This window comes from Acipenser ruthenus, chromosome 23, assembly GCF_902713425.1.
Source record: "Acipenser ruthenus chromosome 23, fAciRut3.2 maternal haplotype, whole genome shotgun sequence".
NCBI lineage: Eukaryota > Metazoa > Chordata > Actinopteri > Acipenseriformes > Acipenseridae > Acipenser > Acipenser ruthenus.
In genome coordinates, this window is record NC_081211.1 from 1,553,499 (window position 1) to 1,839,699 (window position 286,201).

The 286,201-nt window shown below is 41.1% G+C and overlaps 16 protein-coding genes across 30 annotated transcripts in view; 10 read left to right on the forward strand and 6 right to left on the reverse strand.

Moving 5' to 3' along the window:
- The window catches only part of LOC131699697 (CYFIP-related Rac1 interactor A-like), a 25,257-nt gene extending 5,975 nt beyond the window's left edge, over positions 1-19,282 (reverse strand). Inside the window, exons 1-3 of one of the 5 annotated variants that reach the window (XM_058997362.1) lie at positions 19,172-19,282; positions 7,584-7,670; positions 3,372-3,450 (exon numbers count right to left, since the gene is read on the reverse strand). In XM_058997362.1, the coding sequence (XP_058853345.1) occupies positions 3,372-3,444 (73 nt within the window). In that variant the 5' untranslated portion in view covers positions 3,445-3,450; positions 7,584-7,670; positions 19,172-19,282. Of the gene's footprint in view, positions 1-3,371; positions 3,451-4,342; positions 4,424-6,829; positions 7,355-7,583; positions 7,671-14,505; positions 14,810-19,171 lie in introns of those variants that run through there. The other 4 variants (XM_058997364.1, XM_058997360.1, XM_058997363.1 and 1 more) reach the window with 4 other exon arrangements.
- A 19,938-nt stretch (positions 19,283-39,220) lies between these two features.
- Positions 39,221-52,402, forward strand: LOC117414033 (hippocalcin-like protein 4). The gene is made up of 4 exons (XM_034023640.3): positions 39,221-39,438; positions 49,667-49,840; positions 50,097-50,312; positions 51,108-52,402. The coding sequence occupies exons 2-4, from the start codon at positions 49,679-49,681 to the stop codon at positions 51,303-51,305; spliced, it is 576 nt and encodes a 191-aa protein (XP_033879531.1). The 5' UTR covers positions 39,221-39,438; positions 49,667-49,678; the 3' UTR covers positions 51,306-52,402.
- Positions 52,403-54,916: 2,514 nt separating this feature from the next.
- On the forward strand, positions 54,917-63,445 carry LOC117413089 (cytosolic 5'-nucleotidase 1A-like). Its single transcript, XM_058997365.1, has 6 exons — positions 54,917-55,287; positions 58,465-58,632; positions 59,300-59,429; positions 60,692-60,814; positions 61,589-61,773; positions 61,966-63,445. Exons 1-6 carry the CDS (start codon positions 55,162-55,164, stop codon positions 62,329-62,331), a joined length of 1,098 nt encoding a protein of 365 aa, XP_058853348.1. The 5' UTR covers positions 54,917-55,161; the 3' UTR covers positions 62,332-63,445.
- Positions 63,446-64,189: 744 nt separating this feature from the next.
- LOC117413471 (interferon alpha-inducible protein 27-like protein 2) lies at positions 64,190-66,083 on the reverse strand. Its single transcript, XM_058997511.1, has 5 exons — positions 65,947-66,083; positions 65,545-65,564; positions 64,811-64,840; positions 64,473-64,634; positions 64,190-64,367 (listed from the first exon to the last, which is right to left on the reverse strand). Exons 2-5 carry the CDS (start codon positions 65,549-65,551, stop codon positions 64,285-64,287), a joined length of 282 nt encoding a protein of 93 aa, XP_058853494.1. The 5' UTR covers positions 65,552-65,564; positions 65,947-66,083; the 3' UTR covers positions 64,190-64,284.
- Positions 66,084-73,901: 7,818 nt separating this feature from the next.
- LOC117414183 (ribonucleoside-diphosphate reductase subunit M2-like) lies at positions 73,902-78,537 on the forward strand. Of its 2 annotated transcripts, none has more exons than XM_034908795.2 (10): positions 73,902-74,254; positions 74,338-74,412; positions 74,543-74,575; positions 75,079-75,222; positions 75,757-75,873; positions 76,275-76,408; positions 76,775-76,869; positions 76,996-77,129; positions 77,497-77,715; positions 78,142-78,537. In XM_034908795.2, the coding sequence occupies exons 1-10, from the start codon at positions 74,174-74,176 to the stop codon at positions 78,292-78,294; spliced, it is 1,185 nt and encodes a 394-aa protein (XP_034764686.1). In that variant the 5' UTR covers positions 73,902-74,173; the 3' UTR covers positions 78,295-78,537. The 2 variants fall into 2 exon arrangements, with proteins under 2 accessions (XP_034764686.1, XP_033879858.1); XM_034023967.3 differs by having other exon boundaries at positions 75,088-75,222.
- Positions 78,538-89,406: 10,869 nt separating this feature from the next.
- Positions 89,407-104,086, forward strand: LOC117414009 (hippocalcin-like protein 1). Its single transcript, XM_034908768.2, has 5 exons — positions 89,407-89,786; positions 97,691-97,902; positions 98,219-98,500; positions 99,874-99,979; positions 100,966-104,086. Exons 2-5 carry the CDS (start codon positions 97,807-97,809, stop codon positions 101,061-101,063), a joined length of 582 nt encoding a protein of 193 aa, XP_034764659.1. The 5' UTR covers positions 89,407-89,786; positions 97,691-97,806; the 3' UTR covers positions 101,064-104,086.
- Positions 104,087-104,675: 589 nt separating this feature from the next.
- On the reverse strand, positions 104,676-111,947 carry LOC117413237 (keratinocyte-associated protein 3-like). 3 transcript variants are annotated; one of them, XM_058997369.1, is made up of 7 exons: positions 111,844-111,947; positions 110,926-111,074; positions 108,341-108,525; positions 107,778-107,837; positions 106,270-106,461; positions 105,979-106,119; positions 104,676-105,797 (listed from the first exon to the last, which is right to left on the reverse strand). In XM_058997369.1, exons 2-7 carry the CDS (start codon positions 110,936-110,938, stop codon positions 105,717-105,719), a joined length of 672 nt encoding a protein of 223 aa, XP_058853352.1. In that variant the 5' UTR covers positions 110,939-111,074; positions 111,844-111,947; the 3' UTR covers positions 104,676-105,716. The 3 variants fall into 3 exon arrangements, with proteins under 3 accessions (XP_058853352.1, XP_058853351.1, XP_058853349.1); XM_058997368.1 differs by lacking the exon at positions 111,844-111,947 and adding an exon at positions 111,363-111,628; XM_058997366.1 differs by lacking the exon at positions 111,844-111,947 and having other exon boundaries at positions 110,926-111,272.
- Positions 111,948-113,095: 1,148 nt separating this feature from the next.
- LOC131699587 (zona pellucida sperm-binding protein 3-like) lies at positions 113,096-115,403 on the forward strand. The gene is made up of 5 exons (XM_058996664.1): positions 113,096-113,212; positions 113,484-113,658; positions 114,016-114,130; positions 114,539-114,633; positions 115,349-115,403. The coding sequence occupies exons 2-5, from the start codon at positions 113,504-113,506 to the stop codon at positions 115,401-115,403; spliced, it is 420 nt and encodes a 139-aa protein (XP_058852647.1). The 5' UTR covers positions 113,096-113,212; positions 113,484-113,503.
- Positions 115,404-117,024: 1,621 nt separating this feature from the next.
- Positions 117,025-123,704, forward strand: LOC131699698 (uncharacterized). The gene is made up of 9 exons (XM_058997370.1): positions 117,025-117,653; positions 118,185-118,300; positions 118,503-118,603; positions 120,259-120,433; positions 120,711-120,828; positions 121,624-121,712; positions 121,785-121,870; positions 122,268-123,241; positions 123,611-123,704. The coding sequence occupies exons 1-8, from the start codon at positions 117,093-117,095 to the stop codon at positions 123,203-123,205; spliced, it is 2,184 nt and encodes a 727-aa protein (XP_058853353.1). The 5' UTR covers positions 117,025-117,092; the 3' UTR covers positions 123,206-123,241; positions 123,611-123,704.
- A 1,985-nt stretch (positions 123,705-125,689) lies between these two features.
- On the forward strand, positions 125,690-136,227 carry LOC131699699 (tyrosine--tRNA ligase, cytoplasmic). 3 transcript variants are annotated; one of them, XM_058997375.1, is made up of 14 exons: positions 125,690-125,823; positions 129,297-129,383; positions 129,828-129,974; positions 130,537-130,712; positions 131,125-131,254; positions 131,509-131,589; positions 132,198-132,290; positions 132,593-132,728; positions 133,126-133,211; positions 133,426-133,561; positions 133,832-133,929; positions 134,551-134,744; positions 135,092-135,233; positions 135,614-136,227. In XM_058997375.1, exons 2-14 carry the CDS (start codon positions 129,327-129,329, stop codon positions 135,722-135,724), a joined length of 1,587 nt encoding a protein of 528 aa, XP_058853358.1. In that variant the 5' UTR covers positions 125,690-125,823; positions 129,297-129,326; the 3' UTR covers positions 135,725-136,227. The 3 variants fall into 3 exon arrangements, with proteins under 3 accessions (XP_058853358.1, XP_058853359.1, XP_058853357.1); XM_058997376.1 differs by lacking the exon at positions 125,690-125,823 and adding an exon at positions 126,575-126,593; XM_058997374.1 differs by lacking the exon at positions 125,690-125,823 and adding an exon at positions 128,308-128,425.
- Positions 136,228-136,948: 721 nt separating this feature from the next.
- On the reverse strand, positions 136,949-198,675 carry LOC117413976 (uncharacterized protein KIAA1522-like). 3 transcript variants are annotated; one of them, XM_058997371.1, is made up of 9 exons: positions 198,392-198,675; positions 197,951-198,019; positions 181,156-181,407; positions 147,055-147,210; positions 146,832-146,881; positions 145,958-146,075; positions 145,260-145,367; positions 140,781-144,950; positions 136,949-139,749 (listed from the first exon to the last, which is right to left on the reverse strand). In XM_058997371.1, exons 3-9 carry the CDS (start codon positions 181,394-181,396, stop codon positions 139,709-139,711), a joined length of 4,884 nt encoding a protein of 1,627 aa, XP_058853354.1. In that variant the 5' UTR covers positions 181,397-181,407; positions 197,951-198,019; positions 198,392-198,675; the 3' UTR covers positions 136,949-139,708. The 3 variants fall into 3 exon arrangements, with proteins under 3 accessions (XP_058853354.1, XP_058853355.1, XP_058853356.1); XM_058997372.1 differs by lacking the exons at positions 181,156-181,407; positions 197,951-198,019; positions 198,392-198,675 and adding an exon at positions 169,429-169,667; XM_058997373.1 differs by lacking the exons at positions 181,156-181,407; positions 197,951-198,019; positions 198,392-198,675 and adding an exon at positions 149,806-150,089.
- A 397-nt stretch (positions 198,676-199,072) lies between these two features.
- On the forward strand, positions 199,073-202,735 carry LOC117413750 (syncoilin-like). The gene is made up of 4 exons (XM_034023056.3): positions 199,073-199,405; positions 200,362-201,133; positions 201,357-201,481; positions 201,840-202,735. Exons 2-4 carry the CDS (start codon positions 200,369-200,371, stop codon positions 201,913-201,915), a joined length of 966 nt encoding a protein of 321 aa, XP_033878947.3. The 5' UTR covers positions 199,073-199,405; positions 200,362-200,368; the 3' UTR covers positions 201,916-202,735.
- A 142-nt stretch (positions 202,736-202,877) lies between these two features.
- On the reverse strand, positions 202,878-210,550 carry LOC117412930 (histone-binding protein RBBP4). Its single transcript, XM_058997377.1, has 12 exons — positions 210,349-210,550; positions 208,837-208,984; positions 208,218-208,363; positions 207,626-207,799; positions 207,095-207,210; positions 206,441-206,601; positions 206,007-206,133; positions 205,818-205,895; positions 205,541-205,617; positions 204,367-204,424; positions 204,053-204,163; positions 202,878-203,769 (listed from the first exon to the last, which is right to left on the reverse strand). Exons 1-12 carry the CDS (start codon positions 210,362-210,364, stop codon positions 203,707-203,709), a joined length of 1,275 nt encoding a protein of 424 aa, XP_058853360.1. The 5' UTR covers positions 210,365-210,550; the 3' UTR covers positions 202,878-203,706.
- Positions 210,551-210,798: 248 nt separating this feature from the next.
- LOC117414174 (protein archease) lies at positions 210,799-217,800 on the forward strand. The gene is made up of 7 exons (XM_058997380.1): positions 210,799-211,029; positions 211,859-211,883; positions 212,201-212,322; positions 213,556-213,638; positions 213,819-213,871; positions 214,192-214,228; positions 215,009-217,800. The coding sequence occupies exons 1-7, from the start codon at positions 210,948-210,950 to the stop codon at positions 215,093-215,095; spliced, it is 489 nt and encodes a 162-aa protein (XP_058853363.1). The 5' UTR covers positions 210,799-210,947; the 3' UTR covers positions 215,096-217,800.
- On the reverse strand, positions 216,590-225,154 carry LOC117413373 (CD276 antigen-like). Of its 2 annotated transcripts, none has more exons than XM_058997379.1 (5): positions 225,039-225,154; positions 222,404-222,491; positions 220,092-220,442; positions 219,024-219,305; positions 216,590-218,779 (listed from the first exon to the last, which is right to left on the reverse strand). In XM_058997379.1, exons 2-5 carry the CDS (start codon positions 222,474-222,476, stop codon positions 218,628-218,630), a joined length of 858 nt encoding a protein of 285 aa, XP_058853362.1. In that variant the 5' UTR covers positions 222,477-222,491; positions 225,039-225,154; the 3' UTR covers positions 216,590-218,627. The 2 variants fall into 2 exon arrangements, with proteins under 2 accessions (XP_058853362.1, XP_058853361.1); XM_058997378.1 differs by lacking the exon at positions 225,039-225,154 and adding an exon at positions 222,713-223,165.
- Positions 225,155-251,979: 26,825 nt separating this feature from the next.
- On the forward strand, positions 251,980-265,431 carry LOC117413323 (KH domain-containing, RNA-binding, signal transduction-associated protein 1-like). 3 transcript variants are annotated; one of them, XM_058997383.1, is made up of 11 exons: positions 251,980-252,305; positions 255,872-255,996; positions 256,943-257,059; positions 257,915-258,061; positions 259,189-259,328; positions 259,557-259,764; positions 259,982-260,049; positions 260,413-260,471; positions 260,929-262,736; positions 263,233-263,288; positions 264,085-265,431. In XM_058997383.1, the coding sequence occupies exons 1-9, from the start codon at positions 252,212-252,214 to the stop codon at positions 261,024-261,026; spliced, it is 1,056 nt and encodes a 351-aa protein (XP_058853366.1). In that variant the 5' UTR covers positions 251,980-252,211; the 3' UTR covers positions 261,027-262,736; positions 263,233-263,288; positions 264,085-265,431. The 3 variants fall into 3 exon arrangements, with proteins under 3 accessions (XP_058853366.1, XP_058853364.1, XP_058853365.1); XM_058997381.1 differs by having other exon boundaries at positions 251,981-252,305; positions 259,186-259,328; XM_058997382.1 differs by having other exon boundaries at positions 251,981-252,305; positions 259,186-259,328; positions 260,929-261,121.
- The last annotated feature ends 20,770 nt before the right edge of the window (positions 265,432-286,201 follow it).

Sequence of the window (286,201 nt, forward strand, 5' to 3'; positions counted from 1 at the left end):
TGTCTAACAGCTGTAAGCTATGTGGCTCCTTCCACTAATTTCGATTTGTAAGGAGACTGTGCTGGTGTCCTGACTTGAGAAAAGACCCCCAGATTCCCACACTTCTGGTCTTCCGTATTATTGACTGGTCATTTATTTAAACTTTGTTGTGATGTAACAAACTGCAGTTGCAGTGCACTTGTACAGATTCTGAACTGCAGTTCTCTGAACGCTGCACTGGGGCTCCAGTGATTACAACAACAGCTCAAACGTATATTCAACTTCCAGAAATATAGAGATGTGCACTGTGTAATCAGAGTGGCCACTATATACACAAGCTCCCTTAATACAGTCTTTAGTGTAGAGATTTATAAACATGTTAAAAATCATACAGCTATAGATTATGATTAAACATGGCAAGGCACTTTTCTATAAGGAAGTTATAACATATACATTATTGCATGCCTATCACTTCTAACCCTAAAGTTTTACTGATTTGACTGTATTTACTTGATCTTGAACTGCAGTTTCAAGTTTGAGTCCAGCAGGAGAGCTGATCTGGGTGTCTAACTCCACTCCATTCAATTTACATTATGTATGGTCTCAGAAGGTAGTTTCTCATACATGGGACAGCGATTCAAGGGTGAGTGTTTTCTGAACAGAAAGAGGGGATGAAAGTGAAGGGATGGGGAGGAGGGGCGGGGGTCCCACATCCACAGAGAGAGCTCCCCTGTGATGTTGGGGGGTTGCAGTCATGAACCCTTGAAGGCTTGGCAGGGTGTAGAACAAACCTGGGGTCTCTCTGGTCATGAAACAGTAACATTAGAAGATACTTAATAGTTGAACTCTTGTGCTGTAATTGAATGCTACCCCACAGTAACATTGTGCCGTTTATTACAGATTATCTAAATCGAATTATGCCATTAGTCATTGCCCCCCTTGGGTGATTTACTGCCCTCTTGATTTACTTTATAAAGCTCCCTGTTTTTTTTTCAGTAATTTGGTTAATCCACAATTAGGCCATGTTGAGAGGAAATTGTATATGTACAAACTGCAATTAGAAAATGTGTCCTTTAGGAAAAAATCATATGTATCTATTAAACACTCAATAGTGCTTACATTTAGAAATACTAAGAGAAACTAAATACATTCAACGACAAAACAGAAGTATTTTTTAATGTCTTAATGATTGAAAATGTTAGGGGAAGATGTACCTATCCTTTCTGCTGATATGCTAGAAAAGCCTCTTTTTTTTTTGCTTCAGAAAGAGGAAGAAGCTGCTGGCTTCGTCTGTCTGCAGCACAAGGGTACAAATATATCTCGATCTCATCTCTCCAAAAGTAGTACTGAGAACGTTCTGTCAAAGCCTCGCTGCAGTTTATCTCTGTGCAGAGAAGCACTTTCTCAAATACACATTACAGCTGCATACTGTGTCTCCAGTTTCTGATTGCATGTACTCTGATCACAATTCTCCTGAAGCACATGTTGGGCGTACCTTTAATTTCACAGCCGACCAACTAAGTGTAATAGTTGCTCTTGGCTTATTATACTGCACAGCCACCTTTGCAAAGAAGTGCTCACGTTCCTACTAGTTCCTAATAAAGTGGCCTCGCCCTGTAGGCTCATATGTGTGAGGACAGCAGCTGAGAGAGCTCTGAGCAGACTGAATCATGACAGGGGAAAGCACTACTATGTGGGTGGAGTGATCAAACCAGCCCTTCCTTATTTCATTAGCTCTTCCGTATTTCTCAGCCTGCGTCTCCTTCCTTTAAACAAGTGCAAGTTTACGCACATCATGGAACCCTGCTGAAGGCACATCACAGGGTGCACTATATCAGACCCAGAGCAGTTAGCTGCTTGATCGGAGTCAAGGTGCAGGAATCCAGTGTCTCAATGCCTGCTCTGTCTCACGTATCTTAACAGAACGACAGTAATTATAGAGGATTACAATTACAAATAACCAAGCACGCTCCCACTGTTATTGAGGTCCTGAGCAGGGTTGTGAAAATTGGTTTACTAGGTAACTGTTATCTGTCTTTTCTTCCTAATCTGTTAGCTGTGTGCTTAGGGTACATAAATAGTTGATAAATCAGTGAGCTTAATGCATAATGAATACTAGTGGAGCTTTAAAACAGTGCCCCTTGTAAGCTACCTATATTAGTCTACTAGGTGTCAGGTGTACTGTGTTGGGGTGAAAACCCCTCACATGTAAATATGGGCTTATTTTGGTGAATTGTTTTATGTAAACAGCTTATTTATTCTGTACCGGTATTCGTTTTCATTCACTTCCATATTCTGCGTTATAAATGCACATATTCTTTCCACTGTATTATCTTCATTATATTCAAATGTCTTTACTTTATTTCTTGTCTAAATGTTTAACAGCGTTCGTTTTTGTTGTTAAATGGGCAGATTAACTGGACCCAGGAAAGGGTTCATTTTGAGCCTTGATTTAAATACCATTTCCATGTGAGAATGTGGCTGGAATTGACAAAACTGTGGGATTGGTTGTCCAGTTAATTCATGAATTATTCAATTTGTTTGAAGTGATGCAGGTGTGCATAACAGGCTGTAACTAGGCTGTATGCTCAGTCTTGTAGAGGCTGGGGCAGGGTAGAAAGGAGCTTAAGTGGGCTGAAGCCACAAGTTTAAAATTTACATTACAAATGGCAACTTTTCTTAAGATTAATTCTATATAGTTTGCTTGAAAGTGATTTACATGAGAATACAGAGAGAGATGGTCCTAAATACATAATCCTGGAGACTGCTTACTACACCTTTCCATTGTAGCAGAATATGTATATATATATATATATATATATATATATATATATATAAACAATTTTGAAAACCAAGCACCCAGTATTGGTTTGTTCACAAGGACACACAAACACAACTAACGTAAAGTAGCAGGACATAAATAATGAAGTCTGCAAACAAAAATCAAATAATAATAATAATAATAATAATAATAATAATAATAATAATAATAATAATAATGATAGTCGTAAATAATTTCCATTGTTTTTTAACAAAACCAATGGACAAAAAATAGCTTATACTTTAAAATAAGTGCCATACAGTACTTACATTTGAATTAATTTATACTGACACTTATTTAAAGCGTTCCTGTGCCAGATTCACTATGCAATTGCCCACGGCAAGCTAATACCTATTTTTTTTTCTTGGTAAATGGAAAATATCACAGGTAATTTTTACAGAACTAGCATGGAACAGTTAAGGGGTTTGCAAGAATTCTTACATGACGGGAACAGAACTGGGATGAAAGCTTCAGTGAATCTGACCCTAAATTAATCAAATGCAAATAAATGAATAAACATAAAAAATAAAAAAAAATGAAAAATAAAAAATTAAGAAGCCAATGGTCTCACTTTCAAAGTCAAGGAAAAATATTTGGCCATGCTCAAGTTCGGCGCAAGCCAGCACCTTTAGGAGATTTCCCATGGGGCCCTGCAAGAAAAGAAGGGAGAAGCGTGTTGGGTGATGGGATGGAGGCGTGAGGGGGGGTCAGGCAGGTCATGTGATCAGAGGAGGGCGTGATGGTGAGGAGGAGGTGTGGGGGGTGACAGCCAGGGTGGTGGTGCAGACACGGCGACACGGACACAGAGACACACTCCTCCCTCCCCGTTTCTTCGGTTATCGAATTTAAAAGTACAGCGACCGCTGTATAACAGCCGTAATCTCCCTACTCTGTGGCGTAATTCAATCAGACATAGGACACGCCATGAAGATGCCACTGCGTTAATGCCAAACACTTGAGTGACTTTAATACAAAAACATACAAAACTGAATGTTGCTATAGAACAGGGAAATAACACAGGCACTGTACTTTCCAATTGAATCAGCTCCTTAGATAGACCTTGACACTGACAGGGATATGTGCTTCAAACACTGTGGGGGCAGACAATAACGACTAGGAAGCACATGTAGGGCTATTAACCTGCAGTTTCCACAGTAATGATTTGATGACATTAATCTGCAGGCACAAAGTCATATTATTATTATTATTATTATTATTATTATTATTATTATTATTATTATTATTATTATTATTATTAATCTTGCCAGTGTCAAAACGTGAAGAATTAAGCTTTGAAATACACAACGCTCTTGTATATTGAGGGCCAGCTCATGTTATGGTTTCTGGTTTTGCCGATGACAAGATTGGCTAGATCCTGATAAGCATGCTTAAACCCTGGGGGGGGAGAAGGGGTACCAAGGCCTGATTTGCACCACGGGAGAGGAGGCAGAGTGTCTGGAGGACTGCACCACAACATCAATCTGCTGCCTGCTGTCAGCTGCCACCTGCCAGCGACAGACAGACAGACAGACAGAGACTTACTTTCGAAGTCCAGGAAAAAATGAGGACAGTTTTCTAAATCCTTGCCAAGGACCTTAATGAGGTTCCCCATGGCCAGCAAACCTGGGCAGGAGATACAAGACAAACACAATGCAATAGAATACAATGCAATGCAATAGAATACAGTGCAGTGCAATACAATACAATAGAATACAGTGCAATGCAATAGAATACAGTGCAATGCAATAGGATACAGTGCAATACAATAGAATACAGTGCAATGCAATAGGATACAGTGCAATACAATAGATTACAGTGCAATGCAATAGGATACAGTGCAATGCAATAGAATACAATGCAGTGCAATAGGATACAGTGCAATGCAATAGAATACAGTGCAATGCAATAGAATACAGTGCAATTCATTGCCGTTCCCACAGATATAGCGCCTTTCAAATAGTGCACAGCAAGCCCTGTAATAAATGATCATAGACCAGCCAGAGCCTGACCTGATATGTGAGTAAGATACAACAGGCCGTACTTTCAAAGCGTTTACTCCAGTCTTTAATTAACTCTTATTTTTTGAGAAGTCAAACTTCTGTTCATTTTGTAGAACTAGGAACCAAGCAATGTAACCCAGGCCCTCTTCAGCACTCTCAAGGTGCTTTGTTTCTCATGTTGTATAACATTAACATGATTTTTTAAAATCTTTTAAATTAAAGTTAATTAAAGAATGGAGGAAACTCTTTGAAAATATGGTCAAATAATCCGAGGCTGATACCAGATTACAGTTGGTTTTTTTCATCAGTATAGCCATGGGAAAAGCATGGAAAATTCCATGCAAATTTATTGTGGCAGACTTTTCTAAAGGGACATTGAAGCGACACGCAGCGGCCAAACAAGGTGGTGATTCAGTGCTTTACCCTGAACTTCATCTGCTTCACTTTCAACTGCGGTACAGGAAACGCGAGGCACAGGAACGCCACTCTCGCTGTGAGACACAGAATTTCTCTGTGCTCTAAACAGTAAAGAGACTGGACCCCTGCTCTCGTCTGCTAGCAAGCCTAGTTTCCAGTAGCTTTTACACCTTGTGACTTTGCATCGTTTTTCACTTATTATTTTTCATAAATAATAATACAGAGCAACTCGTACAGTTCTCTGTTCCTAACTGTCATTTTCAAGGGGCAGTTTTGAGACATTATTGAAGTTTCAATAGTCCTGAATCAACAAGCCTAGTGAATGTTTACTACATCCTTCCATTCTAGCAAACACAGTGGACCTTACTCGCCACCAATCATCTCTTACCATGTCAGTGACCCATAGCATTGTAGCTGCCCTCATCTCTTAGTACTGTGCTGCAGCACTGCATCGTAGTACCAGTGTCTTCTTTGTCAGTGAAGATCATTTTGGAGGGTAAACATTATTCTAAAAATAATATTAATAATAACACCCACTGTGTTTGACTAAACATAAAATGCATTGCAGTGCTATTTGCACTCGCCTCCTTCCAGCCATTACAGTTTCATCTGGAAATACATTTGGGGGTACTGGATAATTTAATAAGTGCGGTACCGCAAAGTGCTGTGAAATGCAGGAAGCGTTATTATAAATGTACGTGTTGATTCGATTCTCGCGGAGTGGAGGGTATCCAGAAAGGAACTCAGTTAAAATGCATTACCTGAGCTCTAATGCTACAAGATATCTCTGGTGCTGTCTCCGTTAACCAAAACAAATAAGAACCGGATTCCTCCACATTGTCTCATGCAGATTCTGAACTGGTCTGTTTTAAACCCAGAGAAGGTTCTATTTTAAACATTTCAGCAGAAGCTTCACATTGGAACTATACTTCCAATTTAAACATAAGTAACTATAGTAGCTACACCACCTTACTGAAAGGGGATCTGACACTTCCTAATACTAATTTGAACTACCGGATTTCATGGTGCAGCCAATTAACCTCCTGGCATGAAGGGCTAGCCCTCTCTTCCAGGACGCACTTCAAAATACAGGCACATAAACTACATGGACTAGTATTTACTACATGCAAGTCATTTATTCACATAATTTAGTTTTAAGTGTAATGTAGCTACACTGTAGAGTCACATTTTTATGAGAATCATTTTTTTCTTTTGATGTTTTTGAAAAATAATAATAATAATAATAATAATAATAATAATAATAATAATAATAATATAGCTAAGTAAAATGTCAATCGGGTGGTAACGGTGACTATGGGATGCATTCTAGGCCGTTTAACCGAAGTTGTCATTCCAACATTCTAACTGTTCCAAAGTCCACCACAGCTCATAATTAAACATCCGTTTAAACGAGCACTGCTCAGAGATCTCTGTACACCAGACCTAATCAATGTATCACCTGGAAAAAGAAGACTCCTTAACCCGAGGTGAGCTGAACTTGTCTTCTATTTCCTGGTATTTTTTTTATTATCAGAACACACACACACACACACACAACCCCTCATACAAAAGACAGAAATAATTATAATCTATATATACAGATATATTTTACCGTGGATGCGCCTGTCGTTCAGCTATCTTAGCACTTTGTAATTCTGTATTTCCTGTGTAATGTATATATCCGAACAGGTGGAAATACGGGTCTTCTTGCACCGTTCAGTGAGACTGCTTTTAATTTAGCTTTAGCACTCTTGTCAGCAACCCAGAAAAAGCCGGTCTCGCTCGTTTCGCTTCTGTTTTTGTGGAGTCTATTTTTGCAGGGCTTGCGCTGAGCTAGCGAGTGTTTCTTTTTTTTTTTTTTTTTTTTAAACGTCGTTGTTGTGGACAGTAAGCACCCGCTTCCTGTGTTCAGTTCGGAATCACTTTTTTTTTCAAATGTAACGACGTCACATTCAAGTTCCTTAAAAACGAAAATCTAGTTCTCTTTTGTGTGTGTTGTTTTTTTCATTAACCTCTTGTGCACTGCATTTTGCAAATAAACGAACTACAATTAATGTGATGTTGTGTCTTTGCATGAGATACAAAACACACCATGATAAATACTGTGCACAATTCAGATCATTTAAAAAACGAGAAAACTCGGAAGGTTCATCTACCAGATCAAGCAAGTCCATTTTAGTGTATTTCTGTCTGAAAAAAAGCAAGGACAGGGCCGTTGAAATTATTTAAATGGTGATGGTATTTAGATTATCACTGCTTTGGTCGTATGGTATGTCCAATTGATCAATAAACACTTTGTGTTTCACGGATCAAGCAATGCCGTTTTGTATTGGGCTGATAGGCAGCGCAGCACGCACAGCAGTTACCTTGCTCTCGAAATCCTCAAGGACCACTTCACTGCGTCAACCAGGGCTGTCCGCTCTTTATAAATCACTGCATCAGCTCCGCACGACCTACAGCCAGAGAGAGAGAGAGAGAGAGAGAGAGAGAGAGAGAGAGAGAGAGAGAGAGAGAGAGAGAGAGAGAGAGAGAGAGAGAGAGAGAGAGAGAGAGAGAGAGAGAGAGAGAGAGAGAGAGAGAGAGAGAGAGAGAGAGAGAGAGAGAGAGAGAGGGGTTACAGCTAGAGACAGTCAATCTGAACGCTCACCGGAGAAGCGAGCGGTCTTGCTGGAAGAGGAACATGGATTGACCCTGTATTGACCCTCACAAGCCCTGTGTGGAGAAGCTCAGGAATGGAGAGAGGAAAGGGTGGCCCTGTCACACTTCATGATACCCTTATGAGATTAATCTGATCCCTTCCCATTGCATTCCCAGTGCATTAACCCTGAAGAAACCATAGCTAGCAGAAACATTAGCAGAGTGCATTGATTGGATGGCTTTCAACCCTTATAAAAGTTTACCGCAGTAAATTTGCATGGTCATTTTGTATTTTTCCTATGGTTATACTATAAATTTACCATAGTTGCCAAAGTAGAGACATGGAGAGGCATATTAAAAAAAAACATGGTTTGCCATGTTTTTAACATGTTTTACAATATCTCTCTGGGCTTCACAATGCTAACCTGTGCTTCAGCACGCTTTCACCATGCTTTATTACATTTCACTGTGATTTTACTATGAGAGCCTTTTAAGAGAGTAAAAAAGGCTTTTAGCATAAGATCAATAACACATCAAAACGTGAAAATGTGGTTTAACCAATGACATCCCCTCAGAAATGATACTGTATTGCAGTTAGCAAGTCAGCACACACACACACACACACACACACACGCTGTACTGTCCAGGGCACAGTTCACATGCCTCTGCGAGGGTGTGTTTCCTGTGGCATGTGCGGCAGAGAAGGGCAGCCTGGTTATATTACCACTGCAGGACCAGAGCTCTGAGACCGACGTATCGGTGGAAACAGCGAACACACTACAAAGCTTGCTTTAGTTTTATTATTTATTATTTGTATTTTCTTTTCTTGAAACCCAACTCTAAGTTACAGTTGATTTTTTTAAGATGAAAGGCGATTTCCATGTCAACCGCAAGCTAAACATATATAGCAGCTCAGTGCTCTTCGTACCACACAAATGTGACCTTTATTTGTCAGTATTCTGTAAACCACAGTTCCTTTTCCACCTACATTTCTTTGCATGTGTTTAACAAGATTAATAGCAGTACCAATGGAAACAGGGCAGCTATAATGAAGCTCCTCCAATGCACCTCAGTAATAACTCTGGAGTCTGGTAGACTGGCCACTGAAGCCACAGTGCAGGCACAGTACCTCTAACCTTTCCTATTGTTTAAGATACCTGCTGCCTCTTCGAGTCTGCTAAACTCCTACTCCAATCACAGAACTTCAAACCGTTTTATCCCCCCAAGTTTTCAAAAAGGGTGACTTTTTCATTATTGCACGCTGGAAAGCAATGCCGATTGGAAATTGGTTGAATCAAACCAAAGGATTTCTCTTAAATGACTTCTAAGAAAAAGGACCAGGGGCGAGTCTCTCTCTCACGCAGTTACATCTCATCTGTGCTAAACAGGCCCTGTGGGGGCTTTTATCACCATTAAGGAAGTCAATTTTACAAAGTACCCAGGAGCAATAACTTAGCACAGCTCATCAAAGAGACTCCCATCCCAACAAGCACTCTTCTGTCACTGCCTCTCCTTCCCTCCAACTCTCCTCATTTACCCATCTGAAGACATACAGTGTGTAAATGGGCTGGTGCTTCTTTGCAGATATCTCCCCTGTCCCCATCTCCCTCGCACCTCTTTCCATCTCCCCCTCTTTCTCCTCTCCATCTCCCTACTCTCTCCCCTATCCGTCTCTCCCTCACTATCTTTCCCCTTCTATCTTTCTCTTTCTCCATATCCCTCTCCTGCTCTCGCTCTCTCCTGTCCCCCTCGTCTTCACCCCTCCTATCTCCCTCTGTCTGCGGTGTGCATTCTGTTGTGAAAGATCACTCAAGTGATGTTGAGAAGAGCCTGTGTTTCCCCCCTCAAGCCATCAAAGAAAGTGCCTGTCTGAATTGCTCACAGCATTCGCTGGATGGAGCACCGCACATAATCCCACTGCTGCCACCAGTGAAGCGAGAGCAAACACTGCTTCTAAACAGGGGGCTTACAGAGCTATCCTGCATCCAAGAAAAGAGCCAAACCATCACTTAGTGATACAACAAAACTAAAACAGCAACCCCACCGAGATTCAATCAATACAGCATATGCCATGTGTCCCTGTTCTACAGTGCTATTCAATGAAACTTCCCACATGCGCTGTAAATATAAATATCTACTTAAGAGCTCATAGAATGCTTAGGCAGCAAGCAATGATGCAATCAGAGGATACCCATCCAATGCACGTGAATTTGAATTGAACTTTTAATTGATCTTAGCGTCTAAATATTGCCTCTGTAAATCAGTAAACCGATATCCCTAGCATTTTGTGTTTCTTAAGCCTGCTTTAGTCTGTCATGTCCATCTCTGAATTGTAGCAAAGAAATGTAAAAAGAGAGAGAAAGATAAGAATTAACCAGACTGCAGGAAGACACAGCTCTGATGTGCTCGTGCTTGTTTAGCATGCATCATATTTAAACACAGCATCAGTTTTGCTTTATTTTGAAGTGAACCAGTGACTACCGATTTCCCTAGCGGTCAGGAATAATACTGGTGAGTTCAATGGGGCCATACGTGGCTCCAATCCATTGCAATCAGAATTAGGTTAATTTCACAGAGGATTCCGACTTAACACAACTCATCTCAGCAAACGCCGCCCCAAAAGATTAAAACAGCACCAAACTGTAAGCTGAAACAAGACACCAGCGCGAGGATCATTGCAGCAGCTCTCTATTGGGTTTGCGCTTATCGTTTTGGGTCTGCAAGCAAAGACGTAACTGAGGGGGATATTTTCTGAATTCAGCAAATCAACGCAGCAGTTTAGTGTTCACGTACAGCGGACTGGAATACAGCTGACAGTGAGTACAGTCCATGTATACACTGGGTGTGACGCTGTCAGGACCAGCTAGACTTGTTAAAGATGCCTTTCAAATGCAACGCTACAGCTTAATTAAAAACATCAGTGCTATTGCATGCAGGAAGAGAATATGTGAGGGTACTAAGTGGGCAAAGCAAACCTGAATGACGCAGTTATAAAGAGGGTCAGCAGCACTCGAGCGATCTGCAGCTCCTACCTGCTCTGCACACTGCTAGGCAACATCAGGCCACTTGTGCATGAAAATGTGCTATACTAAGAGGAGGAGAGTCGTTACAATAATTGACTTGGAATCAGACCTGACTGCATTTTGCTTTAGAATAGGAAATCTAGGGCAACTAACATCACTTTTTCCAGTGGAGTGAACCCACTGGAAATCCACTGCAGTACTGCGGTACCAAATCATTACCAGACAGCGTGCTACTGTGTGCAATGCTAGTTCCAAATTGTGTAGCCATGGCTGGCAATGCACACTGTTAATGGCTCTATCACAGTTTCTTCCGGGCAGTCCACTGAATTATAGTGGGGTCCTAATGTTGTTTTGAGAGCGCCATATGGAAGCGAAATCAAATGGATAACAAGGTGTGAATTCACCTCTGTTTTCCTTCGCTGAGACAGTGATGTGATCTGATCTCGCTTTAGCCACTTTATACAGTACTGTGTGTTGTTCTTATTCCTTTGACCTTCCCAGATGCCCACATGGAAATCTGTGTGCGACAGTGGAACGAAACATATAGGGGTCTGAAGAGCTATCAATATGAACAGCTTTTAAGAACGCAGCGTGCATGGATTCTAAAGCCACCCATGTTAACTTGAAAAGAATGGCACAGAATCCTAATGAATTCCAATGGGATGCTATATGAATACTAGGAAGGGTGTAACTCAATAGCTTGGCTTAAAGAGTTCATTTAGTTCTGAGTGGTTCAATATTGAGTTTCAATAATGTAACTGCATAATCGTGCAAATTGAGGACTGGGTTTATGCTTGGATATACCCAGTTTACTGTGAAAGTGCAGTTCCATATACTGGCACGTGTCTGAGTATTAGCGATAGGAGTGATATGTGGGTTCTATACTGTACTGTACTATTCTATAGAGCAGGAGGCACCAACAGATTTGAAAGACTCACAATGCTGTCTATGGGGAAGGTAGTCAGCACTGCACAGCGCTCAGTAAATTTGCTAAAAGAAACCCAGAACCCTTTGTTTTCTCTCCACTTGCTGCAGTCCTATTTTGCTTTTAGAAAGCGTTTCACATGCCTAATCTGATGACAAAGATATTAGGTCTGCTACAGGATGTGGAAATGGAAACACGACACACCAAATCTATAGGGGGCCATGGGGATTTTCTGAGGAGCAATACCGTAGGAGGGTTAATGTAAAGCCTGCATATATACTGTGTAATGTATATAATCTGTGCATTCAGGCAGTGTAAGAGAAACCCAGTACTGCAGCTGTACTCCCATTGCACCTGCTTACAGTGCATTAAAAGAGACAGGATCCAGCGTAGCCTGACACTTAACAGTTCAAGATCCGGCATCATAAAAAAAAGCCATTAAAAGAAATAACCCAATCTATTATATTTGTAGCAATGCTTCCATACAGTACTGTACAATATATCCTCTTCCTCTGGGCCCCACCCCTTTTTTGCAAAGCATTGCAAATCAAGGGCATTATGACTGGGATCATTTTCCGAAAACCCTAATACAGTTCCGCCATCCCTCCATCAATCTAAAAGTCTTTTGACAGAGAACATTCTAAATTCTGAATTCTGAATTCTGCATTCCTAATTCCGCTCTCCTCGCTGCATATTTCCAAAGGTAAGCTAGTCTCAAGGTTACGAGAGACACGGTTGGTAACAGAGCCCCCCCCCCTTCAGATGTGCCTTTGACTGGAGCATCAGTGTCACCATCGTCATGCAACCAATAGAGTGACATTAACGCATGGTTGCAAAATAAAGAAACCATCAATGGACAATCTGGTCAAATCCAAGGGTGCCACATCACTGACATCCAGAGAAAAAAAAACCTGCAGTCAACAAGAATGTCATGAGGGACATCTTATTGACTGATATTTTCAGCTTTCTACAGAACAGCGTGTATTTGTAATAACTGCCCCTCTTACTATCTGTTCAACAATCTGTTCAGTCTGTTCCTCCATGCATATTCGGACAAACAGAAGGACAGGAAGTAGACAGAAAGACTTACAGATTTCCAGAGCTCACATCATCAAAAACAACCAATAAGAAGCCGTTCTTAAAAAATTCCAAAAGGGAGTGTCCTAGCAACAGAACCCCAGATGCACGTTCAATCAAATATAACCCTCCAACCCCACTGGATAGATTATGTAATATATTCTATTAGGCATCCTTGATTTAGGGACTTGGAGGGGGTAGCAACAGAAATTAGGGGCTACGCTGTGACCGTCTCCACCCCCCCACCCCCCTCCAAAAACATTTGCTCTTCACCTGCGAGCCCCAGTTTAATCTGATTGCTGGGTATGCAAATGCTTGATACATGTTCTCGATGACTGCCAGACCTTTATAAACCCTCTAAACTGCAGGGATTACAGATGAAAACCTGTGAGAAATATGATGGGATTAATCCCTAAGGCTTGCTTTCTTGCCAGCCAGCTTGCTGCACCCACTCTCCTTGTTCACACAATGCAGAACCTTTATATTCACTGGGGTAGATGCTGAATCGTACAACCTCAGCCATGGTGCTGCTGACTGTATCACCCAGCCCTCCTCTCTGATTCTTTCAATCTCGCTGCTGTTTAAACTTCATGCAGCAAGGTGTTTATATCATTCATTCATTCATTCATTCATTCAGCCGTTCAGGGATTTGCACCCAGTAGCTGCTAGCTTTTCTGGTTGTTTCTTTTTTCAGGGTGCCCTATTGTTTTCATGTCACTGCATGGTAAAATCACACTCATGCACACCCACACACACATATGCATTGATTTACACACGTATTGCACACACACACATTGGCGTGCATATCCATACATGGCTTGCCATAGTGTAACACGATTGTACTGTAATGTCCTGTATTTCGATATGTTTTAATGTAAGCTAAAGCAATACGTGTGCCCTAAGCTTAAAAAAATATAAACTCAAAAAACAAATGTGTTCATTGAATTATTGCAATATCATGTTTAAGGAAAAGAGACACAGTATTCATACACAACTGGTAAAGCAGTGTCTTAAAATTGCATTCTGCAGAAATTAGCTAGATAGCCACTTAATCAATTGCTGCATTTGTTGAGCATTTGTATAAGGCACCATACCAGTATATCTTAAATCAATGACTAAAATGTGACCTTTCCAAAAGATAAAAGGCTGTCTTACTGATCCCAGCATCTATATTTATTAAAAATCAAATGCAAACGATGGCTAGAAAGAATGTGCAACACTGGCTTTTCAGATCAAGGGATGCATCTGAAGAATACGCAAAGAATACAGCCTCAGTTTTCATTCTGCTGCTTTCAGCATCTCCCCCTGTAGCCTGGATGCATGCACACAAGACACCCCTGTGCGAATGCTTGTGCTTATTGCTTCCGATGAGAACACTACCACATCTTCAGCAACCCTCCCCAGCACACTACAGCCAGCCACCCTCATCCAAGAGCCATCAGCAAACAGCAGAGCAAAATCCAGGAGCAAAACAAAGCATCTAGACCCAAACGCCCACACGAAGAACGAATGAATGAATGGACACAAGAAAGAAAGAAAGAAAGAAAGAAAGAAAGAAAGAAAGAAAGAAAGAAAAAGAAAGAAAGAAAGAAAGAAATGCATTCATGTGTTGTTGTTGGTACTCACAGACGAATTTGTGCTCGCTCAAAAAACAGACTCCCTATTCCTCAGTCCTCTTCTATGGGTATAAGACTTGCTGTATTTATTATTGTTTGCACCGGGTGGAAAAATAAAAGGAATGGGGGGAAAAAAAGGAGAGAAACCTCGACCTGTTTATCCAAGTGACCCAGATTGAGTAGATTACCCAAAGGCTGCTCCTGCTAGCTCACACAACGTCTCTCTCTCTCTCTCCCTCTCTCTGTGACTCTCTCTGCTCAAGACAGTCCTAACCCAACAGCTGCCGTGTTGTGTGAAATAAAATGCAGTGTTCTTCTTCCTCTCACAAAGCCCCCACCCCCACGAATAACAACTGACGTCTCAAATGAGGCTGCCTGGGACGGGGGACGTGGGGGGCGGGGGGCGGGATTAACCCTTGCACTGCTGGCTGGCTCCAGCTCATAAATATCAGCAGGTGTCTGTATGCAGTAGGATGAGGTGTGAGTGTAGCCTGTAGCTGTTACTAGAGGGAATGGCTGGCAGTGGGGGCTGTCTTTTGTTTTAACAGAATGGCCTCAATCGAAGTCAAGAGGTAATCTTTCTTTTAGTCATTGGGCTAGTTGATCAGCCTCAGCACAGGAATGGCCTGGCTGCCCCGCTACAAGTTGCCAGCGGCTTTCATTAGTCAGTTCCTGTTCAAACTTCTTTTATTTTATTGTGTAACGGCGGACCAGACTAAGCGATTAAACAAATATGTTTTCTTTTAATTAATCATGGTTTAGATAGCCTGACTAAATGTGTTTTTTTTTTTAGCAATTATTACCTAACTTCAAAAAGAAAAAAAAACGCATCCATTAGCTGAAATGTTTTACTTTGTCATGCTGAACAATTACACTGTAAGCCTGTACTGAAAAGAATGGTCACAAATTCACCATGTGTCAGAGTAACAGCTACTCTGCTGAAATTCATACATTTTTATTTATTTATGTTAAAGTGCTGTCCTTTTGTTTTGGTATTGACCCCTGGGGGGGGGGGGGTGTTTAGGTTCGGAGGGGTGTTGGAGAGGTGTTAGGTGGGGGGTGTTGGGGGGGGGGGGGTTCTGTGTAGAGAACTGTTTGGAGGGTTGCTTAGACTGTCTTGTATATTTCAATGCAATGTAATTAAATACCCCTTCCCATATATTTTGTATATTATAATAATCATTGAATGCCTGAATGATGTACGTTTGACTGCTTTTTCTTCCACTTGATTTGACCGTCAGTCACTTCCAGTAACCTCTCAGTGGATACAGTGGTGGCGCTGAGTGAAAAGTAGTCTTACATGATCAGTGATTCAAATGTAATTGCGCATGAACTAACACGCAGTTTCCTATTGAATTTGCGCGCGGTAAGCACTGACTCCCGACCCCTTCCACACTTACTCACACTAAAGCCTGTGGTTACCTGCAGTAAATAAAAAAAAATATATATATATACTTTGACAGTGTATTTAAAGGTTCCAGCAGCTGTCTGAATATATTCGGGTGTCTGTGAAAAACAAACAAAAGTAGAAGAAAAATAAAAACACTCAAACAAACTAAAAGCATCAGAGGGATGTTCGATTTGACGGCTGTACGTGAGGCGCTGGCACCCCCAGCATAAAAAGGGGAAAGAGTCCACACACACTCATACTGTCCATAGGAGACCTACTCACTTTGTTGCAGTACGGTTTCCGTTTGTGTTACAGTAAGTTTGCTGAATAACTTATTTGTACAGGGTTTAAATAAGGAAACAGGATAATGGGCCCTATTTAAAAAGTGCTAATGACAATTTATAGTAGATAGCTTTGAGAATTTAGCTCTTTAAGTTTGAAGGACTTTTTGTTTTAGTGTTTACAAATGTTCTCTTCTACACTAAAAGAAACTTAATAAATTAAATGATAAACATTCTGACTAGATACGTTTCGACTCGGTGTCTTCATTCAGTGTTTAATGATAGTTAGGGATGGTTCTCAGGTTAAACGGTGCTTTGGAAAATGAGAATGAATCACGCAGAGACTTTGAGGAGAAGGGAGGTGGACAAACATATTAATAAACCTCGAGAAGTCCTTTAAGAAGCTTTGCTATAATAGTTAGTAAGCATGTGACAAATAATGATAACCAGAAACGACAACACAGAATCACAGAGAACGCTCTTAACAGGATATTAAACAGGTAAGGAATTCAATATTAGGACAGTGTACTTTAGCTGAGGTGTCATATCCTATTTAACTGCCAGAGGAAGGCAGGAACGCTCTTCAACATTGAGATGATCAAGCATGGATCATTACAGCTGATCTGATAGGAGTTCAGAAGGTCATTGTATTGTAAGTGGTGCCATGCTTTCTCTGATTGTGGCGCACTGTTTTTACCAGATCTCCTTGGAAATGGAGTTGATAACCTCAAGTCTTTTTTTTTTTGTTATCCTAGTTAAATAAATAAACGCTGCTGAATAGAATAGGAAAGGGCTTGGCTCATTCACAACTCTGAACGTTCCCACCCCTCCCCCAGTCCCTGCCAAAACAAAGGGACCTCCCGCCGGCCCGCCCCCCCACGCACAAACAGGGGCAAGACCACCACACGTCCCCACGTGCTGCTAGATCTGTTTAAATAACGTACCTGCAGTTTTTCTTAGAACTTTAAAGTCTGTTTCAAAGCTCTTTTCAAAATGGCCGCTCTAGTGCACTGATAGTGTCAGGATTGTTGCCCACATTGTCATGGTAACACAGCGATAACGATCTGTGATGCGACACGGAACAGGAAAGCCAGAGCACTTGTTGTTGTGGTTTTTTTTAAATTTTAAATCACTCTTCCTGCAGTGATTTAGAGGACAGATCTCAAACCCTGTGCACTAGAACGGCCATTTTGAAAAGAGCTTTTCAAGTAATAAGCGTAAGAAGTTGTCAGGATATGTTAACAATGATTTACAGGTTCAGTATTTCAACAGTTGTAGCAACACGTGGGGACGTTATAATGCTGTATTTTTTGGAACCCGCTGCTTACTTTTTAAGCTTCCCTCCAGTAATAAAGTTCAGAGATGAAGGAAGAAACTCAAACAGTGTGGGTAGAATCAATACAAAGACCTCAATATAATGCTGTAGGTATAACTATAAGGCACCCAATAGTGGTTTATTCATACTGAAACAAACTTTGTACATTCAACAGCAGTTTCATACAGCATTTCAATATAAAGTGCTGATGTTTTCAGAATAGGCTGTTATGGTAACAATATTGTTTTGGATACTAAGTGAATACAAGTTCTTATAAGATTTACCCTGAGTGTTTTCACGTGATGGATGATACAACAAAGATGTTTAAAGACACCCATTTTATTTTTAAAATAAACAAATTAAACTCTTTGACTACTACTAAGAAAAGCTTCCGGTCAAAATATTTGTCAAAGATTTTTGACTAGCTTCTTTCAGTTAAACAATCTGCCGACCCCAGGGAGAGTCAATGCACCCATTTGTTGTCTTCTCGTTAACATCACAAGCCTGTTGGTGATGGTCTGTTTGTTCAAAAGACTGACCTCTGACCCTGTTAGGGGAAGTTGACAACACTTCAGGCTAAGCACACTTCCTCCTTGTACTGAGGTGATCACCTGACCCATAATCCAAGCCCCAGTGCGTCCAGCTCTTCTCCTTCTGTCTTTTTCAAAGATGTTTTACAGAAGTACAGTAACAGTTTGTCAGAAGTAATCCTAAAAACGGAAGATTATTTCAACTTTGACACAATACCAAGAAGATACTGTGGTGCCAGACTGCAGTTTCCGTTCTGTTTGCATGTGAAATATACACTTTTGAATCTCCCTTCAAGAACTGTGTGTTCCTTTGGTGAAAAAACATGTTGCAGAACACGACTTTCAGCACTGTAGAAAACTAGGTGTTGTTTAATTTGTCGTTTGATATTAGAACATTTCCAAGTTCTAATTCAATAGCAATAATTTGGTGCTAGTATTCGTATACATTTGTGAATTGTTATGTAATGGAAGTGGTCCGGTAATCGGTATTATAAGGTTCTGGAAAGAAGATAGATAGAAATCTCAAACGTCTTATCTCTAAGAACAGATCGTACAACAGAGTGCAACCGTTAACTTGTCCCCCTGCAACACTCTGCCCCCATTCACTAGGGGTGGTGTTGCAGAGGGGGCAGCTTTATGGTTACACTCTGGTGTACCAGATGTTAGAGAGTTATTAAAATATAAAGATATATAAACAATAGTATGATTTCTAAGTAAACAATATTTCAAGCTCAATCCTCACATGAATTAATAGTAAATAAGCATTTTATTTATCATCACCAACAGGAGAAAGTATCAAATGCATCCTGAAGACATTTTTGCTTCATATGAATTCAACAGGAAAAATGTTCACAAATAATTATATTTGAATTGTGCGGCATTTATTTTAACAAAGCAAACATTCATAAATCTAAACGCTCTCTCTTAGCAAACAAACACATACCAAAGGAATCTGCTTCTGTTAAAGAAAAAAACACTTCTTTCAGTCTTGTGACTGTCTTTCTACCACAGAAACAGGGCTTGAGCAAGTACCATCCTGTTTTGAATTCACTCGACTACAGTCTGACCCAACTGAACTACTTGGTGTGGTGCAGCTTAACAGAATATAACATTCACCATTAGAGAGAAATTTACTCTATTTTCTTTTTTTAAATAAATACCTTTTCTGATGTCTGGCGAGGAGGGATTGCTTGCAGTTGTCTTGTCAAAAAAAAAAGGCTAATGAGCACTTGAAATGAAGAAGTTCCTCTTTCATTTTCAGTGGCTGCTCTGTTGCTGTTGAACGGGTTTCAATATGCCATGCGCGCGCACACACACACACACACACACACACACTCTTTCGTAATGGTATCTTTCTGTGCACATTATGCTCCCTGTCGTTGATGATATTTGGTTCAGATGGGGATCTAACAGCGTTGTATTGGCTCCCAGGGGTTGGTTGGGGTTAAACAAACTCTATAGCGCCCCCTTACTGGCCAGGTGTCTGGTGAGCTCAATCAAACACCTGCTGGGCTGGCCTTTGTCCTCCAAGGGTCAGTAGCTTGTCGAGCTCCATGGTGTAAAATGGCGATCGGCTTGGTGGTAGGATCCCCCACTGGCCTTACCTTCTCCTGAGCCATTGTGGGGAGTTTCAGCAGTCAGAGGACAACGCACAGTCTAAACTGGGGACTAAAACAGTGTAAGGCAGCTGGACACACAAACAATATAAAAACAAACAGTCCCTTCACAGTGCTTGCTAGTCTTTTTATTGTATAAAAGCACCCAAGACCAGTGAAACATGCTTGTGGGGCTCTGCAGAGTTAATTCTAGACTTTTCTTATGGGATAATTATTTGTCAAGAGTATTTTTGCTCTGACTTTTAGTAAAACAATGTTTTTAACTGCTCGATGTGGTTCAGTGTCTCACTGAACCAGAAGAGGAAGGGGAGGGGGGAGGTGGTCAGCATATTAATAACTAATAGAGACAGGAAGCACAAAGGCTACCACTATCACTTTACAGAATGAGTGGTATGAGAGATTTGCTGTAGTAATGTTTAACCAGCACCCTACCAGAACTTTAGCATCTTTTGTCTTACTGCGCACTTCAATAGAATTGTTTGGATTTCTCATTCATAACTTCACACGTACTCCACCGGAAATTCAAAAAAAGAAATTCAAGCAGAAAAAAAAAGAGTTTCAGCTCGTGCCTTCAACAGTGTACCGAGAAAGTCTATAAAAAGGTGCCACAGGAAATCTTGCTGCTATTTGTTACTGTGCATGCTTGAACTACCGCTAATGCACTTAGCTATGAGCCCTCTCATTGTGTACACGGTGTGGCCACTTTATATTAGGAACTATGAAATCAGAAAAGCACTTGATACAGTAACATTTGTAATGGAATAGTCAAGACTGTATTTCATTCATACCATCATCTTAGATATATTTCATTTCTTTCCTGCTAAATATCCTATTTTTTTGTGTTAACATTATTCATCCCGCTTACCAACCGATGCCTGGGCGCTGCTTCTGAAAAGACTCCTAAACGCGGACGTCGGGCGGTTTCAGAAATGATCGCTAGGGGTGTGCAACTGTTGTTTCTGCCCCCTCTGCTCATGATTTTGTATAGAGATTTTCCATTTGCTAACTCACATGCTACCGTTGTGTTGTCGTTTGAATATCTGTTAAGGTACTGTAACAGGATAGCGGCAGGAACGAGACTCAGAGTCAAGAACAGCTGCAGTTGAAGCTCTGTTGCACACTTTGAATACACTAAACGAACAAAACACATGAACAAATAAACAGACACAAGTGCCAAAATAACAGGTTTAAACAAAACTAAACTTTGCGTCAGTCACAAAGTCAGCAAAGACCTTCCTTCGATGCAAGGGTGTGAGTGTGTCTAGTTAGCAGCACAAGAATGTACAGTAGTGAGAGAAGAAGCATTAACCCCAAGGGTGGCTTGGCACTGAAACTGGAAGTGAAAGTGGCACCACAGTGGCATTTCAAAGCCACTACGAGCTAATAGAACCACAAGGGCATCTGCAGTAATATGAGACATTGGTTCTGCAGTGTTTACGGTTTCACTGACTATGGTATTACAATGGCACAACCGAATGCTATATCAGAACCATGGTGTAATATGAGGGTTCCAGATCCTTTGAGTTGCCATTGCTGGTAGTGGTGTGGCTCTGCTAATGGTTCGGATGTAGCTTTTCCACCTTAATCAAGCCCCCCCCCCCCCAAACAACTTCCCACACGACACAAACCTTTTCTCCCGTGTATGTGGATGAGTGTGGGTGGGTCATGTGAGTAATCCAGACCCACTGAGAAACAATCGTCATCTATGGTTGCTCAGTAATAAAATATAGAAAATTAAACATGTCTACTGGCACCAGAATTGAAAGTTGCTGGTACCCTGTTACTAGAATCTAATGCCATAGAGCCATTATCCCAGTAGTCAAACATAGTCAAACCAAGGGTTTGTATAAAATGATTTGTGTGTTTTATAATACAGGTTATTACTGATGGGGCAGCCCTTAGCAATTATAATGGATTTTTTTTCAATTTGATTTGTTATACCTTTGACTTTGTGCATTTTGCTGCAGTGACTTTCCATCCTGCCAGGGCATCGCTACAGCACTGGACTGTTGATAAATTATAAGACGATGCTGCATAAAGGCAGGAGAACACTCAGGAGACTGTTTCCGGTAACGATTGAGGAAATGCTTCAGTCTCAGTATACCAAATGAAGAGAGTTCATATCTTACATAAGATGGAAAAGTAGGAACATTGTTCTAGAACAGTGAACAATTGAATCCGGCACTTCCAGGACATTTAATCTGACAACAAATGACAATAACTAGAAACTGTGTGTTGTTTTGCTAACACTGCGTAAAAAAAGGCAGAAAGCATCAGATATCTGTGTAAGTCTTCAAGTAACTGCTAAGGAGACCAATGCCTCTTAGAATTACAAACTGAAACCAAACAGCCCAGTGATATGATTCGAGGTCTCTTTAAGCTCCTGGCTTACAGTTTCTCATTTCGTATCTTTAACATTTGAGTCTTTCTCTTTTCAACAAATAGGAGGCAATTAAAGGCTTTGTATGAACCCAACTGCCTCAACCAACATAAAAATCAGGAACTCTAACCTGCTTGAAAGGCATTGCTTTTAAATACTCAAGCATCCAAAAGCAGGCACGCAAGCATTTACAATGTGTGGCAATTGACCCAAAAAAGAACGGACATGCTATGAATAATAGAGAAGAAACTTAAAACAGCGTGGAAATAATTCCTCTGCATGAATATTTCAGCAAAAGAGATTCTATTTTCCAAACCTTTGCTGGCTGGAAAGGATTTTTTTGTCAGTACGAAGTAGAAAACTCATCAAGATTTCCTACTGGGAGCTCTAGATAGCAAGGGATTGGTTTAAGTGGGGCGCATATTAGTTACTTAGTAAATATATGTGTACATTTATAAATGCATGCCCTGTTTCTGCAGTTGTGCTCTTTTTTTAAGCTGTTTTTTATTGCAGGGGGTGTCTATGTCATGTCCAGCTCAATCAGTAGGTAATAGGCTTATTTGTAAGTATTACCAGGAGCTTTGAACTTAGCTTTGCTGTCATTTGCGCTCCATTGACAGCAGGTGTTTTTCACAGGAGGCCCTGGAGAAGCAGTGCAGAAGGCTGTGGTGCTAATGAACTCACTCACTGCCACACCTGGATCCACACCATACCTGCCCATTGTCTACCTGATTCACTTCTGCTGCAGAATCTGTCCTACACACCCCATCATGAATATTAACGACTCTGCCCTCTCAATGACAATGCAATGAGTGCTGAAGTTACATACCAACGGTATCACAACACTATGAACACACAATACACAATGCATGACAGCACTAGACAGACCGTGTGCAACTGCATCCGTTTGTAATATATGGTCCAAATGCATTGTGTTGCCGTTGTTGGGAATGTCAAACTGGACTGTCAATAACATCTGCTTAGCTTAGTGTTAAAGCACTGTAGAGTGCATGCATGCATACATGGGTATGCTACAGAAGAATGTAGGAAACAGACAGAGATATATTGCAGCGTCAAAGAACCGTGATTCTGTGTGCTATCTAAAGCAGCACTGACACAACACCATTCACAATTAACATCCTGCACCTGTCTCTGTTCACACTGTACCCGTATGAAATGCTGTCTCTCTCTGTCTCTTTCTCTCTCCATCGCTCCCCCCCCTCTCCTGGAGCTGGAAAGAGCTCCCCCCCCCCTCACCCACTTCAGACACCCCTACAGAGCCAGAGCAGATAGCTCATTCTATCTTTCTCTGCCTCTCTCTCCTTATATGGTCAAAATGCAGTGAGTGAGGCGGTGAGCACAGGAGAGCAGGCAGGGGAATGCGCCATCTCACTGGAGGTGATGGGGGGGTCCAAACAGAACCCGGCCTGATCCAAAACAGCTATCCCCGCACTCACTTCATCTCACCAGACTGCAGAGCAGCGAGCTGCTGTCGCTTACTGTCTGCTAGACCAAGGGCACCGTTCAGCATTAGCAACTGCATTTCTGAGGGTGGGTGTTGTAACAGATGCCTATAGACACAGTAATAATCTTGAATAATCTTTCACATTTATAGGGTGATTTGACGTGGTAGACTCCCAGAGTGTATTGTCTTTTGTCATCGACAAATATGGGAGATATTCAGTGCACAACAGCTCAGTGATAGTCCTAGATTAATCATGCACTAAACAGTCCATTAATTCAGTCTTTCGAAAATAGAATAGTGCTGTAATGGGTTTATTGTCCTGCAGGGGGCTTGGGCTAATAGAGAATTTTTCTTTCTTTCTTTCTTTCTTTCTTTCTTTCTTTCTTTCTTTCTTTCTTTCTTTCCACCTACACTTGCCTTTGAATAAGGCAGGCACACACAGTAATCATAGTTTTTGTTATTCAGTACATTTTAAAAGCCGCTGTGAAGATAGCTGCGCCGTAAATAAAGCCTAATCCGAGGGTGCCATAATTTCGATTGAATCCAGGCTCTTGTGAAGTACCATCACTGAATCAGAATGCATGGAGCACATTCAAAAGCAGTGCGTCGAATACAAAACACCCTGCATTCTGCAACCATTTGTGCTGTCACTGAAATAACTGACAGTACGGAGTCTGAAGGCTCAAGCTTTGGGAGTCCTGTATTGAGGCAGCAGGGGAGAGAAGAGATTTATTTGTAATCGCGATGCAACATCTGCTCCAGAGAGGGCTGTCGACCTGTAGTCTGATAGCACTCTCTGTTCCAAGTGAATGCAAAGTCTAGCCAGAGGGCCTGAATGAAGATGCTATCCCCCGGACTGTTGCACCCATTCAAAAGCAGTGCGCAGGCTGTGTTTTTCAGGTCCTTTTAAGATAAGTGCTGTGCTTGCATTGTGGAGAATGCCCCGATACACACTTCTACCCTATTGTCCTGTAGGTTGGAACAGAGACGAGTGGAGAGGCATTGCTTAACCCTTTTTCTGCTGTAGCACATGGCTTCACCGTTTTATTGGGAACATCCAGATAAAAGCCTAAAATGGTAACAAATAATTGAGCTATTAGCCTGACCGGTTAATAACGTCATGTAGCTGTTAGTTACCTTCTTAATAAGTAGGTAGCTTCAAATTGTCTTTTTAAATTTTTCTTTAACCCATTAAGTAAAGAATTATTGTTTCTTTGAATGTAATTTGATGCATTACATTTAGACTTACCTTTTTGCAGTTAACAAAATTAGAGTAAGTTATCATAACAATATAGTTGAAGAGAACATGTAAATAACAGGTAAGATGCCAGTTAAAAAAAAAATGCTTCAGAAAATTACAAAGTAGCCTGTCCTGACCTGAGGACAATGGCACTGAATGGGTTCATGTTGAAGCTTCTCTTCAGTGCTAGGTGCCTGCCATGGACATGTGTAACACAGGCTAGATGAGTCCACGTGTCTTTGTGTTTGTAAATTCCAGCACCGTCTCTTTAAGCAGCAATCCGAAATGTGCATTGCACGCAATAATATACAATGTTAAGATTGACCAATGGTAACTTCATCCAATTCCTGCTGCCATTGTGCTACCATTGACCCAGGGTACAGAACCATTGCATTGCCATCGTCATGCCATACCGCTGTATTATCACTGCAATAAAAGTAATATAAAGGACCTGTCTTTCGTTGTGAATCCTGTATCTGCTGGAAAGGTGTGTTATGGAATCAAAAACAGCTCATAATAAGATATGAGCAGAAACGTTTGTCTGCTCGACATGGCTACTTATATTTTTTATTGAAGAACGCCCACAAAAATCCTGCAGAAAATATCAAAGCGCTTCAAACAGAGAGCAAGAGTCTTCAAGGACTAGTTAGCAAAGTTTTACAATCACTTTCCCCAGCCTTAATTACCTTCAGTGCCGTTTTCACTACCCCATTGTGGAGTTCAATGTTGACCTTGAAACATCTCAAGATAAGCCCTTTCCCTCAGGACACACTTACTGTAACATCATTAAATGCATGTACTTACATTTACTGTGATTTACTACATGCACTTAGCACACAATTGTAGAAGGATGGGACGCTATACATTACCACCTACTGTATTTAACACACTTATTTTCCCAATCATAATGTTGTAGATACATGCATTAAATAATATAACACAAGTGTAAGTACATTTTCACCACGGTGCACCTGTAGAACTGCATCCAAATACTGATTACCTGGCAATACAGAGTGTAGCCCTGCAATGGTAATGCACTAGTTCTGTACTTAGAAGGTACAATTCTATAAGAAACTGGATGAATGGTAACACAGTGGACAAAATCCTTACTGCTCCCATCTGGGTCCTCAGCCTCCAGGGAGCTGTTTTGACCCGGCAGGGAAACATTCATTTTTAACGCTCCAATTAATTGCTATTACTAATGCATTTAAAAAAAGCATGCCCTCCTTCCTCCCACACACACAAGCGATTTTTTAAAAAGTAATCATAAATCCTATTTGCAGTTGTGGGAAAGAAGACTTTCCCCGTGGTTATGTGATTAGCTTTCTTTCTAAAAAGATGTTAGTATTATTATTAGTAGTGGTAGCAGTTGTAGCAGTGGTATTGCTGTCATGTTAGTTTTGCAGTCACTGTAAATGACTGCTATTCGTAGTGTTACCAGTAGTAACAGCAGTACTGGTATTAAAAGTCACAGTAGTATTGTAGCAGTAGTAGTAATAGTATAAGCAGAGGGGTTCAAAATATTACTGTGTTTTTTTTCAACTCCGCCCCCTCATCTCCACACTAACTGCTGTTGGTCAGTCTGGCTAAAGTCAATGATAGAGTGGAGTCAAGTTTGACCCGTGTGCTTTGTCCATCTGGTGCTGTGGCAATAGAATATTCACAGGAGGGGGAAGGGGGGGGGGGGGGGGGGCTACACTTGGCACAGCCCCCGCTCCTATCGGCAAGCTGTTGTTTGGGTCTCCTCCTCTGTAGCTAAACTGTGACATTCCCAGAAGATAAACAGATCAACAAGCTAACATAACAAGATCAAAGTGAGACTTCCACGGTAACCCAGACTGACTGGAACCATGGGAGTGAGCATGACCTGAAGCACAGGACGTGAGGTGACCAGTGATACTGCTGTTAATGCCGATAGCTTGTAAAACAAATGATGTTGAGACCCCTTTATAGTTAAAAGCCACCATTCAGATCATTGGAATAGGGGAGCTGTGCTGCCCATGGGTGCTGGGAGATGGGTTCAGGATAGCAGGGTTTCAGGCAAGTTGGAATCATTGGCTCCCATCTCTCTCTCTCTCTCTCTCTCTCTCTCTCTCTCTCTCTATCTCTCTCTCTCTCTCTCTCTCTCTCTCTCTCTCTCTCTCTCTCTCTCTCTCTCTCTCTCTCTCTCTCTCTCTCTCTCTCTCTCTCTCTCCTCCTCTCACTCTCCTCTTCTCTCCTTTGTAAATCCCTATTTCCAGCTCATCTGGTCTCCAGTGAGGCAGAAGGTATTGGCACTGAGGGCAAAGCAGTAGTGAGATGAATGACCACACTGTGGATTCACACAATGGATTAGCCCGAGATGGGTGGGCAGGGAGAGGAGGAGGAGGAAGGGAGGAGCCTTTGAGGTCAAACAGTCATGAAAGCGGAGGAAACGACCCCAGGACAAAATCTGCTTTACAGGAGCTAACAGGGAACACAGACTGGACCTCTCAGTGGGGGAGGCAAGGAGGAAGGGTGACACACAGAGCCATACAGAACCCCTCCATCTGTGCGCTGGCAGGCCCGTGCTCTGTGGATCACTGCCCTGGGCTGTAACACAGGAACTCTGCAATGGAGGGAATGAACAGCAGCTGCTGCTCCTCATAGACACACCATGCAAAGATTCAAAAGAAAGAAAGAAAAAACTTCAAACAAGCCATAATCGGGGATTCGTTTTTAAACTGGAGGTTCTTGCAAAGAGCACAAAAGTCTCTTGTTTAGGTACAAAGAGAAGTCCTCTAACGATATCTCAGACTCCCTGGACAGCAACGTGCTGTAAGAAAGAAGCCGGGCTACGGTACATGCACAGCAGTCTCTGAACGGCAGGGGGCGCTCTGTCTGGCACCCTCTCTGCACACGTTTCCTTTCACATGTGGTCCAGTAAGTACACACAGTAAGAAACCCAACACAGGCTAAGCAAAACATTTAAAAAACACCACAACAGTTAATTAGGCCCAAACATCATGAAATGTTAATTATACAAGTATAATTGAAAATACTTATTCGTAGAGTATAATAATTAAACACAATTCCTGTGCACTGAAATAGCATGTGAAAAGGACTTTTGAAATGCTTTTCCGGTGTATTTCTTTATTTTGTTGGGATTTATTGAGCGAAAGTCGCAATTCAATTTATGCGCTGATCTGCCCACCTAGGAATGGTTTAGCACCCAGTGCTGAAGGCTCTGAAGTGTGAGTGTAGCGCCCCCTCTAGTGGTCAGATTGACTCATTGCTGTTTTGATGTATTATTTAGGGGGCGTCTCTGTAAAAAGCGCAGTCGAATTTAATCTCGTGCTGCGATACCATGATACAACGAGGGATTGACTTTCTGTATCTCAGGGTTGTCAAGCAGTATACGCCTTCACGTTTCAACCAATGCATTGGCCACGAACAGTTAAAATGGTAAACATACATCGCCTTTCTTTTCAGTACTTGACAGCACCATCAATTGCCATGACAACAGGATAAGCTGCCTGTATGGCGTACACGTGTATTTAACCGGTAGATGGCAGGCTCCAAGTGTGTTAGTCTTGGAGCAGGAAAATGACTTGTTATTTTTCACTGTCTCCACAGGGCATGTGGGATAACAGGAACAAACAGCCCATTTCTCTCTCTGAGCAAAAACAGTATTGTAATTGCGCTGTTATTATTGCAAAGGCATTGCAGTGTCTTACTCCCCGACACTGGTTGTGAATGGTATTTTGAATTTCATGGTACAGGTGTAAACGAATATTGGTTCTCTTGAATATTTGTTCCCACCAGCGAACATTTCTTCCCCCTTTACATGCATGCTTGTTATTAAACCTCTGTAAATTCTGCAGGTATAATGCTAGTGAATGTGTTTGCAGGCTGTTATTGGGTATTATTGTATGTGAGACTGTACCTGTTAGAGGGGACTAGGGTTAAGAAAAGTGGTTTTAAAATTAGGGTTTTAGTTTAAAATGCATGGATATATTCTATGCAAAGAAAAATTACTTTGTAACCAGCAAAAATGAGAGGGTATAAAAATGTGGAAGGGGAACCAATATTCATGAATATTGGTTCCTAGGGGGACAAATATTCGTTCCTGGGGGAGCAGATATTTGGGGGGAATGTATATTCATTCAATGATACGGAATGCTGTGTTTCAGCATGCTAGACCGGACAGCCTGATGGCCACGGAAGCCCATTTGAATTTCAGATGAGCACAGTGAATGCAGGTCTCATGGCGTTGCCGTGGTAACCTGCGGCTGCCGAAACTGAGAGATATTGACAAAGGGTCACCAGGCTTGATCGTATGAACAAACCTTTAATTATGGATGCGTGGTCTCTTCAAACAAATAAATTAAAAAAACATTTCTCTCTGTCTGTTCTCACTGTCTCTGTGGCATTGTTTAAAAGGGCTGTTTATTAATAGCCTCCAGGATTACTCTAGCCAGTTGACCTAGTGCTCTGGGGTCTGCTTATCAGCACTGGACGCCTGGTCAATCTCGTCCTGTGGATTCACAGACACACACATGTGTATTCAGAGAGGTCGCAATTACAAATGTAGGTCGTAATTCTTATAATATTACCAGGAATGAAAGTAAGGTTTTACAAAAAAAAAAAAAAAAAAATAGACTCTAAATTTGCTGTGGTTCACAGTCGCTGAAGTTTTCTTGTATGAGTTTTTAGAAAGGAAATGTGAGGCTCAGATGAGTTCACCACAGTATTTTTGCAGTAAGATATAGAATTTAATCAGGGCTCTAAATCCTTTTGAAAATGGGTGCTAAACTGTTTTGTAGAGAGCTTGCTGGTGCTAAATTATATATAAAACCCCATCCTAATAGTTTTGGCCAGTGTTTTCATCAGTGTAAGAGGAGAGTGTTTTCATTATTATTGAACTATGCCAGGGGTGGCCAGCCATGGTGCTGGAGAGCTTCAGGGTCTTCTGGTCTCAATTGCTAAATTGAACCAATGATTTTCTAACTAACTTTTATTTTCCAGGTCTTTAGCCATTGAGGATTTAAAGATACCCAGAAAAACCTGCAGGATTGTGGCTCTCCAGGACACCCATGAACTATGCATTACTACGCTTTTCTGTGCTTCTTCTGTGGTATACTACAGCAAGCTTTTAGAAACCAGGGTACTTTGTCACACTGCCTTCATTGGTGGTTGTGGATGCTTTTATTTCTTTGAGGCTAGCTACTGACAGTCTCTCGCTTGGTGAGTTGCAGGTTGGCTAAAGTATCTATCATCCATCATCGAGGACAGGCACCTGCTGCGGTCACATGATCAGAGATTTCCAGGAACGCAGCTGGTCACAGCCAGCGTGATGTAATTGGTCCAATCACCACGGCCGATTGCAGCAAATTGATTGTCTGCTTCATTCTAATAATAGGACCCCCCCACTTGCACAGCTCTGTTTTGGATTTCAGTATCTATTAAATAGAACTAGTCTAAAAGAAAAAGAAAAAAAATATCACTAAGGCAACTGTAGAGAGGCGAGCAAAGTAGAAGAGAGAGAACAAAACATTGTTTTTAAGTCCTTTCAGAGGTAATGGTTAATGGATTTTAAGAGATTTCTTTTTAAGTGGAGTGAACTCAAGGTCGTGTTTCAGAATTTGTAATGCTTAGCACCTGGTGCCCTACACTTGTATCGCTCCGGTAAATAATTATGCAGACTATACTAAGAGCTCTAAATAGGTGCGCAGACAGACAGACAGGCAGGCAGGCCTCTGACACAGAGAGAGGTGATTAATCATTCATAGAGTTCATCACGGGCAGCGCTGGATCCTGTGGAGGAGCACAGCTTCACACAGAGAGATTAGGAGGAGACGGCTGGAGGAAGGGAGGAGGGAGGAGGTAGGGGGGCCTCTGCACACTCTAAGCACACCTGGCAAGAAAAAAAGGGTAAAAAACAGAGTCACACAGACGCACAGTCAGTACACTTCATAATGAAAAAGCAGAGTGAAAGAATGTTTGAGGCATGTTCAAAGCATGTCCAAACAATCTTCAAATCCTGTTTAAAGAAGGTTCCATGCATGTACAAATTCTGTTCAAAACTTGTCCAAAGTACGTGTGATAACTCGGAGGAAAATATGCCCAAGTGTGTGAAATGATGAACATTGTTAAGATTGTAAATTTATAACGGTTAACATGCACTATATTTTAGTGGCTGTGTGGTGTGTGTGTGTGTGTGTGTGTGTGTGTGTGTGTGTGTGTGTGTGTGTGTGTGTGTGTTTGTGGCATTTAGTCAAATTTGTTTTTTCAAACCAATCTAGTGAAAATGGCCTAGTTTCCCAGCCCAGTCTATTTCAACAATGAAAGGGCAACGTGTTGTCAGTAAAGCACCTGCCCTGGTTCTGCACACAACACCTGAGCTCCCTCTAAAATACAGAGACCCCAGCTCTGTGCACCACTGCAGGCCACCTGACCACACACTGTAACTGCAGTGCTCAGTACAGCCACCCTGCTCCTGCAGGGTCTGTGTGTGTCTCAGTGTGTCTCTGTGCCTCTGTGTGTGTGTGTCTTTGTGTGTCCCTGTGTGCACGTCTGCGTGTAAGAAAATGGATTTCAAAGCATTGACTGACACTCGATGTAGTTCAAAATAAACAAATAATTAGGTGTCTCATAAGGACACTGTAATACTGTCACACAGTAGTTACAGTTCAATTGCAATTTGCAATTTGGATACTGAAAATTGCTAGCAGGAAAAATGCAGAAGAATTGCAGAAGTATTTACATATCTACTTCTTTGCAGTTAATCAACAACACAAGTGAATACAAAGCCTCCCAGTGTTGTGTGCCTTGTGTGCACATGCTAAGCAGGCATACATTTTTATACTAGTATGTGTTCTTCTGCAGAATTCATTTGCATAGCATATAATGCCAACAGTCTCCCTTGGATTGGCAGACAGTGGTGTGACTAGCGAGACTAGAAACTGCCCCTCGCTCCCCCCCCCCCCCCCCCCCCCCCGGTTTCTGTGTTCTATAAAAATCCTAGCCACCTGCTGGACACTAAACACATTGCACCTGCATTCTATGTAAGGAATAAAAAGTAAGTGCAAACAGACGTCAATAGATCTAAAATAGAACACGACTGAGGGACACTGCACCATTACAAAAAAAAACTACAAATAAATAAAGACAGAAAGAAGCCAACAAGCAGAGCCGTGTGTGTCGCATCTCAAGTCGTTTGATCAGCAGCATGCTTTCATCTCCAGCCTGTGAGCCCTCAGCCCTCAGAGTAAAGGGTTTAAACCATTTCCTCAGCTTCTCAGACACCCAGCTGCTCGCTGCTTCTCTCCGTGATCAGCAGACCTTCTGTACAGCTGGTGGTGGAGATCCCAAACTGAAGAAATATGTGCAGTGTGGCACTGTGGCAGTGCAAGGTGTGATTGTGGATTGTGTTTTTTTTGTGTGTTAAATACGGCAGGGCTGGGGTTAGAATCCCAGCCCTGCTGAAAAACGTGTGGAATGTGGCCAGGTGCTAACTGATCAATTGATGATCAATCGCAACCTGGGCACATGCTGTGAAAGGGGAACTGGGAGACAGCGCCAAGGCTGGTTACTTTAGGGACAGGACTGGGAGAAGCAGGTTGTGCTTCCTGCAGATGCACTGGTAGCATTGTGTCTTTGTTTTGTATTTAGCTTATTTTGGTTGTGTAAATCTTTTGTTTGTTTTGTAAAATATTAAAAGTGCATGAAAAGCGAAAAGTGTTTTTGGTTCTTCCCACAAAATTTATCATTTTTTGTTGTGGCATCATCGCTACAAGCTGGCTATTGAAATATGAAACATTAAAAAAAAACAGAACAATTGTTAAAACAGAACAATTAAAAGAGCAAAAATGTAATACAATTGGAAGAAAAAAAACAATAAAAAGAGTAATGAGAATTTAGATACGAGGTCAAAATGGAAGACGATATAATGGAAAAACCATGACTGCTCATAGGGTACTGTATCGTTATTCCACAAATTGGAAGGCTAGCAGAATTACCCAGCAGCCCCACAATGCTTTGTGATGCGGCCCACAGGCCTGTATGGGGGTCTCTGTTGTTAAGGCTGCTCTGAGAAGCTTTCCTCTGCTGACTGCGGGTCCAATCTGGTCGCCATGGAAACTAGGTCTGGTCTAAGCCATCAAGGAAGTCAGTCTGGATGATTCTGCATGACAGGTAGAAGGGGGGGGGGCAGACGGGGAGAGATGTGCTGCCACACACTCACACAGAGGAGAGAGAAGGAAGGGGAGGGAGGGAGAATAAAGAGATAAATAAGAAAGAAAGAACAATTGAGGGGAGAGAGGGAGGGAGCAATGGGTGGATGGAAGAAATGGGCTGTAAAACACACACACACAAAGGAGAAGAGAGAAGGAGGGGGGACGGAGGGGTAAGAAAAGAGAGATGAATAAGGGAGAAAGGGAGTAAAATGCAGAAGGGAGAGAAAGGGAGGGGTGGAGTAATAGAGGGAAATGAAAAGGCATCCGTTGGACAGCCCCAATATAAAGTGCCAATAGATGCCAGTCTAACAGTACAGACCTATCTAAGTGTATGGCGTGCTCAGCTCTGATGAGGTCCAAGTTCAGGGTGGCAGATAGCTAAAGACATTAGACTGACGTGCCCATCCTCTAGTCTATCTGTCTCATTCACTCAGTGCAGCCCAGAGCAGCACTCCATAATGGGGCTTGATTTTATTTAGATGACTGGCTATTAATCTCCAAGCCGGTGCAGAGAGGTTGTGCTGTAGAGCATGTCTGCCAGGATTGCAAACAAGACAAAGAGGAAGAGCAGAGCTGAGCTGTGTGCATGCGTGTGTGTGTGTGTGCGTGTGTGTGCGTGTGTGCGTGCGTGCGTGCGTGCGTGCGTGCGTGTGCGTGCGTGTGTGTTTGAGTTTGTGTGTGTGCGTGTGCATGTGCGTGTGAGTGTGCGTTTGCGTGTGTGTTTGCGTTTGTGTGTGTGTGTGCGTGTACTTGTGCGTGTGTGTGTGCGTTTGCGTGTGTGTTTGCGTTTGTGTGCGTGTGCATGTGCGTGTGTGTGTGCGTGTGTGTTTGCGTTTGTGTGTGTGTGTGTGTGCTTGTGCGTGTGTGTGTGCGTTTGCGTGTGTGTTTGTGCGCGTGTGCGTGTGTCTGGGGTTATTGATTCTTCTTTATTCTCCTGCTTTCTTTTCATTCCAGGCAATTTCCATCAGGGTACAGAAAATGGCAGTCCGTCTCAATGATCCCCTACAAAATGGGTGCCTGTTTTTGTGCAACGACCTCCAAACAGATAAAGCAGTGGCAGTCGAGTGAATGCATAGGACAGGAGTACATTTACTGCTGCACGTGTTATAAAGGGCATTTCTCGCTGAATTCAGTTGAGATTTTAAAAGCTGATCGTAAGATCCCTGTTTGATTCTTGGTTTCGTTGTTTTTCGATTTGTTAAGCACACCTTGGGTGGAATCCTGAAAGGTGTATATACGGGCAACGCTGCTGTTGTGATGATGATGATGATGATGATGATGATGATGACGATGATGTCTCCTGTTGACTACCCTTGCACTGTGTCAGGTCTGTGAGCCTGTGACTAGAATCTCATTAGCTATCCCTCTTACTACCTGCTGCACAAGCCCCCTTAATCAGATATTTATTAGCAGGAGAGAGCCCCCCCTCCAACAGAGTCTTTAGAAATGAGGTGGCACTTCTGTCTAGGTGGCACATGCCAACTTGAATTAATGCCGTTCTCAGAGTGCTGGGGGTGGCACAGAGGTTCAGACTTGGCATTCCCTGGTCATTGTGGTTCCAGTCCAGTCCATGTGCACTAGCCTTTCACCTGGGAGTTTCAAACCCAGCTTAAATAAGTTTGATGGCCTCACTGCACACCCTACAGCACGGCTGGGCCAAATGGCTTTAAGCCTGAACATCTCCCTCACCCCCAAAGAGAAACACTGGTCCCTCCAGTCCAGTCCAGGGCAGATTCGATGCTCCGTCACAACAGTATTATATGCTCACAGCTTTCCTGTTCAGCTTACATATTTATCTGCAGCGGAAACTTCAGAGTTGGAGAGATTGAGTCCAACAGTCTCAATTGAAACTGATTTCGATCTGTCGATCCCAATGGCAAATGGAAATGGCATCTTAACAGAAAACCAGTGGTGGTTTACCAGTCCAGGACAGGGCTTAACAACCATTTCAGTTAGTCGTAATGTTTGAGATGTCCAGCAGGTGGTGCTGGTGTATATACCCCTGTTGAATTCTGCATGTAAGAAACAGGCTGGCTCTGCCAATCTCGAGTCACAGCTGGCTTCTCGGATTGACAATCAATTTCCAGGCTGCTGTTCTCCCAAGCCGGGGAGCAGGTGGGTGGTAGGGAAGTGAGCGAGGCAGAACGTTTTTTACAAAACCTATTTACTCCAAATGGTTTCCATCTCTTTTAGAGTCTCCGACTCGTCTGCAAACAGAAGCACATTTACAAAGGCGAGCACTTAATCAGTGAGCATCAATACCAGTGGGGCAAGAAGCACGGCACGCACAACACAGCACAGCGCAGCGCAAATCACACAGGGCTGCTCTTTCAGTGGGCGCTGGATAAAAATCTATTCAGCGCTTCAAAGGAAGGTGAGAGGGAATAAAAAGTAATTTCCAGTTTAACAGTGTTTTTATAATCATCCACTTTTTGACAAGGGCAAATTATAACAAATTATATTTTTTTTCAAAAGAGACAACATCCCAATGTTTCAGTATGTTTAACATACCTTTGTCAAGGTAAGGTGTGTTTGAAAACAAACAGTGGAGGTACTTTTGATGCCATGGTAACTACACTCACTTCTATTTAAATCTATTAATGTGTTTGTGATGTAATTTACTACGTACTGTGTGTGTGTGTGTGTGTGTGTGTGTGTGTGTGTGTGTGTGTGTGTGTGTGTGTGTGTGTGTGTGTATAGATATATAGATAGATAGATAGATTGCTAGATAGATACAAATATCTGTGTTTTGATAGATCTCTTGAACTTCCCTAACATTTATGCAAGCTGCTATTATCCTGGTGATGTTGGATGATGAGACTATGAAATAATTAACTTAGCCATGGAATATGACAAGAAGAAAAAAGAATAAACTGAACCAAAAGGCCATCTGTCTGCTGCAGTGACAAATTCTCCGGAGCGACTCTGTGCCACTGTATTGATTATCCTTGATGGAGGTTTCTGAAACACATTCACATTTCCAATACTGGTCCTCGCACAGACCGGCGGGCCAATTATTAACGCTCAGAATTAGCTGCTAGGATAGATTCTGATCTCCAGACAACTAATTAATTTGTTTTCCTTACTCTGAGTGAGTCAGAGAGAGAGAGAGAGAGAGGGGGGGGGGGGGGGGGGGGGGGGAGATGAATGATGTTTTTAAATTGTTGTTTTTTTAATGAATGGAATCTTCTTACTATTAATGCAATCCTTGCCTGCCCACAAAATGAACAGGATCTTGTTTAAAGTCTCATAAGAATGCTGACCTAATAATGTACATGCAAATAAAGCCACTGCATCTCAATTGCCTGGATTACACAGTATTGTGCCGTATGGTCACATCTAATCCAGGTGGTTTGTCATCTCTGCATCTCTTTCAGAAAAAGCATGTGGATGAACTGTGCTTTCCTTCTAAAAGTTTATCACTGTATTCTTACAGTTGTCCCATGCTTTTCCCAAGGTTATACTGTGTATTTATCATAGTTAACCCTCGTTTGCCATGTTTATTAAGATGCTTTACCATGCCTCGCTATTCTTTACAATGCAGACCTATGCTTTACCATGCTTTCACTATGCTTTATTGCACATTTTTAGTAGGGTAAACTTTTATAAGGGTCTGCCTATGCACAGAGACATCGAATGTTTTTTGTGGAAAGGACATATTGTAAAGTCTCAGTATTAAAATCAAAGAGACAGCAGTTCCTAAGTGGCACTGTGAGTACCCCACACTCCCTGGCGGTGAGCAGGAACAGAGGTCAGCTTGAACTGCTGTGACTGCTTCCAATAAGAAGCTTGTTAGAAGGCACTAGCCCAACGTTTGTCTGCGTACGGTTTTGCCATGGGATTCTGATTGAGCGTTTTGAAGCTCTGGGCGACAGCAGGCGTTTTCATTTTCTAGTTACGTCTGAGAATGTATTGCTGTTTGTTTTTCACTGCCGAGCAAAGGTCTGTTTGCAGGTATGGGGCCCGGTGTTTGCTCACTGTACAGGTATCTGGGTGTTTCTCTGTGGATTGCTCTGCACTGCAGTGAGCAAACAGGAGGGAAGTGACTTGCGTGCAACAGGACAGGTTCAGAGCTAGGCAGGACAGGCTAACTTACGTTGAGTGAATCTCTGTAATAAAGTTCTGTATAGTTAACATTTCAGCACTAAGAGGTTAGTCAACTTATACCCTGCCAGGATAAATCACTGCTGGATTAGAGCATTTTACAGCACTGGAGATTGCCTGCCAATAAGATTCCTGTGTACTGTAAAATACAGGGTATAGGTATCAAATGATTAACTACAGAAAGACTACCCTAGCGGAACTGCTTTATTGTCTTATACTGAAAATGTAAATGATTGAACATGAAGATAGAGTCTGCAGTTTTAAATGGAGTTATCCTCCTACCTCTAGATTCAAAGGTTCAAAGTCTAAACAGAGTTTAACAACTGATTACAAGGTCACAGATTCATGTTAAAATACACACGGAAAGCAGAATCAGACTCTCGAATTTTCATTTTTTTTTTAAATATTAAAATCACTTTAGTTTTTGAAAATAAAACCCTTTGAATGCAAAACGATTTACTGCCCACCCTTATGAAATGCAATAATTCAGGACAGAATTATTGCAGTGCTATTGCCCACATTGCAAATGAAGATCAGTTTGCAAGGGTAAAACTTTAACCATGCAAACTCCACCCCCCACAAGCCCAGACCGTGCTGGGAGACTTGAAAGCCTGTGGAACTCATTGCTTGTCTTGTTGGTGCAAAGACACGCGTCTCATAAACACATTTACTTACAAATTGTAGGGTACCAATCCAACCGTGCAGCAAGTCACAACAATGTGCTGTTACTAGACAGAGGGTGTTATAGGCAGTGGAAAGCTGTAGCCCACGCAATCTTAGGAATTTGCATACATTTGATACAGCAGAAAAAGAAGCAAATGCAAATTACACTAGCAACACAATGACAGTATGCACATGCTTTTAACCATGTCTGAATGGAAGCTTCCAAATGCCAGCAGGCATTACTTAGAGCTCACAAAATAATTCCACTAAATCCTATCTAATATCACCTAATTGCAATTCATCTGACATCTCTGTATGAAACGTTCATGCATTACAAATGAGATCAGGTTTGATGTCATTATAGCTCTCTTATCCGTTTATTACCCGCTAACACAGAATGAACGGCGTTTATAACGTGTTAGTAAACTAGCTGTTAACAGTCAGCACATCCCAAACATATAGTATACGCCTGCTGACTCTGTGTAAGATGGATCAATGCGCACACGACTGACCTGGGTGAATTTTTAAATATATATTATTATATATTATTGTGACGTCAGCGCTGGTGCAGTTAGAGTTAATGAAACAGGAATAATAATGTATAGGATTTTGTATAAGTTCATATTTTGTGTAGTTTTTCTGTTTTAGTATAAGATATACATTGTATATTCTTGTGCTGTGCTGTTATTGATTTCTGTGTGATTTATAATTGAATACTGTAGGGAGTTTTAATCTCTGTGCTCATTGTATTACATTGCGTTATATACTACACTAGATGTAGAATACAGTATACACGTGGGGTGCACTGTTAAGAAGGGATACTGTATTAGCAAAGCACCGAGAAGCACGGTAATTTACTGGAAGGTCAGTGTTATGTGTATTTCAGTGGGCTTAAAGGCTAGGAAGAGGTCTGTGTCAGGCAGCTCGTACCTACCGCTACACATTTTAAATTATTATTATTATTATTATTATTATTATTATTATTATTATTATTATTATTATTATTATTATTCTTTAAGCTATGTGAAAGTTTCGCGGTCATCATCGTTTTTTAGTTTTTTTTTTTAGTTTTTTTTAGTGTTGTCTTAATTCATTCTTAATTAATTGCTTTTCAAGGCAATAGAGTCCTGATCCAGAAAAAAATATAAATAGGAAATAATTAGCAGAACAGGTATCCACTAACACCTGTGACAAAGACAACAGGAGTCACATTATGGTAATGTAATTACAGCATTTTTTTATTCATTTAATATGTTTGCATTTGTACCAAAAGGAAACATTTCACTCAATGTCCGCCCCGTCCAAATACTACTGCCGTCCAATAACAACAACACGGGCCGTTGTAAACAGCTATAGTTCTGGGCAGCCTTTGATTAGACCGCCTCCTGTAACAGAATTATTAGCGGGGGAGACCAACCAGTAGAAAGACACAAACCCGGAGAACTTATTTGCATAAACATTTATTGTCTGACTATATCCAATCGCTGTTCGCGGGGGCGGTTCCCATGTAAATGAGCTGGCAAACGAGAGGCAGTGAGCGCTCCGTTCACATTGCAGAGCATAGGAGCGCACAGAGCTGACTGGCACGGTAGTGATAATTGCAATTGGGAATACGTTTAACAAAGCGAGTCGCTTCAAAGTGCTTATTATATCCGCTATTCAGCAGCAAACTAGTGCTGTATTACTCAGCTACGAGTTACTGTGTAAAAGGCTTGCCAAATCTAATTTGGAACTAAAAGTTTGACACAGATTGTGAATTCGTAGGTGAGTTGATTTTAATCTGCATTATTATTATTATTATTATTATTATTATTATTATTATTATTATTATTATTATTATTATTATTATTATTACTGTTGTTATTAAACAGTGCGTATTAATGAAAACGGATAGCGTGCGTAATGGTAGCTAAATAAAAAGGCTGTTTTACATTTTTTTGTAGTGCATTGTTACATAAATTATAATTGTGTGTAATTATTATTATTATTATTATTATTATTATTATTATTATTATTATTATTATACGTGGTGCTTTGTGTAAAATACGTCTATTTCTTTATCAGTCTGTTCTGTCTAATAACTGTCAGTGTGGATACGAATTTGCATTTTATCCATCAGTCTGTCACTCTCTTGTCTGTGCAAAGGTAGGACATGTCTTTTCAACACACACATATTCTGTAGTGTGCTTGCGCGTGTGTGTGTGTACTATTTAGGCATAGCATTATACATGCATGTATGCATTTAGGTATGCATGTGTGTGTGTATGCATGTATGTATGTATGTATGTATGTATGTATGTGGGTATTTGCCTTGAATTGATATAAAGATAGACAGATATACAGTGGTCATTATGCAAACGTTTTTGGGGAAAAAAACAAAAACTACAAAAAGCTCCCAATATGATCATGTTTGCAAACCTTCATTTTGATTTTGATCGCAGAAAAGCTGCTGATTCAATAAAGTGGTGTTTTTTGTGTTGGACAAACAGCAAAGGCGATGCAATTTTTAATTACAATATGCAATAGGATATTTCGTTCAGTGAAGCAGTATGTCTCTCTCTATACTAAACACTGCAGTACTACAGTTTGTTGAACTGGGATCCAAAGAGCTGATGGTCCTGGTTGCCACACTGGAGGACTAATCAAGTGTGCAACAGGCAGTAATACATGGGGGGGGGGGGGCATTCCTTACCCCACCATCCTGTATGCATTCATAAACATTAGTGATGGGAATCAGGAATAAATGCAACATCTGTAATGAAGCATATTAAATGACATCTCGTTGAATCCATATACCCATAAGATTCAACGCCTGAAGATCCTGAGATTCCAGAAGCTTGCAACAACGATCCTTCAATTAAAAGGCTAATCCACATGGTCACAAGTCACAGTGCAAGCAAGAAGGAACTGGAAAGACTAGAGGCTGTGTTTGTTTACAGTGAGATGCAGGCAACAAGGCAAGCAGAGCTGGAGAAGGATGCTGGAATGAGGGGAGGCAAACGCAGCAACCAGCCTGATTTACATATGGAACTGATACAAGCTTAGCTGAAGGAGCTTCTCCATTAGCACTGCTGGTATAGCTCTAGCTGTGGCCCTTGATGTCTGCAAATTCATGTCTTGAGTAGTGCGGAGTGAACTACACACTAGCTACACCCTGTGGCTTCGCAATGTTACTGCAGCTTCCTGGACCTGCGTGTTATACTATAAAAAGTGACGCATCAATATGATGGCTCGTAATGTTGGAATTGGCAGAAGATAATTACACTTGGAGCAAACATGTGGCTACTGATCTGGTCCTAGCATTAGAAACGCAACATCTAGACAGCAAGGTAGCTCCCAGTCATTGCATTTTCAGCAGGGTTTATGTTGTAGCTATAACAGCAGTAATACCCTCCCTATGGGTGATTATTGATTGTTTTGGACCGGAGGGGGGGGGGGGGGGGAAGGGGAGAAAGAGGGAGTCCATCTGTACACAAGATAAGATGTACTGGGATTCTGAGAAATGCTTCACTGTGATTGGTTGATTTATGGTATGTGATTTATAATACAAACATAAATGAATGAATTAATAACCAGTCCCCTATATGAAGCCAAAATAGAGGCTGCCTCATGAACATGCATGGAGAGCATTCGTGGTTATTCCATGAAGGAGCATGTCTGCAGCCGTCCTCATCTGTGAAATAAACAGCTCAGTGAATTCTGCTTAGCAGCGCAGCATCATTGGAAACATACAGATTCGCCACTGTTGTTCGATTTGAACGAATGCAAGATAGAGTCCCATAAAATTTTAAAAATCACTCCATTTCATATCATCTAACGCTACGTCCTTCAACGCTTGCTGCATATGTAAGGATAGGACTTGTATCAGAGACCGGGTTAGTGCAGGCAGCCTTTAAACAAAGGCGTGTTGTACTAGGAGTACAGCAAACACATAACAGAGACAATGCAACATGAAGCAGCCTTAGAGTGCGTCTGGAATACACTGAAGAGATACATAAGAGAGCATACATTGTCATCAAATCTCAACAGAGCAATCAGCAGTGCTATGCAGTAGCCTTTTGTTCCTCAGTCATTGCTGAGTTTCAGTGCTAAATGTCTTTTCCTATTCTGGAAGGCGTGTGTGATTATGAGTCATGGTTCTGAAGGTGTCTGCATCGGGGAGCAGCAATGCCTGGGTCGTGATGTTCACAGGCTTGGTTTTCAGTTTGCTGGGCGTACGTGAAGGAATCTGAAACTGTACGACACTGAATAAGATCCACTCAGCGTGTTTTTCCGTGTTTAAAAGGCTGCTGTATCATTGAGAAGAAATGCCGGTGAAGCTTCTAAGTTTAATTCGTAACAAGGCAACTGCTTAGCAATGGCATTTAGGATGCATTCTGTACATACTGAGCCACAAAGTTAACATGAATTCATTATGACTCGTGTTCATTAGCAGGTACAGGGGCAATAAGAGTGTGTGGCAGTGAAGTGGCAGTGTCGCATTAGCAGTGCAGCATGGACCTCCTAGGCTGGTATGAGGGGGTCTTGTTTGAAAAGTGTATGGACTGAAATATGCAATCATTGATGGGTCTTCTATCCTTAGTTTCCTTACATCATTTTATTCCTCTTTCTGTATTACAGTCTGGTAGCTGCTGTTTGTCTTATAGACTGCCTCGTGATGTGGTTCCTAATAAAGTGGCCGGCCATGCTGTCTGTTCTGGTGTGGGGTCAGAGAGAGATGAAACAGTCCAGGGAATCATTGCTGGCTGTATTACAGCGACTGGGGAATACAAGACTGGTGTAAGAGGAGTTAACTAGAGCAATTAATAAGCCATGTGGAGTAATTACTGCCTAATTCATTAAACATCTCCCTATCCACATTAAACCCCTTACTATAAATAATGTATGTGCTCCACCAGCCATGCCCCACTGCAAGCAGAGAGCTATCGGCCTGCCACAAAATCAACATCGGCCTGCTACAGAATCCCAGTGTTAGATTAGAGTGGGATTTGGACACGTTGTCAGTTTGGAACGCTAACGTTATTAAGATAGGCAGCTCACACAAATCAGAACACAAGCTGTATTTATGTAGTTTTGGCTAAAAAACCTGCTGTGTCCTATTTTGAGGACAGTTAAGTTAGACGTGCCCGTAATCAGAGCAGTGAAATTACACGCTGGCTGTGAAGCTCAACACATAGAAAATGGAGCTTCATCATCACTGCGGGGACGAGAACACCAAGACGTTTATCATTTTTAGGCTTCCGTTTCTTATTTAATATTGAGGCATCATAAATGCATCTGAAGGGCTATATTTGCAGAATGAACAGCGACATTTAGACTTAACTTTTGCAGTTAACAGAATCAGAGGAAGATATCATAACAATATAGTTAAAGAGAAAATTAAAATAACAGGTAGATTCTGCCAGTTAAAAATGCTCCACGAAATTACAAAGTAACCTGACTTCAAATGAGGCCAATGGCTAAATCGTTTTTTCAATTCTGTTTATGCAGGATGTTTACAAATTTTGTTTTCTTCTGATGTATCTGTCCTGGGATTTAAACATCCATCCAGAGACACAAATAACAAATCCTGCACGAGACTCTCAGTGCTATTTTTTTTCCAAATCATCATTAGCACATTTTTTTTTCTGAATGGAAAAAAAAAAGCAATTAAAAAATGTAATAAGAAACAACTTAATACATAATTCAGGCACCTGGATCAAATGTCTTTATTGGGCTTCAGAGAAAATTGTGCTTATGACAAATTTGAGAAAATGTGTAGTATATTGTAGTATATTTAACTGGATTGTATTAAACGACTCAGCTTTTGAGTCGTTTGCAGCTCATCTCAAGGTCTGCAGAGGAACATAGCAAGCTGATATGAGAAGCTTCACCTTGTAGCTCTCTCTCTCTCTCTCTCTCTCTCTCTCTCTCTCTCTCTCTCTCTCTCTCTCTCTCTCTCTCTCTCTCCTCCAAGCAGAATGAATGCATTGCTATAGAAACCGTTCTCGATCCGGCACAGAGAGCTTCATTTACAATGTTGCAGCGAGGAGGGGCCCCTGCCTGCTCCTGCTCCTGATGGGACTCAAAGGAGCGAGGGATTTGCAGCAGGAGACTGGAGTCAGGAAGATAAGGGCTCAGCCTGGCATTCCTAGATTCAGAGCGTCTTCTTATTAGTCCTGTATAACAATACACCATCACCTTTGCAAAGCGCTCTTCACATGGTGGACTGCAGTACACTGCTCTCAAACACATGAGCGCAGTATTAAATACTGTACGAGGTTCGGTGTAGCTTTTGTCACTGATCGTCAATTGTGTTTCTGTTGCTGGTGCAAGCTGTGGTCTGCTTCTCTAATTCTCTAGGTGTTTGATGGTATCCCACAGTTTTTTTTTCAGACTTTCTCTAAGGGCAGAGTGTTCTGTCTTTGGGGATTACGCAGCTGTGAACCAGTTTAATTGGGCTGCTGTGCACGCTGATGCATTGTTGAGATCAATTATTAAACAGTGGGACTTTACCCTCTAATGAGTGTTCAAAGTTTAGAAACGGTCTGTCTATGGAACCTACAGTATGAGTCACATTCAATATGATTCATCCTCTTCACTCGAAGGTAACGGGGGTCTGAATGGCTGAATCACAGCTTCACCTGTTTACAGAAATGCAGTCCATGTTGTTACCCAGCAGGATAACACGCTCCGTAGCCAGTCCATCTGTCGCCGTGGCAACGGCTTGCATTGGAAGGCTGGATAAAGAGCTTTGTGGGTGGAAATGTGTTTCATCACAAAAAGGGGTCCGCAGCGAGCACTGCAGAGGTTATGTGATGCTGCACGGGTCTGTGTGATAAAAACCGAATATTGTGTTTAAACAGACTTCTCTTCGATTCTTCTAGCTGTTTCGTTTTAGTTAGCACGTAATAAAGCACCACCAGGTGAACTAATATTAATAAATATATATAAAAAAATAATGCCGTCAACAGACTGATAAAATGTTTAGATTTAACAGGATGGCCTTACTACTGAAGATTTTAATTATCGTCTGTGCAAGCTGTTTTTGAAATCACGTTGCATCCCGTTTTTTTTTTCAGAGCATCTATAAAAAGCACTGTACCAGCAGAAACATTCTGTGCTCATTTTGTATTCCTACCTAGCAGACCAGGCACAGTCTTTCTTGATCCTAAAAATACGCAGGTGCACACCTTCTCAAATGTGCTCCCAGCAGACACTCTTGCTTTTCCCTTGTCTGATCCCTACAAGCCCTGAGTGATGCTCTGCTTTGCTCAACCATGCACTGCCTCCTCCTTCGCAATCTCTGCCTCGGCTTCCACTTCCTTGAAGGAGTGCCAGTCGAGGTTTTAAAATCCTTACCTCTTATTAGCACTGGCAATATTAACGCTGCCCCCTGCCCTTGGCTTCAGTTCGCTGTGGCACATGACCCGAGTTTGGAATATGCAAGTTATTTCAACGCTGTGCATGCAATGTTATTGCTGTTTCCTGCTAACCAATCACTCACAGTGGTCTACTGCAATCAGACACTGGGCGAGATTCTCCAAGCTATTTACTCCAACATCGTCATTAGCGCGTTTTACTTTTTATCTGAAAGGAAGAAACACCCGTTCAAAATCTTAAACGAATAAGAGAATAACTGCCGACTACTCACAAGACCCGAAATTCAAAGAGTTATTTATTTCTGGTTTAGTAACTTTATGAAGTGCGTTATTTTATCGCTTTCTGATAAAATTGTGCTGTTAACGATTTGGATTAAATAGACAGTAGCTTTGAGGTACTAACATGATGATCTGTGTGGTTGTTTTTTAATTATTGCAGATCCTGAATTAAGATTAACATTAGGATTTTCAGAACAGTCAAAAGAGGAGCATTGAGAATGCCAGCAAAGCTAATAAGTGGCTGGATTAGAAAGCGCTGCTTGCATGTTCTGTAATCCTCAGCACCTCCTATGATTAACCCCTTTGATACCTTTTCCATTTTATAATGATCATGTCTACGCTGATCTTGTGAAAGGAAGGCCGCGTGGTTTCTGTGCACTCGACTAAATTCATTAACACTCTCTTTTTTTGTGACATTGATTGGACCCTATTCACAGAGCGGTTCAATTGCAAGTGCACATTGTAATTGCACATTACATAATTATATTAGATGAATGCTTTAATCAGATTACAGTGCAGGTTGAAATGAAGTTGAGCTGCATGAAAACTGCAGTGCTTAAAAACTGCAGTTTTTAAAATCAACATCGGATCATGCCCAAATGTACTTGGAGAGTATGATATACGCTTGAAAAAGATTGGTGCAAATTTAACCCTTTCATGGATATATAAAAACCTCTTCTGGTCTTTATATGAGGACATACGGAAGATGCAAATGCATGATGACCTCATATGAGTATGCCATTTGTCCCCCCATATAAAGCAATGGAAAACACATTGAAAGAATTTTCAATGACCTATATATTTACTATGTGTCCAAAACTAGTTTGTTTTCAGCTCATTTGAATGTTTCCTGCATGAAAGGGTTAAGGAATCTTGAGGAAGCTAGCCCTGCTCTTGGGTATTTGATGGATTGCTCCTCCTTGGAGAGGAGTGTTTGTGTTGATATCGGCGGACAGAGCTGTGCAGAGCTCTGTGCTCTTCTTGCTAGTCGATGCTATTTTGCATCAGTCTGCCTTGACAAGCTGGGTGTCAAAGAGGTGACAGAAACTCATAACAGCAGCAAAATGAAATGTCAGAGGCTTTCAGTCTTAACTGGGACCCTGGGACAATAAAGATAAGCAGTGATTGTCGTCTCCCTCCTTCCCTCCCTCCTGTCTCTCTGTCGCTTGCTCTCCCTCCCTCTCTCGCTCCATGCAGCGGAACTAATCTTCTGTGATATGGCTGCAGGGATTGGCAGCCCGCAGTCTTCTCAATGTTATTGCTGCACTGAAGGAACATTCCTTGAACCTCCTGGCCTGTGTTCTTTTATTTCTGGAGAGCAGGTGGCTGCAGAGGTACTGTAACTCGTGCACAGGACTTGCTCCTTCATTACTTTTCACTGGTCCTTAAGCACTGTCTATGTTTCAAGAAATGATGGTAAAACTACAAGGTTACCATTCACATTTGCCATGCATAACTGGAACAGAGGCTGTTCAAGTCCCATACTCACATTGTGCAGCTTCACACTTCCTCGAGCCAGGGAAAGAAATAGGCGTGTCCTTCTTTGATCATACATACTTCAACTGCATAATGATCAGCAGAGTAGCGAAATCTTGTGAACGCTGAGGAGAGTTAGGGGTTTGATTCGAATCCATTGTGTTGTCGTTGTTTGTGGTTTGCTAAAGTAATACAGGTATATTTACATTAGTGGTAAACTGCTATTAATATGGTATGGCAGTGCTATTTTAGGCTATTTATTTTAAATCAGTTGAAGATCTCTTTCGTTGGAAATGCTTGATTTACACATGCCGCAGTTTCACTGAAAGTAGGATGTTATAAAATTAGAACATTTGGAAATTAAAGCCTGATGAAACTGAATAGGCTCTACACGGAGGAAAGGGCAGTCATTTAGTCTTTTATAATTGAAGAAAATGTATTAATAATGAAAAGTTCAACTCTCCAATGATCAGGGGAGCAGTGTAAATGGCGCCACAGCGAAAACAGGGCAGGAAAATTGATTTAAAAAGAAAAACCTGGAGGACCTCACCCTCGGCACCTTTCATTTAGCTTCAACAAGGGATGATAAACGGAGACGTGCTCGAGAGAACGTCAAGAAATGAAACGCAGCCTTGAGCTAACAGCCACGTCCCTCGTTGCTAAGCAGTTTATCTCACAAGGTTACATTTTCCTGTTTCGAATGCAGGAAAGAGCGAAAAAGAAAACAAGCACTGTGGCTGACCTCAATTAGGGAACAGATCCGTTTGTGTTGCTAGGCACCACGGACCCAGCTGAACCACTTCCCCTTTTCCTAACAAATCTGTGATACTCAAAGGAAGGGGAGATCACTGGGAGCCACCGGACTGGATTTCTTCTGCAATGATCGGCAGTCCACAGGCATACCAACTGCATCCTGACAGACAGACAGACAGACAGGCAGAGAGCAGCAACAACACACTAGGTTGACAGTCTGTGTGTCCTTAGCGTTTTCTTTTTTTCTCAGTCATAGATGAATGGAATAGAGGAAGTCCACAGACTGGTGCATTTTGCAACTTGGATTAGGCAGAAGGCGAACATATATATATGAACATATGTATTGCACATTTAATGTAGATATTCACGCTGTGTCGCTTCTTGAAAGCGCGTCAAGGTTAAAAGACATGTCAAGTTGTTGGTTGGCAGATCTAAACCCTACTGCGTGCCAGTGTACTGGAATGGGTTTTTGTTGTTGTTTTATTTCCATTGGGGAATGGTGATACAGTTTGACAGTTTGTGGAGTCTTGTGCCGGCGCTGGGAGAGTGCAGCCCGGGGTAGTAAAGCTGCTGGATGGTGAATCAGAAGTCTTGCCTCGTTACACATTTCACAGGAGGCTGTGGGGATTGTGAACTTCACTGCAGGCTTTCTTTAAAGGGGCAGACAGGCAGGCAGGCAGGTCATCCTCAATACCGAGGGACACTCAACCCTCCCAGCATCCCTGGGAAAGGGGTTCCCTAAAAGCAATGTGGAAGAACAGGGGGAGACGGGGGATATCCCTCGTCAGGCTGCTAGCAAACCTATTTCCTATTGCATATCTTCACCACCTTATTTTAAGGATATGATTCATTGTGTATTGGTGAGCAGCAGCTGTCTCATTGTGCCTTTTAACAAACTAGCACCAGTCCATCATGAATGATCATTTTTTTTATTACACATCATATTATTATTATTATTATTATTATTATTATTATTATTATTATTATTATTATTATTATTATTACCTTCTTTTCAGTATTTTATTTGCTTTTTTTCCATCTCCCACTATGGTGTGCACAGCGCTATAACATGCCCTCATGCACTTACCCATTCCTCAAATAACAACTGTCCATTTACACCTCTCTTTCACAGGGAGGGGCTAAATACTCCATCCACTGTGTAAAAACACTTGTCACACTGATGAAGACTGCAGACGCAGCGCCTGTCTATATGTAGTTATAGATGAACCGGATTGGTAACTTCTGATACAAACATATGTGTTCTCCACCCCCAAATGATACCGTGTGGATCTCTCTTGATGTTCCTGTTAAGAGGAATGAGCTGGCTATTACACATATTAGACAGTGGCCTTGAGCAGGTGTGAACAGGTCAATTACAGTAAGACAGTGTCTGTCACACAGGGAAGGATAAAGGAAATAGGGTTTTGTGAATGGATGCTTGAGCTTTGTATTTCACCAGCCCAACCAGCTTGCAAACCCCTTCAATGGATTTCTTGTTCTCTTCAATACAATGGCAGAGGCACCTTGAACAGCCTTGTCTTAAGCATGCCACTAATGATTTAATTCAGCTTTCAGCGGTTGGGGGATGGCAAGTGTGTGCAGTGGCTTGGTTCCCTTCCCCCTTGTGTTCCCGACTCTATAATTCAGCAGCTCCGCAGGGCAACGTGCAGTCATGGTCCTGTGATCCGCCACGGTGCCTTCCCTAAAGAAAACTATTAATAAACCACACTGCAGAGGAGACAGCAGCGGGAAGGGAACAGGGAGTGGCGGCTTGTTTTATTTTCAGATTGCTGAACAAGCGCAGGCAGCTCTTCTTAGTTCACATCACCAAACCAACACACTGTTCAGCACAGTCTCCGGTTGAGCCAGGGCTGAATAGCAGGTAGGGGTGGTCAGGTCAGGATTTGGGTACACTGGCTTATAGAGCTGTGGGGGGAGGCGCTTAACGTATGGTGTGTATCTGACCGCCAATGACACTGTTCATGGAAAATGAAATAATAAAGTTAATACATTTCACTCTTAGTAATGTATGCTTAACAATGCCAATTACATTGGCTGTGTTGTGCAGAAATGGCTGTGGTTAACTTTTGCTTTTCCCTTTTCGCCTGTGTGTCTATGTGCAGTTGTGTTGCGCGATGGGGAAACACAACAGCAAGCTGGCTCCGGAGGTTCTGGACGACCTGTCAAAGAGTACAGAGTTCAACGAGAGCGAGCTGAAGCAGTGGTACAAGGGCTTCCTGAAGGACTGTCCCACCGGCATCCTCAACCTGGAGGAGTTCCAGCAGCTCTACGTCAAGGTCAGAGCCCAGGGGCGAGAGCATAGAGCACAGAACACAGAACACAGAGCACAGAACACAGAGCACAGAACACAGAACACAGAACACAGAGCACAGAGCACAGAACACAGAGCACAGAACACCACAGAACACAGACAAAATCGCTACTACTGTGAAGAGAGGTCCAGGGTGTGACGGGATATGCTTCTCAATATAAGGTCTGATACCGAGCGTTACCTGCTGTACAGAGTGTCTGTGGTTCTTGTTTCCTCTCCAGTTCTTCCCGTACGGAGATGCCTCCAAGTTCGCACAGCATGCCTTCCGGACGTTCGATAAGAACGGGGACGGGACCATCGACTTCCGGGAGTTCATCTGTGCCCTGTCCATAACATCCCGGGGCAGCTTTGAGCAGAAACTCAACTGGGCCTTCAACATGTACGACCTGGACGGAGACGGCAAGATCACACGCATGGAGATGCTGGAGATCATTGAGGTGAGAGGAGATCATTGAGGTGAGAGGAGGTCATTGAGCTAAGAAGAGGAGATCATTGAAGCTGAGAGGAGATCATTGAGGTGAGAGGAGATCATTGAAGCTGAGAGGTGATCATTGAGGTGAGAAGAGGTCATTGAGCTGAGAGGAGATCATTGAGGTGAGAGGAGATCATTGAGGTGAGAAGAGGTCATTGAGCTAAGAAGAGGAGATCATTGAAGTTGAGAGGAGATCATTGAGCTGAGAGGAGATCATTGAGCTGAGAGGAGATCATTGAGCTGAGAGGGGATCATTGAGCTGAGAGGGGATCATTGAGCTGAGAGGAGATCATTGAGCTGAGAGGAGATCATTGAGCTGAGAGGAGATCATTGAGCTGAGAGGGGATCATTGAGCTGAGAGGAGATCATTGAGCTGAGAGGAGATCATTGAGGTGAGAAGAGATCATTGAGCTGAGAGGAGATCATTGAGGTGAGAAGAGATCATTGAGCTGAGAGGTGAGAAGAGATCATTGAGGTGACAGATGATTGAGGTGAGAGGAGATCATTGAGGTGAGGAGATCTCTTTAATTATCTCCATGTCATGCCATGAAACCAAAGAATTAGGAAAGAAGAAGGTAAAAACAACAATTGAAAATGGTATACATGTGTTCTTTTGACTCAGAGGAGTTTGATACCTTGACACGCGACACATCAGGTCCATGTCTAGGCCAGTATTTCCTCACTGTTCTGTCTCTGGTAAGTCTGGATGACGAGTTGCCAGCTGTAGCTGTCTGAAGGCAGTCCCTCTGTGTCTCTGCAGGCGATCTATAAGATGGTGGGCACGGTGATCATGATGCGCATGAATGAGGACGGGCTGACCCCGCAGCAGCGCGTCGACAAGATCTTCAGCAAGATGGACAGGGATCACAACGACGAGATCACGCTCGAGGAGTTCAAGGAGGCAGCCAAGAGCGACCCCTCCATCGTGCTGCTGCTGCAGTGCGACATGCAGAAATAGATGAGGGAGAGGGAAGAGAGGGAGAAGGGAGAGGGGGAGAGGGACTCCCACAGCATCTGGAGCTAGCAGGGGTGTGCTGGGACCAGCTTATCTGTTTATGTTACTCGCCAGCTTCGGTACCGTAATGTTTTTACGGCTCCCCTCAGAGTTGTTTAGTACACTTTTTAGTTCAGTTGGGATAGAGCCGTCCTCTCGCCCATGTTGGTCCACAGGTATTAGTGCCCCCACCCAATCTTCTCTGTGCTGAGCAGAGCGTCCTTTTTTAGAGGAAATATTGAATTTGGGTGCCACCTGTTTTTCCCTCTAACTGGAAAGGGATTAGCTGTCTAGCAAAGGAAGAAAGAAAGAAAGAAAGAAATAGATATGGTTCAATGTGTGGAACGGAGCTGCTCAGTAGCGTTGTACCCTCTGCTGGGACTTGTCCAGTATATTTGAAATTAAAAGTTCTAATGCACAATGATTAGGGAAGCAGTAAAAAAGGTACTGAAGTTAATAAAGGGTGAAATCCAAGGGACTTTTCCTTTAATATCTTTTTAATGCAAAAAAATACAAAGAAATGGGGATTCCTACTCTTTGACCACTGTGTGTCAGTAATGTTCAATTTGAAGTGCCAATGAAGAGACTTTTTCCCGGGACAAATTGATTGTATATAAGGAAGTTTAGATCTGTCAATTTTAAAATTCCCTGCGTGCCATAAATTAACTAACAGGCGTTCGGGCTGTTGAAGCCTAAACTACTTTGAAACCTGAGATTTAAAATAACTGGTAGATTCAAAGTTCCAAGCAGATTTCACAGGTAAAATGTCGTGTTAATTTTGTCTGCACATCCCTGCTCTTAGCCGGCCCCTCCTCTCCCAGCTCCTATTAAACTGAGTCTCAAAGGCAGACCGAACAAAGCTTTTTAATCCTAGGGCAACTCCGGTCAAAGTGCTCTAACCAGAAGCACTGGAGTTCCTTTAGATCTGTGACTCTGGAAACAAGTTAAAGACTTCATACTTCTTACATGAGAAACAACCCAGGCAGAACTGCAGTAAATGAGCATTGCATTGCAGTTACAGGCTGCAGTTTAAAGCAACTGGCCACTATACATTTTTTTTTTAAATAAATAATGTGCTGTTTTTAAGTCTTTACAAAGGGGGAAAAATTCTTCTGCTGTATTTCGTTCTAGCATCCCCCTAGTGGTGACATACCTACACTGCAGGTCCCCTGTATCTAGTATCTATACCCGAGCCCTGTCCTGACGTCACCAGCACCTGCACTGCGCTGTCTCCATGCAACCTATAGAAACCCCAAGTGAGAGCCGAGCCTGCACTGAGAGTCACACCAGACTTAGAAAATGGCAGAATATGTATCTACATATTTATTTATATTTTTATATATTTTAAACGGAAACTATATTGATCAACAGTAATCATTGAGTATATAGTGAATATAGATAAAACACGCAGTGTGATCTTTCATGGTTTATAGAAGCAGTTAGATGAAAAAAACAAACAGCTGTGGGTCTTTACCACCTAGTAAAAGCACTGTACTGTACTATTCATCCCAAACTTTTTTGCAGTCGGAAGTTTCTGATCAAATGTTGAATTAGGGTGCAGTAGAAATGAAACCTTATAAAAGTTTCTATTAGTAAAAGGAAAGTGTAATAAAGCATATTGATACCACAGCATAGTTGTAAAGTCCAGAGAGGCATGTCAAAGCATATTAGAAATGGTAACAAGGTATAAGCATGGTGGAAACAGCCGTTACTCTGCACTTAGTTACACCACGAAAACATTTTGTACAATAACTTTCTTAAGCAATACGTTTCCTTTTGGTAGTGCTGGATTGTAAATGACTATGGGGGACAATGCGTTGTTCTGCTGACAAGGGGAAGCTGGCGAGCAGCAAGTGAAGTGCAGTCCGACCGCTCTGCCCTGCAGCTGCTCCGCTGCTGCTTATTTCACTGGAATGCAATCCACTTTTACTGCAGTGAAGCCGCTGCAGTTCTTCATGTGTTCTGTCAATGTATATTTCTATACAGTATTTAACAGGGTGAATTACCAGGGAACCGGAGGGAGGGGCGGGGGGGGCGGGGGGCGGGGGGGGGGGGGACCGGGCTCTTAACACTCCAGCTCCACACTCACCCCCCCACGAGAGAAAGCCTTGTGGTTCCATGTCTGTGCAATATTCAGTTCTGCATTGTATACCTGTGCTGTAGACGTACACTTTATTTTTATCGTTATTATTATTATTGAGTACCGTTTTTTCAATATTGTATGGCTCTTAATACTAAGAGATGTGTAATTATTTTTAATACATAGAGAATTAAATATATGGATGTCAAAAGCTGTATCTGAGTGTTTTTTTTTTATTTGTTGGAATATATATATATATATATATATATATATATATATATATATATATGTGTGTGTGTGTGTGTGTTTAAAACACAAGCTTTCAATTGGTGGATAATGTAAACGAAATGGACAGTCAACAATCTGTCGCTTTCTATGAATACCACTATAGAGGGCCGTGTTGCCTGTATTTGCACCTGGGTTTCATACAACGAAGTCCAACTGCAGCCTACCCAGCGCTGACAGGGAGATTCAGTGATGGTGCAAAAACACTAGATTTTATGTGTGCAGTGCTTTAAGTTACCACAAGAGGCCTCCCTTGCCATACAAATAAAATAATGCAACTTGTGCAGCTGTGGGAGCCGCTGCTAAGCAACCAGCACTGCAGCGTCACTCACAAACACTTTGAACTTGTTCAATGGCAATCCTATTAGCAGCACAGCTGGAGAGGGGAGCAGGAAAGAGGGGCTTGAGGAGAGGGACTCTTGAACAGTAATACAAACCATCGGCTGATGTGGATGGCTTCCGCATTGGGAACTCATCAAATCAACGTCAAGTGCCAAACAAGCACGTGAAAGACAGCAGGCATTTCTGACCCCGTTACAGATCCGCATTCACAGCAGATGGTAAGAAAAATACTCATCTGTTGGCAAAGAGAGGAAAGTGACACATGAAGCCTGTGCTGACATCAGACCACTTTCACAGGGATCCCAATGCTGTTCTCTGTATCTAGAACAGTGCACTAATAATTATGTATTTATTTATTTTCATAGGAAAACACAGCAGAGCTGTAACCTGACAAGGGTAAACAGACTCCACATGGTCTTGCTCAAGATCACTGATAGTGCTTTCAAATGTCAGGGGTGGCAGATGCATTACAGATGCGTTGGTCACGTGAGGGGTCAGATCGTTTTCACAGTAGTGTGCTACAGAGGGGACAGCGCATGTCAGATATGTGTATAGCAGCCTGAGCTCTCTACAAGGGGTTAAAAAGGGGGCGGGGTCACAGACAGCGCAGCAGGCTGTCAACAGAGAGACCCAGAGGATTACAAGAGCTCCATTTAAAGAGATTAGAATTGCATAGTGAGGGTGAGAGAGAGAGAGAGAGAGAGAGAGAGAGAGAGAGAGAGAGGGAGGGAGTAATAGAGGGGGGAGAGAGCGAGAGAGAGGGGGAGAGGAGAAAGAGAGAGGGAGGGGGAGTGAGAGAGAAGGGAGAGAGGGGGAGAGGAGAAAAAGAGGGAGGGGGAGTGAGAGAGAGGGGAGAGAGTGGGGGGAGAGGAGAGAGTGAGGGAGAGAGGGAGAGGGAGCAACACACCACAACAAGCACTCAGGGTTGCCAGAGATAGACACTTACTCCTGATGATCATATATATTTAGTTTGAAATCCACCTCTCTCCCCTGGTACTCCATCCTGTGTTGTCCGTCTGACTGTCTTTCAATCTCAAGGATTTTATCCCTCAGTAGCTCTCGAGACCTGCATAGCGGTTAATTGAGGAATTTGTTCGCTTGGGTGCAGCAACGATGAGTCAAAACTCCCCTCCTGCCCACGGCAGGACAGGGACGGACGCGGCCAACGGAGAGGACCAGTCCACCTGGGATGCCAAGGGTTTCTACAACAAGCTGGCCCCCACCAAGAAACCGAAAACGGTAGGGCCTGTTGAATTATTCACTGCTTTCCCCTTGGGAGGTCTTTTCAAGGAAACCGCAGCATGTGTGAGTGAGGTTTCTCTGCTGCTGCCGCTGCAGAATGTACTGCAATGCAATGACTATATGCATGAGGAAACTGACATAGATGGGAATGGCATTCTAATCTCCGCCTCTGTTTGAACCCTGTAATCAAGCTTAATTTTCCTTGAGAAATTCATGCTTTAATGCTTTTTATGTACCAGTCATGTTACCAGACCTTTTTGCAATGAAGGTCTTTGGGGCCTGGTATTAACAGCAGAGGGGTTCCAGATATTACACTGATCACCTGACTATGACAGTGTGGTCAGCATTAATACAGGGTTAAACTGAACTGTATATATATATATATATATATAACAGGAACGCAGTCAGGCAGTCAGGAAAGGAAAGCAGATTATATTCAGTAGCCATTTGGTGTCTCTGTGCCAGCTGTCCAAAAGTGATTCACTGTGACATTTTAAAATGTATTAGACGCATTCATCGTGCTATTAATAATAATAATAATAATAATAATAATAATAATAATAATAATAATAATAATACTTGCTATCTTACAGTACGGGCTGCAGTTATCTGCTGTCAAACAGCATTAAACAGCTACTCAAGGCTTAGAACCCTTTTAAGTATTGAGGGTCAAATGGATTTGAACCAGTCAGTACAAAAACACTTTCGATTACCACAAACTGGTTACCCCGAGATCTGGGTCCTATTGGCTCTGGTTATATGATCCATGCATCCACACATTACAGAATCATTTAGTATTCTGATACACATTTGTTCCAAGGAGAAAAGGCAGTCTATAAATAGACCCTGCAGCCCTCCCCCTAGACTCTGTGCATACCCTGCTCTGTCAGTGTGCAGACGTGATACCCTGTGCCATGTTTGCGGTTTCCCTTGCTGTTCCCATGCTGGTTCTACGCAACTGTCATGCTGCAGACGATCTTCAGCAGCACTGCTGCAGTGCCACTACAGTGAAGCAGAGCTCTGCTGTTAACGGGAGAGATTTTGTATTGGCTGCTTAAGGGATTGGCAGCTACTGTCCTTCCTGGCTGGGTCTTTTGTTTCAGCCATGTTCTTAATTGTGGTCCAATGAAACCTCCATCCTGGCCCTAAAGCAGCTGATTACTTTGTTAAACCTGTGAAGCCTGGTTGAAATAATGACCCAGCCAGGAAGGTCAATAATTGCCAAGCCCTTAAGCAGTCAATACAAAATCTCAATGTGTCAGTGTTCTAGTCGACTACTCGTATACAAAAAAAAACTTCAAAACTGCAAAATCTCAGCAATCGTCATATTTTTTGTTCTAGATCAGTGGTGCACAACTCAGGTCATGGGGGGCCGGTGCCCCTCCCGGTTTTTGTTCTAACCATATCCTAAATGAGTTAATTGGACCAATTAAGCTTCTAATAAGGTTCAATAAAGTGCTTTAGGGTGCAGTTGGAATAAAAACCTGCAGGGACAGCGGCCCTCCAGGACCGAGTTGTGCACCATTGTTCTAGAACCTGTCCTGGCAAGTTTGCACAAGAACAAAGTATTTTGATCTCCTGGAGAGTGACTCTAAACTATGCACGTGACACACAACACCAGAAAAGACTGCAATGCTCATTTACATCCTGATTCTCAGAACTGGGGAGGGAGGGACTCAAACACTCATTGTATAACCCGTTAATTGGCCACACCTGTTGTGTTCACAGTGAGAGATTCTCTGACCCGCTCACGAGGCTTATGAGAATTCCCTTGAAACACGTCACATTTTTATTGTGGCTCTTCGGTAAAGATATTCATCAGCTGGAAATATTGAGTGTGCGATTGTTTCACTCCAGTGCCAGTAAACTTGCCAAATAATCTGCAATAGCAACACAGGGGTGGCCCCACAATAGCAATACAATGGTTCTGAACAAACAAGGTGATGGTAGCACAAGGACAGCTACAATGATTAAACGATCTAGAAATCCTACAGTCATCCAGTAGGTAACATTGATAATACCACTATTATAGTACTGACAACCAATTCATATTGTACGTCTATTGCAGTAATATTGTCTTGATTTTTCTAACTTGTGCTCAATTTTTGGGACTGGCATTGCAGTGTTGCTGTATAATCTGCATGGATGTGGAAGCATAAGATTAAAAACCAGGATCTTTTTAGTGTCCCGGGAAGGCATATTGAAATCCTCAAAACTGGGGCGATCCAGGGGAAACGGAGGCAGGTGGCAGCCCTGGTGTGCGTACGTGTCTCTGTGTTTGTTCATTTTGATCCCATCTCAGAGTTGCTGTGCTGGCAGGAGCTGCCGGTTTCTGGTTTCAGCACAGCTTATAAAATACCAGCACCAAATACAGAGGGGCAAGGAAGCAGGGAGGCTACAGGACATGAACTAGAAACAGGAAGTTTGCTTTGATGCAATCCAGAACTTTGAAAACTTTGACCTTGAATCTGAAAACCTACAAAAATGTTCTTGGTTCCGCTTCATGAAAAAAAGATGACCTGCAGTGTGACTGGATTCACCCAAAAAATGAATGCGGATTCAACACATGTCGACCGTGCATTATTCTGACAGTGTGGGTGAGAGACTGAGTGCCAGATATTATTATGCACTCTGGAGCACTGAGTGCTCAGCCAGTTCACCGTGATTCCACATGCCGTAAATTCCCCTTTAGATGTGCACTGGCTAAAATTAGTCCAAAGTTCGTTGAGGCGTCAAGTCAAATTTGTCTCATAAAGAACGCCTGCCCTTTTCCTGAAGAGAACCGGCTTGCAGCATAGAGATGCAGATTTATATACATCTAGGATAACGTTTGCCTAACAAATAAATCAGTCAGTGAAGAGCAGCCTATTTACCCAAGTGTTTCAGAGCTATCAGGTAGGATATGCATTCTGTGAATGCGGTTATTACTATCATCACTATATATAAATACCACTGCTAAGGATTTCCAGTACATCCTGTATACAGATGTAATCCAGTTCATAGAACAGTACAGTGTTCGATTTCTAATAAGGTGTGTGTAGGGTGTGTCTCTTATTATAAGACACGGCTTCTTCGCACGTTTTGAACAGCCGTTTTCACCACGGTCCTCTCTTGTGTTTCAATCAGAGGCGCCCTGTGCTGTGTTCATGTTTCTGCGCTCGCTCTCTTTTTCAGCCGAACCCGCAGAATGCCATCACGATCGCTGTGTCGTCGCGGGCTCTCTTCCGGATGGAGGAGGAGCAGAAGATCTACGAGGAGCACGGGGTGGAGGAGTACGTCAAGTACCAGCTGGAGCATGAGGACGAGCCCTTCGAACCCGGGGCCGCCTTCCCCTTCGTCAAGGTCAGGACTCCCGCCGAGCCCATTCTCCCAGCCCTGTTCCAGTACATCCCGGGCACTCCAGCACAGAGCTGTCTAACCTCTTATTACCACACTGATTACCAGGGGCTTCCCATAGAGCCGCCACAGCTACACCCCTCCTCGGGGTTCTTCTCAGTTAAGGTTGCTATGCATAGACACCAGTTTTGCTTCCTAAGACTACCTAAGTCTTTTCAAACCCGTTAAAAGAAACTGAAATGAGAAAAAGCAAGAGAGCCATATTGTGGCACACACTGAGCCACTCTGTAAGCAGATCAATGAAAGAGCACAGTGGTGTGTGTGTGTGTGCTAGACAATCCAGATTGCAATGCATTGGAAAATCTTATAAACCAGCTCAGGGGTTCAAAGAGATCTTATTTTTAAAGTGTCTTGATTCAGCTCAGGCCGTGCAAGGAGTCCAGATCATGCACACAGAGCAGATGTGCTCTTATGAACTCTTATATACAGAGAGATAGTCTGAAGGCTGGGAAGCTGTGCTTCTATACTGACAGTCACACACAATAATGATGTACGCAGGGGAAATCTGTTAACTCCCCCACCTCTCCCGCTCTCCCCCTCTCCCCCTCTCGCTCTCCCCCCTCTCTCCTCTCCCCTCCCCCTCTCTCCTCTCTCCCTGCCCCTGTGTCTTCAGGCTCTGGAGGCAGTGAATGCTCGTCTGAGGGAGCTCTACCCTGAAAGCGAGGAGCTCTTTGACGTCGTGCTGATGACGAACCACCACGCCCAGGTCGGAGTGAGGCTCATTAACACCATCAACCACTACAGTGAGTTACCGGCAGGCTGGTACAACACAAGCAGCACAGCCTGGAGCAGGGGCATTTCAAAACCATCAAACTAAATAATGCATTATTAACATTCTGGCATCAAGAGTTATAACACAGTCAAGTAAGACAGATGTTTTTTTGGTAGATTTAAATTTTTTATCAGGAGAACGCCAATCAAGTTACACCCATGTAAGTCATCTCTTGGCTCGAGCTGTGTGTAACAAGCTGCAGCTGAGCTCCCCTGACTTCAGAAGTAGTTACTTGAGCAATAAACCAACGGGACAATGGAAGAAACTCAAGCCAGTTTAGAGGGACAGAGATGAGTCAGATCAGCAATAACAACATTCCAGGATTGATTCGACTGTCAAATGAAGGGAGTGCTGCGCTTACCTGGCTGCGATGGATTCCAAGCAGGGATAATGACAGTATTAGAGACATTTGGAGGAGGATCACTTTGGCAACACTTACAAGAAACATGCTTATTCAATTATCATGTGGTACAGGGCTTAGAAAAGGCATCAGCTACTTTGCAGCGTGAATCAGTTACCACTGAAGTTGCGAGGTCAAGGCTCAGCAATGGCTCTCACGCTCTGAAGCGCTGTTATACAATCCCATTGGGAGGACCTCAACTTCCTACATCCTCGTCACTATACCACAATAAAGAAAAAAAAACTGCATGGACTAAAACACATTCCACCTTTCATTATGGTCCTGATTCTAATCTGATTGTGATTTTACTAATAGTATTAGTTATTACTGATAATATACAGTTGACTGACTGCAGTGCCCTTGTCTCCTAGCCCTGTGCTGTGTGTCTCCCCCAGTCCTAGCCCTGTGCTGTGTGTCTCCCCCAGTCCTAGCCCTGTGCTGTGTGTCTCCCCCAGTACTAGCCCTGTGCTGTGTGTTGTCTGCTTCCCCTGACTGCAGTGCCCTTGTCTCCTAGCCCTGTGCTGTGTGTTGTCTGCTTCCCCTGACTGCAGTGCCCTTGTCTCCTAGCCCTGTGCTGTGTGTTGTCTGCTTCCCCTGACTGCAGTGCCCTTGTCTCCTAGCCCTGTGCTGTGTGTTGTCTGCTTCCCCTGACTGCAGTGCCCTTGTCTCCTAGCCCTGTGCTGTGTGTTGTCTGCTTCCCCTGACTGTAGTGCCCTTGTCTCCTAGCCCTGTGCTGTGTGTTGTCTGCTTCCCCTGACTGCAGTGCCCTTGTCTCCTAGCCCTGTGCTGTGTGTTGTCTGCTCCCCCTGACTGCAGTGTCCTTGTCTCCACAGACCTGTTCATCGAGCGCTTCTGCATGACAGGGGGGAGGAGCCTCATCGGGTACCTGAAGGCGTATCATACCAACCTCTACCTGTCCTCTGACTCGGGGAAGGTGGGCGAGGCCCTGGGAGAGGGTAAGACAACGTCTCCATCGCAGCGCGCTTCACTGAGCTGGAGCCCGCTGCGTACCACGCCTTCACTGCACCTGCTAACCATTGTGTGAAGGCATACAAAGAGATACAAAGGAATAGCCTACAGCTATGGCCAAATGTTTTGCATCACCTAGAATTATTTTAGAATTGAGACATAATTTAAAAAGATATTTTATTTAACATCATGTTCTAGAGTTATTATACAGCAGATGTTTCTAAATATTGACACATAAAATGTCCCCTTCTTGTACTGCGCAGCGCGATCTTTAGCAGAAATATTTCCGATCTTTGATGCAGCTGCTGTCTTTTTTGTTGAAGACATTGTAAAGAAATCATGCAGCTCTATGCAGTGAGTGTTCAATCATTTACCAGAAGCAAACTAAACCGGCTGCCAGGTTCCTAAATGCATTGGAACAGGTAGTGCGTCAATAAGGCAAACGTTTGCTGTATTTATTTTTAAGTGATACAAAAATATTTATATTTACACTATTCTTCAGAAATAGGAATTTTCACAGGGAACTAGATATTACACGGCAATGGGTTTCACCGTAAAAAAAAACACAGCCTTTGTCATAACGAATCGATTCATTTCTTAAATGAAGTTCTGACTATAAAATATTATAGAAACAACATAGGAAAGTGCAGCAAAGCGTCCCTGGAAATCCCTCCCGATGACCCTTTACTGCTCTGCTGCCACCTGGTCAAAGTCGTGCTTGTCTTATCTCTCCGTCTCTCTACTCTGCCTGCCTCCCCCAGGCATCGCTGCAGCCACCATCTTCAGCCCTGACAAGGTGGTGGAGGTGTCGGACACTCAGCTGCGTGTGGCGTTCGATGGAGACGCAGTCCTCTTCTCGGACGAGTCGGAGCAGATCGTCAAAGCGCACGGCCTGGACAGGTTCTTCGAGCACGAGAAGGAGCATGAGAACAGCCCCCTGGCACACGTAGGTCACGCCTGGTATAAGAAGCACAGGGGAGGCGCCGTTCTGTTAAATGGCTCGCCGATGGGAGTCTTCTCTTGTGCATTAACCCAAAACGATTCGCTCAGCACAACAATTGACAGCAAAAACGCAGAGCGATTTCACAGTGGTCCTTCTCTCTCTCTCTCTCTCTCTCTCTCTCTCTCTCTCTCTCAGGGTCCTCTGAAGGGGTTCCTCGAGGCGCTGGGGAAGCTGCAGAAGAAGTTCTACGCCAAGGGGCAGCGGCTGGAGTGCCCGATTCGCACCTACCTGGTGACGGCCCGCAGTGCCGCCAGCTCGGGAGCCCGGGCCCTAAAGACCCTGCGGAGCTGGGGCCTGGAGACTGACGAGGCTCTCTTCCTGGCGGGGGCCCCCAAGGGCCCGCTCCTAGAGAAGATCCGCCCGCACATCTTCTTCGACGACCAGATGTTCCACGTGGAAGGAGCCACGGAGATGGGCACCGTCTCTGCCCACGTGCCCTACGGCGTGGCACAGAGGTACAAGAAGTCTGCCACCAAAAAGGAGCCAGCCGGAGGCAAGTGAGGAAGCCACAGTCAGCCGATCCCCTCCGGGGGAAAGGAGGTCTAAGAAGAGGCTGTGGCTCTGTGGATCCGGCTTCATCGATGCAGCAACAGACAGCCAGAGCAGGGAAGAGCAAGGGTAGCAGAAGCACCACCTGGACAGGAGACTTTGTTATTTTCATAAGAGGTATATTTTAAAAGGGTCCCTTTTTTTTTTTTTTTTTTTTTTTTTTTTACAGATAATGCACTACACAACTAAACCAAATACAGCGTGTGTTTGGGTATTTACTATTATTATTATTATTATTATTATTATTATTATTATTATTATTATTAGTTCTTCCCCCCCCCCCCCCCGCTTATTAATGTAAGATGTGAACTGTGAGGTGTATGTAGCTTTTAAACTTATCCAGCAGCTTAGTGCTGTCCTTCTATCAGTCAGAACATGTCCGAAACACACTGAATAACTCAGTTTCTAATCATTTTAACCTTTTACTTCCAAACATTTATGTTGCACCTTCTGATTGCCTATTCCTTAAAGGGAAGAGTTTGAAGCTGAAAATGACATATATGTTTGCAATAATTGAGCTATGTTGCCCACAATACACACACACTGGTAATGCACTGTGTCAGGGTGTGCTTCACTATCAGGGTCACGGTGCAACGTTATACGTGTGCTCTATTATATTAAAGTCCTTGTAGTTCCATTTCTGGCCACAGGGTGTCACTAGAGCTTCATTTCAGAAACATTGCTCTGTTACAAATGCATTACTATTTTGTAAACAGACTCAAAATATATCCGTTGTTTTTTGCTTGTTTGTTTGTTTGTTTAATTTACCAGCGCCACGTTCTTGAAATACACATCTGTATCTAGAAAGCACTGCTGTATTTTACGATGACGAATTTACAGCTCAATATTTTTGAAATGTTTACAATGAGAGTTATTATTTTATGAGCGCGTCATGTCTGCACTTGTTATCTAGGTTCCAATGATCTGTACTGTGAGTATATGTGTAAGCTGTTGGGGGAATAGTCTGCACTTTATATTGTGTCTATCTGAGTGTTCATGTGTCTTTCGTTGTTATTTTGCCATGTACGTATAGTCTAACACAGTAAAATATAAGGGTAACACTTTATATTGTGTGTCTAATTACTGTGTATCTACATACTGCAATAGAATCTCAGAGTTTGGAACACCCTAATTTAGAACGGACCGGTCAACTGAACACTCCACTTTCACACGAAAATATGCAATCATTCAAACATGGTTGCAATGCAACCAGCGAGGCGCTCCTATAAGCAACACATTTACCCAGACAAAGGGGAGGCACATTTCAAAGCAAGTGCGGGTAATTTTAATAGGAATATTTCAGTTTTAAACAAAGCATTTTTTTCCAAGCCGAATGAGGTTGCATGACTGAGCAAGCTGCAGGAATGCATTTTGTTTAAAAAACAAAACAAAACAACGAGCACAACGTTAACCCACGTTTTCCTGGAAGTTTTCATCTGTGTTTTTGCTAGTTACAATTTCAATGTGTAGATGTGTGTAGATGACAGATGTACACGTTTATTAAAACCATTAAAAATTGATTTTCAGAGTTACGAACAACCTCCATTCCTAAGGGGTTGATAGATCTGAGGTTCTACAGTAGTTTCCTAGAGTGCTTATACAGCAATGTTACTATGCATAGTTACAATGTACTTAACGCGTACATCTTTTTGCAATATGTAATTGCATGCTAGAATGAATTAATCACAGGTTCAAAATTGTCATTAATAATTTTCCTTTATTGACATACACTAAAAAGATAAAACTGACAAACATTTTGACTTTTGCTGCCAGAACAATATGCTGAAAAATAGACCAAAGACAGGCAGGGCAGGGTTTTTACTGTCGCTTTTATTTGGGATCAAGAAGGCATTGCAAGCTCTAGTATGGATTAACAGTTTTTAAATCACGAGCCTCGCTCTCCCTTTAGAACAGCGCAAACAGGGTCCCAGCGACGGCTCCAATTGTGCCAGCCACCCCTGTGCCGGCCGCTCCCAAACCAGCAGCCCCTGGGAAGAGAAGAGACAACAGCGTGAGCGGTGTGGGGAAGGATCCAAAGTCAATTCCTTGAATTGAAATGTTAATAAAAGAGATTCTTCATAGGTTTATATTACCGATCGACTGCAATACTGCAACTGTACTGCCAGCGGCTACTGCCCCGCCACCTGCGACAGCGGTCGAGGACATGAGAGAGGCGGCCAAAGACCCCGCTGCAATGCCGCCTGCCGTAAAACCCAAGGCTCCCACGACCAAGGGGACTGCAGCGATCCCGGTGGCTGTGGGACCAAAGCAGAGAAAGAAGAGCTCAGGTTCCTGCTAATGTTGACCTGCGAACCCTTTTTAAACTGAAATTCCGTGTTTATCAAAACACACCTGGTTACGTTGTAGAGGAAGCCATATCGGCAACAAAAGTGAACCTAAATATAAGTCAGCTTGTCCTGCATAGACTCACCTGCACCGACTGTTCCTAGGATTAGAACTTCTGAAAAAGACAGAAAACGGGATAACAGTCACTATACACCCAGCGTCCAAGGGCGCTGCTGCTCCCTTTCTCGAGGCTGTATCCAATGCAATACATTCTAAATCTGTATGCTACCATTCTGAAAGTGCTGAATCTTTAGAAAGTGTAACATGGCAGGTATATTTACAACATATCTTCCCAGCGTTCCATTTCGAGGACAGACAAGATAGACGTGCCAAGAAATTGTTTTTAGGTTTCAGTTTTATATTGATGCGTCACACAAGCATCTGAAGGGCTTAACTTTTGCGGTTAACAAAGTAAGTTATCATAACAATATAATTAAAAAGAAAATGAAAATAACAGGTAGAGGATGCCAGTTAAAAATGCTCCAGAAATGATAGCCTGACCTCAAATGAGGACAATGGCACTTAATGGGTTAACAGATTAAGGAGTGGCTTTTTAAAGAGCAATAAAAGTATTAGCAATAAACTAATAAAACAGTTTTGAAATGTTTTCAAGAACTTGCCCCTTGATTTAATCAACCAACTGGGCTTTAAACACAGTCCTTAACAAACATCATACCCTGTCAATAGGGCGATAGGTTTCTTTTAGATAGTACCATTAGATTGACAACTGGTTTCCAGCCAGATTTTCAAAAATAAAGCAACCTATCCGAATTAAAATCATTTTCGATAGATTAATTTATAAACAAAAGTATAACTTACTTGCCATGTCTTTTTTTTACCTGTAATAAAACAGAAAAAGAAAAATACAATTTAAAAACCATCTTAAAATATGCATCTATAAATATAGTGTGTTCCCCTTTGAATAATCTTTGAGACGCACTTGACCCTTCCCAAACCATTCTTATCATGGAAAAGCAAGGAGTATTATAATAATAATAATAATAATAATAATAATAATAATAATAATAATAATAATAATACCACTTCCATAACTATTAAATACCCATTTAGAAATTTAGAAATATAAAAAGAAACTTCATAACTTGTGAATAGAACCCATACGATTGAACCCGTTATCATTTCCCGTGAATCGTTTGTTGCTAAATAATCCGTATGTGTGATTTCTAATCCGGCACGTCTATTTCTGCAATGTACACATACCTGTGTAGTTGCTAGTGCACATTCTCATGGATTGAACGTGGCACCACGAATTTATATAGGGCTGGGTTTACGCCCTTCGTTCTCGTGACAGCGTGAAATAATGGTAAAAACAAACGTCTTTTGATTAAATCATTCATTTGGATGTGTTAAGTTTCGTTTCTGCAGAAATGCTTAGGTCACGCATGTCGGTGTGCTATAACATTTCAGTTCAGAGCAGTGTGCAAATGAAGGTATGACACAGGCCAGGTTTTTGGGATGGAACCGCATAACAGTCTCGCGTTTTGATTGGTCCATGTCTGTCACATGAATATGTCGTCACACGAGTGGAAAAGTTTGCTGGCATTTTTAACATTGTGATCAGAGAGAGAGAGAGAGAGAGAGAGATCTGCTTTCCACAACCTTACCATTAAAATATAATGTGGTATTACGCTGTACTGATATAACAAACTATGGGTAATTACTTTATATAAATTATCATGTTATGCACGAATGTAAGAATTGGCTTTCTGTGGTGGTGTACTTTTTTCTTTCAAGTAGCATATATCTATAATCGTTTTTGCGATATATTTTAATATAAAATGTATACTCTATTGCAGTTTTGTTAGAGGATACATTAGTTTATCTCTAATGTAATCACAGTTTTACATATAGACTGCCCCTGTTTTCATTTACGTCGCAAATTCTGGGCCGATTTGGTTTGCAGATAACGTCCCAAATTGTGGGCCGCTTTGGTTTTTAGATAACGTCCCAAATTCTGGGCAGCTTTGGTTTTTATATAACGTCCCAAATTCTGTGCCGATTTGGTTTGCAGATAACGTCCCAAATTCTGGGCCGCTTTGGTTTTTAGATAACGTCCCGAATTCTGCATTTTCGAATTCATGCCAATTTTTGAGATATTCTGCTCAGCTGACAGCCGAGTTTCTAAGTCATGCATGCACAGTTTACCATAAACTGGACCGTTAATTTATTTAAGAGTAACCCTTAGTACATGAATCATGTATTTTTACTCTCCCCAGAAAACAGTTAGGAACATGGTATAGCAAAAAAAAAGGACATCTCATTTGCTTATGTAATGTCCATCAATATATAGTGAGGCGTAGGGGTTTATCAGAACTTCTGGGTTTAAGAGACCAGTGCCCTTCAACAACTTCAAATAAATCATATTGTATTGTATTAGAAAAAATGTCCCTTATCTATTCCTGAATTATTTCGTCATGACATGAGTTTTTGGGTGAACCACCACACCGTTTTAGGGGGTGGTTTGGGGTGCTCCCCTGAGTCTATATCACTTTGAATGTTGGTTCTACGTGCTCGGGTTCGAAAGATATGACTGAAAATGTGTTTTTTAACACTAGCTTAGACATGAATGGTGCTGAATACCCGAAAATATATTTTGCAACGGTGGTGGTACACGTGTGTGGAGGGGAATTTGAGTGCAGGTTTTGCGCAAAAGAGGGGCGGGGAAAAGACTGGGAAGGGTAGGGTAAAAGAAAAAATACTACAATCATTTATTTTCACTATTATTCTTTAATAAAGGAAAACGACTGCTTTAATTAATTTTCACGTATCTATTTCAGTGCAATGTAGTTTCTTCATGTAATAAGAAATACGTTTTTTTAACATTTACATTTTATTTCTGTTTTTTCATTTAAAAAAAAAAAAGATTTCTGGGGAGAGTAAAAAATACATTAACTTTGATTCATGTACTATGGGTTACCCTCAAATGAATTCACGATCCAGTTTATGGTAAACTCGGCTGTCACCTGAGTCCCCAAAACTGGGCTGAATTCGAAAATGCAAAGCGGCCCAGAATTTGGGACGTTATCTAAAAACCAAAGCGGCCCAGAATTTGGGACGTTATCTGCAAACCAAATCGGCCCAGAATTTGGGACGTTATCTGCAAACCAAAGCGGCCCAGAATTTGGGACGTTATCTGCAAACCAAATCGGCCCAGAATTTGGGACAATATCTGAAAAGCAAAGCAGCCCAGAATTTGCGACGTAAATGAAAGCAGGGGCAGTCTATATGTAAAACTGTGATTACATTAGAGATAAACTAATGTATCCTCTAACAAAACTGCAATAGAGTATACATTTTATATTAAAATATATCGCAAAAACGATTATATGCTACTTGAAAGAAAAAAAGTACACCACCACAGAAAGCCAATTCTTACATTCGTGCATAACATGATAATTTATATAAAGTAATTACCCATAGTTTGTTATATCAGTACAGCGTAATACCACATTATATTTTAATGGTAAGGTTGTGGAAAGCAGATCTCTCTCTCTCTCTCTCTCTCTCTGATCACAATGTTAAAAATGCCAGCAAACTTTTCCACTCGTGTGACGACATATTCATGTGACAGACATGGACCAATCAAAACGCGAGACTGTTATGCGGTTCCATTCCAAAAACCGGGCCTGTGTCATACCTCTGCAAATGCGTTAGAACACCTCAAGATTTGTCATTTATTATTATTTGTTTATTTAGCAGACGCCTTTATCCAAGGCGACTTACAGAGGCTCGGGTGTGTGAACTATGCATCAGCTGCAGAGTCACTTACGACTACGTCTCACCCGAAAGACGGAGCACAAGGAGGTGAAGTGACTCGCTCAGGGTCACACAGTGAGTCAGTGGCTGAGGTTGGATTTGAACCGGGGACCTCCAGATTACAAGCCCGTTTCTTTAACCACTGGACCACACATGACCACACAGTCATTTATTGAGCTTTGCACACAGATTTATGAATTTACTCATCTTACATGAACCTAATTCAAAACTAAACACAGCGCCACCTTGGCATCAATTACAGCTTGGCATCTCTGGCATTGTGTCTGTGTACTTTCTCAACATCTCTGGTGCAGTTTGATTCAATTTTTCTTGACGCGCTAACCAGAGACTTTCTTTTGTACAGTTGGTATACCCACATAAGAAAGGGTTCTTAAATGGTTCTTTCGATGTTGTCAAGGTTCTTTAAAGAACAATTTGTGTGTGAAGAACCTTATACCTTATCAGATGGTTCTTAGCAGGCTAAAATGCAGAAAACGGTTCTTGATCATTTTGCAAAAAGAATCCTCCCACAACCAACTTGCATGTTCTTCTAATGGAGGTCGCTTTTTTTTTTGTTTTTTTTAACAACAAATCAGTTTCTATTTTTTTAATTGTGTTATTTTTTCATGATTTATTTTTCAATCTCTTTTTTTTCACGTTTATTTACATTGTAGGTGTGCTGTGTGTACTCTGCTCTGTAAAACCAAAGAACGTGTGACGCGTTTATAAGCTAAATGGCGTGTGTTTATTGATGCAGAGAGGTGATCTGTCCCTAAACAGCAGTGTTATAACACTTTAGACCTTTGTAACATGAACGCATTGTTAAACACTTTTCACACACCCTGAATATCACTGTTCGATTAGTTTACCTACATTAGCATTATAGGAATCCAATATTACTGATAATCAACGTATGTGAAAACAGAACATCTCAACAGTTCAATTTAAGTATAAATGGATTATTTTAAAACCACCCATTTTAGCGGTGAAAGACACACACACACATCTCGAGAGAAAGTGTAACATGGCATGCCCCCCCCCCCCCCCCCCGCCCCCAGTTTTCATTTTATTATTCAATTAAATTGTAAGTTATGTATCTATTATTAGTTATTTATGTAAGTTATTTAAATTTCAAAATATCACTCTCCTGGTTACAAAAGCAAAGTTTGTGGGGAATAATAGCCATTTTCTATACTTCTGAGGCATAAGCAATTAGGAAATAACACTTACTACCCAGGAACAAAAATTGTGTTACATAAATCGCTGGTTTATACTGAGCAATGGATTTTCACTGTTGTTACGAACTTAACTTATCAACAGCGAGATTGTAGTTCACTGTACCGTTTGCCCAGCGTGAACATTATTACTATAAGAATAATATGATTTCTATGATTTGTGAGATCTCCTCTGGAAAATCTAAAAAAAACCCACAGGAAAATCTAATTGAAAAAAAAAACCCTCCAAATGAAATGCAAACATGTGAGAGAGTGACAGAAACAGAGACTGTATTTATCACAAGTAGCATGTATAAAGGTAATTTTAAAATAATTGTCATGTAAAAACAATTGATTCATAATTGGTAGTTTTAAAAGCTTTAAAATAATAGGCATTACTAGTAATAAGCTATTTTTTTTAAAAACTTTATTTATTTATTTGTTACCATTATGTCTGGAACTGTGGTGACCATTGTATTTATTTGTATGGATGCTGTGTGGTCCAGTGGTTAAAGAAAAGGGCTTGTAACCAGAAGGTTCCCGGTTCAAATCCCACCTCAACCACTGACTCATTGTGTGACCCTGAGCAAGTCACTTAACCTCCTTGTGCTTCATCTTTCAGGTGAGACGTAATTGTAAGTGACTCGGCAGCTGATGCATAGTTCACACACCCTAGTCTCTGTAAGTCGCTTTGGAAAAAAGCGTCTGCTAAATAAACAAATAAATAATATGTGTACGAGAGTCGTCTAGGAGTTTTCATGTTTTCTGTCTCCAGGTACTCCGGTTTCCTCCCATAGTCCAAAGACCTGCTGATTTTAATTCACCTTACACAGAAGTAGTTAGTAATCTGTGTGTTCTATTTGTTACTGCTTTAACTAATAATGAAGATATTTCTATAGCTTACTTACAGAGGAGAATTGTAAAAGGGAATGGTCTATCTACATAGTTAAATGTTACAGTAACAAAAATACACTACATTAATCTTTAATTTCACACAATGATTTTGTAGTAGGAGCAATATAATTAAAATCTAGATGGGAGGGTCTGTATTGCAGACAAAATATGCATGGGTAAGGAAATGGTTTGAAAGAATCTTTTGGGTGGGGGGGTGAACCTAAAAAGGGTCTTTAAAGAACCATTTGAAAAGGTTCTTTGAAGAACCAATAAAGGTTCCCTACTACAGCGATGCAAGAACCTTTAATGGTTCCAGATAGAACCTTTTTTTTTCTTTAAAGAACCATTTAAAAAGGTTCTTTGAAGAACCTTTTCAAAATGGTTCTTTGAAGAACCAAAAAAGGTTCCCCTATGACATCGGTGCAAAGAACCTTTAATGGTTCTAGATAGAACCTTTTTTTCTAAGTGTATACTGTTATGACCCACACAAAGATGTGGGTGTTTATTGACTGTTGAACCCCAACCAGAACCCCTTGACACTAAACTAACTGGCATCCATAAATGGATAAGGTGTAGGTTTATAAACTAACCCAATAGTTAAATAAAACTATTAGGTTCTAATAGCTTTCAGTAAAATAAAAATAACTATTGGGATGGTTAAATAGGCTTAATAAAACACAAAACGTTTTTACAAGGCGTCTCTGTCCACGTTATAACACAAAAGGCATCGTTACAGACTTCTAATCGAAATATTTAACACGTTTTTTTCATTTGCTTTCGCATATCAGCTGCTGACACAAAGAAACACCTGCGATATTGTATTATATGCAGGCAAGTGAGGAGGCCACAAACAACAGTAATCCACAGCAGTACCACACAGCCATGGCATTATACGTGTGCTCCAGTCCCAGATTATGATTCCTGATGCAGGGAAACCCCTTGGAGATACTGGAAACAGATGGTTTCAGAGGTAAACTAAAGTAAAGGAAGAAGCCCCTTTGATTATTGTGCAACAAAGAGGATGGAAACCCAGAGATGCAAGGCAACGACTTTTATTGGCTTTTATAGTAAACAGGAGTTAGAACAGCCCGCGGCTGATTGTTAGTTTTCTCTGCTCTCTTCTATTTTCCAAACTTGCTGGCGATTGCGGATCCGATATACCCCACAGCCCCTCCAACCCCCGCAGTAACAGCAGTCCCTGCAGCTGACAGGCCCGCAGCACCTGGGCAGAAGGAAGTGGAAAGAGAAAAAAAACATGTGCTAAAGGATACCATGGTGTTTCTATACAGACTCACACTCGCCCTGCACCCAGTCCTTCAGCTGAGCATACTATTTCAATGACTGGGGGTGTCTTGTTAAATAAATTGGTATATATATATATATATATATATATATATATATAGTTTGCTTACTATACCAGAATCTAAATCATGAATGTAGATTAGGAATAGCAGAGGACCTAATACTGATCCCTGTGGTACACCACTGGTTACCTCGCTCCATTTTGAGGTTTCTCCTCTAATCAGTACTTTCTGTTTTCTACATGTTAACCACTCCCTAATCCATGTGCATGCATTTCCTTGAATCCGTACTGTTCACACATACCAACAGACTGAAGCACAGCCACCAGACTTCCTGCAGCAACCCCCCCACCGCTGGCTGCAGCTGCCGATGACATCACCACTGTGAAAACTGAAACCGAGCAAGAGGCAGGATCTGAGGGGCTGCATTCCGCACTGCATCGCATGTGCAATATGTTACCTACAACGAGTCATTACCTGTACGGATTAACATAGTTGTTGTACTGTCTTCTGTCTAGTACTCAGAATGAGAATAAGAAAGTGAACGAAGTCCAAAGCGTTATGTATTCGCAGTTTCACAGTACATTGTAGTTCAAAGTTATGTTTGAACTGCGCATGTGTGGATGTGCAAACTGAGGTGTGAAATGAAATGGGTTCTGATCACACTTCTTGAAGCAACTTGATCATGAAAACAGAGAAGCGGACCGGGGGGCGGGGTCTGAGGCTGATAACTGCGCAGACGCGGAAGACTATTCTCTTGTGCTGCGCACTGAGACGAGGGAACCTACAGTTTTTATGTATGCATTGACCACAAACGTTTGTTATGCTTTTTAACTTTTGACATAGGCGACCAGGAACACAAAAAAAAAACCCGAATATATGCTAAAAACGAAGGAAAATTGTAAGTCGCCCTGGATAACCTCTATTAATAATACAAAAACAATTGCCTCATACTTTATTGAAAGCTGGTTAAAAAATGTCTTTAAAAGCAGGACTCAACGTTAAACCAAAAACACAGACTCATGCTGAACAACAGCCTACACTTTTTAAGAAATAGCATAAGCATTCCCCAAAAGAAAACAGTGCTGTTGCTCGCCCGATCATATCGTGCTATGTAATATTGTCATTTGGAATAATATGCAATCAGGTGTTCGAATGCATCTGGGGTATTTGGTTGCTTTCCTGCAACAATATAACTTTAAACTTTAAACTTTAAACTTTAACTATAAATCCGTTTAATGTAAAACAAAGAAACCGCGGGCAGAGTGCAACGTAAACCAAGGACATGTAAACAATAGCGCAATTGTTCGTGTTTTGCTGTTAGTAAAAATATATTACTGCATCATTAGTTAATACAGTCCTAGATGATCACATCTACATACATACGACATATAAAAACTACCGGTAAATTACTTCCTTAAAACAGTACAATAATGAATTTAACCAAATAACCTAATTTATACTTCAGCTGTTTGATATTTTCATAAATATATTATAAAATAAACGGGAATCTGCATTTTAAAAAAGGCTAGAAACGTACTGGGTTTTTTTTAAAATAATTAATAATAATACTAATTTCGGTCTCCCGCCTGATTTTTAAAATAATTAAAATGCAGTTTAAATCTCCTCCCACGTGTTCCAGACGCACTGTGTGCGCAAGTGTAAATAATTTAAGGTGGCCCCGCAAACAACCCGTGTTTTTGGAGTGTCTCCTTCTGATCGTGGTGAAATTGGTGTTACATAAAGAGCACGATGGCTATAGGATTGCGATGTTCATGGAAAGCCTTTTTTTTAAATTGTATCCTGTCCCAACCAAAAAAATATAAAAAAACAGATAAAAAGATTTACATTTAAGATATTTGGTATAGTACTACCTTAAAATGCTGTAAGCCTCTCCTTGAATGGGGTCTTGTGTCAAAGCGCGGTGCCCTGTCATTGGCCGAAGGAAATCCGCGCGCTCTGCTTGAAAACTTTATAAAAGGCATCATTCCAGCAGCCAGTGTCAGTAGCGGCTTTGTGATTGTAGTGGCATTTTCCTATCTTGCTTTTTATTTTTCGCTCCTTTTCCATTTATTTAGCGCCTTTTTATTCTTTTTATCAATAGAAGCTTAAGATTGTATTTTTCTGTTTACGACAGTCTACATTTCTTTTGTAAGAAGTTTATTTTTGCCTAAGAGTTAAACGATACAGCTCCTTCATTTTTTTTAAACAACTATAGTTAAATATTTTAGTTTCTTTTAGTATTTCTTAAAAAAAAAAAAAATGCTGTCTGCAACAACTAGAACTCCACTGGCCTCCAAGAATGAACAAAACGCACAAAACATGCTCTACGATGAAAATACTGTGAGTATATTGACTTTTTCATGTTGTAATTGCGCACTGTGTTTTTAATTGTATATTTATTGTTTTTTTTTTTTTTTTTTCAGCCACCGTCACTTAGCGCAACAAGGGCGCTGGCTTCTAAAACCGCAAGAAAAATCCTGGCAGACGTTGACGAAATGGTAAGAGTAGTGTATTCAATTTTATATCGAAGTGTATTCGTTTACATTTAAGACCGATGTCTGTTAACGTTACATATTGTAAGTTAAGTCCTTTTGTGTTACATTTTTTTTTCTTTCGCTTTTATTCCAGAAACCAAAATCCAGTTCTCAAGTTTCACAGGAGGTAAGTCACCGGTACACTTTCTTTTTTTAAAAAAAACGTTTTTTTTCCTTGTATCTTAAACCGAGTTGTGCATGTTATCGATCTTTTATTCAGATGTTTAAGCAAGCCGGCTAACAATTATTTCTTTTGTTGTGAATTTTTTGGCGGGATGGGGGCGCTTGTGAGCTACACAATTCTCTTCATGTGAAAGGAAGTACAATTGGTGTTAAAAACTTTGCAACTATTCTCTTATACAGAATTTAAATTATTCTGCAAACTTAACATTAACTTGTTGCCTAATTTAAACTTCCTGCAACTAGCTGAAGTACAGCAGTTCTGTTCAAGACTTCAATTTAGGAGGGGGGTAGAACAATATTCTAATTGTCTCGTATTAAAGTACGATGTGTGGCTGTATTTGAAGATGTGCACCAATCTACATCAGACTTTGATTGACGTATTCTGCTTGTCCTGATAACCTGGAAGTAAGGTTTTTTTGTTTGTTTTTTGTTTCTTTCTTGTTCCAGAAGAAGCAGAAGCGGTGGGAGGCAGTGCAGGACGAGCCTCTGCTCAGGGAAAACCCGCGGCGCTTCGTTATCTTCCCTATTCAGTACCAGGACATCTGGCAGATGTACAAGAAAGCCGAGGCCTCCTTCTGGACAGCTGAAGAGGTGACTTGTTTGTATACAGTGGTGCAGAGGGATTGCATTTGTGGTGCCGCATTGCATGTAGCAATTGTAATGTGACAAACTGAAACCTTTCTTATTTGCACAGTGATTCTCCACCATCTAAAACTGGTGTGTGGACTGGAAAGCAATGCAAACTTAAGAATATTTTAAGTGTGTAAACGCAACATGTAAGGTATTGGGTACAGTTATGGTGCCTGTTACTAAACAGAGTGGTTTAGGAGTTTTGGGGTATCATAGGATCATGTAAAGGCCTGTAAATAAGGTGACTTTATTTTTAGTACAGGCACCATTCTGTTTTACCAGGAATATGTTGATCCATTACTAGCCTTCAATGCAGTTCAGCTGTGGTGAATGAGACACCTGAGGGATGAAGCCACATAGTAATCAATCTGCTGAAATCAGTTTGCCATGCATATTGAGTGCATGTTGTGTGCCAAGCCTTAAGGGCGAATTCTTGCAAGTACAGTCCTTGCTTTCCTCTTCTGTATTCCTCACCTGCTCTCTCGCACTCCCCAGGTAGACCTGTCCAAGGATATGCAGCACTGGGAGGGCCTGAAAAAGGAGGAGAGATACTTCATCTCTCACGTCTTGGCGTTTTTCGCTGCCAGCGACGGCATAGTCAATGAGAACTTGGTATGTGCAGCTCCGTCTCGTTCCTGTGGTTTTACATTGTAGGATTGCAGCTTGACAGTTTTCCCAGTTGATTGGGGCTCTGTGCATTAGTTATGAGGTTTCTGCATTTCATTTAGGATTTCTTTCTTTTCACTTGCATACCATAAGACATTGGGGAACCCTTGTATCCAAAATTCTCAGCTTTTATAGGGAGTCATCCAAGGAAGGTAACCATTGTTGGCTAGTGATATTTTACAACTTTCTCCTTGGGATCTCCTAATCAATTATGTTGTGTAGTCCTACGTTTTAGGAGGGTTGAACTTGTTTGACTGGGTTACAAGGAGGAGGTAGCTTTGAGTTTTAGGGAACATTGAGCTGTACGTTTTGCTCATACCAGCCCTCTGATTTTGTGCTGTGTTCAGGTGGAGCGCTTCAGCCAGGAGGTACAGGTTACAGAAGCACGCTGTTTCTACGGCTTCCAGATCGCCATGGAGAACATCCACTCGGAAATGTACAGCCTGCTCATTGACACCTACATCAAGGACTCCAGCGAGAGGTACGGCTGGAGCCCTGCTCTGCACACTCCCACATGCACACCCTCTCAACTACTCTGCAAACCTATCGGGGGGGCGGGGGGGGACACTTGTTTTGTTCAAATTAATATTCACTTGTGCGTTTTAATGGTACATTATAATAGATGAGCTATGTGTAGAATCTCTTTGCACGTGAACAAATAAAGACACTTGCTACCGACAGCACTCTGGTTTCTACTTGGCTTAAAATAACAGTGGGTGATGTGCTGTCTCCTACCTAGCCTCTTCAAAGGCCCTCAAGATTTGTATTGGAGCAAACTCTTTGCTGGTGGAGATTGTGCGAGTTCCCAGGGGCATGTTGTAAAATGGCTTGTCAATCTTTTGTGCAGGGAGTTTCTCTTCAACGCTGTTGAGACGCTACCCTGTGTGCGCAAGAAGGCGGACTGGGCAATGCGCTGGATTGCAGACAAGGACGCTACTTTCGGTGAGTGGAATCCAAGTTTGTGTTAATGACTAGTCTAAGATTCGTGCCTAAAGGCCCGCACCTGGCGAAGGGGGCTGGGCTTGTTTGATCCAGTTTGCTTGCGTCTCAATGACTGTCTTGTTGCAGGAGAGCGGATCGTGGCTTTCGCAGCGGTGGAGGGGATATTCTTCTCCGGGTCCTTCGCTGCAATCTTCTGGTTGAAGAAGCGGGGGCTGATGCCAGGCCTGACCTTCTCCAATGAGCTCATCAGCAGAGATGAGGTGAGCTGAGACTTCCACGCGCAGTATGTTTTGAACTGCTGCTGAAATCTAACCCCTTGCTGACCATTTCCTCTGAAATATCTATCTATCTATCTATCTATCTATCTGTATGTGCATATTCTACTTTATTGCATGCTTAAGACCTTGACGTGTAGATTTATGCATTTTGGGTTTGTGCAGCTTTCATCACCAGTGTATAAACTGACTTCGGTTACCATATTCTGCAGCTATGGGGTCAAAGTATGGAAAAAGTTGTCCAGCTACAGGCAATTCCCTGTACTGAATTCATTCATCTGTTCCCAGTCTTTGTTTGGTGTGGGGATTTATTTTATTACCCCCCCCCACTCATTCCTCTTCTCTTATCCAGGGTCTGCACTGTGATTTCGCCTGTCTGATGTTCAAACACCTGGTGCACAAGCCCTCCGAGGCCAAAGTGAAGGGGGTGATTCTGGACGCTGTTAGAATTGAGCAGGAGTTTCTCACGGAGGCCCTCCCTGTCAACCTCATCGGGATGAACTGTGAGCTCATGAAGAGATACATCGAGTTTGTAGCAGACCGTCTGCTCCTGGAGCTTGGTTTCAGCAAGGTCAGTACCCCGGCTTACTTCTCTGGTTGTATCTTGACCGTAATTGAATTCTTAATTATCATAGCAAGGTTTGAGTGTACTATACAACTACTGTAGTCCCTCTGCTGCACCATGCATTGTTGGGTTGATGTCACTTACACAACATTGCAGACCATGGGCACAGTTATGATTACCACTGCTGTAGGGGGGGGTTGCAGTATGTGTTTGTCTGGTTTCACAAGTCGTGGACTTGCCGTGGTGCCAACCAGAGTCTGTGAAACCAGCTTAAGATCATGCACCTTCTGTTTTTACATTTCGTTTTATCCATGCTCCTGGAGTCCCTTCTCAGACTATATGTGCATTAATGCATAGTGTGTGAAAGTTTTGGCCCTGCTTCCTCCCATCTGCTGTGACTCTAAAGCCAGGTGTTGTGCTCCTCCCACACAGGTGTTCTGTGTGGAGAACCCCTTTGACTTCATGGAGAACATCTCTCTGGAGGGGAAGACTAACTTCTTTGAGAAGAGAGTTGGGGAGTACCAGAAGATGGGGGTCATGTCCAGGGCTATGGACAACACGTTCACTCTGGAAGCAGACTTTTAACTACTTACTCCTACATTCTTTAGCCTTTTCCTTTTTTTTAAAAATTTTTTTTGTCTATACTTTTTCACACACAATCATCACACACAATGTAGGAATTAACGTAAAGCAGCTGTTTTTGGGCTGTCTTACTAAAAGGAAAATTTAATCCTAAGCCTGCATTGTATTTCTGCAACATTGACCAGCCTTTCTTCTCGAATGCAAAGCTTGCATCACTTCTTTTTTTTTTTTTTCTTTTTTTTTTTTTTGTAGCTTTTTATTCCTAGAAACAGCAGAATTGAAATGTATGTGTCTGGTTTACTGACCCATCTGAGGGGAATTTTGTTTTCTCATTTTACCTCAAATTTTGTTTACATGTGTCTGGTTTTGTTATAAATTGTAAATATTTTTTTTAGCTAAATAGATTATAAAATGTATTTATATAACTTTTTTTTAATTAAATTTGCTGTTTTCTTGTATGTTTTTTAGCAGTGTTTTCTACCATAACATCACACTTCTGAAACACAATGCCTATCTAGAAAGGTTAACTGCAACGCCTGAAGTTGAATACCTACTATTGTGTGTGGCCCAAATTGTCACCGCAGTACGGTTTATTTCTTGTTTCATTAATTTTCCTCTGTCTCCAGTATTAATTTGCTGGTTCCTATTGAGGTTCAGCACCCCTCTAAAAGTTTAAGTGTTTCTGCTGCAGGGCTCCGGGACAGGTAGGCACATGGCATCCTGCTGCTTGTCTTGATGTCATTGCAATGACCTTGTGTGAGGAAAGGTGCCCTCAAGTGGTTTGGCACTGCCACCATGCAAGCCTGCTGCTCTAAAATTAGCCTCTGCTGCCCTCCAGCGCTTCTAAATGAGAGCAGTGACACATTGCTTCAGCGATATGAGATATATATATATAAATAAAAACATTGATTTTCTATTTGTTAATATTTCTTGGCTTTTGCTTTCTATTAAGTCTTCCCCACCCCTGTGAGTCTTACAGGATTGTGTCATGATTAGTTAATGAATACCTAATATTCACTAGGGATTAGTTTATATTTGGTCGGCAGTGACTAATGCTGGAAGGTCTATTATGCTATGAGAACAGTAACTGACACAGTGAATGCAGTTGGTGAGTAAGAAGTTGTATCGACACAGCAGTTGGCAGTAATCTTGGACTACTAAGATAACATTAGATACTTTGTGCTAATCAGGGTCTTAAGAAACCAACCATGGTATTCACATGTGTCCCGTTTCCAGTTGAACAGCCAGTGGGTGTATTCTGCAGTGTGGCATTATAGCAGGTGGCTATAGCTATCATGTGTGTTTGATTGCACTGCACACATTGTATCTGCCTAATACAGAGTTTTGTTACCTCATACAGGGTTAATGACAATTTTATAAATCAAATATTAAAGGTTCGGGGGAAAAGCTGTTTCTCAGCTTAAATGGCTCCAACTAAAGCCAAGGGAAGGCTCACACTGAGAAAGTATATTGGAGAAGAAAATAATTGTTTCAATGACCAACCATTTTTATCAGAGTTGGGTAAATTAGGGTTTGTCAATATCAGTGCACTTAAGGACACCATACATAAATGCATTTATATATTTTTTGTATAACTTGGTTTTTATATAGAAATACAACGGAACATAATTCAAATTTAATACAATAATGATAAATTCACTGCAGCTTTTTGCTCCAGTTTCAGATCAATAGTAGTTGGTGCCTCGTTTAAAAGATGTTTGGCTTTATTTATTTATTTATTTATGTTTTAAATTGCATTAATGTTATGCTAGTTGCTTTGCCACGGTGGAATGGGGGAAGCAAAAATTGATACATTAGACCTGTCTGCGGTTTTGAATTGTTACAGAAAACAAGGCCTGTCTCCGCAGGTCCAGAGGATTTCACTGCAGTGCAAGCTGAGGGACCTAATTGAGATAAAACTGCCCTAAATCAGGCTAATTTCCATATATATTGCACTTGGGAGACATTTAAAATGGCAAGCTGGCGCATACAGTCATTAGCGGGGCTGACGGCAGCACAGTCTGCTGTCTGGGCTCGAGTAACATTTTTAAGTTATCAGCCGCCGGTGAGCTAGATAGAGAATGTCGATCACCTCTCCCATATCAGATTCATCACTGGTGACATTTCATCTTATCAAAGCCAAAATGACAAACTTGACATTAAACATGTTGTCTGATCAAACTCGCACCAACAGAGCTGGGTGTGTGTGTGTGTATATACTGTGTGTATATATAATAATTATATATATATATATATATATATATACTGTATATATATATATATATATATATATATATATGATTTCCATTACATGAGAGTAGATGTTAAAACTTCATGCTGATTTGAACTTGGCTCTCGCCAAGATAAGCACCAACTAAGACGTAGCTTCACAGTAAACTAATGTGATCTATATGTGTCTCCATCCATTTGCGCTTCCTTCCATATGATGATGTAGATATCCTTCTGTCTGGTGTTGATGGCTGAAGTGTAATGCTGGCTCCAGGGATCAGCTTATTGCCTCCCTAGCGCATCAGCTCACACAACAGCTGTGGTGCTGGCTCCGGGGATCAACCATAGTGCGGTCTCCCCAGCGCATCAGCATTAATTATATATATATATATATATATATATAATTAATTTAATATAATACAATAAAAGTACTGAACAATATTTATTTGCAGCCCTTGAGGCTAGTCGTACTATCTTCCTGATAAAATGAAGCAACGACAGGAGATGTGACATTCAGCGGATGTTGTTTTTGTCCTCGTAAAGGTTCATTAGGGTCAGATTCAATAAGCATGCACCCCTGTGCTTTGAGGTAGCTGAAAATAAGAATGTTTGTTTTTTATTGTTTAATATTCTTTATGGGTGAGCAACCTTGGTTCATGGAGAGCCACGGGGTCTTCTGGGTTTCGTTCTGTATTCTCAATTACTTAAATTTTGTTATTTTCTTAATTGCTCAACTGTAAGAACAATTCCAGGTCTTTGCCATTGATGAATTAAAGATACCCAGAAAACGTGCAGAGTTGTGGTTTTGTTATTTTTCCCCATTTAAAAACTGGTATATAAGTACAAACGAGCCATAATTGGAATTTAATCCTGGGTTAATATAGTCATAAGTGTAAATATTAAAGAATAATAGACTGCTGCAGTGAATTACAAGAGAACCATTCAACCTAAAAGGTTGTGGTTTATGAAATTTGCCAGAACCCCAGAGATGAAATTGCAGGTGTTTTAATGTCATTTTGTTTCACAAAGAACTTTATGGTGTGACTGAACAGAATTAACAAACAGAATTATCTTGTAATTTTATTATTATTATTTATTTCTTAGCAGACGCCCTTATCCAGGGCGACTTACAATTGTTACAAGATATCACATTATTTTTACATACAACTACCCATTTATACAGTTGGGTTTTTACTGGAGCAATCTAGGTAAAGTACCTTGCTCAAGGGTACAGCAGCAGTGTCCCCACCGGGGATTGAACCCACTACCCGCCGGTCAAGAGTCCAGAGCCCTAACCACTACTCCACCCCTCCTTTTGAAAAATGTCCTGAGCCAGCGGTAGAATGCATGTCAATTGATTGTTTTCCAAATTAATTTATTCAAAGATTAAGAGTTAACGCTGTAGAAAGGTTCAAATAAAACTGACTTTTTGTTGTCGTTTTAAGCAATAGTTCTCTCCAGTCAGGGCTGAAATCTAATTGTCCAGAGCCTCAGCAAGACTATCTCCATGGCAACCGGGCAGACACAAGTCTCCTGGGGGTGAAAATAATCTTTGCTCATTTTATTTATCAGATTGAAAACACCTTGACGTGGTTCCCATGACAACCAGATTCCGATAGGCCCCCAGGTGCACAATGCTGGAGATTTAATGGAATTTCTTGGAGAAATTCAGAGCAACACTAGTACTTGATCTTTAATTGTTTACTTTCTCCTGCACAGCTTAATTAGTTTGATTGTGCTTTAGATAAGCCAGTATGAGATGTGGGGTGAGGGTTAGGAACAGACCTGTAAAACAAAAATCAATCAATTCAATCGATCATCATTAGTAAATGGTGGATTTATAATCCACTTGCGCGTACAATAATACTGCCACTCCTTAACTAAATTGAGCATTACCCACTTAGAACCACGATGCACCCTCTCTGTAGGTCTGTTACACAGGGAATTGAAAACATTGAGAAATATTTCAGTGCAAAATGTACCTCTTGCAACGAAATACAGTAAAACCTGCACCATGAACGGGGAAAGGAACACAAAATAAGCAGCAAGGCTTTGGTGCTCCTATAGTGCTTATAGGACAAACACCCGCTTCAGCTTTAGGGGGTGTTTCACCTGTGTTTACCTGTTAAAAACCTAAAACCGGAAAGCCTGTTTATAAGACGTGAGGCAGTCGCGTGAAAAAGTGATTCAAGTCCGAGAGCCTCTGGTCTGCCTCCTGATTGAAAAATCACAGCCTTCTCCCTTGAAATGAAAACCTGGTTTGCATTTCCATTGAAATCCTCCTCAACTAGGATTCATGCTTTGGAGGTGGGTGATTAGGCAGCGATTTATGAATGGAAAATGCATGTCCCAGCAATTGATTTTGAGTCAGACCTCTGTCACTCACCGACAGTCTAAAGATTAAATTAAACAGCCAGATTCAACCTTTCTCTTACAGGAGAGAAGCTCGAAAACAATCCTATTGGGACACCATTATAATTACTCTATGGAAATCCTAGCAGAACCATTAGCAGACCAGCGGCACTGCCAGCAATGGCAATACAATGGATTTGAAGCCCATATTGTACTGCCTGGTCCTGATGTAGTACCACTGCATTGTATTCCCAGTGTTAATACCAGTTTCTCTCTTTCTCACACACACACAGAGAATCTGATTTTATGAATCAGATTCTGTTTACCCAGCTGGCAATCTTCCCCTCGCTATGGTAACAGCGTGATTGCCACGGAAGTTCCTGCAGAGCAAATTCCGTTCATTCATAAACACTGAACGTCAGGCAGCAGATTGGTGTGTGTGTGTGTGTGTGTGTGTGTGTGTGCGTGCATGAGGATGCCACCCAGTGTGAGCATTTCAAAGGTGCAACTAGAATAAGATTTTTCATTAAAGTTTATTTTCACTGTATGATACAGACGATTGAAAAACAGGAGGAAATCTCATCACAACAAGGCTGTGGAACTGGCATGCGTCCCCATCTCCCAGGACCATGCTGATACTGATTGCATGCAATGGAAAAGATTCTCAAAACCTGGTTGTTGTGCGTGTGTGTGACTCTCTCTGGGTCTGGTTCACTCAATCTGAGCTTTCATCTCTCAGTCCTAAAGACTCGGAGTGATACACATGGGGATCTGACAGTAATGGAACAGTTACAAGCAGCAAATTAGCCACAGCATCCTTGTTATTCCTGCATATCCGAGGAGCATGCAGGATCTCGGTGTCGAGCGAGCTAGATGGAAAAGGTTAACCCTTTGCTGAACCGTGGTGAGGGACAACAATACCCAGTACACTGCACTATTGAATCCGGGGCTAAACTGCAGGGTTGTATACTGTATATGAGCTACTAACCATAGTCAAGCTTCCCTTATGAAAAGCTCCCCATTGTAAAAGAACAGCAAAGTGTAATGCATCATAGTGAAAGCATGGTAAAGCACAGGTAAGCGCTACGCACCTGAAAACTGCAAAATTACCATGCAAATTTACCATGTAGTAAATATTGGCAAACTACAATGTAGGCTCACAAATCCCCAGTTCTCTATACGATATTACATCTATTGGGTGTCAGATCAGACCTGCAGTCTATAATATATCTCCCAGTCCCCGTAGTCATCTCTACTGTACTAAAGTTGTCTTTTCTGTACTTCTCCGATCCCCAGTTCTGTATACTGTGATGTATTAAGAAACCCAGAAAGTAAATCCTTGTGATCAATCACACTGATAATAATCGCGTTCTAAAACGTTACCGTACCTCCTGATTGATTTGTGTAAAAGGCAATTGTTTAAGAAATGGGATTGTGTTTTTCTGAGGATTTGCAAAGACGTCATTGCTGCTCATCCGTGTTCAGAATGACGTGGAGCTGGTTGGTATCCTAGTAACATCGCCTGCTTGGAAGTTTGCTGCTCTTGATTGCAATCACAGCGTTCGAACAGAACCATTTAAAGACGACTTAAGACAATCGTAAATCACACATTCTCTTTAGAAGATATTTCAAAGCAAATTTATAGCATCAACCCCTTATTTTTCTGCTACCTTTGTTCCCATTTAAATTGTAGCTAAAATCTCTTCTTACCTACTGTAAGCGTCACCATTGCCTTTCCAATGGGGCCTGTGCATAGCACCACCCGGTGGCCAACCACTGTACCCGTGCTTGTTGTTTTTATTAAAGGGAATTTCGATGTTAAAGAATTTCAAGAATAAAAATAAGAAGTGTAACTCTAATGAAGACAAGGGGAGGCTAATTAGTGTTAATTAGCTTAATTAAGAATGTGTGCTTGTGAATTTAGTGTGTGTGTGTGATAAAAGGTGGCCGTGGAAGATGTCTGAAGTCTCTGTCATGCTTCTTAATCTCTTTGCAGATAATATTGGCACAGTGGAGGGGTGCTTTATTGCCATCAGGATAAAAGTGCAGAATTGTCGAGTGGACTTGATCTGCAGTGATGCTTAAGTAAACTCACATTCATTCAGTCTTCCAGAGTAATCAAGGAGCCCAGAGTATACCAGGAGAACATGCCCCACACCAGGGTATGCAGGAGAACACACCCCACACCAGGGAGATGCCAAACGGCAAACGAATGCATTTCAGCGTGACCAGAGTGGTGTTGTAGAGGACAAAGGCTGTGGTTTTAGCCCCTCAGCTTCGCATACACATCAGGAAGGGCACACAGGGCTGAGTGGCATTTTAATAAAGAGTGTGGTGTCTCAGCACATTCCAGAGATTAAAGAGCTGTTTGCTGTTTTAAAGCTCCAAATGAAAAAGAAATGAGTGCCCATCTGCCACTGCCCATATGTGTAGAGAGAGGGAAATTAATTTTTCAGCTGTGTGAGCAAACAAGGGAGTCACAGAGGGAAAGGTGGAAAGGAGCATTTATTGAAAAAAGAGAGAGAGAGAGAGAGAGGAAAAGATTTTGGGTTAGAATCTCAAATCGCACGATTTTGTTCACAGGGGCAAAAAGTAAATTTACCCACACCAGAAATAGACATTTAATTTAGAGGCTTGTAAGTGCACTGATGTCTCTGTTCTTTTAAGAAGTGCAAACTGTGTTACTGCCTTTCAGAAAAAAATCTATCTATCTATCTATCTATCTATCTATCTATCTATCTATCTATCTATCTATCTATCTATCTATCTATCTATCTATCTATATAAATTTCCCCCTGATGCCGATTGCTAATTGCAGGAATGGTCACAGTGATTTGAGTCGGGATGATCCTGGAGCCTGCTGGGCTGTTAACTGTCTGGCAATCTCAGCTCATTCAGTAAGAAAACAGCAGTGGCACCAGAACCCAGCAGAAACTATCAATTTCCATAACTGTGTGCAGCTGGGCGTTTTACTGAGTAAAGCCCACTGCACACCACAGATCCATTTCTATATCCAGATTTAACATGGAATATCGCATTGGATTTCCACCCGCTCGAGTGAGGTGCATAGCAGCTATAATGAAACAGTATAACCAGTCATGCTGTCCAGCCAATACAAACTATCTGACACAAAGACATTTCAGGTCACATCGAGGTAAGGCTCTGCTATATATCATATGAAACTATAGTACAAATATACATTTTTAGTATCAGTGGCACCTTGTGCGCCAAGGGGTGTTTTCAAAAGCATTAGCGGATCTAAATGCATTAAAAATCAATTCAAATTTGACCTGGTGTTTTCCATATTTTAATGACCAGAAATTCTCTCAAGATATGCACCTGCATCATTAGACTTTAGATTTTCAGAACCTAGATACATAAAGTGTTATTAATCCAAACTGTGGCGGGCGGTATTCAGATCTGAACTCTTTAGATCAGAAAAGCTATTCAAATTGCATAGGATTTGGTGAGCTCTGTTTATAAGGTTGCTAACACTAAAGAGATTTGTCTGCACTGTTGCCGATGTTGGTTTTTATTACCTGTGGTACACAAAGGGACCTGTGTAAAGATCAATTCAGACCTGTCTCTCCTTAAATCAATTGCAGAGAGCAGCCCCTGTCTTTCATTTTGAGCCGCCTAGTTGCCCTAATGCGCTGGATATTGTTGCTGAGTTAAATCTTTCCCTAGCGACCCCCCCCCCCCCCCCCACCAGCCCCCTGCACTCCCCCTGCAAACTGTTTGGTTCCTGTCTCAGTCACGACTCCAGCATACCTCTTTGTAAAGAGAGAAGCACGGATTTACAAAAGACTGTCCCCTGTGTGTGCCTCGTTAGCTGCAAGGCTACACCCACCCACAGGTCCAGTATAACGACTCTGGCTGCTGTTCTCTGCTGTGCTTTAATGGCAATGACTTTGTAAATTCAGTAATGGCAAAAATAATTGCAAACAACCTGCAATTACACCCGCCTCATGTTTTCCTTTCACTCCATAATTACTTGTAATATTGCATGTCCCTCACATTTTCCATGTCATTTTTCAAAGATCATTTTTCCTGCAAACCCTTAACCACACATACTATATGGGCAATGCAATAGTGCTGTGGTAGCACAAGGGCAGCTAGAATGGTGTGAGCCACTGATAGGATGATACCACACACATTTCTTTCATGTTCTGAAATGTCAATGGGTATTACAATGTACTGAAAAATTAACAGGTCATTACCTGCTTCCTATCTATCTATCTATCTATCTATCTATCTATCTATCTATCTATCTATCTATCTGTCAGGTCAGTAGTGACAGGTCAGTGGGGTTTACTTTTCCTGTTGCCATGGTTACAGAAGGTGAACAGTTTCTCTGTGGTGTGTGCTAACACATTACACAGCTTGAACCCATTATGTTTTCAGAAGTATATGGGACAGCCTATTGAACCCCACGAGAGTACGAGAGAGAGAGAGAGAGAGAGAGAGAGAGAGAGAGAGAGAGAGAGAGAGAGAGAGAGAGAGAGAGAGCTCAATGTATTGTCCAGCTACTTAAAGTGTGTAAAGATGAACTGCAAACTGCCTAGCCCCCCTAAAGAACCTTTGACAAATGTAGCACTTTAGAAATATTGGCTAATAATATTGCTATTGTCGTATTTTCAATAGCTTTGCAAAAAGCAATGTCAATGCAATAGTCGTGTACAACGAGGCAACCTAGTTATTAGGGTAAAAAAACACACTGAGATCCAGCAAATCACACTCTCTGGTGTGGCCTGCAATGGCATGAAGGTTGGGGAGTTACAGTAGGGTTGGGGTTGGGGTTTCTGATCCCAGATTGAATGTACGGTGATACTGTCTTTTAGAGTGATGTTGTTTTTAATGATGTGAAATTACTGCTGTCAGTTTCTGGTCTTCTTGGTGGGGGGTGGGGGTGTTAACAGGTATTAGATGGTTTTCTAATTGGTTCAATTAAACAATTTAGAACAGGGCTGGAACAAAGACCAAGAGTGGACATCCTTGTACTAGTGTAAGGAACAGGCCGGTAACTCAAAAGTATGTGCTACACATGGCAGGTGCCTCAGTTTTCTGTCAGAATCGACGAGAGCAGACTGCGTTTAGAGTGTCCGTGATGTCGGTTGTCTTTATTCCCTAATCGGCAGGTAAGTGCAGTGCAGAGCTTGTTTTATGTAACAGTTTGCAGGCAGCTGTCCTGTCCTGTTTGGCAGCATCCCAGACTGCAGTGTAATTTGATAATGTTATGTTATTATCCTGAGATGCTCTGTAAACAAGTTTGAAGGTTTTACAGTCATTACTGACTTCATTATTGTAAACTGTTATTTAAACACTCCCACAAGGAAAGAAAATATTAAGTTAGCATATGTAAAAGATATATTTTGAAGTTATATACTGCATGTTTAAATATATATGTTTCATATAATTATGATGTAGGTTCACTATATGTGGTCTGTGTATTTTAACCCATGTTGAGAATCTATTTTCTTTCTGTACGGGTATGCAAACAAATAAATACGAATCTGATGATGTTTCATTGAAATGTTAATTATTATTATATTTTTTTTTAGGAATTTGAGATCTTGCACAGCAGTTTCACACATTCCAGGTTTTAATACAGGTTTGATTATCCACGGTGTATAATTAGCAAGCTCAGGTGTGTCTGATTAAACTCAAAAGGAAACCAGGAATGGATCAAACTGCTATGCAATGGAATTCTTAGTAAAACTATACAATCCTCATACCAACCTGTGCTGTGAACAGTGGGAGCGAGAGACAATCTTGGGATGGTCTTTTGGTCCAGCCATTAAAATGGACCAGCAGGAAGCAGACAGGTCTATTCAGACACCCTGCTCTCGCCACCCCACCCCTCTCAATCCAGCGTGCTCGTCCACTGCCTTAGGATGGATTACTGGCAGATTGTCCTGTTTGCCTAAAATAGTTTATCTTGCTAATCCCATAACTGCACACAAGTAGACTTGCATCTGCGGAAGGATTACTTGAACTTGTAATCAAGCAGCCAGGCCAGAGCCAATCCCCTACCAGCAGCCCACAGCACCACACATGCATTCTTCTATATTATAATACCATGCTGCATGTTTGTTAACAACCCTCTGGACCTCTGAGCCACTGCAAGCATTGCATAGACCAGTGGTGCTCATATGTGTATCCATATATACAGTATATATATATATATATATATTGGGGAATGACACTACTGGTCATGAAAACATGACAATAAAGATATCACAAGCTGTGGGGAAAGCCAGAACCCAAGGGAACCCAAGGGACCCCCCGCCACTCCTCCGCATGTGGTATTACGCCTAGACATTAATATTACAAATAAATCCAAAACAAAACAAAAAACAAATTTTGTTATCAGCTTAGGTTTTAACCTGTCAATACAAAACATAATTCCCGTTCAATCATTCAAAAAACAATTCTGCGTCTTGCTGTTATCCAGGCTGAACTATGTGTGACTCGTGGGGGTGGAAAGCGGGAGGAGGGAGGATTTTAACCAGATCCGAGCAATTTTCATTAGTCCTGCACCGGCATAAAAAAACGAATTATCCAGCAAACAGACAACACCCGGCTTTGAAAACGCTCTTAAAACAAAAAAAGAAAAAAAATATATTGAGATTTATTTTGTGTTATCAATTAATAAAACAAGACCTGCTTTTAAAATCGCCACGTAATTGCAGTAGCAACCCCCCTCGCTACATCAGTTTAAATGCCTTGGCCCGGAGTATAAGCATCCTCACCTTGCTGAGAAGCGACTCCGTGCCCTGTATAGTCGGCTGCCGCTGCGTTGGAGGGTTGCATCCACTGTGCTCATACAGTAACATGGTTTACAGCACGCTGCACTTCTGAGGGACCCGCTAACACACACGCAGAGAAACGCCAAAAGCAACCTCGGCGACAAGGTACGTACTGGTGCATTTGGGAGTCTGATATTTTTTATCACAGCTGCCGCATTTCAAGTGAATGCCGTCTGCAACTGTGTGGAATGCCCGCTGTTTTGCAGAATTGCTGTTGCGGAGTATTTTTTTAGCCTCTCAGTTGTATTGTGCATACAACTGCCGTGACATTACTTGACACTTGTGCCGGCGCCCGCGGTTTCTTTGGTAGGAAAGGGAGAGAAATAAGGCAAAAAGACAGACAATGATAGAAAAGTAAAACCGACCGAATGAAGGCGAATTCCTCAATAGGTTGTTTTATACTGGTGTTACTGCACTGTCTGTGTCCTATTCGTGCACTCAATGCGTTTTACTGATAAGTAATTATTACGGATTTCCCTACCTTCCTTATTAATGCATAAATACAGCATTTTCAACAACAACAAAAGGCGAAAGTATGGTCTAATCCTATTGCGTTTATATATTTAGAAATGTATTTACTGTATAAAATACATATATTTCTAGAGGTATTAGTGTATATCTAAAACCATATTTATTATTATTATTATTATTATTATTATTATTATTATTATTATTATTTATTTGTTATTTGTATTTTATTTTTGCATGCTGTGTAAGATAATTTACTACAAACGCAGTGTTGTTCACTTTTAAAATCAGATTGAAAACCTATGGTAATGTACATGTTGGCGTTATTTCATGCATACATATAAGCAAAAATAAATAAATAAATAAATAAATAAAATAAAAAGCTACAGTATAGTTCTTTAGTAAATCTAAGCAGCGCACACAGTTCTGTACCATTGGATCAATGACGCAAAATGGTTCTAACTTCGAATCAATGCAGTGTTCTGTATCCAGAACGCATGTTTTGTAATTCCATATCTGAGCTATCATATTGACACATTTGGAGCCCTGTCAGAGTAACAATACTAATGAACTGCATCTTGCAAGCATGTGCTGGGCGGGGTACGTACAGTCCAGCAGTACAGTCCTCTCTTTACATCTTTACCCTGGAAAAAAAACAAACAAACAGTTCACTCTAACTAAGGTCAGCAGTGAAACAGGCTGTGAGATGTTAGGTCAGCTCTTTATTAATTAATCTGTATTAGTGATCCACCAGCTAGATGCAGCCGCTAATCTGTACTCTCCCTCCAAAAGGGTTTCTGTTGTGTAAAGAGAAGGTTAGCAGACCGAAGATTAAAGTCCCCTTCTGCAGTTACCCCCTTTGACTGCTAGAGGGCAACCTGCATCCCGAGTTCTAAACTTACAATGTCATTCATTTGAGTCAGTTTTTGACATTCTTCCTTGGTTTAGCCCAGGGGTGTCCAGTCACGGTCGTGGAGGTCGAGGTGTAACAGGTAAAATGATATAATTAACTACGTCATATTCTGGATGGAGGTTTAATTGGTTTATTTCAACAATTTTAGAACAGGGCTGGAACAAAGACCAGGAATTGAACAGTTAGCTTTGAACACCCCTGATTTAGCCTTCTGTGTGATCTTCTTTATTAACTAGGTGGCTGTGAAAGCTTAGGTCTGCTTGCAGCAGTAGAAGGTTAAATTCACACCATCTCTTAACAGAAATTAAAGAAAGAGAATCACACTTTTTTTTAATTTCACTCATGATATTTACATTGATTTATTTTTTGTGGTGCAGGCATCCTTTTAACAATGTACCTGTTCAGCACAATGTGTGCAAACATTGTGAGTAATTTTGAGCTTGGAACTTGGAATTGATTTCTCTCTCTATCTGTCTTTCAGCTAAATTTCATGTCAGATTTCTGTTGGCTTCTAACTACACTATAACCATGACCCTTCTAATAGTAGTACAGTACGTTTTGGGATTGTGAGATGTTTACATATCTAAATATATATAGATATATATATAATATTGTTTGTGAGGTGCAGGCGAAGCTGTTTATTGATTCATATACCTTGGACTCTCTTCAATCTATAGTATAGTCATTATTGTTCTATAGGGGTCATTCCAGCTCAAAGTGGGGCTTATTCGACTCCTGACATCAGTCAATTCTGATATTAATTATTGCTGAAACAAGCTTTTAAAATGACAACGCCATTATTTGTCCAGGTTATTTGTACCAGTCTCTTACCCTGTGGAGGACACACAGCTCTTATTATGAATGGACTCATACTTGCGCTGGCACCCGTTTCTCAAACAGCTGTATTATCAACCACATGCTGGAAGGAGGAAACACCTTCCCAGAATTCGGGCCACCGTAGCTGAAATGACCCATATAGTCGAAGGCTCTGTAACCCTGCCCGCTTTCGCTGCGTTCTTCAAACTGCACGATCAAACCTAGAGAAGATGGACCGGGGGGTTCTGGAATGAGGACAGTCAAAGGTAAAAAAAAAAATCCTTGATTTTTGAAGCTGCGAATTTGACTGAGCTCAGACCCTGGAGAGTACAGCTCTCTGCTCAGCCATTCTGGTTACAACCGGTACAGGACAGAAAATAAGAGTTCTTCAAGAAACCCACTTGGACAGCTCTCACTGCAGATTCGATTCCCAGTCCCTGCTTATTAGTGCTGGGACAGAGACGTCTGTAATAACACATTACAGAATAGTGTTTCTATTCACACTAACACAGCGTGGAATATGATGGGGTACCAGGTTCATTTTACTCCCAGTTATTTTTTTTTAAATACTTTGGTTTTCTAGCTGATCGAAAGTACTGTATATTCATAAACTCGTTTTAAATTTTGAAAGAATATTCGATTGTGTTAAACCCACGTTCGCCCCAGTAATTCCTGCCTGCAACGTGTTTTAGTTGAAATTGTGTCAGAGTCTGTATACCGGTGGTGCTTCTCTGCACACGTTGCCATTCCAGGAATAATAACATCGCTTCTATATTTTCCAAGGACTCCCACTGCAGAACGACCACACTGCTGTAACAGCAGGCTGCTTTGTGTTAAGCCTGACCTTATGTTTGGAGCGTATGTTAACGGTTTGAAAAACAGCGTGGGTAAAGTAAAGGTAGGCTTCGTCTTGGGGCTGTTCATTTTTACAGCTTGAACACACAGATGCATTGCAGCTCGGAGGCACTGTATTTGTCATCTTGTTCTTTCAATCCTGCAGCTTTTTATCTTCACCCTTTCCTCTGCTGTATGGCTGGGCTCATGTGCAGTACTGTGCTGTGAAAGGAGTTTAACTACGTTAATCTGTGCTTGGACATCTCTAGGATAATCCACATATTATACCTCTCTTCAGTGTGAGCAGGGTTATGTAACATGTTCAGACAACCAGTCCCCAGCACTAAGGGAACGTCACTGAGTGCTACACATTACAGCTTGCTCATATTGGAGGAGACAGCTTGCATTTAACCTGTAATGCTTCTTTACATTTATAACCCTCTAGTGCTGCAAGTACTCGCTGGAGCACAGCAGTTTGGCTTACAGGTTCACAGGGCTTGTGTCCCTCCAGCTGAATCAATCTTTGGAAAATGGAAACAAACAGGGTTTGCTTTCTGCTAAGGGACACTGGAGAGCACAGGGCAGGCTAAACTATGAAAACATTCAGTAAATGGAACGAATTTGAACTGCAGTAGTTATGATCACTTTGCCTAATTGAGTCATGTGATTTATATTTGGTTTTGATCTGCACATGTTGTGCAATTTGAAATCATACTCATAAGAAATGATAATGTGCACCGTACCCTACGGGAGCAGATCCATGTTCCCTTTTGTTTGTTGTTTTTTTTAAACATCGTTTGGGCTAAGTACATCATACATGCCCCTGGTTCCCCATCTGTCTTGCCTCTCGTTTGCAGCTGACACTTCGTTTACGCAGACTGCAATGCTGCTCGCTGTGTGTAACTCCTCTCCAGGGCTCTGCTTTCCTCCCCCCTTACAGTGCACCACATTCTCCTCTTGATGCGGTGCAGTATTTTATACCCTGTGATTTTCTACTTCTGTGTATTATGAAACCATATACAGCTCCACAACCAGGCTGTTCTGAAGAGTATTGATGTTCTGTTTCAAACACGATTAACGACCAGAAAACTGCACAGTCATGTCGCATTTAACCATGCTTATACTGAGCTTTTGTTGTGCTTTCCCATGATTAACTGCACATTACTGTCGTTCCCAAGGGTTGCCTGTGCTTCACTTTGTTATCACTGTCCTTTGCTGTGCTTTTACCACTGTTCCCATAGTACACTTTAATAAAGGAAGGGTTGTATTTAAACAAGGTTGCCATGCCACAGTCTGATGCCGGACAGAAGCAATTGATTTCATGACTTTTCATGCTTTATCTAGAAAGATCGAAGCTATCTTTAAGACACAGCAGAGCACTCAAGGTTAAATGTGTTATTGGCAGTCTAGGGTCTAGGTCTAGGCACCTCAGCATCGCTCTGAACAAGAAAACCACATTAATCCATCAGAGTGGTCTGGGAACCCAGGTAAACATGTCTTTAACCCGGGCTGCTTCTCTGCTACCAAACGCATCATAAGGGACTTGTTCCATGAAGGTTGATCCCATATATGTGTGTGGGTGTTTGTATGAATCCATGCATGTCCACTCCTCTTGTCTGCAGAATCAGGCTGGCTTTGGAACATGGCTTTAAACATTAACATCACATCCTGGTGACTCTAAGTACAATCGGTACACCAGAGTGTTACTATTAACCTGTCCCCTGATAACACTCTGCCTTTAGTTTGTGTAAGAAATACTCCGAATAGTAAACCTACAGATTCGGGTCAGACTTATTCATGCGGAGAGCAGATTTATCAGGATCTTGATTGTTCAGACTCCAGGCACCCAGTCATTTCAATAATATACCTAAACAAAGGGAGGATTAAAGGACTAGTGTGGGAGTCTAACCCTGTATTACTGTAAAGCTCGATTCAAAACTGGAAATAAACAGTGCATGGTGCTATATAGAGTGCTACTACATTTTTTAAATTAGTTTGGAAAATCTATTTGATTTTATTCCATGTTCAAAAAGGGGAACAAACCTTGCAATGGAACAAAGGCTTATCACATCTTTATACAGTAGATCTTAGTACACCTGCATCCTTATATAAACAAGTTGCCACTAAGACTAAAATTAGCAGCGTTACTGAGACCTGTTCCACTTGGCACTAGGTTGGAAATGGAGAGTGAGCGGTCGTGCATCACGAATGCTTTTGTGTACGCAGCCAAGCCATACAGAAAGAGGAACGATGTAGGCTGAAGCCTGTGTCGATTTGAAGTGTGCATTAGCATGATCTCAGAAGTACCTTTCTATTAAAGTAGCTTTGTATCCGCAGAGCTGCGAGCAGCAGAGAGACCTGAAGTGATTCTGGGAAGCTGATGCCTGGTATCTAAGGGAACAAGTGGTTTTGAGCTGTGCATCTCAATGAGTCGGAGGCGAATGGTGACCTTTTCGATCGAGTTGTTTGTCTTCTCTTACATTGTCTTTCGAAGCTGGGAGGCTGCACCACACTAAACGGCAGCGCTTTGCTTTCTCGGATAAGGACTCCCGTTTTCAAGTTCAATCCAGGATCAAGAAGCAAGGTGTCCAGAATGGGAATTGGAGGAGAAACAAACATTCATCTTTTACTGTTTGTGAAGATGTACTGTAGGTGGATCCCAGTGCTGAGCTACAAAGATTCAGTGCTTGGGTATCAGGAACCCTGGAATACCAGCTGTGTATATTAATAATACCCTTGTGATTGCACAGATCTGCCTGTAGGACAGAAACCACTGCATAGGTGTGTGTGAATTGTCAAGTGCCTTGTGTTCCAGTACACTGTGGGACATAAAACTTTAAATAAAATTGAGAATGTTACAGACTTTTTCATTAAAGCAAGTTTTTTTTAAAATACTCAATGTGGACGTTAATGCCATCGATTGGTAAAGCGAGGGAAGGACTGCTTTTTTTATTTTGAAATCAACAGTATTAATGAATGGATTTATTGAATACCTTGTTTAAATACTTCTTAAAGGCAATTCCGAGTATGGGTTTCGGCACAGCCCTAGCTGCTATACTATATGTGATGTAGAGAGACCTGGAGACCAGGTACATCATGCGCATTCAGTGGACCTCTCTGCCATGGAACACAGTGTTGTGGACTGCTTGTGCATCTCCATTGTAGTGCCACTGAAACCTTCTCGATTTTCTTAATTCCGTTTTCCATTTCCCCTACTGCACCAGATCATGGCAGCAGCGCTCCCTGTGCATGGTACCGTTCTGAACACATAATGACGGCTTCCCTTCTGCAGTCACTGCACGCTGTCCTGTAGTTCATTCAGTCTGTAAAGATCTTTTGAGGTGCTTCAGCACATGAAACGATCTGTAGGAATGAAGAGCCGCGTCGGTCCCCCTCGTGCAAAGCCTGATGTCACGTTGGCTAATCCCGCTGAGCGCAATTTCCAATTATTCTCTTGCCCTGATTAGTTCATTCTTGTGTTACTCCAGAGACACCAACGCGATGGGTTTTCTGAAATAAGTTCTCTTGGATCTAGGGCAGGAAAGATCAGGAGGGTGTGTTTTAAAGCATGCCCTGTGTAGAGAAGAAAATTGAGTCTTTCTAAAATAAAACGTTTCAGACTTTAACTTTTAGTTAGCTGTCCCACTTTAACACACTTTCCCTGCAATTAAATCAACATATATGTGGAGAGCCACATTGCAGATTGAAATAGCAATGGAGTAATTACAGATGTCAATTGCGTCAGCCGTATGAGTGGAAATGGGCTGACAATGGGCTGGGATCCCCATGTGGGTTCTGAATCACACCATGAAAGCTCAGTCGCAGCTCCTCCTGGCTTGTATTTTTAGCCCTGTTTTTGATGCTATATCTGCTGGTTCGAATCCAAGCCCTTCATGAAGCTGCTAATACGGTGCATTACCCTCAATAACGCCACAGAGCTCACCCTGACAGGGGTTTGAGTCATTTCAAGACAGACAGAATCACAGCGGAATCCATGATGTGAAATGGCTTTTTGATAAAGGCCTGCCTTCCTGCTCCCTGGCCTGGATAGAGACACACAGGAAGAATCGTGGGTTTAACAAGGTTTACCACTCGGGGAGACTCCTGTGATCTTGGGGTGGGGGTGGGATTCTGTTATTTAGTGAAGGTTTCAGCACAGTCCCTCCCTAATTTGCTTGAGTTTATATTCTCACTGCACTTTTAAAACAGGCTAAGCAGTTGAAATATTAGTAGCTAATTGCAGAAGCTGAAGAGTAATGTGATGAGATCCCTGAAGGAGAATAATTGCATCGCTGCTGTGCTGCTTGGAAAGGCTTTTTCTTCTCCTTGTAACTGTGTTACTCTTGCATGGTATAGCATGCATCTGTTTGAATCTGCCATACATCATGCATGCATGCACGCACACACACACAAACACACACACACACACACACACACACACACACACACAAGGCAGGAATGGGCTGGTTTCCATATCCGGCTGTCTGATTCCTAAGAGACTTCTCTTCTAACCTAGGGCAAAGTCATTTGTGTGCAAACTTGTTATGCCAACTAATTTCTGTCGCCTTACAGCCTTTGTGTAAACTGCACAGGCTTGCATGTATACTGCCTGGCCACTTTTATTAGGACCTGTGTCTGATCAGCCTTGACATGACTCTGGGACTCTGGGAGGCGTCTCGAAGAATGTCACACTCGGTCAAATGTGACATTTGCAAATTGTACTGTTGTAAACTGGAAGGGACTGGGCAGCCACTCCAGAATTATGCATCGGTTATATTATTTGTTGCTCAATTAATCAAATGTATACTAATTAAATCAAGTCTAATCAAGCACCGTCATAAATGAATTTAAAAATGCTATAGAGCTTAATGTTTCTGGATATTCTGCATCGTGTATAACTGGACCTGCTTGTGATTTGCCTGTCGTCAGCGTTTTGTCCTCCTACTGCAGCGTTGTTGTTGTTGTTCTGTCATTGCAGGTTCAAAGGCACCTCTCCTATTCCTCCCCCAGCCTCCCCACACGCTCTCACTCGCTGTCTGCTGCTCCTCCTCCTCACACACACACGCACGCACACACACACGCAGAGCCAGCGCTATGGGCAAGCAAAACAGCAAGTTAAGGCCAGAGATGCTGCAGGACCTGCGAGCAAACACGGACTTCTCCGAACACGAGCTGCAGGAGTGGTACAAGGTGAGTGTGACCTTCCCTGGGATTCAGCAAGCTGTGAGACGGGGGCTGGGGGGTGAGCTGTGCATCAATAACTGCTGCTGCAGAGTCACTGACAATCTCGGTTTTACGTTACATCCGAAGGACGGAGCACAAGGAGGTTAAGTGACTTGCTCAGGGTCACACACAGGGAGTCAGTGGCTGAGCTGGGATTTGAACCCGGGAACCTCAAAGTTTTCCTCAAAATTTTGGCAGGGCAACTTCTAGAACTCTAAAAATGTAATTAAGAATGACCGAAAAGGATATGGGTGTTGTGACTGTCCTGTGTTCTCCTGTCCAGGGCTTTCTGAAGGACTGTCCGAGCGGCACGCTGAACGTCGAGGAGTTCAAGAAGATCTACGCCAACTTCTTCCCGTACGGGGACGCCTCCAAGTTCGCCGAGCACGTCTTCCGCACCTTCGACACCAACAACGACGGCACCATCGACTTCCGGGAGTTCATCATCGCACTGAGCGTCACCTCCCGCGGCAAGCTGGAGCAGAAACTCAAGTGGGCCTTCAGCATGTATGACCTGGACGGGAACGGATACATCAGCAGGGACGAGATGCTGGAGATCGTACAGGTGGGGTGTCTGCGGGTCTGGCTCTGCATGTTTGGTCTGTGTGTGTTTGGTCTGTGTGTGTTTTGTCGGTGTTTGTCTGTCTCGGTGTGTTTGTGTTGTGGATATTTTGTCTGTGTCTGTGTTGTCTGTCTGTGTGCCTGGATGGCTTTGTGTGTGTGTGTGTGTGTGCGTGCATCTGGTCTCTGTCTGTCTTTGTGTTTGTCTGTGTGCCTGCGTGTGTGTCTGGTCTCTGTCTGTCTTTGTGTGTGTCTGGTCTCTGAGTGTGTCTCTGTCTGTCTTTATGTGTTTTGTCTGTGTGTCTGTGTGTCTGTGTGTCTGTGTGCCTGTGTGTGTCTAACCTCGTTGAAGGGAAGCCTTGGCCCGGCACACGGAGTGAGCGTGGTGCCTTGTGGCCACTGTGGCTCCCTGCGAACACTAACCCCAGCTGGATGAGTTGAAGGGGGCCGTGATTAAGGATTAGAGAGTTAAATTTAACTGGGATTTGTCCTGAGTGAGCAGAAAGGGAGGATCATCCCAAGGCTATGCGAGGTAACAGCACACTCGCACTGCAGGTTTGACAAGCTTTTACATCACAGTGGAGTTTTAACCAGAGTGATTTTAATGAACGAAAATGCTTTCTTTTCTTAATTTTATTTATTTGTCTGTTTATGCATTTGTGTGTTTTTTTTTATGTTATGTTAGCATGACATCCACATGTATCTCCCTGTCGGTCGTGATTTTTTAATTAATTTTTTTTAGGCATTTTAAAACAGTTTGTGTGAACTCTTATGTTTGAAAAATTGCCATAACTTTGAAAACAAAACATATATACATTATAAATTAGATACATAGATGGGAAACGTAAAATGGTACAATTATACACACAGTGATATACACTTCAATCCACTCCTGCCTGACAAAGAAGCCTCTTCAGTTTTACTCAGTAATGTATGCACTGCCCTCCAAGCCCTGGGGCAGCCTCTATATGTCTATGTAGGGTTTCTAAATAGGATCCCTCAGCACGTTAATGGCTTTTGTTCATTTCACTGACCTCCTGAGGGGGGGGGTTGAAAAGACAGATTGGGGAGCTAGGTGTTTAGGCTGCTGCAGTGCTACACAATCATGTTCAATTTGACATTCTCCGCACACTTTAGGTCATGGGGCATGGATACCCATGGAATTACACTGTATCTTTTGTCTACAGCTCCTGCTCTTGTATGGTTACTGCTGCGCAACTAGATAGAAGTTTCTTGGACAGTTTTTTTTTTAATTTAAAAGCAGTCCTCTAAAACAGTTTCAGAAATATATATTAAAAAAAAAAAGTTTAAGAACGGCAGTGTGTTTGTGAATGGAGTGCTCTGTTTCACGGGTTCCTCATCTCCCCCTCTCCCCAGGCAATCTACAAGATGGTGTCCTCAGTGATGAAGATGCCGGAGGACGAGTCGACGCCAGAGAAGCGGACCGACAAGATCTTCAGACAGATGGACCTGAACAATGACGGTAAGAGGGGAGCGAGGCGTCCGTGAGACTGAAGGGCTTGAGACCCCCATCTCAATCTTAACGTCAGAATGTAAACAGGACTAGAATGAATTGCCTCGGCTCACTGCAAAGGGGATAGAATGAAGCTTAAACTGCAGCGAGAGTTTAAGCAGTAGAGACAGCAGCACGGCGTAGCTCTTGTTCAGTTTCTGTTGACGTGATGTTGTATTAATAGTGAACTTCACACAATGAAGGGAACATTCTTTGTTCTAAAATATTTGACAGCATGAAGGGTTATTTTATTTTTTGGACGTTGTTGGAAAAAGGCAGAAATTAAATCAAGAAATGTGTTGAAAACTTCAGCGCAATGGCATCTAGGTTCAAATCCGGTACCAAACCACAAATTAAATACCTTCAGTTGTATCGGCTTAGCCCTCCCTGACTGTGGTCCACATAACCAGTTCATCAGAGTTCTGAACCTTTTGTCACAATTGCCTGCTTGAGAGGCCCAAGGCTGAATGGAAGACAAGGGTGTTCAAGTCAGGACTGAGGTTTGTCACTTTTCACAATACAATACAGTTTGCTTTTATAAAGCGTTCTTCATGAAGAGCGGCCCAGGGCGCTTTACAATAAACTCAGAAAAGGCCTTGGCCAATCAATCCATCCAGCTCAAAAATAAGCTAAATCAAACAAAAATATTCCAAAAGGCAGGGAGCAGGACAACTAAAGGCCTTTGCCCCTCCTGATTTCAGATCTTCTAGGAACTACCCAAAGTTCAGTATTTACTGATCTCAAAAGGGTCTAATAAGTCGTAAGCAGAATTTTAAAACAAATCCTGAATTTAACAGGAAGCCAGCGCAGTGATTTAAGAACCGGAGTAATATGTTGTGAACGATGTGTGTGAGTACCAACGAGCACTACAGAACAAGTAAATGAATCTTCAGAAACGTAAGGGTTTGTTCAATACCTCTGTCTAAAGCTTCTCTCTCTGCCTCCTCTTTCTGCAGGCAAGCTGTCTCTTGAGGAGTTCATCAAAGGTGCCAAAAGCGACCCCTCAATCGTGCGATTACTGCAGTGTGACCCCAGCAGCGCGTCGCAGTTCTGAGCTTCCCCTCCTGCCCCAGGGAAACGAAGACAAAACGCATGAAGGTTCCTGTCTTTTGTGTCACGGAGGGACGAGTTTTAGTTATTTTAAGAAAATTAATCAAAATAATACAAAAAAAAACACAACCTGCCTAGACTTTTAACCATCTCCTTCATCACGCTTCACAGAAGGGAATTCCCAAAAAGCCACAGTGATGGGGGTGTGGAAACCAGGGACAACCTGTAGGAGCCTGGAATTGTTCTTTGCATTTGGAATAGAATGTTGGCCTTGGAAGACAGAAGGGACACAGAAGCGATATCTCGCCGTTGTGAACTGGTAACTACCCCACTGGTTTGTACTGGTTTTTGCGGTGGATTATCAGAATGTTCTGGAGCTGCTGAATTGTTTGCGCGGACGCTGCGTGTGTGTGCATGTGTGTGCGTGTACGTGTAGGTTTGACGTACAGTATTATCTTTTTATTTTACCTAAAACCTGTTAACATGTTACTTTCTTGTAATTGAGCTCATCGATACATTGTTATATTGGTTCTAAGTTTTGGTCTGTCTTTGCACTGCATGATATACTGAGAGTATTACTGTGTAAAGTGTAAACATGCTCCTTATCTGAACTTTAAGTTAGGGAATACAATTCAAACCATAATTTACAGGCATGCATTTTCCACGTGTTATAAAAAATATAACAAGTGAACTTTACATCTGAATAGAAACATACTAAACGATAGGCGTTAATATTGGATGGGGCTATCGGGGTCCCAAGAACCCCAAAATAAAACACAACATAGAGCATGTATACTATTGAGTAGGGTTAATCCAGACTGCAGGTGTAATACGCAGAGTGCCCAGCATGTGGCAGTATTGGACGTGCAGTCAAAATGCGAATGAATTGATATTGTGTGAACACATGACACACGTCTAATGAGCCCGAACATACTGCATCCGTGTCTTCGTGCAGTCCAGGTTAAACTTTGCCTCCTTATTTTTTTATTTTTAAAATGTCTTTGCTAGAATTCAGTTCGCTGTTTTACTTTTAAGTAAATGTTAAAATCTTTCTTTGTTTTTCAATTTAGTGATACAAATATTTTTGTATGGCTCTTTGAAAACTCCCTGGTCATCAGTGTGGCTCTTTTTAACCAAAGTAGATGGACAATTCAGGCCTTCTAGATTATTCTCGCTCCCCGATTTGAAACCCTGGGAGTGTGTAATATGTGGGAGATCTGTTAAGCACACCCATCGCAAATCAATACAAAAAGTAATATATATATATATGTGCTAGAAAAGAGGTCAGATCCACTCACTTTCATATTATGAATGCAAATTTCCATTTTATGCAACATTTACACACGTGTTTACAGCCACACAGGTACTGTATGTAAATCTTTGTGTAACCACATGGCTAAGTTATACTGCAGTAAATGCCCATGTGAAATGAATCCACACGAACGTATGACATTTTAGTCTGTATATTTATATAATGAACACGTATCGCAACCCCAGACTGCCGTTTCACACACGTACACATAAATGTGTCTCGCTTTGGGGGTGCAATATAGGAGCATCGATTCAGGTGTGAATTTCTACATTTGGAAACGTGTGAACAGGTGTCCGTGTGCACATGTCTGTATTGCTATATGTGTTAATTATATAAACATATAGAGCCCTATTAACGGTAAGGAATGTTTCAAGGACAGTTTATTAAAGTACTGAGTTTTGAAACATTCTCAGCGCTTCAAAGAATTTAAACAAACAGTTTAAATAGGTTTCATGAATTGTGAACTTGATTATATTATTTAAATTGACTTTAAAAAAGCAAAAAACAATCCTTAAATTCCTTAAAACAATCCTTAAAGTTTTGTGTATAGGGCCCACAGTGGTTACAATTGTATGGTTAACAGCATATGAAAAATGATTATATATATATATAAATGTTTGTTTGTTTGTTTATAAACATGCATGGTTATTAATTAATGAAGTTTTTCCAAATGTTTTCCAAGTCGACTGCACTTCTGAACTGGAATTTGAGATTGAATGTTTTATAACCATCATTTCAGCCTTTAGCCTGGTGTTGTAAAGGATCCCTGTGTTGCTCTGCAGTTTAGTGAAGCTGTACTCCAAGAGCTGTTAATATCGTAATGTGTGTCTTCTGCGTGGTTCTCTATCTGCTTAACCCATTAGGTTCCGCTGTCCTCATTTGAGGACTGGCTACTTTGTGGAGCATTTTGAACTGGCATCGTCTACCTGTTATTTAAAGGTTCTGTTTATCTGTACTGTTCGGATAACTTACTCTAATTTTGTTAAGAATAAAAGTGTAAATGTAACTCGACAACTATAGCCCTTCAGATGCTTTTACAACGCCTCAATATAATATAAGACACTGAACCTAAGAATGGTCCTTTGTTTGGTGTTTTCCTCCCCACAGTGATGAAATTTCACTGGTCAGATTATAAGCATGTCTAACTTGACTGTCCTCAAAAATAGGATGCTGGGAAGAGATGTTGTAAATATTTTACACGTCTGAAAGATTTGAAATTTGAATGGTAGGATACCGATTTAGAATGTGTCAAATTGCAGAAGTACAGCTTGTGTTTTTTTTTCAAAGAATGTTATTTGGTACTTAATGGGTTAATAAAAAAATGTTTGTTTTGAATAGTTTGTACGTATGGCAAATCACAAGAAAGAATGGTACAGAAAACACACTATGATATTGAACAGGTAAGCAAAAAAGTAAAGGACATAACGTTTCCCTTTGAATCTATATGTTCATTTAAACAAATATATAATGTTCGATACAAGGGACAGATGTAAACTTATTTACACAGATGATTAGAGGATTTGTTTCCATATACACAGTATATATATATATATATATATATATATATATATATATATATATATGTATCGCATGTGGGTTTACAACATGTGTGTTTTAAAGTTGCCTTTGAACTAGAAACGGGCAGTGCATTTTATGTAAAGTTTAAGCGAGTTAAACAACTCAAGACTACTTAAAAGCTTCAGCATCAAATGTTATTTCTGCTTTAGTAACTTTATTGGCCATGTTATTACTCTGGGAAAATATGCTAATGACATTTTGCAGCAAATAGCTTTGAGAATCAAGCCCATATTGTTTCAAACACAAAATGAAAAAGAAATGCACCGTGGAATAGTCACTGAGGCTTATTTGGTGACTGTATGGAATGAGTTACTAAGCCTTGTTGTTGATGCAAACGCACTTCCCAGCACACTAATGCTTTGTGGGCACAGCTCTAACATGCAAAAGCACCTGTAAATGCTGCTGTATATTTAATCAAAAACCCTCACGAAGCCTCTCTGTGTTAACAGATAGGAACCGTGCAGCTGTCTTATTTTAGTAAGATTGCATCACTCATGCCAAATGGGGCGTGTCTGCCTGATACGTTGCAAAGCCGGTTCTGAAACCTTCAGCTTAAACCAGCAGGTACAGGAGGAACCTGCAAAGTTACCATGGATACCAACCGCTACACTTCTAGTAACACAATGTTCCCTCCCACAAACAAGCGCAGCATATAAAATCGCTTACCAGATCCACAAAATGGATTCTGGTCACAACTAAGAGAGGCAGAAATTAGGAAAACTAAAGTACTGTTGTCAGTAATGCAGGACACCACATTATTTATTTTATTATTTTAACATACACACATTCTATTAAAAAAGATCCTTTGCAAAAACGAGAATAAACTCATTAACCCTCTCCTGAAATAGTTTTCACGCCCATCAAACTTGATTTAATTAATTAAGAACAGTCCTTAAAGTTCCAGTTCAAGATGAGTGCTACTCAAGGGTCTGGGGCTAGCCTTTAACTTTCTAAAAGTGCCGTATATTGCTTTCTAACTGGGGCATGACTTACAATAACATCTCAATTCTTACCTGTTTTAATATCTTTCTAATCGAGCGTGCCCGCAGGTGTTTGAATGGCTCTGGAGGGACGAGAGACCTTACCGATTACAACTCACTGCAGAACAGCACTCCAGGGATGGGAATAAGACTCTGATTGTTTTAAACATTCCAGGTTTTAATATGAGCTTGATCAGCCACAGTGCACAGGTAACAAGCTCAGGTGTGTCATACTAAACTCCTAGTAAAACCAGGAATGGATCAAACTGCTGTGCAATGGGAGTCTTATTTTATACAGACTATAGAAAAACCATTACAGTTCCAGGACAAAAGTTTCGACTAGAAGTCTTTTTCCAGCGTCAAATAATTGGACAAGTTTGTTTTTAGATATGCTACGTATATCGTACGATTGGGTTTTGTATTCTTATGCCTGAGCTTCAGAAACAGCGTGGCTCGTCACTTGCAGACTCTTTGATGAGGATTGCTCTGAGTCCCACAAGCTGCACCGACTGGCTTTTCAATCAGAGGGGTGTCCGTTTGAAATCCTGCTTCTCTGGGTAGAGAAGGATCGGTTAAGGCTCTTTTTGTAATCGTGTGTGTTTTGAGTAGGCAGTGCAGTCTGTTGGGTGACTTGGTTAAGGAGGCAGGTTGGCTGTAGCACAGTGCAGTGCCTCTCCATTAAATGCGTCTCCCTCCAGTTGTTTACATTTTTATTTTATCCCAGCATGGGGCTGAAGGGAGCTCCTGCTCCCAGGTATTTCTGCGGATCATCAGCAAACAGGGTTCCTCACATCCAGACACTCTGGGACATCAGATCTTGCCTCTCCGCAGGTTCCGTGGGAACCGCCTCGTTAAACCTCACTCTGACCTGCAACAGACACATACAACAACCTGTCTTCAAGAGAGAGATCATCTGCATATTTATATATAGTGTGCAGTATCCACGCCAGGAGAGGTCAGCATGGCATTACTGGCCATTCTGACCTTGAGGGTGAAAAGCAGCTGGTATATTACACAGCACTCTGCTTTATTACAGCTTATTTCCTTACCTGTCTCGCCCGCACCAACTTCCTCCTCTTGCAGAGCTGCATCCCCAGCAGACTGAGGGAAGCCAGGAAGCACCTGGTGGACACTACTGCCTCCGCCGCAGCAAGGAGGATCAGGGGCACCCACAGAGTGACCGTCGTCTCCTGAGAAACAGACGCAGGGCTCAAAAACAGCCCATCGTGAATGGACCATTCCACGCTATTGTGCGTCATACAGCTAGCCAATCGCACATAGCGTGATACACATCATATTGCGATACGTATGGCAGCCTGAGAGGAGCGTATTGTACTCACGTAGATGCGGGTGGGGTCGAACGGGCACGTGTGTGAGCTGCGACTCAAGCCCGAGGGGTCGCTGGAGTTGCAGCGTGCGAGGAAGCTGTTCCCTCCGTCCACGATGGTGGTGACCAGCGAGAGGACCAGCCCCGCGACGCACACACCAGCCAGCAGGGCGCTGATCACACTCAGGCCCAGGACAATCCACTTCTGAGAGAGAGAGAGAGAGAGAGAGAGAGAGAGAGAGAGAGAGAGAGGGGGGGGGGGGGAGGGGAGGTGAGCACCGGAGATTCCAAAGCCTCTTTTTAATATAATAAAAACACAATTATCAAAACTAGGGGTGTGCTGATGCTCAGAACAACATAAGTCTATAGGTTTACCATACATACATACATATCCATTCTCACTTAAATCTATATCATTTGTTTCTTTTTTTGTTATATACCTAGCTAGATTTTTTCTATATACAGTATGTAAGAATAATCATCTAGTAAAATATGGTAACATTTAAATATTGGGGTTATTTGGAGACTATCCCTGGCACCGGACATGTTGTGGTGGTGTTTGTAATTTGAAGACGCACCCTTAACAAGGTGCGGTTTACCCGATTTACATTTCTCGTTTGGGTGGATAATCTTTGTTTGATTCTTTCAATCCTGTACAATGGTAACTAAGTGTTGCGATGCTAAAGGAAACCCATAGATAATTCATTAATAGACGTGTTCTGAAGAAGTCAGACAAACTGTCTTAAATGCTCATACTTAAAATCATTCTGCTGTGAGAAAAGCCATTCAAATGCTCACTATCTCTCTACACTGGTGTGCAGCACTGAAAGAGTTAAAAGGAAATTTGAGAAACCTGTGGGTTTTAAATACTGTATGATCAGTCAGTCACATGTTAAATGTGCTGGAAAAAGAGGCTTTCAATTGGCTATTGGGGGGCCTTTTCTTCCACCCTAGTAGAAACAAAAAAACAAAACAAGTTCACTTTTCAGAAGAAAACAGGTAGAAATGTGTCTTGTTTGGTTTTAGACACACACACAGCAAGTCATCCCAACCTCACACATGCTCTGCAATCTAGGGGCAAGCCTGAGCAAAGATAGCGAGTTTGCTGACAAGAACTACAGTTGTTCTATTTGTTTAGATTCTCCAACGCTTGTTTTAGCTGAAGGGACACAGAGGCCTTTCCTTATCAAGTACTGTTTTTCTCTGGGCCCTCCTTTTATTATTTTTTAAATACCTCCCAGCAGATTCCAAGTGTTTTATCGCTTCTTGGTACCTAGTCACTTCCTGCTCTGTAGGTCAGATTTACTCAACCAGACCATGTGACTGCCAGGACAGGAAGTGATAAGGTTTGCCACCTGTCCCGGTTTCCCCTGGTTCTTCCTGGTTTTGAGGAAGGTGCCCCGGGAATTAATATGCCTGCCCGGGACACCAAATGCCAGGACCATAAATTGAGCACAAGTTAGATAAATCAGGATACAAGGGGGACACGGGACAGGGACATGGGACGGGGACGTGACTTACCAGCTTGTTGTTCCCGATGTCTCTGGAAAAGACAATAGCTGTAATCCCCGCAATGACACACTGTGAACACACAACAATAGCAGGTCACACTCTCAGCTGGGAAGAGACTGACACAGGCATCAGCCTGCTTTTCCAGGCAATGTATTCATGTGGAGAAAAGCCATTAACATTCACGTGTGGTATGAAGTGCTTTCCCCATACTGCTCCTAGACGCTTTACTAGGAGTGTTATATAACCATTAGCTGAAGTTTAGTTACATGTTAATAAAGTCAATGGAAATGCATGGCACTAAACTTCAGCAAATGGTTAATTCCATATTAATTTACATATTTATGAAGCGGTACCATTTTGTAATATATTGTCAGTGACTCCTCTAAAGTTTATTTTTTGAAAGAACAACATCATGTCAATGTTACACAATGAAAAACAGACCCGTTGAGAGTGCTTAAGAGGACTCAGCTGTTTAAGGAGAATGTCCCGTTCCTATTAGGCTCTACAGCCGTCAGGGAAGCAGAGAGGTTATTACAGGAGCGTGCGTGCGTGTGTGCGCGTGCGTCTCTCACCACCAGCCCGGACACCACGGCGATGATGTTCGCGATGGCATACTCGATGCTGTGTATGTCCTCTGGCCGGGTCACGTGACGCAGCACCGTGCCGTGAATGATGGCACCCAGGATGAAGACAGTGTGGCCGAGAATGATCATCCCCAGCCCCGTCTTCATCATGGCCTTCGCATCGTCCAGCTTGCCTGAACACACAGCAAACAAACACAGCCACAGTTACAGCAACAGAGCCCCGAGATGCCATTGCGGGCGAGTGTGCTAATGGATCTGCTAGGGCTTATTCAGGGTCACACACTAGGGTTAGAACTGGGATTCTGATCGGTGCATGACTACACGATAACAAGTAACATGCACACAGCATTATGTTGCAGAAACCCCAGGCTTGCAAGATTACAAGTAAGACTCCTATTGCTTAGCAGTTTCACCCATTCCAGGTTTTACTACAAGCTTCATTAACCACAGTGTGTACAGGTATTTCCAGCCCTGTAAATGGAGGTTTTGTGAGCACCACTTTCTATTTGTCCCACCCACTGTTGGAACTCTTAGGGATGGAAATATATACTTTTTCTATGTACACACACATAAAAAAAAACAACTTTATTGACAATGCAAATATTATTGTTTTTAGTTATTATTGATAATTCCAAACCAAACATAGTGTTATGGATTCTGAGTTTAGTAATTCGTTACCTAAAACATTGTTTAAAAATTAGCTTAACAACAAACAATAAAACTAAAAAAATGTTTAAACAATGAAGGAATGTCTAGTTTTCTCCGACTCGGTTTTCAGATTGTTTGGTTACATATTAAAAACATACCCCAGACACGCACAGAGTACACATTCTATTTTCATACTTTTAGAAAATAAATAGGAATTACATCTCATCACTGCAGCTTACAGGTCTGGAACGATAACTTCAGACCTCATACAGGGATGGATAAACAAAAACAATTTTCTCTTCTTGTCTTTATATGGCAACATATGGAAGACGCAAATGCAAGATAGACTCATAGGAGGATGCCATTCCCCCAATACAGCAATTATCTTTTTTTCTTTTTAATTCAATGAAAAATATTTGTATCCAAAACTACTTTTTACATCTATATTTTAAAAAAATATAACTCCAAACTGCCGACCAATAAACAAATCTAAAATTGTAACGAGTAGCCTGTATGTACCATTTTTCAGGAAAAAAAAACACTTCCAAACTATTCCATTAGCTATCTGAGGGAAGTCTTTCTGTAAAGTTAATTATGGGGCAGAATGCCACAAAATAACAGAAAGCAAGGCAGCTGTGATAAAGACAAGTGCTTTTTGTCATTTCACGCAGCTTGTTGATATTAGAAATGTATTTGCTTACGCCCTGGATAAGGGCGTCTGCTAAGAAATAAATAATAATAATAATAATTAAACAACTGTGCCTGGTTATCAGTCATTTAAATGTATTCCTGGGGCTCGGCTGAAACTAAAGGGCGTTTCACTAAAGAAAAATGAAGACGGGAGAGCCGGGTGGTGGTTTTTTAATCCCTGCAAACTGCATCATGGCTTTTCAAACCTGTGATCGGACACAGGAGAATGGGGAAATGCTGCCTTTATTATGAGCTCGTCCACAGCTGTGCGCAGGTGTTCTGTTCATCATGCCTGGTTCGGAACTACAGCCAGGACAAAGAATCAGAACTCCAATTTACCTGAAGTTCCATTTCACTGCTCCCTCGATCACTGTGCAGTTGAACTTTTCATTTCCAATAGAAAGGCACTACATCATAGACAGGGGTTCAAAAATAAAGCCCCGAAAATGTATTTACTCAAGTCATGTTACTCTTAAAACAAATAATGAAAGGCTTTGCATTTGAAAACATTTAATAGGCATTATAATTACCAGCATATTTTAAACTTGGCTTATTACCTCTTTAAAAATGCTGTTCATTTTTTTGTAAAAAAAATATATATGAACAAGTTCCCTCTGTGGCACCTTTCTGCCCATGGCACCTCATACCACTGCAGCAGCCCTTGTGGCACCATTACCACTGCAATGCAGCTGCCATCAGCTGCAGGAATAGGCTGATGTCTTACTGTCCAAGTCTGCACTGCACTTCAAAGCGGGGAAGAGCTACCTTGGCGATTGTAAGCAGTTATGGGTTTTGTAATTGATGAGGGCTGAGGGACAAGGGTGTTTGTTAAATACAAGTTCGAACAAGCTTTGATACAGCCCCTCTGACAGCAGTGTGCATATAAACCCAGAGATTCAGGTGTGTCTGTTCAGTCAATCAAAACACACGCCTGCATTTTAAATCAACCAAACAGGTTTCTGCCTTTACAGAGGGAATTACACAAAAGAAATGTCCATTTGTACACTTAACAAATCAAAGTCTCATGTCGGCTGCAGGCGGACAAACCAGTGAACTCCAATCTCACAATCTCTCGATGGAGAAAGCAACTACCATGCTACTAAAAAGGTCTTGTACCGAAAGAAACTTCTAAAAACAGTGCACTGTGAGATCAACCCAGAAGGGTGTTTTTGTCAACCAAAGACTCTGTATGTTATATTCCTTAATGAACACGAGAAAGAAGACGTCAAACTTACCCAACTTGCACATTGTAGATACTTCCGAGCTCAGCTCATTTTAAAGAGTTTATTCTGCTTGTTTGTTATTTGTAACCCCCTTGTCCTTACTCCTCTCTCTCTTTCTCATTTAGACTCCTCCCTGAAGCAGACACTCCAGGTGAATCATTCTGAGAGACAGAAAGAAGACCATACCCCTTACTCTCTTAAAGAGACAGGACTTTTTAAAAAAAAAAATATTTTATACAAGCGGCTTTCCATTTTCAGCTACACAATTTTGTTTTCAATCTATTTCAGTGGTTCTCAACCCTGGCCCTCGGGGACCCATGTGTCTTCTGGTTCAATAGCATATAATACGTATTATATATCAGAAGGAAATTACGTCACAATAAAAAATAAAATAAAAAAATAGCTATCTCGCTTAATTATTCTTATTTAACTACATATTATAAACATACAGGATTTTCACCAAAGTGGTTAGAAAGTTGGCTCGTGGTTTGATTCATACAGGTGCAGCGATACCCTAAACATTATCTACGCGCTGTAGTTAAAACAACGCAATACGACCCAAATAAATGCGATTGTGCAAAGATTACTGGTTATATTTGAAACTCAAAACAAACAAATAAAAACACAAAAAGCAATTGTCAGAATAAACATAAAATAAGTCAATATCAATCGCTGTAAAGCACACGGGGGATAGACTGACATTTGAACTGTGGTTTAACTGTAACGGGAGTCCATAAGGTGCTAATTACATATATACTACAGAGTTCATTCTATGGCAGTGGTCACAGGTGATCAGTGTTTTGGGCAGCTCTATAAAAGTGTGGTCTGGCAAAGCCAGGTTATCTCTTCGGTTCTTGCCGTGTGTATTGGAGATGGTTACCTGGCGGTGGTCCGATAGTTATGCCATCTGTGATGGCGCTTTTTTCTTACCTTTTTGTTGTAGGTATTTTGCATTTTCAGAGATCTGAGGGATACGAGGCTGTACAGACCATTACCGCGAGGAAAACCGGGATAATGCCTTCCCAGCATTCAAACAATTGGAAACGGGGGTGAGCGAGGGTACCTCAGTTAAACCTTCAATACAACCTAAATCGTACCCTGCAAAGTTTGTTCCTCCTCGCGGCATCCCAGTGCCTGTCACTCCCTTCCCTTTTAAGCTGGTTAGGTCTCGGGCGGTCCCTGTCAATGCGCCCGTGCCGCCTGCGCTCCAAAGGGTCATAAATCCCCTGCCTATCATTCCCATGCCTCGGCCGCTACCCACTAGCCTTGCTGCAGCGGTCCGTGTGTCGTGCACACCAAACAAAATGCATGTGTGGGTTAGGACAGACATGTACGGGTTCAGGTGTAAATCAGGCCAGTTAACGTTGGGGACCCGCTGCAGAAGCAATGGCGTATTTGGTGCGTATCTTCTCTTTACCTACGACCTCAAAGAGTGTGGAAGCAAGGAGTCTGAGTATCCCATGCTCTGAAGCGTTTTGACGTTAATATTTCTGTCTTTAAAAATAAATGCATAAAGTAAATGCTGCAAACAATAGATGGGTCTTCAGAGTGTTACATTATAATTTTAAATGTGTAGATATTCTTTCAGTCACTGCGTGCATATTTGTATGGCGTTACGTTTCGTGTGTGTCTGTTCTGACAGGGCAGTTTCTCGAACTTCTAAAATAGTCGTCACAGGAGGGATTTTGGCTGGCATAATTTGCAGTCATAAGACGTGTCACTGAATCTTACTTTATTCAATTAGGCGCTATTGTGGGGTTTTTTTTTTTTTAAATGTTGGTCGAACGCTAACTCGTGATATATTGGCTTTTCAATGTTCCAAATATCAATCTAACTTTTTTTAACCCCACCTTTTAAAGATAGAAGCTGGTCTACAAGAACGTTCTACATTATGTCCCATCTGCTCAAAACGGTGCAATTCAGAGATCCATGCCATTCACTGTACCCATTCAGTGTAATTACTATAGGTAAGGTCGTTCTTGTGACTACATAGTTGGTGTAACTATGCAGCATTGATCAAGCTAACTAGTGCATTTAATTGAGCCGCATCAAAAGGCTGCTCAAATCAAGTATAATGAAAACTGTTCTTCCTCAGTTTCTGTATTAAAATAGCCCTGGTTTCAAGCTGCTCTTAAAGAAGCTAATGTCCAAAAGTCATGCTGCATTGAAAACGTGTCGCCTTGATGCTTCATGTTGTAGGTATCCGTCTACAGGCATGGCATTCGTCCACTTTGGAGGAATCCAGCTCCCTTCAAGAATCTCAAGACCTACTATGGCTTTGCCTTAAGAACAGTGAATGGTAAGCAGAACTGAGTGAAATCTGGGTTACAAATAAGTAAAAGCAATTTGTCTTAAGTATAGTACATGCTTGGGTGTTATCTTTTTTTAAGTGTGCCACATTGAGGAATACATGATTTGAATAGGAAGATGACATACTTTGCAGAAGTTATGTAGCAGGAGGTGCTACACTGCAGTGGTTTGATTGACTCCATGTAAAGTAGTGTGTGTTTTCATGCTACTCCTAAACTGCATGCTTCTCTGCTGTCCTCACCCCTTCCTTCTACTCCTAGGTGACTGGGTTCCTGATCCCATGATGAATACATTCTACCTTGGACAGCCCATACACTTCCAAGCTACTACAAATCTTACTGTTCCTGGGACTAAGCTTTTCATCCACCGCTGTTATGCAACAGCTTCGCCAGCTTTAAATTCAACCCCCAGATACACAGTGATTGAGAATTATGGGTAAGACTTGGTTATACCAAAACCTGGTTGCTGCTCTCTTGGCTTTCTGTGAAGATCAGCTGTTCTGAAACCACTGCTTCATGGGGATGCTCCAACCCTGCTACTCTGAACTACTGTTTCAGACAGAGGCAAATGTACAACTTCAAAAAATGTGTAGTAAAATGACGGTGTTGCAGGGTAATGACTTGGGAGTAATTTTATTGACTCTGGAATTGCATTGCCTAAACACAGCAATTCCATCATCCTTTTTAAATATACCAGGGCTTACCAATTTTTTTTTTTAATCTGCACCCCTTTCTAGATTAACGATCCAACATCACATGCTCTTATTTAATTGCACTTGCCCTCCCTTTCCAGGTGCATGGTGGACAGCAGGCATGAAACCTGTAACTCCCATTTTGTGACTCCCAGAACCAACAATACAATCAATTTCTTTGTTGATGCCTTCCAGTTCAACGCACTGTCCCCTCTGGTAGGCTTCCCTTTTATACCTGCTAATCTATACTGGGTTTTGGCACACCTCTGGCACCTGGTCATATTTATTTCATTGCTGCCTGGATCCCTTCCAATGCGATCAATTAAGGTTTCTTCCATAATTCAGACACCAATGCCATGTTCATACAACCTAGAACTATATTAACAGCATGTGTTGGCAATGTGACTTTGCATGAAGTGAATGGCAACCCAAGGCTTTGATTCAGTCATCCTGCTGTATCGAGGTAGTGTGACCCAACTCTCATTCAATATAGTTCAGATGCCTGTGAAGAGCGCTGCTTGCATGCATGGACACAGATGGTTAGCTGTGAAGTGGACCAAGTTGCTCCCAGTAATCTGGTGTATAGTTTGTCTTGAGGAAATAATTCTCCATTCTGTTCTCAAGGTGAACAAGTACTACATGCACTGCACAATGGTGGTAACCAGCAGCATGGTAACGCAGAGTACCAAGTCCTGCCACTATGAGAAGAACACAAAAAGGTAGGGTCCATTTCAGAATTCATTGCATGTCTTGGGTAGCTCAAGATGAAGGCAACAGTTACTGATGTGTTAATTTTCTAGAAGTAAAGTGTTTTTGTTTGGTTTTTTTGGGAGGGTGGCATTCCAATGAGGTGCCATCCTTTTTCTAGCAGCATGCAACATTCTTGGGTAGTTTTCATGTGAGTAACTACTAATGTCTCTGTTCAGCTGGGTGGAACTTGAAGGTAACCACAGTGTTTGTTCCTGCTGTGACTCTGTGTGCATAGAAGATGTGACTTTGCCCACTGGTATGTATACGACCCCAGAAGCAAGAGGAAGGGTGTAACAATTACAGATATGTCACTTCTGCATGAGTGATTTTTTTTTTTTTGTAGCTAACTGTTTTGTAGCATTAAGATGGTGGTTTCAGCTTCTGGATGAGATGTACAGGTCTAATGGTGGATCTGTACAACCTTGGCTTATACCCTTAAGTTCTCTTCCTTCTTTTTTTTTTTTTTTTTTTTTTTTTTAAAAAGTCTCTCTCAGGTAGTGGAAGCAGTGATTCCCTGCTGGTCCTTGGAAAGCGGGGAGATCATGATGCTCCAATCCAGCATTCAGGTGAGACCTATGATGAGGCCAAGGTGCCAGAGCAGAGTGACGACACTGAGAACGACTCGTTTTGCTTGTAATTCTAATACTGTGACATTTTTTTTTTTTTTGGTCTTTTGTTTCTTAGATGGCGATGGAAGATAAGTTGGCTGCATCTCTCTGTAGTTCTTGGATTATCATGACTGTTAAAAATAAATGTTTTAACACTTACTTTGTACTCTTCAGTTATTTCTTCCAGATTCTGACTTATAAATAAGAAGTGAAGTAAACACATGGCTTGGATTAATTCAGAGTTTTGAGATCAGTCACCTGTTCCCTTGCATTAGTCCGAAAGGTTTTATTAGAATCCGAAAGGAAGTATGACAGTCTCATAACCCCCTTGTCCTGGTGGGGATATACAGCCTTAGCGCAGGGAAAGAAAGCCCACCATGCACAAACATATTGCTGTAATCAGACCACCAGATAGTGCCAAATAACCACAACCTAAAGCTTTGGACACACCGAACAAAAGTTGAATATGCTTCTGGTGCCTATAAAGCAAGACCTTTTAGGGCTTGTTATTTATGTCAAATAGATATCTGAAGAAATAGAAAATGTGTTCAATAATTTATATTGTTATTAAAATTTGTTGAAAAAGGGTTTATCACGTGGGTTGCCTTACCAAACATATACAAGGTTCCAATCCAAACTACTGAATATTCGGGGAATATTTAGCATTATTGTACAATGGTGCCCCTAGTGGTCAGGATCTTAGGCTGTTAAATCCCTTGCTCAGGGGACCTGGTGCTGCTGATAAACAGGAATGTCCAGAGTTTTTATTCTTAACCACCAGTTCTGGAATTACCCCCCCCCCCCCCCCCCCCCCCCCCCCACACACGCACACAAGGGGGAGGGGGGAAATATGTGATTGTGACAATAGCAGGTTCATCCATACATTTTAGAAACTGTTCAAATCTAAAAGATGCAGGTCGGTTCGAAGAATGTTTTGGCTTATCTCTGGAGGATTTAGCTTTTTCCTTCTTTAAAATCTATGCATCAACCAAGTGTTCATAGCCAGCTTGATCCATGCAATCTGGGGTAAGACCCATTCAATATATATATATATATATATATATATATATATATATATATATATATATATATATATATATATTATTCACAACACCCAATTCAAATAAGGTCAAACTAGATTCCACAAACCAGCACAATTTCTCACTTGGACACAAAGCTTTTGCCTCAGTGCACATCTGAATGAAATCAAAGTCTATAGCTGGAGTGATGCCACGATCATTCTTATAAAACAAGCGGAGGCCATTCAGCCCACCTACTCTCGTTCGGTTCTGACTAGCTAACTGATCTAAACACTGATTTAATCCAGATCATTTGTTTAAATTGTAAAGGAGGAGGAGGGGGGCGGCAAAGAAATAACTGAAAAGAGCAAGGTATTGTTAAAACATTTATTTTCAGCAAATCCAAGAACTGTGCAGAGCAGAGATGTAGCCAACTGAGTCATCATCCAGGATTAGCTGTTTCGCCCCTTTCAGTTTTATTCGTATATATATTATATCGTCTGAAATTAATAAAATTCACACACACACACACACACACACAAACCCTTATGGCCAACAAATATCACGATTCACTTTGCACCAATGAATCAAAGCCCTGATTAACATAACTAATGGTCGTTCTCTTTTTTTAAATTCTGTTTATTACACGTGAGAATTTATGAATGTACTGGATGAGACACCTGTTATCAGGCGATAACTCATTAACGACCATTTAAAAAATGCAGTGGGATTGGAAAATGTTCAATCCTGACTCTTGTTCTTGTCTTTTGGGTACGGGACACAGTTTGTGGCTGTCAAGCAATGAAGCTCGCGTGTTTGTTACTTTTTTGCAGCGTATGGAGCGGGACTGTTCTTCTTCTGAGCATTGCACAAAAGTTTGATTCAAACTGGATCATCCAGAAAAAGCATCGTAGCGCTTCTTCGGGATACGAGGGTGACGAGACGTGGCACAAAGATTCGGGCTCCTTCGATCGATCGAACGACGAAACGAAGGCAAAAAAACAGGTGGTGTTACCTGAAGTAGGCATTCCTTTCTACGTTACCCCGTTACCGCACAAAATGCTTAGCCCCCGGGTAAACGATGGAGACCAACACGCAACCCTGCCGCCCGAGATAAAGGAAATCATAAACCTGGTTAGCGAAGACAAGCCGGTTACACCCCCGACCGTCTCTGATGTTGAGGTTCTGTGCGGCGAAAATGACATGGTGGTGAAAGTTAAGAAAAGGTTCTTTGGGTTTGGCTGCACGGCATCGCAATTGACCTTGGGGTACAGTTACGAATGCCAAAGCAACGGAGTAGACCGAGAAACCGGGGATCTTATGTTCACCTACAGCTACTCTGAATGTGGAAGCAAGCGTTCGGTAAGTCTCTGATCAAGTTCAGAATATTGATATTGTCTCAAATGTGTTTTAATACACAGTATTGTGTGTGTTTACGTTTGACTGCCGATGTGTGATTTATTATACAGCAGGGAAGCTGCTTCAGTGATATCACCAAAGTGACCGGCAAATTTACATTTATATAAAACACAAAAAAAACTCGCAGAACAGCGACATCGTACAACCCACAAAATAAGAGTTGTGTACAAGATCACTGTTTGGGTTATGTAGAAGAAAAAAATGTTTATCATTATCAACATATGGATGTATGAACACCACCACTTAATTGATGGATTCTTAATTAAGTTGCGAATTGTATCCTTTTTAAATTAAGCAATGTTTTATTGATTCAAACTGTTAACTTAATCCTTGTCCAATTTTGCAAAAAGGGGATTACTCTTTAACTAGCAAAGCTTATACTTGGGTTGTTCAGTCCTGAAGTTCAGTGTTGCTGATGGTGGTAGCTACACACCATTTCATATTAATTATCTAACTTTATTTTTAAATCCTTAGATGCCCGATGGATTGGTAGTCTACCAGAATGTCCTTCGCTATGTTCCCAATAGAAAGAGAAGCTCAATTCGAAGGGCCCATCCGGTCAATATAGAAATTGAGTGCCGTTATCCAAGGTAGGCAGTAGGTTGTGTGTGGTTTTTTTTTTCTGCAACCAATTTGCTATACACTCAATGACTGAGCGATTTGCCCACCTGCATTTGTTGCACGATTACCCCCTTGTTTGAAATTGCATATCACCATGCAGAAATGCACTCGCAAACCCGCAGGCTCCCTTTTGGTTAAACTATTGTGTATCTTTTGTCATTGGTATTACAGGTACCACCATCTCCACAAGCTTGTGTTTCGCCCCACCTGGTATCCTCCTGCTGGTATCAAGACTCTGAAGCAGTTTGGCTTTGACCTGATCCCAATGAACAGCAAGTATCTTCCCACCATGCCTGAGCTCGCTTCACTCTGATCCCTTGTGTTACAAACCCGCCATGCCTGAGCTCGCTTCACTCTGATCCCTTGTTACAAACCCACCATGCCTGAGGTCGCTTCACTCTGATCCCTTGTGTTGCAAACCCACCATGCCTGAGCTCGCTTCACTCTGATCCCTTGTGTTACAAACCCACCATGCCTGAGCTCGCTTCACTCTGATCCCTTGTGTTACAAACCCACCATGCCTGAGCTCGCTTCACTCTGATCCCTTGTGTTACAAACCCACCATGCCTGAGCTCGCTTCACTCTGATCCCTTGTGTTACAAACCCACCATGCCTGAGCTCGCTTCACTCTGATCCCTTGTGTTACAAACCCACCATGCCTGAGCTCGCTTCACTCTGATCCCTTGTGTTGCAAACCCACCATGCCTGAGCTCGCTTCACTCTGATCCCTTGTGTTACAAACCCACCATGCCTGAGCTCGCTTCACTCTGATCCCTTGTGTTACAAACCCACCATGCCTGAGCTCGCTTCACTCTGATCCCTTGTGTTACAAACCCACCATGCCTGAGCTCGCTTCACTCTGATCCCTTGTGTTACAAACCCACCATGCCTGAGCTCGCTTCACTCTGATCCCTTGTGTTACAAACCCACCATGCCTGAGGTCGCTTCACTCTGATCCCTTGTGTTACAAACCCACCATGCCTGAGCTCGCTTCACTCTGATCCCTTGTGTTACAAACCCACCATGCCTGAGCTCGCTTCACTCTGATCCCTTGTGTTACAAACCCACCATGCCTGAGCTCGCTTCACTCTGATCCCTTGTGTTACAAACCCACCATGCCTGAGCTCGCTTCACTCTGATCCCTTGTGTTGCAAACCCACCATGCCTGAGCTCGCTTCACTCTGATCCCTTGTGTTACAAACCCACCATGCCTGAGCTCGCTTCACTCTGATCCCTTGTGTTACAAACCCACCATGCCTGAGCTCGCTTCACTCTGATCCCTTGTGTTACAAACCCACCATGCCTGAGCTCGCTTCACTCTGATCCCTTGTGTTACAAACCCACCATGCCTGAGCTCGCTTCACTCTGATCCCTTGTGTTACAAACCCACCATGCCTGAGGTCGCTTCACTCTGATCCCTTGTGTTGCAAACCCACCATGCCTGAGGTCGCTTCACTCTGATCCCTTGTGTTGCAAACCCACCATGCCTGAGCTCGCTTCACTCTGATCCCTTGTGTTACAAACCCACCATGCCTGAGCTCGCTTCACTCTGATCCCTTGTGTTACAAACCCACCATGCCTGAGCTCGCTTCACTCTGATCCCTTGTGTTACAAACCCACCATGCCTGAGCTCGCTTCACTCTGATCCCTTGTGTTACAAACCCACCATGCCTGAGCTCGCTTCACTCTGATCCCTTGTGTTAAACTTCCAATGGAATGCTTTTCTGTGTACTATACTTTAGTTTTTAAAGTTACAATAGAAGAACATGTCTTGGTTTAAGATTACTTCCATGTAGATCTACCCCCATGTGTTCCTTGCAAACAATTGGGTAACAGATCATGGGAACCACTTTCAACATCTAGTTATGTCCCTGTATCTTTGAGGACCCATACTCCCGGATATGCCAGTAAGTTGTGCTCCTCTTAGGTGCCTGGACTAAAGGTTCTTTGAGCAACGTGTACCAACTTGGCCAGGCCATCCCCTTCCAGGTGAGGGGATATCTTCGTAATCCGGGGCAGAAGCTTTTCATCCACTCCTGTCATGCAACTGCTTCTCCAGATCCTAAGTCAACCCCCCAATACAATGTGATTGACAACTATGGGTAAGACTTCTTTTAAAGTAATGCTATCCTGTGCTGGCTTTTTTTGTAAAAAGACCATTGTATTTTTGCATTCTGTATAAAGGTTAAGTATCATAGTTCTGATTCTGAATTGTGAATGACATATGTTCCAATGTTAAGTTATTGTTAAGTTACTAATAAATGCTACTGCATTTACTCCTATGTGCTTTTGGGTTCTGAGCTCTGTTCTGTTAGGGTCTGTTATTGGACTAACAATTGCCTTTCAGTTGGCTGAAGATTGCATTAACCTCCTTTTCAGGTGCATGGTGGACAGCAAAACTGAAGCCTGCAACTCCTCGTTTGTCCCACCAAGAACTCGCGATACAATCAACTTTGTTGTTGATGCTTTCCAGTTTAATGTGAAGCCCTCTTCCAAGGTATTAATTTTGTTTCTGTATTAACCCTGCTTTTTGAATGTTCTGGGGAACTGTTAAGTCTTTTTTAATTTCAAAGACTGGTGCAACATGAAACCCTGAGCCATTAGTGAAATTAATTAGACACCCAGACTAATTAGTTATTTGGCAGTTTGCTCTCATTACTTCCAAAAGCTGTTACAAAGTATTGAGTATAGGAAACCTAATTGTGCTGCACTTGTGTTGAACAATCCCTTTTAATTTTGCAGAAATTCTATCATTTTATATAGTAGCATTCATATATCCAATATTGAATTCCTGTCTGCCATTTAATGAATCTGCAGGAGTGTCTGGCTGTGGGCAGGCTTGGAGCAGCTCTGGAACCCTCTGTCTCTGTTCCACCTGTATCCTATTCCACTTAGCAGAACCAAGCTAACCTCATTCCATGTCTTAATCGCGTAGCTTTCAATCCCTCTGCATAAAACCTAGAGGACTCTGGACCTTAATGACCAGATTTGTGCACCCCTGCTTTTAATGCTACCATATTTAACCAGGAAATGTACCCACTGAGATCGAGGCCACATTTACAAAGTGTCCTGGAAAACTAAGACAAGCAGCACAAACATGTGTGGTTCAAATTTCATCGGTAGCATAGAGATCAAAGAGTAAATAGGACACATCTGTTTGTTCAAGTGGACTGAAGGAGATGCATTGGCTTCTAAGCAATTCCAAAACACAATCTTTATAAACTACAGCATTATAATTAAATTAACCGTGGAAGAACCTGCCCCATGTAAATATTTCCCCTTCTATTTTCAGATCTACCTTCACTGCGTCTTATTTATTGCAAACAGCCCGCTAGTGACACCAGGTGCCAAGTCCTGCACCTACAACAGAATCAAAAAAAGGTAAGCATTTGGCTGCAAGTGTGTAGTTTCACACCCAATGGATTATTTAACTGGTGCATTTTTTGTATTTAGGTGGGAGGAACTTGAAGGTTTCAACAGCGTCTGTACCTGCTGCAATTCAAAGTGTGCGGGTGGAGCACTTGAGTTGCTGTCTGAAGGTATGTCATTGTCCCTTCACAAACCATGAAGGAGGGATACCCTTTGACAACTGGGGGTCAGGGCATTGGTATGCATGTAACAGGAATGTAATGAAGGGAGGGAAACTCCCAGGCTAATGTGATTTTTATATGATGACCGGGCTAAGGCTTTTAAATCGGAATACCAAGATATCAAGTGGAAGTTGGATTAATTATTGAATAAGCTATATATTAACACCACCAACATCTGAGGCACTTGTTACCTTGTGTGATTTTACTAGTTATTCATTTTGAAGAATTAGATGGATGGCATAAAGGTTTTACGTGTTATGCCCTCAGAAGGAGGTGCTGACCTGTGTGGTTCTGCTTCATTGTGTAGTCTAATGAGCCTCCAGAGACATGGTGTATTCTCTTTCAGATCTTAAAAGTAGTGGCCCATTACTGTTCGTGGACAATAAGGTTAAAAAGCAGTCCAGCGTCAGCCAAAGTTCTGATCTACTGGATGACCATGAAGAGACAAGCTCATCTTCATTAGATCAGGATGATCAGATTGCCTGGCTTAATGCAGTGGAGAAACATGGTGCACCTGAAGAGCCTTCAGAGGGTGCGGCTGACCCTTCTGATGAGTGGGATGAGTATGAAGAGGTTCCACAGGAGGAGAAGTATGAAGATGTTCCACAGTCAGAGGAGCACAATGAAACTGGCCAGTGGGAAAATCTGAAGTGGCACTTTGACGATGACGGGACACAAAGACCTGGATGGGTGAAGGGTTCAGGTGCTGATCAGAGCGAGGGAGCAGCCCAATCTGAGGAAGCTGAACACCACAAATGGCTTGAGGGTGAGGGAGCTGATGATCGGACGTGGGACGATGTGGAAGGAACCGACTCTGACTATGTATCCTCTGATGAGGATTACCATGACGCAATGGATGAGGGTGATCTCCAATCGGACGGTATGGACCCCATTGAATGGTCTGAACACACAGACCAACTTGATTGGGATGGAGATGAAGGGTATAGCCCCTCTGACTGGGATGAGGATGAAGGAATAGTACAGTCTGAAGGGGGTCTAGAAAATGGAAAGGCTGATGAGAATCAAAGTAACGAGACAATCCTATCTGAAGAGTTTCAAGGTAATAGAACTTCACTGTCTGAGGCCCATACCAGGGGAGCCAACTACTCTGAATGGGGTGCGTCTGTGGGAACTGTCCAGGATGCTGAGAGCGCTGGTGGGTTTGGGGTCCCCCCTGGCCACCCTACGGAACAGCAGGATGCCCCTGACGAGCTGAAAGCCAGGATGAGGAGGAACCCTGCCCAAAGCACGTGGGGGAAGATGCTGACTGATAACCAGGAGTAAAGACCCCTGGAAGAATCACTTGGCTCCTCATTTTGGGTAAGTGCATGACTTTAGTTCCTCTCTGTCACTTGTGTTTTTGCATCTCTGTGAAACTGCCTATCCAATGGTCACGAAACTTGTTCATGTTATTGGAGTATCTGATTGTGGAGATGGACGTTTCATATGTCCCACTTGCATTCCATGTCTTTGGAAGACGTGTTACTCTGCATACTGAAGAGAACTAATAGTATAGGTGACGTGTATTAATAATTTCGCATTCTTCCCTCATGATATCAAAGTCCTAAAATATTAACCACTTTTAAACTAACATTCATTTTCCAGCCAGGGCACCCCACAGGGTTACATTGCTTAATAAAAATAGTGGTACAACTTATTAATCCCTTGCTTTTTATATTTCTTTTTCAGGTGGCTGAAGGAACTATTGGCTGCACAAGCTTGAAATTTATTGAACTGTGCGTAACCGGAGGAATTTGTAAATAAACGTGTTTTGAAAACAGAATTGCCTTCTGTGTGGTTTTTATAACTAATCCATTGGTTTTTTTTTTTTTTTTTTTTTGGTTTTTTTTTGGGGGGTGGATTGCCATATGTAATGCTAAAGAAGTGTCTGGTAAAATGCCAGTACTTTACTGGCCATTGACTTCCCAAATAACTGGGGTCTAATTTTGAGGTATGTTCTTAATTATGAAATTTATCACATGACCAAATCTATGCTGTGTTTTGTAATGTCAATGGTTTCAGTCATGTGTGAAACTGAAACTAAATTGGCAGGCTAGGTGCGGTCATGGAGCCTTTCATGCTACTATGACAATCTTAGCTTGTTTATACACAGCTGCCTTTTTAAGTTTAAGATTATAATCAAACAAATTGCTAAACAACTTGTGTGTCGTCATACCTGCTAGCACTATAGAAACTTGTTTCTTGCCTGATCCCATTTTATGTACCAACATTTTACAACCTGCTCCCCATAGATTTATTTTTTTTAAATTGCCACCCCCCCATTATGTTCATGTTGGTGGCATATTCAGGGGTGCAAATCTGGTGTAATGGCACTAGATTCTAGCGCCAGGGTATCTTGTATAGTGCCAGCAACATTAGGTTCTGGCACCAGCAGATGTGTGTTTATTGATGTATTCCTGGACTACTGTCATACACAGGTGCGTAAATGGCTGCCCTCTGGTGCTGTTGATGCTACATGATATTTCTTTTAAAGTTACTGTAAAAGGGGGAGGGGGGAATGAACATTGAAATGCATGCAATAAACCTGGGGGGGGGGAGGTGATGGGAACCGTACACCTATCACCGTAAACACTTAATTGCTGACTTGGGTATAGCAGCTGTATTTCCTCCACTGCATCCTGAAAAACAATCTGGTTATGTGCGGTACAGTGTTGACAAGTGTGTGTATCTATAACTCGGACTGTACACTTAATGATAGAGTGCTGCAGTGCAAGGACCACTGTTCCAATCCATTGTGCAGTCATAGCTGGCAATGCCTATATATATTTAATTAATTATTTCTGGTCTATGAAATGCAGCCACCTAAGAGTTACATGAGTACTGTACAGCACTTCCTTAAGTAGGTGTATTTTTTTTTTTTTCTCACAGACTTGACCTGAGTAACACCTGGTGGTCCAATGTAAATGTACAAGTTTGATTTTTTTTAGCTTGATATATTTAAAGCAGTTTTGGCATAAGATATTCTCCCCACAGTGCAGTTCTATTTTACCTATTGCAACTGCCCACCTGTGCAGACTGGAAGAGGATAAGGACCGTACGCTACAGGTATGCTACACCATTTCAGTTTGAGTGCAATAGAGCTGGTGTCACTCACTCCCATGTAAATGCAGGTAAAGATATGGTATAGCCAGAACTCATGTGGTGCCTCCTCCTCACACAGTGCGCTTTCCTCCCTGTCGCTAGCAGTGGAGAAAGCTGTTTTCAGTTCTTCCGTGACACACAATGATGCTCCTTGTGTGATTGTCTTTCTGCAGTCCGTGGATGTGCTTGATTTCACAAGTCCAGCTCATTCCTTCCTTTATCTTAAGACTGGTTTAGTTTACTTTAGAGTCAATGAAAAAGCAAGCTGTTTCATGGAGGTGAGGAGAAGTCACAACTTTTCTCAACTCTCTCAATGTATCCTCTTAAGATATATGTTGAATTTCTTTCTCCTGTTTTTTGTAGTTATTTTCATCAGAACAGATACTCTTTATCCTTATACCCAGGCCTTTAGGAATTGTTTTTTTTAGTATAGACAGGATAGGTGACAATCCTTGCTAAACATGCAAAGGTAGCACTGTTTTTCAGGTGTCAACATGTCTTGCATGCAACCACTCAGGCGTTGGTGACCAAATACTTTCTTGGCTTTGCTTGAGTGAAGTGATCTCTAGTAATTCTTTCCTTTTCTATTTTTACTATTCGTTATCTAACAGTATTTCAGAACACACCTACCCTTATGTGAAGTGACGTATATAATACGGCAGTACTCCCTACAGTGTGGTATACAAGCAACGTATTCTGCGTTCCAGAATAATAATTGGACTGCAAGGGAAAGAAACTGGCACGAGTGTCGGCGCTTAAGTTTTACCGGTTACTAAGAGAACGTAATTTATTCGACAGAGGTAAGCTGACATATTAAAATAAAAGCGTTTAAGTTTTGTCATTCATGGTATTACAACATTATTTTGTAGAAAGATACTTTTTTTGCTGTGTTGATCAAGGCAATCGACAGACTAGTTATGAATAGTTTAAAGTTTTCTAAAGCAAGTAGCTCATATTGCATAGAATTTCTGCCAGGCAGTGGCTTAGCCACTGTGTTAGGATCGTTCACACTGAAATATGTGTTATATTTTTTCGCTTCCCATTATAGTCTACCTGTGTGTTCACACCGGACGCGGCACGGGCGGCGCTGACTTTTCTTTTCGCTCACGGAGCGGACTTTTTATTAGCCGCGTTGCTATCAACCAGTAAGAATACATAAGCAAGCTGTACTCTCTGAAACCCACACACAGATGCATGTAACGTATAGGCTATGTAGCCTAGCTACTACACACATAGACGGGGTAGAAGACATCTACTATGTAACGAGTAGCCTATGTAATTACATATTATTATTATTATTATTATTTATTTCTTAGCAGACGCCCTTATCCAGGGCGACTTACAATCGTAAGCAAAAACATTTCAAGCGTTACAATACAAGTAATACAATAGGATGCACTCGTAGAGTCCAAACGGACGCGCAACGGTAGGGGAAAGGAAATAGCTAATTTTAAATTACTTTTTGTTTTTGGTCGCCCTGATTTGTCTAAACGGCAGAAAACTGTTGATGAACCGTCTGAAGACAACAAACTAGCAGCTATACCACCGGCAGTCCTGCGCCAGTCAAACGGTAATTAAATTAGTCAGGATTTGTGAGATTAAATAAAATGGTTTGCTTTGCTTTGAACACAAAATATTAGTTAACAAAAAAATGAACAACCATAAGTACGAATTAAGTTATATCTAGTTATTTGTATTTATTATCATAATGTGAAATTGAAATCTGATGCGCATGTTAAAATTTCAAGTCCTTTGCTTTGTATTTCCTTTTTTGTTTTTAATCTGAAGTGTTCTAAACTTTTATTTTTATTTTTATTTTATTTATTTTTTAAAACTATTTTGCACAACAGTGTCAGTGTTATGAAAAAAAAAAAAGATTGTTCTTTATTTTTCGAAAATAAAACGTCAATGCACGAATAAGAAATCAGGTTGCCAATTGCAGCACTGTGATTACTCAGGATATTGACCAAGATGTTGCCCACCCATGGGCTGCTAATCTGTAAAACTGGAGTCTGTGCAGCTGAGAAGATTCACCTGGACAGTGTCTGGGTGAATAACTTTTTTTTCCTGTTAAATTGTTGTTTAGTGTTGTATGTATTTAAATAATGAACTCTTAACACAATTCTTGACCTCTATAAGTGTATCTAGTATTAAATGACCAATGGAACATCTCTGCCATTCACTTTCATTGAGATTCTGTTTTTCTGTTCAATAAGCAGATGTCACAAAGGCTCCCATTCACAGCACAACACAGCGTGCTGAATTCTGTTTTGTTTTTATATAAAGATGACTCGGATGCACTTGTCACAGAATCGTTAGAACTAGACGTTGTATTAATATAGGTGGAGACGGCCACCTCACTTGCCAGTCCCTTGTGTTTCAACTCAAATAATTTTTTATTTTTTAGTTCTACCCTTTATTTACTGCGGATGTCACTGTAAGCTGTGGTGTGGCAGTGAACTTTAAACAATGCAAACCATGGACTAAATATAGCAGCAGGACTGATATTGATGTATTAACAGTATTGAGTGTTGGTTGTTTTTACCCACAAGGGTGTATTGCATTATTACAATTACAGTATTACATGATATACCTAAGTAGTGTTTTAAAAAAGTACACACTGAAGTTTGTTCATTTATGTATGCATTTTTACTATATTAAAAAATAATACTAATAAGCAACACTTTTCATTGTTTTGTATTGTACAGTTATGTATTAAACTACCTTTCAGTTTCAGGTTTCATAACTTAATCCATACTGTTGGTCTTGCTGGCTCCAGAAACAGTGTGCCAATGTATAGGAAAATATATTTTAATATAATTAAATATAGATAAATATAATATCTATATTTTTCCATAGAATGCACTACAGTATATTTTTCACTACGAATAGTGAAAAGCAATGTCATGTGATTCATAATAAAGCTGATAAGTATGGCAAAACTAGCGAGGATATTATTATAAAACCTGCATTATTGTGGAACCGTATAGAACTGTACAATACTCAAAATGACGTTTGGAAGCTGCCTGTGCTATTTTTTTTGGTGCAATGGGGCCCACTAGTGGTAATACATTGTATTGCAATCATTTACAATTTTATTGAGTATATAACATTGGCCCTTATTTATTCAAAAACACCCCAGTATTCAATTTACGGAATTTTAGTGAACAAAAAAAATTGCAATGTTACAAATCTCACAAGTCCCGGAACAGCAAAAATAGCATTAGTTTTATTTGAAGTACAGAATTGAAGCGATTCTATCGAAGTTGGATTGCTTTCCCTGCTGTCACAGGCTTTGTAATCAATCCTAGCTGTGCTGCCGAGCGCTGATGCAACACATTGTCACCGCCCGGGTCGGCAGTACTGCACGTTTGGGGAGCTGATTCTTGTTTCAAGACACTGGTGAGTCTGAAATATAAGATCAGCGATAGTAATACAAACATAGTAAAGGACAATATGTAGTGCCGGTTCATTACTGCGCTTAACTGATTTACTGTCTCTTTGTGTGTGTTTGTAAACGTGTTGATGAATCGGAAAGCACACAGCCTGCGTCCTAGCTCAATGCATTCCCATTACTAATACGTGAATCATTACCTACACATTGCCGAGAGATGTTTTAGTGCCGCACGAACCGATTATTCGATTGTTCGATCACGCTCTGCACAAATGAGGGGTCATCGGTGTTGAGCGGGTTACCAATCCAAGAGAAACAACTGAAGAAACGGCTGCTTGGGTTTGTGTGGATTGTTGTTCTCCGCAGTCCATGAAAAGCAGCAGTCACCCCCATATCTGGGTAGCTGTTTTTTCACTTGGCATGGTCAGTGAGCCCCAGATCAACACCAGTGACCCTCACCCGATTGCTAGCACCCGATTTCCGCGGAGAGCCCAATCTGAATAATGCAGTACAATAATGTACACCACCCCGTGTGGAGTCGGATAGTCTAGGTTTAGAGTGATATTGCTAATGCATAAAACTTGTCATAATCTGTTTCTGACGACTGTGCAGGTCACTTCATTGCCTCTGACCTGCAGTGATTTTACTATAATGGCAAGTCTGTCTGGGGCTACTGAGTGAAAACCGAGCGTTTTGTTAACATTCAACCATGCTGGGAAACCTGGTGACAGTGCAGAGTTGTATTCCTTTGCTGTGGGTACGACCTTTTCACCGGATCAACCAATCTTACAATGAAAGGGACTATATAACCAACTATACGCTCCTTAAAGGTACAGTAACCAATTAGTAAAGGATCAGGACGCGTTTTTCCTCTTTCAGTGTCCACCGCCCCAGTAAGAAGCGAGCATCATGACTAACAGCCTGAGCCCAGAGGAGAAGTACGACCTCATCACCAGGAATCTGCAGGTATAAGATTACACAGCACAGCACCACCACCACCAGAGATCTCTTTAAACCAGCGACGATCTTGAAAAACACATTGCTCTCAATAAAAGGGTTTTGCCTATTTCAATTTCTTATAGTTTTAAGATTCAGTGTTTATTTGTGCATGTGCTGTCTGTGTGGAACAGGCAGTGTTGTGTGATGTTTAAAGGCTCTATAACCACCCGTGTCAGATTAGCCTGGCTCTCTTGCACAGCGGTTAAGACGCTCGCGTGCAGTGTGCATGGCAGCCAGTCTGTGCCCAGACTCCGCCCTGTTACTGGATAGAAGTAGAAACAGATACCTACAACCAATGGATTGTCAAACGCTTGTCGCTAGAGTAATAGGAACACCTGCCATAACACTGTCAGTAGGGTGGCTCTGATCCAGCGTCGGTGATAACAGTGGGTCTGCCCTGTGTGTTGTCAGGAGGTGCTGGGGGAGGAGAAGCTCAAGGAGATCCTGAAAGAGAGGGAGCTGAAGATCTACTGGGGAACAGCCACCACTGGCAAGCCACACGTTGCCTACTTTGTGCCCATGTCCAAGATCGCTGATTTCTTAAAGGCCGGGTGTGAGGTGAGTCCAGTCTCTCAGTAACATGTGGGAGGGGGGTCCTGGAGTCCACACATTTATATACAGTAGTCTCCACGTATAGGAACACCTCCTAAGAGATCACTTCGCCTAAGGGAACACCCTTGTGGTGAAGCAGATTTTTCCCATTGTAAGTGCTGTGGCTAAAGGAACAGGACCTTTGCTTTAAAGAACACCTACATGGCACCGATAGTGATTCATTCACAATGGATACAGTACTGTTTTGTAAAAAAGCGACTTGCCATCGCGAGAGTGTCTTGAGGGACACTGATTGGTTTATTAAATCTTTCCAGAACCACTACAAAATGCGCCGCCGTTTCTCTTGCTACACAAAGTTGGAAATTGTTTGAGCTCTAGAAAAAAACCTGAATCAGACACAAGTCGTCGAGTAATTTGGTGTTTTCTGTTCTGGTGAGTTGCTTCACCATTCTGTTAAATAAATAAATTGTGCCCCAGACGTGTTCTGTATGGCATGTGCGCTGCTATCACAGCCCCCTCTTGTGCTGTATGGCGTGTGCGCTGCTATCATAGCCCCCTCTTGTGGCAGGTGACGATCCTGTTTGCTGACCTGCATGCCTACCTGGACAACATGAAGGCGCCCTGGGACCTGCTGGAGCTGCGGACCCAGTACTACGAGCAGGTGATCAAAGCCATGCTGGAGAGCATAGAGGTGCCGCTGGAGAAGCTCAAGTTTGTGAAGGGAACGGACTTCCAGCTCAGCCGGTGAGGATTCTGACAAGCATGGCCCTGCCGAGGTCTGCACAAGCTTACCCCCCTTTTTGAAACCTGCTTCAGAGATGGAAACAAGACTCCTATTGCATAGCAGTTTCACCCATTCCATGTTTTGCTACCAGCTTGATTAGCCCCAGTGAATAGGTAACAAGCTCAGGCGTGTCTTATTGGACTCCTAGCAAAACCAGGAATGGATCAAACTGCTATGCAACAGGAGTCTTATTTACATCCATGTGCTGGAAATAAAACGGAATGACCTATTGAAGGAAAGCTCACTTGACTGAGGTTCAAAGCCATTGGTGCAAGTGATCTACTGTATGCGTCTTTCTTTAAACTCCTCTAAGAAGAAGCAGACCCCGTTTTGATCCCTATTTAAGCCGCTGTTTGCCTTCCCCTCTCTCAGGGAGTACACTCTGGATGTCTACAAGCTGTCCTCCACAGTGACACAGCATGATGCCAAGAAAGCCGGGGCAGAGGTTGTGAAGCAAGTGGACCACCCACTCCTGAGCGGTCTGCTCTACCCAGGACTGCAGGTACCGAAGGGGGGAGCGTCCCTTCAGGGGGGTAGCCAGACCTGGGTCAAATATAATTATAAATTACAATTACTATTGCAATAGCAGCAGAAGTGTTTACTGAAATTGCAGTTACAATTACAATGCTGTTTCGTTCAATTAGTTACAATTGTGCAGCAAGCGTTTTCTTCCAGCAAATTACTTGGAGAAGTCTTACCCCATGGCTGCTATTTTAAAGTGTGTTTCTCATGCTCAGTGCTGCGTTTCATTGCCAGGCTCTTGATGAGGAGTACTTGAAAGTCGATGCCCAGTTTGGGGGAGTGGATCAGAGGAAAATCTTCACCTTCGCTGAAAAGGTAAGGGAGGTTTAAAACCTCCAGAGGGGTGCTAAAGTGATCTTCAGCAATCCGATTGCTACAGTTCTGTGCACTGTACATCAGGTAGAAATCGCACATTAACAGTCCTTTCCTTAAAGGTAGTACAGAGATGGAAACAAAACTCCCACTGCATAGCAGTTTGATCCATTCCTGGTTTTACTGTGAGACACACCTGAGCTTGTTCCCTATACACTGGGGCTGATCAAGCTCTCAGTAAAACCTGGAATGGGTGAAACCCATCCCTGGAGTTTTACCCATCGGAGATGCACGCTTCTTCCCCCTCTGAAAACCTAATAGCGAGCCGATAGGATTACTTGCAGCAGAAGGAGGTTATAATTAGATATTTTAGCTGTGCTTAGCAAAATAAAACACGGAGCAGATCAAATATCTGTCTGTGTTTATTAAAACTGTAAAAGTAATAATAAAGTAACTTAGCCATTTGCATTTGTATTTTTCTCAATTGCTACTATAAAGCAACGGGGGCTAGGCAGTACCCGATGCACTCTGTCTACAGGAACTGCCAGTAGTGTGGTGTTTGCCGTTGAACGCACAGGGGGATAACCAGCTGTTTCTTTCTTGCCCTCCAGTACCTGCCGTCTCTGGGCTACACCAAGCGCATCCACATGATGAACCCCATGGTCCCGGGACTCACAGGGGGAAAGATGAGCTCCTCTGAGGAGGTGAGACCCTAATTTAATACTGATCTCAGAGCTACCTAACGTGACATTATCAAGTGACATTATCCACCATCTCCTTTTGTTTTTACAAAACATAGCCAGCTATGTTTGAAATTGGTCACAGTGGTTCTGAACTAAATTATTATTCTTTTTTCTTCTTTTGTTTGTTTGTTGTTGAGCTGGCTTCGGGAGTAGGGTGTTCAGTTGTAACTACCAACTGCATCCACAAGACTGAAGCCCAGTGTACTAATGAAAGTCCTTTGCTAAATCTCTTTCTCTCTCTTTCTTGTTTCTCTGTGAATCAGGAGTCTAAGATCGATCTGCTGGACAGGAAGGAGGATGTGAAGAAGAAGCTGAAGAAGGCGTTCTGTGAGCCGGGGAACATCGAGAGCAACGGAGTCCTGTCCTTCGTCAAGCATGTCATCTTCCCTCTCCACTCCGGTGAGCGGCTGCACCAGCTGCAGTGCGGGAAATAAGTGCTGTGCAATAGGAGTCTTATTTCCATCCTGAGCTGGGCTGTGTCAGAGAGGGACGGGAATATCTGTTGCTTCAGGTCCCCTCCCTACTCTAAACATGCACGGCCACTGATAGATCAAACTTAGAAGACACTAAGTCATGGAAGTAAACGCTCATCACAAGAAACAGGCACTCCCAGAATCTCTCACGTACAGTCTTAGCAATTTGAAAGGAACGCAGTTTTGTCCCAAAGAGTTTTCCGATCACGAGGAATCTCCAGGTAACCCGAAGAAGGCACTAGCCAAAACTTTTACTTTACTTGGCTTCTCATGTTAGGGATGGTAACAGCCATAAACATGCATGAAATTACAATGTGTTGCAGAGTTTGTCATCATGAAGGATGCAAAGTGGGGTGGAGACAAAACCTACACTGTTTTCGGAGATCTGGAGAAGGATTTTGCAGAGGAGGTGACTTTGAATAATAATAATAATAATAATAATAATAATAATAATAATAATAATAATAATTTTGCTGCTTTCAGTTCAAACTGATTAAATCCTGTACATTCCATCAAACATGTATCTTCATATTCAAAGTGTCTACTGTATGGAAAACAAGGACTCGGGCTGGTCAATAACTAACCCCTGTATCTGCGTGTGTGTGTGGTTGCTGTGACCCCAGCTCGTGCACCCAGGGGACCTGAAGAACTCGGTAGAAGCCGCCCTGAACAAACTGATGGATCCGATCAGGAAGAAGTTTGAAAGCCCAGAGCTGAGGAAACTGACAAACGCAGCCTACCCAGCCCAATCCAAACCGAGTGAGTGAACATGAACCAGAACTGCGATACACGTTCGACAGAGAAAAAGGGTCCATGTGAGTGAGCCTTACCTGTAAGTAAGTGCTTTCAAACTGTCAGCCCCTCAGAGTACAGCTGCAGTATTCATCGCTTCGAGCGACACCCTGAAGACAACGAGGCATCACAAACCTCAAATGTATTATTTCTCTGTTTCATAATGAATGCAGGTGCATTGATATCAGGCTGTTTGAAGCTAATGAATGAGGCACGTTTGCGTGTGTTTTATTCCAGAGGCGGCGGCTAAAGGAAATCCAAAAAATGTCGAAGAGGATGAGATGGTACCGTCGAGGCTGGACATCAGAGTTGGGAAAGTTGTCAGCGTTGAGAAGGTAAGGAGGAGAGTTCTTCAATCTGCACAGATCTAAGGTTATTTGCAAAAAGATGCTTGAGAAAAACAAATAGAATCTGTCTTATTGTCCCAGGAATGTTCATGATTCCACAGGAATGGAATGTTTTTAGGATTCTGTTCCAAATGTGTTTATGACACCACTTGCTGCTTTTAATTTGCACCTACACCTGAAGAAGAGACCTTTGAGGTCTTGACAGCAGTGTTTGTGTATCACAGTGCAATCTAATAAACGGTATACAGAATGACCCAACGTGAATTTGTAATGCCCTTTTGATGCATTGAGTCTCTCTCTAATATTAAACAAAACTTAGTGAATTCAATGACACACTTACATATAAATACTAAAAGAAATTTAAGTAAAGTCAATCTCGCGCATTTCTGCTGTTTCAATAAAAAACATGGGTGCCAACCCATTCCAGGTTTTAGTATGAGCTTGATTAGCCACAGTGTACAGAAAACAAGCTCAGGTGTCTTACTAAACTCCTAGTAAACTAGGAATGGATCAAACTGCTATGCAGTGGGAGTCTTCACCCCATCCCTATTAAGTGATCTGCCCCAGTGGAGGCAGCGTAACTGGGAGTTGCTCTGGTTTGTGTCGCAGCACCCGGAAGCAGACAGTCTGTACCTGGAGAAGATCGACGTGGGCGAGGCAGAGCCCCGGACGGTGGTCAGCGGGCTGGTTGCGTTCGTCCCTGCGTCCGAGCTGCAGGACAGGCTGGTGGTCCTGCTCTGTAACCTCAAACCCCAGAAGATGAGAGGCATCGAGTCCCAGGCCATGCTGCTGTGTGCCTCCACGTAGGTACCCCGCTGAGCAAGGCCAGGAGGCAGCCTGCGCCAGTGCAGTGTGCGAGGGGCGTCTCTTTCTCTTGGGATCTCAGTTATGGAGAGCTCTAATCCTGCAGGTTTAATAGGGGTCTTTACATCATCAGTAGCTCTGGATCACCTGCACTCTACCTTTTAAAGCACAATAAAACGAAGATCAGGCTTGCTTTCCTGTTTTTTTTTTTTTGTTGTTGTTTATCAATCTTATTGATTTTATGTTATTAGAATGTTCTGTAATGGTTTCTGTAAAGTGATTTATTTGTGTTGAGGTGGATCTGGTCGGCACGGTTTCCTCACTGCGTTTCTCTCTCTCTCTGCAGTGAAGGGGAGGGGCGCAGGGTGGAGCCCCTGGACCCCCCCGCAGGGTCAGCCCCCGGGGAGCGTGTCTTCGTGGAGGGGTATGAGGCGGGCAAGCCAGACGACGAGCTGAAGCCAAAGAAGAAAGTGTTCGAGAAGCTCCAGGTACCCCTCGTCATTAGGTCGACCTCCTCAAGAGGAAAGACGTATCCGTCAAATGCATTACCTGACATGTTTGTATGCCTGTGGTTCTTGCACGAGTGTGGTTGTGTTCTGTCTGTGTGTAAAGTTTTGGACAAGCATTTCTTTAAATGGAAAAGTTAAACAAAGCGGCTATCAAACTGCCCCTAGTCCAGTGCAGTGTTCATTTAAAAGCTCATACAGTATACACATCTTCTTAAAATCATGTCTAGCTTGTTCTTTAAAATGATCAGTTTGCTTTATACAGAAATGGTCCACTAAAGCCACAGCTGCATCTGTTTTTTAATTACAACATGCCTCATTATTTGAATGCATTCAGTTGTATTTTTTTTTTAATCTCACAGGCCGACTTTAAAATCTCAGGGGAATGCGTTGCGCAGTGGAATCAGAAGAACTTCATGACCAAACTGGGACTGATCACGTGTAAATCACTGAAAGGAGGGAACATCAGCTAAGGATCGCTCCTTTCAAAAGAGAGCGCCCCTCCTAATCGCCAGTCCCAACCCGTGCTTCAGTCAGCATCTGAACTCCGAATCCTCAGTATCCTCTGTCTGCCCCTAAGCTGCTCTTCAACATTCTAACTAAGAATCCTTGCTTGCCAGTGTTCCACGTGCGGATTTTATTGTAGTACCAGTCTCCAGCAGGGGGAGACAAAGCACCATTATCTGATCCCACATGGGAGAATAAAGACGGGCTTCTGTATCTTGACCCTTGATTTGCTCAGGCGAGTTTTGCCCGTGTTTGACTAGGATTCGGATGCACAGGTCTTGGCTGAGATTTTCAGAACATGAGAGATGTTATAAAATTAAATTGTTTAATAATGTGGATAATCAACATTGATTGAAATTGTAACAGAACTGTCTTTTAAAGGGTGTGGCACATTCATTATTCCAGCCTGCTAACTGTAAATCAGTAGATATCGCATGCAGTTTAATATTAAATAAAGTTGTGAAACTGATTAGAATTGTTTTCCTGCTCTTCCCCACCAGTAAGGAACGGCTAGCCTCTTGGATGATGTGTTGCTGAGCTGTTTATGTTTATTACATCTGCCATTATAACCCTCACTATGGCCTAGACCACATGAAGAATATTCAGGGTTAGAAAGAAGACTCCCATTGCATAGCAGTTTGAGCCATTCCGGGTTTTACTGAGTTTAATAAGACATGCTTGAGCTTATTACCTTACACCGTGGCTAATCGAGTTTGTATTAAAACTTGGAATGGGTGAATCTGCTATGCAACAGGAGTCTTATTTCCAGCCCTGAATATTTCATATTTATACTTACCTTTTAGATTGGTTAGTTATAAGACCTGAAAAAAATTAATAGATAGATGGTTCAATGCTATGGAGCTAATGCTGTCAGGAAACAAATGGAATGTGAACTTATTTTCAAACTAGGCACTTTGGAGCCATTTGGAGTGAACATTCTATGAGGTCATCATCATCATCATCAATCAGCATTCTGGAATTTTGTTTAAAAGACTACTTGTTTGTTTTTTATCAACTTCTTAAAGCACTGTTTTTTTGTATTCAGCCAATGAAAGCTTTGTAGTCCAAAACGTCCTGATAATTGATTTGTAATCAATTATTCTACCTTTTTAAGTACTTGAAATATCCTTTTTTCTTATAGATATAGATATAGATTTAGATAAACATAAAGAGGAGGCTCAAGTCAATGCTTTCAAGTGGTCTAAGGCGCTTTTATTTAAACTTTTTAAACAAAGACATAGGAACTGTACATTAATTTGGCTTTTCAAGGCAGAAGGTGTTACAGTTTTAAGCAAGTTGAAAAACTGAACTGTCCCCATTTACAAAAAAAAAAAAAAAAATTATAATAAAAAAAGAAGTCAGTCACCTTAAATCATCAATGTGCTGCTTTCCATTTCAGTGGAAAGACCTATACAGAATATATTACACACGAAGCAGAACTATGCCTGAAATGAATACTTAACATAGAGAAGGTATGCTCTGTATAGAATCTAGATTTATACACACAAGAGGCAGTAACCCAGTCCCCCATAGAAGTATCTTTAATTCAGCACTACTTTTTCTAATTTTATTATTTATTTATTTTATTTTGCAAAGTACCGCTGTAAAGCTTACATCATACGACGACTCCTCACACTCAGAGCCGGTTCAGGACAAATCAGACTTTCATATGAAATCGATGTGGAATGAATTTGAAACTAATTTAGTCGCACAGCTATTGACCCCATTAAGAAGCAGCACCTGTTTTAATGCATTCTTTGTGCACACACGCAGCCCTCCGGGCTAAATCCCCTTTCACTTTCTCTATCCACAGCCCCTAGGAATACATTTTAAATACAGTGTATTGTAGCCAGATACCGTGATCACTGTGTGCAATTGCTTTATACAATACCTCAAACTCATCATGCATTGTTTTTTTGGTACTTTTTTAAAAGTTGTTATAAAGATAGCATTATAATTGAAATGTAATCCAGGGGATAGAGATGCATTGCTGGAGTGTGCAGACCCTTCACTCCAGCTAAGCCTGTCCGGATCACTAGAGGTAAAGTATAAGCTTAATTTGCTAGGAGGATTCATCTAAACCGTCAAGGCTGCTACGAATATATAAACCAAATGCTTACAGTTTAGCTCCAGTGTTAGTTTGATCTTAGTGGCCACACTCCCAGTTAGGAATCTGGAGTATGGAGGACAACAGTACAGTGTATTTACCAGGGGTTTGGCAAGCTGTGCAAAACTGGCTTTTTTTAACAATATTGCTTATTCTTAAACAGATCTGGGGGAAAAAAACAAACAAAAAACAGCCGAACTTAGACAGATCCTAACCCTCCCTAGCCTGAATTGCACCAGTAATACTTTGCCTTGGAAAACGTGGCGGAAGGGGATAACATACAAACTCTCTGGTACTCGAGTTGTGTTTTGAAGAAAGACAGAAGTGGTTTTACGTTGATCTCTGGTGTGACTTCAATGTCTCTCCTCTTCAGGTACCAGTATTAGTAAAGCCTTTTTGTTAGTACACAGCGTTATTAAAACAGAAAAGTCCAAGGCAGAGATACTTCAGCTAAACCTGTGTTTTAGTGGGACCAGCACAGCCAAACCCTACCCTGTACAATTACACAAGTCTGTCGGACGCTGCGAGCCACAACAGGTAGCTAATAGTTTAAACACACAAGGTAGAAGTTGAGTGTCCCATAGACTGGACAATATTATCAGCTCAGAATTCAAACCCCACCCGTCAGGGGCATCAGGGTTGGATGTTCAGGTGTTTCGGGATACAATTAAGAGTACGACATATAAATAAAACAAAAACCAAAAAACACCCCAGATAATCCCATTAGAAATGTAGGGAATTCATTTAAAATATGGGAATGACCACAGATCTGGGAAGAGTGTATCCCCTGTAGTTCTGCCTTGGTGCTTAACTCAGAAGCAGCTGGATTTCTGTTGTAGGTTTATTGAATGCATTAAACGCCAGTGTGCAGATCCCTATACTGTGCATGGGTACCACAGCATGCGTTTTCAGCAACCTTACAAAGTGCTTTATTGATCGACAGTTTTCTATTATAGTTCTACTTTAAAGATGCAGTATCCCTTTTGGTCGAGCACAGCATACTGTTCCACCACAAAAAAGAAAGAAATAAAAACAACAGTTTAAATTTCAGTTTTCAATGTACACTAGAAAAAGAAAAAAAAAGTCAATGCTTTTTTAAAATGTTATTTGCATATTTGTTGGGGATTATTTTGCACCAGGTCCGTAAGAAATGTATTAAATTGATATTTTATTGACATTCTTAATCTGGAATTTGGGTTTTATTATATATATATATATATATATATATATATATATATATATATATATATATATATATATATTTTTTATTATAATAATAATATTCAACTACACCCCCCAAAAAGGAATAGTGCATATTTTCACCGTGTTATAAAAATAAATCTTCACTATATTATGCACGTGAAAGTGTCGCTCAACCATTAAGACTTTTTCAATGAAAGACCCTTAACTATCGCAGGTAGAATAACAGAGCTTTCTTTATTTTCCAAGCGCTGGTTTCTACCCATCTAGACCAGCAGGTGGTGCAATTTCCTCTCCAGTCAAGCGTGAGTCTAATTTTCTAAACAAGACGTCCATCTTCCAAAGTTACCTTGTTTAAAGCTTCATGGATTTGCAAAGCCTTTATGATTTAAAAAAAAAAAAATACTCCAAAATAAAGCTATTACATTATAGAAATTAAAGACCAACACCATTTTTTTGCATAAATATCAAGGCCATTAAGAGGCTAAGGCTTACAATAGTTTAAGAGTGTTCTCCCTTTGAGTAGCTCCAAATCGCGCTCTCTCTCTGTCTTGACCTTTGACCTGCCCAGGTTCCTGAGAGAATACTACCGATTTCTGATTAGTCAGTCCAATAATAAAAGCTGGATTTTCTTCATGGTCTTTCATGAAGTTACCGCCTCTGTGACTCCAGTTTCATGATTGCCTTCCAGGAAGAAAACAAAAAATGCAATTAATTTATCGACGATGTTAAGGACAATACCAACACACATCCCATTGTACAAGAAAACATCATTTCTATTTGCTGCATGACTCTACATTGCAACTAACCTACTACTACAGTAATGCTTTTTAAATCTAAAATATGTACATGATTTGAACTACCCACAATTTACAAATGACAACTATCTATTAATACTCAGGTTTAGTGTGCAGATCAGCAACGCCCCACTGGAAAGCCGAGAGAGATACGGTTCAGCAATGCTATCGCGTTTCACCTGCAGTTATTGTTGTGCTATTGACCAGTGCTTCAATACTGAATTGCATGTCACGCTACTGTACTGCAGACAAAGCTTTCAGTTCCAGACAAGAGGGCGATGAATGAATCAAATTTCCTTTGACCTTACACACTCTGAAAGAGTTACCCTGTATGTATGCATGACTTCCCAGCAGTGGACTAACAACCTGAAAACAAAGCCAAGCCATCAAGACCCTACCATGTGTTTAACTCTACATTGGTATGTAAAGCACAGTAAAAACATTGTAAAACTTGATGAGCAGACAAATGGTTTGGTCTGACTCTGCACTATTGTTACAGTATGCTGTAAATAATAGCACTGATGAAGGCAATGTTTGTCTGCTTTGCTTACAGGGTTTACATCAGAAGTTATAGATCGAAACACAGGAGATCGTAGGAAGGGAAGGTGAACTGAAAATGCATGCAGTGGTAAACGTTTTATATGACGCTAGAATCCAATTAGGCGATCTTTGTTTAGATTTCACTCAAACAAAACAAACAGGAAAAGGTATACATCTCATGGAGCAAAGAGATTTAAATATGAATCATTTGGTGAATCATGTAACTGTATTTTATAACATCGGATGTCCTTCCGACACATTACTAGGCGATACGTAAGTAAGAGCTTCTCCAATGTAGGAAAAAGAAAATATCAATCAAGATAGCCCACTTGGATTTTAACCTTCTCGAATATTAATAAATGCAAGACAGGTTCTTACTTTTTAATGCAATGCCCTCCTTTGGTTGTGCTTGCTGGCCCGCCAGTTGCACAGTCCCTGCCGGCCCCGTTGGAGCAGGTGTGGAGTCTGCTGCCACACTACTCTCGGACCCTCCTTGCCCTCCTTGCGTGGGGGAAACAGCATGCTGCTCCTTCAAGGGGCCTGCCATCTTCATCAAAGGACTCAGCGGTGCTCCCTGTGGTGACGGGCTGCTTGGAATGTGTGTTGGCTTTTTGGCCACGGGCGGTGGAACCTTGCCTGTTTTCTTCTGAGACGTGGACATCAGCTCAGCTACCAGGTTCCTCTTGAGATCCGTCTGAGCCTCCGGGGATACCGAGGTTTCAATGACAACTTTCTTAGAGCTCCTGGAGAAGATGAAGCTGGCAGTGGAAGCTGGAGATTTAAGCACGCCACCCTCTTCTGGAGTCCTGAGAGAAGTCTGCCCATGCTCATCACTGCTAGGAGGGGATGTGGGAGTGAAGGATGCACGTAGATTTGGTCTCGATAGGCTATGCGGAGGCATGTCCTTGGAGGACATGGCCGCAGTCTTCATGCGGATGGCCTCCTGAAGCTTCATCGAAGGCAAAGCTGATGATGTTCCAGGTGGAGATTTGAATGACAGAGATTTGCGGACAGGTTTCTGCGGCACGGTCTGACTCACGGTGGTTCCGTTCACCGGACTTGGCTTATTTTCCTCAACTGGACTCTTGGGCTGTTCATCCGGCTGGTAGCTGCCAACGTTCACGGATCTGAGCCGTACCATCTGGAGGAGGGAAGGTGTGACCAAGGGAATGCTGGCTTCTTCTTTGGGGGCAGGTGTGCTTTTGGTCCTGGAGAGTGGCTCTTTAGCCTTAACCTCCTGGTTTATCAGGCTCTGTTGCCTTTTGATGTTCACAAGGGGTGGTGCAGGAGGAGGGCAGGGGGCTTCCGGTGGCTTTTGCGGAGTGGGTTGTGCTGTGATGGACAAAGACGGACTCCCAGATGTTGCAACAGACTCTTTGGGTTTGCCGTTGGACATCGGCAAAGGAGGAGCAGCTGGAATCTCTTGAGCTTTTTGTAGTTGGAATGTTGGTTTTGTGGTTTCAGAAGACCCTACTACAGTCACTAAAATGGCTGTGGATTCAGATGAGTTCTCCGGAGGTGGGGTCGGGACCACTTCTGAACCTGCTGATTTCGCTGGTAGCTCCACCGTTGACAAAGTTTCTATTGATGTCTGGGAGATGTGATCCACAGGAGGCGGCGGTGGTGGGAAGGAAAAGTCAGACTCTTCCTGGGAGGTGAAGAAGAGCACAGGCTCCTCCAGAGAAGGAGGTGGAGGAGGCCACAAAGGTTCTGCTGCCGGCAAAACCTGGCAGACTTCAGGATCCGGAAGGGGTGGGGGAGATGAAGCTGAAGACTCTGAAGGGGTCTTCTTGGTGGGTGGAGGAGGAGGGAGGTGGGCGGGTGGAGGAGAAGGAGGAGGTGAAGGTGATGCCTGCACAGCTGGTATCGGCTCCACATCCTGCACTACGTTTTGTTCTGGCAGCACCTCTTTCCTCTGCACTGGTGGAGTCTCGTTCTTGAGGACTGGATGAACATCCTCTTTGACTTCAGGTTGAATCTCTCTCTTGATTATGGGTGGACTCTCCTTTTTCACCAATAGTGGGATCTCCTGCACTGGTATGGTTTCTTTAAACACTGGTGGAACCTCCTTTTTGATTAGAGGTGGAGTCTCACTCTTGACTATTGGCAGAGTTTCCTTCTTGAAGACTGGTGGAGTCTCCTTCTGGACAATAGGCAGAGTCTCCTTCTGGACAATAGGGGGAGTCTCCTTCTGGACAATAGCGGGAGTCTCCTTCTGGACAATAGGCGGAGTCTCCTTCTTGACAATAGGCGGAGTCTCCTTCTTGACAATAGGCGGAGTCTCCTTCTTGACAATAGGCGGAGTCTCCTTCTGGACAATAGGCGGAGTCTCCTTCTGGACAATAGGCGGAGTCTCCTTCTGGACAATAGGCGGAGTCTCCTTCTGGACAATAGGCGGAGTCTCCTTCTTGACAATAGGGGGAGTCTCCTTCTTGACAATAGGGGGAGTCTCCTTCTTGACAATAGGCGGAGTCTCCTTCTTGACAATAGGCGGAGTCTCCTTCTTCTGCACTGGTGGAGGCTCTTTCTTGACTATAAGCGGCGTCTCCTTTTTGAGTATTGGGTGAGTTTCCGTCTGTTCTGGTGGCACCTCCTTCTTTATCACAGGTGGAGTCTGCATCTTGAATACTGGCAGTACCTCTTTTTTGATTATAAACAGAGAATCCACGCATGCTGGTTTATACTCTTTTTTGAATACTGGTGGAACCTCCTTTTTGACTATAGGTTGAGTTTCATGCTGTATTGGTTTGAACCCCTTCTTGAATACTGGTGGCACCTCCTTTTTGACTATCAGTGTCTCCGTCTGCACTGGTGGCTCCACCGTCTTCAGCACAGGGGGGGTCTCCTCCTTCTGTGCTGGGGCAGGCTCTTTCTTCAGCTGCTGCTGGACGTCCCCGGAGGTAGCGAGCTGACTAGTGGAAGAGCGCAGTGAATCAAAGGTGCGTTTATTGAGCATCCACGTTTCTGGGGGAGGAGGGGAAGGTGCATGTACTTTCGGGGGTGGTGGTATGACAAACACCTCATCGTATTCGACGGCAGCAAGGGCTGGAGGTACTGATTCACTCACCCGGGGTACTGGCGAGGCAGGTTTTAGCTTCGTAGGCAGGGGGTTAGCAGGTGGTTGGGCCAGTGGAGAAACTGCGAGCAGAGTCTCGTGCTGAACAGGCTCCGACACTGAAGATGACAAAGACGTCCGAGAAGAAGAGCGAGAACAGGACCTCTCTGGTTTCACCGGCTGGGCTTGCTTCCTTCCTGCCAAGGAGGGGTAACTGATCTCCCCTTTGGGCGAGAAAGTCGGGGTGCCACTTTGGCTGGAGTAACCGCTGGATGGCGACATGGTCCTCTCAAATTTGTTCCCCGGGAAGGGAAGTTTCTGGGGCGAGACGTCGCTGGAGGCCTGCTGCTCCTTCAGCATGGCCTCTCTAGCCTCCATCTGCTCAGCCGTCAGTGGGCTTGCGGCCGCAGAACACCGAGATACATCTGGGGAACTGTAGTCAGCAGAGTAGGCTAGCCTGTCCGAGCGGACGCTGCTAGTTTCGCTGAGTGGGGACTGGTTTTCCTGAGACTCTGTGACTGCCTTGCCCTGCAGATCCCTCTGTTTGTTCTTGTGGTGCAGGGAGTAGGTTCTCCTTGGAGGAGCTGGTGGCCTCTTCATCTTTGTGACTGATAAGTTCCTGTTGAAGGACATGTCGCTCTGGATGCTCATGGTGTCCGATCCCTCCACCGCGCTACCCGTGCTGGGTGCGGGAGACGCGTTTTTCCCATCGCCCCTTTGCTTCACCATCATGAAACCGTTGGCATTCTGGGGCATCCCCGATGAAGCGCTCATCCAGCTGTTGATGCTCATCTTATCAGGAGCCAGCCTGTGGACTTCCTTCCCTTCTTCTCCATTTGGAGTCTTGGTCCCTCCAGAGGAGAGGGTTGAGCTGTTGGACACGATGGTCTCTGAAGACTGGGAGTGGCTCCAGTTGGAGCTGGAGGAGGAGGACAGATCGCTGTTGTTGAAGTTGTAAAAGCGGAGGCTGGAGCGGGTCGAAGCCGGGCTGGCGGATACCAGGCTGCTTTTGCTCACTGTGCGGACGCTGTTCCTGCTCTTGCTCCGGCTAATCTCGATGACCTCCACAGAAGAAGGCAGTATGGCGTTGGGGATGATCTTGGACAAGTATGTGGCCTGGGGCGACATGGACATCACAGGACTGTGTGGTTCGTTGTAGCTGTGTGTGGTCATTCCTGGGACAGCCAGCGACTTGGGTCTTTGCATCGGAGATACCCTGGGGGCAACGCTATGATCCAAGACGGAGTCGTCCTTATAAACAGTCCGTATGTGATGCTTCAGCATCCGATCGGTTTTCTCTTCCTTTGACAGGTGCATGGCTTCAATGGCCTGAAGGTGGACCCTGGCTCCCTTGTGATGTTTCTGCTGGACCTCTCCGTCTACGGTAGGCACAACCACAACGTCCTCCGCTCCGTTAACAAGCTGGGCAGGATCTGCAACATCTGCTTTCTTGTGTGCTTTGTGCCTCTTGCTGTCCCTGCCTTTCTCTATCCCTTTAAAATACATAAACAAAAAAAACAAAATAAGGTTTGACTAAAGAGAGCTTTGAAGTGATGTTAAAATGAAGTCTCAGACCAAACTGGAAAGTGGTCAAGATAGCTTCAAAAGCATTAACAGCGAGGTTAAAATACAATTCTAGTAATGTTAAACTGCACTTAAGGGATGGTAAACGTACTGATGTTAAATAGCAGTTGCACTGGATCCTACACTCTGCAGTCTTTCGGTGCACTTACTGTAAACTGGGTTTGTGTTTTCCTTGCGTGGCAAACACCACTTGAACTAAATAAAGGCGCTGACCGTACCCAGTTCTTTCTGGACGTGTTGCGGTATTCCCATGATTGTCGTTCTTCTGCTTCTCTTCTCTTTTGCTGGTCTGTTCTTGGTGGTCTGGGGTGGTTTGAAAGTTGAGCCTATTCAATAAAAAAAGAAAAAAAAAAAAAACACTGTCAACACACAGTCTTCTCATTCTCTGAAGGTGGCGGCTCCTTAGGATTAATACAGGGTTAAAAGGACTTCTGATATAGACCCTGTAGAGTACGACTAAAATAAATCTGTGTCAACGACTCTTTCACAATAAACTCACGTTTCCCATTGACTTGCTCCTCTGGTTTAATAAACAGAGCTGTACCCTCACTGCCACGATTGGGGTCCATTCCTGGTTTTCAATTCCAAATCCATTCCCAATTCCTTTTAAAATCCATTCCCAGTTCCCACTCCCTTTTAAATCAGTTCCAACGCATCACTGATGAAAATTGCAATTCGCGGTATTCTGTTAAAATGAGCTTCTCACAGTGGCAACAGATTACTTAAATTGAAGTCACTGTTAGTCAATTCAAATTGGCTTCAAATGAAAGCAATTGAACAATCACAGTAAGTATTAATGTCTCTAAAATATCAATTCCAATTCTTTTGAAGGAATTGGAATTGAAAAACAAGATCTGACCCCACCGTGCACACTGCTGTAGTCATCTCAACCCAGAGCATGCAATCCCGTCAGTACCTGTCCGCACCAGCTCTGATCGCAGTGACATTGTGTCTGCCCGAGTGCTTTCTGAAGCCACGGACCTGGCCCTGTCTCGGAACATGCCTTCATCTTCTGGCTGCAAGGTCCTGGAAGACTGCAGAGGAAACAAAAACGGAGCACCGCTTTAAAAGGAGCACATCTTTAAAAGGAGGACCGCTTCTCTTTACTGTGAAGTAAATTAAGGACAGTAAACACCTGTTTTGAGTAATGCCTCAATCTAATCTGAATGATGCGTAAATCATTTTCAATCATGTAGGGTACATTAACAAACTAGTAATGTCTTACAATATGAAACACACCTACATGTAAATGCATATAATCTGGGCAGCAGTGTGGAGTAGTGGTTATGGCTCTGGACTCTTGACCGGAGGGTTGTGGGTTCAATCCCCAGTGGGGGACACTGCTGTTGTACCCTTGAGCAAGGTACTTTACTTAGATTGCTCCAGTAAAAACCCAACTGTATAAATGGGTAATTGTATGTAAAAATAATGTGATATCTGTATAATGTGAAATAATGTGATATCTTGTAACAATTGTAAGTCACCCTGGATAAGGGCGTCTGCTAAGAAATAAATAATAATAATAATAATAATAATAATAATAATAATAATAATAATAATCTGTTGTCTCATTAAGAACAAAACTAATTTTGACCCAAAACATTTTTATTTAAAAAACAAAAACAAAACCACAAACCAAAATAAAACCCCCTTATTTTACTTTTCCCAAAAAGGTCTATCCATCATGTTTTCCTAAACAGAGTATAAAACGCTCCCTTAGGAACACAGCATACATCTCTGCCTGGGCGCTTGATTACATTTCCCCTCCTTTTTATTCACACTCAACTTACTTTGACGCTCTGGTCGTCACAGTGATCCAATCCATTCCCACTCTGGTTTTCTGAAGGGAGAAAACACGTTTCTTTTTTTTATTAACAGAAAGAAAAAAAACTAAAGTTTTTAAACATTTTTTAAATAAAGTTAATCTAAAACAAGGCAGCAACGTTATGATCAGTCATGCACTTCACATACCCACACCGCCCTGCTCTCTAAGCGTCCCCATCTCAACGCTACCTTGCTGCTGCAGGGACTTGAGCCCCTCCTGGGCCTCGCTGTGCAGATCCTCCAGGTACTGTGGCCGGTTTCCTGGGAGGAACACATTCTCCTGGTAGTGCTGGACTGCCTTGTAGTGCACAGTCAGCTGACTGTCATCGTCGGGCTTGGAAATCGCTGTGGGCAAGAACACAACACAACACCATGAGATGCTGTGGCAGCTCACCTGCCCTCGGCAAAACCAGAGCTCGCTTCCCCTGTGCTCTACTGAGGAGGATCAGCGGCACAGAGCACAGCCTATTCTGGGCGCACCTTAGAGAGTTTTGTGGTCAGCTGGAGTAGGTTTGCAATGGAAACTCGAATCTTGTTCGGTGCAATTAAAAACATGTTTTTTTGTTTTTTTTAAAGCAGGTCTACCACAAGTGATGGGTATTCATTTGATTTAAGCAGATCAAATAAAAGGTTATTTGTAAAAGGCCAGCTTTTTAATTCCTGATTCTAGTTATAGTGGTTCTCTCTTTCTAATGTCCAGTCTTTATTGATAACATCTGAGAAACATTATCCAGGTAATCAATGTGAAATAGATTTTAATCATTAACTAACTAACTAACCAACTAAATCGATGTCCTTCTCCCATGTGATCAATGCTCAAACCAGTAAGTATTAAGTAACACTCGTTGCAGCATACTTCTTAGTGGCTCTTCCTGGTATGGTATTAATTCAGAGAAGGACAGGTTTGCAGAAAATCTTACAAGACAGATGCAAGCGTGTGTGTGTGTGTGTGTGATATATATAATTCACATTCATCCAGGACAGAGGCACATGAAGACCAGAAGCCAGTTATACTAAAGCATGGTGGCCAGGGTTGCAACGCATTCTTAAATCACAATGCTTTAAAATAAATGATAACCAGGGTTTTAACAATAACAGTGACATTTCCTAGCGACATTAGAACTGTTCCCATTTTCCGAGATACATAGAGATATTTATGGCTGCAGTCCAGCACAGGTACAGGTTAATGCCCTTTGGGAATTAAACAGCTTAGCCTTTAACTAGAATGAAAGATCAAGCTTCTAACAGCAACGCTTTCCAGAGTGTCGAATATAAAAGGTTTCTTCCATCTTTATATTGTTGCTGCCAGCCCTGCTAGGACCCTGCACTAACCCCCAATGTGCACAAGAGGACTGCCTCTGGGAAACATCACAAGCTGCTAACTTGGAAAAAAAACACACCTGGTTACGTCAAAGGCACTCTGCACGACTACCTGATAGCAACCAGGCCCTCCTACAGTACTGTCCATCATTAAAACACTCCCTGTGCAGCTTTTCTTTCCATTACAGTAACTCAATCCCGAACAGAGAGTGCACAAAAACACACAGGGACCAATAGGTAAAAGGAATCCGACATTTCTAAAAGAAGATCAAAAAAGAACCTGCACTCCATTAGTAAAGAAATCCAGAGCTCTTAAACTTTATCTATTGAATCAACTCAACAGCACGTATCCCTCAGGAGCATCAAGTAACCGAGACACAATCAGTGGTGTACCAGCGAGCTAGCAAACCTGACAGAATGACAGTTACAGTACAGAAGAGTCTTTGTGCGCCTGTATGCAACGGTAATCCAATGACTCAGTACTGAACGAACACTGGACTGTATGGGGTGTGACTGGGTGCAGCAGGTACTGTAGAACAATACAATAAGAATAGAAGCGGTCTAGAAATTAAGCATCTATTGAAAGGTACTGGAGTGTCTTCACTGCTGTTGAGCTGGGCAGATGCATACAGTGTGTTCCATGCTTATTTGTGTTTGTTCACGTGTACAACCACAGCCCTAGACCTATACTGTATTTAACCCTTTAAAAAAGCTACAAGGGACATGTGTCCCTTGATGCAAACTTTATTATTTTTGCAATGAGGTGCACAAAGCTAGCTTACTGACAGGTTGGATCTGGTCATGCAAATTGTCAGTTTGCTCCTCGTGATACTCGAGTCACTCTCAAGTGTAAAACCGTTCAATTCTTTGTGTACCTTAAGGGGCTAAAACATGACCCTAGGGGTGATGATGATGTTACTATTTTTATTTAAGAAAATTCTTCTTCAATAATTAAAACGTGATGTCAGCAAATCTAATGCTTCTTATTCCCATCTGGGATTAACTTTTTGATCCTTAAAAAAATTTTTAAAAAAAGGACAGAATATGTAAGGTCACAAAAAAAATGCTACACTGCAAAGGTCTCGGATGACTGTATGGTTTTCAAGGCTATTATTGCCTTTCCAGATCTCTGGGATACAGTTACTCTGCAGTCTACAGAACACAAATCAACACAGCAAACCTGATGCACAACAAGCCCTTACAAATAACAAACCGTGTTTCTGGTTTACAATTATTGTGGTTAGCAGTCAAGCAATAAACATGCCTTATTTAAATACATCACTAGCAAAACAACCTCTACAAACTGCAGTAAAATAGTATCCGAAACAGTGTCTTTCAATGCCAAAGGCATATTATACTGGTCATAAGCCCTATACAGTACAAGCAGACTTTAAAATGCACCAAACCTTCACTGAAGCTTTTTGTTTCATCGTTACTTGTTTACACTGCTTTCCTTGCTTGCATTATGTCATGGCAACTCCACACATAGACCACCTGCCAACCAACACCGGTCCGGCCTTCACTCCCAAAAGCAGTATTACAATTGACAGCTTTGTCCATGACGAACTTCAATTAGCAAACTAAGAAGCACAGAAAAAAAGGAAAAAAAAGTTGACTCACCTTTCTTTTTAAAAATTGATAACAGAGAGCGGATGTTTTTACTCAAGAAAACCACCATTGCGGTCCTGGGATGAGATATGGGGGCTTGGGGGAGGCAACAAGAAAACCCAAAACAAACAAACAAACAAAGTAATCCAGTCCAGGAACCCCAGTTTAAAAAAAGAAGTGCTGTTGAGCAGACAGCTGGAGCAGAGTGACGGGCTGAGCTGTCCTCCACAATAGAGCCCTTCTGCGTTCAGCCGTCCCAGCTGCCAGCCTCTCCCTGCCTTCACACCCCCCCCTATTGTCCCCCGACACCGGGAGTCCTCACTCGCATCCCACTATCACATGCCTCTCCCGGCTCTGGCCCTTGATGACTGGGGAGTACAGATGTTGTCTTTTACTGGGTGAGGTAGCAGGGAAAGGGAGGAGCTGCCTGGCTGCTCTCCAATCCCCTCAAATCAGTACAACAGAAATCCAGAGACTGCTGGCTGGCTGACACTATTACACAGGACCGTCCCCTGTCCCCCCCTTCGGACTTCTCCCTCAGAGTGTGAGAGGTGCTGCTCAATAATCATTCATTCATTCATTCACTGATACAAAAGCAAAATCCCCTCCTTTATGCCTTCTGTGTGCAGCTCTCTTTCTCCTCTCTGTCTCCCTCTCTCTCTCTCTCCTGCATTCTCTTTGCAATCAGTTAGGAGTAATATCACCTCTGCTCAAAGGGATTAATGGGCTGATTACAGCTTTGGAAAAATGCTGCGGCCAATGAGAGCGGCACAGGCTGCACAAGAAGAGCCTCTCCAAGGGTTTAGATGAGACTCTTAATCCCCAAGCCGCCCCAGCTGAGCTCAGCATAGCCAAGACAGCCGAGGAGTAGCGCTGTTCAGACTGTGACAGGGAGCGGAACGCACTGATTGCTACACTCGTTAGCACCAGCTTTGTTTTCCTAGATCATGCATTGTGACAGACCCCCGCTCTACACTGTGCAGCCTGATCTCTTCTTACAAGTGCCAACACTGCTGTGGGTGGGGTTGGCAACACACATCCACACAACCTGATGGCTTTCCTTTGTCATGGGGGAAATGACATTCATAAACAGACAGGATTATGGATAACAATAAGCCAAGTCTAAATAAATAGCAACACTCCAAGACTTGTAATGCCGTTTTGCATTTTCTCTCTCCTACGGCTTGCAAACTCATATATGTGTACAGGACCACAGTTTATCCATTGCAATTATGTATTTCTGATATATGCATTACGCTTGCACTTATATTCGACAGGCACTGAGATTGGAATCTAAACCTTTAACTGAGCGTGTAAGTTACTTTCTGTATGTATGAATTAATGAATGAATGAACATGCTTGTGTGTATGTACTGTATGCATGCATGTATGAATGCATGTGTGCACATTGCTGTACACACAAGGAGAGATATTGCAGAGAAATGCAAGACAGATGACATCATTACCGGTCTTGTGTTCTCCTGAATGCTTTATTAATAGCAGTCTCCCTCGGGTTTGCTGCCTGGAGCCCAGGCCAGCACAGCTCTCTCCACATTAGGAAGCAGTCGCCCCCAGTTCAAGCTGAGCCTCATTGTGTTTGTCTCCAGGCTGCAGATTCTCTGTGGTCGAGTCAAGCCCCTGGTTTTGTATGGAGGCATGTTGCTAGCTCATTGGGAGCCTGGTCAATACGACACAATGGGCTCTATTATTATTATTATTATTATTCCTATATAGGTAGCGCAGAGTAGCGACCCTACTCAGCAGCGAATAAACATTTATAAATATAAAGCTCATCTCTCTTGGCATGATCTTGTGGTTTAAGCGAAGCCGCGCCAGGGGGCAGGTTAGACGAGATGCCCGCTGATGCACTTCACCTCTGTGCCGTCATGGGAAAGAGCATCAGGGAATACCAGAGCTGTGCCCGAATGGCGGGTTGACCCACTGGCGTCTTCATAAGGAAACAGCTGGCATGTTAGGCACACTATAGAGATGCTGGACTGCATCACAATGCTGCACAACTGAATGCCACAATCAGCCTTGAGGTGTCCCGGTAGGCAAGCTTCTGTTTTCTAATCTTATCCCGAGGATGGCGTACTGCTCAGTATACTGTGCTAACAGCAAACATTTCTGAGAGTATTTCCCTATACAACTGAGTACATCCACCTGGACTTGAACAAACCACTCCCTGTTGTGAAATAATTACTCCACCTACTCTTTCAGGAAGACCAACCTCCAACCACAACCACACTTTCTTTCTAATTATGTTAGAGTTATTATCAGCCTACATACAGTACATTAACAGTCATGATACATTGTTGGCTCTATTTTCATTGCACCAACAATTTAGAGAATTATAACTTAATATTTTTTTTTCACTTCAAAGATTTTTATGTTTATTAAATCAACTACCAAAGGGCATTTGCATAAACCCATTTAAACTTGACTGCAATATTAAAACGTGGATAGTTAAGATTGCATACAATTGAACAGCAAAAATAAAACAATGACACTTTCACATAGCTTTCCCTGGCTCAATCTCTTCTTTGATCCAATAAACAGGCACTGCGACTTTAAAATCCAAGTTCATTCTCCCCAAGAATTGACGTCACGTCTCCTAATACATTTCCGACACGTGGTTAAAAAATATTGATCCTGAATGGAGTGATGCAGGTCTGTGCTACAGCAGGATGTAAATCTCCTTGAGTGATGTGACGAGTTTGCAAGTGTCCCTATAGTACGAGTGCGTAAAATCAGAAACCATGCCTGCAAATTCATGGGCAAGTAAAACTATTCGATATGAAGCCTTCTGTACCTAATAAAAGGGGATCTCAGAATGGAAGATCCAAGATAACAAAATCTTACATCTGTAACAAAGCTGCTGGATTGCACACACAGTATGCATACTGTACATAAAAAAGCAATCACTGCACAAGCCAGGGGACACAGCAAATGGTACACATCAAATTGACTGCAGAATGTGGGTCAGCAAAGCCTAGGTCTTAAATACCATAAAAGAAAGTGTCAACTTCAATATAAACCTGGACGTGCTGGAGTCAGTGGCTGAGGGGTACTTCATTAACAAGAGTATGTGCGCAATTCTGACTGGCAATAGCAGGATTATAGACAGGAGATAATAGAATTACTCTGGGAGATTTAATGAACAAGCACTCCTAGCTGTTGCACATTATATCTCCTGCACTACAGGTGTCTGCATCACTAAGAGAAATCCTTCCTGCTCCTGCAACACAAGGCAGCCCTGAGAAGCAGAGGCCTCCCTGCTGCTGGATAATAAAGCACACATTTTCTGCCTCTTTGGGGTGAGTTTAGAAAGCAGTAGGAGAGTATTGTTCCATGGGATGAATATTCATCAGCGGTCCCATGAAACGGCAGCTCAACCACCGCGCCATCTGGCACACGGCAAGCCTGGCGCTCCGGAATCCTGTGTGGAATCTCCGGGAGTCTCCGGGAGCGCACATTCCAGCAGACCCTGGCCAGCGCAACATATGGGCCGTCTGTCTAACTGCCTGCCTGTGCTGGTTAAGAATAATTCTGCTACCGTTTATATACTGGGGAGCACTGGTTTCTACAACTGCATGGTTCATTACTACTTTATTTCTGTTGATGGATTTCAGTCTTTAGATTTGGAACAAATGTTACTAATTTACGTTCCCTGTCCCCCCCCCCCCCCCCAAAAAAAAAAAAAATAATAATAATTCAGGCTATATCAAATCAAAAGAAATATGAAAATGATATCTCTGTATTAAATCAAAATATATGTCAAGAATATATTTGCTATATATTACACACACTGTTGCAGGGCCAAACAACATTGACTATTACATTTTCTGTAAATATAGAAAATACACAAGCAAAAACATTTGCAATACCTTTAAGCTATGTGTATTCAGTAGGAGTAGCATGTAGCAGTCTAAGGCAACTCAACAATATACACACCAGGCTGTGTAAAAAAAATATTTCCTTTAACATTACCATGGGCATACAAATCACTATAAAACAGATTTGTTTTTGTCTAGCCTGTCGGTAAACTACACTCCTACAAGAACAGGAACAGTGTGGGGGATGCAGATTGTCGAATACTTGATGGGTGTATATTATGCCTGCTTTCAAACCGTCGAGACGTGTACAACACTGGCTGTTGGCAGAGTATTAGGAGAAGCCTGGCTGGCAGCCCACAACAGAAAACAAACAGCTGGCTCCCCCATTCTTCACGGCTCTATCCAGTCGCAGTTTGACCTCTGAATACAACATAGCAGACAGGACACAGAGCAGCCCAGAGTCCACTGCACACAGTTTGATCTTTAACCCTCTTGTGGTCTGATCATGAATTGCTCAGCCCTCTGTCAATAGACTGCAGGCCTTTTGACTGGAAAGCCCTCTGTTCATTTCCAGTTGATCACCTCTAACTGTGTTTCAATAGCAGACAGATAGCCCTAAGATGTGGTGCCCAGGAAACGCCTAGCAACAATGCGCTGTTTGAGATTCATTTCCAGAACTTCAGGAAAACACGAAAACAAAATGCGCTTGATGATCATTTCTTAGCTCTCGACGTGCATGCAAATGTTTTTGTTTTCCTCCCCTGAAGGCTGCAATTTTGTGAGCATGCTGCACATCTCACGGGTCACAAGGATGGAGTTGTTAAACAAAATCCCCAAGCCGATTCCAGACAGCGCATTCTACAAACCCACCTCTAGGTGCCGCTGTTTCCCACTTGCTATGCTGTTTTTTAATTCAATCTTTTTTTTTTTTTTACCCTGGAGATGAACTTTAGTAAAACAGTGTGTTCCCTAAAATTATAGCTATGATTCTTTTTCTTTTGATTCATATAATGATACCCTGGAGAGACTGTATCTTTCAACAAACACCTAATATTACAACAATAACTCCAAGGTTACAATTTTTTTGCCTTTCAAATTTTGCTTTTGATGTCTATCCTCATGCGATCAGGCACACACTATAAAAGTACATTGTTTTCTACTACGATTTTCTTTGGGTCTCAATTATCAGTAGTTCAAAGGGGATTAAAATCCAAAAGAGGATGTATTTGAAATGTATTATATTTAGGAAATCAAAACAGTGGATTACTTTTTCATCCCTTCTCATTGTCTACCCTTTATACAATGACAGAAATGTGCCGAGGAAAACCCCAGTGCTTATATTGCTGTAGATCAGTGATTCTTTTCAAGCTGTGTTCAAACACTGCAAGTCAAGTACAGTACATCTCCTTCCTTAGTGTATGCAGTTAGCTCGTGCCTTCTTTAGGACACTGTTTCTTATAGTTTTACCTTAAGACCTCTGATGGTGGGTTTTGAAGGATCCTTTGGGGCAGCACCGAGCAGGCAATGCACTAAAGAACAGTTTCACAACACCACAAGGACCTGATGTTGCAAGCTCAAAAAAACCCTGAACTGCTTAAGCATTATGCCTTCATAGTAATAATTACCTTCAGCAATCTTTAACCAAGTTCTTAGTAAACATTTCGCCCCAGACAAGTTTAACCTTGTCAAACCCAGTCCTGTCCTACAAACAACAGGGAGTCGTGCGAGGAGGCAGCTACTCTCCCACAATGGCACTTACTGTTTGCTCATGCCCAATCAGTGTGTCTTTTTTGTTGCTATTTTCGTTCCCCTGGATTATGGGATGCTTTTTCAGGATGTAGACAGAAGGGCAGGTGTGCTAGCTCTGTTGAGACCAACGCCAAGGACAAGCTACTGTGATCCTCTCCCTCTCTGCATTAGCTTTGACAAATCAATGGACTGATTGTTAAGATGTGTGTCTCTGTGTATATGTGTGTGCGACAATCTCTATGGTGTTGGAGCTGGTGAAATGCTGCCACGTTTAGAAGCCCAGGTTTTTTTTTTTTGGGAGGGGGGGGGGGGGGGGGGGGTTCTTCAGTGCAATTGTTACTCAGTCTCTTACGGAATAAGTCTCATCGAGAACACTTCTTCTGTTTCCCTTCTGTGTGTGTGTGTGTGCATACGTTACTATGGATTAGTTCTCTTAAGCTTAACTGTACAGCACTTGTGGCGAGATAAAACCAAAGAGAAAAGAAGAGATAAACTGCTATACCCTAATCTTAGAGACTAAAGCAAAGCCTTGGAATAACCGGAGCACTTTAACACAGTGCCTGAAACTGGATGGGGTTCACAGAGAGGTAAAGCTCCTTAGCGTACGAGAAGCTCAGTCTAAAAATCGAGACAAGGATGAAGCAGCTAAAAGGAATTTAATTAACTTGCACCATACCATGCCCTCTCAGATACAGCCTGGTAGCCCCATCCTTGAATCTTATTAATCCGCAGAGGAATGCATTCATTTCACCTTTAATGCGCCCCCTGCTGTTAAGAGCTCACAATCACGTATCAGTAGCTACTGTAACAGAAGGGTTTAATTATACACAGCTCCCGTTTCCATTCACTTGCCACTTGGAGGGTTAAACTCATTAATGGTATCTCGGTAACGTGGAAAGCCATCTAATGAAGCAGCTGAGTGCTTCCGATCTCCTTGACGTCACTCGTGATGTGGTTTGAGCAGCGATGGCTCCCAGCTTCTTACTATTTATATCTACAGGCGCTGCCATCAGACATTCACTCCCTTATCTTCTATTGCCAGCCCAGCTAACCCTGGCCCACAGTGTGCATATGCTATCAAGCTCTCACACGGCTTATATATTTAAAAGATGAAATCTTCTTTTTTTTTTTTTTTAAAAGACCATGCTGTGTCAAATGTATTTATAGTTAGAAAAACATACTGTCATAAAAAAAAAAAAAAAAATGTTTTCACTTCATACTAGTGGATGAAGTGTTGCCATTTAGTTAAGGGCACAAAAGGTTAAACTAGGGAAGAATTCAGTAAAGAACTCTAATGAAAGTTGACCATGGTATTTTCACATGCTTTCCCCTTGTTTATATTATGCATTTACGAAATTTTCAAAAAGTATGGATTAATTAGCAATTGGATACAGTGCTTTGCAATAATCTCACAGACATGCAGACCAACACATAACAAGCATTTGGTATTGTGCATTTTGAAGTGCAGTGTTTACTATATAAAACCAACCATGTGACTGACTGGTTTGCACACCTGTGATGCTGCACAGTGTACTCTCGATATTTACATATACATAAATAGAGCTAAATAATAGACCCAAGGCACAGCACCACAGGACAGAGTTCTGCACAGCAAGTAAGGGAACCAGACACTTCACAACAGCACAACAGATCCATCAAGTTACAAAATCCCTTTTGAGGGATGTGCCGTCTCCATTATAGGATTAGTAAAGACAATTAGAAAGCACACCCTTATTATTATTATTATTTTCTTAGCAGACACCCTTATCCAGGGCGACTTACAATTGTTGCAAAATATCACAGTACAATGTATTACATTATAAAATATCACATTACAAGTTATCACATTACAGAATATCATAATACAGATAAGAGTAGTTATGAAGGTACAAAAAGATCAAATTCAAGTAAGAGCAAGATAAATACAGTAAATTATAATAAGAGCGAGTTGGACTAAGAGCAGTTCAAACTTATAGTAACTATTTGCTTCTATGAGTAAAGTCCAGTAAGAACATGTAGGTAAGTATGATAAATGGAGAAGAATGATTTCAGATCAGATCAACTCTTCCAAAGTAAAAACACAGCATAGTGCAAGCATGACAAAACACGATGAGGCATAGTACAGTATATATTTAAAAAACCCTGTTTGTTTAACTATATTAAATGCACAGTGTAGCCATGGGAAAAGCGTGGGAAAACTGCTAAACTACTCTCCAAATGTACAAGAGTGACTTTATAACCACACCACAAAAAATGCATTGAACCTTTTCATGAATGAAATATTGAAAATAGCTGAAAAAAAGTAATTCTCATCAATTAAAAAAAAAAAAAAAAAAAATTATATAATAATCATCATATAATCATATGAAGTCAATCCTTTATGAGGCCATCATGCATTTGCGTCTTCCTTGTGTCCCCATAAAGGGAAGTAAAGTCAATAATGTTAATGTGTGTTTATTACATATATATCACACAAGAGGGAACACTGTATTCAGAGCACTGGCTGCTGCAAGCAAACAAGTGATTTGTAAGCGAAAGACATCAAACAAACCTCAGGGATTCTGTGTGTGTGTGTGTGTGTGTGTGTGTGTGTGTGTGTGTGTGTGTGTGTGTGTGTGTGTGTGTGCGCGCGCGGAGCCCCCCCCACGATCACCTTGCTTTCTGAATCCTGTAAATTGTGATTATACACTTCAGTCAGTTTCCTCCCATTTCTGCTTTGATCTTTATTTGCCATGCTTCCCTGACTATTGCTTCTAAAAAGACTCCTCAAGGTAGAGGATTGTGAGGAACGTGAGGGAAGCATATTAGCTTTGCGCTGTGCACTGAAGCCTATAGGTGAAGAATTATGCCTGTGCAACACTGATATGCTTCCCCACCTCACTTCCTCAAAATCATCCTTGAGCACAAACAACCGAGAATCATTCAGAATGCATAAGAAATGTAATACTGTACAGGAAAATGTATACAGTTAAGGGTGGATGCTCATACAGAGCATTACAACTGAACATAGTTTCAGTGTCTTATAAACACAACAGCTACAAAAGTTGCAAAAGGTTCTCAATCTGCTCTTGCACCCGCTGAGCATTTTAATCGATGCGCCTGACAGGACCTGTCTTATTGTCGTCAACATAATGTGACGAGATGTAAGTATGTCACAAACAAATGACCTACTTAAAACGAGGCCAAAGAAATCAAATGACTCAAGTGAATTCAAGCTGCACGTGCGTGGACAGTGCATGCTCATTTAGAGAAAATCCATCTTGTATCGGCATGAGAGCACAAGAGAAAAACAGACCTTTCTGTCAGTAAAATATTGCACAAAATACATTTTCAATACGTATTTGTAAAAGCGCTGTTTCTCAGGAAGTGTATCAAGATGCTACAAGCCTACTGAATCCCCTGGGACTCCTAAAGCAATAACTATATGACTGCAGACCATATATTATTTCACCGACGATAAAAAAGTACAATTTAGTACAGTGGGGTCCAGCTGGCACTGCAGTGGGAAAGCATGTAATCATAAAATGAATGGCTATAAGAAAAGTTAAAAATCAATTGCGACAATGTGGGCCAAGACAGCAAGTCAAACTGACAACCCTCCAATAAAATCACTGCCCTGTAAGAAACAGGTTCACATATTACATTCCAGCTGGCTATTGTCACAACTATTTATTTTAATAAATACCAAAATCGGCAGTTTATTCATTTTTTAGTGTTGAAATGGAGTGAATATTAAAAACGACAAAATCCAGATCAAAAGACTTTAAAAGCAAACAAGAAACGAAAGGAAGAGAGAGTGAAGAAGGAAGACAGTCTGTCTTGCACATCTTTTTAAAATATGACTTGTCCCCACATGTGAAATAAATCAACCCTCTAAAACTGTCACCACTTCACTAAAACTGTCGTTGGACTGCTTTCCACAGCTTTCGTTCTTGGTTTCATCAGTGACATGTGTCTGGCTGCAGTCTGATGCTGATGTATTGTGTTATGAAAACCATGTGCACTGCAATGCAGACCTATTCATTACAAACCGGCGTGGAATGAGAAAATCAGGAGAGATCCATCCTGTAGCAATTACTGTATACACCCCCCTGGAGGGAGCCAACAAGTATTGGAATACACTACAGGAATGCAGGCCATGCAGCAGGACTAGGGTGACATGTTTTGCACACCCCCTTTTGCTTACTATAAAACCTTGACATCCCTGAATAGGTAATCATCCCATCTTCAAACATGCAATAGATTTTAACCACCAATACGACAGCAACCAGCAGGGCTTAGGCATTGATGATGGCCTTTTCAGATGCACACATTTTGCACACAGTACTTACATTTTTACCCTCAGCTGTATAACATACGTATTGCAGACCTCGTTAAGAAAGCACAATGCTGTCAAGCTTTGGAGTGCACCTTTTTGCTGCACTTTTAGAGTGGAATTCAAAGTTAAGAATGTTTCAGACCATGAAATAAAAAGCTCAGGTTGTTTGTTAAAGGGCTTCAATGCACCTGGTGCATTCTAGTGGGTTCACAGTATTCCTATATTACTACGGAGGCGGTCATTACAGGGTTAAACATCCTTGTACAGTTGCATCTCTGAACTGCTCTTGTGATGATCTGCACCCACAGAAAAAGCATAGGTGCAATATCAGCAACAGGCTCTCAAAGTCAATACTGAAAAAGGAAACTTTACTGTCTATTGTTAAGAGCAGTCCTCAGCATGTTGCATTAGCTTGCCTGGCTGGCACTAAGGTAGCGGTGAAGTCTATTTTAATGATAGATGCCGTCCGATCTTAACGCTGCCAAGCCAAATATTTTACACACATCCCTCTCTTCCATTGGGTTTCGTTGTTCTTACTGATGATAACAAATTGATCGATAAATAAATAAATTTAATTAATTAATTAATTAATTAATTAATTAATTAATTAATTAATTAATTAAATTTATCAATCAAATCACCCCCAGGGGTTCCACCAATGGCAGTTTCTTTAATTGCTCCTTAGCCTTCACTAGAACTTACAAAGCGTTTCCATGCAGATCAGTGAGGATATAGAGCTTGAACTTGACCTACTTTTGTCTCATGATCAAGATGGAATGTATTTAGAAGGAAAACCTTACAAGGCGCTAGTTCCGTCATCCCGGAACATCTGCTTGACTTGTTAGAGCAGCTGCTTAGAAGTTTGACCTGATTGAGCGTTTCTGAAGACAGTACTGGAAGCCTGGACTTATTTAACAGCGTCAGTATTTTGTTATTAATGCAACACTTTTTCTGACTGTGATAACATTCCTGACTCTGGGTCGATTTGAGCAACCTGCCAGGATAAGCCAGCGCTGGATGTTTTTTTTAGCTTTCTACAGCGCTGGGGTATACTTCATCAGAAAAATACAGAATTTAGGACATGCAAATTAGAAAATGACATCTGTGGAGTTTTAATGAATGTGGTGCTTTGTGCTCCCACACCCAGCCCAAAAGGAGTCTATGCAAAGCACACCCATTCAAACAGCATGTAAATTCATTGATATTGCAGGTAAAACCGTACTGAATGAAGCCAGGTAGCCATATGTTCCTGCTGCTCGTCCCACCGGCGTGGTTTCATATACATTCACCATGGGAATGAGGAGTGGTTCACTTCCTTAATAAAGCACTGGGTCGGACTCACTTCCAAACTAAATAGACATGAATCACATGGGAACCATTAAAACACTTCTGTGTCTGATTTAGGTCTTTTGCAACATTTTTTGTAATAGCAGATCATGAGTACAAAGCTTTGCTTTTGTGATTTGTAATAAGTCAATATATTGTGTGTACTGTGTCTCTTATTGTTACAGAAAGCGGACACCCTAAACATGACGTATTGATTATTATTTAGTTTTGATCTGTGAAATCTGCTTTCATGTTTTGTTTGACAGTTTCTTTGACACGTGGGGGCTGGCTCAAGGGGCGTGCCATTACCTGGATGAATGTCTGAGCTTGCCGATTCCTGCACAGGCAGCTCAGCGGGTTTCCACTACAAATATTTACCTCTGCAAGCCAGGGCCCATCCATTTAGATGAAGCTGTCAAGTCGGAAATCAACCTTGCCTGGTAGAATGCAAAACAAAGTAGCCTACCCGGCTCACCTCACTGAACTATTCTACACAGCCCCTGCCAGCTTCAATCAAGGGCAGAGATGTGTGATAATGAACACAAATACAAAAAACATCAATGTGTCATATTGTGGCTTAAAACAGCCCACCTGCTGTCCTACATAGCAGTGAATTTTAGGAAGAAAGCTGTAACATTAGACAAATGTTGCCAATAAATTTTGTTAAAACACACAAGGCTTCCTCGGACCATATGTCTAATTTCACAACCAAGTTTATTTTTCCGCACAGTGAGAAATGTCCACTGTTTGACATATTGATGCGTGTGTTCAGTACGATTCTCTATTTCTGCTTTGATCATGGTTAGCCATGCCTGCTTACTAATTCAGGTCATGAAAAGATCGTGGGGCAGCATATCCAAGTCGCACAGGCTTCAGTGCACAATGTATCTCTTACACAGCGCAACCCTACGATACCTCCCCTCATTTAGCCTCAAGGAGTGTTTTCAGAAGCAATTTTTGCTGGAACAGTTAGTCAGCTGGGTGAATAACAATCTAAGCAGGAAGAACAATACAGACTCATACACCGATATAACCCATGGGGTGAAAGTGTAGTAAATGAGTCTACAGGCTGAAGAGAAATGCTATCATGCAATGCATCATTAAGTTAGGGTTAACTTTCACTGCAAACACGCTCTGCATCGATGTCAGCTCAGAACAATCAGGTTTTAGTTTCTACAGCACCTTTCTTTAACAAGCAGCTCCAGGCACCAGTAAACAGACAGAACCTGATCCGATTGTGAAGCCAACGGTGAGCTTGACTGAGCAAGTTAGCTTTTAGCTTAGGGCGAATTTCCAAAAAAGGGGGTCAATTTCCAAAAAAAAAAAAAAAAAAAAAAAAAAAGGGGCGATCAATTCCAAAAAACAATTCTGCCCAAAATCCAACTTGCTGTCTGTCCCTGGAGCTCCTTACCAAAAGCATGCCAGCAGTGTTAGTCTTTACAACGTCTACAAAAGGCAACATGTTATGACTTTCCATGAGAAGGAACACAGTTTCATGACACAACATACCTCAGAATACAATTCCACAGATTTCATACCGCACTGCTGTAACCTTTAAAAACAAAAGCCTGTTGTGCTTCATTATCTCAGCTCATTCCATTCCGATTACTTCCTAACCATGAGTCAGTACATACAGTTATTTATTAATTTAGCCAATATTGTGAGGGTTAGAGAGAGCAGGAGTTTCAGACTGAATGCGCTGGTTTGCACCAGCACTTTCTAAAGTGATGTCCCTTATCAATCATAACACTTAAGACATTCATGCAATGAAACGTCCCATAGCGCTTCTAGTAAGGTATAGGATTTAATCCCCCATACGCGTACAGAGGGTCCACATTATCCTGGAATACCATACATTAATCTGTAGGATTACACCCAAATACAACCTGAACTGTCTAGAGGAGTCTATCACAAAAGTTAGGAATTTTATTGTGCACAGTACAGCTGTTGTCCCAAGGCTGGATTTGAACCCGGTTCCATGGGTGAATCAACGACCTGCAGTGAACTCAAACAGGGGTGGAAACATTTCGTTTCTGTTATCGCACAGGGTTTCCATAACAACGTGCAATAAACTGCAACACGATACACGCTGAGCCGGATTAAAATGATTTCATAAGGACTTTATTTAAACAAGGAATTGCTTATGTGATTTCATATACATGCTCATGCACTGCAGTGGTTGCATGAATATATTAGCAATACTGATTGGGAGGTGGTGGGATCTCTGAAGCCAAGTAAGGCTAGGGCTGGTCAGTACACACACCCCTCTGAAGGAATGCCTCTGCTGTACGTTGCACACAATCAATTAAAAAGTTGAAAACAATATTTGTATTTTTTTGTTTTACATGCAACAAAGCTTGTAGATGACATTCATAGACACTCTGCTGCTGCTGCAGCAACTGCAGCAAGAAAAACTGAAAAGAAAGGGATAGCTTGTGTGTCTGCAGAAAACATCTTCTGGGAATGCTATCAAAGTAAAAAAAACAAGGGAAGCCGTGTGCATGGAAAATGATTTGGGACGCTCCAGTTTAACTACACCCCGCCCTTAGGTCAGCTCCACAGATGATTAGTTTCAATTCAGCATACAAAAAAACCAACAACACCACCACTGTGATCAGATTACACAGACTGAGCTGAGTGTCTTATGGTGCACTTTCAAATCGATTTTAAGATTCTGTTCCAAAAAACACACTGATCATCCATGGCAGGGCTGCAGTCCATCACTGAAGACACACTGTTCCAGGCCCTGCACTCTAGCTGTTGGACAAGAACCGGACTCAGTCCCAGTCTAATCTGGAATGAGACAGAATCGTTCACCTCCTCACCCCCAGACTTGTAGAAGAAAGGGGTCCATTGTTTCAAGTACTGTACTTATCACCCCACAGCATCTTTATCCAGTTCAGCTGAACTTCACTTAGATGCTTCAAATGAAATAAACAACATTAGATGGGAGCTAATTTGCAGGAGGCCTCCGTGTAACATGATTTACAGAACTCTCCTCCTCCTACACTTCAACTGAAATGCAAGAAAGACCCCCAAAACTTCATATGGAGACACTTGTGCTGTGTTGATTTCTTATGAATGTGTTTTAAATGATTTTAACTGCAAGGAGTAGACTCCAAATATGTATTATACTCCACTGCAAGTGTCCAAGAACGAGCGCAGTTGGGGCTGCATCTTTGGTTTGTTCGTAATGAGAACTGCACTTTTTCCTGGGATTAAAACATCACTTGCTGAGATGTGTAACAGACACAGATTCCCAGCCTTGTGTCCTCAGCTGGTCTTGTCAAAGCCTGTTTGAATTGAATCGGATCCTTCATGTCAAAACACTGACATTTTCAATTTTCCAGAATAACACGCCTGAGCAAAAAAACACCCTTAGTTTGAATCATGTTTATCCAGCCGACACTCGGTACACTGCGTCACAGAGAGTATTTGAAATCAATAACCATTTAAATGATGTTTAAATGATATGTTGCTACTAAACCCTCGATTCACAGATAATCCCATTAGATCTGTTTAATTTCCTTATTTATATTCACTCCATGCCTTTTTTTAGGTTGTCTCTAATCTTCAAAGGCCACTCAAATAAAGCCCCTGTAATCAAACATGAAATAACATTCATCTGAGCTTTTGACACTCCTCGAAACAGGCAACACCTGTAGTAAAAAATAATACGTATCCCCAAAACATTCATGCCTGGTAATTAAAGCACACATAACTCACAAACTTGGGATACCTGGTTATTATTACCAGACTAGATTTATACAGCGGTGTGCCAAACTTGAAGACAGTCTCTCAAACTGTTTAGTCACTGGACCGTATGGAATCTATATTAGTGAAGTGAGATATAATGACGATTAAAATGAGGGAACTAGATAATACATGATACAGTGCATGCCACGAATCACTCGTATTTTCCATATTAGTTAAATAGCCAGTGTTGGTTGGTCGGGTGTGCCAATAGAATCTCAAAATGTCCTTCCATGCTCTTCGCTTGGCACACAAACATGCTGTTTGGAAGCAGCAGATTATCAGCTCCTAACAGTGCATGTCCGGTAATGAAAGAAGGGTCAGTTGCCGGTTCCCAGGAATGAGTCACTGTCTGCTGAGAGACATGCAGTATAAATCGATCAAGACTGGCAGCTAATGGGCAGAGGGCAGGGCAAAGATTCACAACTCAGAATAGTTACAGAGTCACAATGCCAAGACGTGAGGGTACTACAGTACGTCAGACGCTGTTTTAAAGTTTAAATTTTAATCACAGCTGTAAAAAGCGAGGGGATTCCTTTAGCAAAAGAAGCATGGTCTTGTATTACTGTGTTCTGAGCCACAGGAAAAAATATTAAAAACTTTAACAACTGGTACAATGTTCATACATCTTCGATAGTACTGCGTGTTGTATAGAACACAATGCCTATGGACGAATAGAGAATAACAGTCCTATTCCAGGTTTTACTGCAAGCTTAGTAAGACCACAGAGTGCTTGTCAACTGTACACTAATTAAGCTCATACTAAAACCTGGGAAGGACTTTCCGGACTCCTGCTATGGTATTTTCACTACCTAGAAGCCAAATGGTGAATCCCCTCCACCAGACCCCATAATATGATAATTCTACATTTTTGTTTCAACCAGTTTCACTGTTCCCCCCCGCCCCCCACACGCATCCACTACTGTAGGTAGACTTCTTAAAAGTTTGATATTGCATTTCAGTTGGGATACCAGGAGGTGAAAATTAAACAACAAAACAGAAAAAGTACAACGAACAAAGACATCATTGTCACAACAGACTTTCAGCCTAGTTTACTTTGAAAAATATGTTTAAAAAAAAAAAAAAACACACATAAATGGAAAATCTGTAGGGTTTTGCACAATCGTGGCACCCTTCTAGTTATCTTCCCCCTCTGTGCGCGTGTGTGTGTTTATTTTCGGGAGGTATTGTTTCGTTTCTATGCACCATTTTTTATTTGGTAGGGGAAGAACAGCAACGAAAAAAAAAAAAAGTCATGTAAATGCTCTTGCCTGCAGCAAAACAGTATTTGACTGTGATCATAGATCCCACACCACACCCTGCTTGTGTTCTTACTTGAATTCCTTCAACTTCTAAACTTACTTTGATATTCATTACTGTTACAATACAGAAGAACATGCCGATTATGCAGAGCTTTCCCCTTAGAACGATGCAAAGTTTAAGCAACAAAACTCTGGTAAGCTCAAGATCCATTCAGACCAGTTAATATATGTGCAGTCTGTGGATTAAGAATGTGCCTGGGCAGATAACTCCACACCCAAGATTATAAAGTGAATGTCAATTAAACAGAATCCCCTCCAACTGGCATTCCCAGTCTTATGCTACATGCAGTGCGATCAGTGGGAAAGGGATTGCATACAAGGCTACTGAGGAACTGAAAACTTTTCACTACTGGTACCTGTTGCAGAAGTTCAAAAAGCAGAGGCGTTGCGGTGACTCATTCTCACAGGTCTGGACATGTGCTGCAGCTATCGGAAGCATTCCCTGAAGCCTGTGTGTTGTTCTTCGTTGTGTCTGACAATCCAGACACCTCAAATAGGGGCTGCAATACTTTCCTACAGGCCCCCCCCCCCCCCCCCCCCCCCCCCCAGTGCTCACTTAACTGTGCTTTCTAAATAAGAAAACAACTTGCCACACTTAAGTGAGCACTAACACTCCAGTGCTGTTTCGGAATGTGGCCATCGTACGATTCTGCAGTGCTAAATGCATGCCCAAGTTTATTGACAATTGAGTGATACAGTGCACCAAGCGCTGCCCACTGGCTGCCGGGCGCAGGACAGCTGTACTGATTTGCCGTTGATCTTTCACAGTCAATTAGCTACCAGGCTGTGCTTTAATGCGGAAATGCTCATTATCCATTGAGGAAATCGATGTATAATTATCCCTGCGCTCCAGATATGCCTGTTGAAAAAGGTCAGGGGAGCAATTAGGTCTTCATAAGCTATTAAGTTAGCAAGATGTAGGAGTAAAATGGACATAATTTGTCCCACCCCTGGTCGTTCTGCATTTTTGTCCCAATACTTTTCACAGGTTAGGCAATGGAAGTTCAAATGGTTGGAATCATAAGGCATTGCCTCAATGCACTGCCATGCACAGAAATTACAGATGCAAATTATTACACGTTGGAAAAAGACCCCAAGCGCAGTCTTTCCAGTCTCTGGATAATGTCTGTAGCAAATCATGCAGAATAGAGGAGCGAGGAATGCTGGAATTCCTGTGATGCTTGTGTGTCCAGCTCTCTCTATAGCATCAATGAAGTTATTCTCCCATGACTGCTCCACTATGAAGCTGCATCTGAACTACGGGTGTCCCGGGACAGAAGCACAACCACCTGGTGTCTTGCACTAGAGCCACAGATTAAAAGCCTGTACGGCTGCTTGAGAGCATCAGAATTACAGCTTAATTCAACATCACCCAACAGACTGGAGCACAGTGAACATATGCAGCAATGTTGGATCCTGCTGTGGTTTATCACAGTGCGGTATCAGACCCATCAAATCAAACCTATTTATTAAAAGGCTTGGGGACGACAATATTAAAAGGTCACACTTTAACTAAACTTATTAAAAACCTGTTTGATAGCATAATAATCAAACAATTCAAATGAACAGGAAGCGAACCAAGAGCCCATTTTTTTTTCACTTGTATTTTTCCACTCTCTCTCAAGTTCTCATGCCTTCCTCTGAAATGCTGAAGCAAATGATTTTTATGCAAACTGACGCAAAGAAATTAAAACGCAATGCCACGAGACTCCCACGTACCCGTCTCCAAAAAGGTGCGCACACGCTGCACTTTTTTTTAATCTTCTCATCGAACCCCTGATGCTATCTGGGTTTCGCTCTCTAATCGAGTTATTGCAAAATAAATTGCTGCAGGCGCACGAAAAATGCAGCCGCACAGCAAAACCAGCCCTTTTAAAAATGACACAGAATAATAGGTACAGGTTTTAGGTACATTAACTATAACCCTAATCTCTAGGTAGTGCATGTTTTCTTTCCCTTAAAGTGACAGACCTTTCAAAAAGTGTTGTACTGCCCCTGTACAGGTACTCTTAGTACAATAACTGCAGCCATTGAATGGTTACAAACTGTAATGTAAACAAGGCCCACTTCCTGTTAACATTAGGTATACAGTAGGCTAAAGTATCGAAGAACATAGTAAACAGAAACTAATGTAAAAAACGAAAAGTACTGTGGGAAACAGGAGTTTTAACACAGAGATTCTGAAGTGAACAGTAAGTAAACTAAACTGTGTAGGATACAGAGCAGTGCTTTGAACAACACAACAGCAAAACTTTCTTTCTTGCAAGCCCTGTAACCCGATAGTAATACCTAGTGGCTCCCACACTGGCTGAGAAGCAAGCCCTGGCTTGAATGAAGCTGTGATTTCAAACTCCGAAAGGGGAGGGATGGTCTCCACTGTAAGAAGAAACCTTCGAGATCAGACTCATTGGCTTTGCCATTATATACAGTATATTTTCATTGGCTTAGCCATTATACAGTAATTTCCCCAAGCATTTTTGTAAATGTAGGCAAGTTATTAACAAACAGAATCCCTGACAGAGGGATTGACAGTTAGATCATTTAAAAAAAGGATCCACACACTAATGTAAGCAAACCTCAGAAAGCCCCCTTATAAAAGTTTAACTGTATTTTTGCATTTTTACCATGCTTGTACTATGCAGTCACCATCGTTTACTCTGGTTTGCCATGTTTACAATGCTTACCCATACTTTACCATGCTTTCTCTGTGCTTGATTAAACTCTGCTATGCTCTTACTATGGGAAACATTTCTAAGGAAACTCCCTAACTTGAACAAAACAAACTAAAAGAAGTACATTTCAAGCTTCAGGCATAAGACTTACAATCACAATCTACCTGAGGTAACCTAAAAAAAAAACCTGTTCGGCCACTTCAGTCTTAGCAAACGTACAAATTCACAGGTCTTTCCAGACAGCACACACCCGCGCTGCTCCCGCTGTACAAGAAAGCATTCTCCATTACGGGGCTAGCTGTCAATATCGTTTCCCCGAAGGGAAGTGCATCTGACAGTCATTCTGATCAATAGACAAAGAGGGCTTGATAAAGGAAGTAGGCAGTTCCCATCCTCTTTCGCTGGAATGCCATTGCAGCGCTGTTTATCCTGTAAACTGGCTCGCATTAAGAATGCACTTTTAATATTTTTATCTTACTCTAGCTGGCTAACACAATCCTTGACCTAAAACTGCTTATCTGCAGGCTGTAATCCTGAATCACACACAGAGATTCAGGAAAAGCTAATTACACCGTAACGCAACCATGCTCACAACAGAAGCACACACACTGACCCACACAGGCATGCACACCGTATGCTGTACAGTAGACGTCCTCCTACCTGTTTTAATTTTCCCATTGCATCCAAAGTTCCAGAAAGGCTTGGCTTTCACTTGCTGTGCTTTCTTCTTGTGGTGTGCGTTGCCCATGCTGTGCTTTCGCTAAGGGTTCCTGGAGTTCCAGCGAAAGTAAACCCAGACGCTCCACTACATGGCTGCATGAATAATGTCACACCTGGCTCTGCTACAGCACAGGCAGAAGTCAAGCAGCTAGCTAGCACTGTGAGCTTGTGAAGGGGGTGTGTGCGTGTGTGTGTGTGTGTGTGTGTGTCTCGCTCTCTCGTGGCTGAACGCTGATCAGTCACAATAGGAATGTGGAGGAAGGAGGGCTCTCAGTACATTGCTGTGTTTCTAGTTCAGTATAACAGTTTTCTTGGGGGGGAGGGGGGGGGGGGGGGGGATTGAGAGCCCCTGAAAAATATATTTCAAATATGTGGTACAATTTAAGCTAAAAGTATCTCAGGATTCAACAGATCATGAATCATAATCAAATCATAATTTTTTTGGGGACAGGTTTCGAAACTCACACTAGACCTGCACCCACTCCTGGGTCTCAAACCTAGTTTAGGCATTATTATTGAAAAGACCAGGTATTATCAGCACAGTAGGTGCCAGGAATGTTAAAAATCAAGCCGTGCTGCTGTAAATATGCTGTTAGCTGTCTGTAGCTTTACTATGAGCTATGGTAGACAGACACTGTATTTAACAAGAACCTGATTTCTGATCATTTAAAATACTTAACTGTGGATAAGTCTGAAACCCAGGGATGGGTGCAGGACTAGTGCGAGTTTGATTATAGTGATCATATACAGATCCCAATTCCACAGCCACTAATATTTCTTCAGAGCCTTCAAAACTGCATGGCCTTCTAATCACGTTCAATTCCTACGCCAAAAGAAAATTCCTCGGTGTCCGTTTGCATTCTTTTCGTACAGTTTATCCTCCTGTGTGCTCTACTTTATCGTCAGAAGCAGACCTTGACAGCCCACGGTTATATTTCCAAAGCTGTAGAAACACAACCCCACACCCCAACCAGCCTGTCTCTGTCTATATCAATCTTGCCATGTTGTCTGTATTTTGAATTTTTGTCTCGTAACAATTCTTGACCGATTTGGAACAGATTTTTTTTTTTTTTTTTTTCAGACCAAATTAATTTTGTTTGCTTGATTTCTAAACACGTTAACCTTTTCAGCGCCATTCTGGCCAGGATGCCCTTGGAAAGGAGTTGCAGATTCCAAAGGGTTCGATCCTGATTTAGGAAGCAACACTGAATTTGAAAACGCAGCAGAGGAAGTGCAGAAGATATTCAGGTGTTATTCCTGTGGTTTTCACCCGGGATTCATTCTGAATTTGCAGCCTTTATTTTAAAGTGTTACCACTAAATGTTACCATAGAAATAAAAATACACACGTCTTTTGTTTGTTCCCTGAACTGGTGTGTATCTCAGTTATGAAACAAACAGTCTCGTTGTTAAGACCAGAAGATTTGCACACATGCAGACACGCCCTTATCTTTGAGGTCTGCAAAAGGGGCAAGTCAAGAAATGCAGTGTTTCAAACATTTAATTCAAAAGGGACAGAAGGTGGGGTTTTATTTATATGAGGTACACTGAAAGCCTGGAGAATGTACCCTTGAGGGGTCCTTGGCAGTGCCGATGAAGGTTTCTTTTCTTTTCTTGGCAAAAGAGTCTCTCAAATCCACCTGATAAAAGACAGGATATGAAAAATTCATCCAGATCACTCAAGGATCAAATCTGAATGGTTCTGAATCACGGAAAGAGTCTTAACAAAGCTACTATCAAATCAAAAGGAGAGCATAACCAACTGAGGCATTACAGTACATATTTGTCCTCTGAAATCACTGAGCCCATATGCATGTGACAATGAAGGATATATTTTTGTAAAACAGGAGTAGAACGTAACCAATGCTCAAAACGTGAGTATGAGGGATAATTGTTCAAATCTTAAAAGGACTTTCCCTTATAAAAGTTGACCATAGTAAAAGCATAGCTAAGTGTAATAAAGCATAGTGAAAGCATGGTAAAGCTAAGGCAAGCTTTGTAAATTAGAGCCATGCATGGTAGTAAAACATTAAAAAAACATGGCACGGTTTAACCCTTTCATGCAAGAAAGATTGAAAATAGCTACAAAAAAAAGTAATTTTGAACACATAATATATTTTTCATTGAAAATTGTTTCCATTTATTTCCCCACATAAAGCATCGTCATATGAGGTCATGCGTTTGCGTCTTCCACATTCCATATAAAGACAAGAGGTATTTTTTTGTATCCGTCCCCCTATGAGGTTGCCATGCATGGAAGGGTTAAAGCGAAATACTTGATAATCTCTTGCACAAATTCACACAGACTATAGAACGTAATAAAAGCGGAGCTGGACTGAACAGCGATGGTGATGAAACCACCTTTCAGTAATGCAAAGGGAGGGGCTACCGAGAGGCTGAGGAACGCTGGCAAGCTCTGGGCTCTGCCGAGTTCAGAATGGACTGTGCGTCACTCACCAGTGCTGTCAGAAAGCCTGTCAACATCATCAAACTTCTCAGAAATGAAAAAAGTCATTAAAAGCACGCAGAATCATCGAAGACAGGAAATAGGAATGCTGTTATCTGCCAATTGAAATGTAACAACTGAAAACGACTTCATACAATATAATACAATACAGACAGACCTGCATAGCCTACATCTAGGAACTAAAACTACTCTGTTATCTTCATGTAGTTAGCTCTGAAAGAGTTTGCTTACTACTGCAAGAATTCAGACTGCTTAAGAGCACCATTTGTTGCAAAGAAAGGGCAATTAAAGTAGAAAGCTGCATGTTTCAGGCCTCAAAAACACCTTCAAAAATCTTGAAGAACATCCCCCTTCTCCGTCCCTGCAAAGTGATCAGCTGACTTCATAAGGAACCCTGCATTGACAGGAAAATGTTTGCCTGCTGCTAACTGGAGCACGCCCTGGCCCAGCAGTGTGGATATGCAAACAAAGTACAGGGACCTCGATATCATTTAAAAATACAGCTGTGCAAAAACAGAACCCCATCAGCATATCATACTGATTTTAAACTACAGTACAAGGCACTGGCTGGACCTCCTCGCAGGGACATCTCGCAGTAATACCTCCGAACAGCGGCAGTCTGTAACTGCGCCCCAGTGAAAGCTGTTGTGCGTAACACATATTTATCTCCACATTAAGATTCAATTGTTCTGTAAACTGTCCTGTAAACGTATGATTATGCTCTGCAGCTATTTTAAACTGTATATAAAAATCTTTTCAGAATTGTCATGATAATGATAACTTACATTGTCCTTAACACATGTGCATAAAAGCTACACTGCATTTAGTAAATGTATGCATGCATTTTTTTTTCAATTGTCAGGTGGCTGCGGTGTCATTTTCACACTGCAATGACCCAAAATAATGCTCAATATTAATCCTTGGTATACCGTTTCCTATAATCATTCACAGCTTTCCCCCTTCTGTGCATGCTACCCAAGCAGAAACCAGACAAAGTGGTCAGTCTAGGTAAGTTTAGCTGCAGGGGCAAACTTGCATGCTGAAGCATGAAACTCCCCCCTATGGGGAGAGCTCCTGTGTATCGTACTGCATTCCACATCCCTGCAGACACAGCATTGCTGACACCCAAGCTCCTCAAGGTCAGCATGCAGGGGATCCACTCCAAGCCTGCTGTAACAGCGCCCCCTGAGGGAGATTAGGCACATTACTCGTAATATTCTGCATCACTTACAGTGCCAGCTGTTCACCTCCAGACATGTTCAGTCCAATCCCTGGCTTGGCTGCGCTACAAAGTGCTGCATCTACAGCCCTATGGTGGAGCTGTTTTAGTAACATACAATGAGGTTTCTGAATGCCCAGAGCTGGTAGCACTCATTGCGCCTGTATTAAAACACTGGCATTGAGTCAACAATGAATGGAATAGGTGCCGGGGGTGCTTGTTTATTTCATTAGGGTATATGGGTTTTAAACAGCCAGTGCCCAGAGCAATAAAACAATGTAAGGGCAGCAGCTGGATGTGCTTTTAATAAAGGCAAGATCTTCTTAATCTGCATGCAGAACACACACACAAAGCGCTGCTGTGATTTACTGTTGGCAGGTACACTATGTCCTCTTCCTTCTTTCCCTTTTAACACACAGCATGTGATTATCGGGGCCAATTTGTACTACAGTGGCGACACACACTGTGAAATGTTAACACAGTGTAATGCACGCAGTAATTGCCAAAGGGTATTTCAAACATGGTGGCATTTTTTAGAAGGCGTTGTCTAATTGAAGGCTGGTCAGGTGGGAAACCTGTTTGGAAAGATTATCTGATTTTGTTGGCGGTTATCCTTTTTAGTTGGAAATTTTAAAAAAATCTATGGCTCCAAATCGGAATAATGCAACAAAGCCAGCCGCTTTGGATCTCTTGGCAGTGAACATTGCTTTACAAGCACACCAGGTTACCACCAGAAAAAAAATACATGACACCGACCTCACAAGTCTTTATGCAGTCAAGATGTTACACGCTTGGTTTTCTACAAACACGTGGATAGTTTACTGTGCGTGCTTGCTTGGGCAGGTCTGGGTTTACTGAATAAACTGAGAATCATTTACAAAGCTGATTGCAAAAAGTTTTTCACTTGATGCCAGGGTCAGGGTCAGGGCTGGTAAATAATTCCTTAAAAGATCTCAGGGGTTAGACACAAACCTGAGCTTAATGCTACACCTGCCGTACAGGAACCTTGCAGCTCAGATTCACAGGAAAACCTGGAATGCTCTTTAATTTTCATAAGGGGTTACAATTGTAAAACTGTAGTATACCATGGAACAGACCAACGGGCGGGCAGACACCATCAGCACATAATGAGGACCCTAAAATCATGGTACACTGTAGCAGGGATGGAAGCAACTCCCATTGCATAGCGCCTTGATCCATTCAAGGTTTTACTATGAGTTTAATGAGACACACCCGAGCTTGTTACCTTTGCTAATCAAGCACATACTAAAACCTGGAATGGGTGAAACCGCCGTGAAATAGGAGTGTTATTTCCATCCTTGCTGTAGTATACTGTATACATTCGGTAAACTGTTGTTCTGCATTTCCCAATTCATTTCCAGTCAATGACTTTGCTGTTATAGCACGGGTGGACTGTTCTCACTCTCTGCCTGCTCGTCTTCCCCGGTAACTGTGCAGAACTGAAGGCAGTGCTTTCAAGGCATGTGGATTTAGTGATTGAGGCACAGACTGAGTGATTGCAGTATTCATTCCACAGAGCCACTTTTCACAAGAGAGAGGTTCCCCCTGGCATTCCAAACCTAGACAGATATCTCACTATCTATTATGAATTGTTCACAACCAGACCCCCCTAATGCAGCAATGGCTTATATCTGAAAGAGGAGAAGGACACTGTGAAATCGCTGATTCACTGGGAATTTATGACAGCCTGCTGCTGTTGAAATTACAGCATGCCTACAAATTCATTCACAGCTATTGTATTCTAAAATCAGGACTGGGAAATCACAAAATAACACGCAGGTTTTTACCTGCCTAATGATCTAACATCATTTTATACCGATTCACTTTCCGCAACCATATACCAATCTGACTTCTACCTTCAAGACCTCTACATCCTTTAGCATACACAACTACCCGCACATTGCTTTTACTAGACCCCAACAGTTTTAATTATGAAGCTGGAATACGTTTACGTTAATAAAACAGTCGGTGTCTCTCCAGCAGAACTCAAGTCTTTTTTCGCAGCGCTTCTCATCAGTAACACAAGCTGTGTGAGGGACAGTTATTGGTACCACTAGCCGTGCTTTCTAAAACACAAAACCAACACGTCGATTTGAATCTGCTTCGCAATACAAACAAATACCCCTGAGCTCTTTCACCGCCTGCCTGTTTCAAATTAAAAACTGCATGAACTATTTTTAAAAATTGGAACCAGAAAATTGGAACTGTTACAATGACTGTCAGCCAACAGTGCATAAACACAATTTGAAACAAGGTCATCCGACGCTAGAAGGCCATGAACAGCAAAGGCTTTCTCCCATTGTTAACTGTTTTGTGTGTACCAGTGACTAAATAAATAAAATAAGTACATTGTTTTGATAGTCTGCTTTAGAATATGTATCAGTCATTATGTAGCACCAGCAAACCTAGCAACTGTAACAGATATTTCCCAGTGTGGGAAAGTTATAACTTCATTCCCAAAACTGAGGCGCACTGACAGCAAATATGATCACACTCCCAATGTGTTCAGCAGTGAATAAAAAGACCCTCCGTTTCATACTTTGTGAACACATTTTATAGGTTGTTTTTTGGGACAGGAATAAACTGGTTCTCACTTTCGCCCAGCAGTTTGTTTTTAAGTAAGGCAGAGACAAATTGAATCCTGATCAGTATAAATCTGTGTTGATATCGTTTTGCTACCTGTATCGTCTGTAGTTAGACGTATAGTTTTAGCGAATCTCGATTCTCCCTGGAATGCAGTGTTGTTGGGGTTGATCGATATAAAAATGTACAAATCAGAAAATACAGAAAGACATATCCAAAACACAAAATGGAGTTCTTTACATGGATGGAAATAAGATTCCTATTGGTAGCAGTTTGACCCATTCCAGGTTTTACTACGAGCTTGATTAGCCACGTGCAGAGGTACCAAGCGTAGGTGTGTCTTATTAAAATCAAAACCAGGAATGGATCAAACTACTATGCAATGGGAGTCTTAATTCCACCCTGCTTTAATATTTAATCATCTTTAGATAGTACAATATTTGTTCCGTTTCATCACAAGTAGCCATGGATACATGATAAAAACATAATGTACAGATGTGATCTCTCACCACAGCTGCTTTACTTTTTTAAATGACTGGATTCTGGAATGTGTGCAAATCTCCAAGTCTTTGAAAGTACTGTCCTACATCTGAAAACTTTACCTGTGGCCCGACGCCAAAAGTACGCCCGTAATCCTTGGAGGATAAAAGCACAATGTGTACCAAGGACTTATCCTTCCTTTACTCAAACAAAAGATAACAGGAATAGTAATAAATCATCTAAAAACAATTGAAGAGCATTTCTTGCTGCTGGAGTGATAAACCCAGTTGAAGGAGAACAGTCAGATATAAAATGGAATCAAAAATTGTCCAGACTGCTGCGTTTTCTTTGCATAGCTTATAAGAAAACCCATCTGTGACAGGGATTCTTCTTTCAATCCCTTTGATTTGTATAATTAAATATAGCTCTTCCTTTTTTTATTTCACAGCTAACATTCCTTCAACAAATACGTCAGTGACACACATCCCCTCCAGCCATGGCTGCAAATACAAAAGCAGAACAACCCTGAAAATGAAATGCCTAGGACTTACACACACTGTACGCAATACAGCCATGCCTGCATGCATACCCCAGAACTGTATAATAGTAAGAGTGACAGACAGACGCACACACAATGAAGAGTTTGATAGGGTTGTTAAAATAATAAAGTGGTGCTGTAGATAAATGTAAAACTCTAGTGTGGCCGTCTCCACCCTTATAATACTTTACCATCGTATTTTTGCAGTTTTACTATGTTTTCCCTGTGGTTATACAATACATTTACCATAGTTTATTAATATGCTTGACCGTACCTCGCTATTCTTTACAATGCTAAGCCATGTTTTCAATATGCTTTATTACACTTTGCTATGCTTGTGGGAAACTTTTAGAGGCACTCTTGGTACAGTATATCCCTGTCACCGTCCAGGGGATAATAATATTTTAGCAAAGCCTGCTTGCCATACAGTTACACAAGTGCAGCCGCTAGTATGCATGCCAACTGCAAGCCACAAAACAATTGGGAAGGATGTTTCTGTTGTGCAGGAAATACAGCTCTCATATTTTCACCACAGGCTTATAAGGAAGTACATAAAACTGTGTATATTTTTAAACCCACATGAGTCACTTCACCTTACATTCAGGACTAAACTTTCCTATTAATTTGAAGAGCGATTTCTGGCATGCACTGTGGCTGAGAGAGACTAGTCTCCGACGTGGGCTATATTACAGCCCAATCTTACACAATCTGAGCAAGGGTGGACTGCACATATGGACTTATACACACACCTGGATCTATATAAATACAATGGTACAGACCAATTAATCTAGCATATTATTTATTTATTTAAAGAATAGACCCTCATATCCAACATCCTGTTTCCTTGAAGTTACAGCTGCACCTGCCTAATTCTTTTCATCTGAATGTTGGCTGCTGATGATCCCCAAATCCATTTACAATATTTGATATTAAAACTGGGTAGTGCAGATTGCTTGTAAAGCTTGGTTCGGTAGCTTGAAGCAGCTGACCTTGGACTCTATGGATCTTGACTCCAACACAGGTCAGCTTTATTTCTGACTACAGTAACCTTCATCAGATCGATTGCTGTAAAACGCCTCTAGAAATTTGAATTGCACAGTACTGCATCAGGCCAATGAGGAGACATGGGTCCGCTCCATGCAAGTTGAAACTTGGTACACTGGTGCAGGGGGCTAGCTACATTCCTGCTTGACGTTAACCACAGCTAACTGGTTGCAGGCTTCTTGTTCCCCTGCTTAACACATTTATTAGGTTCCGCATTCCTATCACGCTCTGGAGTGGCTTCTTCAACTGGAACTTCTTTAGGCAAATCTATTAATCTTTTGAGCACAGCAACTCCAATCATTGGAAGAGAAACAGACATGTTCTCTCTCAAGCTGCAGTATTTTAAGTGTGGTATCTGAGGCAAGACCACACATATACCAGGACTCAAATGAATCACCTCCAGGCTTTTCAAGTCTGTTTACATGGCATTGATGAATATCCGATTACCGCTTACATAAATTTACCAGAGATGAAATGACACTTAATTATTGTTAGAACATATTTTAAAATGTGCAAGAACGTGTCAGATTATTATTCCACTGAAATAAACTTTTTTTGTTATCTGACTTGAAGTATAAAATACAGAGTATTCCGTATAAATAAATAGCATGTGTTTATCGAAATCCACCGTTTTAAAAAAGTGTTGGAATCCACAGTTACGTCGCCAATCAATATTGTACAGCTGCCATTTTTTTTTTTTTTTTTTTTTTTCAAATCTCTGTTCCAGATCATTGGTTGGCAAGCCATTCCACAGCTCTGTTTGGGTTCAAAGTTCAAACCCAACAACACACTGTCCTTCTGAAAGAATCCAGGAAAGCACACAGAGGAATTAGATAAGAAAAGTGTCACTCAGCAGTTACTGGCTCTGATAAAAGCAACCTCCTCCAGCTTTATTCAAGGTGAGTAATCCATCACATTGTAAGAGTCATGAAGGTTCTTATTGCTGGCTACTTCAACCTGAAGCACTGGGAGGTGCTGCACCCGATAGGATACACAGCGCCCTCTGGGGACGTGGGGGTGTTACCACATCATCAGTAATGACGACGAGGGTCAGGGCTCACTGAAGGTAACGTGAATTGATATGTACTATTCTTTCTAAACTTCATGCTACCCTGTAATGATAGAATGACATGTCTTGCTTTAAATCACCAGGTGTGGCTGTTAGGATAATTAATCTAATTACAGTGAATGAGCAATGAATGTCTTCACTTACTTCAATTAGCCACACCCGTATAGTGGGGAGGTTAAGAAAACAGCATGGGAGTCTGAGGAAATGGTGCAAGATCACATTGCCACTCCAGAGCCAGCATGCCGCCTCACATGTAGGGATATTAATGTGTCAGAGTGGGATATGGAATTAATTACATCATACAAGGTTACCAAGGAAAGAAAGAAAAAAAGAAAGAAAGCTGAACAGGAATTGCAAAAACAGGGATAAACAGCAGCAGCAGCAGCAGCTCGCTTTGAATCAGGTTTTCTAATTAAAAAGTATTTATGAGAATAAGACTTAGCCATCATTCAGCCTCAATAACCCTTTGTCCCTTTCACAATCTGTACTCAGAATCATGGAGCCTGTGCACCCAGCAGTCAGAACCAGACTCAACAGCAGGTTTATTCCCAGTTCAGAGAAAACAGAGGGTGCCAAAAGAGCTCCATGCCCTAAGCTTCATGCAGGAAGGAGGGGGGGTGGGAGCCTCCTATATAAGTTTAAAGTGAACAGTAAGAGAAAGTAAAAGCATAACATGGTAAACAACGAACAACTAACAATAACAACCGAGTGTGCAAAACGATAGAGGTAATCCATGAGAACCAACAAGACAAATACACTGTCTTTACTGAGGTAACCAAACGAGCAAAATGGGCTGAATGGCCTCCTCTCGTTTGTAAACTTTCTTATGTTCTTGTGTCTAGGGAAAGTTCCCAGAACCTCACTGAAAACAGTTGACAATTGTTGTTACAATACTATTTTCCATTTTTTTTTGTAATACTTTAGTTAACACAAGAATGAGTTTTTCATTACAACATTTCCATGTGTTTTTTGGCAAACACGCATTGTGTAATAAAACAAAAAAGAAATGACTAATGCTCTGGCAATCAGCCTGTACAGTATGTGAAAGGGCATTAGCAGACACATTGTAATATGCTGTACCTTGAATTGATCTATTGACTGTCTACAGACAGGTGGTCAAGGTGTGGCATATTGTATACACCTACATGTTTTATTGTAGGCTTATCTAATATGATTATATTAACAGCGGAAGCCATGGCCAGCGATTCGTGTGCCAGTGAATGACTCATTGTAAAACGCATCCTAACTCGAGGGCAAGGCCAGAGTTTAATTTATTGTGACGTGCGGTTTGTTCAGATTTGGATTAATTTAAATTCACAAGATCTTTCCACTCTCCCTCCCAGAAGGCCCCAAGTTATGTTGAAATATGAACGTATCAAATGGATTTCAACATGATCCAACAATTCAAAAACGTAATGCAATGTAAATGAGCTCCACACACACACACACACACGTGCACACACGCACGCATGCACACGCACACGCACGATGACGGTTATTAAGCAATGTGAGTTATGAACCATTGGGTTTTACATACATCTGAAGAGCAGATTGAAATCCGAGTTTGCTGTGCTGTAACTTTTATTCCTGTTGAAATGAGCAAGCACTGGATGTGAAACCCCCGTCAAGCAGAGACAGCTTGTTTAAAATACAAACAGACACACCCAGTGACTAAAAGGAGCCAGACCGGTAAGATCTCCAGGCTGCTCTGAAGTTACTACAGAACCTGTTCCTGTTGTGGGGTGGTAGCAGAAACACATTTTTAACAGGATGCCGATAACACAAAAACCCTGGTCTTTAAAGAGTTAATACCAATCATTCCGATTTATTTATTTTTTTATCTGGGGCATCAAGACGATTTGACTTTGTTTCTCTATCACACGGGTATCGGCAGAATTGGCCTCACGTCCAGGTTTTTGATCCAACCAGGTTCTAAAAATGGCTTAATAGAACTAATTAAACTTCTATCCACCTCCTATGGGCTGGAATTGAAAATCCCTAATGACTGCAAAAAAAAAAAAAAAAAAAATCCAATTTTATTTGCATAATTGGGAGTTCTGCAAGTTTCCCACAGGTCGTTGGAAGTTTGCTCCCCCATGGATCTAAAGCCTTGCTCTAGCACAGTGATGCATGACTCACTCCAATCCATGCCCAGCCAGGTCCTAAAGGAGATCATTGACCGTGAGCAGGTTGGAATAAAGACCTGGACTGGAATTGATCTGCCGTTCCGCGGCCTCCTGTTCTTACCTTGGTTGGCCGAGTCTCCGCGCTGCTCTTTGCTCTTGGGGTGCCCTCCTTTCTTACTCCCTCCTCCGGATCCTGCGCTGCTGGTGCTGCTTCTTTTCTTCTTCTTCCCTTTCAGCCAGCTGAAGGCTCGGCTGATGGAGCCCGTCCTCCGCTTCTTGCTCACCTTGGCATCCTTGTCCACTCTGGCTAGAATGTCAGGGGCCTCCCCAAACAGCGGCCCCCCCAAATTCGTCTCCGACATTCCCAGAAATCCTTGAAGGTGCCCGGAGGAAAAAAAAAACAAACAAGCACGCTTGAGTAAACAGCAAGGAGAGAGGTGTGGGTTATTTCCACTCTTATTCCTCCCACGATCTTTATAATGTATCCATATGCAAAGAGATTCCCCTAGTGGCTTATATTAAATATGTATATACATATATATAGATTTAATATATATCTTGTCGATCTCCACAGGAATTAAATCTGTGTCTGCACCCATAAAAAAATAAAAAATAAAACAGCAGTAAATGTATCCCAGAGGCTTGCGTAAAAACAAAAAGTATAAAGTCAACTTCAAACAAACTTCTTGTGTAACAGCAGTTTGCTCCCAGCGCAATCTCTGAACAGCTCAGAGAAACAGCAGTTCAATCCGCTCCAATCTGTGCTGTGCAGCTTCCTTACAAGTTAAACGACCACCTACATACACAATCCTCTCTCACGAGCACATTGCTTTTTCTTGACACAACCTTAATAACTAAACCCAGTGTCCTTTGATCTCCACACTGTAGCATTGCTCTGCTGGTTACAGAAAGTGCAACCGATTTCCTGGAACTTTGTGCGTTAGTATCTCCCAGGCTTGACTTCTAAAGTGCCCACACAAGATCTGTTTTCTTGCCTGGTCTCTGTGTGCATCTGTGTGTACGCACTTATCCCATTGACCAGCTTGCAAACTCAGCTTCCCCAGTAAAATCCACAGTAAGAACTGGCACTTCACTCCTCATTCTTGTAAATGTAGTCATGTTTCACATTCCCTCTGCTCTCTCTCTCTCTCTCTCTCTCTCTCTCTTTCTCGAATACTCCCTCTTCACATGACACTATAAAACCCTATTTTTCCACTCCACCCTTTCTTTCTTCAGGAGCATAGCTGGCTTGTTTCGACAGTCAGTCTCCTCATTGGAAGCACATGGCTGCTGCCTTTCACTACGGTGTCCCAAATTCACTGCGAAAACAACATGAAACAAAAAAAAACAAAAAACGCCCAGGAGCTTCTCAGATCCACAAGAGACGGAGCGAGCAGGTCTGCTCCTTCTGCACCCCTTTAGGAGCAAAACAGGTAGCCAGCTAGCTAGGTTATTCCTCCAGCAAACAGTGCCCAGCCTATCTGCACAACTGCAGCAGGTAGGTACTGTGGACTGTAACCTGATCCTGACAGGGCTCACAGCAAACACGCAGAAGAGAGAAAACAAAAATCCGCCCAACCTCTTGCTGCTGCTGAACTACTAAAACACCGTCCCTCTGGCAGACTCACGCACTGCCCTGTAGCACGGCCGAGTCATACTGTGCTGTACTGCAGATAAGCTACGAATCAGGTTAACCGTTTAGGTGCTGGTGGGGGACTGTCTGCAACAGTTAATGATTAGTTTTACTAGGGAGAAAAGGACTCTGAGTGTTCATTCTTCTTTTATCACAGTATATACATAAATAAATAACGAAAGATGCTGATGACTGATATATGTTTGAAAGGAGGTATAATTGCAGTTTACTTTTCTTTCAAACAGCTGAAACGTCCCGAAATTGTTATTTTTTTTTAAAAAAAGCATTTATGTAAACCTTTTGTGCACATCCAAAAAACGACCTACCTACACACACGTTATATACGTGAATTTGCACAGAACGATATCCTGTATATGCATATATTAATGCTAATCGTCTTCCATTCACTGTTAACAGTTCTTACTTCAGGCACCGAAGAATCCTGAAGTGTTTTGCAAAGCGAGTCAGTGCAGAACCTTGCACTGCAGGAGGAAAACATGACCCCTATCGTGCTTTCAGCCACGTCCCACGTTCACAGCCGTTAACAGGTGTGGTTTTTACTGACATCTGCATTTCAGAGGGCGTTTCTTTGGGGAAGCACTGAAGAGAAAGAGGCTTATAAGTTGGTTACACAGAAAATAGATTGCAAAGTAGCGAGATCCATTCCGGTTTTACTAGGTGCCGTTGTTTAAACAAAGTTCATATAAACTCTGGAAAGGCTCAAACAGCAATGCAATGGGAGAGTTGCTTCCAGCCCTGCAAGTATAAACTGCCACTAAATTGAGTCCTGCCTGCTGTGAAAATGTCAGATTGACCTGCAGGGGCTGAACGGCGGGATTAACAGGCCACGCCCACAGGTGCTGTGAGTTTCACCCCCTGGTGAATTTACTCAAGGCTACTGCTCAATCCACAACCTCCAAAAATGAACAATAATAATAAGGAAGAACTAAATAAAACAATCCAGATACATGCTGAGAGACTGAATGGAGCTGCAGGCCTCTCGCTTGCTATACAGTAAGCAAGTTAAACACACCTGAAGACTGTCAATTACAGCAAATCAGGGGTGAGCAATGCCAATTTGTCTGTTTGCAAGACATCAGTTTAGTCATGTGACCTGACCACAGTGAGCGGAACTGTACTGCACATTGTGTTGACTTTCCCCTAGAATGCAGAGGCAATGCCAAGGCAAGCAGTTCATGATTCACAAAACTGTACGGATGTGTGTGTCAGACTATTATAGGAAAGAGTAATAGCTGTAGTCAGAGACTCTATGGGTTAGTGCAACCCAACCCACAAGCTAATAGTTGTGCAAAGTTAAACGCTTGTCGTTTCAGAACCAATAAAACTAAAACAGACCTGTTAAATCCAATTTCTTCAGTTTTATTTAGATTTTATATCCACAATACACCATGGTGACCATGCAGTAAAGCACAGAAAAGCAGGGATGGAAAGAAGACTCCCACTGCATAGCAGTTTAATCTATTCCTGGTTTTACTATGACGTTAATAAGACACACCTGAGCTTGTTACCTGTACAGTGGTTAATCAAGCTGCAAGTAAAACATGGAAGGTGTGAAACTGCTATGTAATAGGAATCTTGTTTCCATCGATGTAAATCACAGAGAACTATAGAAAAGCACAGTAAATACATGGGGAAATCAGACCATGAGAATTTACTGTGACAATTTGACAACTTTTCTTCGGCTGTTTAAAGACAGTAGAAAAAGTAGAATGGAATGGAGTTTGAGGGAGGTGGGAGCGTGGAGCATGACTAACTAGTGTCAGATACTAAAACTTTCCATGAAACTGCAAAGCTGGACCGCGGCACAGGAAACAGCATGTGTGGAGGACAGCAGCGATCGGAAAAGACTGCTAACAGAGCACCACCTGAAGAACAGGGGAATCATCCAAAACAGATGGACCTCACTGACAAAAACACCAGGAACAATGCAGCTGAAATCAGGGTGCTTGGTAAGGAGCAGGGAGTTTCTGGGTGCTGTAAATATTTCTGAGAATAGACAGGGACTACTTGAAGTCACAACCCCAAGCCTGAGAAGCAATCCACTGTTGTTTTTAGGAGTTGCACATCCTTGCTAAACCAGGATTAAGCCTGGAACGAGTAGAATAAACAGAGACCAGAGTTCAGATCGATAGAGAAGAGCGTCTGTTTCATTACAGAATGACACTGTTACACCTCTGAGCTTCCCTTTTTTACTGATCACTAAACCTGGAAGTTGGGAACCCAGATGTCCCCTTTTTATAGAACCATTTCCGCTCCCTGGTCATAGAAACATCCTTGACAAAAATACAGAATTAAGAAGAATTCACTGCCTAGTTGCATGTGTGACACCTGGATTGTTCCCAGCGTTAAATGCAGGCTAAGGACCTCTTTATTTTAAAGTCTGCTGTGCTGTATAGTGGTAGTCGTGTTTGAGAGATCATAAAACAGAAACCTATATTGTATGAAATCGTGCACACTGGCGTGTTTCGTGGTTTCATATATTGGCCAATGCACCTGTGTGCGAGGGCATTTGTGCAGACCCATTTGAAGCCATTCAGAAGGTGTCATATATAAATTCTCTCTCTCTCTCAGGGTGAAGTCAGGAGAATTGCCCCCCAGGCAACTAAAAATGAACAGTGGCAGTTTTACTCCAAGGCCTGACTTTGTAAACAACAGCAGTTGCCATAACACTCCCGCCAGTGTAAGTAAACAGAGTCTGCAAAATCCCCCCCCCCCCGAATCACGGTGGCAGCCATCACCATTGCTTTTGGCTTTTCATCCCATCAAACGGGTAATTAAATAAAAACTAAATTACTAGTAGGAAGGTTTACCAGGACTGAATGGCAGGGTTGGACCAGCCCTACACGTGCATTTCTCTGAAGACAAAAGGGACAGAGAGGAACAGAATGCACAATGAAGTGGATAAACTGCTGTGACTGTGACTAAAGCTACACTGCAGCAAAGGCCACACAGTTGGGAAAACAAAATGTGCCGAGTTTAAATGCATGACCAAACTTGAAAACTGGGCTCGTCAAAAACATGATAGATTAGAATGTTCCAGGGCTTCGAAACACACTGAATACAGTCGAAGATTCATACGGACTATGAAAACAACAACAACAACACAGTGCTTATTTCACAGATCATAAGGGCACCAGCAAACCCTCCATGAGATACTATCCTACTCTGCATTCTAGTGAGAGAATGCAGAGAAGTACTTCTGACTCCTTTCTGTACAGGTATCAAACGTGTACCCTGCCAGGTTTCATCGATACAAAACAAAGTGTACATGATTGTGTACCATAGACAATAAAGGGTTAATGGAAGCACATTTTGCATGACTTTTAATGTATCTTTAAAATAAGCTTAAACCAGTCGACAAAGCATTTGTGAACTGCCAGACTGCTGAAGGTATGGTTTTAGGCATCGCTCGATGACTTCTGTAATAGGATGGTGTGAAACTGTGTAATTAATACACATGGTGACAACAGGTGTTAACATTGCCGTTGTGTACCAGCAGAGTGTTGATAATACCACATCAAATGAAACTGAAAACCGCTTCTGTGGTAATATTTAATATCGCCATGTACTGTAAGCAGCAAGTCAAGGTAAATGCCAGTGGATAAAAAACATCACTGTCACAACAGCAACAAAGCTACAGTACATAGCATCCTTCACCCCCCCAGTGAATTCTACAAGAATTAAAAAAATTCTATATACGTGACAGCCAGGTTAAAAAGCCAGAACAATTCAAAGCAAGACTGAGGATCGAGGACAGTGGATGTTACCAGCACGATTCTCTGTACCTTCAAGAAAAATGCGTTGTACTTTATTTCAGATGTATTTCTTTAATCAGGCTAGCACCCTTGAGATATACATCCGAGTCCATTGTTAGCATGAAGTTTCGTGTAACACACCCCACTGACTGCATCATTGGTCTTATACACCAAACCCTTTTCAAATCTGTCTGAAGACACTCTTAAACTACAAGCAGGGGAGGGGTTGTTCAACATTCACTTAAAAAGAAGAAAAAATTAATAAAAACAAAAACATCCCTGTAGTGGCTGCTTAAGATGGTCAGGCAGCGGAACAGCTTCCCACGGTATCTGGGCACCAAGCCTGTACTTTAAATTAGGATCTGATCAAAACAGAAACAGACCTGGGAGGGAATGCTTCCCCCCCCCACCCCCAGCAGATGGAAATATTCTGCAAAGAGAGAGAGAAAACAATAGAATAATGATTTAGTGTTTTTAATTGCAGTTTCCCCACTACAGTATGCATCAGGTTATATTTATGTTAGTATCTCCATACCAGTCCGGGTTCAAATACTGATAAGACAAACAAATAATCACAGCACTCTGCCTGTCAGGTCTGCTGGAGATTCTAGATATCAAGTGGAAGATGGAACTCCTGCAGAGTTCTACCGGAGCACTAGAACAGAATTACTGGGAGATCGGAAACCACATTTGGTGCATTTTTTGTAACAGAATCCACAACCAATACAAACAAGTAAAAATTCCAAGAAACAACTTAGGAGCACAGGCCTAAGCAAAAACATGTCTCGGCTACACAGATGCCAAGCTTTACTTTGAACTCCTTTAAAGGTATCAAGACAGCGAGCTTTGGTTCTTACTGAAGTTTATTCCAAGACAATAGAGTTAGAGAACAGAATGACTTTTAGTTAATGTACCTGTATGTGGAAGCGGCTCTTAAACTAGTACAGTTCCAGATTTCCTTGCATGACAGTGTTTTATGAAGCAGGATTATTCCCATGCAATATGTCTGGTAGACTTGACACAGGGGTCAGCCACGGGCACTCCGAGGGTGGGAGGGGTCAAACCACAGTGCCTTCTGAAAATTCCAAACAGGGAGATTTTTTGGAGTACCCTTTTAAGGGTAAAAAAAGACTTAACTGGTGACTTAAAGGTCAGCTGAGCTGCGCATATTATATAATTATATATATAACACTCAATCATTTAAAAAACGGAAGACAATGGATCCTACCCTGCTAGACTTTGTTTCTATAGTTTTTATTCATACAGTTGCAGGGCCGGCAATCAGACTCCCATTGCATAGCCCTTTGATCCATTCCTGGTTTTACTATGAGTTTAATAAAACACACCTGAGCTTGTTACCTATACACTGATGCTAATCAAGCTCCTATTAAAACCTGGAACGGGTGAAATTGCTATGCAATAAGTCTTATTTCCAACCCTGCAGTTACCATTCAGTGATTACATGTATTCTGTGCTAGCAAAACATTTTTCTTCCACTGGAAATAAGTGGTGCATTTAGTAAAAAAAATCTGAATTATTTGTTCCATGTGGCTGCAGGGGATCTAAAGCTGAAATAAAGTTTGAATTTCCATTTCAACACATCCTTGAGAGCTGCGTTAAACAAAACAGCTGATTTTGGAGAAAACGCTTCACATTCTTTATTAGATTTTCCTATTTAAAACTGTACCATCTCAAAAAGAAGAGTCTGTGAGACTGAGACCCAGAACAGCAAGCCCTCTGTGCGAGTAAAACCTCTAATTTATTTTTCCCTTTTGTAAAAACAGAGACTTTTAAATATAGTTAGCGTTATTGTATACAGAACCCATTCTATTCAGAGAGCAGACTAATTACAGAGTGTAGCAGATGCACCAGTGAACCAACGGAGCTACAGCAACTGCATTCCAGCATGTCAGCTCCAATTAGACATGTAGAACCTTATCTACGGCCTTAACCCTTACATATCCATAGTGTCTGCATAGTCTTTCGGATCCGGAGTGAACGACGAGCAAATACCCCACCCAGTCTTCTGTAGTGGTAGCAAAAGCATTTGGGGGAGCATCACATAACACAGAACTAAAAAAAAAAAAAGTCCTGTGGCACCTAATTGTTTTAGAAACACGCAACGAAAGAGCGTCCAAATTTTCAGCAATTAAAGCGATTTCACACTCCCGAGCACAGCCCCTAGTAAAAACGTACATTGTGCTGGCCTCATTGTTATTGTTTGAATAGTGCACTGGCAGTGCTAGGTTCTGCTGAAGGAATGCTGAATTCCTCGGCTCCACAGCGCAACAGTAATAGAATGCTTGGTCAGAAGCCACAGCGCTCCACCACCTACCGAACTGCCATGGCGACAGGGCGCTATGGCAACAGCGCTCTACCCCCGAGCCTGCTTTCATGGTCCTTTCAAACCTGTTTCACTTTCTTTATTCTGTTTCTCTCTCTGCGGTGGCTATACCACAGGGGCAGCTTTTACCTGGAATGCCCTGTGCCTCACCCTGCCTTTGAGGCAGCTACAGAGTCCCTTCCCATCTCCTCACCCAACGCTGCTTTTCCAGTTCAGTCTTGTCCGGCAGCTGCACTCAGAAATGTTCCCTTATTTATATTCTTTTCAAGGTTTTCATGGTGCAGTTTGCAGTTTATGGAAAGCTAGCCCTGCCCCTCAATGCTTCTTGATGTACTGGGAACGCTCTTCTGTACAGTACAGTGTTTAGTGCTTATGTTCGGCGTCACTTCTGCATTAGTTTCCTTTTGCACAATGCCTTTTTGATATTATACTAATGAATAAGAACATGGTTAATTTTGCCACCAATTCCATGTCTGTTAAAATGCTGTATTTGTCTCAGTATTACACCTTTATGAATCACGTAAAAATTTAGAATAGAACATTTTCTAGCAAAAAAAACTATTTCAAAAGTGTATTGTAGTGTTAATCTGGTGAACGTTTTCTGCAAACCATTTCAGTAACAGCCAATAGACGGGTCAATGCAGCCACTCTGTTAAGGTAGGACAAGCCAGTTACATGGGACACCCATTATTATGACCATTACCCTTCTGCTTTACAATTTTTGTTGCAGATTAGTTGCACACAGCGCTCACAGAGCCAGACCTGGTGGCCCACGCCACCATACATTGCAGGGCATTCTAACTGCCCTAATTCTTTGGCCAGTCAGTGTATCAAATCAATGGGAGTAGAGCCCATGACCTCTGTGCATAGCGCACACCCATGCTCTTTGAAAACACCCCTGATGCCAGCTCAACATTTAACAATCCTCAGATACAAGACAGGGGGAGGGTGCTCTAGGAGTCCAGCAAACTCAAATCTGTTCCTGCTTAGGAAACAGAGCACCCCAAGCAAATTAATAACTGGAGAACAAAACCAAATAGCTCATTATTGTGATGTGTAGTCATTTGGAAAGGAAATAACAGTGAAATTAAGAACAGTCATCTGAGAAAACTATTTAAACAAAAAAAAAAAAAAAAACTAAACGAAATACCGTCAGTTAAGATTGAAAAATTATTAACAAGCCAGGGGGTAACAAACTGCCGACAACTGGCCGCATTCTGGTTAATGTTTAATAAAACGTGTAAGAAATTAAAAAGACAAGCCTGTAAAGATACAGTACAGTGAAAGTTTTGCATTCGCAGGAATTTTTTTTTTTTTTTTTAACCAAAATTACAAAAGCTTTATTCAAGCAGTTTTCATCTATCTGGGATTTTGAAAAACAATTTGTTCTCATTAGCCTGACAAGTGACAACTTTACTAAAGCAATTCTTCAAGTTCTACACACACCACCCCTCCAGTACACAGCAACAGCAATGAGCGTGCCTGTGCTGGCAAGATACCTTAAACCAATGAGGGGGGGGGGGGGGGGGGGGGGGGTACCAAGACTAGATGTCATCTGAACACAATGCTGCAGACATTAGCTGTAAAAGCACATTGCAAAGTGTCTCAAAGCGTCATAAAACAAAAGTGAAAGCACACGCATGCATGTTAAAGCACACGCATGCATGGTAAAGCACACATGGCAAACTGCTGTGCAATGGGTGTCATGTTTCCATATCTGCATACAAAAAAACAATATATTTAACTGTTTCCTTATCCCTCGTTAATGTCTATTGAGTAGGATATCAATGTATTTTTTTTTTTTAATTGTTCTCAAAAGCCGTAGTTGTTTTGGTTGAATTTGATAGCACAAGTCCCTTTGTTAAGGAGCGGCTGGCAGCTACAGTATTTGATCTCTGCCGTTAGTCGCATGCAGTGTGTTCCTGTAAGGGAGATCTCACACACACACACACACACACACACGCACACACACACACACAGCTCAATGACATTCCTCCTGGCAGAACTGTATTATACTTTAGATTTGTAAGACAGAGGAAGAGGGGGAAACAATAAACTCAAAACAAAAACATTCCAACACTTGTGCAAACTAGCAAGGAAAAGATAAATTGTACTGCAAACAGACAAATAATTATTAAAGGAGTCCTAATCAAGGATCTGATGAATCAGCACAAGGGCTCATCACAGCCCCCCTTTTTACTTTAAAAGATCTTATCCTGCTTGTATTGTATACTTCAATTTGGAATACTGTATGCTGGTATTTTAAACACGATTCTACAGATGCAGTTGCTGCTGATTCTCAGCACCTAATCACTACACATGTACAGTAGTTTGACACTTTCAAATACTGAAAATAGCTAGTCTGGACACAGTTTTTTTTCCCATTGCTTTATACAGGGAAAAATGTCATCCCCATATGAGGTTGCCATGCATGAAAGGGTTAAACTCATTACAGTGAGCTGACAACAATCTGATCACATGGCCTACAGCAAAAGTACCAGGATGCAGCAGTTTATCTGTAGCATTGTATTTAAAATATGTAACATGAATTAGCGAATTAAAAAAAAAAAAGAAGTAACGAAGCAAATTATTCTAAAGGGGATCAGTAATAGTGTCAATAAAGCGGTAAGGAAATGGATTTGAAAGCACTGGTCCACACTTAAGTCTTTCCCAAATCCTGGGCGAGTCATAGTGTCGCAATAACAGTAGGCCTATGCCCTACCCTGCTCATGAGAAGCCACTTCTATTGAGGTGTTTGTTTGCAGGCTGATTAGCTACAAAAACACACGTCCTTAATCCCTGGAATTGCAACCTTCAAGAAGCGGTTAGTTCCATCACCACACCCCGCAGAGAACAAAGACAAAAGGGAGCTTCTTTTTAAAAGAATGACTTTAACCCGTCTGGAGGATACACTCTATTAGGCTACCTGTAAGCTATTGCAAACTCCTAGAACAAGACACAGGGCCTATATTTAAACTGTTTTATAATTAGAAATGTTAGAAAAATGAAGATATCCTTACCATCATTTACATACAGACCAGTCTGGGCTTTACAGTGCTTACATAACAGAGCCGAGGAGGCTAGGCACGAACCATCGACTCCGCGTCCTGCAAGGTGTCTTCTCATTTGTGGTTACAGAGCTTTTAACCTCATCGACTGCTCTGGTATCACACAACACTGCCCATTACTCATGCTGTCACTGCGCTTTACTACACTTTGCTTTTATGATGCTCAGCTTTTGTAAGGGTACTGTTGCGTTCAATTAAAAACACGTTCTTTAAAAGCAGATTGAAAAAGCTGTGTGATCAAAACCTGTCTCCCATCTCTCTCAGTCTGTCTCTCCATGGAAACCCTGATTACAAAGCGAGTGTTGCATGCAGAGGCTCTGTCCTGGGTGAATAATGCCCTTTGTGACCCTCTTATCATCCGATGGGAGCTGACAGGCTGGGGAAAGGAATGTTCCCATGTTTCCATGCCTCATACCATCAGGGTGAATCAGGAATAAAGACTTTATTAAAATGTAATGCAGCAATACCTTCTGGCTCTTTCACCGATCATAAAAAGAAAAAGTTCTTAATTAAAAATGTTATTGAATTTTGTACTCCCCTTTCCCCCCCCCTCCTGGAGCCCTCTCTCGTTATCAAACCCTGGAAAGAGTCGAGTCTGTTGTTTATCTATCACTATTGGAGTTCACCTGCTTGAAGGGAAGATGTCGCACGGCTGCAAAATCATTTGGTATCTTTTAATGAAGAAACGAAATAATGACAGTGCCAGGGATTTTTTATGTTTGTTTGTTTTGCAGACCAGCTTATTAAGCCAAGAATTGACTGGGAATGACCCAAGGTTGTTGGCTGCAGGTGCCAGCAACACAAAACTGAGAAAAAATGTTTTGAGCGAGTCTAAAAACTCACAAGCCTTTGGGGGCCTTGGTGACCCCCAAGACACCCAGCTGTTCCGCGTTTCCTTCAGTGCCTGCCAGGAGTTTCTTCGGCCCGTTTGCTTCTCTGCACCCCCGTGAATTTTGGCCTGGGGGCTCCCGTGTGAATCAGTGTGTTCTACACGGGTCTTACTGTTCCGTACGGTTTGGTTTTCCAGCCTTCAATTTGTCTGCGTGCCAACTAGTCTTGAGGCCTAACTTTTTTTTTTTATTTTAACAAGAAACATGTTTATTTTCTGTTGACAAATATTTTTCTAGGTAAAGATCAGTCTGTTTAGGAAAACGTTTACAAAGACAGCTTCACTGTTTAAAAACAAAACAAACAAAAACACAGTATATGTTTTACTCTAAACAAACTGGCCTGCAAAACCAGCCTGCTCACATTCACGTTTTAAAAGATTAAAAAAACAATCATTTAAGAGTCTAGTGCCCCATATCAAAATTGCTCTTACAGGGATGGCAAGGAGACTCCTATCGCATAGCAGTTATGCCCACTCCAGGTTTTATTACGAGCTTGATCAGACATAGTATATGGTAACAAGCTCAAGTGGGTCTTATTAAACTCATGGTGAAACCAGGATCAAACTGCTATGTAACAGGAGTCTTATTTCCATCCCTGTCTTACTAGCTAAGAATGTTTTTTAACCTATGAGGTCATGTTGAGAATACCAGTAAAGTTAATTTAGCTACAGTTCACCTATTAACAAAGCTTTAGCAAATTAGGTATTTTAAGAATGTTTTTTGCCTGTTTAATGATAAAATACTTTATGATTATTTTATGCATGTAAAACTTACAGTCAATTCATGTAAAAATACCTTAATAAACATTTTTAAAAAACCCATTCTATAAATAGTTCCCTTGGTAAAGTTTCTGAGAGCCAGCTTTTCAAACCTCAAATCAGTTGCTTCTGCACCTTTGGATTTTGAACCAGTTTTAGTTCTTTGTTTAATGCCACTATAAATCAGGAGTGAGAACATTCTGCAAAGCCAACCTGTTATATAAACTCTTAAAAGTCTATAACCAAAGGAATTCAGACTCTGGATAATGGCTTAACAGGATCAAACAGGATTTTGAAGACGCGTTGAAGATTTCCTTTAGTATGACGGAATACAGCACTAAAAAAAAAAGTACATGCAACAGCTGAGTGAACCAGATTTCATTAAAATAATTAAAAATCTCCCTCTCTCATGACACGGCAGTGCAACTCTTGGCTAGGTGGGAAGGACATGTGTTACACTGGATAAATACCATCACGGAATATGAATCTATTATTTATTTTAAAAGACTATCATTGAGTCACGTGTTTTTTTCTGATCCCTTACCTTTTTATGATATTGCGATACTAAAATGCTGTGTTTTCTGGCAAGTCTCTGTTCAGTTCTAGTTGTCCGAGACCTATGTGATGTAGGCTGGATTAGTCAAAGTGTCTATATTAGTAAGTGCTTTACAAATATGATCCTTACTCTAACAGTATTTTTAGATTTTAATAGAGTCTGGGGTGGGGACCTCCACTTGTCTTCTCCTGATCTTTATTTCTACCTAGTTGAAATGTGCTATTAAAATGATGGATTTGATGTGATAAAATCGGATAAGGGCTCAGCTGTTTTTTACACCAGGGTACAATCTGCATGGTATTTTGTCTAGGGGGAGGGATGATAATGTTTTGTAAGGGCACTGGAGTGGATCTAACGCAATCCTTCACGCTTTTTCCAGCATCAAAAATCAAAGCGAAAGTTTTATACATTTGAGACGGACTTTTGTTATTTACATCAACTGTGGGACCCTGAAGAAGTGAAGTTCTGTATAACAAACAATGAGCTCAAATAAAGAAATGTTATCATTAGTGTTTCGTATTGAAGTCTTTCCATCTTCCCTGTGGATCTGGCTGGATAAGGGAGGGAGACCTGGCTGTTTACCTGGATTCTTTAGCGCTGAAATCACCAGAGAACTGAGTAAGGAACAGAACAGACTCCCAGACAGGGTCAAGCTTTGAATTAATCAAGGCAGTCAGATCACAACTGATTCAAGCACCAGGCAGAGGAAGCTTTGTTTCTTTTGAACTAACCAGGACAGAATCTTCAGTGCAGGGTCAACTGGTTGAAAACCCCCACGTATGGGTTTTCTAAGGCAGATTTATTTTTCATGCTCTGTTTCAGTGGCTAGCTTGTAACAGTGTGACGTCACAACAGCAGCTCCGCCAAGCTCAAACCTTTCATTAGAAGTAAATGGTTAAATACGCTTGGAATAAACAGAAAACACAATGGTTCTTTGTGCAACTCAGAAATAATATTTTTGCGATGTAAACAACCACACAAGACCTTGCCCCCTCCGGGTTTATGCTTTTCCTCACTATTGGTTATTTTTTGTGTTACCCTCTTTGCTCCTTTAAAATAGAACCATTCTTGGCGTTTTAAATCTGTTTACAAGCAAAGAGAAATCGGTAATGTTTTTTCGGTTTTCAGTAATAAAGGCTTGGTACTTCTTTATAAGAATGCTCTAATAGAAAGGACTTGCATTGGCTCTAGTTTACGCTCTCAGCATTCTGTTCACTTGGCTTTTCAGAGGGTTCAAACTTTCTTTCACATATCGACTCCTGAAGATGTGCAACTGTTTCCATCACAGTATGAAGATGGAATTTGATAATTCTCTGGTTTTAAGGATCGAATTTGGGAATTGCTTAGAACCAATGCTTCTCCTTCACTCCACATGAATAAATACATCTTATTTATTCTGGTCTTTGATCTCTGTGTGCTGCTGATTAAGTCTGAACCACACATGTTTTTATTGTGTTGTGTGTACTTCGAAATTGTCTTTTTATTGCTTCACGGGACCCCCTTATAAACAAAGCTCCGGTCTCAAAGGGTAAATCTCTCTTCACAGACCCTGATAAGCACTAATATACCTTACCTAAGGTAACATAAGGTAGCCCAGGCGCTACTCTGGGTCGACAGGGTCCTGTTTCAATGATCTGACCAGTGGCACTGCTTAGGAAACCTGTGTAAGAGTCGGCTCTGCAAATGACTGCCCTCTCACTGGCCTGTCTCCAATATTTACACCACGGACATTTCTCCCCACGTACCTAATGAAATGGTTGCTAAATAGCAGCCTGTTCTGCAGATGCATGTTTATACAAGTCACAGCACACAGAATGCACAGGCGCCACACCCCTGCAAATACAGCCCTGCTTTAAATAAACTGTTAAAGGAGAACGGCTCTATTACGTCTCACTTGAAGAAAGCCCTGCCTGGCACATAAAAAAAAAAAAAAAATGAAAAAAAGAAACTGAAACGTGACAGATTTAAAATGCTGGATCAAATGCACAAGATAGGGGTGTAAACATACACTAATGTCACAATACTATATGTGTCGAGATATGTAGGTCACAACACATATCACGATACATGCGATGGTCCTGATGCATAATAAGACCAAATGATCAATTAGTGACGCACTGCTAGGTTAAAAGACCAAATGAAACAGGGAGAGTATGCATTCATACCAACTTTAAAACACACCTGTTCTGCATTCAAGAATCACTTGAACTACAACGAGTTATGTTGTGGATTTGGTCTTGTATCACGATACACACCTCTATTGCGATACTACATAGAAAGCATGACGATTCATCGATGCATGATGAACCTTTACACCCTTATTAAAAAGGTGTAGTGGACAAACTTTTGTACCATTTTAACAATGCTTTTATAACTACATGAAATTCACATTTACAATGTTTAAAACAGCTTCCAGTTACAGTTTCTTCTTTTTCCTTCACCTTATCTTTTTATGACGTTTGCAATCATTTTGAACGCTTATGACTGTTTGCAGATCTGTCCTGATGTGCTTTCAACCGACTTTAGTTATAGTTGCCATTCATAGACGTATGTAACACAGGCTAGATCGATCAAAGTGCTTTAATAGAAGGACGAGCCAGCACCGATACACACAGTATAGATTTGAGTAACAGCATTAGGAAACACCGCGTGTACGCAAACATCTTTCACCTGCTCATTAATGCCTCTGCTAAGAATGCTGAATAGCTAACTCAAACTGGATTCCAACGCACTCTACATTATCAAAGACCAAAGCAAACAGTTACACCCTGGCTGTGCCCCGGGACATTCCTGTTAGGTTTGGTTGATTTCATGTGACGTTAAGGCGGCTGAATGCAAACAGAACCTTCGATCCTTTTTTGCTCCTTAATGATTACTAGCCAAAACGCAGTCAGCTGGTCTTGCTGTACATAAGAACATAAGAACATAAGAAAGTTTACAAACAAGAGGAGGCCATTCAGCACATCTTGCTCGTTTGGTTGTTAGTAGCTTATTGATCCCAGAATCTCATTAAGCAGCTTCTTGAAGGATCCCAGGGTGTCAGCTTCAACAACATTACTGGGGAGTTGGTTCCACACCCTCACAATTCTCTGTGTAAAAAAATGAATGTACCTCTCTCGTATTGTGGGCTATCCTCTTGTAACCAGCTGCGGACGGTTCATGCAATATGCAGTCTTCCATTCCTACCTGGTTTTTACCTGTACAATAATAACTGTAGCATCCATTACAAAAACAGCAACTGAAATGAATGGCGTATGAAAGTCAAAGACATTTCTGTAAAACTTCTAATGAAGAAGCTATTCTGCTGGTATCATGTGTAAAGGTTTATACTGGTTGCAAATGTTTGGTCAAATTGAATGTTAACGTGATGAAACACACAGTGTCACTAACTTACTGTACCCGACAGAGCTGATAACGAATACCAACGCTGGTTACTATATACTACAGGACAACTAGTAATATGTCGTGCTTACGGCTATTTTGACAGCACCAACTTGAAAATAACATCACATCAATAACCGAGGCAACGGGCCTAGCGGCAGTATTATCAACACAGAGCGTTGCTTACCGAAAAAAAAAACATCTAAAAATGACTAAAATCATAACACAAGCAACTACATATGAAAATACAAAACTAAGCTAGCAATAAAACTATTGTACATAATCGCCTCAAAAACCATGGTTAGGAAATGTTTTTATTTTTCTTCTATGTTTTGTGGCCGCTTTTAAAAATAACTTTAAAACACTTATGGAATGTCATACACATGCGGGTACGCGGTTACATTATCTTAGCAGGCACCACTGTAAAAGGCTGACGTGCTATATTGTCATCACTCATTATAATAATAATAATAATAATAATAATAATAAGCAACTGAATCTATAACATACCTCGTTTCAACAAGCGATGCGCGTCACCTCCATGGCTGATGCTAGTCCTTGCTTGTTTGTATATTTGTCCTGGAAATTAAACATGAAATGCGATGTTGGTCGTTTTTTCGTTTTTTTCCTGTTATTTCTATTCCCGTTGCATTTGCACTAACTAGTTGCGTGATTGAAGCATTAACCGATGCGTATGTGGCTAATTTAGCACAGTCATGCTGTTAAGCCTAAAAAGATAGCTATCGTTAGCTTTTTATTTTTATTTCATAAATACACCACAATAATACACAATGTAGCGTAGTGATGCCAAGTTAATGTACACAGTACTCAAATCCACCAATGACGCTAATTGTCTCACACGTGTTACTAATTGTTTAAATGTAAAATTAACACAAATCCTTTAAATATATGCATTTTGGTAAAACAACAATACATTCTGCATTTTATTACCTGGTCAAACACCTACAGCACACGCGATTTAGACAAAACTCTCAATAAAAGAAAAAATAAGACTTTATTACGTTTTACATCTTTACTGATCTTTTGGAGCCACCCTGTGCCGATATAGGGGTATTGACCAACTCGTTATTTGTTTCCTGTCAATTACCGTGCATTACTTTTGATCTTTAACAGAATTACTCGCCACTGCCAGCGGTAAAAGAAAAAGTTTGCAAAACAAAAGTTTTGTGTTCACTTTAAACAATGGCTGACCTCAAGCTTAAGTATGTTCTCTACATCCGCTTTTTATTGTTCTGTGCAGCTTTTATCGAGGGACGGCGTCCACGACTGATTAAAGAGATACAAGTGTGCTATTCCAGGATTAATGTGGAGGCCTTGCAATGGCTTGACTGTTCGGGAATTGTGTTTCAGATACAACATGTACAGATGTGTGGTTGTTGTTTGACTCCTTCAGTCCAGATCAGTTGCTGCTATGGACATCATTATTGATCCCTTACATCCAATTAGCAGCAGAGACCAAAGGCCAGCACACTTACAGCAGTGTCGCCTACCCACGTGGTCCACTTCCGGCACAGAGAAAGCAAGCATGAGATCTGACCAGCTCAACCCCTAGAGAGCAGCAGTGCACAGGCTGGGATGTCAGCCACTGCTGGAACCCAAACCACTGACCTTTTGAACGTAAAGTGAGAGCGTTCATGGGCTTGGGTTGGGTTTGCGCCATGGTCTCCTGGGTAAAAGTCACTTCAGCCGGACTCTGGCTAATTTTAATCTCAACCACGGGCACTGCTAGTTATGTCAGCAAGAATATTAATAATGTCCCAAGCCGGTCCCTGCTTGTTAGATATAGAATCTGGCCACAGCTGGTAGCACAGTTGGTGTGCAAGCAAATAAATGCACTCAGGAGGGTTGGGTTCTGTTTCACCCATTTATTAATAAACACAAACACAGGCTCCATGTTATCTTAGTGACACACAGCATTAGAGGGGGACGCTGCTTCAGGAAGAGGTAGGTAGCATCACAGAGAACTTCTTTATGTCCATTACGTTTGCAATGGTCCATTTCCAGCTATTCTGTCATTAAACATACTATGCTTGTACAATACATAACACAGTTGAGTTTTGTCATGGGTTTTTAAATCATATTCTACTGTGATTGTCATTGCTGCTTAATATGATGCATCCACTGTGCTTTTAACTCAGTATACAGCAGTATGCTTTTATAATGTGTTTTTTTTTTTCACTAATGCGCTTAGTTTTCAGCAGGGCTGTGGCTATCTCTAGTTTAGACATTCTTGTCATTTCAAATTAAGCCTAGTTTGTTCAGTGTTTCTTTTAACTCCTTAAAAAGTCAGGCTTTAGGCTCACGACTATGTTGACTTGTCTGGGTGTTCTGAATGTTGCTAAGATTCTTTCATTTTACTTCTCTACAATTTCATTAACAAAGCATTCTGGTATACGTTTGGTACATCTTGCCAATACTTTGGGGACAAATGCCCTGAAGTTTTGCTCCAGTGCACCGTTTGCACCACTTAGAATTTAAAAAAGAGCTTCCTAACAAACAATAAACTGTTTCGTATTAGCCGAGTGTTTCGAAGTAAATGTTCTGGCTACGTCAACCCAAAAGGGTATGGACTATCGGCAATTTTTAGAAACTGTGTTAAAAAATTTTCAACACTTTCTATGTAGTAAATTTGGCCCAGTTGTTTAGCCAGCACACCCTTATTTAGGTATTTGTGTAGTACTCTTCCTTGATACTAGAAGCATGATTATCTTGAAATAATAGCACACCTTGATTGAATGTGAAGATATAAAACTCTCGCAACAGAAGAAAAATGCAAGGGTAAAATTAATTATTGGAAGTACTTATAAAACTGTTGTACTCTTTAAAAGTTTCAAGCGAAAAGAGAATCCTTGTTTTGGGTGGTTTGTTATATTAAAACCTTTGCTCAATTTTTTTTAAAGGTATTTAATGGAAGCCACAGAGCCAGCAGACTCCATCACGGAGACGGACATCATGGAAGAACTTGGGAACCATTTCCAAAAGTGCATTAATGAGGTAGATCGGCTTGTAGCTCAGAGGGAGAGTCTGGCTCATGAGATCATCCTACTCCAGGAACCGATGCTCCGGGAGATCAGAGCACTGCATGGGGAGCTGACTGCTGCCTGGAAACAGAAAGCCAAGGCGGAGCTGGAGTGCCACAGCCTGAGAGAAGAGGTACGCCTGGTCAAATGGAGCCTTTTCAAGACTACTAGAGAGTGCGTGCAGTGCCAGTACACGCTGGAGAACCAGCGGCATGATGTGGCCCAGTTCTCAATATCCCAGGAGGAGCTCCAGAACCAAGTCTGCTCTCTTTCTGAGGAGCTTTTGCAGCTCAAGGCTGCCCAGCAGCAGCGCTTAGACCAGTTCAGGCAAAAACTAGAAAACTCCCGCAGGCCCAGAAGAAGCCTGGACCTGACGGACTGTCGCAGGTTGTCTCTGGACTTTGAAAGCTACCTGAAGGACAGCAGGAAGAGCGTGGAGGAGTTTTACGAGCCCAAGGTTGTCAGCCTCTTGAAACGGAGGCAGGCCAGCATGGAGGATCTGCGGCGGACCCGGGAGCAAGCCGAGGACCTCAAGGACAAACTGGGGCCCCTCAAGAGAGAGGTGGAAGTGCTGAGTCTGCAGAGGACCTGTCTTGAAGAACGGGTGATGCTCATCCAGAGAAAGAGGGACGAGGAAGTCTTACAGTATCGGGTAAGGCCATCTACAGTATGTACATGGAGGAGGTTAGGAGAAGAGACAGGGGCATCCCAAAGACAGAAAAACAGATGCAGAGGTTTGCACAGCCATCTAGCTGGGGTTTAATGCTTATTGTGACTGAGCTTTTTGTATTTGAGATTTAAAGACGTAACATAGTTTGGGACAATGCAACTTCACCATTACTTCCACGCCTTACAAGAGTTTCATAATTTAATAGGAAACATTGGAAAGACTGGAAGAGAGCATCAGGGAACTGAAAACTGAAGTGCAGCTGCAGGAGAGAAAAAAGAAAGAGATGGAAACCTTGAAGAACAGCCTTTCACAAGAGCTTACGGTTTACAAGTAAGGAGCTCAAAATTCACACTAATTAATGTTGCAGATTTAAAAATCCAGAGGGTTTGCTAGTGAATTTATATCACCCCACCGTCTATACCATAAAGATTATCTGAATATTGAGAATGCAGCACTGTGGTGTGCTGGAATTTTACTCAGAAGCATGCAGTAAAACTAAATTACTTCTCTGGCAATGCCCCAGTTGATTTTTTTACAGCCATGCACAGTACATTGTAAAACAGTATCTGCTGCATCAGTAACATGTTGCTGTAAAAGTCCAAACTTGTGCTAATGATTTACTGTTGTTGAATGCAAATTTCTAACAAGGTTCAGTTCATGCCAATGTTTTTTGGTGTCTTTCCTCCAGAGGCTGCATTGAAGTTTATGAAAATATTTTTACTGCCACCGAGAAGCCAAAAGACACAAAAAAAGAACTTTCCTGAGAAGCTAGCTCTCAAATCCCAGAAGACATATAATGCCTACTTCTATAAGCATTTAAAAAAATAGTCGATACCAAAAATAAGCCATTTTTAGACTTTGTTTCAATCTAGTGTCCTCCCCCATGACCAACTTACACCAAACTACCCTCCATACAAAAAGGTAAATGTCAATGTTAGTCTTGTATGCAATATCACAGTGCCAACTTTCAGTACCTATTCCATATTTTTCACAAGCAAAGTGTACAGTTTGTTATGTTAGTAAGAGTCACAACAAAATAAATACAAAAAAAAAAAACAATTTATTAATTCCGATGCACTTTATACAATTAGTTATAAAGACGATCGATTGAAAGAGTGCATAAAAAGGTCACAATATTTATTATTAAAATATAAAACTGACAATTCAATAGACAATACCAACATGAGCAGCTGCACAAAGGCTTGATCCATCAAGACACAAAGCTAATTAACAGGGTATTTGGAATGGGATAGTCCAATTATATGAGGTCTGTGATGAGAGAAATAGCAACTGTAAAGGATTTAAAAATTAAAAATAAATATCTGGCTTCGGATGTGCTAGGTTCAAAAGTAAAATTGTGAGCAGTTAAAGGCTTGAAAATTCAGAATCTCCCGTTAAACTTCTCTTTAGATTTCTTTTTTTCTCTTCTTAAACTGAGAAATACAACTTCAATTTGACTGGTAAGCCTCTTCACCAGTAATGCAAGAACTTAAAACAGTTCTTTAAAAACAAGGTGATCAGGGAGATGGATACATCAGAATCCACTCAAACACCATTCCCTACAAGGTAGCTCTAAAGGCTGGTGATTTCACGCTCCTAAAAACATGCCTCTTACATTTTTATTCGTCTCTTGAAATAAGCAAAAAGCAATAGAAAATGCTTTACATCAATACAAGACACACAAGATGTAGATAGGTGCAAAGCTTGCTTTTTTTTTTCTTAAAAAAAAAAAAAAGAGCACCATCTTATCGTTGGTTAGTTTACAAAACAGGCCACTGGAAAAATGCATCCAATAAAACATCAGAAATTACTTCTTTATCATACAGAAATTAAGTCTAACTGGGTATTCTACCATCGGTTGTATATGATACTTTAAAAAATAGAATACAGCCTTAACTGCTCCAGTTTTACAAATGGCCCACCTGAATGGGGTTCCAATGCGGATTACTGGTGAGGCACATCTGGCTTTAAAGATAGCATAGGTACCTCTGGATTGGGGCACTGCAAGTCAGTCACCTGTCAGGTAATGCTAAAGTGATTCATTTGGAGAAGTTGAAAATGTTGCACTACTTAAATACATTTTTGTACAACCCTTGTGTTGGGGCGATTGTTTACGTAACTGTTAAGAAATGGTACAGTTCTGTAATACAATACAGGTGCCCAATCCATAACGGCAGTTAAACCCGAGTGTTATTTTGCATACGATTTTGCCAACAAATCGTCCGTCTTGGTACTACCTTCATTTACTGCATGGTTTGGTTTCTGAAAATCTGTTTTTGAAAAGACTACAAAAAAAACCAAAAAAACACACCGACTGGTTTCACAGACACCAATAAACACTAATCTTGGACTACCTAACCTAAAACATTAGGTAGTCCCAAGATTCATGCTAAATCGATGTCCATGAAACCAGCCCTTCATGTGCCAAATGCAACAGCTAACTCTGTGCTTTGTGTCTAGAAGACGGACAGACAAAAGGAGTAGGAAAGCCTAATGGGTAAGAGAGAAAAGAAAGGGCAGATAAAGACAGACAGAGACAATGGTCTGGTGGTTTATCAGCCTTGTACTTCTGCATCTGCAGCTCCTTCAGGGTCTTCGTCATTGTAAATGTTCTCAGCCTGCAAAAAAACAAAGTTACTGTACTTACGAAGCTACATTAAACAAATGCATATGACAAACAATGATATGATGTCCCGCGAGTCAGAGATCACATGCAAAGTCATATTATGTAGTATATTTACAGAATGTGTTCACATTGAAATATGAGATTAATTACTCGGGTGGATTGGTAAAATACATTACTCTGATCAGAAGGCTTAAGTCTTTCATGCCTTTGCATGCTGCATTCTGATTCTGTTCCATGTCCTTTGACAATAAAGTATATTACAGTTTAAAACTCACCATTTGCCAGACTTGCATGATGTTGTCCTCTGATACAGAGCATATCACCCAAGGTTCATTGGGGTTCCATGAGAAATCAGAAATCTTGGCCGTGTGTCCACCATGGATAAACTGAAAAGAAAAAAGGATGTAAGCGATCCAAAAATAAAATACAGAACTGATACAACCTAAACAAATGTTGCAGGTTCAAAGACTGGGTACTTACAAGGTTAATGAAAATATATTGGACAGCATCTCCTACATGGGTTAGGAGCAGGTTTACACTTGTTATGCTACCGGATGCATTGATCGGAAAGGTTGAAATAAACACTCACCAGCAACTCTGGGGGTCCATCCTCTGCATCTTCAGGTGATTGTTCCTCGCCAATTTTACTGCAGATGGAGAAGCGTGTTACTGGCTCATTAGTACAGGTGTCAGGTTTAAACGTGTACATGATTCAGTTTAGTTTACTACCTCGCAACATTTAGCCATTCACTGAATGTTTAAAGCTAAACCCGAGATACCCCCATTTAGTAAGAGAAATACACCAAATGCACTCATTGAGAGAGTGCGTTGTTACTTTATCAGTTTGCTTTTCTTACTAAAATTGAAGCAGCCAGATTTTAGCAACACAGACCTAGTTACGCAACTACCAAAATGTTATTTTTCCATTGAGCGAGGTCCCTAGATTTGATTTGTGATTTTATGCAAAAAAAAATGTATAAGTTTGTTTAATGGAGGTCTAGTTTCATGTGGTACACACACACAAAAAATCAATCCCATCATTAAAGAAAAAAAGGGCATGAGAACTTATTTCAGCCAGTACAGAACTATAAATAAAGCAGTTTCCATGGTAACACACACCCAGACTGCACTTTGTTTATGGCACAGAGAGAAGTTTAGACTAGGGTTGAGTGCAGGCTTTTCAAAATGCAGTAGATCAGCAAGCTTTAATAATGAAAAACCTTGTCCACCGTTCAATCGTAGATTGTGCTCATACTTTAATTATTTAATGTATTTTATAATCAAGTCAGAAGGGTAACCCGATCATGCAATGCAGCCGGAGCAGTCTCAGGACTTCAGCACCCCAGGGCTTGGCTGTCTGCTCAACCAATGAATGTCCGCTATTAATGGTTGCCTTGACGACTGCATACATCTCTCCCAAACAGTACAGCAATCAAACTACCACCACCACCCCAGTACTCCCCTCTCAGTTTCCCACTATGGGAGATAGATAAACCTTTCTTAAGAGAGAGTCCAATAGTCATCCTCTATTTTAGGTTGCCATAGTTTGGGATTCGATGCAGTATATTAAGTCTGCATTTCTGCAGCATGAGTTCACATCCTACTCTCGTATCTCACTCAAAGTGCTCAGATGTGCGGCCAGCAAGCTTGTAGCTATCCTAGTTGAAGAAGCTGAATATTTTAAACGCAACAGACGACCAAGAAGCATATGCTGCATGACTGAATTAAAGTTAAACACAAAAAAGAGGAGACCCCCACTTTACCTCAAATCCCAGACATTGAGCCGCCTGTCAGTTCCACTGGATGCCAGAATAGTTTCATTATGAGGAGACCACTGAACCTATTGGAATAAATACAGAACAAGTAAACCCTTTAAGAGGTGTAAGAAAATAGATTTTACAACCTTCTTTAACAGTCCTTTAAGGAAAGCGAGTGTCTGTTATAAAGTGGTATATAACAAAATCATCAATTTTTGTAAAACATGTTATTGTTTTCTTACTGCAATGGAGTGTCACTTCAGTTTCAATAGAGAAAGAATACCTGGAAGATTTCGTCTTTGTGAGACTCAAACGAGTGTAACTTCAGTTTTAAGTTACGCAAATCCCAAAGTGCAACAGTCTGAAAGAGAAAGGCAAAACACACACACGTTTAGACAGATTCTTGTACAGGCTACAATGTATTTTGTTATCAAACATTAGAAATATACGAGCTATCAAAAACTGGTCCCACCTTGTCCGCAGAGCCTGTTGCCAGAATAAATTCACTGTAGGGGTTAAAGGACAGGCAGTTCACTTCGGCAGTGTGGGCGTCGACAGCATGGCTTGGTTTTGATGTATTGTTAGACCTGGTGTCCCAGCTGAAAGGGAGAACAAAATAAATAAATAATGATTTAGCATTATGACTTTATGCTCAATAGTTTGTTCAGCTGTTTGGTCTTGCAGATTAATGGAGACCTATAAGAATGTACAAGGTTAACAGACACATTTGCTTGGGAGCACCTACCAGATGCTAGCCTCAAAAAAACACAACTTCATTTATCCCAAAAGCACAAAGCCTCTGCTCCCACTCACTATATATAGGGTTCACAGTATGGTTTTCCTGATAACCAATGTTAGAAGGGGTAACCGTATTCAAAAACACATGCAGGACTTAAGTCTACCTACATCATGAGTTTCTGATCATCAGCGACTGATCCAAAGAGAGACTCGTGCAGCAGATGCCACGACACGTCCTCCACCACCGCTGTGTGCCCGGTGAAGATTGTCTTCGCGTCCACCACTTTCCCCTCCTTCGGGACAGCGCTGATATCCCACAGACAGATCGTCTACAACAACGAATAAAAAACAAACCCACACAATTAGTTATAAAACGTGACAAAGAACTGGATCAGCTGCTGTAAATAAACATGCAAGTCAGTAATATACTGTATTCTGTTATGATTTCAATATACATCAGGAGAACCTCAGGAGAACCTCAAATTTACTAAAACAGTCTAAGAAACGTCTAACTCAGAAATATGCATTATATCCAATGGTTTAATGTAGGTGTACTTTTGCATTCATAGTAAAAGGTCTCAACATTTAAACTGAGGAGTAATGATAATGAAACAAAAAGACCAGACAGGCATGTCTAACAGGTTTAGAAAAAATTAAATAAATTACAGCATCTGATCAGCGTGTTATTTATAGTAGTCAGGAGCCCTGTCTCCATTTTTAAGTGACCGGTCAGTTCGTTACAGCGGCTCTACTGTTGAATGCAAGTCAGGAAAATCAGAACTTGTATGTAAATTATAAAAAAGTCAAACTTGCTTTCCTTACATGATCGTCCGACGCGCTCAGCAGGTAGCCGCTGAGGTTGGGGTTCCAGGACAGACCATACCCTTCTTTCTGATGTCCTCGTAAACGCAGATCTGGATTGCACTCGCCTGAGGGATCTACACAGAAGCAACAGAGACTAGAGTCAAGGCTTGTATTTAAGAAACTGAACCAAAATAAAAAAAATAAAAACATCCACCTTGCTCGAATGTTACTCTGGTGCATAACAATACACTGATCTTTATGTTATGAGTGTCGTTACAAAATCGCAAGCCCGGACAGGCTACTTCAAGTGCACCAAATTGTTAAAAAGAGAATTTTAAATAAATGTGACTGGCATGAATACACATTTAGATTTGCATTTTAAAACAAGTCACTCATTATAACTATAACTATATTATAACTAATATATATTACAGATACTATTGCACGGTAAAGTAATTTACTCGGTAAAGTAATAAAATAGGCTTTCTTCTTGTAATCAGTGGAGAACTGCGAGTGGGAAATGTAACAGTAATGACGTTAACCCTTCACCTGGTTTTGAGGGGTGCTTTGTGTAGTCGAACACCAGCACATCACTGGTTGGGGTTTTCGTAGCGATGATGCACGGGTTCTGTGGCATGTAGCGGGCCCGGTTCACTTCCCCCTCGTGGTTGATTTTGATCTCTATTTCAATCTTCCCGCTGACTGATCCAAATCCACCGAACTCTATGGAGGATACCAAATTGGGAGAATGTGGGGGGGGGGAAAAAAAGCTACCAACATTTGATGGTGGTTCCTGATAGCAATGGAAAATCCCATGTTATGGTAAACAAAGTGAGTCAATTTCTATCGGCATTTAAATTTAAATTTCAAGGGGTCCATACAGGCAGTAATGATCTACTTGATTTTAAACTAAATAGCAAATTTTTTATATGTGTTCAAAACTGCCCTACAATGATACCTAATTTTTTTAATTGTATTTTATGCAAGACAATTCCATACCTAGTGATAAGTCCATTACATCTTAAGGATTCAGACCCCTGCAGGCTCCACTGTACAGTGATGAAGTCTGTCTCCAGTCTTCCTGCTACAATAGGTATACATCTGTATTTTTAAATGTATTTTTCACATGCAAGCTCTTTACCTCCTTTCTCGCTGTCATAATGAGAAGCATCAAACTGGGCATCGTCGTTGGGCAGTTGAACGCTGGCGATGACAAGGTGGTTTTGTTCATCAGAGGTGTGAGTGCCGAGCACCAACCTGTGAACGCTGAAGTCCTTCCCTTCAGGCCTGCAAATGTAAGAAGAAACACACACATTTAGCAACTGATCTCCAACATCTCCATGGACAATCTCAAACTGTGTGGGGCAAAAGCTACCTCGCTCAGTGGTTCTCAAGCTGAACGACTTGGTACCGACATGCTTTTCCAAAAACTCAAGAAGCTTGCAACGATCAACCAATCTGCATTACCACAGCCAGGGTGACAGTACAGCTGTCAAACAGTAAAGCACGGGAAAGTCTACATGAGTGCATTAACGTTGCCCAATAACAGCAGGCAATAAAAAGGGAAAACACAAGAAAGTGAATGCAAGCCCAGTCAATGCCAACAGCCATCAGCACTTACCAACACCACTGTAAGTTTGTCGAGTGGTTTCCGGGGGTTTACAGCGATTGCACAAAATCATCCTTGTGGCCGCATCTGAGAAACTGACCTGTCTCCTACATCTGGCATCGTTTTAGGTTGTGAAGGGCATTGCACCTACCTGGTGACATCTGGTAACCACTGTGCCGTAAGACTGGGCCACTCCAGAGCGTGTGTCATCACCAGGTCATACAGAAAGGGGGTGTTCTTCTTCCAGATCTTGTACTCCTCGTTAATAACACGCTCCTCCACCGCATCGTCAAACGCTGCTACAACAGTCAAAGAGACACACAAGCATTTTAATATCAGAGTCATTTATAGTCATCTTCCTCATTACTAAAAATCATTGTATTCTATAATGTACCTTATTATTATTATTATTTATTTCTTAGCAGACATACAGAGTACATTACATCCTTCTATTGCTACACCTCAGGACCCACGCATTGTTGGGATTGCTATTTTTGGTTGCAACTACTGCACACATAGCCAAGCAAGTGCTGTAGTATTTAACTACAGCACTAAATCATTGAGATTCTCATTGGCTTAAAATGTTTGCCTGCGCAACTTTAGTTTTGATGGCATCAAATAATGCATTGAACCTAAACAATTCTATTTACTAATGATACACTTTGCATCTTTAAAACACCATTTAAAAATATAAATCACAATGTTAATCACAATGTTAATATCCCAGCCACCTCTGTCTTGTAATAAGAATTAACCGTTTTAGCTAGTACCAGGGTTTAGAAACTTATTTTTCAAATATCCCATTCATATGCCAAGCTCTGGATTCCACTAGACGGATAGGTACAAATTAGACTGGTTTTAATAGTCCCTACTGAAACAGGACTGAGGCTAGCATTTAAAATTAATAAAAGAAAGTGAAATAATACATGAAAATGACAAGTTCGTTGATTTTAAAGCATAATTTCTAACTTGACGATCTAATTTGTCCCAATACAATGCAGGCACAAAAACCCAAACGTAGGTGTGTTTTTTTGTTGTTGTTTTGTTTTACAGAAAGGCTTTTCTTCTACTGTAATCGTTTCTAATGCATTGTCAAATTAAGAGATAGCAGGAGTGGTCATGAAAGAAATGATCAACTCCAGTTTGGCGCAAAAAAAAAAAAAAAGTTATCGAAAAGGTCTAATTTCTTAGATAGGCAACGCTCCGACTGACAGCGACGTATCAGGCAGAAACTTCATTTTCCAAACAGCAAATACAATACAGTACCCCACAATACAAATTATACAACAAAAACAGCAGTTTCGTGTTTTTACGTTCTGGTTAATCCGAATAGTAATACAGTGTACACGGTGCATAGTTACTGCAGACAGCAGCTCTATAAAGCCCCCAGAATAACACGGTATAGTTAAACAGTAATTATGGCTATAGCTCAAAATAATTAATAGTATAAAGCACACACTATGCATTTGAAATAGAGTGGTTATAAAATCTAGAAAGTACCGGTAGTTAATTGTTATTTGGCGCCAGCGCTATTGAGTACCAAATACACATGACGAATGCGTTAGGCCTGCGTTGTTAAGCGATTAACCATTTCTCCGTAATAAAGCACAAACAAGCCAGTCTTTTCTGTAACAGGGTTAAAAACAACAAGCTTTCACGTTACCTTCTTTGTCCGCCATAGCTGCGTATATCAGGCTATATGAGCCGTAACTACGTGTAAAAAAAAAAAAGACGTTGAAATATAAAACGCAACCGGTTGGTCTTTGTCTCTCGTCCAGTCAGAGAACACATTCGCGCCAACTCCGCCGGGCCTACGTCACGCTCCCGGGAACGCCTCCAGCCAATTAGAAGGCGTCGCGCTCACGTCATTCCGACGGCAGGAATCCCTTCTTAAGCACGTACTGCGTAGGATTATAATTGTGCTAAACGTAATGTAATATACTGTGTAACATTTTCCGACTCCCAGTACTAACGTTTACAAAAAAAGAAAGAATGGGTGTTTATAAAAAGTATAATAACAAAAGCAATAACCCGGAGTGCATTGTGACAAAAACTTAAAAAGCCTGGGAAAATAAATAAATAAATAAATATATAAAATCTAGCTTGGTCACATGACATCAACTTTCTCATCGCTGAAGCCGGCAAGGGTGCCGACATCTTTAAACGACGTGAAAAATACACGCCAGGCGTGTCAAGGTATGACATGTTATCGCAATTGCATTCTGCATTAAGCACGGAAGTGAGAGACACACTATAAGAACCATGGATGACAGAGCGTTGGATCTCACGGAGCAGCAGAAGAAAACCAAGGCCAAGTACCCGGCTATCAATAAGAAATATGAATGTGAGTGAGGCTTTGCTTCTGCCGTGTACGTTTAGTTCGTTTAAGTTAGCGGCAGCAGTATGTAATGATCCTGTGTAAACATCACGGGTCTACAGTCTGAATCCATACGTTATATATACATTTTAAATGTACACATTACTTGTAAAACTATCTATGTCGTTGTTGCATTTCAGATAAACAACGTTCCAGATATTATGCTGCGAGTTGCTGTGTATCGCGTCAGTACACAGTAATTTATAAGTTTACACGCATTCCGTCGTTACGTTACGTTACGTATGCTGTACTGCAGGGTTTTGTACGTCACCTGAATTCGAATTCGAACACTGATGGAAGTACAGAGCCAGTATTTAATTATTGATTTTTGTTCTGATGCATTCAGATATCACCTGACCTATTTCTTTTTGGTCCGGGTAACACTGAAACAAAGTGTGTGAACTTGAGTTGGAGTCAAGTTGTTATTTTTGTCTGCCTGGTTTCCTTACTGATGAAAAGCAACATGATTCATTATGAGTAAGATGACAAACCAGAGGGTGATGCTGAGTCCTATTACAGTGACCCTGCTACATGCTGTACATCTTATTTTGGTACTTAATGGGTTAAATAATAAACATGTTTTCATAACGTTTTTCTTTCAAAACTGCACATTTGAGAAATATATGTAGCGAATGCATGAAGGTAAGATTTATTGAATTTTCTTTGCTGCAAGGTTTTATGATGTGAACTTAAAAAGCCATCAAACTCACCTGTGCCCTAAAGTGGATTCAAATCAAAGCCTCCTAAAAATAAGTTTTTGCATGCTAAAACCAGTAAACTTTTGCTTCTGTTTCAGACCTTGACCACACAGCAGACGTCCAGTAAGTTGTTTGTTGCTTGTTCTGTATACGGATTTCGCTTTGTTCTGTACAAGGAATTTGCCGTTACAAACACACTACAGTTCCAGAGAAATGTGTCATGAATCTTAATTTATTTTTAGGGTTATTTATTTATTGACTGCTGTCTCCAATCCTGAATACAGTTAAATCCTTATTGTAGTGCAGTTTTGTATATATACATAGTATTCATTTGGCAGTATTACAATTGCAGTTACATGTACTTTTCTTTGTGGATGTACAGCCAGGCTTTCTCATTCCTGTTTTGGCACGCTTGTTCATTTCAAGTCTTTCTATTCCAGGCTGCATTCATGGGGAGAAACGTTAGAGGAAGCGTTTGAACAGTGCGCCATGGCAATGTTCGGGTACATGACAGACACCGAAACCGTGGAACCCATCGACACGATCGAAGTGGAATCGGAAGGTAACCCTAAAAAGTTTAGTTTCCCCCCGAAATGATCGAAGATTACAATTCATTTAAATCATTTCGATAAGTTGTCCCACTGAACTGTTTGTAATGTGTTACCAAAACGAAATATTTGGTATCTGAAATCGCTTTATTTTCTACGTATCCTACATGCACTTAACTTCAAGAACAGCCAGGTTTACATTCCAGTTAGTTTACATTATCCGAGAGAAGGCCACTTGCAGTCTCTTTAAATTAGTCTTGTAATGAGTTGGATGATCACTAGATGGCTCCGTAGTTCAGTCTCTGCAACTTGTATCATTATTAAAAACAGTTACAGTAATACTGCAAATTGCAAACTTGAAAGAGTTTTAAAACATATAACAGTCAACCTCTGTATGTGTAATTCTGCAGAATAAATTGAATATAAAGCAGAAAGATAGCAGTCAAATACAGCTGGTAATTTACTTAAATGATGTTGCTATCTCAGACTGCAGTATTTTGAAGCCAGTGTTGCGTAGTTCAGTTGTTCCAGTATTGAGTTGCTCTCATTTTTCTTTGTATCTGGGAGCTTGACTGGAGTAGGCTGGGAACATCAGAGTTGAAAGGTGGTGTTGTGAAATGGTTTGAATGGAATGAGAGTGTAATGAAATGTAAGGGATGAGAAAGTCTGTCAAGTGCGAGAAATACACTCTCAACTTGATTCGAGGGAGCCACCGAACACATAGAAACACACATTAAACTGCAGTGGAAACAGGCCCAGGGGTGTACCGTTGAGCTCACACTGTGCAAACAGGCCCAGGGCTGTACCGTTGAGCTCACACTGTGCAAACAGGCCCAGGGCTGTACCGTTGAACTCACACTGTGCAAACAGGCCCAGGGCTGTACCGTTGAGCTCACACCATGCAAACAGGCCCAGGGCTGTACCGTTGAGCTCACACCATGCAAACAGGCACAGGGCTGTACCGTTGAGCTCACACTGTGCAAACTGGCCCAGGGGTGTACCGTTGAGCTCACACTGTGCAAACAGGCCTAGGGCTGTACCATTGAGCTCACACTGTGCAAACTGGCCCAGGGCTGTACCGTTGAGCTCACACTGTGCAAACAGGCCCAGGGCTGTACCGTTGAGCTCACACTGTGCAAACTGGCCCAGTGCTGTACCGTTGAGCTCACACCATGCAAACAGGCACAGGGCTGTACCGTTGAGCTCACACTAACCCTGGACTGGCTCCTCCTCCTCTTCTTTTTCAGGTGATGACATGATTTCCCTCCTTTATCACTTCCTGGATGACTGGTTGTATAAATTCAGTGCTGACCAGTTCTTTGTTCCCAGGGTAAGCACAGTGTAACAAGAACAGATAGTGGTGTTTCCTTGTGTTGTTTCACAGCTTAATCACAAAAACCAAACTGTCACAGTTATCAATGCAGAGATTTCCAGGGTAGCCCCAGGTATAGCTAGACGTGAAGGAGGTGATCCAGTGACACTTGCTAAATGCGTTGCAATGTCTTTCCAGGAAGTGAAAGTGCTGCACATAGACAGGATGCGCTTCAAAATCAGGTCCATAGGGTAAGTGATTTGTATTCATTTCCTGGAACAACTAGATCAGCTAAATACTGTGGATGCGTACTTAAATGCAAAGTATTAAAGGCAGTGCATTTCCAGAAATACTGTAGGAACACTAATAACACACACTTGTATGTTACCGTCTACCTGCAAACTTGAAACAAAACCAAAAAGAATTGTTCTGTAATGTATATCAGTCATTGAATCCTGTTTTGTTTAACACTACACAGCCTGTAATCTAGGTTCTCTGCATGGCTGCTTAATAAAAGGAAGGTGATGTAGCAATTTAAACAGTGTTACATGATTGTTTTGCTTTATTTCAGGTGGGGTGAGGAGTTTAATTTGACCAAACACCCACAGGTAGGTAAACCACGTAAATAACACACAGAACATGCATGTATTTACGTGCTTAAATACTTCCCTTGACACTGATGATAACTTGTTTTGAAGATTTGAAGCTAAGGACTCCTTAGGCATGCTATTCTGGTATGTGTTGAGGTTTTATCTAGCAAAAAACAAGGACACCCTTTTTTAATACTTTTTAATTGGACCAGCCTTAGTCAGTAAGCAACGGCTTGGCTCCTGTCTCCCTGATGCACTCCCTCAACTAGCAGACAATACCTCACCTTCAGCGGCAGACAAGCAGGGCTTTTGTTGTATTTTGGCTGTTTTTGTCCAAGGTTGAGAATTTGTCTTCCGTTCTCAGGGCTGATATCCCATTCAGATGCACCTGCTGCTTTGTATACTTTGGGAATGTTTATCAGGCCAAATGACGGCTTATAAATCTATGTTTTACTACAGCAATCTTCAACATGAATTCAGTTGTATTGTGCAGTGGTTCCCAGCCTTATTCTGAGATAAAGTTCTTTCCATGGTTGCTACAGTGACTAGACCGGGTGGGGCTGGCTCAGTTTGAAATCATTCATTAATCATCCCATCTAACCATGCCAGTGTGCTCATGTAATGGCTTGATTTCTGAGACCACATACATCAGCGAGTAGATGTGCTTATCTGTTTGAATGGTGGTGGTACAGTATTAAGATCAGTCACTGTTCAGGTTCATTAAATAGACCCTGGTTATGTTTAACATGTGCATTTGAAAACACTGCAGGTAAAAGACACTGTTTTGTTTCCTCGCAGGGAACTGAAGTAAAAGCCATCACTTATTCAGCGATGCAGATTCACGAAGAGAACAAGCCCCACGTTTTTGTCATTATTGATATCTGAAGAAAACATGGACTGTACAGCTGGCTTATGGAAAGACGTCGCTGAGTTTACTAAAGGACTGCTTGACCTTCACAGTGGTTCATTCAGACCCCGGGCACTGTGTTAATGGGAGAGATATCTTGAAAGGCTGCTGTAATTACAGACTTGCAATTCCTAGTACTCCGAGCTAACAAAATGATATATCTAAACTTGCATTGCCGTTGTCTTATTCACTTCTCGTTTTTGTTATCAAAGACACACACGTGAAGGTAAACTTGTCTTTTGATTTTTTTAAAATAAGATCTCAGTGATGCATTTCATCAGCGTCCCTGAATTCCACTTCAAGAGGTCACATGACGAACGCATGGACATTTAAATCACGTTAGTCATTAGAAAAGCTACGATTGGCAACTTGGTACTTATTTTTATAATGCAGCATTGAAATACATGTGTACCAAATGTGTCTTTTATACAGAAAAACGTGAGACCGACAAAGTGATGGCAATGCAAATTAGCTAAGGTTTACATGTGTTATTTTGTTTGTTTGATGTACTGGTAATGATGTGTGTGTGTGTGTTGTATTTTTTCTGTTGTGCAATTTTTTAATTTTTTTTTTAATTAGTATTTTAGCCAAGATTAAATCGTAAAGCATACAGTATAAAGCTTGCACTATTATTTAATTACCCTTTTCAAGAAAAGTCAATTGTCAGATATTAGCTTGCCTTGTCAATGGCAGCTATTTCAAAGGGCTGATGGGTGTGCAGGAATCGGATTCTGAAACAGCTGTTAGTGTGTATGGGTCACAAACACTAACTGAGGTACCTTATTTATTACAGTTCTGCAGAAAGAAATCAGATCAAGTAGATCTGATTGCAGCTTGTTTAAAAGACGGCTGTGATCTTTTTTTTTTTAACATGCCGTTTCTATGTTTTTGATGGTAATCATGTTTCAAATCATATTCAATTTATTATATTTCCAGCTGCTCGCTCAGACATGTTATATGATTTATATAATTGCAGAACAGAGCAAAAAATCTGTTCTAAAGATTCATGTGCTCCTCCCCCAGAATAAAACCTCTCGATTGAATGTTATTTGCAGATTGATTCCCTTATTCTGATTGTCTGCTATTCCAGTGCCATGTGGTCAGATGAGGACAACGAAATGATTGACCTCATTTCATTGCTTACAGAACAATGAGCCCTTTCATAACCCTACGATCCCTTGTGTGTGTGGTTTCTTACAAGTACAATGGATAAATCAAATCTGCTGAGATTTAAAACTGAGGTCCTATTGTAAGTGACTCTGCAGCAAAAGTAATGCAAGTTGAACGGACAGTTTGAAAGCATGGGCTTCTAAAAAGAAAGTTTCTCATTCCAGAAAAAATAAAAAAAATTCAATTTTATATTTGGATCTTTAAATGAGGAACATTAATGCAGGAGCGACGTGCACACACCGATGATGCTGGAATTTTCTGAAAGTCCCAATCTAAAAATAGAAAAAAACACATTCTCAGTGTTTAGTTTAGTTAGTTTATTCAGTATGTGCCCCCAGGGCCAACACAGGTACATCTCAGTAGAGAAGCACCAATACAAAGAAAGAGCTATGTAGACCATACAATAAAATAACAATACAATGACAATGGAAGTGCTGGACTACCTGTAAACAAGGCTTGCAAATAAAGTCTTCATTGTGTGCTGTACCAGATATCCTGTTTTAGAAAGAAGATACAGTAAATGCCTTATTTTTTTCCTGGTGTCCTGCCCTAATGCATCTATTCATGTACTATGTAGTTTGTGTAAAACTCCCAATGTAGCAGAGGCTTTGTTTAGTGCAGTTTTACTAGTTTTTCCTAGCTGCGCAACGTCTGGTTTCATAGGCCCGGATTAACATTAATCTTGAAGTGCTTTATATTACTTTGGGTAAACTGGTCCAGTGATCTGTCAGATAAACACAAGAGGTTTTTCAATAAAACAGTGTCCCAGACTTGGGTCTGGGAATGCTGGGATTTTAGCCATAGAGTATGAAAATATTCTTGTTTATTATGTGTAATACTGAGCAGAACACTTGGAAATAAACCAGGGAATTCAGTTTGAATTATGTATCTCTGTTTTTATAACTGCAGTAAATCGCAGCTTCTGAGTTAATGCTTGAATTTCATAACAACTGACCGCAGTGAAGGTTAACTCTTTCCGACATGAAATACTGAAAATAGCTGGGAAAAAAAACAGTTTTGGACATATAATAATAAACACATTTTCCATTGATTTATTTTTTTGTTCCATTGTTTTATATGGGGGGAAATTGCATCCTCAAGAGGTTATCAGGCATTTGCCTCTTCCATATGTCCCCATATAAAGAATAGAGAGAGAGTTTTTTGTTTTTTTTGTGTCTGTCCCTGTATGAGGTTGCCATGCATGACAGGGTTAAGAGTATATCAAGGTAAGGGCTTTCTTTTTTTTAACACATGTCAAATAAAAACTGTTTTAATTGAGCTTTATAAGTGTCAAAAAAGTGAGAGAACCCCTGAAGAAAGCTGTGCTGTAAACATAATTACATCAAAATGTTATCACTAATAAAGCAAATACAAAAATGGCAACAGGAAATGAGGCGGGCAGTCATTTTGCTGAAGCGGATTCATGTAAAGTAGACTGTATCTGTGGTGCAATACATGCAAGCTCTTTTATATTACTGCTGGTTAATGGGCTAAATACAGCCCGGAAGGGAGGGCTAGTTTCCTTAATCAGCATGGGAAAGTCTGGCTAAAAATAAATAAAGAAATACATGCCTTTGATAAAGAGCAATAAATTAACATTATACTGTTACCATTGGAAACTGAAACAAACAGTGTGCAAAAGTGGGAAGTAAGGTATTAGATTACATTACTGAAAAGAGGTCATAAATAACAACCGGATCATCCCCTGGTCATAAAAAAGCAGCTTCCTAAAGTTACTTCGTTTGGGCTCCTTTTGTCTCCCTACTGCAGAACGAAACACGTCTGACTTGGTGTCTGATCGTCTGGTCGCTCGTGAAAGGCAGCTCGTGTTTTATGGTCGGGGAAACTTTTAAAAGGTTCCAAAATATAGAATATATTGTAAAAATATCTTGCGGTATTTTAAATAGGCATATTTATATTGAAATATATTTATATGTGTTAGAGCAGGTAGCTACAAAGGTAATTTGCTGTTTTACGGTGTCTGTCATCACTGTGTCCCGGCAATTAGGATGTTGCTATGCAAACAAGCTGTTAAAGCTGTGGGTACACAGTACCCCTTTAAGGAAAAAGTAATCTTTGAAATACAAAAACACAGCAGTTTCAGGATCCAGGCCAGGAAACATTCTCTTGAGTTTCCTAATTCTTTCTGGGTTTCAGTCTTGCTGATATATAATACAGTCTTTGTTGATCTGTACTGCAGGGCCAGCTGCTAAGAATTCAGATGAATTTTTCTGCTGTTGATATACCCATATAGAAGAACAGTATATTCATGTGTGTTTAAATAACATATTATTAATCATAAGAGTATACTTAAAAAGTAAGGATGGTGAAGCAGTTCATTTAGCTATAAAGTCCCTGTCCCTCCGGTCTTTTTCTTCTCTGGTAGCAAAGCAAACCAGCCACTGAAAGAAGTGAAGCAGTAATCACGATGAGAACGATAGCCAATCTCTTCCCGAGACAATCACAATTATTTTCTGAATCGCCGTCGCCGTCTGCATATGAAACAAAACATCATTATTAATATTTCACACAATATAAATACAAAATCAGTGTCGTAATCTACCTTTCCGAGTTTAAACCTTTCATTTCAGATATATAGTTTTCTTACTGTTGAAAGGTGTATACGTTGTCAGCCTTATTAAAATAAGGGCCTTGATTCCATTGTAAATACATTTTAAAATGAACCCAGGAGTAAACTGTGAAGGAGTAAATCTCTCTCTCTCTCTCTCTCGTTACCTCGACTGAAGCTGACGAATCTGGTGATTGTCTGATTCAGCACGTCGTTCTGCAGTATGAAAGTGAAGTCGGTGTCTGAATTGAGATCCACCACAAGGAGGCTCTTGAGAGTGTACAGCCTGCTCCCGTTAGTCTGCTGGAGGGCTTCAGTACGGTGTGGGAGGTCCCTGCCCTGTGGGGTGAGCCACTGGACCTGTGCTTCAGGATAGCCCTCGCTCTCATACAGGAGAGAGGTGTTCCCAGAGTGCAGCTTGGCGCTGAAACGGGGCTCCTTGTAGTAAGCTGTAGAATGAGGAGCAATCCAGTAAATCAAAGAGTAAGCAGATTCAAGTTACATTTTCTTAGGTGCTTTGACTATGGATCTGCTCTTCAATTCTAGTTGGTTGCCGTAGATATATATGTAACCCAATCTAGATCAGCCAATGTGTATTTATATTATGTAATGGGCAGTGTTGTGTGATACACTGCTGTTACAGATTCTGTCCTGTCCCCTGTCTGTAAAGCCCTACTGTATTGTATTATATAATCCCAGAAAATCTTGGGTCTACGCCTGTCGGATTTGGAAGCTTTCCTTAATGTACAGTTGGCATTGGCGAGCTATTGAGCAGTGAACTGCATCTAATTTAAAAACAACAGCTCGTTCAACTCATACTTGTTTATCTGATTTTGAGTCTACAGTACAGTTAAGTTTAGCGAGAGACAGACCCTTTCGATCTGTGCTTGTCGCCTTTCCCGTTTTACTTGATAAAATACAGCAGGTTACTATATAGTTACGTTTATAATAACACTTATTTTCTATCAACCACTGTGCAAATAAGTGACTTTTAAACCCCCTTACTTGATAGTACTGCACTTTTTTTGGTTGGTACTGCATATGCTTTTTCACACACTGTCTCACTGGGCATGGGTCCCTGAGAATGACCTGTCTACTCAGGGGGGTTGTGAGTTTAGACTGCCTTGGGTTTGTTAATGAAAACTGCTATGTCTTTGCAGAGGACGTACAGGAGGGCGTTTCCTTATAAAAGTCAGCAGCGTTTATTTTTGGCAGACCTCTGAATAAACAGATACCTGCAAATGCTAAATGCAAAACGTCTTTCCCTGTTCCTTCCAGGTTGCTGACGGAGCACAGATAATCCCCTGCGTCCTGGGGCCCGACCCGGTCGAGACGCAGTGATGCGTTTCCCTTCAGTAACTGGGGCAGGTAAAGGCTGGTCCTGTTTCGGTAGCGCTGGCTCTGACTGTCGGCCTGATCCGAACCGTAGTAGAAGCTGTGCACCACCTCGTTGTCCTCACGCTGCCATGTTATCACCAGCTGATTCAGAGGGGAGTTGCCACTCGTGGGGTAACTGCATTCCAGAAACGCAGGCTCGCCATAGACAGCTATGTTGTGCTTTCTGGGGGCCTTGACCTCAAAGGCATCTGTAAAGAATTAGACAAATCTACTAAGCATAGAAAAGGGCAGAAAGATGCAGAATCCATTGGCCTTCTCTTTATAAGCTTGAGTTCTGTTCGTCAGCTCCCCCTATCATTGTGCAACTGTTTTTTTCTTGTACATTTGTGCTATTCTGCAGTAAAATGTGTTCAAAGCATAGCCAAGTGTAGCAAGGCATAGCAAAAGCACATTGACAAAGCACAGACAAGCATGGAGAATCACTATAAACTATGGTAAAGCAAAAAAACATTTAAATTACAATCAATGCACTGTAAAATTGTGGGTGGGGGAGCATGGACTTTAATAACATTATCACTGGCCCCTCTTTTATTGAGAATCTTTTAAATAGTTTTGAAAACATTTTCCTTGCTGTTTTATGGTACCTGGTATCTTTCGGTGTCTCCATGTTTTGGAACTCCAATACTGTCATTGTAATTTTTCTCTCAATCAGCCTTCATCTGGCTTTTAAACTTTCTTTGAGCTTGCCTGGAAAATCCTAAATCCCAGGATCTCCTCACTGTATCATGTGACAATAGGCCCTATAGTGCACTGTGCTGTAATGATCACGCACAACTTCTTAAAAAACATATGAATCACACTTCCTGTAATGACACCCTCTGTCTAGATATCTTGTGGGAGGCCTGTTCAGTCACAGCAATTCTGCAGACAGGCACAAAGCCAGGCAAAGGCAGATTCAGATAGAAATGATCTGCACTTTTGTAGCAAGGGGTATATAATGTTGCACTATGAAAAACAAGCAAATATACAAAACATTTTCAACAGAAGAAGAGTGTTGGGCAGCGATGATGCTAATGCTACACTGAAGCTGCACTACTTGTTTTAAAAGGTTAGGTATGTGGTAGTCCCTCTCATTACAACCCTGTAATCACATGGGAGGGGTGGAGAGGACTACAGACCTATACATGCAAACTCTGTAATTAAAGTCTATTTAAGTTGCTTACATGCCACTCTATATTATTTACACTTGGTTTATAATCCGAGGCCTTTGGTTCCTGGAAGTCATAAACAGAGATATATCTTATTTTTGTGTGACACAGTGGATTAAACAGATTTCTGTGTACTAAACAGGTTGATTAAGTTTCTGTCATTGCTGGGTGCATGGTTAATAAACCCATTTTTGGCATTGAAAACCAATGCGCAAACAAGAATGGCATTCAGCTGAATTTTTGGCATTGAAAACCAATGCGCAAACAAGAATGGCATTCAGATGAATTCCTAATTCATTCCTGCCCAGTCAAAGGGAGTCATTATGTAGGCGTATCAAATAATCTGCTCTTTGTTAACACGATGGTAGGTTCACTTCAGAGCAAAACCGGGACGGGACAACACCTGGAAAAATGTAATTATGTTACGAGTATAATTGAGCTTAACTATGTTCTCAAAATAACCTAACGCTACAGTAACAACTGGCGCATTCGCGTTTCCGATCCATTTGCCACCTGGACCGACTTGACAGCCAGTTGACATCGGTCTTTAACCTGCATCAGATCGAGATGAATCCAGTTCCAATATGGACTTCGCCAGTCTCAGTTAGGAGTCGGATGGCAGAACAATGGGATAACTGGAGGCTGGTGGTGAAACCACGATGCGGAGCATTCGATTATACGCGTAAACTGTACAGCTCAATTGTTATTGTGTGGGATAATCTTAACAACTGTTATTGAAATAGAGTTGGGCTCAAGTGACCACCACCAAACCCCTCAACAATGTTCATATATCGAACACATACAATGGTGGATTGCAGGATTCCTGTGCAAATATAAAAACGTCACCTGCTTCTTCAAAACACGCAATAACATGTTGTACTGGGTAGTAGATTTTATAAAGCTATCTAAGAGAAATTATGTCATCGGCATTCACTCCGCGATTAAGAATAAAGTAAAGAACCTTAATGATGTAAGGATAATTATTTAAAAAAAAGTCTTACCTGCCGTGAAAACGCTCAAGAAAAGCAGACTATTGAGAATCACAGCCATGCCGCATGAGATGTAGAGTAACATTCTTCTCTACCGGAACTGCCAAAGACAAAGAAGGAATGAATGAAAAGTCACCGCCTTTGTTTTTTGTTAAAAGCGATTTTGGAAAGACTGTTCCTTTTTAACTTCTAACATATGAGAGCGCACAAAAAAAGGAAATATTAAACCAGAAAAAACAAATGAAATAATATTTTCAAAACTACCTCGACAATGCTTAATTTAGACATGCTAAAAGAAACGTAATAAATCAAATGACATACTTTTCGATACAAGTCGTTTTCAGTGTCTACAATCAGTCGTTTAAAACCTGACGTCAATAAAATACCGTAGGAAAATGAAAAGAAAATAAATCTTGGCAAAAAACGACCCTGTTATAAAACACGAAACTGGCTAAAGAAGTTTAGGTAGTCTCTTCCATGCAGTTCTTCCTTCAAAAGGATTCCGTTCTTGTTATATCACTTATGATTCACTACCTCAGCCTATTTGACTCATTCTTCGTGTAACTGACTCAGTAAATTACTAAGTTGTACTCGGGCTGGTGAGACGTTGTTGCAGTACGTTTGTTTACATGACAACGTTTTCCGAAAACTAATGATTTTCTAAAAACGTCACTTTTCTGTGTTTACATGATTAACGATAGAAAGTCTAATTAGAATTCAACTGTATACATGGATTGAAGTTTTCTGAAAACGCAGAATATTTTCTCATGCAAAGTATAGTACCCCAAGTACGATTTGAACAGACCGGACATTTTTTCTGCGATAGAACGGAGACCAATCCAATAACAAGTGCTTTATCTAAGTGTCAGGTCTTAAATTCAAAGATTATCTTTTCAGAGTCCCCACAATGTGCAGTCAGCCTTCAACAGCTCATCCTGTTCTATATTATTACCAGTTTCTTTTGCAGACATTATTTTAAATTATCACGTCATTTTAAAGCTGGAAAACATGTGCTGCTTCAGTATGGGCTATTAACAAAATACATGCGGACAAATATGACTTTATCCCTAACTTAATATTATTATTATTTATTTCTTAGCAGACGCCCTTATCCAGGGTGACTTACAGTCGTAAACAAAAATATATTTCAAGACTCATAGTACAAGTATTAATACAATTAAGAGCAAGATAAAATACAATGACTTCGATTCTAGCAAGTACAAGTATATGACAAAATACGATTCAACGGAGCAAATGGATCCATGCAGACTGACTACAGATTATTATTATTTTCTCTGTTTTCTAAAACCACGTGCAGGAATGAAGGTCAGAGTTTGCACACGTGCAGTACGCGATCAGAATAAGTTTTCTGAAAAGTGTGTTTACATGATATACATTTGGTTCGTTTTTGGAATTGAATCGGACATTTCTAGGTGGTTTTCCAAAAACTGACCTAAGGAATATTCCGATCCATTTAACGAAAATTGTGTTTACATGACTTCTGATATCGGAATTAGTTTTGGGAAAACTTAGTTTTCCGAAAAATATCATAATTATGCTCATGTAAACGCATTTGACTGTGCAGCTGATGCAGAGTACACACACCCCAGTAAGTGGCCTTGGATAAAGGCATCTGCTAAATAATCTAATAGTAATTTGTTTTAGTCACATGAGCATGAGAATTCCGATATTTTTCGGAAAGTTAAGTTTTCTGAAAACTAATTCCGATATCAAAAGTCATGTGAACACGATTTTCTGAAAATGTATCGGAATATTCCGAAAGTCAGTTTTCGGAAAACAGCACCTAGACATTTCCAATTAAATACCGAAAACTAACAAAATGTATATCATGTAAACACACTTTTCGGAAAACTTATTCTGATCGCGTACTGCACGTGTGCAAACTTTGACCTTCATTCCTGCACGTGGTTTTAGAAAACAGAGAAAATAATAATAATCTGTAGTCAGTCTGCACGCATTCATTTGACTAGTTATGGATAAAGTAATATATTTGTTAAAGTCCGTATGTATTTGTTAATAGTCCATACTGAAGCAGCACATGTTTTCCAGCTTTAATTAAAATGAGGTGATAATTTAAAATAATGTCTGCAAAAGAAACTGGTAATATAGAACAGGATGAGCTGTTGGAAAGGCTGATTGCACATTGTGGGGACTCTGAATAGAGGTATAGGATAGTAATCTTTGAATTTAAGACCTGACACTTTGATAAAGCACTTGAGTTATTGGATTGGTCTCTGTTCTATTGCAGAAATGTCCGGTCTGTTCAAATCGTGCTATAGGCTACTGCGTACTTTGCATGCCAAAATATCCTGCGTTAGAATTCAATCCGTAAGCTGAATTCTAATTAGATTTTCTATCGTTAATCATGTAAACACAGAAAAGTGACGTTTTAAGAAAAACAGTTTTCGGGAAACATTAGTTTTCGGGAAACGCTTTGTCATGTAAACGTACTTGTTTTACAAACCCTTTGTTTATTTTCCGCACTGAACGGGGGCTGACGAGTGCCTATTCAAACGCCCATTCATTAAATCCTAACCCAAAAAACGCTGTTTTTACCAACAACATCGTTCAGAAATGTTAAATTGGCAAAGCGATGTGTCCTCGGTTTAAAGAAATAACGACGTACAGCTTTCTTACTGGTCAGAAGTGTTCCATCCAAACGCTTAGGGCTGAGGCAGGCTCATTTGTTTCGTAGGTGGTCGCTCAGAAGAGCATCCATGGCTTAAAGCATGCTGCAAATGAAATATGTAAATATTACTGCAAGTGCTAGGTGTCAAGGTGTCAAAGTAAAAGCTTGCAATATAGTCAACATGTACAACATATGCAATACAATCAACATGTGCACTGGCAGGTTGCATGGCCGTTGTGAAAGGGTTAATGAGAAGTTGCCTCCAGGGACAGAAAAAGCTGTAACTTGCACCTTTCGTAGCAATAAAGTATTCAACCAAGAAGTCTTATCAAACGCAGGCAATTTACAAACCGACTTCAAACTGCCATAGGAAACCAATGTACCACTAGAGGTCACTGTTGGCTAACAGAAAAACAACAGCATACACAGGCTCTGAAATTGCAAAACTGAAAGATACAGGCCTGTTGCTGTGCAAAAGACCCGGCCCACCTTCGAGTCGCAATACAACAACAAAACATCTTTAAAATATATATTTATTTATGAATGGAAATATGGACTCAGGATGTTGAATTTGGCCCTTACACAGCACATGATGCAAATATATTAAAATATCTTACTTTAAATGTGATTAAAAGTGCTCTGAAAACATATTACCTGAGCAGAATTTAATCTTGAATTTGAAAATATGTATGTATGCATTTTATTTTAAATAAGGATTCCCAATAGATTTCACCGAATAAGGGTAGACATGATGAATAACTTCATTTTGAACATTAGGAGCAGTTCACATTAAGCAGGTTATTTTTGCACATATTGGTGTTTGATTACAGGTGAATGTTATTATGCGGTCCACCCCTCAATGTCCCCCTTATTAAGTGCCCCCCCCCCCCCCCCCCCGGATAAAACTTTGGAAACCCCTGGTTTAGATCAACCACTGCAGGTCTTTAAAACAGCAACCAGAGTAAATGCATGTTAAGTGCATTACCACCTCCACCCTCTAGAGGCCAGTCCTGTGCCAATTCTCAACCGCTTCTTTTCTTTGTGAATGTGGTGCTCATGAGATATGATGGGCGATGGCAGCAGCTACAGTCAGACAAAACGCTGGAAGACACATGAGGACTTCTCCTTGCATCTCAATCCTGTCCTGAACTCCCCTTTGCCAGGGGAAGTTTTGCTTTGTAATTAAGCATGTTGTTGCATTGTAACTACACAACCATGTGTGCAATCACTGTGTTATTACAGTTTAGTTATGGACAGAATGCATTCTTCTCAACATGAACTTTTAACAAACTGGTATTAGGTAGCTTTGCAACTGAAGCGTAATGCTTGCAATTAATTGTTCTAGACAAGCTTAACCATTCCACATGACAACTGCAGAGCTACTGCATTGACCTTTCCATTTGGTGCCGTTTATCTCAAATAACACACTGTGTGAAAAATGGGCCGGGGTCATTCCTAATTATTTATCAGTCCTCTGAGAGCCACAAGCTCAAGTGTTAGAGACATAAAAGAACCCCCATACTGTATTTGTTCTTCAATAGGAAAGTAAACGTCGGTCAGGTGCTTACACACGCATGGTATTGACTTGTGTGCGGTTCTCTGAGTTAATCCCAAGTATGAAACATTTGCAACAAACAAGCAACAGAACCAGTCATTGAATAATTGACCTGTTAATACGCTTGGCCTTGCCAGCACTGTGCGGAGATCTCAAAATGAAAGCCAAGGGCAATTATCACGCAAGTAATGACTGCTGCTGGGGTTATTAATGCTAGCATGAACCGAAAAACTGTGTTTAAAAACAACTTTTTATTTCACTGGATTGCACATACTGTTAGTGAGAGCCATTCTTTAAAGAATAATGGAAGTTTGCTAACAACTCTCTTGGAACTGTGTAAAGCACAGGTGAATCACAAATCCATACTGTATGGTAAAGCTGAAAAATCAATTGCACAAGCATGGGAAATCCACTGTGAAATGCGACATTGTCATGCAAAATGATTGCAGTAAAATTGCATATAGTAAATGCTAAGTGTTATTTTTAAATCCTAGTAGGTGGTTAATAGCTCTAGAAGTAGCTTGCAAACCATGCATGAACTAACCATTAGCTTTCCTAGAATTCAATAGAAAATGATATGCATTTACAAACAGGGCTGTGTGTCTCATAAAACCGGAGGGTTGGGAAAATAATAATTAGCAGTATTAAGACTGCTCTTACAAATGAAGTTGAATTTGAAAGAATGAGTTGAGGATTTCTTCAGTTCTTCAGTTCAGTCAGGAATAATGTTGCCTATTATTTCATACAGAGGGACTCACATTGAAATTACTGGTGACTATTACAGAATGCTACCAGATAATAAACCTCAGAGGTTTTCCCATTCTTCAAGGTGACATCAAAACTCAAGCACTGCCATACAGAGCCTCTAAGGTAACAACTGGGAAAGTATATTAAATAATTTATAGCTTCCCAGATCACTTTAGTGTGGCCCATATTAGTGTGACCCTTTGACCTAGACCACACCCTCCCCCCCATTTGAAAATTGTGACCTCAGGTGACCATGTCATCTTAGGGAGGAGGGTGGATCTGATTGTCATTCTTCCTGTTTACTATGAATCAACCTTGTGCAAATGTGTGACCAAATGTGAGTCTCTACCCGACGTGTGAAATCTTTAAGACAGCAGAGGCTCATCCGTCAAGCTCTGCAGCGCTGTGATCAGATTCATTAATCGCTGTATCAGGTTTCACGCAGGACTCTGGCCTTTCAGCGCTTTGAAGAGGAGTTCCTGATTTATTAAAAAATAAAAGCGTTGAACCTTTTCATGCATGAGATCTTGATAGCTCCCTTAAAGCAGAAAGAGGCGAACTGTGATGCACAGATAAGATGCACACTCTTTCCTTGCCGATCACTGGACGTAGCGAAAGACAAATGAGATAGCTATTCGAGTGACGATTTGATCTGGTAGTGGCGGCTCCTAAAATATGCTTGATGTTTAAATGATTTGATCTAAGGTTAAAGTGAGTTCCCTGTCTGAACCACCGCTTTGCTTAATGAGTGGCAGCATGTAAAAAGGTTAGTTTCAAGTGCATACAAAAATGAAAGAAATTGGTTAATAGCATTGCCTTATAATAAAATACCTATCCACATCTGCATCCACTGTTTAATTAATGTGCCATGCTAGACCTTTGACATGAGTTTGTCTTCAGTTTTCTTGTAGTTTTTGTCTGATTGTAACACTTTTAAAAACAGTCAATAAAATGGAGATAAAGTGAGCTTTGGTATCATTAGTCTCTGCGGTACATCATTAATTCCTGAAAAAAAAAGTCCTGCACATTAACATCTCATTATCAGCCTCGCTCAAGCACAAAGAGAAGAGTGATCGGACTAGCTGTCAATTCTTGCTGTTTGAAAAATTAATTTCATACTTTCTTTTTTCCACTCTCTGAATTTCATCACGTGGAAAATGAACGTTTTAAAGTTCAGTGTTTTTTTTAGTTTTGCAACATTTTGTAAAAAAAAGTTGTATCCCTTTAAATAATGGTGAAGATTATGACCATCGAACAGAAAGCACTGTAATGCTGTCTGCTATGGTGTCTGTCTGCCCAGCACATTGCTTAGCTAGGAGCCCACACTTCCACTGACTAATCCTGATCATAAACCTAGGCTGGCTGCAAGCTGTGAGCAGTAAATGAGACAGCGGTGTATACGAACTGGGATATAGAGAGATCCTGGATTCCAATCTCAGCTCGGACGCGTGACCCCACAGGCAAAGCCATTCATCTTGCTGTGCTTCAGTCCCACCCAGCTGCGATCCTGGGTGCAAGCCAGACCTCATACTGCTGTACACGTGGCTGTAGATGAAGGGAGCGGGGGGGGGGGGGGGGGGGGGTTGTTTGTTTGAGGGTCAGTGACTTTTTTATTGCGCACAAATTCTATTTGTCCCTTGAAGAAATCAATTCTTTCATCAGTTGCGATGGAACTGCTTCTATTGATTTCTTTTAAGAGCAGAACGGCGACAAATGGTAAAAATGGTACACGGCCCATTTTTCTTTCTTATTTCACACAAAGCAACATGGGGTGCTGCCGTGATTGATTAGGCCTCATATTCCCCATTTATCTACCGGTTGCCATGGCTACCAGCCCAGTACTTCCAGAACTCCCATAGGGGACAATTATCCTTTCTCTGAAACTGTCCTAGCACCAGACTAACGACTACCTTTCTGGGGCCTTAAAATAGCTGGTAGCCTTTTTACTGAGGAGATGGCAACTGCCTTTTAATGGCTTTCTTTAATGGACCGCCTAAGTGAATTCCTTTAAGTGTCATAGTTATATTACACTGGAGACCGCTCTGAAGTGGGCTGCATTGTACTGACCTACAGCAGCCAGTGCTATAGGAGCAATGCTTACATAAGCACAATAAGCTTAAAAACTGCTGATTCGGAGAGGAGCTCCACAAACATCCAGGCTTCCAGGAGCCTCAACGCATCGAACGAATCCCCAACCTGAATCACAATCCTACCCCAGCCTTTTAAACTTAAACCGAAAGTCATTATCAGATTGCCAATTTGCTATTCGTTCCCCCAGCTGAACATTTAGTACTGGAATGAATGGGCAACCTGCAATGAATACAAGATCTAACTTATCGAATTCAATGCATTGTGTTTACCAGATCAATGCACTTCAGATTTCAGGTGACAACAACTGGGCTGAGAAACGGCAGATAATTCAATATTATAAAACTTTACGGTTCAGATAACTCCAGACGGCAATAAACCACAAATAAATATTGACCACCTTTGTTTTCTCTTCTTAGTGACGATAGCCAGTAGTGTGAAACTTGCAAATGAAGAGCTTTGATTTATCAGTATGTAACGCTCTGTGCCATACCTACACCCTATTGACAGTGTTATGACAGGTGTTCCTATTTTTTTGTCCAACCCCTGTAACTTATAGATATCTAATAATACATGGCCATGTGGGAGGTTGTATTTTATTTGATTGCTCAAAAAGAGAGGGGTATGACTGTTAGCAAGGTAGCTGTCCCATTCCTCCCTCCTGCAATCACTGTTCTTCAATGACACGCCCAATATCCTCGCTTAGATTCTGTGCAAAATCCTCTGCGGTTGCTCACAGGGAACTGGGAAGGGAAAAATAATTTCGGAACTGTCATTCAGTAACACTGTGTCCTATTCATAAAAATACACAACCCTCGGGACGTTTCAATTCACTATGCATTGTAATGGATCTCTGGTGGCTGACAATAATACAGACAATCGCAGGATAAGTAAAGATAGGTGATTAATGCCATCCAGTGCTGCAGAATGCTCTAATATAAACAGCAGGGGCTTACCACAAAACAAACTGATTGACAAAGATTTCCCGAGGTAATGTTTGCATACTTTTATAACTCATTTTGTACCGCTGTGTAATCCCTTGCACTATACAGTACTATAGAGGCTACAGAAGAAGGTGCTATGGTATGTTTACGCCTGTAAAAGGCTTGATCGTTGTTAGATGCCCCTTAGATTCCTGGTCTTGACTTGTATGCATGGGGCAGCAGTGTGGAGTAGTGGTTAGGGCTCTGGACTCTTGACCAGAGGGTCGTGGGTTCAATCCCACATAGGGGACACTGCTGCTGTACCCTTGAGCAAGGTACTTTACCTAGATTGCTCCAGTAAAAACCCAACTGTATAAATGGGTAATTGTATGTAAAAATAATGTGATATCTTGTAATAATTGTAAGTCGCCCTGGATAAGGGCGTCTGCTAATAAATAAATAATAATAATAATAATAATAATAATGGTCTAGTTCAGCGTTAGCACTGTTATAATGACTCCAAACTGCAGGTGATTCAACAGGGGCCTCTGGCATTATTTTCAGTCTTCGCCAAGCGGCAAGCCATGGCAGCTGAAAGACATTTCAATTGCTGTAACCCGTTTGTCATTTCCAAAGGCTAATTTAGCATTTACAATGTAGCTCGAGACTTATTCCTCACGGTGCGTTCTTCTTTGTATTATTTGATTAGATGTAATGCATGCTTTAATGCCCTTTCCCTGACGTGCAAGGAGAAGGACAATTCACTCCCCTTGACACACACACTGACCTCCTCTCAGCGAGATCGGTGTCTGGAGAGGATATAATACATTGTAATCAGCCCGGGCCGGCGAGCTATCTGCATACACTTCAGCTGTGTGTTCGACACCTTCTGATTATCAGTATTCAGCATCACACCACGAGAAACCTTCCAGGCTGCAGAGGATGCAAATATAAGAAGCCCTATGAATTGGCACTTTTATTTTGCAATTTTATTTGGCTGCTTCTGGCTGCAACCCACTGGAGCTCCTTCTTAAGCCCCATCCTCTACAAGACTTAACAGACAGGCCAGTTGCCACCTTTTTTTACACACTAAATTGAATGGTTAATGAATTGGACCTCCAATCGTGGCTCACAGTTTTCTCCATTCTATCCACATTCTGGCAAAGGAAATGTAAGTATTTTAAATCAAGGCTCTAACTCAACCCTTTGCTGGGTCCAGTTAATTTACACAAAAAAAAAAAACTCACACTATTAAACAAATATGAAGATACAAGATAAAGATAATACTGTTGTTGATGTAGCTGGTGAGATATTACACATAACCAGTACAAAATAGACTAACACAAAATAAACCACAAAAATAAACACTATTTACCAGTGAGGGATTTTCATCCTGTCAGAGCCAGTTTAAATTAAGTTTGGTTAATGCTCTGTTATCTAGTGTAGACCATCCCCACACATGTTATAAAATACACCTGTGACAGGTGGAGCCTGGGAGTGAGTTGTTATTTACTTGTCCTAGGTATATACGACAAAGCCCTCAAAATTAATGGAGTAGCGATTTCCAATGGGACCAATTTAACAATGACTAGTGCTGCCGCTGTTAAACCAGTCATTATAAAAGCAGAAGGCCAAGAGTCAGCAGAAGTAATTAAACATTACACTATTAGACTCCTGCCGCGGTTTCAATCAGCAGTCAGAGAGGGTGTGCTGTTCGCGTCTTGATTAAGTCTTCCAAACGACCTTGTGGGGTGAACTGTATTGAGGACAACAGGACAGGAAGCCGATTTCCTCTACAGATTTGGCAAGCTAGCTCCAGTGTTTAGCAGGGGAGGGTGGTGCTGGTTACTACAATAGATATCTGCCTGCATTACTGTAAATAGAAAGTTTTCAGTATCGTAAAAACTGGAGTAGTTTCCTTACCAAGGTTTATCGGAATTGGGCAAGTGGCCTATAGGGAGCGCTGCCTTGGTTGGGGAGGAAAAATCAGTCAGGGATAGTTCACATCACCACACTCTAGCGACCATTACTGGTCAGGAACCCAGATGTTTAGGTTCGGCGGGAGACAAGAGGTGTTTGTTTTGACTGCAGGCATGGAGGTCCCCCATTGAGCTTCATTTGTAGCAGGCTACTTTGTAATGTTTTTAGGAGCGTTTTTAACTGGCATCTACCTGTTGTTAAAATGTTCTCTTTAACTATATTGTTATGATAACTTACTCTAATTTTTTAACTTCAAAAATGAAGTTTAAATGTAATGTGTCAAATGACATAAACACAGCTGATTGTTTCAAAGAAAATTTAATTTTGTGCTTAATGGGTTAAGTAGGGATGCAGCTGTCTGGTGACATTCTAACTGGAGGCTGTGTGGTCCAGTGGTTAAAGACAAGGGCTTGTAACCAGGAGGTCCCCGGTTCAAATCCCACCTCAGCCACTGACTCATTGTGTGACCCTGAGCAAGTCACTTAACCTCCTTGTGCTCCGTCTTTCGGGTGAGACGTAATTGTAAGTGACTCTGCAGCTGATGCATAGTTCACACACCCTAGTCTCTGTAAGTCGCCTTGGATAAAGTCGTCTGCTAAATAAACAAATAATAATAATAATAACTGGGAACTGCAAATTAGGCAAATAAAAAATGCTTATTTGCAAGTTTATCATGTGGAATATGCCAAGCCCTTTGGCAGAGAGCCGGTAGGAGAAAAGGTGCCTCTATACAGAGGGATAACACTTTGTATGCACCAGGAGAAAGTATGAAACGCTTGAAATCCTGTGTTCGAGTACACCAGTTTGAACACACCAGTCTTAATAGCCAATTTACTTCAGTGGCAGGAAACTGATTAGCTGAATCTCAAAAGGGAGACAGCTGAATAAGGTCAGGCACGCTGTCCCAGAAATGAAATCCAATGGAGCACTGGCCTTGACATAGAGTGATAGTCAGGAGTTCATTTGTGTCGGATTGCACCAGATCCCTTTTTGTCTGACAGGTGAGAATTATACAGTTCCAACAATATCAACACCAACAATAAGGCACAAAACCAACAAGCAGAGGAAAACATGAAGCAGATCATGTATGAAAGCTTCTGTAAATCAGGGTCAGGACATCAGGTCTAGAAACAGCAATGCTATCACTCTTCCTTAATTATAAGATCTGATCCTTTGTGTTTACAGATGAACCCCTGGTGATAGTGACCGGTATAACAGGGTGTTTTGTCAGACACACATTTGGAGCAGGTTCAGGAGATGTATTAAGTATTGTAAATGCAGAGCTGTCTTTCCTTTCAATAAGAGACCCCTAGCAGTAATGCCCCTGCAGGACAGGATGTTGACCGGTTAATTCCGGTTTCACAAAAGTTTTTTTTGTTTGTTTTTGCATTGAAAACTGGAAAAAAGCATCTATATTACTCCCTGAGTGTCTGCAGTCATTTAAGGAGCTAAACTTCTTAGCCGCCCCTCCTCCCCTTTCCTGGAAACAGAAGTATCTCGTTAGCATTGACAGGCTCTTTATAGTTTAACCTCATTTGAATGTGCTTGATACCCGTGCGGTTAAAAGTAATGAATCGCTCCTCACTCACAGGCTCCAGTCGCCCGACTGACTCCAGCACTATGGATCCAGCACAGACGAGAACAAACTTCTTCTCGCCTCTCAGGGACCGAGACAAAGCGAGAGGGAGAGAGAGAGGGAGAGAGGGAGTGTCGGCTCAAACCTGTCAATGAGTTTGGTGATACTGAGCCGCAGATTGATCCTGGAAACACTGTTTAAAATAGAAAGCAGTTCATCAAGCGACTTGGCTGCCTTGTTAGTGGGCTTGGTGACACAGAACCCCAGGCGCCGTTCATCCCAGAGTAAAACAAGACAGGGGGCGTAACTTTGGTTTTTAAAAATGAGGGGACAGTTTCTGTAGCTGGGGCATAAAGTAATAAAATGCAAAAAATAAACGTTCATTTCATTCAGACTGGCGCCTTTGTGGTCCTGAAATCCCTCTTTGGAGGACAGTAGGGGGGGATTTCACAGCCACTCTACGACAATGAGATCCCAATGTTCATATAGAACATATTGATTTGAATGTGTAGCTAATAGAGCTTATTCACCTGACATGACCTGCTAAACTTGCATTTACAAATGAATGTGCATTTTAACATGGCGTACCATGCGGGTTTGCAGGGTAATAATAAGCACATTCTCTCCAATATACTGTAGGCAATTTTCTTTTGGACAAAAAAATGTCAGCAATAAGTAAATCATATTTATAGAGAAGTCAATGGGATGTGATCACAGGAGGTTATTGCACCTACTGTTGCAAGCCTAAATAAATACCTCATTTACGAACAGCTAACTTACCCATTCCTATTGCATTTCTTGTTCGACAACAGAAACTGAATTATAGAGGCAGACTGAACCCACAGCATTCAATACGGTACCCTGTAATTTCAGTCTTTGCTGCTGATCTCTGCGTCCTGTCTGTTCTGAATGCCACTTGTTTACATTTCTCCCTTTGCTCTGTTTTCCCAATCTATTTCCCCGCGTCGCTGGATGAAATTGTATATTTAATCTATACACCAAGGCTTTCAAAAGCCTGCTGTTATCTTCAGTATTTACAGTCACAAACAGTTGTTTCTTAAATGGTCTGCATTGTGCTGCGATGGCAATATTTTTAATGTGCTGCAAATGTATTTAATACAGGAGAGTTTCTGAGGACCGGCAGTTGATATAGTCTTATACATTATTAAGGATACGTTTAGTTTTTGAACCAGGAAACCTGGAAATGTTCCCTGTTGTAACCTATATATAAATCCAAGGACCATTGCTAGCAGTAAGCCCTGATTGTAAAATGAATTATTCAGATAGAGTTTAGGTTTTTGGCAAATTGCTTCTTGAATGTATCTGTCTTCAGATCTGAATTTGAAGCAAAATCTTTAAAAAAAACAGTGTATTGAGCCACATATATTCATAGGTATTAGAATCTGCCCTGAGGTTTGTTTTTAGTCACAAATCCATTGGGTTTAGCAACCGCAACTCAGTTTGTAGTATAGCAGGTACCCCAGTGGTCACAGAAAAGTGGAATTCAATTAAAACACTTCAAAATACGGATGCATGAACTACAAATAGTTTCACTGTTGTTACCTTGTACTAATATTTAAAAACATAAGAAAATCGAAGCTCGTCCAGTTCTTTGTATCTGATTGATCTCTGAACTTTGTCAAGCTGGGTCTTAAAGGGTCCCAGTGAATCTGCCTCAACAACATGACTAGGTAACCCATTCCATCCCGACTGCTCTCTATGTGAAGAAGAGCCTCCTTCAACAACATGACTAGGTAACCCATTCCATCCCGACTGCTCTCTATGTGAAGAAGAGCCTCCTTCAACAACATGACTAGTTAACCCATTCCATCCCGACTGCTCTCTATGTGAAGAGGTGTCTCCTCTCTGTCTATCTCCTCTTTAACACAGTGCGTTGTATATTTAATCAGTGTAGTCCCCTCAAGGATCGCCCAGCTGAACTGCAGCAACTTGTTTCCAATGCCGTCTCCATTCCTCTCACACAACAGGAGGTTAATTGACAGCCCAAGGTTGTGAGCGAGCAGTCAAGAGGGATTTGTATTAAACCAAGGCTCTCCTGCCTCTCGGCTCCAGAGTAATGGGAAGTCAATGGATTGCTATTGTTTCTTGGATGGCAAAAAGCACTTAGGAAAAATAATTAGTGAAAGACAGAAGAAGTAGGAGGAGGGAGGAAGGACCCCCATCCAACCACTCGGGCTGTTGGAAGACCACCCTGCTAAAAAAATAAAAGAGACCTGTCACCTGGGCAGGGGAAGTGATTTTCAAAAAGTTACCTGTCTAAAAAAAAGGACCATTACAGGTACGGGTATTACAAGTTACTGAAAAAATGTAATCAGATTACAATTGTGCGCTACATGTAATCTGTAATAATTTGGTTTTGTTGGTAAATTTTGACTCTTTAAAGCATCTTTACTTTCCTGCAAGTTTTGTTTTTATCATAGAGCAAGCTTATCTGCTGTCTGTCACAAATCAACAAATACCAATAGAATACCTCTGTCAAGAGTTACAGCAGCATTAACACCATCTCTTGAACTGGAACCGTGGGTTTCTTATGAAAGAAATATCTAACGCACAGCAGAAACAGCTACAGTATGCTGCAGTAGACGAAACAGTTTGCACAAAGAGAATAACGCATTTACCAGGAGCAAATGATACATTTCAAACTGGCACCAGGAAATTTAGCGGAAACCTTTCAGCTGAAAACGACGAACTTTTAATTGATCGCCAGACCCAAGGGCAGGCCAGGCGCTTGTTCCAATTATTCTCTCAAACTTGCAGATAAATTAGGAGGACACACTGTAAAAATGTCACTGCAGCTGTCAAAAATGTATGTTAACATTCTATACAGCCTTAATTTAAACCTACATTGAATGTCGCCATGTATTTTTTTAACAGAACCACCACCTTTCTGTATTTATTTATTCATTCTTTAAGCAGGAAAGCCCATTTGAGACCCAGGCCTCGTTTACAACAGTGTCCTGGAAAGAGGAAAGGAAACAGCCAGCAGTAATTTCACATCATTAAAAACAACATCACTCTAAAAGACAATGTCCCCGTACATTCAAGCTGGGATCAGAAACATTCACACTTTCATAATTCATGGAACCGACTCACTGAAATAAATAGCATCTTAGTCATTGTTTTATGTTTACATTTGTTTATACTATTCCATGCCATAGGGGGCGCTGTGACTAAATTGCTGCTCGACCAACACAGAACCTTCTCCAAGGCATTTGATAAGCAAGTGCAGGCTTAGATCATAAACTGTACTTAGATATATTTACATGTAATATCGAACCTTAGAATCATGCTGCAATGTTCATTGTTCCCTAAGATTCTATACAGAAACACGTACCCCTGTCAGCTATATTGCAATAAAGCTCACACCAAACCCTTTCTTATATTTTGGTAATATAAGGTTACACAGTTAGTTTTTCATTTCTCCCAGTCCCTCCAACACTACATTTTAAAGCAAGATGAATAAAGGGCAGGGTGTTTTTTTGTCTCTTCTGTTCTCTCTTCGCCTACATTGATAAGTTTGTTATTAGCTTTCAGCATGCTGTGTTTTAGCCATTGCTGCATCTGTAGAATTGGTTATTTTCAACAGTAAAGCCTCAGTAATCAGGTTTGTGTGCTGTGAGAGTAAAAACACCGGCCCCTGAGGATTACATTCAGGCAGGTTTTATTCCTTGTGTCTGTGCATGGGGCGAGCATTGCAGAATCTACAATGTAGTGCTCGTTTCAAAGCAAGGTTTGGCAGCTAGCCTTGCATTTGTGGTCATATAAAGTATTTGATTTATTTCTTTAAGGTCCTGTTATTGTCACTGTTCACATCATGTAGCCTCCTGTGCACCGTCATACTTATCAGAGGCCTTGTTAATAGTCCAGTTTGTTTGTACCCCCCAAATGGAGTTTTTAACTCCATGCTTTTACTGTGGGGAACTTTTATAAGGGTGCTTCTTACAATTGCAGGCATGCAGATATGGAACATGCAAAAAAATGTCTTTAACTCATGATTAGTAAGTGCATGCTATAAAGCGGACAGATCTGTGGATTTGATGCAGTATTTATCTGCCTTGCAATGACATGATGTGTATGGATGATGTGCTAATGCAATGCTGATAAATATTGCCTCCCATCCACTGAATTCATTGCATGAACTTATAATTCCTCTAATTGAATTAGAAAGTAGGTCGTGCTCAGCAATCCCTCATCAAACAACTTGCCGCTCTGTGGATTCAATTATACATTAAGACCTAGCTGTCAAAAACCTATCCAATTTTCCGCTAATAAGTCTAATTTCAGTATATTATCATTGCCTGGAGGGTTGCTTGGAGTTTTAGCGCATTACAGAACTTCATAATATGACGTCATCTGTCAGCTTTGGGTTCTTGAAAACTTGAATACTTCAGTTGTCTGAGCTGCGGAGGGGGTATAGTGGAGCCAGTCGTACGGACGCACCCTTTACATTTTTTCCATGTATCTGGAGAGCTGTTTATCCACTTGTCATGAAACTTGGTAACAACATTTTTTAGCATACGCTATTGAGAATATCAGATTCTGTGTGTCCGTGGCACCCGTTCCTTCAGTTTGCACAGAATAGTACAGAATAAGAATTAGCGGTGAAGTGCAATTTGATAAGCGATTCTCCATGCAACGATGAAATTGCCGTCTGCTTTATAAAGGAGCCGGGTTTTAAACTGGTCACGTGTTAAAGCTTTGTGAGCAGGGCTTCATTATCACTAACTGTAACGCCTGTATCACTCCCTTCAAAAGTGAACCGCATAACCGCATAACTGTTTTGATTAATTTAATCAAGAGTGTAGTTCATGATTTTCAGCTGTTTTAGAGAGGGTTTGTTCCTTTATTCTCATTAAAGCACTGCTTAACCCATAAGACAGTCCTTAGAAACGTTGTTTAAGTTGACTGTTTTAAGGAATGTTTGGTTAAGGTCTGTTGTTCTGAAGTTCATTTCGATTTATTAAATCGGGCTTGCATTTCACAAAACCTTTCCAACAGTTTTACCACATTTAACTTAAGAAGGAAAAAAGTCCTTAAAGTTTGTGAACAGGGCTTGGTATTTCTTCTTCTCTTCAAGGAGCAGAAGCCCTACTTGAGAAGGACCAAGCACTTTTTAATTTGAGAAACACTCTGGCATTCACAGTGCATTTAATGAACAGCTAATAAAATGATGTTTAATGAACAACTAATAAAATATTTTATTAAATGTCAATAGCCTTTTTAAATAGGCCTTAATACATTAATTATAAAGTATCTGTTTTTTGGGGTTTTTTTATGCAGTATGACATTGGCCCTTTAATACAATTTGCTAGTGATATCAAATATTTAATGACGTTCAAGGCTCCGTCCAGAATTTTAATGCATTTTTGTGATTAGGCTTTATTAAGATTTAATGGCTCGGTTTCTATGTCAGCCTGACTGCTGCCTCTGACTTTGTCTGACCATGCAAGACTGAAATGAAGAAGAAACCCTTTGTTTACAACATGGTGGGACTCAAGACTCGAAGTCTGCGACGTGCGAAACGATAGTCCAGCAGAGGCACTGCAGTTGCAATGGTTCTGTTTTCGTGTAACGGGCAGGGCTGTGTGATGCGTCACAGATTCTGTCCCCCAGTCGCTGAGATGAGATCAAGTTAAAAGCTCTACAACCACGAATGTAGGTGAGCCCGGCTCTCTTGCATTGTGGTTAAGATGCTCTCTTGCGGTGTATGGGGTTGCTGGTTTGTGTTCAGCCTCTGCCCTGTTACACAAGGAGGCAATGGTATCTCAATGGCAGCTGAGACATTGTTATACTTTGATACTTTCATACAATAGTATTGCAATGGTATGGAGGGTAACACACTGGTGAATCCATTGCTGGTCCATGCTACCATATCAGACAGTCTGCTAGTGCATCAGGTCCACTGTGCAATATCAGTTACAAATCCATTGTATTGCCATTGCAGGTGCTACTGTGGTATGCTAATGGTTTCTTCAAGGTAATGCACTTGTATTATAATGGTATCTCGAAGGGTTTAATGGTAACAATGGTATAATGATCCGTCGTACTTTAACTTCAATATACACAAATTAAATGTATGAATCAATGCAAAGACAGGATTGTGATCAGTTTTTACATTTGATAAATTTTTCTTTTTTCTCTTTTTGTTACAGTTCGTTATGTAGTTATTGTTTGAAAAAAAAAAAAAAAAAAAGTACGGGTCTCTATTTTGAAGCAAAATAAACAAACCCCATTGTGGTCAAGTGGAAACAAGAAACAATTCTAGCTAGGAGCAGCCAGGTTACTGTTATAGCTGTTAGAACTTTCGAATAAGGCATTCCTTTCTTCTTTCAAAACAGGGCTGGTATTGTTTGAATTGTGATCATGTCTTGTATGATATCTTATGAATTCGATCTGTGTACTGGATATGAAAGCGGCTGCCTTTGTGGTTGCAAAGTGTTGGACAGAGTTTGTCAAGCTGAGTTTAGGTCCCGCGTGGGTGAAAGGTTCTATAGAAATGCTAATTCCATTCTATTCCTTTGTCCTGCAGCAGTATCTGTCTGATAAAGACTCCAGCCCTTCTACACAAACTCTATCACCGTGATCGATGCACAATGCAGGAGGTTTCTTTTTCTTCTCCTCTGTACCTCTGTGTCCTCTCGAAAGAAAAGACTGCTCGCCATCTTGATAGAGCACAGTGAATTCTGATTATTGTTTCAAGAGGAATGTGCTGAAGAAAATGGGTGATCTTGGATTGGTCAAGAGTTTTGCCTGGGCTATTGAACAGTACCTCTCTGTACCTTTATTCAAATCTACTGCAGCATACTTTTGTTAAAATATAGCAAAGCTTAGTCAAATGTAGTGAGAGCAGTATAAAGCAAAAGCAAATATGGTAAAACACATTACTAAACAATACTACATGCACAAGACAGGGGCAGACCTCTTTGAAGATACATTTCAAGCAAACATCCTTCATTTTCAGCAGCTACACAACATTAATGAAGCGATTTATCAGGATAATAACATGCTGACAGCGTATTTGGTTTTCAACCTCATTAAAAAAAATTCCACTTTATTTGGTAAACCTCTAAAGAATACCCTCCCCCTCCTTGAAACCTCCTGGGACATGCCCCCAATGGAGCTGCCCATTATCATGCCAATCCCTGCATTCATAGCCCCCGCTTTGTTCCCTTCTAATGCCTCCCCTTCAGCAGCCTCTCCAGCCATTAACACCCCCCTCACATTCATCTAGTCATCCCCACGTCTTCTCCTCTACAGATTTTGTTCTTATTGATAAAGCAGTGTGATTAGAAACAATCAAATCAGTTAAACATTTAAAATAATACAAGAAGATGATCCCACAGGTTGGGTGCCTAATCAATTGATCTGAACAGTAGTGGATCACCGACACTGAGATGTGTGATCCAAGGTTATGGAAACTGTGTAAACATATGTAAAACATCAGGGAGGGTGCTATTTTAGTGATTTAAAGGGCAGCAATATTTAGATGAATTGAATGGACCCCACCCTGTTATATTGTCAAAAACTGTGATTAAATCACCCACAAGATCCTGTACAGTCAATCAGCTCCTTGGCAGAAATCCTGGCAATTTTGCTTTTTTTTATATCGACTGATTAAGAGATCTTCAGATTTTACCCGCAGTCGTATCACATGGTTTATTTGCATCAGATCTCAGATGTTAAGATCCAGGTCTAGAAAACAGGCTAAAGAAATCTGTAACTTTGGAGTCACGTACAAGTGCTGGGGGTGATGAGGTGGTGACGGTGCCTCAGCAGGGGTCAGACTCCACTCCAGTTCAATCAACAGTGCTCCCAGCGAGACGTTAAGCTGTGGTCATGAAGCCTTGATTAAACTATGCATTCTCCATAGTTTACATGTTTTTGTTTTTTTTTAAATATGCTTTACCATACCTCTCTGGGCTTTACAATGCACACCTATGCTTTGCCATTCTTTCAATATGCTTTGTTACACTTTCTATAAAGGCATGTCCTAAACTGGTATCTAGTATAAAACCCATTGCATCTCTCAGCAAACGCACTTCTCTGCAGAACTGGAATCCTAGAACTACCTCCGCTGTCATAAACAAGATGCACAACGTAACTGAAAAGCCTCCGACTAGACGCTGTTTACCTCTCCATTTAGCATTGATACAAATATTTGAAATTGGATATAAAAATGACAAAGATGTCATTTGTAATATTGAAATAACGCCGGGAGAGACAATCAGCCTCACTAATGGCAGCTTCTTGGCAGAACGACAATGAATTAAGAGCTTATGTTACTTATAGATTTTCCGTATTGATCTAAGTGCTGTTTTTAAGTAGCTCGGAGAGGTATACACGGGACAGGATGGGTTTGCGGTGTTCGGGAACTCTTATTGTGCAGAGGAGAGTCAAATGCAAAAATTGATCCTTAAGTTTATAAGCCACATTATACATAAAGAGTTCACATGTTCCCTGATCTGTTTGGCCTCCTGTTCTTTTCATTTAGTGATCTGCAGTAAGGGGTGTTGCTGGCTTGGCATGTACAACACAATCAATGCAGTTGAAGGACATGTGGGTTCAAATACGGCTTGGCTATACTGTGTCTTTTAGGATCTGTTAAGTAGTAAGGATGCAGTCCATTTCATTATAAACTGCTCAGGAACTTTCAGCCAATCAGAGCGCACGCTTTGCCTTCTGTATTCCCCGACACATCACAGTTGTTACCATGCTGTAATCTCTATATCAGCACATCAACATCATCTACATGATGATGACGTCAACATCATCTACATGATGATGTTATGTTAATGAGAGAGCAGAAAGCTTTGGTTATTACCCCTTTAAGACATGGATGACCATTGAATGCAGATTAATATTATCAGCCCCGCACCGCAAAAGCACTTAGGAAACATGTGTTGTGTTATTCGCTTGACTTGCTGTATGTCCATTCGACTGCGATGGACCTGCGTGTCACACCACTCACAGCAGGTCCATGGTCAGTGCGGAGCAAGGCACCCAGAGATATGACACTATGAAAAACAACAGCATTCTTCAATGCTATGCACTTCACCCAGGAGTTTATTTACTCATCCTCTAAAAGCATCTCTTAACTGGTCACAACAGGGAATTGGACTTCTTCAATATCAGGTCCTAGATTCTTATTGCCCACTGTCCGGTGCCATCAGGTTTCACTATCACAATCATTTTGTATTTTTACCATGCTTCTCCCCTATACTGTGCATACTGCTCCATACTTCCTTGCACTTTTTGTAATGCTTTTTCATGGTATACAGTCCAACGTCAAGGGTCTGCTAATAGAATAATCCACTGTGGACCAGGGGACATGATTTTAGAATTAAGGGAATGCATTTTTGTTTATGTATTATGTATATTTATGTATTTGCAGCAGCTCCTGTATATGCTTCAAGTTCTCCTCTGCTTGTGAGTCGTGGTTTCGTGCCTAGCCACTATTTAACATCATCTTCAGGTTTGAACAATAACAGTGGCGGGCCTGAGCGAGCGACGACACTGCTGTTGTTAAGAGTGCTAGTTTTTGTTAACGTTTTTACATTTTGGGTATAACATTTTGCTCATAGACGACGCATCCTAAAATATACCGCTACAGAACACTTTTGTCGTTCAATTCATGGAACAGGAAAGTGTCATTTCTTATTGTGCATGTTATGTTAATTTGCAAACAGAATAATTCTCACCTGTCAGACAAAAAGGTGCCGGATCTGTGATCCGGTGCGATCCAGCACATTAACTCGCGGTTACAACCGTATCCCAAAGGGTACTCTGGTGAGGTTTTTTGCGATTGTAAATGACTGCGCTCTATACGCCAGCATGCAAATGACCCGAGTCACTGTACTGAACTGCAAGAGGGATCTTGAACTACACTTTTATCAGAGGGTCCTTATTTACTCCATCAGGCTAGCGAATCCCAAATACAGCTGCAGTTAATACTGAAGAGCCCCTAACAGGCCTCTGCTGAGCACTCAGATAGAACTACAACACCCTTCGTTGATGGTTTACCATGATAAACTATACAGTGTCAGTCAGTCCACTGAGCAGCAACCTGGGAGAGCTGGCACCTTTCAAACAGAAGTGAAGGCCGTTGCTGGAATCCTGTCGGTCGCACATGTCTTGTGTTTTACCACTTGAAGTTACAGACACAATAAAAGTGGAACTATTTCTTTCCTAATGAAACGTGGAAGTGTTGCATTCTCTTCACAAGCTCACTGTTTTTGCTTCACCGTACCTGTTGTGATTTTCCATGGTTGCCTGAGCCTTACCATGCTTTACTAACACTTTGCTGTGCGTTTAGAACGCTATGCCACACTACCATGTTATAAAAGCAGCTGTGACCCTTTGAAAGGTTACCTTTTAATTCCAGTTGTGGAACCGGCTCTGCAAAAACACTAGCGCAGCAATCAGCAGGGACACTGCTCCCAGTCAGACAGACAGAGCTCCCTTTATCCCAGCTGCCTGTTTACACGAATGTCAGCCAGCCGATATGCATTTCAAAAGCCAGGTGCGGCACTACAGCGCTCAACACAAGATGTGTAGCACATGAGAATCAGACAAACCTACAAAGGCTTGGGTCTGATCTACAGCAGGAGCTGTGTGTGTGTGTGTGATGGCACAATCCCTGCTTTAATAAATCCTGGCTTTCTTTCTTTACCCGAAGGACCTCCCTGAGCGTTAGGCTAGTTGATAACAATGCCTTACAGTACAGTGCCAGGTGGCACTGAATATTCACTTGCCGATGGTTTAACTCTTAGCACTCGGCAAGGTTTATTCACAAAAGATCTTCAGTAATGCCTATACTTCTGTGCTGTGCTGTCACAATAGGACTATTGACTTCCCAACATTAAAGTAACTACTGTACCTCCTTTTAAGATTACTGCCCATGGAAAGCAAAGCTTTGAGGAAAGAAGCAGTCCCCATATAGGATTTCCACTGCAATCTGCTCCTGGGTGAATGTTTGAATTTCTATGTTCACAATTTAATGGGATTTAAATTGCCTATTTGAGGAATCGATTCCCAAGTCCTCTGTATATTCCTCTCTATATGTAACTATCCAGTTTGGAACTGAAATCAGGTTATGGTTTTAATGGGATTCAAGTGCACACAGAAGCATTGATCCCCCCTCCCACCCCCCGATTGAGTTTGGCATGTAGATTCTGTCCATTTCTTTTTCTGATTTGTAACAAACAATTACAAAACGATGTATGTTTTTATGCCTTGATTTTGAGCACAGAAGTTAATTCCACACTGAATGAGAGCAGGGAAGTTTGAAATAACACATCCTGCCGGTCTTGCGCTGGCAGACAAGACCGCAATTCGTTTTTTTTTTTTTGCTGGCTTGTTTGTTTTTGTTTGTTTGCTAGTTTGCTGGCTTCTTTCATGGCACACTTTCCTTAAATCCCTCATCTTTCTGTTAGCCAGTAACTCCATCCAACCGGGCTTGCGGCCAGGATTTGAAACCCGTCAGGTGCAACCGGCTCAACTCTTCAGATGAAGACCAAAGCAAGCAGTCTGTGTTCATGACATTCAGAATCAGCACTATGTTATGTTGTCTTTAAATGGCACTAGGGTTTTTTTTTTGAGGGTTCTGGTATTATTGCTTTCTTTATACTTTTTCAAGTGCAATAAACATCCTTCACTCTACTTTGCACTTTAAAGAAATATGAACAAACAAAGCGACATCCTATCCCAGGGAAGAGGGGGCTTCGAAATGGGGTATGTAAGTTCAACTTCATATCTATATAATGAATAGCAAGGTTTCAGAGTATTTTGGTGCCCAAAGGTACCTTCCATTAATTTAAATATTATTCCCTAACCAGCACACGATAAATGTTAATTATGATTCAATATTTAAAAGGTCTCTTAGAAAAATGTACCGCTCTATTATTGTGTGGTATTTTTGCAGTTTTCCCACGGCTATACTAATCCATTTACCATAGTTACCATTTTTATTCATATGCTTTACCATACCTTGAAATTCTTATCTATGCTTTACCATGCTTTCACTGTGCTTTATTACACTTTGCTATGCTTTTATTATAGGAAGCTTACATAAGGGGCTCTGGTCCATAGCCAAGACTACCTCCAGTTCTGAACCAATCAAGCTAGATGAAACTAAAAAGGGTGATGATAGAGGTCTTCAAGTATTCAGCAGTGGAAGTTGTCTGTTGAGGGCGGTCTCCAGACTCCAGGCTAAACCCACAGGAGGTCACACTGAAATTTAAATGAAGTTACATAAAGAGGGCATCACTACCTAGAAAATCTTTTTCTCTACTGTATGTATAATTGTTATTTTTTTATTTTAGACTAATGGTAACACATATGTCCAGTTTCTAAGATCCAGATTAGCACTAAGTCATGGACGCTGAATTGCTGGTTGGGGGCATTGGTCTTAGGGAGGAAAATCGGCTGGGTTCAGTCTTGCCAGGCGGGGTCTCGTCTCACGAGGGTTGAATAATTGTTTGCTCCAAAAAAAAAAAGAAAAAGCCTCACCTTTCCCCTTGCCCTTCCCTTATAAAAAGTTTCCTGTAGTAGAGGCACAGAAAATAAACCAGAGAGAATGCGCTGTAAAGCACAGAGAGCTATGGTAAAGCATATTAAAAAACATGGCAAAGCACGATAAACATATACGATATTGTGTCATGGTAAACGCATTACACAGCAGAACCATTTATATGACTTCCTACAACTTCTCTGTATGCAGCAGATGATTGATCAAGCAGTTCTCTAATGAAAAAGCCAGATAAAAAAAAGTGAAGAATTGGTCACCAATGCTAAATCTTTTCCAAATTCATTTTCATGGCAGATGAGGACATTTACAGCCTACTCCAGAAGGGCTGGAGAAGTAGCTGGCTGAGACACAGGCTGTAAAAAGAGAAAGCCGACTGCACACTGAATTATTTAGACTGTGTCATGGACCTAACTAAAGACTTATTAAGGTTGAAATACAACCTGGATCCAAAGTAAATTGCAAACGAGGATGTAAGTAATTATTTCTCGGTACAGCGTTTCCCACCTGAAATTGGATACAATAACTCTTTTTTTTCTTAACTTTTCCCTTTTTCTCTTAACGTTTGCCTCAACGTTTCTCTCAGTAGGCGGTTTGCTCGGAAATGCAAATGTACAAGCGGGGCTGAGAGAGTTCAACTTCAAAGGGGTTTTCAAAGTGTACAAGGCTGGCTTTTTCAATGAGGATGCTGAAATTAGTTTGCCGCTTAAGGCAGGAGTTGCTTCAGTGTTTTTGAAAACTGCATTTCAGATAAGGGCATGACTCTCCCTCTCACTCCATGAACTCCTTCACAAGACTCAATCCTTGAGGGAACGTTAGCCCTGCAGCTGGCATGCACCTACACAAGTTAAACCTGTCAGGTCTGGCGTCGAATCCTTCCACAGCATAGTGAGCGGAATCTGTTGGCCCAAGCCTCAGGTGGGCATGAGCCTACAAGAAAAAAAACATAAAACCCCACAAAACCACCACACAAATATGAGTCATAATGGGCAGCTTTTAATATAGAATATTGTTTTGTTATGAATATTGTATCGGTTTATAATACAAGCTGATATGCACTCAACGACAGGTCAGATCAGCTTCCTATGTGAAGCACAGATAGTTGAGCTAAAGCACAGTAAAAAAGCATGGTTAACCCTAGAACTGTTCCTGTTGGTCAAGAGCAGTGGGTGTGGATGATGGAGCTACAGCAGCTTCTTCTCAGTCCAGGTCACCCCGAGTCAAGGACACAAATAGCCCCATTCTCCCTCAGTCATCTGACATAACTCAGTCTATCGAATTGAACTCGAGTTGAATCGAGTTGAATTATGTCATCGCCAGACAGATTAGCATAAGCTGTCTTTTTTGTTTCCAGGCTGGAGGAAAAAAGTGTTGATAGAAATGATATTAATCACAAGGTTTTAATCTCACGCAAACATAGAAGAAATCGCTATGATTTTAAGAAGATTGGAGCATTTCTTTTTTCGTTCTATTTATGGACTGGTAGAAGAGTTACTCAGCGAGAAAATAAACTCCAGGTCTCATATGCAATCCCATTTTGCAGGAACATATTCCACTTAGTCAGGTAGACTTATGTTTTTGGCTGATACATACATTCATCAGCATTGAAAGAGTTTAAAAAACACCCACAATCCTCCAATGCATTTAATTTCCAGTCTCAGAAAGGCATTCTGTTATGAATCCATCAATAATCTGTTGAATGCTAAACCAGATGTCTTTCCTACTGCCTTTGGCTTATCAGTATCCCAGACTCCTGAGTTGGAATATCTAATCTGTACTTATGGCTAACGAATGGGGTTCGTACCTCATGTGACTCATCCTGCGTTCCACGCAGGGGTGCTTTCACTAGGTGAGTCCCTGGGGACCCCCTTGTTGTATCTTCTCATCTGACGATGCAAGTGTCCAGTGCACCCCTCTGTGTTGTGCCATTTTTACTTTCTGGATCCATAAACTTCAAAAGCCCTTAAACGAGTTTACAAGACCACCTGTGGTTCCAATGCATTTCCTATGCCTATCCATGCTTCTGTATACTGACCTCTCCACCCCCTCTGGGTTGAACCACCACCACAGGCTATACTCTGTGCTGGTCATCAAACAGTTAACAAAGCTACTGCCCTTTGAGTATACTGAAGACCTTCACATCATTATTAACAGCAGCTAACAGGGATCTGTATTTTTTATTCTGACAGTTTGTTTCATCGTATTTATAAAAGTTCTCTTCTAAGCTTCTTAATTGCACCCCCTCTGAATTCGATATTGGTTTGGAGAACAGATACAGATGGCCAGAGACGTTGTAGCAATCTGACAAGACTGAAAAAAAAAAGGTAAAGGTCTTTTTTTACGGGGGTGGAGACAGAAAACAAGCAGAACATCTTGCAGTTGTTAAAGATAACTGAACAAACCCAAGGAGGTGAAAATGGAATTACATTTCCAAGTGTCGGAGGAAGCACTGCGGGGGGGGGGGGGGGGGGGGGGGGGGGGGTCTATTGTATTTTGAGCAACACATTTTTTTTCTTCATTTCCAGAATAGCTGGGAGCTGTGAAAGAAGTGGATTACACACAGACCCCCCAATGGACTGATGAAGGAAAAAGAGAAAGAGGGATGACGGTATAAAATCAGATATTGCAGAGACAGACAATATTAACCTGCAGTGCCAAATGGTTTTGTGTACCTGTAATATATAGTTTGCTCTTGTAGGTTAGCAGGAGCGGCTGTATCCAAGACTGGCACAGACAAGGTGTGTCTAAATAAAAGCAAAATAATGATGCCAGTCTTGGCTTGAAAACAGTGCTATTCGCTGTCTTGAATTTTTGGAAAGAGATTCCTGAAAGCAATATTTTGTTAGCAACAGGAAATTATTCAAAATCAACACATAAAAGGTGGAAATGTTCAGCAAAGTATAAGACAACTGGGTTACTTATGCATTTTTAAAAACACCTTAATTGCCTAATATGTACAATGTATGTAGCTTGCCAGCTTGGTTCTCCTTGCGACAAGCATTGTGAAGAAAAAGTTTTGTGCTACAGAAGAGGGAATTAAGCCTTGAAGGAAGAACAGGCATTGGCCTGGCTCCAGAAACAGTGAAACATGAACCTGAGGCAAAAACTTCTCCAAATTGAATTCTACAGCTGTCTAGTGCTGTCCACCTTCCTTGTTTTGCTGAGAATGTGCAAGGTGTATGCTACTGTCATGCAAAAAACAACATAACATACAGCAAAAGCAACAGGGGACTTGTAAAAGAGGTGTTTTCAAAGTCTTTGTTAATTGCGCCCAAATTGTGTCCACTGAAGAGATCTTTGAGATCAGTAACCACTTACCACCTAAGCCTGCTTCAATCCCCAGCCCTGAGAGGCATACCGCTATATAATAACCACTCTGAATTCAAATCAAATTTATAATTAAAGATCAACCTAATGTTTTTTTTATTATTATTATTATTTTGCCTATACATCCCTCTGTGGACTGTCTGAGGGTTGGGTCTGTCCCCTACTGCCTGATTAAAATTGATCCAAGTTGTGGTCCTAATCGCAAGCAGACGCAGAAAGGGCAAACGGACAGGGCTGACATTAGCAAACTGCAGCTGCTAATTGCATTTCATTAATTTTTTAATGCACACAGTATAGTACATTAAATATGTATTAACAGGAAACATATATGCAGTAATACACTGGGCTTAGGTTAAATGACCCACACCCACACAAAAAGCAATGATAAAAACATAGTAATAATACAAGGCTTGACACAGACAGACCGACAGATAGGTGCAGGTTACTTGGTTTTCACCAGTGCAGTTTTAACAGCTATTTCTACTGAGATTGCAGCTGATCAAAGGGATTATTATATTAGCATTATGCAATGATCATTTGTAATAGTATAGACCTGCTATGGCTATTTAAACACACACACAGGCAAATCGTCACGGGCCAACTGCTCCGGGACCTCTGCTGAAAAAGCTATACACCACGGCTGTACAATAAAATAAATAAATAAATAAATAAATAAAGCAATGTTCCTCTTACTTACACTGTACATCTGCTTATAATAAGTGTTAATAATGACAAGGACCAGGTTCAATTACAGGTCAAGGTTTCTCAGCAATACATGGAAATAAATAAAGGGTAAAGTTAAGGTTGGGGCCAGGGTTAGGGGTAATAAAATGCAATGATATTTGGGTTTGTGTTCACAGCTGTGTAAATATCAAGGTATCATACATTATCTGCACCGCTGCTGTCCCCATAAGGAACATTCTCTTAAGTACACAGCAGCGGTGTAAATAATGCACGTTTCCTATAACGCATAGGCATAAACCTGTCGCAGTTTTAAATCTTTAATTTAATTCTAATTCTGAAGTCACCAGCAGATTGCAAAAAGTGCAACGAGAGATGTTATTCAAAGTGTGGGTGTTCCTGGTGTATTCTGAGTAGAAGAAAATAAAAATAAAAATAAAATAAATACCGTTTATCATAGAGGCTATTTGACACGGAACATTGCATAATGGGGTTCTTTTAAATGGAACGATTTTATTACAGACCGGGGAAAAAAATGATTTGAAATTATTATTTAATTTTAATGTGGGCGTGCATATTTTTAGCACCAAACTATTTTGCATACTGCCATGCTGTAGCGGAAGGGGAGGTTACAGAGATGTACAAAGCGTTCCTCCCACACTCTGACTTCAATGGGATTTATGCCAATTCCTCCATGTCAAGACGGACACTGGGATGTTTGATGATTTGCACAAAAGAAAAACTACCTTCCGCAAAAACCATGTTTTTATACGAATCAATGTCACTTACAACTGCCATTTGCAGATGGTTTTAACTCCATTTGAAATTATGACGTCTCTGCTGTTTAAAAAAAAAGAAATCACACACCCTTCAGTACCTTAGTGCCATCTATCGGGCAGGTTGCACCAGCTACTGAGCAACACGGTTATATATATATATATATATATATATATATATATATATATATATATATATATATATACTTATATATAGATAGATAGATAGATAGATAGATAGATAGATAGATAGATAGATAGATAGATAGATAGTATGAATTCACTGCGATAAAACTAAACGATTACTTGAACAACAACAAAATAAACATATTGTTGATTATCCATTTCCTTAAGATAAACCGTCATCTGCCAATACTGCAACACTAATGCCGCCAGAATGTTATTTAAACATATCATTTTTTTTTAACTAATCCATTAATTCATGTGTTTGCCAATAGTGTACGAGGGATTGATTATAAAGTGCAACAAACTAGTCCTTTTTCTTATGCACCTATCTTTTCACAACCGGTCTTGTCTTTACCAATGGCATTTTGATACATTGTTCAAGAAAATGCTACATATATTTCATATATTTTAATTCTCGTTGATATGACGTATCTTTATTTTTTGCAATACGGAGATACAATTGTATAGTTTAATGTTTTGTCCTGTGCCTTTAAGAAATAAGAAACGAGGGCGGGGCGCCCACCCGTGTGACCTCATATCCGCTCTGTCTCTTCTTTCTCATCAGTCGTAAGCTTTTTGTTCTCACTCGGATTCCATTTCCAGACAGCAAGGACGGACGGAAGGAAGGAGAGAGGGAGACATTACCAACCGACAACAGCTTATTAACTACGACAGAGCTTTCCCCACCTTGTAACGAATCGAAAACCTTGAAACCCCCCCGCGACAAGAGTCGAGAAATACGTTCTTAACAGTTTTTCAAGAGTTTGTATTCAAAAACAAACACAAAATGGAGCCCGAAAGCAAATACTTGCCCGAGCTGCTGGCGGAGAAAGATAGTTTGGACTCGTCTTTTACTCACGCGATGAAACTCATATCTGCAGGTAAGCTTGTTCTCTCAAAGGGGTTCCGTCTTAACGTTGTTTTAAATCTGTATTTGGTTAATGGTTGTGGCGTTTTAATGCATAGGCGGCGCCGAATCAACTGCTGTGGAAGAAAGTGAGACCGAGGCGTCTGCACAAAGAGGTGCGCCGACTTACGAGGCCCGACTTTGTTGAATGTTTCTGTTTTTTCTTTCCTCGGTCCAGACTTCTGGTAATACGTATGGTTCAGCTACATAATTCGGTACTGTTATCCTTACATTTTACAAGTGTTTGTTTTTATTTTTTTTTTATCAAAATGCGATGGAACAACCGCGTTTTTTGTTTATCTGCTTCAAACTTTCACAAAGCGAAACTGCAACGTGAACGAAACGCAAGCATGCCAGAACCTTCTGAATGTAAAACGAATGCCTCTTCGTGTGTCCAAACACCAGCAACATCTCTAAACAATTTGAATTTAAAAGACCTTTTTTGAGAAATAGATATCGTCTAAAAATAGATATCGCTGTATTAGACGGCGTTTCAGTTTAACCACGAGGCTTATGAATGGCGGCTGCGTGTACCACGTTGTACGAATGGCTTACACTTACAGTTGCACTCAAACGTGTTTTTTTTAATGTAGATTTTTTGTTTACTTTCCGAAATAGTATATTGGAACAGGTAAACTACAGACCAAGCTTGCACAATACATTTCAGTTTACTTTTTATGCAATTAAATCCTGGATTATTTCCTTTAACATGTAATAAATTAATCGACATGCATGAAATGCACGAATAAGGAGAAACCGTGGTTATCGTGTAATACGCCAAATAAGAGCTGATATGTAACTTTACTACGACTATATATGCAACAATTAAACGATTTGCATCGACTAATTAAGTCTCTTTTAATAATCTCATAGTCGCCGTTGCAGTAAATTTATCTGTATAGTTTAGGGAAATTGTATGCATTATTGTTGCATAAACAAGACAGTCATATTTTTCGTCTACTATGACAAATGAATGTACTTTTTATTATAAAGGTCGTGAATAAGAGTTACGGAGTCTTTTGGTGCGCATTGGACTTGGTTAATTGCACGCTCGGGCGGGCTGGCGAATTAGCATGTTCAAAGTCTATTACTGTACTGTAACTGCGGATTCTGCTGGTAAAAGCGAGTGTGGGCTCTAAGGCGCTATCTTTGGAGGAGGTTCTTAATTTTATTGCAGATTAACTTTAGCATTTTGTGTATGCATATCTCACATTGTGAAACCTCTCGCCCACATACCCCCTGCTTTTTATTGTCATTTTGTAAGCAGTTTTCACACGCTCACTGCAGCAGCACTCCACGGGCAGGGTTGTATGATCGTACTGCTCTGCTGGTATATTGCCTGAGTGGGAAGCAAACTATTTTGAGATTAGTTGATTCTGGTTGCCGTCCAACCATTCAAACAAAGGGGAATGCATATTACGATTCTGTTGTGTGCTTTTTATTTTCTTGAGATTCATGCGAGTGGCCATTGTGTACATAATCTAGTCCTCTTGCCAGCAGTGGTGCAGTAGCTGTCCGCTGTGTTGGTAAACTTTGATTAAGTACAGTCAGCAATGTCTTGTGCTCACTTAATGTAAACGTGGCATCCACAGACTGGCGGGGGTACACTTATTTATTTGCAGCATTTTTAGAACTAGACTACTGTTTTAAATGTTACCTCCTATCCACAACTCTTGCTGAATCAAAAATCTTAAAACCTTTCATTTGACGTAGGTGATCTGTTTCTTGTAGAGAGAGAAATTGGCTTTTGAAAGTATACATTTCCTCTGTACTTTTATGTTAGCAGAAGCTTGACAATTGGCCAGAACATAAAATCTTGCATCTGTTTCAAATTAAACGAACAAGCCTCCTGCAGTGAAAGTGTCACTCTACTGTTGTGAATATAGTTTAATGCTTTCCAACAAACTGTTCATATTGTTGGGAGATCCGATACTGTTGAAAAGATTATCAATATTGTTGTGTACGAAACAGCAGACCCCATCTGATGCATGCAGTTGGCAGGTCAGCTTGCAACCACTGACCACAAAGCAATGTGCCATCCTGCTAATAAATGGGTAATTGGGAGCCTAAAGTATAAGGGGAAGGGTGGTATAAGATCTGGATAATTGCAAAATGCTCGGGTGTAGCTATTTTAAAATAAGTACTTTATCCACTCCAGGTTCTGCTTAAGATGTTAAATTAAATTACAAATCCCTGCACCTTCTCCCTCTTAAATTTACTTACTGCTGAGTTTTGAAGAGTCTTAATGGCACTAAATGCAGCCTCCAAGATGCTGGCTTTTGTAGCAGTCTGTATGTGCGCTGCAGTTGGTAAAGAGCTCTGTTGGTGTAAACCCCTCCCCTGCTGGGCCTGTTCAGATTTTTTTTTTATTGCTGGAGATTCAACTTTCCCTTTTGTCACTGCTGGAGTTACAGCCATCTTAGTGACTGCTGTGAGGTCCTTTTTGATTTTTAGCAATCCGAATGCATTGCTTTTTTTTCTCTGCATCTGAGTGGAAAGTCTAAAAAACATCAATAAAATAAACTTTCCACCTTGTGACTGCAGGACCAGATTCGACAAGCTTGCCACAGACAATTTTAATGAAACTGCTGTTATGAGATGCCAGTTTAGCGCTGGTTGTTGTAGATCATTTTAATTGACTTTCTACCCTTAGACAGCATTTCTCACTGGGTGGTGCTTGGTTTTTAAATACCAGAGGAATTGCCTCCCTGTTACGGCTTGTGCATATTTATCAGTATTTGTGCATGACTTCAATCGCCATACATTACTGAACCTCAACTGCAGGCTGCAGCAGTGAGTGGGAAAACAAGTTCAGGGCATGAGATTATGAATCGGTATGGGTAATGTGCCTGGTGGATGCTGGGTGTAAAGGTGGGTTAAAGCCATCCTCCTGGATTAGGATTTCATTCTTTTGGGCAGATGTTTACAGGCTCTTTTTTGAGACCAGTATCTGCTTTCAGTTTCCAGGTCTTGTATCCCTATTGGATTTCACTCTGTCATTTGAAAAATGCCATTGTGACAATCTGGATTATAGTGTTTTTTATTCTCCCTTGCCTTTGATAAAAACCTAATGTTATGTCTGGTTTTCAAATGCTGAAATAAAGTAAGCCTAAATAACTGGTCAAACGCTATTTTGCATGCTGTTGTGCTTATTTCTCAGTAGCAGGTTTTGCTCCTGCATTGGGATGCCTGTGGCTTTGTTTTTGTTTGTTTATAACTGTTCAGTTGTTGCAGGAGAGTAACCTTGTTTATGGTTGTCAATCCTGCATCTTGCTGAGCAATGCTCATATTCTGACGCTTGATTTATTAGTAGTGTACCAGGTTTGATTTGTAGGACTCTGTCCGTGTTACTGTTCTGCAAGTCAACAGCTGCATTTAGTGCTGGAAGCTTTTAAGACCCAAATTTATTCAAAGAAGGAATTACAATCTGGGTGTTGAACAATGTTATTGCGTATTTAAGTTCACCATCTTGCTTGATTGCATGCTATTGGTAATGGCATTTACACAGTGAAGCTGATGCATGCGTTTCTTTTTCTTTAGAAATTGAAAGGATTCAAAAAGGGGAGCCAAAGAAAGAGGAAGAAGACTCCTATCTGGACCTTTTTGCACACAAGAACCTCAAACTGAAAGAGAGAGTCCTTATTCCAGTGAAACTATACCCAAAGGTGAGCAGAACCGAACATGTTAAATTACGTGCAAAAAATCCTCTCATCCCAGCAAAGGATCTTCCACCCTGTGTGTGGAACGTAATCCTTCATAATAATAATAAAAAAAAAATTCTACAGACTGCATATTGTGATCCCACATGAGTCTGCTTAGACTGGAGTAATGCCTTATTTTAAAACAAACCTGAAAGGTAGTTTTTGTTTTGTTTGTGCTGGCTGGGTACTGAGGTATCTGGTGGTGGTCTCGGCTAAGCGGATCGCTCTTGTACTCCAGTTAAGCAGTTTCACATGTTGTGTTTTTATAGATAGATAGATTATACAAACTTTTGTTTTGCATGAAATCTTAAACGGGGAATTCTCCCAACAGCCAGACTTACCTTCTGTGTTCTGTAAGCCTAGTCTGCCTGCTGTTGAGGTCATTGACTGGGAAGGGTCACAGCTGTACAGCAGAGCGGCCAAATTATTATTTTTTAATGTATTTAATTGAATATAAAAGGACAGCCTTCTTTGAATTGCTGTGCTGGAAGGGACTAAGCGTGTACAAATGCTAGAAAAAGGGTTAGGGGCTTAAATGGAAGCCTTGAGTCCTTGCAACTTCCGAGCATCACTATTGACGTGCCTTGAGTCCACTTAATCATCTCATCGATCTGAGCTGCAAATGTGGATGCAATTCTGGAGCGTGCCAAGGATGCAATATCTGCTCAAGTTAAAGACCCAGTGACATCTGTGGTTGTCTCTTTGCCTGCTTTTTGTAGTGCTTGTGATTAACTGCTGCCTTTGTTCTGCCAGAATTAAACTGCAGAGTGTATGTGTATAGATAGAGGCAAGTGGTGGGGGAAGAGTGATAGTGACTCATCCAGTGCTGAAACCAATCTTAAGCTAAATGTACCTTCAGAAACTAAGGGTTGTGGGCTTAAATATTTACATCTTGCATGTCTTTTTGCAGTTTAACTTTGTGGGAAAAATCCTGGGACCCCAAGGAAACACAATCAAGAGACTTCAGGAAGAAACTGGAGCAAAGATTTCAGTTCTTGGGAAAGGATCAATGAGGGACAAAGCAAAGGTATGGCTATCCAATGGCTTATTTTAAAAGTGCCTTCAATGAACAGAACTTTGGACAATACTAATTCAATTGGTATTTAGTATGGGGCTCAGAATATTCAGAAATAACATGTAGCCAATACATTGAGTAGTTTTTCACCTGTACCCCCTTTGATACTTAATGAGCAAATTGATTGGATTTGCTGATGAAATTGACCTAATCTCTTGGTAATTCTAAGTATTAAATGAGAACTATGGGGGCTCCCGAGTGGCGCACCCAGTAAAGGCGCTCTGCGCGGAGTGCAGGATGTGCCCTATAGCCTGGAGATCGCAGGTTCGAATCCAGGCTATGTCACAGCCGACCGTGACCGGGAGCACAATTGGCTGAGCGCTGCCCGGGTAGGGAGGGCTTAGGTCGGCAGGGGAATCCACGGCTCACCGCGCATCATTGACCCCTGTGGCCGATAGGGCGCCTGTGGTTCTGCAGTAGAGCCGCCAGATCTGTGTTGTCCTCCGGCACTATAGGTCTGGTGGCATTTCTGTGGATCTGCAGGGCGAAAAATGACGGCTTGGCAGGAGCACGTTTTGGAGGACGCGTGTTCCAGCCTCCGTTTCCCGAGTCGGCGGGGGGGTTGCGAGCAGTGAACCGAGGATACAGATAATTGTGCGTGCTAAATTGGGGTGAAAACCGGGGTAAAATAATTGGCGACTAAATTTAAAAAAAAAAGAGAGAACTATAGCTCTGCCTAAAATACTGCAACCCATGTCCACAGCAAAACAATGTAAATGCAATTTGATGTGCGAATACTTCTAGTTCTCATATGCATCCCACACGTATTGGGTACAAAACTAATCGCACTGAAATTCTGTTTTGCAGGAGGAAGGTCTACGAAAAGGTGGCGAACCGAAATACGCCCATTTGAGCATGGAGCTGCATGTATTTCTTGAAGTTTTTGCTCCAGCACCTGAAGCCTATTCACGCATGGCCCATGCGATGGAGGAGGTGAAGAAGTTCTTGATTCCTGTAAGTATTGAATCTGTAGATGCCTTTTTAGTGTAGTCTATTACCTGAGCTCATCTAATGGGCAAGGGCTCCTCCTAGCACACGGCCCTATCAAAATATAACCCACCCCGACACACAATTTCTTGAATTCAGTCTCACCAATCTGTCTTGCACCCACCATTCCTGTATTGACGACCTCCTTATGGGTTCTCCAATTCCTAAAGGGAGATGTGCTACTGAACTGTTATAGCTGCAGACTCCCACGCTCGCTAAGTATTTTTTATTTATGAAAGCATGTTTTAGGTTTGCTTCAGTTTTTTGCAGGAGTAGAAGGTTGTAAAGTACATCATTAATCTTTTTAGGTTTGGAAGCAAAACTGAGTGCCGCCCCCCTCCATATGTCAAACTAAATCTCTTATTGTACAATGACTATTCCAATTCTAGGGTGGACACAGGCTATCTTCACTTCCTGCTCTGCGTTGAATTTGTACAGCCATGTTTAGCCTGCGATCAGCCTTTGTAAAACATGTTGATATCCTAGTTTTAACCTTGATGCAAAAAGCTTGCAGGATATATACATGTTTTCCACGCTAGTATCCTGGCAGTCTTCCGTAGTGTTTACATCTGGCTGAATGCTTTCATTTTAAGCTCAAAGCATTAAGGGATTATTTTGCAGTACCAGATGGGGCTGTCTTGTCTGCAAGAGGAGACGTGTATGAAAAACACGGCTGAATTTGTGCTTATGAACAGCAATATGTACACTGAGCATATCTTTACTACCTTCCAGTTAACCTTGAAACAAATGGGGGGGTATTTGCAGCATGACTAATTGAATGAAATGTTTAATGCAGTGCGTCATCAAATGTTTTTTGCACTGGTAGATAAAGGATGTGCAAGTTTCTTTCAATATTGAAACATACTGTAGCTGTCTAGGGGAGGGAGGCTGGGGTGTAGACTGCACCCTAGTTTGAATTATTGGACTGCAGATAAGCATTACAAACCATTATCTCTGCTCACCGAGGGGATAAACCTTTTCTTTACATTGTGGTCCAAAAATACATGGACAGATTCTATCAAAGACTATTTTTATATACAGTTCTAAATAAGTCCATAATGAAGGTGCTGCTCTTTCTTTTTAATATGAAGCAGGAAATGATGGACGATATCTGCCAGGAGCAGTTCATGGAGATGAGCTACCTGAATGGAGGACAGGAGCCTGGCTCCCGAGGGAGAGGAGGGCCCCCTGGGAGGGGTCGTGGAGCTCCACCCCTACAAGCAGCTGGTGGCAGGTAACGTTGGGATTTATTGTTCCCTTTAGCCAACCTTTTATCTAATTGAATTCTTTGCGCCCTAATGTCTCTTGCAATCAACTGTTTTGTTTGTACTCTTTGAACAGTAAATTGTAGTTAGTTCCAACACACACTCAAAGTGGCTGGTAAGGATTTTCTTTTAGTCTTGAAGTGTCTCTGTTGCTGTTTGGTTTTACTTACCACTATCTCTGTTTTTTTGTTTTCCAGGGGACGTGGCATGCCACCGCGTGGAGGTGCCCCGCGAGGTGGTCCACCCAGGGGTGGCTCTGTTAGAGGAGGGCCCTCTGGTCGTGGGGGACCCCCAGCCCAATCCCCCAGGGGAGGGGCTCCAGCATCCCGGGCTAGGCCTCCTGCTCCAGGTGTGCAGAGAATGTCTGCCCCTCATCCACCTGCTCCAGAGCCCTACGAAGAATATGTAAGATTTATGAAGATCTATTTGTTATATTCTGTCACTCATTATAAATTGGTACAACAGTGTTGCCTTGAGCTACGAAGCGACTTAGACATATGACTTCTCTAAATAGATATAGATGTTCATATTCTGTTGGTCTAAAAACAAAATCAAATGCAAACTATTTATTTTAGCGCTAAAAGTAATTGTACTTTATTTATTTTTTTCCCTCCCATTGTAGGCATATGAAGATAGCTATGCGGAACCAAGTTATGAGACCTATGAGAATTATTACACCCAACCCCAGGCGTAAGTAAAGGCTAATGCCTGTTTTTACAATCCATTTTTGGAGTAATTTACTGAGCAGCATGAATGACAATTGTGCTTTTGCCGCACTTTGGACAATGTGAAATGTCCATTATAATACAACACTTTAAATAGTTTATACTGTAACCTAAGCTTTTTCTGAGATGCCCGAGTGCTTTTATTTGATAACTTTGAAATGCTCTCAGGTTATTCTCTAAGTACCTGAATACATTTGTTGCTATGATGGCAGGTGACCTTATCATTGTAGCTTGTAGTTTCACTTTTGGGGGATGGGTGGACTTTTTTTTAGCATATCCAGTATTTAATGTTCGTTTTGGAGTAATCATTGAATAATTGTTGTTTCAGGGATACAGAGTATTATGACTACGGGCACGGGGAGGCCCAGGATGCTTACGAACCATATGGTAAGGTGGCTGTCTTGAAAGTTGAACCCTTTTCTGCTTTGCTTTTTAACTTGCTTTTAAAGGAACAGAAGTAAATTGAGGCTGCATTAAGGGGGTCCAGTTTACATTTCCTGGGTGTTCAAGATCCAGAGCATGTGGTAATTCAATCCCCACCCTTATCTTTATGTAAAACAAAGGTACTATTTTTAGAGGCGGTTGCATGGCTGAAAACCCACGCAACTTATTAATGCTAAGTCTTCAGATGCGTTCATTTTGTTGTGGTTGTACACTGGAGTAGGGGTGGCTTAATGAGACAGGTCAGTTTTCTCTTTTTATGGCTGTAAAAAGCTATTGTAAACTATGAAAGAGGGTATTGGAACTGTAAGTGTGCACCTCCTGACTAGCACGCTTAATATTACACAATTGTCTACTTGCTGATTGAGCTGAGCTATTAACTATCCCTGTTTTTGTGTTTTAGGTCAGGATGACTGGAATGGAACAAGAGCATCCATGAAGGCGCCCCCAACCAGGCCAGTGAAGGGTGCTTACAGAGAGCATCCCTATGGTCGATACTGAAAGAGGAAATTTAAAGAGCAGCAATTTGAATAAGAGCATTGCTCACTGATTTCTTCTGTCTCCTGTGGCCACTGTCGCTTTACCTACAGACAAAAGTAATTGTCCGTTTGTTTTCTACTCTGTGGACTTATGTATGCATTGAAACGTATTCAAACAATCTTAGCAGTTAGGCAACACAGCTAAACTTTTGTTAGTTTTTTTTTTCATTTATACACCTTGACAGTTTTGTTAAATTTAAGTACCCTATTAAAAAATAAATAAAATGCTTGAATTAAGAAATCTAGATTGATAAAATGAATGATTTGCTTACGACTGTAGTTTAACATCCTGTAAGTTTGTGAAGGTTATGTTTTTTTTTTTTTAAATTTTTTAGATTTTATTTTGTTTTGCTTTTTAAATGAATTCGTGCTTAAAATTGCAGTTGCAGATTCCCATTTAGGCTACATTTCAAAATTCTGTTTAATTAAAAAAAAAAAAGTGAAAAAATATGTACAAAAACATAACCATTAAATTAATCATTTTCTACTTTAAAAGTGAAGTATATAATATAGGCAACTTGGATTACCTAAAAGACAATTGCAAGAATCTTTTAAATTTTCCAGCCAATGCTGTCCTAAGAACTTCATTTTAAATAGTTTCTTAAAAGATGTTAATTTAAAGTTTAGGAATCATATCTTTTTTGGATTAAGAGTTTTGAAATATAGTCCCAGTAGACCCTGTTGCGATGTCCTGACTGTTGAGAAATTGTTACCTCAATACTTGAACAAGTTAAAGTAACAGATCACTGCTAATGGTAAATCTTCATACAGCTATGCAGTTGTCAAAAGTACTGATTTTGGCGAGAGTTGGATTAAAAAGCACACATGTGAAATCCCTGAATTTGCATCAGTCTGAAGGATTGACACATCCCCACAGGGTCTACAGATGCTTACAAAAAAGGGACACTGCAGCTAAACCCCGAAACTATGTATATACTTTAAACTTCAAATAAGAACTGTATTTTGCCATTAAAGTTGTACTTTCTCCATAAAATGCATAATGTTCCTTGTGTAAGCTTGCCTAAATAGGTAACTAAATATCTGTCCAAAAATGTTTTTGCAGCAGTTTGTCAATAAAGTTTAGTCTTTTTTTTTTATCAAACTATAAACTTGTTACTTTCTGTTTTTATCGTAAAATAATGTTGTTAAATAACTTTAAATAACAATCAAAGTTAATGGTTCATCAAATCTGAGTTTTTTTTGTTTGTTTTAAATCTAAATGCTTTGCATGTAATTTTGAAATCTTTCATTTTAATAAGTGTCAACTTATGAGTAACAGTAAAGGACACTATCTTTCTCCTTTTTTGTTTAAAACAAAAAAACAAAAACAAAAAAAGGATCTAGAGGTAAGAACTTCTATGTCCTCCCTATAAAATAAACTCTCATAGTTACCTTTAACAAAGGTTGTGGCCAAAACAAGGCTTCAAATGCAGCAATGCCTGGGTTTGTATTTAAAACAAAAGCCAACCATAACTGAAAATAAACTTGATTGTCTCCTACCAAATGAGAAATATGTATTTTGTAGTCTCTGAAATAACAACTTCAACAACCATTCAAGTCAGCTTGCAGGGCACTTATGTCATTCTTGATGCAAAGAAACGTGGCTGGTTTTAATAAAGAATTATCGCGGGAGAGAAAGGATGAGTAAGCCTAAAGTGCATCACAAAAAAAGGTAACGCTAACCCTAAATCTCCTAATTTAATATCTTTTTATATAAACTGTGGTAGTAAACTGCGTATAAGCTTAAAATCTGTTCAATAAAGTTAAAACAAAAAAAAAACGCAGAATAAAAATCTAGCCATAAAAGTTGTTTCAAAATAAAGTAGTCCTTATGTAATATGGCCCTGTAATGACTGTAATGCAACTCTTGCTAACAAAAAAAAGGTAGCTATTAAATGTGTATATATAAAACCAAAAACAATTAGATGTATGTAGACCACTTGAGCTGCTGCTATTTAATTTAATTTTTTTGCATATTTGTGCCTTAAGTAATTTTAATTAGTCTTCAAATGTAACCATACAGTTTAATATTTGCAAGCTTGAGTTGCATGACCTTTTTGCTTTTGTAATTTTAAGCATTGCATGCAAATTATTTGATGTACTTTTGATTTGCTTTTTCTGGGCATTTCAGTTGAAGGGTTGTAAAGTACATATTTTTACTTTTGCAGGAAGTAAAATAACTGTACAGAACTAACCTGAAAGCTGGGATTCCTCCCTCAGACAGGTAGGTAACAAATTACAATAGCCTATAAGGATATGATCCAGTGCTTCTCATTGTTTTGGATGTTGTGCTGCTTGCTGCCTTTTAATGTAACTGCATACATAACAAGCACACTGGGATGTCTTTAGGATATTGGTGTTGTATAGCTGGTTCTTTCATTTCTGTATGCCCTTTTGTCTGCCAAGGGATTTTGGGCTGGTTGCTGTTACCTGTTTTGCGCAGCAGTGCGACTCCATTTAAAAAAAAAAAAAATTTCCATTTAATCTTTCACTACAAAGGATATGCTTTCTGCACAATCTCTGCATGACATTCGCTCTTGCCTCAGTTTCTCTTGGCTGCATTCTGTCTGGAGTGACTTGAAATGCATTGCATTTGATGCCATTAGCAGTGGAGGATAGACTTTTTTGATTCTAAATGACCCACCAACAGTCCTCAAATGAGCAGCAAAAACATGCAGCCCACCATATCAGCTGTTTTGCAGGTTGATCCAGCAGCAACTCCAGTTGGATATCTGCACTAGACAAGCTCTACTTTCACAGTCTGTAATAGTCTAGTGATAGACCAACTGAAGCATGTCAATATTTACAGTATTGAGCTTTATTAGGGGGAGGGAGATACACTAGATGTCTTGACTTTCACGGAGGCATAAATAGTTTGCCAAAAATATAATGTACTTGCAATTCTGCCATACAGACTACATTGCAATGCAGACTTTTTACTTTAATTAAATGCAATGGCAAACTGTTTTAAAATAATAATAAAAAAAAATGTAAGTTTGACCCTGTAACTATTCCTCTAGGATTTCTGAGCCTAAAAAAAGACATCCTGTGAAATCCCAGCCAAGGAAGAAAGGTGGATTGAACCTGAAAACAGATCTTGGGTACTAGACTGTCCTGGATGTGAAAATCGAGGATATGCACATGCCAGGAGTGAAGCAAAGATTTTTTTAAATATATTTATTTTTTATTTAAATTACAGAAATGCCAGATATTACATTTAGAGGAATTTGTTACGATTGTTTCTCGAAGGTATGAAAGCTGCTTATTGCAAGATTTGGGCAGACTAAAGCCATCTGGATAGATTAGAAAGGCTGGGCTATTAAACCACAACTCTGTTTTTTAAAGTAGGTTTACCCATGGTGCAGCCCTGTGTCCAAGGTTTAAATTTGGACTGTGGGTTTTTTAAGTTTTTGTGGCAGTATTTCTTGAGTGTCTGCTAAAATAATAAAATTAATGAATCGTGTTGTATATTTGGCAGCCCAAGCAATGCATTTTGAATAATTTCAAGGGCTGATCCTTACACTAGCCTATTAAAGTGACAGCTGTAGTGAGTCCTTAGTGGGTTAATGTTTTCATGACCATTAAATGATTTACAGTCTGCTTGCGGTTATTGTTGTGAAGCAGGAATGATCTGCATTTTCACACAAGATGTTTTTTGCACAGTATCTGTGCTTGGGTGGTGTTTGTGCTGCATCAGCACTGAACCGCCACAGTGATGAACAATACATCAATACATAATCCATTGTTTGGGCTGTAATTGTTTTGGAGAACATGGCATCTACATATATCCATGGTTGTTGTGTTGATGAGTCTTTTAAATCTTAAACCTGCCATAATAAACGAGAGCTGCTCATTGCTACAGATTTAATGAGCATTAGCTGCCACAGAAGCTACATTTAAACAATTGGAAGGTTGCTTCAAACGGTAATAAGTGCAAATGTAATGAAACATTTGATAAATCCCAAAAGCAGTGAACAGAATTCCATTAACGTCTAGAACAAGTTTCCTTCATCCCAGTTAATGCAAATGTAATATGGACTTCACTGCATGAGGGGATATGCTGAAATGTATTAAAAGCAAACTGCACTAAACCTTGCTGTTGTGCAATGCAAATTGAGACAAATTGGAGGCCAGAAGCACTTGTAATGGTACATGTGGTTGCTGAACTGCCCTAAATGCAAAAATGTAATGCTTTCATTGATTGACCTTTTGGCATTTTACAACAGATTCAGTCTGCAACAGTAAGCATTTTAACATCAGTGTGTGTGATATATGGGGTGGGGTGCTGATTCACTTGTATGTACTGTAATATGATAACTTTTTTCTTAATTTTTTTTTTATTCTAAATAAATTCTATATCAAATCCACATGGTTCTCAATTTATTGGGTGGAACAAAATATAAACCTGGCTACTGAAATGGGATTTCACCAGCTGTTGTCTTCACTGTTGGAGGTATTTGCTTACAAACTCCTGGGCATTAAAAATCTACTGTGTGTTAATTGTATTCAGCCAGACTGAAATAAATGGCTGTTTTAGAAAATTGAAGTCTGTTGAGATAAATCGTGGGATTTCAAATTGAGTGTCACGTTTCTGAGGGGGTGCAGACAATGTGATCAAATATCTTGGTATCCAATAATATATAGACCAGTTCTCTGTTACTACCTGCACAGTTTACAATGCGTTCCTCACATTCTGCAATCTGTTCCTTCAGAAGCAGATGTTATCCTGCATCCCTCGCAGTCCAGTCTGACAGTGCATCTAGACCTGCACATGTGCCTAAATGCATTGCAGAATCCTTCTACATCAAGCAAGATGTTTCTAAACATTTAAATGAAGACATTGAAGTGTTTTGAACTTTCACATGGTATCTTCACAATTTTAGATGTAATACACAAGCCATTGTGTGTTTATTTTCAAAGCGTTGGTCTGCCACCTGCCTCATGCTTTATTAAAAACGAGGAAGGATTGTATCTGCAGAATCGCTGAGTGGGCCTTTTTTGCTTTCATTTTTAAAGGGGCTTCTGTAGTAGTGACTGCAGATACGTGTGCATCACAGTGACAATATGAACTTCCTCACATTCTTAGACTGCCAGTGTCAGTGGTGAGATGGGTCTTGTGAATTAAACTAGTGACCACACCCCAGTACTTAAGGACCCATTTCAATATGTAAGAATTTGCTGAAATGATCCCATCTAGGTGGAATCAGTAGCCTTCTCATTTAGTTTTTTCTCTTTGAAATTGATGTTCTGTGCATTCTCACATTTCTTACAGTGGCAGACAATCAATATCAGTGTGATGCCTACAGCCAACTTTTTTTAAAATTGGGTTGTGTGTGTGTTATATATATATATATATATATATAAATTATACACTGTGCCCATATCTAGGGCAGCAATCTAAACCGAAACATTAGCTAGCAAAATAAAATCAATGAAAATTGGAATCGGTAATAACAAATAAAATGTGCAAGTCATCCTTGCAGGTTTATTATTCAATGAAGTGCATTACTCCCTTCTGTTATCCAAGAACGTACACACAGATCATCACCAGTCTTTATGCAACCTTTAAACAGTTATGACAGGTAACCAATAGGCATGCTGGCTTCAAAATTCTCTACATTCTTCTTCCAGTTGACTTTATATGATTTGGAATCTGTTTTGTGAGCGATTTGTAGGGAATTGAAATCCTGTACCAATCAATTCCTGTTAAGTGGATGTTACCTGGGGTCCAGTGCTTTAGCCTTGCCCAGCCCAAGCTATCAAAAACAACTTGCATTCGATGTACTGAGCTGTGGGTGGTCACAAGCAAAGAGAAACGGTTGACCTGGTAGGCCTATTTCTCTACATGCTTTAAAAATATATATAGATAGATAGATATATTTCTTTTTATTGTGTCCTGGCAAACGAGTAAAACAGATGTAGTATGTACCACACAGTGGCTCATTTTGACTGGTTATTGACTGGAATGGTACAGCTATGAAAGAAAATACATTTGCATAGGCTTTTAGCCTCGGTTTGCACACTGTCACCTGGTGCTCCATTTCCAAGAGCATGCACTGTCATCTTCATTTTACTTACACGCCTCCAGTCTCATGTTCAGGTCTTGCCTAGCTCAGCTGTATTTGATTACAGTTGGTGCTTTCATCTCTCTTTAAATAGGTCCACATATTCACATACCACTTCAACCTTTATCTCAGTTAATTCTTAACCTGCAAGTTATTAAAACAATATTTCTCTCTTTGTCTCTCTTTATATAAATATATATATATATATATAATCTCTTTAGTAACAGGTTTTAGGGTGAACATTACTACAGATTGCTCCGTTTATACATACATCTCTTGCACGTGGTTTAATAACTAGACGGCTATTGCTCAAAATCAAAGACTTTCTTTGTAGTTCAACACATTTGCAGCTGGTCTCCTCAATCCCTTTGAAGCCGAATAATTCGGCGCTTCCAGCTGTCTGCAAACACGCTTGCTGTTTGTTTGAGAATGCCTGTCCCTGTCTCGGGAGTTATCATTACCAGTCCAGTGTACCTGAGGGATGGCCGTAACTCCACTGTCTGTTGTTTATATTCTCCGCAGGTTCACAACGGCCCCCAAACAGATTGCCGATTCACAGACTTTTTTCATATGTTAATATGAAGAACCAGCTTGATTTTTATGGCACAAGCTGACACGTTTGCAGCAACTGTCACCTGTGTGATTAAAAAGCCTGCTCTGGGATTTGGTGGGGGGAAAAACATTGATGATCACTGTGAGACAATCCAATCAAGGATATAGAATATCTGCAGTATGTAGTAGAAAAGTATTCAAATGAAAGGTGAATTGTACAGTAATGTACGCAAATCAGTGTATCACATAGCCCTGAGCTGCATTGCAATCTACATACTGAACTCCCGAGGAGATCCTCAGAGAATTGAAATGGGTACCAAAAACCACAACGATGATCAACATATATATACACACACACACAATACTGTACTGCAGGCAACTGATACTGTACTCCAGTGAATTTAATATTCCCATCCCAAGCCTAGTGGGTTATCAACATCTTGTGTCAGCCTTCAGTACTTGCACACTAAACTAACGGTCTCGCTTGTCATTAGACGGCAGAGTGGCAAACTGGATTAGGGGTTTATGCCAGTCGTAAGCACCCCATCGCAGTAGCTTAATCATGAAAGAGTCAGTTAATACCTGATGCATTTCAACACTGAAGCTGATACCCTCAGATATCAGGTTCACAAACCAGTATTCGTTTCGCAGTCCTGTCTCATCGCAATCCTATTATGCAAAGGCAGTTTTCAGATGTAAAATCTTAAACCTGTACAGCAAACCTAATGAGGGGAATTCAAAAACAAAATAAAACACACTATATATATATATATATATAAGAAACCTATGTCAACAGAGGATGTGTGGCAGTGGTTAATTAATCAGATTGTGTAGCCACTCAATAAACACAAAATAAACACAAAAAATAAACACAAAAAATACCTGGGAATATTCATGACTGGTTAATGGCTTTACTAAGTGGCGGATGACAAATGGAGATGGTAATTGTGTGCAGTATATCCCACAGCTCTGCTATAGTGGGTATGACTCGAGGGCCTGGCCCAGCAAGATATTGTTGATGAAAGTGTTTTTTTTTCTTTAATTCTTTCCTTCCCAGCTCCAGTATGTCCTTAATCTGTTTAAAATGGAATTAAAGTTTTTTTCAATTCACTTGTCACCCTGCTCTCCACAGTGCAGTGAGTTCTGTTGCTCTTATAATTAGATTTTTCTTTTAACTCTTTAGCTTGAACGGATTAGCCCAGAGACGAAACCCGCTCTTTCTGAATTTGCGCCACTTGGTTCGGAGTAGTGAGTGCGGGTGTTTATTTACATGCCTGATTAAAAATAAAAAAAGTCACTTCTAGCTTATATCTGCTTATATCCTGAACGAGGCCCCTTCACTCTGTTTGCGTCTGCTATTTTCCTTCTCTTCCCCTTTGAGCGCTAATTAATTTCACGCCTTTAAATTGCTGCTACAGGACCTCAGGGTGGTTCAGATTCACAGCGCCACGGTTGTCTATTAAGATGCCTGACTGGAAGAGCTCAAAAGAATTTCTCAAGCATGACAGTATGAGGTAAAATACAGAAGGGGTTGGCACAGGTTCTTTGGTCCCAAGCAAGAGTCAGGAGTATTTTTGTATGTATTCTGATTGCATGAATTACAAGTAGTTGACAAAGATATACAGTACTGTATATAGAGAATAATTCAAAACAGCTTGTGTATTGCAACACATGTCTAACACGATTGGTTTTTCAACATTAATAAACTTATCAGGGGGAAAACAACTTCATCTGAGATAGATGGGACCTAGGTAAACCAAGTGTACATGTATGTATAAAACATAGTATTTGTGATGATGATTGTGCATTATAATACTACAGCACAATCAAGGGGATCTAACTGAGAAAGAAAAACAAGAGGCTTACAGTGAAGAATGCATCTTAACTGAGCATGAGGAACCTTACTGCTGCCTGGTTCTTTATAACGCTGTCTGTGGTCGATTATTTTACGATACAGCATTGACCATCATCTTTATTCCCTTTATAATAGGAAGCATAAACACATAAAAAAAATACCTGCAATCAGGTTCTGTTGTAAGAAATCCATCTGTGATAAAAAAACGGAAAAGCAAAATGTTCCTTTCATCATTTTAGCAGTACAGTCCTGCAGTTTGTACCTGTGGAGAGAACGAGAGAAGAGGGAGGGATGGGCAGAGGGTAGTGTAATAATAATTCAGCCCAGAGGATCGTCCTGAAGCAGAGCTCTCGGCTCTCCAGCCTGGGTTTAATCATCTTGTTTCGCTGTCCCAAGCTGCCTGCTAGAGCAGCAGAACTGTAATATTGTGTGCAGAATTTCATTTATACCCCCCGGAGATTTTTGAATGAAAGAAACTGGGTAGTTTTATTTTGCTGCAGTGCTTTTCATTATTAATATTATTATTAGTTTTTATAAATCTCCTTGTGACCTCCTCATTCACATTGGCTTTTCTGTATTCTGAGCTGGAAATAATTCTGTGTGGCAAACAGTCAGGCGCCTTATACACAGGGTGTGCGTTATACACAGGGTGTGCCTTATACACAGGGTGTGTGTTATATGCTGCACATTATATTCCAGAATTGACCAGTATATTCAGAAAGTGATATACCCCCAGTTTCAGTTCTGCACATGGATTCACTGCAGCAGCCCGTCTTCATGTGGAAGGCAGTGTGAGGGGGTGTGGGTGTGAAGCTCCAAACACGCATCCTATTTAAAGCACTCAATATTATTAGAATGGGAAACTGATTTCATCTCCTCCGTCCTGGTTTCCCTTGATATTGCGAGTAATAAATATGGGTTTTAGACTTTCTGCTACTTCAATATCTACTGAAGCCACTGTGAACGTTTTTACAAATGAAATCTATAACGCTTATTCTGTAACCCTATAAAATCACATCTAATCAGGTGTTTATCATGCACCTATAACCGTGTTACTAATCAATATTAGACATGTAACAGTACAAACCTGCTATAGCATTACAACAAATGTGTAGCCACAAAGTGGCATTGTGTTCCCTCAGTTTAAGACCTTTATAAGGAAATCATTTCTTTGTAACTGTAGATGTAGTTTTATACCAGTAGTGTGTCATTAATAACGGATTATTATTAAATTATTATTCCTGTTAATTAAAAAAAGTTGGATTCCAAAGTGTAAAGCTGAGGGATCATGGTTCAGGATTCAAGGTTTCAGGCCACTGCAACGGCACACCAAGGGAGACTTGGGGTTTGATACGGCAAAGTTGCCTCAAACCAGGTTTCAAGCCACTGTTCCTAAAAACGTGGCTTTGTGTTCCCTCGCTTAACAGAAATAATTGCGTCTGCCATGGAACATCTCTGGAACGGTTTGGGAAGCCCTATCCAGCACTCGCCCAGTTCTGTGGTGGCTGACTGATCTGAGTAAAATAAATTGTGGTCCGTTCCCTTATGCAATGTGGGGGCGGGGGTGCAAGGGTGTTGATATTGATTTCCCAGCAACCTCCATTTCTACAGAGTTATCCAGCTCCTTGCCTCTAGGCTCAGGAGAGAGGCTGCCCGCCAACTCACACAAGCACCATATGTGTGATTGTGGTTCATTTCTCTCAAAGGCCCTCAGATACCTGCATTTTAACCCTCCTGTTAAAAGCCTCCTCCTGATCCTAACAAGCCTGGACAGGGATACCCCTTGGCTTTACAAAATCATATGAAATATACGTCTTCCCTTCTGTGTTTTTTTTAGTTGTGATCCATGTAAAAACTACCCTATAAAAATCTGATTAAAAAAAAAAACATAAGAAAACAAAAGTTTGGTCTTAAAGTATCTTGGTGATTCAGCGTAAACCACATGACTAGGTAACCTTGTTAACTCCTTTTAAGATTTTAAAGACTCTATTCATCCCGCAAGTTAAAAGTATTCTACTATTACTGCTGCTGACAGCTAGTGCTGGGTTAGATATTTGAATATCTAAACAAAACACTGCAGGAAATGTATTCGGTGACAAAACTAAACATGTTTGTATTCGTTCATGTAAGAGGGTTTATACATGACTGTATCAAGGCAAACCTAATGCATACATGATGTCTGGAAATTAAGGTAATGTTGTCTAATAACATGGACACAGAACTCTCTTGGAGAAGCATGCAGTATTTTAAGTCAAGCTAATGAACTCCGTCAGTGACCCTAATTTGATCATTATGTTTTGAATCCTACTCCACCACTGCAGGATCGAATCATGGTCTTAAAAGCTCTGAAGACTTTTGGAAGGCTGCTCCAATGCTGAAACTGAAACGTAGGCTACTAGTACAGCATATGAATAATTCTGGCGTGTGAGGCTGGGTTTAAGAAATAATAATATAGAGGGGTGGCTAAGCATTGTACCACATGTGATATATAAATGGGCATGACAGTGTTAGGAGCACCCTCCATTCCCTTTGCGTTTCTACTCCATTATATATTTTTGTGTTACCTACTTTTATCCGTTCCTGGAATTTGCAAGCCTAGGTTCCTAGAGCCCTTTGCTTGTGTGTATACAGTTTTCAGTGTCGTACATCATCATTGTATCTTCCCTACAGCAGCTCCCCTGAAGTATTGCAGTGTGTGCTGCTTGTTGAGTGAAACAGCTTTATCAAGCAAACTGTGTGCCACTCTGTGCCTGGAAGGGCATTACACAGTATGATGCTTGATTACATGCAGGTTACTGAGATAACAATCATACAACTGTTCTGTTAGCAAATGCATGGGTTTTAATTTGTCTCTTGCCGCAGTCCAAAAAGGATTCTGTGGAACAAACAACACAGATTAAAATTAGGGAGAGTCTAGCACTGCCTGATGTCAGCCCGGGGCAATGTGTTTATTATTCCACGCTGGGATTATGATCACTTCTTTTAGCATAGAGACATCTGCTGCTTTTTTTTTTTTTTTAAAACATCAATATTACCATATCCTGTGATTTTGTTGCACACCTTTTTCAGCTCCTGTTTCCTAGTCAAAATGTTTATATAGTTTCTTTTTTTGGTTGTTATAAATTTAGTACAGCTGCAGTAATTAACGAATAAAGCTGCCACGCCCCATGCTAATAATAAATATTTACACTAATGCATGCAAGTCATTCCGGTCACACTTTAGTTTAGGTTTTGAGTATCTAATTACTGTGTATTTACATAGCAGTTACTCAGTAAATACATGTGTACTTACATGTAATTACAATGTTATTATGCATAGTTACACTGTACATAATGTGTAATATTGCATATTGTAATAATTATTGTAACATGCCCTAGCAATACAAATAAATCAAAACTACATTTTAGTGTGTAATAATAAGAAAGCAATAACACATGACTGGGTGTTCAATTATGGACCAATATTGGCATGCCTAGGGTTGTTGTTTAGATTTGAACACCCTGGAGTGTGCTATTGTGCTGATAAAATGGAATTGCTTGGTGTTTGGTAGCTGCCTGTGTACTCTGCATCATCAGAAAACCTCCTTTGAAACCCCACTCAGTGTGAAGCAAAGTAGCTGTAGGATATCAATTACATCTTCGAGTTAAAGCACTGCCAGAAAGAAAAAAAACAAAACATTACAATGGAGATCGCCAATCAAGAAGTGGAATAAAGTATAGAAACAAAAACAGGGAATAAAAAAACAATATTTAATACAAAAGAAAAGGACACCAAAGGTAACTATCAGTCAGGGATTTATTTATTGTAATTTATTTTTCTGTCCAGCGGGGAGTGAATTCTCAATGCCTGCTCTTGAAAGACATTTGAGTCCGCTCTGCAGTATTATGAGGTCCTGTTGCTCACAGCTCCAGCTCCCTGCCTCTCAATCGATGCGGTCTGTCAGCTTCTTAAGTACACACCGTGTCTGCTTTTCTTTGTGATGAATTTGCCTCTCGTGAAAGACGGCCAGACTGACAGCACTCAGAAATGCAGCTCCTCTGTTTATCCAGGCAGCTGCGGTCCTGCAAATGGACGACGCGGTGACCGCGATTGCTTGCTAAGCAACGCCAGAAATCTGCAGAAACCTCTGAAGTTAAATATCATCTCTGCTTGCTTAACATTTCTGGGGGCTATAATGGAAATATCAAGCCTCAGATATGAAAGCTATTATCTGTAAATGTAGAAACTTTTAAACCTTCAACCGTGCAGTCACGGTCAGATGTCAGGAGCAGTCAGGGTTTTCAATCATTCTGGATTGGGTTGATCCCATATTGAGTTGTTACGGTATAAGTTCGCTAAATCAGCCTTTACAGGCTTTGAGCTGTCATGTGACAAAGTGAATGTAGGAGCAACAGGACCCATAAGCACTCAGAATGGCTGCAAACACCATGAAGAGTAAGGGAAGTGTTAACAAGCATTTCAAATGAAACTTCAGGGTAGTTACTCTTTATATTTCGTCAAACGTGATCCTACAGAAAAATATGTTTATTCCAGATTGTTGACCTAAAATTGCGTGCATTATTACAACACAGATGATTCCTTGTGCTGGGGGATACAGCGGAGCGATAGGAAATGAACTGTTTCGAAAGGGGCTTTATTAAAAACAAATCTCCTGCAATACCTGCTGAATTCTCACAGGATCTGTCCTGTTCAGTCGTGTTCAGATTGTTATGAAATAGCTCCAGAAATTGCATTTTTTTAAATTCCCTTTGCCTTTGATTAATACAAGGAATGGTCCCGGTTTTTATTGAGTTTTTTATTAATGGCATCTGGAGCAGAAACAATTCTTTACTAACAATAACAAGCACCATGCCTTTTGTTTTCAGTAAAGGAACGTGGTATAGCAGGGGTCTCCACCCCTGCTCCTGGCGAGCCCCAATCCTGCAGCTTTTATAGGTGTCTTTACATCACCAATAGCTCTGGAACACATGTTAATCTTGACTAATTAAGCCAGTAACTGATTCAATTAAGTAACTGAGAGCTCGGTTTAAACGAAAACCAGAAGACCCAAGACCAGGATTGGAGACCCCTGTGCTGTGCAGTAAAATCAGCCAAGGACAATACCTGCCCTGTTCTAAGTTTACATGGGATGTGGAGTCCTGCACAGAGGGTGGTGTTGGAATTCATGACTACCGGCGTTTATGTAACTGTGTATCATCTTCCACTTTGCACACTCTGTCACGGGCCCTGTCTGCAGCAATGCCCCTCCCTCCCCATGTCATTTAGTGCCTGACAGGCGACTAACTCTGATTTGATGATGCTCAGACTGCAGGTTCAGACAGGTCTGCGAGCGGTGATCAGGGGCAGGAGGCTGATTGCAGCGGCTATAAATGAGGGGGGCTGGGGTAAAGAACTACTGGTTCAGCAACGAAACAGGAGTGTGAGTGTGAAAGAGGCAGGGATTCCAGAGAATGAGTTGCCAGTGCGTGGCCTCATTCTGTCAATCCGGCACTGAGAAACTGTAAATTGACACCGGGTAAGAAGAAGAGTCAGTGTTGTCTACAGATGGGAATGCAATGAGTCTGCAGCGTCGGTGCGGCTGTGGAAATAGTCAGAACAAGCCCATCTTAAACATGGTGGAACGGGTTAAACTAAACATGGAACAGTTGGATGGGCTGGTTGGTGGCATCAGTGTAGAAGAATGTTTTATAAGAACGTAACAATGTGATTCAATGAGATGTTTGCAGCTCTGTTAGCTAGACGTCTGGTCTTGTTTGGTTGGGAACAAGCTGCCCCCCCACCCACCCCCCTCCCCTCCTCATATGCCTTGGAGAAAATCAAGTTCTGTACACGCTTTGTGGATCCTGTGAAATATTCTCTATTGCATGGCAGCCCTTTCTCTATTGTTTCCTTGGTCCTCTGCAATGCATCTCTCTCTCTCTCTTAGTCCCTCTTTTTAATGTATTGTTTTCTTTTTTTTTGTATTTGATGGATTTCATTATATTCAGTTTGTTCTGACAGCTGGAAAATCAATAAACAGTTAAACATTTTTTTTTTAATAATGTTTAGGCCTGGTGACACATTTTGACAAACACAAGCTGTTAAATGGGTTGTAAACACGTGTGTCCTGGCAGTGACATGTGGTCCATTGTTCTTCAGAATCTTAGCTTTCTCAACTGCATTGCATGGTCCAGCCAGATCAGCAAATGCATTATCATGTCCGCTATCGGTTAAGTCATCTCATTTTGTACAGCACTGTATATCAAGCTGTACATTGATATAGCATAATACCTTTTGTTTAAAACATATCTGTTTAAACTGCCCTCAGATACTTATTCAAGCACGTAAACATTAGCACATTATTATTAATGTAGCAGGGCTTTAACATATCTCTAAGGTCATGCCTACAGTTACATTAATACAAATGGAATAATAACACATGGTTTCCAACTTCACATGCATTCAACACTAATTCATATGAGCAACCATGTGTTCATGATAGCAATGAATCGCGATGAATTCCTCAATATGAATTTCATATGAATTACAATGTAATTACCCAATAATTATTACATTGCCAATGACCAATGATGTTAAGATTACCGTAACACAACAGGATAGACAGACCAGTTGCTTTGTTAAATTGTCCAATTCCTTAATATATCCGTTTACTTGAAGCTTCAGAGCCAGTTACAAACATACTGGAAGTGACTGGGTCTTTATATAGAGAGGATGAGGGATTCAGCTAGATGGCTAATATTCAATTCCTGTCACATATATATCATGAAATATCCACATCCTGTACTGATAGAATGTCACCGAATGATATTTTGCAAAAAAAGGGCAGCTAATTAATTGGCAGGCCTGTTGACAAGTGCAGTGGAGTCTCGTTCGTTGTGTTAGGATGGCAAGACATGTCTGGGTTGTACTAAAGAGCGCAGGTCTCTTTTTGATTTAATTGCCTGCGCATTCCTGGAGCTTTCAAACAAGATCCGGAGAGTAATGAGGTCTACAGCAAACACAATCTGGAATATGACATTTTAAATGACTTTTCTACCTGTCACAATTTGCTACTCATGAACCAGGCTGATCTAACACCATTCTTGGCATGTTTTGTCTGTAAGGAATTGTGGGCTGGTCAAATCGGAGAAGAAAATATTGATTTTGTGTTTCTGGAATAAATAATGAAGGTGTCATTCTTCTACTGTATGTTAACCAGGCATTGATTAACAGGAATTATGGATTCATTCATAATTGAATTTTATTTCATTCTGTCTGCGAGATTAGGGTTAAGGAATACTTGATATCAAAAAGGCTGATTGTTGGGAAGTGAGGCGAGGAAGGTTGCACGAAGCTGGAATTTATTTGGCACTGGCAAGGCACGCGGTGAGCTCCAGCAGACATCTGCAGAATAGAGAGCTCCATTACATCCACTGTTGAGCTACTGGGTTAAAAAGAGTCTCGGCTTGGCAGTGGGTTTGGGAAACACCCACTGACCTTCAAAGGTCCTGAGCTATTTAGGGGGAAGCAGCGGTGATGGGGAATAACTGGACATTCGAAATTGGGGAGAAAAACAGGGATACAATAACTAGCCAATAAAAAAAGAAGTTGAGGGTGTCGGCAAAAAAAGAAATTAAATAAACACTGTAACGTTATTTATCAGCAGTTGTACTGTAATAAAAAGATGCCGTGAGTGAACCCTGGATACAAAACCACTGCAACCACAGGGAAGATCCAGAATAAAAAGGGTTAATTTCTATGATGTTTTTTCTCCCTGTGTAGCCGACTATATAGATCCTTCTTATTTTTTCATGACGTTTTTATGGAGCAGCTGATTGCTAGAACCATACAATGTACAACTGTGTTAATTGAATGCAGCTGAGCATGTCACCTCACAACTGGTTTATTTGGCACCACTAATGGCTGCAGAACTGAATATTCAGCAGTGAACCTGCAAACAGAAAGGGTTTCAAATGCATTAGTATTCATCCATTGATAAAAGATACATTATGTTTTCCCATTGAAAGCAAGCAGCTCATTTACAGAGGGTGGCCTGCACACATATGGTAACATGATTATTACACCACAACACGTAATACAGGATGTATTTGATTATCTCCTGGAAGGATCCTAACAGGAGTCAACTGTCAGATGTCTAGGAGTAAAGATTTGCAGGCAAGGTAATGCCAAATAAAAGCAAATGGGCTGGAGCCGGGTTCAAATCTGGGCAGCTGGATCTCATTACAGGCTTGCAACGCGACCAAGAAAATTGCCAAACTAATTTCTGGAGCAAATCACGATATATATTTTATTGTATGAATCGAATGAAGCATGTTGCAACACAGACTTACTTTGTTATTATTGTGTAAATTTATAGTGAGAGACACTTAATGTGAAATGCTACTGAAATTTGACCAAGCATTTGTATTATTATTTTTTAAATTAATGTTTCATCATTATTGTAAACTTTCATGCAAGCCATGGTTTAAAATTTACACCTGCCACCTAAGCTGTGATGTAACAGGAATCAGGAGATTTTCAGAATCAGGAGATTTTCAGTTTGTGAAATATTACTCATGCCTCCATTCCCTTATTCTTTATGGAAGGGCTGTGACTCTATTCATTATTTATAAGCGTATTATAAATGTACAGTGAGTGTCTTGTTCCTCTAATGGTCCAGCTTCTCATCATAAACTGACAGCCTTGCTCTTAAAAAAATAAATGATAAATGCATTTCTGTTTGTCAGCATCCTTTGGGACAATAGAGACACCTGTACACTACACTGAAATATTACCAAAAAACATTCAATGGAACTTGTCTGTCTTTGTAAATTCAGAGGAGCAATTTTGAGTAGTATAAAAGAATATCATTTATTTTTTTGCCAAGCATGTGAGCATGTGATAGCTGACAGGCCTGTCTATTTGACGTTCTTTCTTATATTCTTATAAAATTATCCAAACACAGTAAAAAAATAAATAAATAACTACATACAATAAATGAGTCGTTCCATTCAAATAACAATATAAGGACATTTTCAGCAAGACAATAGACTGTATTCATCAAGGCCTCCACACCCAAGTTCCCAAGAGTTTGCAGTGTTATTTATTTATTTTTTGCTACAGTGTTATTTATTTAGTTTTGTAACTGTTACAGTTTTGTTTAATTTTCCAATCTTTGTTGCTGACTTTCTCTAGCACAGATTACTCTGTGGCACAGCAAACAGCCAATATATACCAACAGTTAGTATTATTAAAACTGTGTGGGACAATGCATTTTTTATAGGTGTATGCAGACCTCTGCAGGCCTTCATATGAGGGAATGTGACTCCCACAGCTATTAAAAACTCACCGAGGTGCAATGAGAATTACAGACTACAGCTCGAACTGAAATAAAACAGACAGGATGAAACGCCCACTGTGGGGGCCGGATAAAGTACATTAACTGTAGACGCATTCGAGTTTGGCAAACGTCTTGCCATGCTGTCTCGGCCAGACACACTCCATTGGCCATTAGCGATGCTTTTCTCCCCACAGCAGAAGCTGCCCGAGGCATGAACTACAGTACAGCTCAAGGATTCATCATTTGTTATAAACTCTCGCAACGCTCCCCCACAAACGATGAGGGCACTCGCATAAATATAATGCGCAGTTAGAAGCACTCAGTGGCTGCCTCCCATCACGTTGAGCTGAGCGGTTTTCTCACACTATTATTTTGTGCATCTAGGTATTTCATCTTTCCCTGGGATTGTCAATTCCAGGTCTGGGGCAGACATTGCTCTCCAGGTATAATAGGTGTAGAGAAATAACTACTTTATGAACCGGATTGAGAGTTAATGCTATCACAGTGGTAACAGTTTCATGCAGCATTTTGACACAGCAGTGATATATGAATCCATGCACTCCTTTCCAGTGCCATGCTATTAACTGAGGCCTAGTATGCTACTGTAGCATGACCACTGTGCAAATTCATTGTGTTTCCTTTGCTGGTAATGCTGTGGTCTGCAGACGGTTCTTTACCCAACATCATACATGTCTACAGCAAGAACACTATAGGACAGATCTGCACACGGATGTATACATCATGTGTATACATCATGAAGCCTGCTAGTTTATGCATGGCAATGCATGAAATTGGGTATGTAGTGTTATCTGGGGGTGGGGGTGGGGTGCTACCAAAAGCAATTTAAATTAAAGGTGGGAAAATAATTGTATTATTACGGAGAAGCTGGTTTGAATTTGAGGTGGTGGGAAATAAGAATAGCTAATGCTGCCTTTGACCCGCCTGAGTGGGAGTTGTACATTCATCACAATGCGACTGTGACGGCCTTGGAGTCTAATGAGGCGGGACTGGTGGAATTAAAATCTATTAGACGTCAGTGTGCATGCTAGCACCTTCTAATGCCAAGATGAAATACAGCATAATGTAACGTATATATCCCCTTCGGTCACTCATTTTCATTTTTAGAAATTTTGAAACAGTTTGTGTGAACTCAGGAGTTTGAGAAGTTGCCCTGCCATAACTTTGAAAAAACAAAAATAACACATATGCATTATGAAATAGATTCATAGATAGGAGGGGATATCGGGACAATGAATTTTTTGAGCTAATCTTACCAGTATGCTTGTCTCATATCTCGGCTATAAAACACGATGGCAGGAAATGTCTTCCCTCCTCCTGTGTAACATGTAAATGGATCCCCCTCTCCTGACCTGACCCCCATATTATAACAAGCACTTTTTTATTATCACAGTTCTACCACTGGCTCATACCACTACCCTTGTACTACCATTACCCCTTAGTTCAGAACCATTGCCATTGCATACAGTGAGGCACCATCATTGAAGACAGTTTTGAGAGTCTTTTTATTTCTTTTAATAACATGCAAGAGTCCCCACAGTGGCTAAGCTTTGAGACTTAATCATTTCACTGGTTGACCTTTAAAGGTTTTGTGCCATGAGACGTGAAGCCGTTGCACCTTTCCATGACAACTCGCTCCTCCAGCTTAGAGATTCCCATGCCTCTCTAGATAATGCGGTAATTATTGGCCATGGAAATGTCAGAGCACTTGTGAAGAGACTGAACGTGCTGTTCTCTTCTGTAGCATGGAAATCTCATCAGGCTTTGACTGGTCAAGCCTGGGGTGAAATCCTGCCAGGACACATCCGTATGCAACCCTGCGCTGATCTCTTTCGAGACTCAGAATTCACCCTTTTGTTGTAGATTTTGGTGGCTTAGTGTGAGTTATCGTTACCCCGATGGTTACTACTTTAGAGGTTTCTTTAGAAAAGCGAGAGACTGGGGAAAATCCATTCATGTTTGACATGTTAGTAACAGGCTCTCAAGACGGCATGCCAGCCAAGTCAGACTGGAGCTCTATCCCTCTGCTGGGACCCAAATATGAATTATGCAGCGCTGAACCAAAATGCATATATAATCCATGCAGCTTTAGCATAATACCAAAGGCTTTACTTTACTCAAGACACAGTAAAGTGCTGAGAATTTATTTTTACATAGTATCTTCTTGTAATATTCATGTCTGTATTAAAATAGCCCAGATTGTTAAAGAAAATGATTGAAAGTGGATCTAAGGAATTGTATCTATCTATCTAAGACCTATTTAAGACCTGTCTGTCTGTCTGTCTAAATGGGTGGATAGCTAGATATAAATGCTTTTAGTTTGAAGGGTTTATATTTTCTAATTTGTGTATTTACTGAATGAGCTTGATGATTGTTTGGTATTATATTTTTCATTGTCCTAAAAGTGATTTGTGAAAAAAAGTGTATTGTAAAGTGTAATGTTTTATGTGATCGTTGAACATCATTGAATAATAAAGGTTATTTAAAACATAAACCTACAGATCTACAGTATATACCTATCTATCTATCTATCTATCTATCTATCTATCTATCTATCTATCTATCAAATGTCCCAAGCCAAATTTCAGAGAAGGTCAGTTATCTACATATATTGACAGCTAAAGATAATCATTTTTAATTATGATCTCAGGTTGTTTTTTCCAATTCAAGCTGCCCTAAAGCTTAAAGCTCTGTTAGCTGTGGAGGTCATCTAGCAGTGAGATAATAGCTGCACTCCTTAGAACACGATTGAGAGAATGCATGAGGTTTCTAGTAATACATGGTTAGTATTATTGCAGGAGCTGGAATGAATGATTAAACAGGTGCACTCCAGTGTTGACTTTATGTAACAGTGACAGTTTCCCCACCAAAAAAAAAGCTTTTAAGTCTGGTTCTGCATGTAGCTATTGAGTCAGCACTCGGGGTATTGAAGGGAAACAGAAAGAGGTGTGGTTCATAAACAGCCCAGGTGCAGCAAATCATTTTTTTTTTTTTTTTTTTAAATCGGCCAGACCCGCTGGTGGTAGCTGTAAACCTGAAGCTCTAAATGCTCTTGATAAACCTCCCTTTTACTTCCAGTCTACCGCATCAGCAGCATCGTTTTCCATCTCACCCCTGCGCGGACGACTGCATTGATTTCTGACACCGAGACGGGTTTGCAAAGGTTGTGTGGCGAGAGCTCTTTGGGAAACGACAGTAGAAACATTAGCTCTTGCCAAATTAATAGTCTGCACATGTGCGAGTGGGCACCGATTCAAGGCATGAATTTTTAATGGGCTGCACTTGCTGTTCACGCCTCTGATGTGTTAGAAGCAGATGTCTGAGCCGGTGCCTGAAATATCAGAATTCCTGGCAGAGCTGGAACACCGCTTAGGAGAAGAGGGGAGCAGCAGAGTATCAGTTCTGTCAAGCTCATCCTTCACTAGGCAGGGATAGATACCTTCCACAGCACAGCCAATAAGGGTGTAGGGCCACTATGGGCTGTTCTGATGATGACATTGTTCTGGAGCAGTCCGTTGCTGAATGGCTGCTGTTGAGTCCAGGACATGTAGCTAATATATCGCACACCCACTATTTTATAATGCAATTATTTCCATTACTGGGTGCTAACTCCGGGGTCAGTCTCCCAAATGTCCCAGCATTGATCACAATTGATGAAAATAGGAGCAGCGCCATAACAGATCGTAGATCACATTTCCATTCTTTGTGATCGATTATTTAAAAAGAACAAAGTGCTTTTAAATAGGTGGTACGACATTCAATGTTGTTATCAGCCTTGGGAGTAATCAATACTGCAATGGTTACAGTCAGTAGAAACATAGCAAAGTGTACTAAAGCATAGTAAAGCATAGGGAAGCATTGTAAATCCCAGAGAGGTCCCATTATATATATATATATTGTATTATTTTACCATACACAATATTGTGGAGGAAAACGTTTTGCATTGGGGTATATGGGCACGTTTCATCCAGTCACAGCTTGTCTTTTCAATGCTACCCAAGCTATTCTGTGACTATCATCGGCTCTAATTGCTGTTATTCAGTTGTCAGTTGGAAAAGAAGACAAGAGGGTTCTTAGTGTGTGAAATTACAGGGAAGGGTTCTTAGTGTGTGAAATTACAGGGAAAATAAGGGTGCAGAAGCAGTGGTCAACCAGGAAGAGTAATCATTCTTTTTTTTAAGTGCGTGTGAGTCAATGACCTTGGTGCTCAGCTTGTTTTCACCTTGGTTTAGTTTAAGATACAATACATTCAAGACTTCCAGCCTCTAAAGATTAATTTTCAAAAAAATCCCAAACCTGCATTTTTATTCTTGCCGAGCAATCTTCCACAACCATGGTGTTTAAACTACCATGCACTGTGCAGAGTGTAGCTTTCTTAGAACAATCTTCAATGCAATATGTGTGCTTCCCTGGGTTCAAACAAGACTGATCATCATTCTGTCACATGGTAGTTTCCTGCTGGACTCAAATCCTTGAATAATTGTCTCTTTTTAAAAACCACAATACAATAAATAATTCAAGAGAGTCACGCAACCTTCTGCCTGGATAACTCGGCACGAGGCTGCTGGCAGATGGACTTTCTAGATTTCCAGTTCTGCTTTTGCCTGCAGATCCTCAGCTGCAAACATTGCATCCCCATTTGTCAAATGCACACGATTCATTTAGCAGGCTGGCCATCAGGAGCTCCAACTTGCTAAATTATGCAAATAATAGCTTTCCGCGGGCTCCTGTTCGTGGGCTGTGCAGCCGTGCGCCAAGGCATATGGCTTCCTCTCAGCACTGGAATCCAGGGCTTGCTCTTCTAAATCATCTCGCTGGCCATCTGTGAGCCTGGAGTGCATGCCAAAATACAGAGGTGGTGGATCGATTTAGTCCATCCTTCTATCACTCCATAGCCCACATGGGGTGCATCTTCACACAGCATATCTGACGCGTGAAGGTTAAACAGAACACGCACTTGTCTCTTCGAGAAGCGGGATTTGTTTAAAATGGAATATCGCCCTGGGTCACCCAAACTTAGATGCCACATTTTATATTCAGAAATGATGTTGCTTATGCATAGTTACATTGTGTACTGTAGCTGTATATTGCTAGGTATGTTTCTAGACTGTACCTCACCTTAAAGAAAAGTCTGAATAGCAGCCATATGAAATTAAATCAGTATGAAAACATTCAGGTATGGGTTTAAAATAACGTTTTTGTGAAGCTGTTACAGCCTATAAAACATAATGCTGTTTCTTCCAAGCTTCAGTATGTGCAGTTTTACATGCCATCATGTTACCATGCTTTATGCTCTCAGACTCTGCTGTGATAACACTTATTATCCATAATATACGGTGTGTTAATGTTGCTGTCAGGCTTAACATTTCATTACTGACGAAATGACAACGTGTCACGCACACCCACAAACACACAGGAATGTATTATGCAGACATTACATTGACTCTCATTAGTGTAGTTTTGTCGTTCTAAATTTCACATGGTATTGAAATACTACAACATTGAAATCTGAAACTAAACTAACAGCATTCAAATATTTCTCCTTAACCATAATGGCATGCTTTTCAGTCGATTACACAATTTAAAACGATACATGCACACTATTTAAAAATGTTACCTAAAATAACCCCCTAGTTCACAGGCATGGTATAGTTAGAATTCAAAACCACACCACAGCTGCTATCAAACCAATTGCTGGTGAATGTTTTTAGATGGAGAAAAGGGTGTTTTTTTTTTCATTTGGACTTAATGAATTATGTATGTGTCTTATGGAAATTATGTGCTTTAGAAAAAAAAAATCTTCCTCTAAAGGAGGATCTCAGAGAAGAAGTGCAATTGCCATCTGCAAACGTGAAGAATGATAAAGATGCTGAAGAATAAAGCCCTGCTCTACCTCTCCTCTTCACTGTGATTCTACAAGCTAGAAACAATGCAAATACCATCCCTCCATGTGAGGAGTGCTCATGGAAATGGCTACATGATGCATTGTTACTGGGAGATGAATCATTTTCACATTGGAAAACAATCATCTTTTAAATCCCTTGATAACACACACAGCAAAGCATGCCGATGAAGAGACTTTTTAAAATGCACAAATGAAATTGTTTCGTTAATCGATAAGAAAACTATTATATGAACATACCAACATTTGTCACTGTAAAAATAATGATCACTGGTTATTGAAGATGGTCTACTTGGTCTTAAAACCATAGTTGATGTTCTTGAAAGCAATAGTAGTTCTTTGTACATTAGTGCATGTTTTTATTGCAAAGAAGATTTTTAAAAAATGCAACCATTGAATCCAGTTGTGTGTCTTCTCGATTTGCAGGAATCACCATGCTGGTTACAATTCCAACAGAGATACACAACTGTATTCACAAGCATATACAAAACACACTCTTATACAGAGCTCTGCTCTCTGCCACAGTTACATCTCAACTGACTCCAGACTGTGGATCTTCCTGCTTATATACAGTACCTGCCCATGCATCACATGACCCATTTAGGAAGGTCAAAAGTTAAAAAAAAAAAAAAAGTTATTTCTTAAGCATAAAATAACTAGTCAATGTACATATATACATATGGATCCATACACATTAAACAGTACATTTTTATATTAATGAAAACAAACAAAAAACAAAATATGCCATCCACCCATGATCTTCTTTTAATCCTTCAGCAGTGCTCTCTAATGACAAGAACATTGACTTATTTACAGATATTTACGAAACTATGTGATATCTAAAAATAGGTATTTCAAGATATTTTATGATTAAACATAATATTTATTAAAGCAGACAAAAATAGCGTTGTCACATTCAAAATCGACCTTTTCTCAAGAGTTATAATGCAGCAAATGTTCCTAAATATTTAAATACCTGGAAAAACATAAATGCTAAGCTGTAGAACAGTGTCCTCCTTTTAAAGACATTCTATTTTCACCACCAGTGAATTATCAAACAAAAGAAAAACATAAATAAATGGAAGAATAACAACAGACGTATGAAACGTCCCCTTCTGGTACTGGACAGAGCCATCGTTAAAAAAACTACTGTGGTAGGAGATTCACTGTAAAAGAAGCCTGATATCCTACAGCCTCATTCTAGTGATCCACCCCAATTGAGATCCCATCACCAGACTTCTGACACTGATTGCTTTGTCTCTACCTAAACAAAAAAAAAAAAGCCTCTTGGTCATGGTGGCTAATTAGCTGAGAGAAACTAGAAAAGGTCTCTCCACTCCAGGGCTTTAAACTAAGCTTGCTACTAATGTATGCCAAATTAATATTAGACCATTTAACATGACATTGATAATCAGATGCAAATGC

What these genes read in the sequence shown, in the direction of transcription:
- LOC117414033 (XM_034023640.3), top strand. Translation starts at nt 49,679, where the DNA reads ATGGGGAAACACAACAGCAAGCTGGCTCCGGAGGTTCTGGACGACCTG. An exon ending in TCCAGCAGCTCTACGTCAAG is followed by an intron (nt 49,841 to 50,096) that starts GTCAGAGCCCAG and finishes TTTCCTCTCCAG; the next exon opens with TTCTTCCCGTACGGAGATGC. An exon ending in AGATGCTGGAGATCATTGAG is followed by an intron (nt 50,313 to 51,107) that starts GTGAGAGGAGAT and finishes GTGTCTCTGCAG; the next exon opens with GCGATCTATAAGATGGTGGG.
- LOC117413089 (XM_058997365.1), top strand. Translation starts at nt 55,162, where the DNA reads ATGAGTCAAAACTCCCCTCCTGCCCACGGCAGGACAGGGACGGACGCG. An exon ending in CCGCCTTCCCCTTCGTCAAG is followed by an intron (nt 58,633 to 59,299) that starts GTCAGGACTCCC and finishes CTGTGTCTTCAG; the next exon opens with GCTCTGGAGGCAGTGAATGC. An exon ending in AGAACAGCCCCCTGGCACAC is followed by an intron (nt 61,774 to 61,965) that starts GTAGGTCACGCC and finishes TCTCTCTCTCAG; the next exon opens with GGTCCTCTGAAGGGGTTCCT.
- LOC117413471 (XM_058997511.1), bottom strand. An exon ending in CCTAGGAACAGTCGGTGCAG is followed by an intron (nt 64,635 to 64,810) that starts GTGAGTCTATGC and finishes TTGGTCCCACAG; the next exon opens with CCACCGGGATCGCTGCAGTC. An exon ending in TGCAGTATTGCAGTCGATCG is followed by an intron (nt 64,368 to 64,472) that starts GTAATATAAACC and finishes TTCTCTTCCCAG; the next exon opens with GGGCTGCTGGTTTGGGAGCG.
- LOC117414183 (XM_034908795.2), top strand. Translation starts at nt 74,174, where the DNA reads ATGCTGTCTGCAACAACTAGAACTCCACTGGCCTCCAAGAATGAACAA. An exon ending in TGGCAGACGTTGACGAAATG is followed by an intron (nt 74,413 to 74,542) that starts GTAAGAGTAGTG and finishes CTTTTATTCCAG; the next exon opens with AAACCAAAATCCAGTTCTCA. An exon ending in GCATAGTCAATGAGAACTTG is followed by an intron (nt 75,874 to 76,274) that starts GTATGTGCAGCT and finishes TGCTGTGTTCAG; the next exon opens with GTGGAGCGCTTCAGCCAGGA.
- LOC117414009 (XM_034908768.2), top strand. Translation starts at nt 97,807, where the DNA reads ATGGGCAAGCAAAACAGCAAGTTAAGGCCAGAGATGCTGCAGGACCTG. An exon ending in AGCTGCAGGAGTGGTACAAG is followed by an intron (nt 97,903 to 98,218) that starts GTGAGTGTGACC and finishes TCTCCTGTCCAG; the next exon opens with GGCTTTCTGAAGGACTGTCC. An exon ending in GATGGACCTGAACAATGACG is followed by an intron (nt 99,980 to 100,965) that starts GTAAGAGGGGAG and finishes CTCTTTCTGCAG; the next exon opens with GCAAGCTGTCTCTTGAGGAG.
- LOC117413237 (XM_058997369.1), bottom strand. An exon ending in ACATCGGGAACAACAAGCTG is followed by an intron (nt 106,462 to 107,777) that starts GTAAGTCACGTC and finishes TCTCTCTCTCAG; the next exon opens with AAGTGGATTGTCCTGGGCCT. An exon ending in AGTTGGTGCGGGCGAGACAG is followed by an intron (nt 105,798 to 105,978) that starts GTAAGGAAATAA and finishes TGTCTGTTGCAG; the next exon opens with GTCAGAGTGAGGTTTAACGA.
- LOC131699587 (XM_058996664.1), top strand. Translation starts at nt 113,504, where the DNA reads ATGATGAATACATTCTACCTTGGACAGCCCATACACTTCCAAGCTACT. An exon ending in ACAGTGATTGAGAATTATGG is followed by an intron (nt 113,659 to 114,015) that starts GTAAGACTTGGT and finishes CTCCCTTTCCAG; the next exon opens with GTGCATGGTGGACAGCAGGC. An exon ending in TCAACGCACTGTCCCCTCTG is followed by an intron (nt 114,131 to 114,538) that starts GTAGGCTTCCCT and finishes TCTGTTCTCAAG; the next exon opens with GTGAACAAGTACTACATGCA.
- LOC131699698 (XM_058997370.1), top strand. Translation starts at nt 117,093, where the DNA reads ATGAAGCTCGCGTGTTTGTTACTTTTTTGCAGCGTATGGAGCGGGACT. An exon ending in ATTGAGTGCCGTTATCCAAG is followed by an intron (nt 118,301 to 118,502) that starts GTAGGCAGTAGG and finishes TTGGTATTACAG; the next exon opens with GTACCACCATCTCCACAAGC. An exon ending in ATGTGAAGCCCTCTTCCAAG is followed by an intron (nt 120,829 to 121,623) that starts GTATTAATTTTG and finishes TTCTATTTTCAG; the next exon opens with ATCTACCTTCACTGCGTCTT.
- LOC131699699 (XM_058997375.1), top strand. Translation starts at nt 129,327, where the DNA reads ATGACTAACAGCCTGAGCCCAGAGGAGAAGTACGACCTCATCACCAGG. An exon ending in TCTTCACCTTCGCTGAAAAG is followed by an intron (nt 131,590 to 132,197) that starts GTAAGGGAGGTT and finishes CTTGCCCTCCAG; the next exon opens with TACCTGCCGTCTCTGGGCTA. An exon ending in ATGCTGCTGTGTGCCTCCAC is followed by an intron (nt 134,745 to 135,091) that starts GTAGGTACCCCG and finishes CTCTCTCTGCAG; the next exon opens with TGAAGGGGAGGGGCGCAGGG.
- LOC117413976 (XM_058997371.1), bottom strand. Translation starts at nt 181,396, where the DNA reads ATGTCGGAGACGAATTTGGGGGGGCCGCTGTTTGGGGAGGCCCCTGAC. An exon ending in ATCAGAGCTGGTGCGGACAG is followed by an intron (nt 145,368 to 145,957) that starts GTACTGACGGGA and finishes TTTATTGAATAG; the next exon opens with GCTCAACTTTCAAACCACCC. An exon ending in GGAGGGCATTGCATTAAAAA is followed by an intron (nt 139,750 to 140,780) that starts GTAAGAACCTGT and finishes TCTTCCTGGAAG; the next exon opens with GCAATCATGAAACTGGAGTC.
- LOC117413750 (XM_034023056.3), top strand. Translation starts at nt 200,369, where the DNA reads ATGGAAGCCACAGAGCCAGCAGACTCCATCACGGAGACGGACATCATG. An exon ending in AGGAAGTCTTACAGTATCGG is followed by an intron (nt 201,134 to 201,356) that starts GTAAGGCCATCT and finishes ATAATTTAATAG; the next exon opens with GAAACATTGGAAAGACTGGA. An exon ending in CAAGAGCTTACGGTTTACAA is followed by an intron (nt 201,482 to 201,839) that starts GTAAGGAGCTCA and finishes TCTTTCCTCCAG; the next exon opens with AGGCTGCATTGAAGTTTATG.
- LOC117412930 (XM_058997377.1), bottom strand. An exon ending in AAAGCACCCCTCAAAACCAG is followed by an intron (nt 207,211 to 207,625) that starts GTGAAGGGTTAA and finishes GCTTCTGTGTAG; the next exon opens with ATCCCTCAGGCGAGTGCAAT. An exon ending in CAACAGGCTCTGCGGACAAG is followed by an intron (nt 205,896 to 206,006) that starts GTGGGACCAGTT and finishes TTTCTCTTTCAG; the next exon opens with ACTGTTGCACTTTGGGATTT.
- LOC117414174 (XM_058997380.1), top strand. Translation starts at nt 210,948, where the DNA reads ATGGATGACAGAGCGTTGGATCTCACGGAGCAGCAGAAGAAAACCAAG. An exon ending in GACCACACAGCAGACGTCCA is followed by an intron (nt 211,884 to 212,200) that starts GTAAGTTGTTTG and finishes TTTCTATTCCAG; the next exon opens with GCTGCATTCATGGGGAGAAA. An exon ending in ATTTGACCAAACACCCACAG is followed by an intron (nt 214,229 to 215,008) that starts GTAGGTAAACCA and finishes GTTTCCTCGCAG; the next exon opens with GGAACTGAAGTAAAAGCCAT.
- LOC117413373 (XM_058997379.1), bottom strand. Translation starts at nt 222,476, where the DNA reads ATGTTACTCTACATCTCATGCGGCATGGCTGTGATTCTCAATAGTCTG. An exon ending in CTTGAGCGTTTTCACGGCAG is followed by an intron (nt 220,443 to 222,403) that starts GTAAGACTTTTT and finishes AATTCTTTACAG; the next exon opens with ATGCCTTTGAGGTCAAGGCC. An exon ending in ATTCGTCAGCTTCAGTCGAG is followed by an intron (nt 218,780 to 219,023) that starts GTAACGAGAGAG and finishes TTTCATATGCAG; the next exon opens with ACGGCGACGGCGATTCAGAA.
- LOC117413323 (XM_058997381.1), top strand. Translation starts at nt 252,212, where the DNA reads ATGGAGCCCGAAAGCAAATACTTGCCCGAGCTGCTGGCGGAGAAAGAT. An exon ending in CAGAGCCCTACGAAGAATAT is followed by an intron (nt 259,765 to 259,981) that starts GTAAGATTTATG and finishes CTCCCATTGTAG; the next exon opens with GCATATGAAGATAGCTATGC. An exon ending in TATTACACCCAACCCCAGGC is followed by an intron (nt 260,050 to 260,412) that starts GTAAGTAAAGGC and finishes TTGTTGTTTCAG; the next exon opens with GGATACAGAGTATTATGACT.